The sequence below is a fragment of the Oncorhynchus masou genome, chromosome 15, assembly GCF_036934945.1.
Source record: "Oncorhynchus masou masou isolate Uvic2021 chromosome 15, UVic_Omas_1.1, whole genome shotgun sequence".
Lineage (NCBI taxonomy): Eukaryota > Metazoa > Chordata > Actinopteri > Salmoniformes > Salmonidae > Oncorhynchus > Oncorhynchus masou.
In genome coordinates, this window is record NC_088226.1 from 37,064,222 (window position 1) to 37,294,004 (window position 229,783).

A 229,783-nucleotide genomic window follows, 5' to 3' on the forward strand; every position below is an offset into this window, starting at 1 on the left:
TGCAGGCCGTGTCCAGGGACCAGGGGTTTGTGATGCTGGACCTGAGGGATGCGTCCTTCCATGTTCCTGTTCAACCAGCTCATTGTCAGTACCTCCGATTCACATTCGAAGGGACAGCTTACGAATTTATGGTTCTTCACCTCGGGCTCTCCTTGGCACCCTGCAATTTCACAAAGTGCATGGATGCTGTCATGGCACCGCTCACAAGAACAGTCATCTGACGCCCACCCAGAGGGTGGCCTTCATTGGCATGGAACTGGACTCAGTCCTCATGAGAGCACGCCTGCCCACCAGAATTGTTCAGGCTATCTTATCTTGCCTGTAGGGCTTACTGACGGTGGCCTCATTGCTGATTCCCCTAGGCCTGCTCCATCCCCGGCCTCGTCAATGGTGGTTCAACTCCCACCGGCTATACCTGAAGCACCACCGTCACCGCCAGCTGCTGGTGACCACACAGGGCCTCAGGGCATTGTTGAGGTGGTGCTGTCGCTTCTTTTTCTCAGGTGGGGTGGAGATGCTGAGGATGTGCCGCCGGGAGCTGGTCAGCACAGACACCTCCCAGATTGGCTGTGTGGATGTGGCCAAGGGCAGGTCGGCCAGTGGCTGTTGGCTACCCCCTTGGAGTGGCAGGTACATCAATACACTAGAGCTCTGAGCTGTACTGCTGGCCCTGCAGCCTTTCCTTCCACATCTGAAAGGAAGACATGTCCTGGTGAGAACAGACAACACCACAGTGGTGGCTTACATCAACCATCAGGGTGGACTGAGATCCCACCGCCTCAATCTTATAGCATGGGAGCTCCTTCTCTGGGCTCAGGGATGTCTAGCGTCTCTACGTGCAACGTATGTACCTGACATCCTGAATGTGGCAGCGGATATGCTCTTGAGGCAAGGCCCGCGACCTTGGGACTGGAGCCTACATCCCCAGGTGGTGTAGCACCTGTGGGACAAGTTTGGGAGGGTGCAGATGGACCTGTTTGACTCCCTGGGCAATGCACACTGCCCCCTGTGGTACTCCATGTCAGAGCCACCAGGGCCTCTAGGCTTGGATGCTCTGGCTCATGATTGGCCAGGGCAGGAGCTTACGCCCCCCCCCCCCTTTTCCCTGGACAGGACCAGATTTGCGGAGCATTGTCTGCTGCTGGTGGCCCCATACTGGCCCAGATGACCCTGGTTCAGCCTTCTCCTATCCCTGTTGTCTGGGACACCTTGGCAACTGCCCCTGAGACCCGGCCTGAGGGAACACTGTGGCATCCGAGACCGCACCGCCTCAGTCTGTGGGCTTGGCCGCTGAACGGCACCAATGGTCCATGTTAGGACTACAGGAGGGTGTAAGGAACACTATGCAGAGTCCAAGTTGACCAGCTACAACGCAGCATATCAGTTGCGCTGGTGGTTGTTCTGCTCTTGGTGCACTGGTATTGAGGTTGTGCCCGAGTCATGCAGGGTGCAGTATGTCCTCCAATACCTGCAGTCTTGCTTGGATGAGGGCTTGGCAGCCTCTAGTACACTGAGGGGGTATTTGGCCACTATGTCTGCCTGCAATGTGGGGTGGATGGACAGGCCAGTGGGGCGCCATCCCTTGGTCTCCAGGTTTATGAAGGGAGTTTGGGTCTAGCTAGGACCCACTCAATGGCGAGCTGGGATCTGGATGTGGTCTTGGCAGCTTTGGCAAAGCCGCCTTTAGAAATGTTGGAGTCTGCCTCCCCGAAACACATCTCTATGAAGGTGGATTTCTTGGTAGCGAATACTTCTGTTAGGGTTGCGTAAATTCAAATCTGGTATCAGGATAAATATAACAATGAGTCACCGATTTTATACTATGTATTTTTTGTTAGCTAAGTAATAAATGGCAAATGCAACTTTCGTATATACGGGCTCTCTGTAATACCACGCAGGGCAGAACAGAGAACTGACAAGACGTATGTAAAACAGTATTCTTTATACTGTGATAGACAGTTCCAACCCGTCTGTTGGCCTATTACAGTAGAGACTGGGCGTGGTTTAAACTTGCTCAGCCTATTGCAGGCGCTCAGGCGGGTCCCCGCCTCTTGGCGCTTCTGTTGATAGATGTAACTGTTGCTTGTGAAGAACATCCAGGCTCTCATGCTCCATACAGTTATCTCGCACCTGGCTCCTGTTATCTAACAAAAGACCGCTTGTTCTCGCAACACCCCGCTCTGAATGTGCCCCCCTCCCAACTAATTTGAACAGTTCCTGTCTTCATGCTTCTCTGTATTTTTCCATCATGATAAAGTCCCATGGCCCTGATACTTTTAACAATGTTTCAAGTCAGCTATGTTGCATAACACATACATACATCCACACAAGCCAACAGCAGATAATATTCAATCATATATATGGTAATGGCTATAATGTAAAACACAGGATCCAACACTTCCATGAAGAGGGTGGGTGAGCTCCATGCTTTTTCTGTAAGTTCTGAGTGCTACCGGATGGACCCAGTGGGAGGAGTATATCTGTCTGCCCCAACCCTTCATTCCTCCCGAAGGTTCAGTCAGACAGGCATGTGAACATCCCTTTAATCCTGTCTGCTTACGACCCCCCAGCAGTGGCGGAGGAGCCTGGGCCTCCCTCCGGCATGCTGTGCCGTGTGGGCACTGGCTGCCTATGTGGAGCGAATACAGTCAGTGCGAACAGACCAGCTTTTTGTCTGCTATGGTGAGAGAGTCCTGGGGGCTGGGCTATCAAGCAGGGGCTCTCTCACTGGATTGTGGACACGATTACGACAGCATACCACCTGGCTGGCAGGCTAGCGCTGGGATCTGTGGTGGCACACTCAACACAAGGTGGGGCTGCGTCCTGGGCTCTACTGAGAAGAGTGCCCCCCTGATATTGTGCTACGGCCAGCTGGACTTCCTCTTGCACCTTTTGCTAGGTACTATATGCTTCTCAGAGGCTTCAGATTCCCAGATTTTCTGAGTGTAGCACAAAACTGCAGGTAGAGCAAATTAGCCATGTGTCATTTAAATTGTTGCAAATAGTAATCTTATTTGCAATGACCGACCTGCTTGCTTGCTAGCTAAGTTAGCTAGTGTGTGGCACTTTTAATTGGTCGCAAGCTATTTACTCAATGAATGAGTTAACTCCCATGACTGCCCAGTGGCTAGATAAGTCCTCCTTCCATACCTTCCCCTACTACCGCCTAAGGATGACAATGACAACAGAGCCAGACAGACAGAAAAAAAGAATTTGTGACAGCGGAAGCAGGAAGTGTTTTACCGGAAATTGACACTGTGTGGTACATCAGCATTTAGGAACAGGGGAACAATTACCCACCATGGATCAGGTTCCTGATAGTCACAGCTAGTGACCTCTCAGTTTGCATTACTGTACTTTGACAAAGTAAGCTTTTTATACACACACACACACAGAACACAAGATATTGCTATGCAGCTTGACAGGTTTCCTCATTAAGAAGAACACATTTTTCTCTTTAAAATTTGAGGATATTTTCTCTGCCTGACCACGTGACATAATAGCTACAAATGGTTCAGACAAATGATTTTGCTTCGTATATTGAAATTTAAAGAGACACACAATTCCTAATTTATTAGCGCAATACTTTTCCAGGAGAGGGCAGCATCTACTTCATCAGTGAAAGGTTTGGTTCGGCCCATATAGATGTATACAGCAGTGAAGGCTGCTGAGGTGAGGACAGCTCATAATAATGGCTGAAACAACGGAGCAAATGGAATGTCCTCAAACACATGGAAACTATATGTTTGATGTATTTCATACTATTCCACTAATTCCACTCCAGCCATTACCACGAGCCCGTCCTCCCCCTTTTTGCATGGACACTACCATTGAAGGCTTCCACTATTTTAAAGTAGTCAACTGATGAGTCCTATGAGTTGGCAGCAATCAGCCAAAGATCAGAGCGTTGTCTTCTTCTTCAAATTGTTTGCCTAGTTTGTAAATGGATTTAAGCTATATCACCACCATCTGGTGGCCACAATTAATGAATGACACAAGATTTTGTTCAAGACTCCCGCACTGCAGATGGCAGTAAATCACCAATATAAGCTTTACACCTCTTTCAAACCTCAAAAGACCAAGATAACTGAAAACTTTAAAAAGGAGATAGCATGGGCAGCACCATTGAGGCTGTCACAGACACAAAGTTAAGACCTCTTTCCATCTCTATGGGTTTGGCTACAGCAAGCTTCTTCTGCTGCTCTCAGAGCCGGCCCTAGCCAATAAGCGACTATGGCTGCTAGGGGACACTCGACCAACAACATTTTGCTTATGGCCCCAAAAGGCCATAACGGGGGCCTGCTCCCCCCCACTGTCTGGCAGCAGTCAGCAGCAGCAGCAGCCGCAGCACAACATTGGCTGGCTTCCCTCAATTTGGAAAATTGTCAGACTGTTGGGTGAGAGAGTAATCAAGCTAGCTTGAATTTGACTTGGCATTAAATCCTCCAACAACTACTAAACCCTGCCCCCAACAACAGCATGCTAGCTCCATCCAAAATCCATGCTTTTGTTACTTCTAGGTTAGACTACTGCAATGCTCTACTTTCCGCCAACCCGGATAAAGCACTAAATTAACTTAAATTAGTGCTAAACACAGCTGCTAGAATCTTGACGAGAACCATTTTTTAAAATCATATTACTCCAGTGCTCGCCTTTTATACACTGGCTTCCTGTTAAAGCTAGGGCTGATTTCAACGTTTTACTGCTAACCTACAAAGCATTACATGGGCTTGCTCCTACCAATCTTTCCGATTTGGTCCTGCCGTACATACCTACACGTATGCTATGGTCACAAGACGCAGGCCTTCTTACTGTCCCTAGAATTTCTAAGCAAACTGGAACATGCTTAACACCCCGGCCATCCTACAATCTAAGCTTGATGCCCTCAATCTCACACAAATTATCAATGAACCTACCAGGTACAACCCCAAATCAGTAAACACAGGCACCCTCATAGATGTCATCCTAACTAACTCACCCTCCAAATACACCTCTGCTGTTTTCAATCAAGATCTCAGCGATCACTGCCTCATTGCCTGCATCCGTAATGGGTCTGCGACCAAACGACCACCCCTCATCACTGTCAAACGCTCTCTAAAATTATCTGCCGAAATTGTTGCAACCCCTATTACTAGCCTGTTCAAACTCTCTTTGGTATCGTCTGAGATTCCCAAAGATTGGAAAGCCTCCACGGTCATCCCCCTCTTCAAAGGGGGTGACACTCTAGCCCCAAACTGCTATAGACCTATATCTATCCTACCCTGTCTTTCTAAGGTCTTCGAAAGCCAAGTTAACAAACGGGTTACCAACCATTTAGAATCCCACCATACCTTCTCCGCTATGCAATCTGGTTTCAGTGCTGGTGATGGGTGCCCCTCAGCCACGTTCAAGGTCCTAAACAACATCATAACCGCCATCGATAAGAGACATTACTGTGCAGCCTTATTCATCGACCTGGCCAAGGCTTTCGACTCTGTCAATCACAACATTCTTATTGGCCAACTCAACAGCCTTGGTTTCTCAAATGATTGCCTCACGTGGTTTACCAACTACTTCTCTGATAGAGTTCAGTGTGTCAAATCGGAGGGCCTGCTGTCCGGACCTCTGACAATCTCTATGTGTGTGCCACAGGGTTCAATTCTCGGGCCAACTCTCTTTTCTGTATACATCAATGATGTTGCTCTTGCTGCTGGTGATTCCCTGATCCACCTTTACGCAGATGACATCATTCTGTACTCGTCTGGCCCCTCTTTGGACACTGTGTTAACAAACCTCCAGACGAGCTTCAATGCCATACAACACTTATTCCGTGGCCTCCAACTGCTCTTAAATGCTAGTAAAACTAAATGCATGCTTTTCAACCATTCGCTGCCCACACCTGCTCGCCCGACTAGCATCATTACTCTGGACGGTTCCGACTTAGAATATGTGGACAACTACAAATACCTTGGTGTTCTGGCTAGACTGTAAACTCTCCTTCCAGACTCATATTAAACATCTCCAATCCAAAATTAAATCTAGAATCACAACATTTCACAGCAAAGCCTCATTCACTCACGCCACCAAACATACCCTTGTAAAACTGACTATCCTACCAATCCTCGACTTCGGCGATGTCATCTACAAAATAGCCTCCAACACTCTACTCTGCAAACTGGATGCAGTCTATCACAGTGCCATCTGTTTTGTCACAAAAGCCCCATACACCACCCACCACTGCGATGTTCTCGTCGGCTGGCCCTTGCTACATATTCGTCGCCAGACCCTCTGGCTCCAGGTCATCTATAAGTCTTTGCTTGGTAAGGCTCCGCCTTATCTCAGCTCACTGGTCACGATAACAACACCCACCCGTAGCACATGCTCCAGCAGGTATATCTCACTGGTCATCCTCAAAGCCAACACCCCATTTGGCCGCCTTTCCCTCCAGTTCTCTGCTGCCAATGACTGGAACGAATTGCAATAATCGTTGAAGCTGGAGACTTATATTTCCATCACTAACTTTAAACAACAGCTATCTGGGCAGCAAACCGAACACTGCAACTGTACATAGCCCATCTGTAAATAGCCCATCCAATCTACCTACCTCATCCCCACATTGTTTTAATTTACTTTTCTGCTCTTTTGCACACCAGTATTTCTACTTGCACATCATCATCTCCACATCTATCCAGTGTTAATTTGATAAATTGTAATTACTCCGCTACTATGGCCTATTTATTATTGCCTTTCCTCGTCATGCCAATTGCACACACTGTTGTTGACTGTACGCTTGTTTATTCCATGTGCAACTCTGTGTTGTTGTTTGTGTCGCACTGCTTTGCTTTATCTTGGCCAGGTCGCGGTTGTAAATGAGAACTTGTTCTCAACTAGCCTACCTGGTTAAATAAAGGTGAAATAAAAATAAAATATCCGACCACATTTCGGATCAAGCATAAATTGGCTTTCAGCCTCACCACTGAGTGCCACATCACTGTCTATCTCAGTAGCTTACTCTGTAAAGCAAAGTTGGACTTGGTATAGCTCCGCATTGACATGATCGGTTGATGGTCGGTGGGGTCGGGAGGACCTGTATAAACACAAACATACTTCCTTGACAACTTCCTTCACACAGCTCTGCACTTCTCCACAAAACGCAAGAAGTAAGAATGCCCTGACTTCTGCAGAGGCTATATCACCTTGAATGCTGCACGGCCAGTGCAGACGTCGGATTGACCATGCAGCACTTTGAAGTAATACTAGCCAGAGCCCTTCAATCCCCAAGCTGACAAGGTACAAATCTGTCGTTCTGCCCCTGAACAAGGCAGTTAACCCACTGTTCCATGGCAGTCATTGAAAATTCAACGTTACTGCAATAGAAATCTCCGTCACTTCACTGATATCTATAATCAACTATTTACTTGTTTTGCACTCATTCTCCGAGAGTCGTTTTTGTTTATTTGGGGGATGTCTGTAGACATGGCCGGAGTCGTGGGAAGGTTTTCAAATGGCCTTTTGTCCGGATTTGGCAAACACACTGTCAGCAGTTTCTCCCGACTAGTTGCCTATTGAGCCGACTGCAAATGTTTCATGTGGCCCTAGACCTATGCTGCAAGAGGGCAGAGGTAGCAGTTTGAGAGAGTGGTGAATGTGCTGCTAAAAAGGCAAATCTGGGGGACGCAGGTTAACAAACCACTGTTCATGATTCCAACCGCAAAGAGGCAGCACGATTAGAATTATAAAAACATTTTGTGGCCTGGACATCAGTGTCCTCATAATGTAGTTTAGCCATGACTGGTTCTGTGACAACCAACTAAACTTCCATTAGACATTTGTCCACTATACCAACACATTCCATGCAGGTTGAATAGAGCAGGAGTTTTCTGACTTTTCTTGCCCAGGGACCCCTGCCCAGGCAAACCGGTGACAAAAATAAAATAAAAATCTTGTATTTTTTACAAGGAAGTGGAAACACTAACATAGTCTATTAGCTAGGTATCTTGGCAGCATAGGGAAAATGTTGCTGTTAAGCACATTTTCTGCACTTTACACATTGTTCCATTGAGGTGAGAGACAATGTTGCAGTTTTAAAGCTAAATTCATGCAATTCTATGCATTTTGCCATGACTAATGCTGTGTTCCTCTGCTCAAACTTTATAACAAAATCAATGGGCATGTGTCCTGAATGCCTGGTTTCTCAAAGATGGTATAATATAAAAAGTAGATTCTTACTGTAATTTCATTATTTCCAATATGTTTTCATTAATTGAATTCACTTAGTCTATTTTATGAGAATTTGTAAGATTGTTATTTGCATAAAATAGACGGAGACCAGTCTTATCAATAATGGATAATAGTATTTATTCTCGGAGCGCGCTGCCATTTAACCACGAACAACAGTTTATATACAAAATATCATTGGTGAATGAATCTCCTCCTCTCGACCAAGACAAAGCAAGTTTAAATGATCATTACGACCCACTAGCACACACACAGGACACACAACATAACTGAATTAACTCTTGACCCCTCACCATTATCGATCACCACTTAGCTGACAGTTCTAGTTAACAGAAAACCTAGGAATGCACTCACTGCCATATCTAAAACACCCCAGAGCTAAGTTTCATCGGTTCAACCATAGGTTAAAATAAAGACCTTTTCTGCTTACTTAAAAAAACACTCCTAATCTCCTCCAACCTGGCTGGAATGGTATTTATTTAAATGTAATTACCCCCTGTTTCAGGCTCAACAATCCCTCACTTATGAACTCATATTGTTAATCAGATATAATAAAACAAAGTATAAGTTTACTTAGTTACAGTTCTATTTCAAATGGGGATATTGTTTAGTCATTTATTCATAAAATTCCCATCATAGATATAGTTCTATATCTTTTCTGCATGCTTTTAATCTGGTTTTGCTTGTTTAAGTTGACACTGAAACAGTTTTTCCATTCCAAAAATGACCACTTATCCCGCTAAGAATTGTCTATATAGAAATAAAATATGTAATTAGCTCCAATGACTGTAATTTCCTCCATATAGTTCGAGATTGTCAATGAAGCAATTTATCTACTTCCCCAAAGTCAGATGATGTCACGCCCTGACCTTAGATATCTCTGTTTTCTTTATATTTTGGTTAGGTCAGGGCGTGACTAGGATGGGTACGCTAGTTTTTGTATTGTCAAGGGTTGCCGGATATGGTTCCCAATCAGAGGCAGCTGTTTATCGTTGTCTTTGATTGGGGATCATATTTAGGTAGCCATTTCCCTTTGGTGTTTGTGGGATCTTGTCTATGTGTAGTTGCCTGTCAGCACTCGTTTGTATAGCTTCATGTTTTGTCTTGTTATTTTGTTCAGTGTTTCATTCTTTAAATAAATAAGAATGTACACATACCACGCTGCGCCTTGGTCTGATCCTTATAACGAACGTGACAGATGTAAAAGAACAGCTAGCATGCTAACTGTTCCTGTAGACATCACTGCTCTAACGCTAGCCAGCATTGGCATATGAAACTACCTCTAACTTCCTTCATACAAGACGCAGATAAATAGAAATGGTGTCCACAATGCGGCTAGTGATATTCAGAAAAATATAATTTTTCACATATAAAAATCCCAAATATATTTTTACTAAGATACAAATTGTAATTTTAGGACCCCTTTAGGTATATAAAAAAAGATGTAAATATGATTTGGTAAAATATAGAAATTGGCCTTTACTACTGTAGCCCATAAAAACATATTGAATAACACATTCATAAATGGTGAAAAAGACAGTCAAAAAAGTGTATCATAAGGAATAAGGTTTTGAAGTGTCTGTCCTATATCCAGGAAATATATATATATTTTTTTTACACATATTTAACCCCTTATTTTTGTTGAAACAAAACTACCTCCATATTTCCATTGGTTTGTATGGGTTAAGTTCAGACGAGTTCCTTGACACTTGTGGGCGTTGTAGAGCAAAACAGAGAACACAATTGTATTTGTGAGAGTCTCCCCTTTCCATAATAGTTTGTAGGCCAAACCGTTTGGTCCCTACAGACCGTTTTTGCGAGAAGACCGATTTTCGGGATGTCTCATAGTCTGACAAACACTGCTGTAGCTCGGTCACCTTCCACCGCAGCGCAGATGTCGACATAGGCTGATGCGGTGTGTTGAGCTGTTGAGATGCTCATGCTTTGCTTAAACTGACGGATTTTGAAGGGGATTCTTTTGTTATGTTACTTAGATTGACGCATGGGTGCGTCAATAAACTTAAGGATGAATTTATTTTGATAATTTTTAGTACATTATATTGAAAGAAATTGCTTGTGTTGCCTTTTTGTCACTCGTGTTACCTATATTTTAGATGGCAATTCAGGCTTTCCGGTAGGTCATTTTACTATTTCATATATAATCATAGACGAAAAAGGTTCATGAAAATATTAAGAAAATGTTTTGATTTCCTTTAAACAAGTATGTGTAAAGATTGTTTATGTAACATTTTGTTTTAATAACACCAGTGACCAGTAACACCAGTGACAAATCTGCAGATATTCTAATAACACCAGCCTGAACAGTAACACCAGTGACACATCTGCAGATAAGATTGCATAGCTAATATGGCAGCCACAGTAGCTCAAACCATACTTCTTAAATTGTAAATAAATCACTTAATCTTGTGATTTGATCAATAAAAAAAAAGTCCTTTCCTCTTACTATAAACTGAGTAACACCAGTGACAGATGTTTCAGGCCTCGCATGGAATTACCAAATTGCTAACATATGAAGAGAGAGTGCAGGCCCACCATATGCTTTTCAAAACAGCCCTGCCTCCAATGAACCTTCTTCTTCGTGGGGTTTTAGGGTGCACTACACGCTGAAAAGTTGTATTGCCTTCAAGAGAGGAAGAGGTGAAGCGAAAAGGCTTACTCCACCCAAAATCTGTCCATGTTAAGCAGATCATGATTTTTAAAACAAATCCCCCTAGAGTCGATTGACACACCAGCGCATCACACAGTGAATTGTGAATAGCTCCCCTAGTGTTTATGCTAGACACTTACTGTTTCTTGTAGTGGCTGCAACTTAATTTTCTTTTCCTGCCGATATAACATTTGTGCCTATTCCATAACATGGGGCTTGTGAAGCCCTATTTTTCTAAACGAGAGGATCCGGACAAGAATCGTCATGAAATCATCTGTATAACACCAATATCGAAAGGGGGGATTCTTATGAACACAAAGGTTTTGGTTGTTCTACTCTATGATGCACACAAGCTTCGGGGTAGTTGTCTGGAGGTAACCCATTACAGGGCTGTAAAAATGGCAAAAAAGTGCATAGCAGGTCAAATGTACCATGGAAAATGTGACCAAACATTTATTCTGAGCTTTCTTATGTTCTCAGATATCAGACAGACACTTCAAAACCTTGTATCAAGGCACAAGGTCGAGACCCAAATGCAGACACAGGAGGCAGATGGTTGGAGTCTTACAATGTTTAAAAATACAAAACCAGATCACAGTCTAGGAGGTACAGAGTGGCAGACAGGCTCGTGATCAAGGCAGGCAGAATGGTCAGGCAGGCGGGTACAAAGTCCAGAAACAGACAAGGGTCAAAACCGGGAGGACAAAAAAAAAGAGAATGCAAAAAGCAGGAGAATGGGAAAACCGCTGGTTGACTTGGAAACATACAAGACGAACTGGCACATAGAGACAGGAAACACAGGGGAAAATAAGTGACACCTGGAGGGGGTGGAGACAATTACAGGTACAGGTGAAACAGATCAGGGCGTGACACCTTGTTCCTTATGATTTATGTTTTAACTGTTTGTTTTGCCATGTACAAATGTGTTATTCAATGCGTTTCTCTGGGCTATAGAAGTAAGGGCCAAATTCAATGTTTCATCAAATAATTTTATATAATAATAGTGAAGACTATGAAATAACACATATGGAATCACATAGTAATCAAAAAAGTGTTAAACAAATCAATATATATTTTATATTTGAGATTCTTCAAAGTAGTCACCCTTTGCCTTGATGACATCTTTGTACACTCTTGGCATTCTCTCAACCAGCTTCATGAGGTTGTCACCAGGAATGCATTTCAATTAAAAGGTGTGTCTAGTTAAAAGTTAATTTGTGGAATTTCTTTCCTTCCCAGGGCGGGATCAGCCAGCGGCGGCTTCTGGACGCGGAGGGGTGACCATCTCCTGCTCTGACTGCAGCTGGGAAGAACTTCTGCGCGAGGACTGGGCCACCCATGAGTTCTTTGGAATGGGGGTGGGGCCCACGGCAGCACCCGCTGCTCGTTGAGAAGAGTAAGAACGATATGTGCTTTCTCGCCAGAGTCTCCAAAAGACTCCAATATCACCAGAAAAAGTAGCTAGATTTGTCGTTAGTCAATTTAAAAAAAAACGTGTGGCTAGAGGGGTCTGAATACTCGCTAAATATAGCAACAAAGTCGCTAAGTTCGCAACACTGAACCAGCATGTTAAATTTAGCTAGCTAGTTACTTACAACATAAGCACTAACTATTATTGCTAGCTGGATGACACAACTAGCTTGGCCTGGATAGCTATATGCCTAAACTATAGAAATCATGATGATGATAACTACTACAGATTCCCACTAGGTCTCAGACTCTAGGATGGTAATTCTTGCAAAAAATAAACGGATAAAGACAGAGCCAGAGACAGAGTTTTCGATTTCCATTATTAGTGTTAAAAATGGATGAAAAAGACAATCCCATTTGTTCTGAATTAGCTAGCAGTCTAGGCTACACAGCATACTATAGGCTACATTTTTGAGTCACCACTAGAATAGTTATTTGTATGTTATTGAGTAGGTCTATATATCTTAGATTAATAATTTGATTAATGAGATTAAACAAACAAAAATCCATATTGTTGTTATTTCCACTTGATAATGAGTAAAGTCATTATAAAGCAATTGCTCATAGGTAACTATAAAGTTACACTTCACTTTAAATAGCTAAATCCTGTGTAATAACTAGCGACAACCTTGTACTTACGCAGATATCACAAATGAAATAAAACGTTATTTGTCACATGTGCCGAATACAACAGGTGTGACGTTACCGTTAAATTATTACTTACAAACCCTTAACCAACAATGAAGTTCAAGAAATAGAGTTAAGAAAATATTTACTAAATAAACTAAAGTAAAATATTAAATAAAAAGTAACACGATAAAATAACAATGACGAGGCTATACACAGGGGGTACCAGTACTGAGTCAATGTGTGGGGGTACAGGTAAATCGAGGTAATTTGTGCATGTAGGTAGTGACTATGCGTAGATAATAGATAGCGAGTAGCAGCAGTGTAAAAACCAAAGGGGGTGGGGGAAGTGTCAATGTAAATAGTCCGGGTGGCCATTTGATTAATTGTTCAGCAGTCTTATGGCTTGGCAGTAGACGCTTGTAAGGCCTTTTGGACCTAGACTTAGCGCTCCGGTACCACTTGCTGTGCGGTAGCAGAGAGAATAGTCTATGACTTGGGTGACTGGAGTCTTTGACAATTTTTTGGGCCTTCCTCTGACACCGTCTAGTATATATGTCCTGGATGGCAGGAAGCTTGGCCAGCATGAATGTACAGGTCCGTACGCACTACCCTCTGTAGCGCCTTACGGTCGGATACCGAGCAGTTGCCATACCAGGCGGTGGTGCAACTCGTTAGGATGCTCGATGGTGCAGCTGTAGAACTTTTTGAGGATCTGGGGACCCATGACAAATCTTTTCAGTCTCCTGAGGGGGAACAGGTGTTGTCGTGCACTCATCATGAGTGTCTTGGTGTGTTTGGACCATGATAGTTTGTTGGTGATGTGAACACCAAGGAGCTTGAAACTCAACCCGCTCCACTATATGTAGTCTGTGGTGTAATAGTGGGTTTATTTTCTCACTTGAATGGCGCTTTCAAAAGCTGACGATTAAATTGTAAGAATGGATTGTCAGAATTGTCATACTTTGTAGGTACACAATAATTACAATTAAGTACACTTCAAGATACACAGGATTTAGCTAATTACAATTAAGTGTAACACCTAGTAATTACATTGTACTTATGCAAATATTACATGGTGCTTACAGATAAATGAGGGTCAGGATGAGTAATGTACTATATAAGTACACATTCATTACAAGTAAGTACCCCTGAAGATATACTTAATTTTAACTAGCTAAATCCTGCTTAACACCTAGTAATTGCATTGTACTTATTTATTTATTTTTTTTTTAATTTTACCTTTATTTAACCAGGCAAGTCAGTTAAGAACACATTCTTATTTTCAATGACGGCCTGGGAACAGTGGGTTAACTGCCTGTTCAGGGGCAGAACGACAGATTTGTACATACATCAGCTCGGGGGTTTGAATTTGCAACCTTCCGGTTACTAGTCCAACGCTCTAACCACTAGGCTACCCTGCCGCCCCAAATATTATACAGATATTACATGTATTCTGTGGTGTTCTAGTGTGTTTATCCTCCCACTTGAAGGGCGCTTCCGGAAACCTTAAAGTAAGGGTCAGATTGTCAGGATTCGGTAATGTGCTATATAAGTACACATTAATTACAAGTATAAGTACCCCTTAAGTTACACTTCATTTTAAGTAGCTAACTCCTGTGTAACACCTAGTAATTACATTGTACTTATGCAGATATTACTCTGTGGTGTACTTGTGGGTTTATCCTCGCACTTGGATGGCAAGGAGGTTCAGGTTGTCATAATGGGTAAAGTACATATAAGTAATTTTTTAATTATTATAATCTGGGATGACACCCATATGGTAGACCCCAGTCAGTGAGGTCGACCTACAACTGATCTGTTATTGTAAACTCAACCAAGTTAACTCAGATTATACACTTTTTGGGGGCAAGTTTTAGCAAAAACATTGAGTGGTGATTTTGAAGAGTGCACATTCACAGGTAGATAATTAGAGCCTTTTGAGCCTCCAACCTTTGTAATCTCGGACACCTGGCACATCTTGTCCAGAAGAGATCGCAACCTTGTAACAGTTATTACTGAATCAGATGCAGCTGAGAATAAACTAAACACTAAATTGTAACAAGCATGGTAATAAGCATTTGTTATTACACCTCTGTAATTACAAACCGCAATAACCACCAGTGAGTTACATGTTGTTATTACATTGTAACTAGGAGTTATTACAAATAACTACAACGCTTGTTAGTGTAATTAAACATGTAATTACACTGTAATAAGGACCCCTTAAAGTGAAGCGCTACCAAAAACACTTAATATCTGAGTTGTCCCTGTTTAAATTCGAGATGGTCTATGCATATTCATGAGGCTAGCATAGCATATCACTCTTAACTGAATACAGGCGGTTGACGTCAACACCCCTCATCAAATATTCATCCACACTGCGGCCCCGTCATCCACATTGATGGGGTTGCAGTGGAGAGATCCAAGAGCTTCAAGTTCCTCTGTGTCCACATCACTGAGGACTTAACAGGGTCCTCTCAAACAAGCACAGTCGTGAAGAAGGCACAACAGTGCTTCTTCTCCCTGAGGAGGCTGAAACGATTTGGCTTGGCCCCTCAGATCCTTAGGGACTTTACAGTTGCACCATCGAGAGGATCCTTACTGGTTGTGTCACCTTTTGGTATGGCAACTGCACCGCTCTCGGAAGGCCCTACAGAGGGTGGTGCGGACGGTCCAGCGCATCACTGGGGGTGAGCGCCCAGGCATCCAGGACGTACATCCCAAGCCGTGTCTGAGATGGGCCCGAAAAATTGCCAAAGACTTCAGGCACTCGAGACGTGGACTGCTCTCCATGCTCCCGTCCGGCAGGCGGTACAGGTTTTATCCCCAGGGACCAGTTTTCAAATGTTATCTATCTGGATTTCGCCTATTGGATAGGATTAAATGCATAGAAATATAATGAATAGAACGGGAGTCCACATTCAAGTCAACAATTCGTTCATTCTATTCCTATGCATTTAATCCTATCCGACAGGCGAAAATCCAGATAAGTTTTGATGGCTAACAACTATTGCTCCCCCTCACACCTGCCGCTAAAATTATTATTGATTTGATTTTTTGCTACCACTACGCTGCAATTCATTGCTTATTGATTTCCATTACCATTAGTATCTATCTATTTATCTAGATACTGGTTACTATTACTCCTGTTTACAGTAACCTTCAGAAAGTATTCATACTCCATGACTTATTCCACATTTTGTTGTGTTACAGCCTGAATCCCATAATGGAAAAGTTCAAATGTTTTTAGATTTTTTTTGCAAATGTATTAAAAATTAAATACAGAAATATCTAATTTACATAAGTATTCACACCCATGATTGCATTTTTTGAAGAAGCGCCTTTGGTAGCGATGACAGCTGTGAGACTTCAGGTCTTGCCATACATTTTCATGTGGATTAAAGTCGAAACTAACTCGGCCACTCAGGAACATTCACCATCTTAGTAAGCAACTCCAGTGTAGATTTGGCTTTGTGTTTTAGGTTATTGTCCAGCTGAAAGGTGAACTAATCTCCCAGTATCTGGTGGAAAGCAGAATGAACCAGGTTTTTCTCTAGGATTTTGCCTGTGCTTAGTACCATTCTGTTTCTTTTTTATCCAGAAATCTTTTGCAGTATTACTTTAGCGCCTTGTTGCAAACAGGATGAATATTTGTATTCTGTACAGGCTTCCTTATTCCCCCCCCCCCCATCAATTAGGTTAGTATTGTGTAGTAACTACAATGTCGTTGATCCATTCTCAGTTTCCTCCTATCATAACCATTCAACTCTTTGACATTTACATTTTAGTAATTTAGCACACACTTTTATCCAGAGCGACTTACAAGAGCAATTAGGGTTAAGTGGCTCACTCAAGGGCACATGATAGATTTTTCACCTAGTCGGCTTGAGGATTCGATCCAGCGACCTTTCGGCTACTGGCCCAACGCTCTTAACCGCTAGGCTACCTGCCACCCTTTATGGGGGAGGGAGGAGATTCTTATGACTTGCCAGTAGTAAGATTTGAGTTCAATATCCAAGAAGACAAGGCTGTAGCTTTCAAATGATTTGTCACTTTATATTTTATGATGAATATTTTACTTTATTTTTTTAATTTGGGGGGTGTACCCCCATACTCACCAGGCCTTGTACATGACCCAAAACAACCGCTCAGAGTTTAACAGGTTTTAAAGTGGTAGAAAAATGTATTTTCTAACTCAAAATATGTCACTAAACCACGACTTATGACGCGAGGGACAAGACAATTTCATGGTACTGACCGTGTTCCACAATCTATTTAAAAAATGGTTTGCAATATAAATGTCTTACATATGTTTTATTAAAAATAAAACCATTAAATAAATACAATTTAAAAATAATATTGCATAAAAAGAGCAAGGCTTATAAGTGAAATTAGTTGTTTAAGGCAGAATAAGATCGTGTGATTGGAATAGTGGCCAATAATACTCATCAACACACAAACAAATATGTTAGTTATTTGGTCAGATAGGCTGAGAGCAAATTCGGCTGTTTTTTTTAGAGAAAATTAAAACAGAATCAAAATCTTTGGCTCCAAGGAACAGTGTAGTAGAACTCTGCATTGAAGATCAAATCATCGCCTTCTCGGCTATTGACATGTAGGGTCTTGCAGAGAAACATAATAAGGAATTCCGGTTACAAAGTTTATTCACAACACAGCAAGCATAAGAGCTGCATCGGCCTGTTTGAAAATGGTTGTTTCAAATTTCAAAATGCGCGAATCACAGGTTGTAAGGTGAGAAATACTTCAAATGAGTAACATTATCACAGCCATTTAATTGCCACTCGTTTCCTCGCGTTATTCATCTGGAACGGGTCAACCTTGTGAAATGCAAGTGTGGAGCTATGCTAGCTGCTGGCTAGCTCATTGGCAACAATGACAACTGCTGTGCTAACACATGACTTGTGTAATAATAACAAGATAACAACCTGACAAGTATTATATTATATTCCTATGGAATCCATCTTTATTTATCCATATACTTGCTAGCTATTAACTTTAGCCACTGCTATTACTTTCACACCACATTCATAATATTGCGTTTAGATGTAGGTCAACTTTAGTCTAATTATGTAATCAAAGAGCCAACCCCTTTCTACAACTTGCATCAAATATGTCTTCTGCTCTCTGCATTTGGACTGCTCTCACAGTGGATGTCAGTCACTGATACCATCATGTTGTGACTTAGCTTGTAAAAAAAAAAACGCAATAGTTCGCAGGAAGCCAGAAGTTAAATCGAATTACATTCCAACTTATTCTGTTGATTGTCTGTATGCTTGAACCCTTGTGCAGTAGGGAATTTGAGAAGAACAGAATGGAATGTATCATTAAACAGAATTTCCAAATGTGTGTCTGTTGGAGACTCATTCAGTTCCTCTCTGCTTACCTCATGTCAAAATAAAAGTCTTGCTTTTTTGTGCAGGTATGGTGCACGTGCAGGACTTTTATTTTAATATGAAGTAAGCAGAGAGGAAGTGAGTCTACAACATACCTGCAGAAAGAAGCAGATTTTTATTTTTTTTCCTGCACAAGGACCTACCCTACGGACAATCTGAATAGTAAATTGAATTAGATTTAACTCCTGGCCTTTGGAGGACTATTCTGTTTGTTTTTTTGCAAGCTAATATCTTGCAACGTTAGTGTGTAAGTACTAGTGTTGCTAAAAGTAGCTACTTGTGACTGTGGCAAGAGCCTTATGTAATGAGGACTCTGTCTCTTTAGCCTGGGTGATCTACCCCCATGCTATATCTCTTTTCTCCTGCTGAATAATCCTAATTGGCTTGTTATAGTTGCAGCCTATCTCACAGGCTCTGTATGTCATGCCCTCTGTCCATTATGTGTCTCTCTCTCTTGTTCTCCCCCTCACTCTCTCTTTCTCTCTCTCCTCTCTCAGCTCCCAGAGAATCCAGGCAGTTAACACCAATGCAGAGAGCAGCTTGGAGAGGTTCAAGGCCTATGCAGTCTTCCAGGAGATAAAAAAGAAGCTGGAGGAGGTATCTTCATTACTGTGTGTTATCTGTTTCAGTTATCATTTATTGCTTCATCCTCTAAAGTAGGCTAAAATGGCATAAAATGAAACAATGGCTATTGGAATATGTCCTGCTTATGCTGCAAACCTGTTTTGCTTATGCTGCAAACCTGCTTATGCTGCAAACCTGTTATGCTGCAAATCCTGTTTTCACATCAACATGTTTAGACCTCTTTTCTGTTCCTTTTCACTGAAAATGTGTATATTGTGACCTCTGATCCATTTCCTCCACACTACAGCCATATGAGTGTTATTCATCTTGATCATACCGTACTACATGAAGGAGACAACCTATTTCCATTTCTCTTTCCACTTCGACTGCAGCACACATGGATCCCTTCCCGGAAACAGGCTTTTCTCCATGTCATACAATGATAAAGTTATGTTGTTTGAACCAATCAGATAAATGGTCCTGCACTCTATAAAGTTGTGTGTTTATTGGCAGCTGCTTTGCTCCTTCTGACCTCATTAGTACTATAAACATCACAAGCTAGATGATGGCAGATCTCTCTCCCCCTCACTTGCTCTCTCTCGCCATCTCAGTTTCTCGCTATCTCTATCTCTCGCCTTAACACAACCTAGCCATCAGTGAACAGCAGTGCTGTTGGGTCCAAAATACACAACTAGACCTCTATTACACAGACAGAAAGAAACAGAACCAAAATAGTCTGCAACTCTTTTGACTCTGGATGTGTAACATTCATCTCTTGTAGGGATGCACGATATATCAGTGAACATATCGGAATCGGTCGATATTAGCTAAAAATGCCAACATCGGTATCAGCCCAACGTCTAGTTTAACGCCCCATTGTGCAAAACCGATGTCACGTCAGGTGCATACCTATATAACGTAGGTACATGATATAATGATGCCATGTAAAATCTAGCCCACAATGTCTGCTGTGTGGATCGAGCAGTCATTTCAAAGAGTAACAACATTTCAGCGAGACAACTCCAAGGCAAAATCCATTAAAGCCAAGATAATGGAATTCATTGCCATTGACAATCAACCATTCTCTGTCGTGGGTGATGTTGGCTTTTGCCAACTGGTCGAGCACCGGTACATGCTACCAAGTGTGCTATTTTTCAGATGGTTCCCTATCGGCGTTATACAGTAATAGCATCACTGCTGTTAGCTTCACGACATACATACTATGGAATGCCGTTTGGGTCTTTGCGTGTTAAAAAAGATGTACAAAAAGTCTGCAAACACCGGCCACGAACGATGTGTTTACAATACCGCGACCGCAACTTCTGGGGTAGCTAGTTTTAGCCACAGCAATACAACCAGCCTGAAAACCTGCAGTAGAACCTGCAGTCATTTTCATTATTCGTAGCAATGGTTTAGGAATCCTTGTAAGTAAGTATTAGCTAGGTAGCCACTTGTTTGCCTATTGAAATTGAACTTCAGTTCATGAAAATACATAGCTAGCCAGCTACCTAACCCTGTTGCCCAAAGCTAACGTTATAAGCAGCCAGGTAGCTTCATCTGGCTGGTGAGGCTTGACCGCACTGGGTTATGTGTTGTGAAGCTAGCCACAATAAGGATAAGCCCCAATATTGGAAATTGCAGTTTGGTTCAAAATAAAGGTATGTCAAAAAAAAAGTAATGCAAATGAATACAAATAGTAGAATTATGCATACAATTCCACTATTGTGGCTAATCCTTACTTTGGCTAGCTTCACATAGATGGGTCCGACCACCATTTAATCAAATAAGAACTGTCTTATAAATTAGGGTTATTTTTAGATGACACCTAGTTATATAGGTAGCTAGCTAACTATAGCTATTGAAACAGGATGTCGTTTTGCTATGTTTTTGGGGAAGAACATTGTTTGCATCCATGAGCTTGCTAGCTTTTTTTATGACCAGCACTGTAGGTGCGCGATACAACTTTTCCAGCATCAGAGCATGTGTATCGATGAATCCTTGTGACATATGAAATACGAGTGATAGTGTAATAACTACATCAAAAAATGTGTGAACCTGTTTAAATTATTATGTGACGTGCAGTCATATTCAGGTCCTGATTGGTCAACAAGCTTATTTGACACATCAAATAGTGTTATTTGAACTGTTAAATAGTATATTTTCTGACACGCAAATACCCAAACGGCATCCCATAGAAATCCTGGTTGAGGATGAAATGACTGAACAAATGAACAACGAAACGGCACAGCACGTAAGTGAAAGAAATAGGTTTTGAGGATGTTTTACTGGTAATGGGTAGATACGTAAATAACAACAACATATATTTTTGATAAGTGTGACAATGACGGCCAAACCAGGTGACGCTGGACCGATTGTGCGCCGCCCTATGGGACTCCCAATCACGACCGGATGTGATACAGCCTGGATTCGAACCAGGGACTGTAGTGATGCCTCTTGCACTGAAATGCAGGGCCTTAGACCACTGTGTCTGTGTGTGTGTGTGTTAACTATTTAATTGTACTAGAATGCTTAAAAGGCCGCTAAAATGTTTAATATTGGTATCTGGTTTTTTTTGCAAGGTAAATATCGGAAATCGGAATCGGAGAAAATGTCATATCGGTGCATCATTAATCTCTTGTCCTACTTTAGATTTTACAAGTCTGTCTGGCAGCATTGGAGCAGTGCTGGCTATCTGATTCCCATTAGGATCTCTGTTTTGGTGTAATGGTATTCTACTACTATGTATCTGATAATCCACAGATTAATACAATATTGAAACCTATCTGGACTGTGAGAATATGTAATTACAGGAAGACAAACATTCTATTCCTTGTTACACATGTTCAGAAAATTGTTTCCAGTAGCCTAATTGATCATGAATGCATTATTTAGTATGTGTGTTTTCAGTGTGTGTTTTCAGTTAATTCTTTGCAGTTCTTTTAATGATTTTACAAAGCCCATGGATCAAAGAATGGTTTAACTAAATATTAAATGTCTTGTTATGGATACAGTCCTTTTTTCCCCCCATATTTGGACATGCATTAGGAGATAGTACTGATTATCATTCTTATGACTTATACAACCTTGTAGGATGGGGAGTCATTTGTGAAGAAGATTGGGGGGGTGTTTGCCTTCAAGGTAAAGGATGGTCCAGATGGTGAAGAGGCGACCTGGATAGTGGACGTGAAGAATGGCAAGGGTTGCGTTCACAATGACACAGGTAAGAACAGCAAGGGCTGTGTCCACAACAACAGGTCAGAATGAGAGGTTTCGTCCACATTGACAGTAAGAATGTAAAAAGCTAGTTGTATTTTCACAGGCTGTATTGTGATTGTTGTGGTCTCTCTGTATTTCTCCCGTTCTTGCTCGCCTCTTCCTCTCCTCCTTCTCGCCTTCTAGCAAAGAAAGCGGACTGCACCATTGCCATGTTGGATGCAGACCTGCTGTCCTTGATGACAGGGAAAATGAACCCACAGACAGTAAGTATTACCTGGCCTTGGTGTGGCATGATTAGACTCAACAAACTCTTTTCCCCCATAGTTGTTAGTAGCGGACTTATGCTGTTATTACTTTAGGGAGTTGATATCCTGTATTTTAGTCAGTCTCTTTGTTTAAGTTTGCAAGCTTAAACAATCTTCTTAGACTTATGGGTGTGAGGGAGGCTGTCTATATTCTAATTGGTCCATTTCAATATTTAGGTTTTACACAATGGCGTGGGCTGTACTCCTGCTCTTCATGACCTCTCATTTGACTTAATTTCTTTAGTCAGCCAGCCAACAAGCCAGCCAGTCAGACATACTGGCTAACAGTACGCTAGCTAACAAACTTCAATACTGAGTTTTTACATTTAAATGATTATACAAAATTCTCGCCACCAACAGAATGTTATATACATACTGTACAGATCCTTTCGGAATAGTATTCAGGCCCTTTGACTTTTTCCACATTTTGTTATGTTTTAGCCTTATTCTAAAAATTATTTAAAAAAAAGTTTTTACCCAGCGATCTCCACACAATTACCCAATACCCCAAAGTGAAAACTTTAAAAAACTGATACCTTATTTACATAAGAATTCAGACCCTATGCTTTGAGACTTGAAATTGAGCTCAGGTGCATCCTGTTTCCATTAAGCATCCTTGAGATGTTTCTACAACTTGATTGAGTCCAATTCAATTGTTTAGACATGTTTTGGAAAGGGACACACATCAATATAAGGTCCCACAGTTGAAAGTACGTGTCAGAGCAAAAACCAAGCCAAGAGGTTGAAGAAATTGTCTGTAGAGCTCCGAGACAGGAATTTGTCGAGGCACAGATCTGGGGAAGTGTACCAAAACATTTCTGCAGCATTGAAGGTCCCAAAGAACACAGTGGCCTCCATCATTCTTAAATAGAAGAAGTTTGGAACCAACAAGGATCTTCCTAGAGCTGGCCGCCTGGCCAAACTGAACAATCGGGGGAAGGGCCTTGGTCAGGGAGGTGACAAAGAACCTGATGGTCACTCTGCCAGAGCTCTAAAGTACCTCTGTGGAGATGGGAGAACCTTCCAGAAGGACAAAGATCTCTGCAGCACTCCACCAATCAGGCCTTTATGGTAGAGTGGCCAGATGGAAGCCACACACCTGTAAAAGGCAAATGACAGTCCGCTTGGAGTTTGCTAAAAGGCACCTAAAGGACTCTCAGACCATGAGAAACAAGATTCTCTGTTCTGATGAAACCAAGATTGAACTATTTAGCCTGAATGCCAAGCGTCACACCTGGAGGAAACTTGGCACCATCCCTATGGTGAAGCAAGGTGGTGGCAGCATCATGCTGTGGCGATGTTTTTCAGTGGTAGGGACTGGGAGACTAGTCAAGATCGAGGCAAAGATTAACGGAGCAAAGTGCAGAGAGATCCTTGATGATAATTTGCTCCAGAGCGCTCAGGACCTCAGACTTGGGCGAAGGTTCACCTTCCAACAGGACAGCGACCCTAAGCACACAGCCAACACAATGCAGGAGTGGTTTCAGGGAAAAGTCTCTGAATGTCCTTGAGTGGCCCAGCCAGAGCCTGGACTTGAACCCGATCTAACATCTTTGGAGAGACTTGAAAATAGCTGTGCAGCGACACTCCCCATCCAACTTGACAGATCTTGAGAGGATCTGCAGAGAAGAATGGGAGAAACTCCCCAAATACAGGTGTGCCAAGCTTGTAGCGTCATACCCAAGAACACTCGAGGCTATAATCGCTGCCAAGGGTGCTTCAACAAAGCACTGCGTAAAGGGTCTGAATACTTACGTAAAAATGTATATTTAAAAAAAAAAAATACATTTGCAAAAATGTCTACAAACCTGTTTTTGCTGTGTCATTATGGGGTATTGTGTATAGATTGATGAGGGGGGAAAAACGATGTAATCAATTTTAGAATAAGGCTATAATGTAACAAAACATGGAAAAGTTAAGGGGTCTGAATACTATCCTAAGGCTAAGTATACAAAACATTAAGAACACCTGCTCTTTCCATGACAGACTGACCAGGTGAAAGCTATGATCCCTTATTGATGTCACTTTTATTCTATTGTGTTATTGACTGTACGCTTGTTTCTTCCATGTGTAACTCTGTACTGTTTGTGTCGCACTGCTTTGTTTTATCTTGGCCAGGTCGCAGTTGTAAATGAGAACTTGTTCTCAACTAGTTTACCTGGTTAAATAAAGGTGAAAAAAAAACTTGTTACATTTATTTCAATCAGTGTAGATGAAGGGGAGGAGATGGGTTAAATACGTTCTTTTCAAGCCTTGAGACAAGGATTGTGTATGTGTGCCATTCAGAGGGTGAATGAGCAAGACAAAAGATTTAAGTGCCTTTGAACGGGGTGTGGTAGTAGGTGTCAGGTGCACCGGTTTGTGTCAAGAACTTCATTCAACACTTGGGTTTTTCACACTCAACAGTTTCCCTGTGTATCGAGTGGTCCACCAAAGGACATTCAGCCGACTTGACATTTTTTTAAAGTATTTGGCATCATTTTCTTGATAAAACGCTTCACTTGTCGATTAACTTCATCAACACAGTCTAGACTTTTGCTATGGGGCACAGTCTTTACTAGCCAGATCCCAACACTGGCCTCTTGATAGGTGATCACTTTAGAAAAGAGCCCATTAACCTTATTGTTTCTTAAGTAGAACACGTTCTGGAAAATAAAAGAACGGGTTCAATATGAGTAACGCTGCGGTCAATGTCTGTGTCAATGTCTGTGTTATTTTACTTTTAATTTGCTCTGTTTGTAGGTATGTCTGATTTTAATGGACTTTTGTATACTAAATTGTAGTATAGGAACTCGGCTGTGAATTTGTAAGGTTTGTTCAGGACTCTCCAACCCTGTTCCTGGAGAGCTACCGTACTGTAGGTTTTCACTCCAACCCTAATCTAGCGTACCTGATTTTTAATAATTAGCTGGTTGATAAGCTGCACCAGGTTAGTTACAACTGGGGTTGGAGCAAAAAATCGACAGGAGGATGGCTCTCCAGGAAGAGGGTTGTGATCTTCATAGTGCAATGATGTGATGTCATACTTGTTTAATTTAGATCCAACTGTACTATTATCTATCGTTCAAAAGGTTGACCATGGTCCATTTCTTCTCTAGTTTTCCCCCATCGTATATAATGGTGCTTTTGTAATGGAGGATAGGTGTGTCTTTGGAACTACGGTCTCACCAAGGAAACCTCCAGGGCTTCTGTTACGATGTCTATCGTTGTTGCTTAAGCCGGGTGTACACTACACAAGTACATTGAGTACATCAGACAACGTGTTCACACTTGTAGCTCTGAGAAGGCCTGCATGCATAGTGCTCACTCTCTTATTGAGCTGTAGCCTATATTGGGCAATACAGCGGGGAGAGATTTGTCCATGAAGGCTGCCTGTTTAGTTAATCTGGTTTCACTTTTCCCAGTGGTTTTTCACACGCTGGGTGCAGTGCCAAAACCGTTAGGGTCACTGTGTTAGTGCTGCCTGCCACACAAGGCACACAAGGCACAGGATATGCAGATCCTGCTGCTGCCCCACTCTCCACACTGATGTTAATTTTTCCATTTTAACTCTTTAAACCAGACAGGAACACACACTACCGGAGTATAGTGCAGGTCAGGAATAATTTCAAAATGGTTTGTTTTCTGACCCACTCCAGAAGAGTATTTCCTCATTGTGTTGTCTGCAGTGTGATTTACTTTCCACTGCTCAAAATGGAAGCTGCACTTTGACGAACAACTGTTTGGAGAGATGAATTGTGTGTGCAACATATGTGTTTGTGTGTTTAATAAAAAATGGTCTTGTGCTATGCCATCCCAAAATGCATCTGTGAAATTAGTCTTGCTTGCTCTCTCTCTCTCTGTGTTTTGATTCTAATGACTGACTCTCTATTCTGATCCTTAGGCGTTCTTCCAGGGCAAGCTGAAGATCACAGGGAATATGGGAATGGCCATGAAGCTCCAGAGTTTGCAGTTGCAGCCAGGCAAAGCCAAGCTGTGAGGTAGAACCTGGGGCTACAGTCAGAGGTTACCTCCCTAGCACTATTCTAGTGTCAGATCTTCATATCCTAACCTGAACCACTAGGGGTTACAACAACAAAACTGGTCCCAGACCTGCACTAAGGGTTAACTTCTACCATTTCTTCAGCTCAACAGCAGCCACCCCCATCCAACTCTAGTAGTTTGAAGAGAGGAAGGATGAGGATGTGAGGAGAGAATGATGAGATGGAATAATGGATGAAGAGAAAGACTTTTCTCCCTTTCGCTCTCTCTGACCCCTCTGTCTTTTTCTAATATATTAATGACCAGAACACACTAGACTCAAAATATATACTATAAGGGTGCACACTAATCTCACTCTCCCAACTGTGTAGTTAGGGGGCTAAGCCTACAAATCTGGGTGAAACCCTATTGTATTTGATGCCGTTTATTATTATTCGGGTTCTTCCATAAATTGTGTGGGGAAAAAATCTAATTCACGTCAGTTGGCCCAGGAGGGTGGATCTTTGCAAGATGGTAAAAGGCCAAGGGCCATGCCAATTGGCCACATGGTGGCACTATAGCAAGCGATTGAAAATGCTAACTTTGAAAGGTCACAACCCTCACCCCGTGTGACCTAGAGTCCTAAAATTTGCTACATAGGAACCTCTCCTCACAAGGAACAGATTTGCCTCCAGGACCCTGAAAGTCCTCTATGATAGATTTTCTGCCATTTTAGAATTTTGTTTTCAAAAATAATAATAATAATATTACTCCTCTGGCACCAAATGACACATCTGTACAACACTTGATACATGGCATCTATGGACCAAGCTCTCACATGTTTTTCCAGGACAGCATGTCAAACAACATGGCTGCTACTGATAAATAAACATTCATGTGGGTGTGTTCTGGCACATGAATGCATATAAATCCGAAACCGATATTCGTATTGTAACAACTTGGTACACATGTTCCAAACACTGTCAAGACTCAACATCTATGCACATTCAGATCGACCAAACAATGGCGCTATAACGGGCACATGTTTATCTCTCTTGATCCTTTTTAACTCAGACCGATGAGTCTAGCGAGCTAAGCTATAAAGTGTGATTCAGTTTGGCCACATGGTGGCATTGTTGGACAGAATCATTCATGCAAGCTCATTGACTCAATAGAACCCATATTGTTTGAGAAAGTTTCTTGGAAAATATTACATTAAAAGCCTATTGCGTGATCTGTTTGATTTTGAGCTCTGATAATTGGCAAGCTTGGTAAAGGAGTACAGAAGTAGCTCGTCCTAGGGCAGTTTATCCAATTTGTCCTGATGGTGGAAAAGTGGGCCCACAGCTTGATCCCCGGCATTGCATCTTCCAGTTATATTTTTATATTAATTCAGTTTGATTTATTATGACTCAGAGAAGATCTGTTTGCATGAAAAATATGTAATGAATTTAATCATGCCCCTCTCATCTGGCAATGTCTGATCTTTTTTCCCCCATTAAGTTTCATGTGGTAATGGACATATTATCGCTCTTGACGTTTGGGACAGCATAATTCATGTATTGTACTGTCTCAGAGCTGTGCTATAGTCATTTCTCCTTATCCAGCCTTTATGAGATATAAAACACTAAAGTGCCTCTCAGGTGTGCAGTATCCCCTGTTACTTTATGAACAAGTGTAAAACTATTGATAAGGTCTCATCTGATTCATAAAATCTGAAATACACCTGAATGGATGAACCACTGAATTAATGTTACTGTGTTACTTTCAGCCATGTTGTTGAGACTGTGACCACCTGAATGACTCATGATGCTAAAGTGATTTATCCTAAATAAACTCTCTGTTACTTGCTAATAAATGCTGTTTAAAAATGGTATTCTCCCTCTTTAAAAATGGTTTACTCGTAGATAGGCATGAAGGATAGGAGGTAGACTCATAGATGGCGAGAAATGCAGAGGTGAAAGTTGCAGATCCCAATTACTGGAGGCCATACATAGTCTGGAGTCTGCAGCTCTACCACTAACCATTCTTTTTTTCCCTTGAAAATGTTTTAGGTTTGTTATATACTATCCTTTATCATTTTCCCCTAACCCTACCACCGCTCGCTCCCCTAATTGGAGTAAACTAATGGACAACAACACTTAGGCTTCTACTTCCAGATTATACATACTATATACATTTTACGGACAGTATATTTTACATTAGTTATAATTTGTTTGTTTTTAGTCCCATCCTTCAGCTACCCTCAACCCCTCCCATCTATCTCTGAAAACCATTGAGTTTTGATTTCTATTTGCCATATATATTTTCAACTGTGATGTTTCACAAAAGTTCGGAACCTTTCTATTATCATAGCTTCTACAGATTGAACATTTAAGATAAACATTTTCAGAATTAACTCCAGGTAAATGTTGCTTTTCTTCAGCCAGTCCTGAACCTGCGACCACAAACAATCTACATATGGTCAGTACCAAAACGAAGCATCTAATGATTCTGTCTCTTCACAGCAAAATCTGCAGAGCTGGGATGGTTGTATCCTCTAAATATATTTTTTATATTTTTTATTTCACCTTTATTTAACCAGATAGGCAAGTTGAGAACAAGTTCTCATTTACAACTGCGACCTGGCCAAGATAAGGCAAAGCAGTTCGACACATACAACAACACAGAGTTGCACATGGAGTAAAACAAACATAGTCAATAATACAGTAGAAAAATATGTCTATATACAATGTGAGCAAGTGAGGTGAGATAAGGGAGGTAAAGGCAAAAAAGGCCATGGTGGCGAAGTAAATAGAATATAGCAAGTAAAACACTGGAATGGTTGATTTGCAGTGGAAGAATGTGCAAAGTAGAGATAGAAATAATGTATTGCAAATGAGAAAAATATATAAATACAGTAGGGAAAGAGGTAGTTGTTTGGGCTAATTTATAGATGGGCTATGTACAGGTGCAGAAATCTGTGAGCTGCTCTGACAGCTGCTGCTTAAAGCTAGTGAGGGAGATAAGTGTTTCCAGTTTCAGAGATTTTTGTAGTTCGTTCCAGTCATTGGCAGCAGAGAACTGGAAGGAGAGGCGGCCAAAGGAAGAATTGGTTTTGGGGGCGACCAGACAGCTATACCTGCTGGAGCGCATGCTACAGTTGGGTGCTGCTATGGTGACAAGCGAGCTGAGATAAGGGGGACTTTACCTAGCAGGGTCTTGTAGATGACCTGGAGCCAGTGGGTTTGTCGACGAGTATGAAGCGAGGGCCAGCCAACGCGAGCGTACAGGTGGTATATGGGGCTTTGGTGACAAAACGGATGGCACTGTGATAGACTGCATCCAATTTATTGAGTAGGGTATTGGAGGCTATTTTGTAATTGACATTGCCGAAGTCGAGGATTGGTAGGATGGTCAGTTTTACAAGGGTATGTTTGGCAGCATGAGTGAAGGATGCTCTTTTGCGAAATAGGAAGAAGCCAATTCTAGATTAAACTTTGGATTGGAGATGTTTGATGTACACACTACTGTTCAAAAGTTTGGGGTCACATAGAAATGTCCTTGTTATTGAAATAAAAGCAACTTTTTTGTCCATTAAAATGACATCAAATTGATCAGAAATAGTGTAGACACTGTTAATGATGTAAATGACTATTGTAGCTATTTTTTTATGGAATATCTACATAGGCATACAGAGGCCCATTATCAGCAATCATCACTCCCGTGTTCCAATGTCACGTTGTGTTAGCTATTCCAAGTTTATCATTTTAAAAGGCTAATTGATCATTAGAAAACAATTTTGCAATTATGTTAGCAGATCTGAAAACTGTTGTGCTGATTAAAGCAATAAAACTGTCCTTTAGACTAGTTGAGTATCTTGAGCATCAGCATTTGCGGGTTCGATTACAGGCTCAAAATGGCTAGAAACAAAGACCTTTCTTCTGGAACTCATCAGTCTGTTCTTGTTCTGATAAATTAAGACTATTCCATGCGAGAAATTGTCAAGAAACTGAAGATTTCGTACAACTCTGTGATCAGATTAAGCAGATGCTAAACTACAGGACTGTTTTGCTAGCAGACTGGAATATGTTCCGGGATTCTTCCGATGGCATTGAGGAGTACACCACACCAGTCACTGGCTTCATCAATAAGTGAATCGATGATGTCGTCACCACAGTGACTACGTACATACCCCAACCAGAAGCCATGGATTACAGGCAACATCCGCACTGAGCTAAAGGGTAGAGCTGTCACTCTTAAGGAGCAGGACTCTAACCCGGAAGCTGATAAGAAATCCTTCTATGCCCTCCGACAAAGCATCAATACAGGACTAAGATCGAATCATACTACACCGGCTCCACATCAGTCACTGGCTTCATCAATAAGTGAATCGATGATGTCGTCACAACAGTGACTGTACGTACATACCCCAACCAGAAGCCATGGATTACAGGCAACATCTGCACTGAGCTAAAGGGTAGAGCTGTCACTCTTAAGGAGCAGGACTCTAACCCGGAAGCTGATAAGAAATCCCGCTATGCCCTCCGACAAAGCATCAATACAGGACTAAGATCGAATCATACTACACCGGCTCCGACGCTCGTTGGAAGTGGCAGGGCTTGCAAACTATTACAGACCACAAAGGGAAGCACAGCCACGAGCTGTCCAGTGACACGAGCCTACCAGACAAGCTAAATTACTTCTATGCTTGCTTCGAGGCAAGTAACATCGAAATATTCATGAGAGCATCAGTTGTTCTGGATGACTGTTTGATCGCGCTCTCCGCAGCCAATGCGAGAGAGACTGTTAAACAGGTCAACATTCACAAGGCCGTAGGGCCAGATGGATTACCAGGGCGTGTACTCTGAGCATGTGCTGACCAGCTGCAAGTATCTTCAATGACATTTTCAACCTCTCTCTGTCCGAGTCTGTAATACCAACATGTTTCAAGCAGACCACCATAGTCCCTGTGCTCAAGAACACTAAGGTAACCTGCCTAAATGACTACTGACCTGTAGTACTTACGTCTGTAGCCATGAAGTGTTTTGAAAGGCTGGTCATGGCTCACATCAACACCATTATCCCAGAAACCTTAGACCCACTCCGATTTGCATACCGACCCAACAGATCCACAGCAGATGCAATCTCTATTGCACTCCACACTGCCCTTTCACACCAGGACAAAAGGAACACCTATATGAGTATGACTCGAGCTCAGCGTTCAACACCATAGTGCCCTCAAAGCTCATCACTAAGCTAAGGACCTTGGGACTGAACACCTCCCTCTGCAAACTGTATCCTGGACTTCCTGATGGGCCACCCCCAGGTGGTAAGGGTAGGTAACAACACATCCGCCACATCAGCATCCACATCACCAACAAACTAACATGATCCCAATACACCAAGACAGTCGTGAAGAGGGCACAACAAAACTTATTCCCCCTCAGAAGACTGAAAATATTTGGCATGGGTCATCAGATCCTCAAAAGATTCTACAGCTGCACCATCAAGAGCATTCTGACGGGTTGCATCACTGCCTGGTATGGAAACTGCTCGGACTACGACCGTAAGGCCCTACAGAGGGTAGTGCGTATGGCCCAGTACATCACTGGGGCCAAGCTTCCTGCCATCCAGGACCTTTAAACCAGGCAGTGTCAGAGGAAGGCCCCCTAAAAATTGTCAAAGACTCCAGCCACCCTAGTCATAGACTGATCTCTCTGCTACCACACGGCAAGCGTTACCAGAGCCCAAGTCTAGGTCCAAGAGGCTTCTAAAACAGCTTCTAACTCCAAGCCATAAGACTCCTGAACATCTATTCAAATGGCCAACCAGACTATTCGCCCTGCTACTCTCTGTTAATTATCTATGCATTTGTCTTTTCTTCACGCAACTGATGGGGATTTGGGCCCATTCCCGAGAAACCAGTTTATCCTTCACGGATACAGTCCTTAGCCATAGTATATTGGTATTATACCACAAACCCTGAGGTATCTTATTGCTATTATAAACTGGTTACCAACGTAATTATTATATTGTTAAAATTCCATAGGTCACATTATTGTGTTAATTCACAAGTTGAATCAAGTATGCTAGCTCTGGGAAATCTGGGGTTTACAAACCACTGATTTAGGTATCAGTTCTCAATTGACATAAGACATATGTGAGTCTTTCACATGACACCATCATTGGCCATAGTCATAGTTCATATCTAATGGAATAACACAACAGATTACATAAACTGGAATGTTACTCTCACTCACGGTTAAAAAAAATTAGAACTACCCAAAATATTCATACGTGCTGCTGCCCCAACATTTTAATTATCACTAAAGGCCATGATACACTATTTTTTTTTTCTTGCAATGTTGCGAGCAATAGTTGCTGCAACTAGTTTACATTTGAAAAATAGCAACTTTTTATTATCTGGCGTATCTTGATCGGCAGTGCCACATAGTGGGCAATTTTTAGGAATCCTCCAAACAGAGGTCAGCTCTTCCAAAATATTTTGGAAAAAATGGCGATCGTTTTTGAACTCAAGCGAGAGAAAATGAACTCCAATGTTGGAGTAAAATGTTGGCCGTTCATGTCTCATATGTTGCTTATTTTATCATGATACATTAATACATACATACCATGTTCAGTTTCAAGTTGATATATGAAGTCTATTATTCATGTCCATGTTGCTCATTGCGCATCCAGTGTCTCATACCCCACTCCAATGCCAGCTAAATTGCTTGGCAATATTGCCCCCAAAAATGACCAATGTATCATGGCCCTAAAAGAGCAAATAACCCTTTTGTGAACTGCAAAGAACCATTGAAGGGCTCAAACGGGTTATTTGAGTCATTATGGTTCCACATAGAACCATCATCTTTCCCAAAGAACCCTTGAGGAACCCTCTTTTCTTAGTGTGCACTGTATCGTTTAAAAAATAAATCCAGATTTAATCCTCTAATATCATGAGAGCCTTGCCTCCAAATGGGACATAATTCAGCCAGAATATCCTCTGAGAAGTGTCAGAGGGAATATGGAAAGACAGGAAAGACAGGCCTGCTAATGGTGAAACTATCATAATTTGTGATACAAAGAAATGTCTACCGAAAGAAGATAGCATAGCATCTGATGGTAGGTACAGGCTGCGTCTCAAATGGCACCCTATTCTCTATATACAGTAGGTCCCAATGGGCCCTGGTAAAAAGTAGTGCACTATATGGAATAGGGTGCCATACGGGACGTACACGCAGACTAGAGAGGGACCTTATGCAGAACGTGTGTGCTATTATGACATATCCTGTCTGTCGCCGTTTTTTGGAAGACTCTTGTTTCCTGTCTATTTGGAATGTCACCTTCAAAACACATATCATTTTAAGACGAGATGGAATTATATGAGTTCTCTCTAAATACTTTAATGCTAATGCTGATAAGTTTATAAGCTCATATGATATTGGTTCCCCATTGGTGGTCAGTTGCAATTTAGGCCTTTGAGGGAACAAATTGCTAATAACACAATGGTACTGCCATCCCTGGCTCACTGGTTCATGATAGCTCTCTCTTTGTACTTGGCTCAAAGAAAAACAGGGAATGTATGATTCAGCATCAGCCAAGATACGACATCCAAGATACTTTCGGTCCAAGATACAGTCTCACTGTGATACTAATCCATGTTGATTCATGAGCAATATGAAAGTTATTCTTGTTGAATCATACCGGAAATAAATAAAAACGTCCCCCTTTCTTTCCTTCTTCAGAACAAACTAATTGCAACATGAAATGGCCTCATTATTATATGGGGATTGGAAAAGACCTGTCTCAGACCATGAAAAAAAGAAAAGTTTAAAAGCAAAGAATTTTGTGCTTTTGGCTGTCCTTCAGCTCAGTTTTTTCTCTTCTATCTTTTCTTCTCCCCTTCTTTCACTGAACTTTCCCTCTGTCACTCCCACTCTCCTATTACATCTGGTAGGGATCTGTGATCTGGAGTGACTGTGGCTCCTCTCTATCCTGCTATGTGATTGTCTCTGGTTCGACTGGACACCAGACTACCTTTGTCACTGCTAACCTCCCTCCGTCAGAGAAGGTAAAGAATGCATGTATTGTATAGATATGCTGTAATTATGTAGGCATCTATATTATATATGCTCATTATGTGCTATGTATTATGGACTGGCTGTGTGAATTGGTAACGTGTCACCAATCATATACCGTTACATTAGAAAAGGATTGTCTGTATATGGACTGAGTGGCAGTATGCAAATAAGTGAATAATAGTAAGCTGTACAGCTGTTCAGATGTGTAGGACCTTTTACAGACTCACCTACAACTTTTATAAAAATATATATTTTTGACAGCTTGTGAGTCATTGATTCAATGTTGTTGTGTTTTTTATTTTATTTTTTAGCTTTAACGAGTCCTTTAGGTAGGTGTGAGAACATGATGTCTGTTTATGAGTAGTTTTATGCATGTGGGGTTGAATATGCTCCATTTTGTTACAGTCGTGGTGTCTGGTACGTGTGTGGGGATATACTCAGGATCACATGTGTAGGTTTGCATGGTTTTTAATTGTATTTATATTATCTGACGTGAACATAGACACTCGGCTGGTGTTCAGACACACACACTGTGAGGCTCCAGGGTCCGGCACACACAGGCTCTTGGCTGGTGGTGTGGTAGCGACACACACACACACACACACACACACACACACACACACACACACACACACACACACACACACACACACACACACACACACACACACACACACACACACACACACAGTGCCTGTTTGGAACTTTTTACGTTTATAGGATCAAAACACTTCTCTACTGGGACACTTTCTGCCTGCTGGGAGAATAATATCACCATTACAATGCCTTTATTGTTAAAAAAAAACACACACAGTGGGGGCAAAAAAAGTATTTAGTCAGCCACCAATTGTGCAAGTTCTCCCACTTAAAAACATGAGAGAGGCCTGTAATTTTCATCATAGGTACACTTCAACTATGACAGACAAAATGAGAAAAATAAATCCAGAAAATCACATTGTAGGATTTTTAATGAATTTATTTGCAAATTATGGTGGAAAATAAGTATTTGGTCAATAACAAAAGTTTATATCAATACTTTGTTATATACCCTTTGTTGGCAATGACAGAGGTCAAACGTGTAAGTCTTCACAAGGTGTTCACACACTGTTGCTGGTATTTTGTCCCATTTCTCCATGCAGATCTCTTCTAGAGCAGTGATGTTTTGGGGCTGTTGCTGGGCAACACAGACTTTCAACGCCCTCCAAAGATTTTCTATGGGGTTGAGATCTGGAGACTGGCTAGGCCACTCCAGGACCTTGAAATGCTTCTTATGAAGCCACTCCTTCGTTGCCCGGGCGGTGTGTTTGGGATCATTGTCATGCTGAAAGACCCAGCCACGTTTCATCTTCAATGCCCTTGCTGATGGTAGGCTTTGTTACTTTGGTCCCAGCTCTCTGCAGGTCATTCACTAGGTACCCCCTTGTGGATCTGGGATTTTTGCTCACCGTTCTTGTGATCATTTTGACCCCACGGGGTGAGATCTTGCGTGGAGCCCCAGATCGAAGGAGATTATCAGTGGTCTTGTAAGTCTTCCATTTCCTAATTATTGCTCCCACAGTTGATTTCTTCAAACCAAGCTGCTTACCTATTGCAGATTCAGTCTTCCCAGCCTGGTGCAGGTCTACAATTTTGTTTCTGGTGTCCTTTGACAGCTCTTTGGTCTTGGCCATAGTGGAGTTTGGAGTGTGACTGTTTGACGTTGTGGACAGGTGTCTTTTATACTGATAACAAGTTCAAACAGGTGCCATTAAACCAGGTAACGAGTGGAGGACAGAGGAGCCTCTTAAAGAAGAAGTTACAGGTCTGTGAGAGCCAGAAATCTTGCTTGTTTGTAGGTGACCAAATACTTATTTTCCACCACAATTTGCAAATAAATTCATAAAAAAATCCTACAATGTGATTTTCTGGATTTTTTTTCCCCTCGTTTTGTCTGTCATAGTTGAAGTGTACCTATGATGAAAATTACAGGCCTCTCTCATCTTTTTAAGTGGGAGAACTTGCACAATTGGTGGCTGACTAAATACTTTTTTGCCCCACTGTACTTTGTACATTTTTCACTTGACTATATGGAAAATAGAAAGAAGTTACAGTATAGAGAACATGCTGGGTGCTGCAGGTCAACCCTTATGATCGTCACAATAAATGAGAGAATAGATTTTTTTAAATACGGCAAAATAGGAACATAATGTCTACCACTAAACTTTTTCAATACAAAAGCAGACGGTTTAATCTTGTCCCAGACAATACACGTTCTGTCCTCGTTAGACTGCTGTTCTGACAATGTAACCAACTTCTTTTTTTACACACTCTTTTTTTAAATCTCATGTCCTATGAGCTACCTATTCTATATACACACATACAATTTTATGTTTGGTAATCTATTTTTCTGTCTCATATTACTTGCCTCTTTAGAACCATTGCTTGAAATCCTCTGTAAAGCTGTAAAAGAAAATAGGAAATATTTGTCCTTGGTCACTGATTATAGTTCAAAAAAAAATATATATCCATTCATTGATTTATCACACTGTTATATAGACCCATCTGATCATTGGTGCTTCTGGGCAGCTGAGGTATCTGAGGTAGCTTGACCACCAGGCACGACCAGCAGACATGGCCAGCCCCAGGAGGTCTCTCTTTCAGGGCCTGAGTGTGCTGCTCCTGGCCTGGGCTCTGGTACACTGCCAACCCCCTCTGGAGCCCCAGAATGAAGAGGAGAAGGAGGAAGAACCCATGGAGGAGACAGAGCCAGAGATAGAGACCTTTACAGTCCCGGCTGTAGTGAAGGCCGAGCCGGTTGTATGTCCAGGGGAATGTACCTGTACAGAGGGAGCGGTGGACTGTGCTGGGGTTGACCTCATGGAATTTCCTAGTGAGCTGCCTGAGAGCACACACATTCTCTCGCTGCAGGTGGGTCACACACACACACTCAACACAACACCCACATTCTCTCCCTACAGTTGGGTCTCAGACATCCATTAGATACATCAGTCACAATTGACAGACACTCCCAATACCTGATAGATCTTGTTACAGGTGGGTCACACACACCTAAAACGCGATAGATCTTTCTTCATAGGACTGATTTAAGGTTTAAAGCACATAAGTGAGGGCTGGACATGTCCAGGGTAGGAGTACATTTATCTAAGTCAATCAATAATGAATGAATGAAGCGTTGCTGTTCTGCCAATAATACTTTTGCCTCTTCTTCGTCTCAGAACAACCAGATAGAGGTAGTAACCATTGAGGACCTGACACGTCTGCAGCAGCTGGAAACACTAAACCTGCAAAACAACTGTCTGACCACGCAAGGTAAAACCTAGACAGAGACTTAGAGAGAGCTAGGTAAACCAGACAGAAACTGAGAGAGACAGACATTTAATCTGAAAATAGCCAAGGGAGAAAGTGACAGACAGACAAACATTAGTCTGACCATGCAAGGTAAACCAGACAGGGGGACTTAGAGAGAGAATCAAACGAAAATAACAAAGGACTTAAGGGGACAGAGATCTGAAAGTAGCTAGGGGAGATACAGACAGACATTTAGTATGGTTGGAAGTTGTTCAATTTGTTGACGACAAACTGTGGGAGCTCTGTTAGGGTCTGTTAGTGTCCTGTTCTCTCTGGGATTCACTGTCTAGGTCCATGTCAAATTGGAGCCTCCCAGCTATTTTACTGGTTTGTTCATTTATTCTAAACCCTTTTGCAGAATCAGCAGCTACTCTTCCTGAGGTCCACAAAAAACACAAAACATTGATACACTGATAGATGAGGACAGTCACACAAATTTTAAATAAAACGATATATAAACAACACAACAAAAAATAATAAAAACAATACAACAAAATAATTGTGTGCATTAGAGTGTGCCTGTGTGTTTGTGTGTCTCCTCACAGTCCTCGCCTTTCCAATTGTTTTTTGTGGGCGACAGGTAGCCTAGTGGTTCGAGCGTTGGGTCAGTAACTTAAAGGTTGCTGGATCGAATCCCCTAGCTGACAAGGTCAGATCTGTCATTCTGCCCCTGAACAAGGCAGTTAACCCACTCTTCCCCAGTAGACCATAATTATAAATAGGAATTTGTTCTTAACTGACTTGCCTAATTAGATAAATGAGTTGTTGTTTAATGTGTTTTTTAAAGGTCATTTTGCTGTTTGCTTGAGTAATTTGAGAAGTAAGGGAATGGCTCTGTGTGTTGCCATGAATTTGTTTTGGACTTGTGGCATATGTATGGGTGTCTGAACTGAATTTTATTTTATTTTATTTAACTAGGCAAGTCAGTTAAGTACAAATTCTTATTTTCAATGATGGCCTAAGAACAGTGGGTTAACTGCCTTGTTCAGGGGCAGAACGACAGATTTTTACCTTGTCAGCTTGGGGATTCAATCTTGCATCCTTTCGGTTACTAGTCCAACACTCTAACCACTAGGCTTCCTGCCGATTATGCAAACATAGAATTTCTGTCACAGTAATATTTCTCATGAAAACTAGAAGAGAAGTGGTTAATCTCTCATCAACCAGGAAAGACTGGCATGCGTGTTGTTGTTGATAGTTCTGTATATGCAGTTAAAGGTGCTACACTTAGGATTTTTTTTATTTTTTGCATTGTAACAAAAAAAATATATACATAATATATCTGGTGCTAATAGTGGAATGATAGTGTTTAACAGTATTACTTATCCTCCATTGTTGTGATTGGCTGTGATATTCGCTTATTGATTTCCCCCGCCGGAGTGGCATCTGTTGTCAAACTGGGAAAGCTGATTTGTGGATGTGTTATCTAGTGGAAATCGCTGGTGACAAAAATTCTACACTTTTCGCTCAATTTCAGTTTATGTGAGAAAACAAGTATATTACCTTCAACAGTATTATCTTGTGATCAAGCCATCAATGTTTTGTAATTATTGGTGTAGTAAAAATGTTAGCTAACGGGTTAGCAATTAGCATGTTTGTATTTTCAGTGGGAATACTACTACTATCAGCTTTTTCATAAGCGGTTTAGCAAAAGAAATATGTCCCCTATTATCGGCATACGGTCTCCAGTTATTGGCCACCATACTATTTTGTTCAATTACAAGATATATCAGTTTAATTTTGTTCAAAAAAAGACACCAACCTCGTATCTGAAGTGTTTACTAGATAGTTGGCTAGTTCGCTAGCCTTCCAATGAAAAAAAAAATACTTGCCTGAATTCTGTTAGCTATATTTCAGAGGTAAAAAGTTGGATATTAAATGAAGTATGGTCTGTTGCGCAGTCAAATTTTGCAATATACAGCGTGTCCCACAAAATGTGTGTATATATATATATATAGTACATGTATATATATTACTTAAGTAACATAAATTGCAATGAAAATTGGTGGTCAGCTAGCTAGAAGGGTGTCTTCAGTCGCAAAACTTACCGTTATTTTCCAGTCCATTTAAATGTTGATCTCGAGGTGATTTAATCCTCTAACCGCTAGAGAGTGTCCGAAGTTAGGGGTGTCCAATGTTGGGTGGAAATTAGCTACCATAAAACTCATATCATGTACAATGTCAACGTTTATGATCACTATGTTTGATGTACAGTTACAATATGACATGGCGTCATACCCTTAGTTGTTCTGAACAGAATGAGTCTGTTTGTCTATTGTAAAGAGAATTTGCCGCTGCACACGCACCTGAATGCACTCATGACTCCTTTTTTTGCACACCAAAATTACCTGTTTCCCTGAATTGCATTGTGAAAGCCTAACAGTGTAATATCGTATTTTATAACTTATACTTTACAACTCATATTGCAATAGAACAGGCTTTCAAATTATACACACCTGACTCAGATTGCGATTTATAATGTACATTTTTGGATTGTGTAAACAACAACAGTAATTGTGTGAGGTCAGTGATTCAGGGTTGTATTTCAAACAAAACAACTACAAGTGAGTTTGCTCTAGTTCCTCAACGGCACAGCTAGGAGAGCTCAAAAAAACTCCTTGTAATTGAAGACTTTTCTTTGAGTCATAAAAGTGCATTGAAATTACTTGGGAACTGTCCACACGATAAGTGTGGCCACTTGGAGACACCAGTTAGTCCTCTAACTCAAACCCTTATGTGTTGCACCTACCACACATTTTCCAAGAATATTCTTATCATGTTACTGAATGTATCCAGAGTATTTTCAGATTTGGTTATCAACAAATGCAGCGAAAAGTACAGTTAATTTAAAATTCACAGAAAATCAACAGTGTAATGTTTGGATTCAGTCTTGTCAGGTGAATTGTTGTGTCTTCACATTTGGCCTAATACTTTTCCTATAATCTCGAAACTGTTCCATTTCAATTGTTACCATGGTTATGCATTTCATATTTCTTCTGTAAGAAACATTTACATTTAGCCCTATCCATAGGCTAATTCCCATGAGTGTAAAGGGTTAAGGAAATACAGGCTGGCACCACGTTACTACAAGACAAAACAGCTCGCTCAATCAAGCACGATGGTCTTGTAAGTATAAAAGCAAAGCTTGCTTTCATTTAAGTCTATATATGAGTACCTGTGACCAGCACACCACCACCTGCTGCCCAGCTGATTGGTTGGCATACTGTAAATTGAGAAATGTTGTGACTAAACTTAACAAAAAGAAGAAGAAATTATATTTTCAAACAAAGATAAATGACATAAAACACTATGGAAAAATACTTTGGAGTACTGTAGCTTAAATAATATCATGGGAAGAAAATTAATCTCCATCGCTCATTGAAGTTGATGGGTAATTTATAACAAAACTTTTCGATATTGCCAATCATTTCAATTATTATTTTACTAGTAAAGTGGAACGACTCAGAAGGGAAATTACAACATTGAACAATAATAATGAAATAATGAAAGAGAAGGATTGCTGTTTTGAATTAGGTAAAGTTAGTGTGGGCGAGAAGGAAAAACAATTGTTATCCGTCAATAATGATGAGCCTAAAATAGTAAAGCACCCTTTGCTGGTTCTAACAGCCGCCTAATCAGTTTGCTGCCTATTCTTAGTAAACTAATGGCGAGAATTGTGTTTGACCAAATACAATGCTATTTTTTCAGAAAACAAGTTAACTACTGACTTTCAACATGCATATGGAGAAGGGCACTCAACTTGTACTGCACTAACTCAGATTACTGATGATTGGTTAAAATACAAGGATAATAAGATGATAGTTGGAGCTGTATTGTTAGATTTCAGTGCAGCCTTTGATGTTATTGAAAATAAATTGTTATTGGAAAATACTCACTTGCTATGGCTTTACCTCACCTGCCTTCACATGGTTGGAGAGTTATTAAATCAATAGAACCCAGAGAGTGTTCTTCAATGGAAGCTTCTCTAACATCAGATATGTACAGTGCAGTGTCCCCCAAGGCAGTTGCCTTGGGCCGTTACTCTTCTCTATTTTTACAAATAATTTGCCACTGTTCTTACACGAAGCTAGAATGACTATGTATGTGGATGATTCCACACTATACATGTCCACACCCAAAGCCAGTGAGCTCAATGAAATTCTAAATAAGGAGTTACACTCAGTTCCAATGGTTGGTTAATAATAAACGGGTCTTAAATACATCTAAAGCCTAAAGCATTGGATTTGGTTTATGACATTCTCTAAGAAAGTACACCTCAACAGGAGTTATACAGAAAGGGTGTGACCATTGAGCAAGTTGAGGAAAGTAAACTCCTAGGTATAACATTGGATTGACAAGAGATTAACTGGTTCTCCTAGTTTTTATGAGAATTATTACTGTATCAAAAATAACATGAATTCCCTTCCATCTCCAATAAAATTACATTAAAAATGATTAAAAAACAAACACACGCACACACAGACACTCGCTGACACACACATCATTTTTTTGTTGTATTATTTGTATTATTATTTTTGTTGCATTATTTGTATATTGTTGTATTTAAAATTTGTGTGACATTCCTTGTCTATTATTGTATCAGTGTTTTATGTTTTTTTTGTGGACCCCAGGAAGAGTAGTTGCTGCAAAAGCTAATGGGGATCCAAATAAACAAATAAGTTAGTGAATTCAACTAATGTAGATAAACAACCACATGTAAAAAGTACATGGCCAATTGCAACCATCAAAGGCCACCAGATTATTGCCAGTTGATCTCGTTACACCAAAGAAAAAGCTTGAAAGGTTATTGGAATGGGATTAGTATGGTGTGTGAAGAATCCATTACTTAAACTTGTATGTGATTAAAGTATTAATAAATCACATTATTGTGGGAACACCTCCTCTAAGAGTATAAATTAGACTGTTTGAGTTTGAAGTTTGAATCCTAAGCAACCTGCCAACACATTGTTTGAAGTACAATAGACCAATGAAGCTACTGTAGTAGGTCAAAGCTTTGTGCTGGAAAGCATTGGTGGAGCATGGGTGGAGTAGGCATTGTGGTGCTCATGTGAATTTCCTTTATTTTTGCAAGTAAGGTACTTAATTATTAACCAGGAATAATTTGATATTGATATGAAAATGGATGCATTAGGCCTGCGTTGGGCCTACTTTACCAGCTCTGACACTCTTCGGATGTGGCAGGGCTTGTAAAATATTACGGACTACAAAGGGAAGCCCAGCCGCAAGCTGCCAAGTGACATGAGCCTACCAGACAAGCTAAATTACTTCTATGCGCGCTTTAAGGCAAGCAAAAACACTGAAGCATGCATGAGAGCACCAGCTGTTCAGGAAGACAGTGTGATCACGTTCTCCACAGCCCGATGTGAGTAAGACCTTTAAACAGCTCAACATTCACAAGGCCACAGGGCCACACTGATTACTAGGATGTGTACTCAGAGCATGCGCTGGCAAGTGTCTTCAATGACATTTTCCACCTGTCCCTGGCGGAGTTTGTAGTAAATACATATTTCAAGCAGACCACCATAGTACCTGTGTCCAAGAATGCCAAGGTAACCTGCCTAAATTATTGCTGACCCGTAGCACTCACGTCTGTAGCCATGAAGTGATTTGAAAGGCTGGTCATGGCTCACATCAACACCGTCCTCCCAGAAACCCTAGATCGACTCCAATCGCATACCGCCCCACTGTGTGGCCAAGCATGACTCTAACACCACCATTAAGTTTGCCGACGACACAATGGTTGTAGGCTTGATCAACGACAACGATGAGACAGCCTATAGGGAGAAGGTCAGAGACCTGGCAGGGAGAACAACCTCTCCCTCAACGTGATCAAGACAATGGAGCTGATCGTGGACTACAGGAAAAGGAGGGCCGAGTACGCCCCCATTCACATCGACGGGTCTGTAGTGGAGCAGGACGAGAGCTTCAAGTTCCTTGGTGTTCACATCACCAACAATCTATCATGGTCCAAAGACAGTCGTAAAGAGGGCACGACAACACCTATTCCCCCTCAGGAGACTGAAAAGATTTAGCATTGGTCCTCAGGTCATCAAAAAGTTCTACAGCTGCACCATCGTGAGCATCCTGACATATTGGTGTGGCTGGCTACCGGGTTAAGCGAGCTGTGTGTCAAGAAGCTATGCGACATAGCAGGGTTGTGTTTCGGAAGACGCATGGCTCTCGACATTCGCCTCTACCGAGTCCGTAAGAGAGTTGCAGCAAAGACTGCAACTACCGATTGGATATCACGAAATTGGGGAGAAAAATGGGGTTAAGGGCTTGTAAGTAAGCATTTCACGGTAAGGTACTGGTTGTATTCGGCGCATGTGACAAATGCAATTGGATTGGATTTATTAATCTGACTAAGAGACTGCCCACTGGGCACAGACCTCAATTCTAAATCTATTCCATGTAGGTTCAATGCAATTTCATTGAAATGACGTGGAAACAACATTGATTCTACCAGTGTGTGGGCTCTAGTTCTTCTAGATCCACTCCATTAATAATGTATACCTAATTAAAAGGATGATTAACCTTATGTGTTTTATTTTCTCTTATATGCTGTCCAGGTCTATTCACTAAAACAAATCAGTCTGATCTTTAATTTCTGTGTTGTATATGTTTTTAGTCTGAATAACATTTTCCATGTTCTATTTTTCTTCTGTGTTTGTGTGTGTATTCAGGCCTTGAAGATGAAGGATTTACAGTGCTGGAACAACTGAGTTACTTGTACTTGGCCAATAACAAGGTGATGAATTCTAAACACAGCCGTAAACATAGACTTTACACATTCAACAAAACAACACATCACGATTCCTCCATCATTGCGACATAACTTGAACAAGGGGAATATGGTTCCATGTAAACATTCTTCAGTACATGTTTTCACTTGTGGTAGTCATTAATATGTAATCAGGTCACCCAGGAGTGAGTAGCGTACAGTATAGCGTGCTGTGCTCATTAAAAGTACTGCTAGGTCATCATGGAGCTCTCTGAAGCCATCTTCACACCTTTATTTGTTCTACTCCTAATGGAATCCTAATTTTAAAAACATGATGGTCTTAAGATTGAGACAACCAAAGTCCTGCATCCACAAGAATTCAGCAATACAGATATGTAATGACTCAGGCTAAAGCCATAACGCAGTGTCTGTCTTCAAAGAGTAATTGTTTTCTGAACTAAACTGCAAAATAACCAAATGGCTGAAAGAAGTCAAAGAACCATCAGAAAATGTAACTTATACACTGTATGTGTGCTATTCAGAGGGTGAATGTTCAAGACAAAATATTTAAGTGCCTTTGAACGGGGTTTGGTAGTAGGTGCCAGCCGCACTGGTTTGAGTGTGTCAAGAAATGCAACATGACTGGGTTTTTCATGCTCAACAGTTTCCTGTGTGTATCGAATGGTCCACTAACAAAATCAATGGGAGCCCCGTTCTGTAATTCAACCATGATTACTACAGTTTTAGATAGCTGGCTGCTAGACAAACTTACCAGTCAACATGGACTAATTTAGTGACTGTCAGTGACTGACATAACAAAAGAAAAACTGCTGATGCACAACCAAATTTTCGATATTGCACCTTGTGTATTATACTATTGTAACACTCAACAGTACGTTTTTTAAATTGTATTTTTATTTCACCTTTATTTAACCAGGTAGGCTAGTTGAGAACAAGTTCTCCTTTGCAACTGTGACCTGGCCAAGATAAAGCATAGGAATTTGACACATACAACAACACAGAGTTACACATGGAATAAACCAAACATAGTCAATAATACAGTAGAAAAAAAAGAAAACAAAAAGTCTATGTACAGTGAGTGCAAATGAGGTAACATAAGGGAGGTAAGGCAATCAATAGGCCATGGTGGCAAAGTAATTACTATATAGCAATTAAACACTGGAATGGTAGATGTGCAGAAGATGAATGTGCAAGTAGAGATACTGGGGTGCAAAGGAGCAAGATAAATAAATAAATACAGTATGGGGATGAGGTAGGTAGATAGATGGGCTGTTTACAGGTGGGCTATCTACAGGTGCAGTGATCTGTGAGCTGCTCTGACAGCTGGTGCTTAAAGCTAGTGAGGGAGATATGAGTCTCCAGCTTCAGAGATTTTTGCAGTTCAATCCAGTCGTTGAGACCCCGACATGTAATTTTTTTCTTCTATAATTAACATTTTCCCTCCTTCCCTACTTGGATCTTAAACCTTGGATCTCTTATTCTTAGTGCGTCAGAGTACACTTCTGTGTGAAATTGATATGATTTTCTTTTCTATTTTGTTATGATGCTGTGTCCTTGCCAGCCGTGCTGCTGTTGCCAGCAGGAGAGGTGGCAGACAGTGAACCAAGCTTCAAGACCCATTTTACTTTAATCCATAAACCATGTTGAAAAGGGGACAGATAGAGTATAATGCTATGTACACTCTTAGGAAAAAAAGGTGCTATCTAGAACCTAAAAGGGTTCTTATGAGAACCCTTTGAAGGACACTTGTTGGTTCCAGGTAGAACCCTTTTGGTTCCAAGTAGAGCCATTTTGGGTTAAATGTAGAACCCTTTCCACGGGGGTTATATCTGGAACCAAAATGGTTCTACCTGGAACCAAAAAGAGTTGTTCTTAGAACCAAAAAGAGTTGTTCTTAGAACCAAAAAGGGTTCTCCTATACGGGCAGCCAAATAACCCTTTTGAAACCAAGTGTGTCAAGTTAAGCTCACTACCACTGTAGTAGTTTCTCCTATTTCTCCTGTCATAGCCATTTCAAGCAATGCAGAAACTCCCTCTTGGCATAATTTGGGAGGGAAACAGTTTTCGAAATGTACTAAAGTGTTAATTTGTTTTGACTCATCCGTCAATGTTCCAAGGTCAATTGAGAATGATTGTCTGTGTGGCGTAAATTACCCCTCACTGCCAGCACATACAGGTCGTTTTATGGTCAGTACAACAGGAGAAAACAAAAGAAGAGATTAACATAATATCTCTCTCTCTCTTTCCCTCTGTTTTTTCCCCTCCCAGCTCACCACAGCACCCAAACACTTGCCTCCCTCACTGGTCAGTGCTGATTTCGCCGCTAATTTGCTCACGAAGATCTACCCATACACATTTGGGCAGAAGCCAGGATTGAAGTAAGCGGTGTGTGTGTGTGTGTGTGTGTGTGTGTGTGTGTGTGTGTGTGTGTGTGTGTGTGTGTGTGTGTGTGTGTGTGTGTGTGTGTGTGTGTGAGAGGGGTGGGTGGGTGGGCAGGTAGGTAGTTGGTTGGGCATAGGAGGATTAGACTTTCACAGTAGAAAGGTCTTATGTTGCTGTAGGTGTTATATTGCATTTAATTACTTTGCTTCATTCATAAAATAAAACAAATCACCCATCGTTTATCTTTCCCCTTTGCTCCACTCCAGACCACTAATTTCATGCATTCCCCCATGTCCTAACCACCCCAGGTCAGTGTATCTCCATGACAACAAGCTGACAGATGCAGGGCTACCTGAGAACATGTTTAACGGTTCTGACAGCCTGGAGGTTCTCATCATGTCCAGTAACTTCCTCCGCTACGTCCCTAGGAGCCTGCCCTCTTCCATCTACCGCCTCCATCTGAAGGTGAGCTTGTGAAATCAAGTTGAGTAGCTACAGCCCTCACACAATAACAACCTATCCTGAGAGCTCACTCCCCATTCATACGGCCAAGTTGATCTCTGTTTATAAACTGTCTATATATTCCCATGTAAGTACTCTAACATCTAATAAATGCATAAATAAACTTGATTTATATACAGGGTTGGGTAGGATACTTTCTAAATGTAATCAGTTACAGTTACTAATTACCTGTCAAATTGTAATCCGTATTAACGTTTGGATTACTTTCAGTTACTTTTAGATTACTTTCCCCTTAGCCTTTAAAAGCCATTAGAAAAAGACGAAAAGGAATATGACCAATTGAACAACATCTATTGTAGGAAAAGTCATTGTTATAGTTTATGTAGCTGGCCATCAATGGATGTTGCATTTGACTTCATGCATTTATTCTGTGTGGGGGGGGGGGGGAGGAGGTCATACTAGCTAATGTATGGAATTGTTTTAAGATGGTCATACCATAGGTCATACCATAGGTTGTTAATAAATGGCAAAACAGACATTCAAAAACAAAATTGTGAGGAATAAGATTTTGAAGTGTCTGTCCTATCTAGGAGGTATAAGAAAGCTTAGGAAATATTTCGTTTTTTAGATTGACTTCATGCATAGGACTTAGAATTATGGAAGTATAGATTAGCCAAATTGTTTTACCTGAGCATTACCCAAAATCCAAGGATGTTTTAGCCTACTCGGTTGTTTATGATCATGTTGTCGTGGAGGACTAATTGGGCTCATTGCTTCGAGTTGAAAAATAAATGCTGCTCTCATGGAATGGCGTGCTTTGAGCACTACCAAAAAGTATTATTTGCAAGTAAAAAAATGTATGGCAAATGCTGGATTTTCTATAGGCCTATTGTTTACGTTTTGTTGGCGACAATTTGATATTGCGATAATTTGCAGCTGTTTAAAGGGTGAATCCACAGTTGAAAAAATAGCAACGCGGTCACCGCACCTCTGTTTGGTAAAAAGCTGAGAGATGGTCCTTGAGAAATGTAACCACTCTCAGATTAATAGACAGAGCTATGGATGCAAGGACTGACCATCCATGATATCAAAACCATTTTTAACCATGTCTTGAGTCTATACAGTGTTTGTTTACATTGTACATTGGAAAAAAACAAGCTTATATTTTGGGTTCTCATGGGGTGTGACAGTTGAACTAAGCTCATGAGGCATTTATAAGTTATATTCTTCAAGAATCAATGGGTACAGTATATATTATTCATTTATAAATCCAAAAATGGATGTAGCAACTACAGATTGCCCTTTTAAGTTGATCAAAAGTACAGAAGTTTGAGCATGTGTCCGTTAGGCCTATGGATTCTTTATTTTATTAGGACGAATTAGATTGAGCAATAAAAGCCCCACTCATGGTCTTCTTAAATTAAACTTGTTTTTGACAGTATGGAGCATAATACCACAGATTAGTTTAGAAGGTAACTCCCCTCAAACCTTTATTCCATAGGCTGGGATCCGAACTATGCAGTTGTTGCAAGAGCACATTTTTCACTGGTCGGAAAAATAATGATTGATAGGCATCTTAAACTTCTTCAATTCAACTATTATTCAGTTAAAATACACAAAGAGTGCTGGGAAAAAATAATTAGCCCTTTTTCAAATTTTCTCTACCTTTACATATCTTTGAAATTTTGAATGTTATCAGATCTTCAACCAAAACCTAATATAACATAAAGGGAACCTGAGTGAACAAATAACACAACAATTACATACTTATTTCATTTATTTCATAAACAAAGTTATGCAACACCCAATGCACATTGTGTGAAAAAGTAATTGCGCCCTTACACTCAATAACTGGTTGTGCCACCTTTTGCTGCAATGACTCCAACGAGACACTTCCTGTAGTTATTGATTGGAGGAATTTTGGCCCACTCTTCCATGCAAAACTGCTTTAACTCAGCGACTGCTCGTTTAAAGTCTTTCAAGTGGGATTAGGTCTGGACTTTAACCAGGTATTGAGTGTAAGGGGTCAATTGCTTTTGGTGTTTCATTTTTTTGTTATTTGTAAACTCAGGATCCCTTTATCTACTAATAGGTTGAAGATCTCATAACATTCAGTATCAAAAATAAGCAAAAATAGAGAAAAGGGGGCAAATACTTTTTCACGGCACTGTATACATTTGTGAACAGCCCTCCACAACAACCACAATCCGTAAGGTGCCAAGAGCTTAATTGAGAGCAGCTCTATGATTCACATCCATGCGCTATGTAGATATCGATAATAAGTGATATCCATATCGCCCATAGGTTGCACCACTTCTGTCGTCCATACCGGCAACTTTATTCAAGTTGGACAATCTTTAGATGCTGACAGCAGTCGCACCATTGCAAGACTTGGCTTAGGCTGTAGCCTACCCAAAAGCCCATTCCTGCTCTCTTTCCCGTGATTCATCAAACATATTTGGTGTGTCATTATAGTGGTCTCTGACTTGTGGTGACTCTCTCAGGCAGAACAAACTTAAACTTGCGCCTTTTTTCAATGCTGATTTGAAATGTCATTGAGAAAACAAAAGGGTGTAGACTCTGTTTTTCGCAAACATCCTTTCTGAATCCTCGAAGTAAGAATACATTTTCATCAAAAGTATCTGTAATTTGATATATTATATTATATATTTTTGCTGGTAACATAACAGGTTAGTTACTGTTTTTGTTTTGTTTTTTGTAATCCATTACATGTAACTGATTACATGCAATCCATTACTCCCTATCTGTGATAATGATATGTGATGCTTGATTGTGTGTCTGTGCTTCTTCTTGGTTAACAGAGTAACAAGCTGGAGAAGATCCCGTCAGGGGTTTTTGATAGCCTGACCCAGCTCAGAGAGCTCTACCTACAGAACAACTTGCTCAGCAACGAAGGCATGGACAACGAGACCTTCAGGTAATGTTGTAGTACTGTAGTAGTATTCTAGTATTACTGTAGTACTATTTTAATAGTACTGTAATAGCATTTCGCTACACTCGCAATGACATCTGCTAACCATGTGTATGTGACCAATACAATTTAATTTGATTTAGTACAGCATGGATGATAAGACATTCAGGTACTAGAGGACCTGTTACTATCAATTTGTAGTATAATAAGACACACTAACAAATAAAACACACTCAACAGAGAGCAATTCAGTCCAGCTGTCTTCTTCTATTCTTCCTCTTCTTCTAAGTTGTTTCGACATATCTGAGGCCACATGTTACGTTAAGACCAAGGGTATTGATTCAAAACAAAGACCTATACTGTAGACTTTACAACACAGGCAAATATAAGGCGTGGACAATGACACCTTCACGTACTGTAGTAGGAAGAGTGTGTCGGGTGTTCTTGAATACTTCACAAACAATTAATTGGATCTTATAACCAATGTTTCAGTCAATAGATAAGACTTTCAGCAGGGTTCTTTTTAAAAATATACTTTAGCTGCGAACTACAAACTACTCTCTTTTTATTGTAGGACACTCAGACACACAAACACGCTCGACAGAGTCATTCAGTCACTCCACCTGAGTGCAGTTGATTCGATATATCCAAGGTTGAACACTATCACTGTTGCCCATTATGTGTCAATGGTTATTGCAGAGTGCATCAATTCAAAACAAAGACCTATAGACTTGACAACACGGCAAACTCTGAGAAGGTACATAAGGGAATGGTGAGTTGAGTGTCCACTTGTTACCTTCGATGTATGAATATTGATCTCATGTTCAGTTCAGCGAGAGAATGTGAGAGAAGAGAGTGGTGTGAGTGAGTGAGTGAGAGAGAAGAGAGAAAGAGAGAGAAGAGAGAGAAGCCGGTGGTGAGAGATTAGGTTGAAAATGTCCAAATGGGAGAGAAAAGTGAGATTTGTCTATTCATGGAAAGATAAGATGACTGCTTAAAGATAAAGTGATGACCTCCTGTATCAAATATAATGTCACCCTCTCCTCTCCTCTCTCCACTCCTCTCTCAGCCAGTTGACCAGTCTGGAGTATCTGGACCTGTCCAACAACAACCTGAGTGTGGTTCCTCAGGGTCTGCCCCGGAGTCTGATATTGCTACACCTGGAGAGGAACAGTATCCACAGTATCCCTGGCGATGCTCTCACAGCCTGTCGTAAACTTGAGTACCTACTGCTGCACAACAACCAGCTCCACTCCCGCTCCATACACCATGCTGCATTCCAGGTAGGTGCTGCAGGATACTTGGGATACGTCATTCTTATATAGAGGGCTATAGGACATATTGCGGATCGTTGAATTACCACAGGTGTATATGGCTCGAAGGACCATGAAAAATATTCTAAATATAAAGCCTGATCTGACTGCTCGTTCGGTCAGGTTGAACCGCCACAGAGAGTTGGGCACAATTGTTTTGATGTTATGATTATGATTATCTATTTGTCTGTTAAATGAGCAATGAGAAACCTGAAATGTGCTATGAAATGCCATTAGAATTACATGAAAATGTTCACATAAAGAGTTTTCTCTTCCCCCCAGGGCCTGAAGAAACTACACACCCTCCACATGTACAACAACCAGCTGGAGCGTGTCCCCAGGGCTCTGCCCCGCCGAGCCAAGACTCTCATGCTGCTTCACAACACTATCAACGTGATTGAACGCAACGACTTGGTGTTTCTCTACTCCCTGACCGAGCTCAACCTCAGTTACAACCGCCTCACCAGCCCCAAGCTACACAGAGAAGGTAGACTGGACCACATATGGAGTATATGGAAATGTTTTGTTGTGTTTTGTTGTGTTGTACTTTGCTCTGTTGTCATCTACATGAATACTGTACATCTACAGTAGAACTATATGTGGTGTCATGCTGGTATGAATGATTCGGGAGACAGGCACAGGAATGCATAATAGTTTGTTGTTTTTTTTGTACCCAAATTACCCAAAAAATGTTGTACCCAAATTTCAGCGTGCCGTGTAAAGGCACAGGTACGAAGACCAAACAAACACTATACAAACACAGGGTAGAAACCCAAAACAAAATAGCGAGGAGTACCTCGAATAAATAACACAAGTGTCCAATGATTAACCCACGGGACGAGACCCATAATCATCTGCGCAAACCACAATGGCACGAAAGCCAAAACACACAGCACAGGTTGTCACACGCACTAACAGGCATTGTAACAATAATCGACCGCACCATGGTAAACAAAGGGCACATATATACAAATACAATTAGTGGGAATAGGCAATAAAAGTTCCAGAGGGATCCGTGTCATGTGGCTCTTCAAATCAAATTTGATTTGTCACATGCAGTGAAATGCTTAATTACAAGCCCTTAACCAACAATGCATTTTTAAGAATAATAAGTGTTAAAGTAGTTACCCAAATAAACTGAAGTAAAATAATAATAATAATAAATAAGAAAATAGAAAAATAACAAATAATTAAAGAGCGACAATAAAATAGGCGAGGCTATATACAGGGTACTAGTACAGAGTCAATGTGCGGGGGTTAGTTGAGGTAATTGCGGTAGTATGTACATGTAGGTAAAGTTACTATGCGTAGATAATAAATAGAGAGTAGCAGCAGGGGGGACAATGCAAATAGTCCAGGTAGCCATCTGATTAGCTGTGCAGGAGTCTTATGGCTTGGGGGTAGAAGCTGTTAAGAAGTCTTTTGGACCTAGACTTGGCGCTCGGTTACCACTTGCCGTGCGGTAGCAGAGAGAACAGTCTATGACAAGGGTGGCTGGAGTCTTTGGCAATGTTTATGGCCTTCCTCTTACACCCCGCCTGGTATAGAGGTCCTGGATGGCAGGAAGCTTGGCCCCAGTGATGTACTGGGCCATGCGCACTACCTTCTATAGTGCCTTCCGGTCAGAGGCTGAGCAGTTGCCATTGCAGGCGGTGATGCAACCAGTGCTCTCGATGGTGCAGCTGTAGAACTTTTTGAGGATCTGAGGACCCATGCCAAATCTTTTCAGTCTCACGAGGGGGAACACCAAGACAGTCGTGCCTTCTTCATGACTGGCTTGGTGTATTTGGACCATGATATTTTGTTGGTGATGTGGCTCTTGCACACATATCATGTTTGTGATGAAATGTACAGTACTTCTGTCTATATTTGCTTTATTTAACGAGGCAAGTCAGTTAAGAACAAATTCTTATTTACAATGACGGCCTACCCCAGCCAAACCCTAACCCGGACAACACCGGGCCAATTGTGCACCACCCTATGGGACTCCCAATCACGGCCACTTGTGATACAGCCTGAAATCGAACCAGGGTCTGTAGTGACGCCTCTAGCACTAAGATGCAGTGCCTTAGACCGCTGCGCCATTCAGGAGCCCTATATGAATATCTATATTTGGGCCTGCTGTATGACACAGAAAGAATTTCCTAACGGAATCAGTAAAGTTATAACTACATTTAACTACCATGTTTTTTGTATCTATTTTTTCATATTTAAATGAGACAATGTTGATAATCATCCAGCCTTCAGGAAGCTGCGTCTGCTGGTGACCTTGGACCTGTCAGGGAATGCCCTCCACTTCCTGCCCTTGGGCCTGCCCCGCTCCCTGCAGGTCCTCCGGGTGAAGGACAACCAGCTGAACTCCATACCAGAAGGGGCGCTGCAGGGCATGACCAAGCTCAGGGACATCAATCTCAGCCACAACCAGCTTAGACTCAACTCCATCTACCAGGGAGCATGGATGGAGCTCAGCTCTCTGACGGTGAGACTGGGTGGGGGGTTAACACAAGTAACACCTAAAGGTTTTCTGTGTGATAAGCTGGCTGTTGGCGCTGTCCTTCATTTGTTGGACCTGTTGGTTCGCACTCTGATAGTGTAAAGAGGGCTTTATAAATACAGTGATTGATTTGATTGATGTGTTCCTCCAGACTTTGGACCTGTCCAGTAACCAGCTGTTCCATGTTCCGTCTGACCTGCCTGAGTCTCTGGAGTACCTGTACCTGCAGTCCAACCACATCAGCACTGTCCCCGCCACCGCCTTTGAGGGCACTCCAAACATCAAGGGCATCTTCCTACGGTGAGAGACTGGGCACTAATGAACGAACGCACACTCAGAAACAGACACACACACACACACACTGGACTGAACCCATTTCTTGGTTCAAACCCACAGCTCGTGTGTGTACCAAATTCAATTGTGAGTACCAATCACTTACAGTACATATATGAATGAATACACTCTCTCAAACCAGTATATACACGCACTCTCACTTATGTTATTATAGAACCGTAATTAATCCGTCATTCAACTCCTGCCCCCCCCATGAACTCCTAGATCCAGCAGAACACTCTCCTGTCCACTGTTCCATTCATGTCTGTAGCATTGTTTCTGAATGAGACATTTCTGGCCTTCTACTGCGCTCCTACCATCACTCCATTCATCCTCTGTTGTGAGTGTGTGACAAAGTCCTATTGATTGATGCCAAATCTAAGACAGAGCCACATATCCCTTAGTCCACTGAGTCCCAAGCAGCATCCAATGGCACCCAATTTACTATATAGTGCACTACTTTTGACCAGAGCCCTACTGGAATTTAGTGCACTATACAGGGGATAGGGTGCCAATATCTGACAGATATTTGGTTGATAGTTCCCTCTTTATCCCTCCTTAAGTTTATTTTCCGTTTGGATCCGACCTACTCTGCTCTGCTGTGCTGTTTGTGTTTGTTTGTGTGTGTGTGGGTGCGCGCGTACGTGACTGCATGCGTGTGTGTGTCTGTGTGTGCTGCGCTGTGCTGAGGAGACCGTTATGCAACGGATGCAGAGGAGGGAGCTGAGGATGGAGTAAGTTGTCTTTCTGCTCTACTTCTGCTCTGACTGTACTCATTCAAATCCCTTACACAGATACACTATGTATATTTCCCATCATGTGTTCTTGGATTGTAAATTAACTCTCATAATTATCTGGTTAGGTTATGAAATGTAAATCATTTCAATGAATCGGGTATTTTACAAAGTTAAAGTCATGATTTCCTTTGTGTCGACATTCTTGGCTGTTTTCCTCTCTTGGAAGGAGGACTATGAACCCATGGTGGTAAGGTTTTAGGGATATTCCCCGCTGTGTCTAGATCTGTTTCTTGGCTTGTTGATGCTCCACTGCTTTTCCTATTAATTAAATTAAGTCAATGATTGGATTTCCAACTAAAACAGCTTGGCTCTGCCAAGTTGTTTTCTCTTAGTTTCCTTCCTCCTGTCCCCTTCTGACCTCTTCTTTGTCTGCAGGGCGGGCTGGGTCCCAACACTCTAAACCAACAAAATCCTTGTCACCTCATCGACTTGTATCCTTTCCTTTTGCTACCACTGATCTGAATATTTACTAGTATATGTAGCTAGGTTAGTATCAGTTTCCATCATGTTCATTTTTTAAAACTTAAATGTAGACTTTTCAGGTCAGTTTGGAATGTAAGACTGTTGGGATGCTGCCCTGAGTTTTTGTCGGTTTGGTTTTGAGGAGTCTAATTGGTGCTTTATCAGATAATGAACTATACAGATCCTGACCCCATCCAGCCCACTCTGTCTGTCTGGCCTGTTGGTCTCTTCATGATGTGGGCTCAGCCTCAGCAGCTGCTGCAGTATCACAGCAGTTAGAAATGCTTGTTTTTCCACCAAATCCCTCCACATCTGGGAGCTGCTGGCCCGAGCCAATTACAGCCAATCTGGAATGCTGCATGGCCTCAGTGGAGGAGGGGAGGTGGATTTGTGTGTGCACATCTGTTTGAGTCTGTGTGGCCTATGCATGCGTCTGTTTACATTGAGTGTGTGATATAAACGTGTGTGCGTATGTGAGTGTGCCCGCACATGCGTGAGTGTCTGGGTCAGATAGTGAGTGAATTACAAACTAAGATGGGTCGGATTCACTGACACTCAGGACGTCATAGATGAGCCCATTCTGAAGACAGTGGAAAATTGGCTTGATTCGGATAACATGGCCTTATTTCCCCTTGACGCAGTATAGGGAGTATCAGGGTGCTTACTAACTCAATAGAACTTTGAATGGAAGGCAAACTGATGAGTCATAGAAAGACTAGTATACAGGCACTCTAATTGGCTGCGTTACTGAATCTCAGCGTTTGTTTACAGCACATGTTGTGTTGTTCCTTACAGGACAATATCAATATTGGATTGGGTCTTATAGTATGCTGGTTCAGACTCTAAGCACAACATCCTATCAGGTAGCAGCTCTTGCTGTGCTGGTTTACACATCAAACTCAAGCATCTGCTCAGTCACCATCACATATTGCGAGTCTGTCTACTGACCTCAGCCCCCGGCCCTCTGCTCTGTCTCCCTCTTAGGTTCAACCATCTGTTAGCCCACTCTGTGAAGGAGAGCTCCTTCAAACACCTGACCAATCTGCAGGTGCTGGACATCGGCCACTCGAGCCACTCCAACTCCTCCGGAGCATCCTTCAGACAAGAGGAAGAGGAGGAGGCAGAGATGGAGATGATGGAAGAGGAAGTGGGAGAAGGATTCGCTTCATAGGTTTATCCCATGGACACACACAGCTTGAATGATCTAAAACCAAATGTTGCAGTTGTTTAGGCTGCAATCCCAAAGTCCTGTTCTTTTGAAAGTACAGAAAACAGTATTTTTGCAAGTGGTCAGGCTCAATTCTGAAATGTAAATTGAACTATGAATGGAAGCGCAAAGTGATATTTTTTCCCATATAGTGGTGAATTAACGATGCACATATCTCTGGTGCAGGATACCAGATAAAATTATATTTTTGTTTGTTCTATTATTTTTCTGGGCTTTGCTTGTCTATGCAATGACAGATATGGTTGCATTTCTGTGCTTGAGTCTGCATGCCAAATGTGCATGCCAAATGGCACCCTATTGAGTGCACTACTTTTGACCAGGGCCCATAGGATTCTAGTTGAATGTAATGCCCTACATAGGGAATAGTGTGCCATTTGGGACAGATCCTTTGTCTCAACACCACTTTAGTGGAAGCAGGAAAGAGAAGACAGTCAGATCTGTCATATGTTGATCATACTGTGTGGGTCCCATCTCTGAACTTTACTGTGTGCTAGCTGTGTCACCTTACAAAGAAGATTATGTCAAGGTTTGAAGTTTTTGTTTTCAGTTCTGAGCCTGTATTTATACTGTAAAGCATCTCAGACTAGGAGTGCTGATTGAGGATTAGGTCCCTCTCTTATTCATTATGGTCTAAAAGGCTAAACTGATCCTAGATCAGTATCCCTACTCTGAGATCTTTTGTGAATATTGGCCCTGGTTGTGATTGCGTGATGTAGTCTGGTAAGACAGTCTGGCTTTATGTAATTTTGTCATTCTTATATCATCGTTACTATGCCACAAGTTCTGTGACCGTGTTACAATCTCCTCGCGCTTAGACTACCATGAGCTTGATCCATGCTGTTAATGTAATGCCTTACTTTAATCCAGTCTTATTTTGTAAGAGGGCAAGTATTTGCATATGGTATCTGGAAAACTCATGCTATTAAATTAGTCACCTTGCTATGAACCAATGTATTCACCTTCAGATGTATACATATGGATTTCACACAGCAATAAATATCATGCATTAACAGGTTTCTGAGCACACAACAATATTAAGCGTGAAATGTATATAAAATGCACTTTATAAAGATGTAATTTCTTTTTTTGAGATGTCAGCATATTAACAAAAACATTGAGCAACGAGAAATCATGACAGAAATATAAAAAGAGAGACAGTCCAGAACAGATGTTGAGATTGTGGTTTTGAACAACGTTCAAATGTTTCACAATACTTTTCAAGGGTCACATGTTGGAGGAATTCAACGATTAATTTTGTCTGTGTCAAAAATGGCAATCTATTTTCTATGGGACCCTAGTTGATAGTGATGCACTGTAGGGAATAGTGTACCATTTCAGACACAATACTAGAAATGTCTCAAATGACACCGATCAATGAAGTCTGCCTCCAGTCTGCCTGTCTTCCCAGCAGGGAAATCTATAGACAATGTATGTTCTTTATCCTCCTGCTATTTACCTTTATTCAGGGCCAGCTTTAGCCTTTTGGGGGCCCTAAGCGAGATTTAGTTTGGGGGCCCCCCACCTCCCAGCAAAACATTTTAGTGGCCCCCCACTTCACGGCAGAGAGACACATTTTAGTTCTGAAGATACTTTCCTGCAATTCTACCAGAGGTGACACCACAGGTCCCAGAGTGGTGTAGTGAATTCTTTTGCTGGGCCCCGTTGTTTTTCCTGATCTGATAACCTAACCAGGTAAAACTCCAGATCTTCTATGGTATGATGTGATTAATCAGTTGTAAAAAGGTTTAATATGGGCTATGATGGGACAAGAGCTTTTCTAATTACAGTGCTTTCTGAAAGTATTTACACCCCTTGACTTTTTCCACATTTTGTTGTGTTACAGCCTGAATTTAAAATGGATTACATTGAGATTTTGTGGACCTTACCATGAAATGTTAACTTACAAGCCCTGAACCAACAATGCAGTTCAAGAAATAGAGTTAAACAAAATATTTGCGAAATGAACTAAAGTAATTTGAAAAAACACAATAAAATAACAAAGCTATATCAAATCAAATAAATGTTTATTGGTCACATACACATGGTTAGCAGATGTTATTGCGAGTGTAGCAAAAGGCTTGTGCTTCTAGTTCTGACAGTGCAGAAATATATAACAAGTAATCTAACAATTCCACAGCAACTACCTAATACACACAAATCTAAGTAAAGGGATGGAATAAGAATATGTACATATAAATAATGGATGGGCCATGACCCACCGGCATAGACGAGGTGCAATAAACGGTAGAAAATATAGTATACACAGTGGGGCAAAAAAGTATTTAGTTAGCCACCAATTGTGCAAGTTCTCCCATTTAAAAAGATGAGAGAGCCTGTAATTTATCATCATAGGTACACTTCAACTATGACAGGCAAAATGAGAAAACAAATCCAGAAAATCACATTGTAGGATTTTTAATGAATGGTGGAAAATAAGTATTTGGTCAATAACAAAAGTTTATCTCAATACTTTGTTAAATACCCGTTGTTGGCAATGACAGAGGTCAAATGTTTTCTATAAGTCTTCACAAGGTTTTCACACACTGTTGCTGGTATTTTGGCCCATTCCTCCATGCAGATCTCCTCCAGAGCAGTGATGTTTTTGGGCTGTTGCTGGGCAACACAGACTTTCAACTCCCTCCAAAGATTTTCTATGGGGTTGAGATCTGGAGACTGGCTAGGCCACTCCAGGGCCTTGAAATGCTTCTTACGAAGCCACTCCTTCGTTGCCTGGGCGGTGTGTTTGGAATCATTGTCAGGCTGAAAGACTGAGCCATGTTTCATCTTCAATGCCCTTGCTGATGGAAGGATGTTTTCACTCAAAATCTCACGATATATGGCCCCATTCATTCTTTTCTTTACACGGATCAGTTGCCCTGGTCCCTTTGCAGAGAAACAGCACCAAAGCATGATGTTTCCACTCCCATGCTTCACAGTAGGTATGGTGTTCTTTGGATGCAACTTAGCATTCTTTGACATTCTCCCAACAGAGGAGCCTCTTAAAGAAGAAGTTACAGGTCTGTGAGAGCCAGAAATCTTGCTTGTTTGTAGATGACCAAATACTTATTTTCCACCATAATTTGCAAATAAATTCATAAAAAATCCAACAATGTGATTTTCTGGATATGTTTTTCTAATTTTGTCTGTCAATTGGTGGCTGACTAAATACTTTTTTGCCCCACTGTACATCTGGAATGAGTAGTGCGAGATGTGTAAACATCATTATTAAGGTGCCATTAATAGTGTCTAGTGATCCATTTGTTAGGGTGGCCAATGATTTCAGGTCTGTATGTAGGCAGCAGCCTTTCTGTGTTAGTGATGGATGTTTAACATTCTCATGGCCTTGAGATAAAAATAGCTTCTGTCTTTCGGTCCCAGCTTTGATGCACCTGTACTGACCTCGCCTTCGAGATGGTAGCGGGGTGAACAGGCAGTGGCTCGGTTGGTTGTTGTCCTTGATGATCTTTTTGGCCTTCCTGTGACATCGGGTGCTGTAGGTGTCCTGGAGGGCAGGTATTTTGCCCCGATGATGCGTTGTGCAGACTGCACCACCCTCTCCACAATCATCTCCTTTGTTTTGTTGACGTTGAGTGAGAGGTTGTTTTCCTGACACCACACTGCCAGGTCTCTGACCTCCTCCCTATAGGTTGTCTCATCGTCTCATAAGCATTTTTCTACGGCTGGCCTTGCCTTCCACCTGGCTACCCCTACTCCGGTCAACAGCCCTGCACCCCCCACAGCAACTTGCCCAAGCCTCCCCCATATCTCTTTCACCCACATCCAGATAGCTGATGTTTTGAAAGAGCTGCAAAATCTGGACCCCTACAAATCAGCCGGGCTAGACAATCTGGACCCTCTCTTTCTAAAATTATCCTCCAAAATTGTTGCAACCCCTATTACTAGACTGTTCAACCTCTCTTTCGTATTGTCTGAGATCCCCTAAGATTGGAAAGCTGTCGCGGTCATCCCCCTTTTCAAAGGGGGAGACACTCTAGACCCAAACTGCTACAGACCTGTATCTGTCCTTTCTAAGGTCTTCGAAAGCCAAGTTAACAAACAGATCACCGACCATTTAGAATCCCACCGTACCTTCTCCGCTTTGTAATCTGGTTTCCGAGCTGGTCATGGGTGCACCTCAGCCACGCTCAAGGTCCTAAATTATATCATAATGTAAACAAGATCATAACCACCATTGAAAAGAGACAATAGTGTGCAGCTGTATTTGTCAACCTGGCCAAGGCTTTCGACTCTGTCAATCACCACATTCTTATCGGCAGACTCAACAGCCTTGGTTTCTCAAATGACAGCCTCGCCTGGCTCGCCAACTACTTCTCAGACAGAGTTCAGTGTGTCAAATCGGAGGGCCTGTTGTCCGGACCTCTGGCAGTCTCTATGGGGGTGCCACAGGATTCAATTCTCGGGCCGACTCTTTTCTCTGTATACATCAATGATGTAGCTCTTGCTGTTGGTGATTCTCTGGTACAGCTCTACGCAGACGACACCATTTTGTATACTTCTGGCCCTTATTTGGACACTATGTTAACTAACCTCCAGACTAGCTTCAAAGCCAAAACAACTCTCCTCCCGTGGTCTCAAACTGCTCTTAAATGCTAGTTAAACTAAATGCATGCTCTTCAACCAATCCCTGCCCACACTTGCCCGCCCTTCCAGCATCACTACTCTGGACGGTTCTGACTTTGAATATGTGGACAACTACAAATACCTAGGTGTCTGGTTAGAATGTAAACTCTCCTTCCAGACTCACATTAAGCATCTCCAATCCAAAATTAAATCTAGAATCGGCTTCCTATTTCACAACAAAGCATCCTTCACTCATGCTGCCAAACATACCCTCGTAAAACTGACTATCCTACCGATCCTTGACTTCGGCAATGTCATTTACAAAATAGCCTCCAACACTGGATGCAGTCTATCACAGTGCCATCCATTTTGTCAACAAAGCCCCATATACTACCTTACTATACTACCCTACTGCTCTCGTTTGCTGGCCCTCGCTTCATATTCGTCGCCAAACCCACTGGCTCCAGGTCATCTATAAGTCTTTGCTAGGTAAAGCCCCGCCTTATCTCAGCTCCCTGGTCACCATAGCAGCACCCACCTGTAGCACGCGCTCCAGCAGGTATATCTCACTGGTCACCCCCAAAGCCAATTCCTCGTTTGGCCGCCTTTCCTTCCAGTTCTCTGCTGCCAATGACTGGAAAGAACTGCAAAAATCACTGAATAGGCTCTATTCAGTGCACCAGTCCCTCCTGCAGCAAAGCTCCCCCACAACATGATGCTGCCACCCCCGTGCTTCACGGTTGGGATGGTGTTCTTCGGCTTGCAAGCCCCCACCTTTTTCCTCCAAACATAACGATGGTCATTATGGCCAAACAGTTCTATTTTTGTTTCATCAGACCAGAGGACACTTCTCCAAAAAGTATGATCTTTGTCCCCATGTGCAGTTGCAAACCATAGTCTGGCTTTTTTATGGCGGTTTTGGAGCAGTGGCATCTTCCTTGCTGAGCGGCCTTTCAGGTTATGTCGATATAAGACTAGTTTTTACTGTGGATATAGATACTTTTGTACCTGTTTCCTCCAGCATCTTCACAAGGTCCTTTGCTGTTGTTCTGGGATTGCTGTTGTTCTGGCTGATTTCCTTTGATTTTCCCATGATGTCAAGCAAAGAGGCGCTGATTTTGAAGGTAGAACTTGAAATACATCCACAGGTACACCTCCAATTGACTCAAATTATGTAAATTAGCCTATCAGAAGCTTCTAAAGCCATGACATAATTTTCTGGAATTTTCCAAGCACAGTTAACTTAGTAGACTTCTGACCCACTGGAATTGTGATACAGTGAATTATAAGTGAAATAATTGTTGGAAAAATGAATTGTCATGCACAAAGTAGATGTCCTAACCAAAACTATAGTTTGAAACAAGACTTTTGTGGAGTAGTTGAAAAACAAGTTTTAATGACTCCAACCTAAGTGTATGTAAACTTCCGACTTCAACTGTATACATTTGTAAGAGTATTCCACCTTGAAGAGTGCTTGTTTTAGCCAGCAGCATACCACTATGCATCCCAGTGCTGGCTTGTCTCTAAAGCTAAACAGGGTTGGTCCCTAAATGAGAGTCCAGATGCAGCTGGAAGTGGTCTTGGAGTGCCAGTAGGAGGCACTCTTTTCTCCTATCCCCCCAAAAAAGATCCCAATACCCCAGTGCAGTGATTGGGGACATTGCCCTGTGTAGGGTGCCATCTTTCAAATTGGATGTTAAATGGGTGTCCTGACACTCTGTCGTCAGAAAAGATCCCATGGCACGGCACTTATCATAAGTAGGGGTGTTAACTCCATTCTAGCCACCTCATCGTCCCCAGCTTCCAATTGGCTCATTCATCCCCCCTCCTCCCTGCTGCAACTATTTCCCGGTTCACTGCTGTAAAAAGAATGTGTTCTGATTCAACTTAACTGGTAAAATGAAGGGATATTTTTTTTCTCCAAAGGCACACATACAGTAAGTGTACACAAACTGAGCATCTCCTGCTATGCAGCTATGGCATGTACAGGTACTGGAAAGTGAACAGCAAATACAGTATGTCCTCTGTTAGGCCACAAAAAAATCCAGTCACCGTGCTTGTTGTCACTTCTCCCTGCTAGTGACGTGTCCGCTTCAGTGAAGGACTCCTGGAAAATAATTATTTCCCTGTACATCACTCTCAGGTTTCAGAGACGCCTATCCTTCCCCATTCACTGTGCTCCCGCCCTATATCCACCATGCATGAAAGCACAGGACGAAGTCTTGCCGCAAACCTCTCGTTTCTCACAAACAAAACAAGACATAAAAACAAATCACTCAATCACTCAACAATAACAAACAAGATGGGATCAATCCATGCTCCCTCTGTTCACCAGTTCATCCATGTCCACCTACATTCCAGTGGTGTTGGCCTTTCATTCCGATGTACTGAATGGTGGGGGGGGGGCTTTTTCTTTCCTCCAGCTGCATGATACAGGCCATGTCGGAGCGGATGGCTTCCGGGTTTGACCCCTGGGCCCAGGGGAGGCGGCTGGAAGCTACTGTTGTTGTTCTGTCAGTTCATCAGCTGCTGGATTTTTATCATGGGCTTGGTCTCACCGATCAGAGGCAATGAGGTCAGAGAGGGAGTGGCGATGGCGAGATGAGGGGTGAGGGTAATTAAGATATATAAGAAGAGAGGGAATGGGTGGAGGAAGCTGGATAAAGGAACAGGTGGGGAAAAGTAAACATATAGACAGGAAGTTGGAGACAAATTGTGCTGAAATGTAGAGGAAGGGAGATGACAGAGACAGATAGACATTACCAGTCAAACTTTTCCAGACATACAGTACCTCACACAAAACATAGTCTCTAGCTTGTTCATTAGAAAAAAATGAATGTGTGATAAATAACCCCACCGCATTTGGCAGACCAGGACAGATAGACTAGTAGCCAGGTTTATCAGTAGGTCTGTGCCCTCTGTGCCAGCATGTCTGTGACCTGAGCTGAGTATCAACAGGAGTTGTACTCTGTGGGGAACTAGCTAGGTTTGATGATGGCAGCATGTACAATAGTGTGAAAGGGGTGTAATACAGGCACCATAGTATGATAAGGGAGGCAGCTACTTACCCCATCTCCTTCTTTTATTAAGTATTTTCTACAGATGTGGGCCATGATACCTGTGGTCAACACATCCCCCGTCACATTCACCATGGTCAGGAATCTGTCTCTGGAAGCAGGAGAGGAGCAGGAGACAGGTTTTCAGAGTAAGACGTGTGTGTGTGTGTGTGTGTGTGTGTGTGTGTGTGTGTGTGTGTGTGTGTGTGTGTGTGTGTGTGTGTGTGTGTGTGTGTGTGTGTGTGTGTGTGTGTGTGTGTGTGTGTGTGTGTGTGTGTGTGTGTGTGTGTGTGAGTGTGCAAGTGTGTGAGTGTGTGAATATGCGTGTGTACATGCAACAGTTTTTACAAACAAAGATGAGGTTGATTGATTACCAGCCAGGTATTTAACCTTCTTCAGAATTCTGAAAGGTTCTTGAAATGAATTGCAGCCTGCATATGTGTCCCTTTCACAGCACACAACAAAACAGGCCAGTGTTGACTAGCATGTGTTAAAATGAACATGGTAAAAGATTTCAATTAACACTCAGTGGTGTAAAATAACCCCAATGCTGGTGTTAATAACCAGTGTTGAACCAAAACCATGCCTATCCCTATCATATTTTCCAGCATGTTTTTGAAATTGACATTGATTGATTAATTAATCTTATGCTACTCAAATATAAGTAACATACATTTTTCTAAACTATTCCAATCTGTTACTTTGACTTCTTGCACACATTACTGAAATGGTTGTTCCAGTTTCGATGTTTAAATTCATCTCATATCATTGTCTTCCCAACCCTGGCAGTCATTCATATTGCAGGTTGCGGGTGAATACAAACTCCAAATGTTGGAAATCCTAACTCTGGCTGGATTCCAATAGGCATTACAAATCCCTTTGCAAGCCACCATAATGTGACATGCAGGCTTGCTGTGGCCTGTAAACTATTCCTTTCAGGCCACTGTATTAGGGTAAAACTAGGCCTTCCGAAATATGTATTGGATTGTCTTAGGGGGGAATTTCCGACCCGAGTTAAGCATGCATATGTGGAACGTAATTCCCTTTTTATGCACTTTTCTCTCTACGCGTATTCTGACCTTGAATTTAGGCTTAAGAATAGCGTGCTATTCACCTGCTATTTCTTTGAGGTGGAGATAAGTCTACAGATACACATTATTCTGACCTTACTTAATTCTCTCGTAATTGCACCACATTTACACGCAATGAAACAAGGAATAAGGTTGAGCAACCAGACGGTTCCAAGTGGAACAACATCTTCTTTTCCCGATAGAAATAAAACCATTCTCCATGCACTGTAATTTACAAATTGAAAAGAGCTATTGATAAGAGCTAGGCAAAGGAGTAAAGGGGTTTGTAAATATAAACTAAATTTGTTTTAGGTCTATTTTACTTTATGATTGCGGGAGACAAATGTTAAACTAGTCATATTGCAGCAAACTGAAGCATATCGACATATCACATTGTCATGACGTTGCCCTGTTGGGGAGGTTTATGACCCCCATAAATACATTTCCCCCTTTCCCCTCTCTCTACTCTACAGAGTGACTCTTGGAATGCCCTTTGTTAACATAGAGAGAGAGTCTGGTAACATCAAAAGATTGGGGACCAGAACCATATTTTGGTAATCCAACCAGCTGAAAATATATGTTGGTACTTAAAGAATATGATGTCAGATCAGTTGTTGTCTCAGACATTATTACTTATGATAGGATGACATAAACTGTATCTTGGAAAGTCTACACATTCTAGTTATCAGATTCACATGGGAATTGTTGTGCAATTTAAATGTTTAAATATGAAACTATTTGTGAAAAGATTAAATGTAATTTTAGCTTCTAAAGGAGAGAATGGTTTTCCTAAAGTCAAAACTCTGCTCACTCAGTGGCCCCGCTCAAGTGAACAGACATTGGTTGTATACTATGAAACACGCCCTTCTCTCTCACCACTACATAAGCCCCTTTACGAAAATGTAACTTTGTGCTCCCGAGGACGTGAGGACTGCTGTCCAGACGTTAAAAGGGCTAATATCAACTACAGAACTAAGCCAAACTCAGCGTGACCTCAAAGTGTGGCAACTTGGTATGAACTTTAAACTCTTATTCACTAAAGAAGTGATACCTCCTAGACGTTGAGTTAGCAGCAGCAGCTGTAAACATGGGCTAGGAAAGGACGGACAAAGTATTTATTCTACCACACGATGACATGGGCGGTTATTTAGAATGCATAAGATTCTGTATTTACGATAGCATAGCTTTACAAGGTCCGATCAGAGACCCAAAACTGTTCCTCAGTTTTCCCGCGCTTTCATTCAAACCCAACCCCCCTTTCTTTGTGTAACCAGCATCATATAGGTTCTGTCTTTCTTTTATGACATAATCAGTAATCAATGTATGATCAATGTACAAATAGTGCTGTAACTTTTTAACGGTTCACATTAATTATGTGTGATTATTCAGGTTTTTAGTAAATAAATAATTAAACCAAATGTTGTATTGCTGATTCAACTTGTTAGCCAGGGTTCGTGAAGATAACCAAGAATTCTACGACGTTCAGATGAGACTGAATAAGGTGATTAATAATTGACTGCTATTGAGGTAAAAGATGACCAGGTCTCAAGAGTTTATTTGGAAGATAACAGCTCTATAAACATTATTTCGTGGTTGTTAGTTTACCTTTCTTTCCTCTGTCACGTTCGTATGGTTGTTCCTGAGGATCGGTAGCAATAGTGGATTAAACAGTGAGTTCCAAAAGTATTGGGACAGTGACACACTTTTTGTTGTTTTGACTCTGTACTCCAGCACTTGAAATTATACAATGACTATGCCATTAAACTGCAGACTGTCAGGTTTCATTTGAGGGTATTTTCATCCATATCATGTGAACCGTTAAGAAGTTACAGCACTATTTGTACATATTCCACCCCTTTTAGAGGAACAAAAGTATTGGGACAAATTCACTTATACAGAATGTGTATTAAAGTAGTCAGGGGTTTAGATTTTGGTCCCATATTACGAACAAGCAATGATTACATAAAGCATGTGACTCTACAAACTTGTTGGATGCATTTGCTGTTTGTTTTGGTTGTCTTTCATTATTTTGTGCCCTGTAGAAATGAATGGTAAATAATGCATTGTGTCATTTTGGAGTCACTTCTATTGTAAATAAGAATAGAATATGTTTCTTAACACTTGTACATTAATGTGGATTCTTTCATGATTACAGATTGTCCTGAATACTAAACTGTTAACTATTTAATAATACACATAAGTGAATTGGTCCCTTACTTTTGGACCCTTAAATAGGGGGGGACTATGTACAAGAAGTACAGAAATCTCAAAACGGTTAATCCGATGGATGAAAATACCTTCCAATTAAAGCTGACAATCTGCACTTTAACCTCATAGTGATATTATAATTTCATACAGAGCCTTAACTACAAAAAATGGGACTGTCCCAATACTTTTGGAGCTCACAAGTGGGCAGACATTTGGGACATGGAGCCTATTTGAAACATTATGAAACGCAAACCACACATAACTGTTTAAACCTGGAATCTGGGGCATGGTTCGTGAAGACTGGACTGTTGTCATCACAGTTCCATTATTAGTGAGGATTATTAGGGTAGATTTATAGGACTACTGTTCATCCGCTACTGTACACTTTTCTCACCTTCAAATATTTACTGCTTTGAACAATTGAATATGGCAACTGCTATAAAAAAAGACGCAGGAAGCGAGTTTAATAATAACGAACATGGAGCGTTACAAAACAACCGCCACATCTGGACATGAAAACAGAACCATTGCTGCCTGATGATTGAGGTTGGTGAGGGCTATATGAAGAGTGGTGATGAAGCTCTCTTAACCTGCTTTTTTATTATTCAGAAATACTTTACTCACCCAAAATAATATACAAGATCAGAGTATTTGTTTATCTAGCAATTCTTTTGAATGACAACATATTAACTTAGGATTTCACTTGGTGAAGGACACAGAACTGAAAATGTATTAATGCAACAACCATGTCTCTGTCACTAGCAAACACAGTCCTGGGTATTACTGGTAACTCTAAAATTCACTTAAAAGGCAACCTGGGAATTATGCAAATAAGGCCTAAAAACCTACAGCAGGGTTTTTAGGCCTAAAACGTTGTGCCAGAGGAAACACTGTACAACTGGGGACAGCAAGGAGTCATCAGGCCAGGTAGTCTGCACCCAGCCCACCACAGGAGTCACGAGAGCGCAATGGGACAAGGACATCCCAGCCAGTGTCGCAGCCGGCCGTAACAGGGAGTCCCATGAGTCGGCTCACAATTGGCCCAGCGTCATCCGGGTTAGGGAACCCTGGGCCAATTGTGCGCCTGGGTCATGGGTCTCCCTGTCACGGCCGGCTGCGACACTGCCCGGGATCAAACCCGGGTCTGTAGTGACACCTCAAGCACAGCGATGCAGTGTCTTAGACCGCTGCGCCACTCGGGAGGTCCCATCTCCAGGATCTTACCGTCCACCAGGAACATGATGCTGAACGGGAAGTACCTGGTCAAGACACGAGGGGGAGGGTCATTGGTCAGAGGTGAAAGAAAGAAAACTGAAAAACAAAGTACACCCAGCAAACAAAAATTGGTTCTGTGTAAGTTCCCAGAACATTCGGCAAAGGTTCTTATAACACGAAAACTGTCCAGTTGTGCTGATGATTATACAATGTTTATATAAAACATTTGCCTGACATTCCAAGAACATTCCCAGAACACATTTTGTCTGTGCTTTAAAGATTCCAGAATGTTTCATTAGGTTGTGGGAACAGTCTGGTGCGGACATTGTGGGGACATCATACAAAAGATGTGCCCAAAACACAAGAACTGTCCATTTCTTAATATCACATATCACATTTTGTTGCAGCAGTATGTTCAAAAACATTACTGGTACATTGTGTTATTACATTACCTGGAAACCTACTGAGATTTTTTTGTGGAATGTTCTGTGGTGGTTTTTACAGATGTTGTGCACAACATTTTAGTGTTGTGCACAACATTTTCTTTTTCTCTCTCTCTTTCTTTCTCTCTCTCTCAGAGGACCTAAGCCCTAGGACCATGCCTCAGGACTACCTGGCCTGATGACTCCTTGCTGTCCCCAGTCCACCTGGTCGTGCTGCTGCTCCAGTTTCAACTGTTGTGCCTACGGCTATGGAACCCTGACCTGTTCACTGGACGTGCTACCTGTCCCAGACCTGCTGTTTTCAACTCTCTACAGACAGCAGGAGCGGTAGAAATACTCTGATTGATCGGCTATGAAAAGCCAACTGACATTTACTCCTGTGCTGACCTGTTGCACCCTCTACAACCACTGTGATTTTTGTGGTCATCTATGAACATTTGAACATCTTGGCCATGTTCTGTTATAATCTCCACCCGGCACAGCCAGAAGAGGACTGGCCACCCCTCATAGCCTGGTTCCTCTCTAGGTTTCTTCCTAAGTTCTGGCCACAAGTTTTTCCTAGCCACTTCTACACCTGCATTGCTTACTGTTTGGGGTTTTAGTCTGGGTTTCTGTACAGCACTTTGTGACATCAGCTGATGTAAGAAGGGCTTTATAAATAAATTTGATTGATTGCATGATTCGACAAGGGTTGAATAGGAGCCATGTGTCTGGAGTTAGAGCCAATACATTGTATTTACTGTTCTATAACACTGTCTTATATCTTTACTGTGTTATATCATTATATACTTTCAATATGACAATACTGTTTTTATATATTATTAAGGCTTTGAAGCAGTGTTAGGTTTAAGCTCTTTGTGTATGAGAAGTGCAATAATCTAGTGGACAGCAGAAGACTAGAGGAACGTATACTCCCCATAACTCAAGGCCTCACCTGATAAGAAGATCTGTGAAAGGTACGGAGGAGTACGAAGGTTCCTGAGTCAAGCTGGGACATGAAAACACCAGCATGAGGAACAGACTCAGTTCCTGCCCAGCAACAGAGACCGATTGTTCATCCTAGAAATTAGAGCCTAACATTTGGCGTTGTTGGCTTGATTCACCACGATCAACAGTCGAACTAACGATTCCGAATCAGTGGAACAGGAGCCGGCAAACAAAACAAGATAGGCAAAGTTCCTAAACCTGTTACCACTCATCCTGACATCTTGGGGAGACGAGGGACATAGGCTGAATATAAAATGTACAGAAAACGGACCCAGAAAGCCTGAAGTTATTCAGTAGGCCCACTGTGTATACGACCGGTCGTAGACCTAGGGTTTTGGAGTCCCCTAGGAAGGTTTAGCCACCATAAATGTTAGACTAGGCAATGTGGGCACAGCATGCTTGGGAAGGTTTATCCCCCATATAGGTTAGATACTAGTCCCCCTAGGACTAGGAGTTGAAGTCCCCTAGGAAGTTTGAGGGGAGTGGCCATACATACGACATGTCTGTTTGACTGTCTGTATTGTCATTGTGGTATTGGAGAAGTTGGCACATCTGTATAATAGTACGCATGGTGAAGGTTGCATGTAAGTTCCGGAGAAAGGGACATTAAACAGAGCCATGGATACACTGAAAGTGGCCCACAAGCAATCTAACAATTCGGCTTGAGTATGGAAAAATGTTTAGCAAATTTGCTAAAATTGGTTAGCACTTCCCTGCTGATGGAAAATTCCACACTGATTATCTGAGATGAGTTGGCACAAGCTTTTTAATGTCAGCGTTCTATCAATGGAAAGGTAAAACCGATGAAACCAAAACGAAAGATCTGCAAGGTCAACTAAACTAGACGACTCCAGTAAGACGTGACCAATAAAAACTAGGAGTAACTGGGGTGGAATCTAAAGCTATGCAACTACTACCCATGCCATTGACAATAGGTCCAATAACAATACCGGGATCATTCTTTATGGTAGCTGGGGTAGAACCGATTTTAGGTTTGGATAATCTTTGTGAACTGTGGGCAAAAGATACCTGTAGATTGCGGTCTTATCAAAGGGTGTAAACCTACCGTGGTGGAGGGAATTCCACCTACACGGCAGTATCTGATTAAGCCGGGGGCCGGGGACTCAGTGGCGGTGGATATCCAGATATTACTGGAAAGGAGTACACATATACAAGAACCAACTCATTGTACCAGCCCCTATTTCTAGTGAGAAAGGAAAGGATGTGGTGTATCATAGTGGATTCCCATGTATTACGAACAAACAGTCAGTTAGTGTAACACCTATAGCCCACATCAATACTATTCATTCTCTGGGAGGACCAAACACTCGACGTACGCTCAGGAAAAAAACCTGCCGTTTTTACATTTCTTGAGACACTTTATTCCGTCTTATTCTGAAATAGGGGAACTTCTTACATGACGAAAGAGAGGAGGGGTCCTCATGAGAGAATAGAGTGGAGCTAAGATTGTGAGGATGCGTTTTATAGAAACAATTCAAGATTGTGAGGAGGCATTTGTAGAGTTAAAGAATCAGTTGTGTCAAGTGCCTGCATTGGGGTTGCCGAACCTGACATTCCATGCATGAATAAGATAGGTACTGTGGTTGTTGTTGTGCGGAAACATGGGGGAAAAGACAGACCAGTCATGTACTGGAGTAAATCTTTAGGGAAATGGAATGCCACTGTGACTAGGAGAAGTACAAGCAACCAAAATGGTTCTGCATAACACCGCCTCGATTACTATGGGTCAAAACATGTATTTGTATGTTCCAAATGCAGTTGCAACTACTGTTCACAGTACAAAATCCAAACACGCCCGGTGGACAAAATGGAAAAGGACGCAGAAATCTGTAAGGGTTAGTTCAATCGATACAGTACGTTTTAATTTGGTGAACATTTGGTATCTGGCTGATATATTTTATAATATGGGAGCGTTACATATTCATCTCAAAATAAGACATTAATGAGTGTGAAGCAAATAGTGAATATACCGCGGCGATTGGTAATAAATATATACAGTAAAAACTTCAGGGTAGATTCAAATACAAACGATACCTTCCAATAAGGAGATAGTAAAGGGGGGGGGGGGGGGGAAAGTGGCTTCCCTGTAAACAGAAGTTATCATGTGTGGTTTTGTCTGTAATTAAAACCTTTTTGCTCACCTGGTAAAGTATTTTTAGAGGGTAAGAGAGGTTGAGTATAGTAGAGATTGTAGAGGGAAGAGAAATGTGCTGGGTGATGGTGATTGAGAGGGCTTTCCTGTTGGGAAGAGTGGATGAGTCGGAGTTGAGGGAAACAGATATGAAGACGAGTGAAAGTAACAACGAAAGTGAGAAAGAAAGGAAATGGGAAATTAAATGGGAAGTAAGATATAAAGATTTAGAATTTTTAGGACTGTTTAAAAGCAAAATGTGTATTTTCTCTACCAGGAGAGGATGCGGTGTCCCTATCTCTCCCTTTGCAATGCTTCCTGAGACTGTTGCCTTGGGAGAGCAGTTTGTGAAATTCTTCAATTCCATAAAGTTGGTGCTCTGAATCCTGTGTCATTATTGCCCTTGTCCAATGAGGGAGAAGCTCATGAGTGTGATCCAGACTAAATCCCTCCAAAGCCTCACCCCGATCTGTAGGAAACAGAACTAGAATCGGGTAAAGTAGGCTATTATACACAGACGGCTCTAGTCACATGACGACAGGAGGAAAGCGAGTGATTGGATATGCTCTGTGTGATGATGTGGAAGCATTTAAAGCTGGCCCATTGCTGCATCAATTTCAGCCCAGAGAGTTGCGCTGTCGGTTGCCAGCAGGGGAGGATGCTACAATGTACACAGACTCTCTGTGGTCACAAAGGGGCATGCTAACTGCGACAGGAACACCCATTAAACATGGACACGAAGTAGAGGCATTACTAGAAGTGTGTCTATTACCCAGTAGACTAGCTGTGGTAAAATGTGAAGCTCACACCAGTCGTACTGATAAGATAGCAGTATGGAATTTCCGAGCAGATGAGGCGGCGAAAGCGGAGCCACAATCTAAAACAGAAGATGCGACCAAACTGCATGTAAATCGTGTAAATGCTAAAGCTGGGATTCTCAGCAAACTCCCACCAAACAGCTACCACCACCAGACGGATCCTTTACATCATTGCAGATGGACTTTATATGGCCACTTTCTCAAAGTAGGGGTAAGACTCATGCACTGGTAATTGTGGACTGGTTTTCAGACTCTCCTAAGGGAGGTAATTCCACAATGGGTGAATCAATGTTGTCATACTGTCAGAAAATGACCCATGCCTTGCAGTGTATTCACAGGTCAAATTAACACACCCCAGGAGATAACCACAAGCACAGCCTGAGTCTGGGGGGACTGAGTGTACATCAAGGTCCACCAAGCCGGGAGTGTTCGGACAACGCTGGTCCGGGGCCCCACACAGTACTACTCACCAAGCCTACAGCAGTGAAAACTACAACCTCTCCTCAGTGGGTCCATATTTCTCATGGGAAACGAGATCCGGCTGACTAAGGGGTAAGCTGGAGGAGGAACTACTAGCAGAAGAGCTGGAGAAAAGGAGACTTGAGTAGGAGTTATGTTCAGAAAAGTGTCATAACAGCATCCATCTGTGTACTGATAACTGTATTCCTTGCACTAGCAGTAGTGATTTATGGGAACAATGATAATTACCGCATTTCAATGCCAGTACCATGAATAGGAGAGTGGACAGGTGAGAGGGTGAACTGGGTGAGAAGTGCAGTTAATATCACAGGGGCAAAGCAGATCATTATCCTTTTCATACGTGAGTTCCAAAATATCTCTAACAGTCTCCTAGAGTGAGTTTTCTTATGTGCGTAATGTCCGAATTCGCTCACTGTTCCATGTGATTGCTAAGCAACAAGACAGTTAACCCTTGCTGCCCTCAAACTAAGGCACGCTGCCTGCTAATTTTCCATAGGCTATGTTTCAACGGGTCAATTTTACAGTTTGAAATTAGGTGTGATCCGCATCCTCATTAATTCACATAGAAGTAGCCCATTTCACTGTGGCGGACAACTTAGGTTTGAGGCACGCTATGCTAATCAGTGGAGGCTGCTGAGGGGAGGACAACTCATAATAATGTTTGGGACAGTGCATGGAATGGAAACCATGTGTTTTATGTATTTGATACCAGTCCGCTAATTCCGTTCTAGCCATTAACACCAACCCGTCCTCCCCAATCAAGGTGCCAGCAACCACCTGTGATGCATATGTAAGACAAGGATAAGCTAGATGAGCTGGACAAACTTTTCTCTTCAATGAGAGCCCAATGGCCCAAGTACTCCACCAGTGTTTCCTCAAATCAAATGGGCAGACATTTGTGCATTTCCAGTCAGAACAGAACCTGCCTGAACTCTTCCCGTAGTGCATTTTCCGGCTGGTACCCACATTGCATTCATTGTTGTTTTCCTTACTAATAAATACTGTGTATTCACATCAAAGTAAGTACCTTATTACCTTATCATAATACAGTTTCTGTATATCATGTGATGTCATTTCTACTGTAGCAGACTGTATTTATGTATGGGGCATAATGTATTCTGTATATATTCCTTTATAACAGTGGACAAGCAAAGTACTGATTTCATAACCTTTGTGTTATATTCAATTTTGATAATGTGGTTGCATTCATCTATTAGTTCTGTGAAACGATGTTAACACTAATGGCGTCAAAGAAGTATTAGCTGGTGTTGTATCCGGTAGCTGCCCTGGCCTTATCATGACCATTGCATTGGCCTGCACTTGGCCTGTATAGCTCTGCCCTGCCCCCTTGTGGAGCCCTTGTGGAGATCATCAGTTATTATGTTACAGGTAATATGTTTTTATTGCTATATCCTAATGTTGTATTCTAATTACTAATCATTCCTCTTTATTCTGTACTTTCAGAAACCACACACACAAACAGTATTTGCCAATATCAGAACTGGAACTGGACATATTTTGTGCTGAAGATTGAGGACAGCTTTTGTATGTTAGAAGTATACTGTTTGGAGAGGGAGTAGGGAGGATGAGGGAGTGGGGAGGATGAGGGAGTGGGAAGGATGAGGGAGTGGGGAGGATGAGGGAGTAGGGAGGATGAGGGAGTAGGGAGGATGAGGGAGTGGGGAGGATGAGGGAGTGGGGAGGTGGAGGGAGTGGGGAGGATGAGGGAGTAGGGAGGATGAGGGAGTGGGGAGGATGAGGGAGTGGGGAGGATGAGAGGGTAGGGAGGATGAGGGAGTGGGGAGGATGAGGGAGTAGGGAGGATGAGGGAGTGGGGAGGATGAGGGAGTAAGGAGGATGAGGGAGTGGGGAGGATGAGGGAGTAGGGAGGATGAGGGAGTAGGGAGGATGAGGGAGTGGGGAGGATGAGGGAGTAGGGAGGATGAGGGAGTGGGGAGGATGAGGGAGTGGGGAGGATGAGGGAGTGGGGAGGATGAGGGAGTAGGGAGGATGAGGGAGTGGGGAGGATGAGGGAGTAGGGAGGTGGGTAAAATATTGCCAATAAAATTGCATAATGGGTCTGTGTTTGATTTACATGCAAAGGTTATGTTCAATTACAAAAAATAGGGGTTTTGGTCTCCAGATGGAGACTCATCAAAGCAAACAGCAGAGCCAGGAGGGGTGAGGCCTTCCAGCTACCGCAGACCTACTGCACCTCACCCACTATAGGTCTGCCTACATCACCACCAGCATCTTCAGAGGGACCTGGGCCTTCGTCGGTGAGCAAGGGGTCCTCAGATCCAGGGTTCTCAATGGCCACAAGGTTGGGGGGCAGCTCATCACTGTCACTGTCAGAATCTGATTCCTCACTGTCATTCTCAGAATTTCTGCATTTGCGAGTTGTCTCCTTTTGAAAGACATGGCTAATGCTACAGCTTAGCCCACTAACTACATACATAAACAACAACAATGAATGGCTCCAAGTGAGTGTCAGGGATGACATGATTGGCTGCCGGTGTGGTGATACTGATGAAATGTCTCCACAGATGGTTTGTTTACATAACAGTTTAGGATAATTAACATGGCAGGTTAGGAGAACTAACGCAGCAGGTTAGGTGAATTAACAAAGGAGGTTAAGAGAATGAGGTTCAGGTAAGGAAAAAGGTTAGGCTTAGCTACAGTGCTACAGTTGTCGACAACTGTGTTCCCCCGAAGCGACCACTGGCTAGAGCTGATGTAGGCCTAGCTACTCCATCTAGCCACAACGGTAGAAATGGTGACAAATCATCAGTATCATAACACTGACACATGCCAATTGTTTCAATAAATCTCTATCAGAAAATGGTTTGTATGGTAATCATTTATTTATTTACTGTTTCAACCACATGTTTTCAAGTACTGGTGACACTCATGCATTCCAATTTTTGCATAGATTCTAATGGACACATGATGTGTGTAAAATACTTTTTTGATGGTTGTACTGATTATGATGAGCTTCTGCTAAGCTATTTGCTGCTTGTGTGGAACCATGTTTGTTGACATGAATCAATGTATTCTGGGTGTCAGGTGAACGTCTGTCAGTTTTTATAGCAAAACGAGGTGGATGTTTCACTCATCTTTCTTGTAAACCTCGGTAAATTAATGGTAGGAAGTGAATGATGGTAGATGACACACCCCCTTCGTCTTCAACATGCATACTGCAAACAAACCCAACTCATCTTGCATCCAAAAATATACTGTTCACATTGAGGACATAACGTTGTAAAGACTGTGTTGTGCAAAGTGTTTCTGTGAAAAAACAGTGTGGCCAGCTAAAACACTTACTGTTCCATCAGTCATAACTACACCTTCTAATGAAGTGTTCTAATCACACCGGTTTGAGAGTACGCTGCAGAGACCACTGTAGAACGAAGCAAAGGATTCATCACCATGGGCATGTTGTGAGCATTGTCCCGGGAGATAACCAGTACACTGTGGGTGGGTTGTGCCCCTGGCAGAGTATTGGGCTGCAGGAAGGGAGAGGGCAGAACGGCACTTCAAGTCTGAAGAATCTTACGAGACAGTCCCTCATGCCTGCGCCAACACTGCCCCTGTGTGGAGGAAGCAGCGGAAACTACACTCTCGAAACCATATACTTTCACATCCTCCCAGAGGGAGGGGAGCAGGAAACTCGCCCTAGACATGTCTCAGTTTAGCTTTCTGAGAGTAGCTCAGGGTTGAGTACAGTAAAATAATGTTTGTTTCCAAAATGCAAATTGTGTATCAAGTTAAAGATAGAAACACAAACTCTCTTTGGGGGAAAGCTTCACATACTTGATAAAATTATGTGCTGGGATAACACGACTCTTAAGACAGATGTTAACCAACAAATATGCTAACAAAACTTAAATTGAAGTGATATCAACTTGACCAATATGAGCGAGCAAAACAATTACCGGCGTTTTAATTACAGTATGGAACAGACGGTTATTTAATGCAAATGGAACAACCTAGAAGCAGATAAACAATCTTATGGTGTGTTAGAATCAGACACAGGTGGACAAATTATGTTGATAATTCAACTTGGGCAATGACACAATTGGGAGCTTAATGGTAGGGGCCTTGTTTTACCATACTATCAAAACCCTCATGTTGAAGCGCATTAATACATATGGACGTTACAGTCCAACTAATTACTTACAAGGCTCGCAGTCTACGTCCTGTTATGCCCTTTGAAAATGAGGATGATGGAGAGGGTATTAGTGAGCTGTCTCTGATAATCTGAAACCAATGGGGGAAGTCTGGTGGAATATGTCAGGTAGTGGAGGCCCCTTATCCTTTTTAGATAAAACAACACTAAATATATTCACCTCACCAAATAATGTATTTAAACACTTGTCAATAAACGCCTTTGACACTTATTTAATGCTTGTAATTATACTTCAGTATTCCATAGTAACATCTGACAAAAATATCTAAAGACACTGAGGCAGCATTGTTCAAATTAATATTTGTGTCATTCTCAAAACCTTTGGCCACGACTGTACAGCCTTGTCAAAGCCTTCAAGGGAAAATTACTCTTCCTGATCCGCCAAGTAGAATCCAACAATCTCACCCATCGTCCGACACTACAGATGACCAGTGGGAGAAGTATACATTACTGCTACGTGCTTTGAACTTTGAGTTTTCTCATCATTTTGAGGATTTCATAGTGTTGGAAAATGACATGCTGTTGGTTTCCTCTCCTTTCACCTTCAACGTGGATAATGCTCCCACTGACCTGCAACTTGAGCTTATTGATCTTCAGTCTGATTCAGTGATTAGAGAACTATTCAAAACAATGTCACTGACAAGGTTCTATGCATCTCTCGATGAACAAAACTTTCCAAAGATTAGGAGTTATGATCAGAAGATGTTTGTACTGTTTGGGTCAACCTATGTATGTGAACAGACATTTTCAGTGAAGTCAAGGCAAAGATCATCTCTTACTGACTCTCACCTCTCAGCAATCCTGCACATAGCAACGTCAAAAACTATAATTTTCCGGTTCCGGGTTGGAGCGAGCGGTCGCATCTACACTTCGGTCCGCAGGTAGTATAACTTTTCATTACATTTTCATTTTCATTACATTTCATTATAGTACAACGGTTTGATTTGTCTAATCTTAGCAATTTCTTCTTAGCTAGCTACATAGCCGTCTTTGTATCAAAGATAATTGCGTAATTATCGTATTTCGTCGTCCTAACGTAGTCTACACTGCTATCTGCCCAGCAGCTAGCTAACGTCTACTAGCACTGTAGAAACTATTACACTCAACTGAACGACTCGATTAGTGTAGTGTTAGCTAGCTACATAGCTGTCTTTGCTGTCTTCGTATCCAAGATAATTGTGTAGTTTAGAGTGTGTAGACTTAGAGTGATTATCTTAATTTACCGAGGTTAGCTAGCCAGCTATTTGTCGTCCTTAACGTAGGAGATACTGCTAGCTAGCTAGCCAACAGCTAGCCAACGTCTACCGAATTGAACTTCAACAACCCGGTCAACATTCCGCTTCGCTCCACAGGTATTATCACATTTTCATTTCACTTCATTACAGTACAACGGTTTGATTTGTTTGATCGTAGCTAGCTAGCTATATAGCCGTCTTTGTATCTAAGACAATTGTGTAGTCTAGAGCGATTTTCTAGGTTAGCTAGCCAGCTATTGTCGTTCTTTTAACGTAACGTAATCAACACTGCTAGCTAGCCAGCTAGCCAGCTAGCCCCCGAATAGCAGCACTGTAGAAACTATTACACTCGACGGAACGACTTGATTAGTGTAGTGTCAACAACGCAGCCACTGCCAGCTAGCCTACAAAGTCAACAACGCAGCCACTGCCAGCTAGCCTACTCCAGCAGTGCTGTATCATTTCAATCATTTTAGTCAATAAGATTCTTGCTACGTAAGCTTAACTTTCTGAACATTCGAGACGTGTAGTCCACTTGTCATTCCAATCGCCTTTGCATTAGCGTAGCCTCTTCTGTAGCCTGTAAACTATGTGTCTATCTATCCCTGTTCTCTCCTCTCTGCACAGACCATACAAACGCTCCACACCGCGTGGCCGCGGCCACCCTAATCTGGTGGTCCCAGCGCGCACGACCCACGTGGAGTTCCAGGTCTCCGGTAGCCTCTGGAACTGCCGATCTGCGGCCAACAAGGCAGACTTCATCTCAGCCTATGCCTCCCTCCATTCCCTTGACTTCTTGGCACTGACGGAAACATGGATCACCACAGATAACACTGCTACTCCTACTGCTCTCTCTTCGTCCGCCCACGTGTTCTCGCACACCCCGAGAGCTTCTGGTCAGCGGGGTGGTGGCACCGGGATCCTCATCTCTCCCAAGTGGTCATTCTCTCTTTCTCCCCTTACCCATCTGTCTATCGCCTCCTTTGAATTCCATGCTGTCACAGTTACCAGCCCTTTCAAGCTTAACATCCTTATCATTTATCGCCCTCCAGGTTCCCTCGGAGAGTTCATCAATGAGCTTGATGCCTTGATAAGCTCCTTTCCTGAGGACGGCTCACCTCTCACAGTCCTGGGCGACTTTAACCTCCCCACGTCTACCTTTGACTCATTCCTCTCTGCCTCCTTCTTTCCACTCCTCTCCTCTTTTGACCTCACCCTCTCACCTTCCCCCCCTACTCACAAGGCAGGCAATACGCTCGACCTCATCTTTACTAGATGCTGTTCTTCCACTAACCTCATTGTAACTCCCCTCCAAGTCTCCGACCACTACCTTGTATCCTTTTCCCTCTCGCTCTCATCCAACACTTCCCACACTGCCCCTACTCGGATGGTATCGCGCTGTCCCAACCTTCGCTCTCTCTCCCCCGCTACTCTCTCCTCTTCCATCCTATCATCTCTTCCCTCTGCTCATACCTTCTCCAACCTATCTCCTGATTCTGCCTCCTCAACCCTCCTCTCTTCCCTTTCTGCATCCTTTGACTCTCTATGTCCCCTATCCTCCAGGCCGGCTCGGTCCTCCCCTCCCGCTCCGTGGCTCGACGACTCATTGCGAGCTCACAGAACAGTGCTCCGGGCAGCCGAGCGGAAATGGAGGAAAACTCGCCTCCCTGCGGACCTGGCATCCTTTCACTCCCTCCTCTCTACATTTTCCTCCTCTGTCTCTGCTGCTAAAGCCACTTTCTACCACTCTAAATTCCAAGCATCTGCCTCTAACCCTAGGAAGCTCTTTGCCACCTTCTCCTCCCTCCTGAATCCTCCTCCCCCCCCCTCCCTCTCTGCAGATGACTTCGTCAACCATTTTGAAAAGAAGGTCGACGACATCCGATCCTCGTTTGCTAAGTCAAACGACACCGCTGGTTCTGCTCACACTGCCCTACCCTGTGCTCTGACCTCTTTCTCCCCTCTCTCTCCAGATGAAATCTCGCTTCTTGTGACGGCCGGCCGCCCAACAACCTGCCCGCTTGACCCTATCCCCTCCTCTCTTCTCGAGACCATTTCCGGAGACCTTCTCCCTTACCTCACCTCGCTCATCAACTCATCCCTGACCGCTGGCTACGTCCCTTCCGTCTTCAAGAGAGCGAGAGTTGCACCCCTTCTAAAAAAACCTACACTCGTTCCCTCCGATGTCAACAACTACAGACCAGTATCCCTTCTTTCTTTTCTCTCCAAAACTCTTGAACGTGCCGTCCTTGGCCAGCTCTCCCGCTATCTCTCTCAGAATGACCTTCTTGATCCAAATCAGTCAGGTTTCAAGACTAGTCATTCAACTGAGACTGCTCTTCTCTGTATCACGGAGGCGCTCCGCACTGCTAAAGCTAACTCTCTCTCCTCTGCTCTCATCCTTCTAGACCTATCGGCTGCCTTCGATACTGTGAACCATCAGATCCTCCTCTCCACCCTCTCCGAGTTGGGCATCTCCGGCGCGGCCCACGCTTGGATTGCGTCCTACCTGACAGGTCGCTCCTACCAGGTGGCGTGGCGAGAATCTGTCTCCTCGCCACGCGCTCTCACCACTGGGGTCCCCCAAGGATCTGTTCTAGGCCCTCTCCTATTCTCGCTATACACCAAGTCACTTGGCTCTGTCATAACCTCACATGGTCTCTCCTATCATTGCTATGCAGACGACACACAATTAATCTTCTCCTTTCCCCCTTCTGATGACCAGGTGGCGAATCGCATCTCTGCATGTCTGGCAGACATATCAGTGTGGATGACGGATCACCACCTCAAGCTGAACCTCGACAAGACGGAGCTGCTCCTCCTCCCGGGGAAGGACTGCCCGTTCCATGATCTCGCCATCACGGTTGACAACTCCATTGTGTCCTCCTCCCAGAGCGCTAAGAACCTTGGCGTGATCCTGGACAACACCCTGTCGTTCTCAACTAACATCAAGGCGGTGGCCCGTTCCTGTAGGTTCATGCTCTACAACATCCGCAGAGTACGACCCTGCCTCACACAGGAAGCGGCACAGGTCCTAATCCAGGCACTTGTCATCTCCCGTCTGGATTACTGCAACTCGCTGTTGGCTGGGCTCCCTGCCTGTGCCATTAAACCCCTACAACTCATCCAGAACGCCGCAGCCCGTCTGGTGTTCAACCTTCCCAAGTTCTCTCACGTCACCCCGCTCCTCCGCTCTCTCCACTGGCTTCCAGTTGAAGCTCGCATCCGCTACAAGACCACCAATGGTGGAACAAACTCCCTCACGACGCCAGGACAGCGGAGTCAATCACCACCTTCCGGAGACACCTGAAACCCCACCTCTTCAAGGAATACCTAGGATAGGATAAAGTAATCCTTCTCACCCCCCCTTAAATGATTTAGATGCACTATTGTAAAGTGGCTGTTCCACTGGATGTCAGAAGGTGAATTCACCAATTTGTAAGTCGCTCTGGATAAGAGCGTCTGCTAAATGACTTAAATGTAAATGTAATACCTGACTTCAATACTCTAGTCAATGGCCATTAGAAACTTCACTCCTCACACTGATTGAGTAGTTGAAATGTAATGTTGAGCGCTCTCTCTTTCTTGTGTTTTCTGTGCATACCCGTTAACAAGTGTTCTGTCCGTGGTGCTGAATGCACAGTGTACTTTTCCCTCCGTGTAGTTCATTGTATGTTTAATAATGAAAATACCTACCAAAAGGAGAACATGGATGTGGTTTATTTCTGTGCACGTATGTTAAAAAAGTCAAATAAGTAGCATATCTGGACATGATTTACAGTAGATATATCTGTCAACAGTCATACACATGATGTATAATCCTGTAAAACAATTCTGGCCCGCGATGGCAACAATATATTCTAATGTGGCCCTCCATGGAAAATAATTGCCCAGGCCTGTATTACACCCTAGATCAGCTAGAGGCAGGCAATAGTATGCAAGCCGGTATTGAATGTGTCACTCTCTGTCCCCTTGATTACTCAAAATTCTCTCTACCTACATTGTAACTTTCAAGTGAAACAAGTGCTAATTTCTGCAGACAGGGATTTAGGCACTGCTTGACATTTGAACTTAGCCCGTTAAAAAACAAATTCATGTAAGCAATTTCACAGGAGAAAAAGACAGGGTGTGTATGTAAGTGTGTATGTGTGCCTACACGTGTGCGAGTGCGGTAGCATTCTGAAATATATGTCTGGGGGAGGAGTCAGGTCTAGGGAGAAGTTCTGGATGTCTGTTCAGTTGCCGTCCTGGATACCGTAGATGAGATTATATGGATCAAATGATCAAACATGTAAAGCTCCCTAGGCGAACCCCCCCCCTGCAAAAAACACCATTCTGCACACTAACTGCAAGTTTTATTCAGACATTTGGAACAACACAAATAAATAATCATAACATTTAAAACTATATAAATATATATATATATAATATCAAAAAGAAGTAACAGAGACAAATAGAAACAAATTTGTGTTGATTTGGCACTCGAGCATCAATACATTAGAGGTGCGCTACTTGAAAGATTCCCCCCTCTCCCTCTCCCTCTACCCCTGACTTCCAGTGGGGAGACCTGAGGTCAACCTACCCCCGGACACCTGCCCATCTCATACTTCTGAGTGGGAGACCTTCACATGCAGTAACCTGCCTAGCTCACAAACTATAATCAGGGCACCCACTCTGACATGGTTAATTGACCCACTGTCCCACATGGTGACATGATATCACTGACGTGACGTGCAAATGATCGATAGAAAACCGATCGCGCAAATGTCACCATTCTGATTTTTTTGGTGCGGGCGCAATGTGCCGCCCCAGGCAAGATGCCGCCCTGGGCGGCTGCCCATGTCGCCTATACCTAAATCCGCCACTGGCTGGAAGTTTGACATTTTTGCTGCCCGTAGCATTTTCATTTTTGATTATCTGTTGAATGTCTGTTGCAAAACTACATGATGTTGCACAATTTCCATGAACTGTTTTCGTATTTGTTCATTTAGTCCATACATTTTACTCTTTAAAAGCTCATGCACTTTTTAAGGGACGGCAACTGATTTCAGGAAGTACATTTAAATGAATTTCTACAAAAAATAAAAACTAATAAAACCAATGAAACTACACATAAAGATGTAGAAGGAGGATACCATTAGCCAACAAAATAACACAAGGTGTTTCTGAATACAGAGTGTTATTTATATGTATGGGAAGAAACAAGACTATAGAGCCTATAGAGACCATAGCATTTATGATTATATAAACTACTGAGACTGTAGACACGCGAGACTATAGATACGGTAGACTATGGACTACATAGACTATTGAGACTATAGACAATGAGATACTATAGATACGCGAGACTATAGATACTATAAAGAGTATAGACTATAGAGGAACCACCGAAGATACATATGACGTGGAAGAAGGCTAGAGCTAGGGCAGGTAACGGTACCATGCCCCGCAGACAGCTGTCTGTAGGCATTTATAAGAGAAATATTTATGTGGTCTGCAGCCACTGGGAGAGAATAGTATAAAGTGCACTAGGTCCTATTCTATATGTATAGTGAAGATACATATGGTGTATAGGAAGTAACGACAGAGAATCGTTGAAGATGCCAAGTTTGTTTGGGAATAGTACTAAGTGAATGTGGCTGTGAAAGTTAGAATTTTGGATAAGAAATGGATTGAAATTATTACTATTAAGATTGAAATGTGGATAATAAGATTGATTGAAATTTGGAAATTAAGCTGATTGAAATTTGGATAAGAGATTGAAATGTAGCTATAACATACTGGGTGAATGAGCTTAGACCTACTGTATACAAGTCATTCATCCTCCTTTTAGCTTCAAAGGATGGAGAGAAACAGATCATTTCGCAATTAGGCTGTAATTGATTGCACCTCATTCCAGTTCTGTATGAGAGTTTTTCCATCTATAACGCTATATAGGCATTCCGTCCACCACCACCCATCGTAGTCTGGGACTACTAATAATAGCACGTGGTGTTTTTGAACACAGTGTTTTGTTTTATATGTATAGATGTAGTGGTCTATAGGCATTTCTGAATTGTCTATGTGGTCTGGGACCACTGTCTCTTCGAGGTTAGAAACGTTGAAGATACATATGGTGCATAGATGCACATAGGGTGACGGTGGTGTGAATACCTAGGTATAGTCATATAGGGAAAATAATAAATATCCTCAACAAGTTCTGTGTGAACTGAGTTTTTCGATCTATAATGTTATCTTGGGTTGTGTCCACCAACGCCCATCGATCTCCAGGTAGTGAGCACTGACAGGAGAAGCCGTGGAAATATTTGAGAGGGTAACAGCCCCCGGACACTGATTTCCTCGATATGAAAGAGATGTGTACCTCTAGGGCTGCTGCGCTGTGATCGTTGCTGCGGTGTGGAGGTACAAACCTAAAGATTTATAACGTTATAAAGGAAAGAAGAGAGTATTATTCCCGAATATGCTGTTAAATAGAACAATGGTGTGAATATTTAAACCCCTGTATGAATAGAACACTAGTGTAGATGAGGAATTTGTGATGCATAATGGGTTACTAGAAATAAAGTAACACAATATTGAGTATAATGGGTTATTATGATGATCTGATGAAGTAAGAATAGAAACATAATAAAATACAACTTGCACACCGAAACGTAGATGTACGTAAGTGGTGTAAAAAGTATTCTGAGGAATGTTCAGAGTGGTCCCTTTCTGGATAATTCGAGGTTAAAGCATTGGACGGGACTTGACTTAGCCCTAACCAATAAAACTATAATTATAACCAATGAAGGTTGAACATGATTTTCTGTTAACTAAACTTAACCCCACAATTTATTGTAGTCCTGATTGTAACGGTTTTCTTGAGGTGAAGGAGAGGCGGACCAAAACGCAGCGTGGTGGTTATTCATGGTACTTTAATAAAGACACTATACATGAATAAACTAACAAAAACAATAAACGTGAGAAAACCTAAACAGCCTATCTGGTGCAAACAAACACAGAGACACACAGTGAAACCCAGGCTACCGAAGTATGATTCTCAATCAGAGACAACTAATGACACCTGCCTCTGATTGAGAACCATACTAGGCCGAAACATAGAAATACCCAAATCATAAAAAAACAAACATAGACTGCCCACCCCAACTCACGCCCTAACCATACTAAATAATGACAAAACAAAGGAAATAAAGGTCAGAACGTGACACTGATGAGATATTAAACCAATGAGAAAGCAGCCAAACTGAACCACTCCCCGAGGAGGAGTGGGGGTCTCGGGTGCCAGAAATCTTATATATAGAACATTCCAATGACAGTGCTCTGATAGGCAGTGCTAGCCCAGTTATATTAACTGTTTACCTCTCCCTTTCTGAATTGACCGATGTATGTTATAAATTCGGCACATTACATATGAATCCTAAAATAATAGACATTTAATAAGTGTGAAGCAGAAAGTGAATATCCAACAGAAATTGAAATAAATATATAGAGTAACATTGTTAGGGTGGGCTAAAATGAAAACAATACCTTCCAATAGAGAAAGGTATCATGTTTGTTTTGTTTTGTTTTAAACCTTGCAATAGGGACAAAGTGAATGGTAATTGGCTTTCAGATAGCATTCTAATAATGCAATATCTTAGTAATTTGAAGAAGATTGAGCATTGGTACTGATGTTAAATTAGAGGCTTTAATATCCACTGCTTTCTTGTTTAAGTCATCTGTTGTTTGTGACAGAATATTGAGCTGATAAACCAGCACCAACATCTTGAAGGTCCTAGCAGATTTGTTAAACAACGGGTTTTATATTTTCACCAAGTTTATGTCCCTGGGACAGTTTGTACAGGATTGTATGTCAACGCAACAGGTCAAAATAACAATGATTACAAGAGAGGGGCACTGGGATTGTTTAATTTAGAAGGTGCATATTCAGCTTGACGAGACACTGTATCATCTCATTTGTATAATTCTGTATACGACTGATGGAATGTCTGCAACCAAGTTTTTTTTCTCCATGTTTATCAATGATTCTGTATCTCTCTCTTTTAAAGGCTTCCTAAGCCAAGTGCCTTGGAGGAGCAGTTAAAAGGTACCCAGATCCAGCTATTAAGGGAGCTCCAAAATTAAGTAAGGCCTGGCCATTTTGTTTGTTTTTACCCCAAGATTTTTACCACCCACACACAACCCACCAGTTAATGAAACTTTGTTAGTGGTTAATACTCTGTTTGATTTATTGGTGGGGTCTTTCTTTTTTTGTTTTAGTGGTTTTTCACAGGTTAGAAAGGATGCACAAATGACATTTTTGAAGTTTCTATTGTCAGAGTTTTGGTTGCAAAACTTGTAAATTCTCTTGAAAAGAAATGTACTGAAAAACCCAATGTAAGCCTGATACACAACATGTTTGAAATGTTTAAAATATCATTAAAAAATGTCTGAGGTACAGGGAAACAAACACTCACTTAATGGAGCTGACTGACCTCTGACCTCTGTTCTGACTTTCTTGTGAGGCCTGATCACCCTCACGATTAAGACTGTCTCTCCAGACATTGGGTGAGATTTAGATGGGCTATGTAAACACTAATAATTAGACAATGTTTATAATTTATCATTAGTCCAATGTGTGATTCGCCCCACGAGAAGGACATAGAGAGCGCTGCCCCTGAATGAGGGACACCCGTCGCTAGTCTATTTTACCATAACCTTATGGGATACAATTATTTCCTTATGGATTCATCAAGAGTTGTAATTCTAATTTGTTTATACTTGATTTAACAGGCAGTGTTGTTTTTTTGGACATATGAATCACAATGTGTGTCATGCATCCAAAGGGGGGAATTACCAGTCCCTTGTGGCTTTTTGGTAAATATGCAAATAGATTTTCTTCACATGCCTGCATGTAAAAGGAAAAAATATATATGTTGGTAATGGTTGACAGTTACTCCAACTGTATAGAATTTTTCCCCACATCAAGTGATATGTGTATTGCTGTTGTTGTTTTCTTTCTTTTCTTTGTTTTTGTCTTGATTCAATAACAAATCTCACCAAATTGGGTATGCCGGATTTGCCCTCTAAGGATTTGCCCTCTAACTCCTTGACCTGTCACTCTGCAGTGAGATCGCCAAGATGATAGGGGAGCATAAGCCATTTAAAAAAAAAATATCGTTTCAACTGTGTGTCGTTATTTTCTTTGACATTAGAAATCTGTATTAAGAATCAGGTAGTAGTATTAATTTGTTGTACAGTAAATAATTTGCCTGGATTTTCTGAATCAGAAATGTCCTAAACTAAACTGTTGTTCTGGTCTGTCCTCTCTCGTGGTTATGGCGAAGGTGACCACAGATAGTATCTAGATGCATGAAAGATAATTAAGCCGAGAAGAGTGTGAACCTCACCCCCTCTAACAGGGTGAAATAATGGTGAAAATGGCATTCAGGATGATTCTTCACCACTTTTACCGTGAGACCTGAGTCCCAGCCAACAACCTGTACACAGCATCCAGTCGAAGCGATCAACTGCTTTTTCTCCCAGGAGTGTGAAATCACTCAATGTGGGGTGAGCATGGAGAGAGATCCTGTCCAAAACTTCTCATGCTGCTGGTGTACTGGTAGGAAAATGGACAAGACATAATGGACTGTAAAGGACAGTGACATTATCAAGGGCCATCCACTTTGAACATGTCATTAAAAACATGAACTGAAACACTACCTGAAGAAGGGGGGGGGGGGTCAACCATGTCCGTAATTGATTTAGGCTTATCCAAACTTGTTTATTTGGGGTATCAAATTGGTTGTGGAGGTCTGCACACTGCAAAATTGATAGTAATTTAGATTAAGAATGCATTGAGATACAAATCTGTCATTACCACAAGTGATGAAAATAGTTAACGCTAGAAATATAAGATTAATATTGTGTATGTGAATGTAAATGTACATTCTGCCAGTATCGGTGTGTGCTAAGTTAAAGGTCTTAAATTAAAGTGATAGAACCAACATGAAGCACTAATGACTGTCATTCTAAATTTGGGTTGGATGATTTATCAATAGTTATAATTATGATTTGGAAAGGCGAAGCTTCTAGAGACAGAGCTATGCCCGTAAATTGTGAGGAGAGCCACCACATTGTAGTGTAGGCTAGCCTTGCCCAAATCTCATTCTTAGCTAGGTTGGTATGAAACTTATAACACATGTTCTCTCTTTTCCCTGTGCATGTCAATATGCATGTGCCCTAGACCAAATTTGGGAGATCTCTAGAGAAAATTGGGAATACTAAAATAATTGTGAAAAATTGGCTCTGCAAAACAGAGAGGCTCTTGACCATCTTTTAGCAGGTCAAGGGGACACTTGTGAAATCATTGGCAATGAACGTTGTACTTTTGTCCGAGATCACTCTTCTAATATGACTGATCTCGCCGAATACATTGCCACTGTTGATGATAACCCAGAATGAAGGGCTTGCAATGATGAAGTGTCTGGTTTTATGTGTTGATTTCACTCCCGTTCATAGAAGTTTAACCTTTATTATGATTTATTCTAATGATGTATTTTGATATCGAAGCTCAAAGCTAAATGCTTACATTAAAATGTATTGATGATTATCACAGATTAAGTGTTAAGAGGATGGAATGTGTTGGAAATGTGTAATGTTTGTGCTTTTCCCCAGCAGAGCTTCTGACAGATGTCCACTACCGTGCATTAAGTTTGTTGGAACCTTTCCAGTGCGCTGACAATAAACAATGATTAATTTAAGATTGACTTTGAGCACACCTGCGTCTCATCATCAGTCACACCTGGACTTAATTTTCTCCCTTGATTACTTACACTTTATTAAGCTCTCTTTTGTTATCAGTCATCAGGTAGTATTGTTTATGTTTCTATGTCAGACGCTTCTCTTGTTTTGTATCGCTCTGTGTTCGCTATTATTAAACTCACTAACTGCACCTGCTTCCTGACTCCCTGCATCTACGTTACAAGGATAAATAGCAATTTGAGGACAGAGAGAAGCATTTATACTGATTTATTGATGCACAGTGTTGGATACTGTAGAAGCTTTCATGTGCTGAACTTTCTTCTTCTATGCTATTATGGCGGTCCAAGCATTAGAGGTGCATGCCGCCACCTACTATTCGGCTGGTAAACTATAGAAAAAGTATCCATTGGAGGAAAAAAGAGGGAAAAACAAACATCATACAAAATACAAAAAACCATCCCACTCCTTCACTCACATTCCAATTGAAGTAACATCCCTTCACAGGTTCAGGGGCCAGTGAAGGCAGAACACCCTTGACAGGATTTCTTGTAATGCTTCAGCTGTAAACTAAGATTCCCAAAAAGCATTCTGCTGCACTCACAATTAAAATAAAACAGATGTATTGTTTGTTTGTGCTGTGTAGTTTATGACCATTGCAATAAATGCTATAAAGTCCACATTTTTCACATGTAATATATCAGGATACCTTGATTGCTGAGAAACATTCACTGGTGCATTGTCAATTACCAGTGCATCTTCAACTCCAGTCACTCCTTCCACTCTTCTCACCGTCTCCAGATATGAGACACGCCGGACAGCCCTTATTCTCGCCACCTCTGTCTCCTTCACCCTAACAGGGCAATCCGGGGACTCAGGTACATGTTCGCTACCACAGCTGCAGCATATAACCTCAGCTGGCATACAATATTCTTCCCGTCTCTACACTTGCCCAAATCTTTTGCATTTATAACACTGGAGGGCTTGTGCACAAAAGCTCTTAAAGGGTATCTCATAAAGCCTTACATGAGAAGGGAGAGACAATAATATGGGCGAAGTGGGTTTCCTTACTCCATCCACAATACAGGTCAGTCGACGTGCACCAGTCACTTCATCTATTTCTTCAGGTATATCATCTGCATCCACTTCATGTGCAACCCCAGAAGTAACCCCCTTGATAGGCGTCCTGCTTCAGAAATCTATACACAAAACAGAAAAAAATCCAGAAAAAAATCTCATTGAGGCACAAAGTATGCTTCTTCTGTTACGTGGACACACAAAAAAATCATAATAAGAACAGCTCTTGTGACTCTCACCGACGCCACCTCACCAAACGCCTCCTAGCTCTCTAAAACTCTATGTGGCATTCTGCATTTCCCTACAGTTCTCAGCAATTAGCTTTGCCCATGACTGGCCCATTGAATTACAATCCCGACGCTGTGTTGTAACGTTTAGAAACGTCAATAATCTGACATGGAACTGCCATGGTCTAGGGCATGCAATAAAACGGATAAAGATACTATGTGCTCTAAAAAAGGAAAAAGCAGATATCGCGCTATTACAAGAGACACCCCTCTGTGATGCTGAACATACCAAACTCCGCAGAGCTTGGGTGGGACAGGTGTATTTCTCATCTTTCAAATCAAACAGTAGAGGCACAGCCATACTTATCCATAAAAATGTTCCATTCATAATTGACAAAAACATATCTGATCCGAAGGGGAGATTTATTTTGATAACTGGGTCATTATATGGTCAACCAATTACTATATTAAACATATACGCCCCTAACACAGATACTCCTGCCTTCATGTCAAAAATGATAACCCTGTTCAATGAGCATTGTGTCTCCTTTGGCGTGGTGGCCGGAGATTTTAATTCTACCCTTAACCCAACCCTAGATAAATCATCTCAAGTCCCCACCACAAATCCTAGATCTGCAAAGATGTTGAACTATCTTACTAAAGAGATGGGACTGATAGATATCTGGAGAGAGACTAATAGCTCATCTATGGACTATACATACTACTCTAATGTCCATAACACCTACTCCCGCATAGATTACATTTTTATCCCAAAGAGTTTCATAAATTCAGCCACATGTACAATCAGACCCATAGCACTTTCAGATCACGCCTTTGTACATAAACAGTACATAAACAATCCCTAGACAGCACCTCCTGGGGTCATCTTAAAGCAGCCAAAGCCAAACTGAATTTGGACTATACTCGGGAGATAAAAAAAGTTTTTCTTTACTAAACAGAAATACCATGAGTATAGCAATAGGCCCAGTAGATTGCTTGCTTACCAATTAAAAAAGGAGCAGTCAGAGCGTACAATCATGGCTATCCGAACAGCAGAGGACGAGGTCACATACGACCCAAAAAAGATCAATTTAACTTTTCATGATTTTTACTGCAAAGTATACACCTCTGAGAGAAAACACACAGAGGCAGAGCTCCACTCTTTCCTAGAGGGAATCTCGCTACCTAAACTATCAGAGACCGACCAAGAAGATCTCAACTCCCCTTTCACTACTGAGGAGATCCTGGAGGCAATTACCTCCATGCCACCTAATAAGTCCCCAGGCCCAGATGGATTCCCCAGAGAGTTCTACAAAGCTTTTTGGCCCCAGCTCCGCCCTATTTTCATGCCAATGCTGGAGGATTTTTTGCAAAAACGGAGTTCTCCCAGACTCAATGCACACAGTCCGCATTACAGTGTTGCTAAAAAAGGACAAGAACCCCCTATCCTGCTCGTCCTTCCGGCCCATAAGCTTGTTGGATTTCGACTATTCTTCCCAAAATAATAAAAGCGGACCAAACTGGATTTATTAGAGACAGATACTCTTCTGATAACATTCGCCGTCTTTTTGATATTATTTATCAAGTAAACGCACAGAAGACCCCTGTCCTGCTGGCTTCACTGGATGCTGAGAAGGCGTTTGACAGGATGGAGTGGAGCTTTCTGTTTTCAGTCTTAGAAAAGTTCAATATGGGCCTAAAATGTATTAAATGGATCAGATCACTATACTCTCATCCAAATGCCATGGTGACTACTAATGGACTGAACTCTGACAGATTCCCTCTGGAACTGGGCACAAGACAAGGGTGCTCGCTGTCCCCCTGCTCTACTTGTTGGGGGCGGAGCCTCTGGCAGAGCTGATAAGGAGCAATCCAAGTATTATGGGTGTTTCTGCAGGCGGCCTGCAGCACAAGATTTCGCTTTACGCGGATGATGTCTTGCTCTACATATCCAACCCTGAGAAATCCCTCCCTCTCATTTTAGACACAATTGCACAGTATGGCAAGTTTTCAGGTTATAAGATCAATTTTAACAAATCCACTGTCTGCCCTCTCAATATTACACTCACCAGCTCTATGAAGACACTATGTCCTTTCCAATGGAAAAAACAGGGGTTTCAATACCTCGGGATCTTCATAACACGAGATCTGAATAGCCTTTTAAGGAAAATTATCTTCCACTCCTGGATCGAATCAAGAACGATCTCCAAACCTGGATCTCCCTCCCAATTAGCTTAGTAGGAAGAATTAATGTCATCCGTATGAACGTCCTCCCTAGACTGAACTACTTCTTTCAGATGCTCCCATGCTATCTCCCAGTTTCCTTCAAAACAACTAACCAAAGCATCACCAAATTTATATGGGGCAATAAAAAACCTAGGATCAAGTTTTCCACTCTATCAAAACTTGAATCTAAGGGTGGTCTTGCCCTTCCCTCCCTTCAATTGTACTACTGGTCTGCTCAAATCCGCAACATGCTAACATGGATCACAAATAGACAAGAGTCAACGTGGATTCAGATAGAAGCCCAATCCTGTGGTTCATTGCCCTTAAGCTAAATTATATTCATTAATAACTTTAGTGAAGTGGGCAACATAGCCAAAACCTTTGTGATTTACAGCACCCTACTAGCTTGGAGGGACTGTAAGAAATACCTGGGCATTTCCTCCCAAATATGTTCTCACTCGCCTATACTAGGCAACCCAGACTTGCCAAAAGCCCTGAGGGATGCCAACTTTAATCTTTGCCATACTCTAGGAATCAGGACCTTTTCAGACCTATTTCATCAGAAAACCACTACACTGAAATCCTTTCAAGAGCTCTGCAGTGAATTCGATGTGCCAAGATCCATTTTTTTTTATATCTTCAAATTAGACATGTAATTTCCTCATTTACCTCCAAGAGGTTTAGAACTCAGTTGAATGAAGTTGAAACCCTTCTTGTCACAGCACAATCCATTAAAGGCAAAATATCTTACATCTATAGACTCATTTCTGAGAAAGGAGGCTCCTCCTTTACTCCTTTGAAAATAATCTGGGAAAAGGACCTTGGTCTGACTATCAGCGATGAGTTTCCTAACTGTAAAAGATGTACGTCTGAAAGTGGAACCTATATGCATGTATTTTGGAGCTGTAGAGAGATTGCCAGATTCTGGCAATCTATACATACTGCTGCACAGAAAATACTAGAGGTACAGTTTGATATGACCCCGTGTATCTTCCTTCTTAATGCCCAGCAGGACTTTGTTCTTGATCCTGACAGAGAAAATTTGCTTATGACTATTACATACTTTGCTAAGAAATGTATTCTTCTATTGTGGGCCTCTAATACCCCTCCTACATTTAAAATGTGGATTGACCAGATTGTTGACTTTCTCCCTCTTGAAAAGCTCACTTATGACATCCACAAGAGACAGCCCTAGTTTGATAGACTCTGGTCTCCACTACTCAACTATATTTCAAACTGGACAGAGTGAACGGGGTGACTAGGGAAATGCGCAGATACATGTTGTGTAAGGTACTGTAAAACCTAAAAATGAATTATTGGCCCGTCGTCTCAGCGAATGCTAGAAATAGCTGATAAGAACCTTGATAATGCTGCTGCAAATGTTGTGTTTTTTTTGTGTTTTTATTTTAATTTTGTTTTTGAGTACGTGTGCGTATGTATGTATGTATGTATGTATGTATGTATGTATGTATGTATGTATGTATGTATGTATGTATGTATGTATGTATGTATGTATGTTTGTATGTATGTGTATATGTGTATGTGTATGTATATATATATATGTATATATATATATATATATATGTATATATATATATATATATATATATATATATATATATATATATGCACCAAGGAAAATAAATAGATGAAGAAAAATAAGTGTTTTTATTTGACTTTATCTTTCATTTTAATTGTATTTGTATTTTTTCAAATGTACTATTATATTTTTTGACTTTTTTTTTTAAGCCTGTCACATCTGTGAATGTGGAATGTGTTTTGTTGGTTGATTGAAAAACAAGAAAACTTAATAAAACTTTAAATTGATAAAAAAAGAAACGTCAATAATCATCGATTCCGATACGGCTTTCGAAAAACATGTGGCCCTTATCTTTCATCAGCAACATCAGCCTCCATCCGACAAAACTACACTTCCACTACACTTCCCGAGTTGTGCTTATATATAGCTAATAGCTAATTAGCACAGGTGGTCGCCTCATCTTCCTCTTTTTTCCGTAAACAAGCACTGTACCATGGAGATCTGGCCGTGTGGGAACACTATCGTGTGTAAAAATGTAACCTTTTGATTTTTGAAAATTATTTCTCGCTGATATGAAAGATTAGGTCCTTATGCTCCCAAAAACCGTACCGCAAGCGATGCATGTTAATGTTCAGACTGAGCGTTGGGGATCTTAACAAAACACACCCCCCCCCATACAGAAGAAGACACCTTCATCCAATGACTCTTATGTGTAGTGTAATGGAACTGAAAGTCATAATCAAGGGCTAAATGCATCCACGATACTACTCGTGACTTCAAACGGATCCCCCAGGTAACACTGATCCAAACCCTGAGTAGGGTTTGGATCAGTGTTAGTAGGTGTGTCCAAATGTTTGACTGGTACTGTATGTTTCAGTAAGATTGGATTTTTAGCATTTATAGCGATGGTTATCAACTGTACTGCAGGGATGGAACGTAAGTGGCAGAGAAATTGAGGTTGTGGTGGCAGCTGCAGAGAGGTATTTGGGTATATGAGATTTTACCTCAGAAGAGTTACATGGTGTGTTAAGAGCCACACAAACAGCCACCACTAACATTGAGTGGATGCTGACAACACACTGACTCAACTCCAGCCACTTTAATAATGGGAATTGATGGGAAATTATGTAAACTATATCACTAGCCACTTTAAACAATGCTACCTAATATGATGTTTACATACCCTACATTATTCATCTCATATGTATACGTATATACTGTACTCTATATCATCTACTGCATCTTTATGTAATACATGTATCACTAGTCACTTTAACTATGCCACTTTGTTTACATACTCATCTCATATGTATATACTGTACTCGATACCATCTACTGTATCTTGCCTATGCTGCTCTGTACCATCCCTCATTCATATATCTTTATGTACATATTCTTTATCCCCTTACACTTGTGTGTATAAGACAGTAGTTTTGGAATTGTTAGTTAGATTACTTGTTGGTTATTACTGCATTGTCGGAACTAGAAGCACAAGCATTTCGCTACACTCGCATTAACATCTGCTAACCATGTGTATGTGACAAATATATATATTTATTTTGAGGTGGTGTCCCATCCTTTCAGGTTGTTGGCCTGAAGTAAGACTAAATATATTTAGATAGTGGAGTAGGGTGGTGTTTTATTTTTTGTGTGAGTGTAGTGTTAAATGGTAGGGTATTGTTTTTTTAAGCAAAGAATACTCCAGTCTAGTAGGTGGCGGTAAAGCAACATTTATTGGATGACAACCGCCATTAAACCTCATGGAAGAAGACAAAGTGTAGAGGGATTAACATGGCGTCTATGGTTGCTGTGTTGATCGGGGCCGTGGATGAGAAAAACAATATACTGAACAGGAAGATAAATACGGTCTAGGTCCATTTTCAGCTAAAAACCTGCATATTACAGTAAGGCATTAGATATTATTTGTGGACGTTTGACGATTTTGTCGTGCATCAGTTTTATAGAGTACCTAGCTAGTAAAACAATTGTCAATAGAAACGCTAAGCCGCCAGCGGAGATATGCCTAGTTTGCGAACTAGCTAGCCAGCCATTTATTAGCTACTTTGACTTATGTAGCTGTCGTTAGCAAAAACATTTGCTAGCTAGCTAGGAAGTCCGTGCGTGAGTTTGCGGATAAGTATTTGTCTCGAGACGTTTTTAATACATTTTATTTTGCTGCTTCTGCAGGGTGTCTCGCTGTGCGAGCAGGCCCTTTCGCGATGTGGTTTGGTTTCGTTTCTTAATAAACAAGTGCTTCAGCCATGGTTTTGTTCAGCTAGATGCTTTTAGCAACGCGGGTGTATTTACATACACGAGCGTTGCTCCGAATTGTATTGGGTTGCACAGAAAACTGTCCGCGGGAAGCCCGTAGTTAAATAAAATAAATAATAATTTCAACTTACTGTGCTGGTTGGACATTATGAAAACAACATTGAATTTGAAACAAAATATAAGTTATAGGAGTGTATTATAAGTGTAATGAAACAGCAGGGAGCAGGTCTCGAGCCCGAGATCCGGCGCGCTATCGACTGTGCAGCAAAAGCATGCGCAAGCGGCAGAGTCGATAGCGCGCCGGACCTCGGGTTCGAGACCTGCTCCCTGCTGTTTCATTACAGTATTATTAAACGGACTTTCCAAACGTGGGACTATTGTAGAACCACTTCCTCTCTGGTTACCTCATGTCAATATAAAAGTCCCCCACAAGTTTTTCCTGTTTCGTACATGTAATAGTGCAGGACTTTTATTTTGATATGAGGTTAGTATGTCTACAACAGACCCACGTTTTGGAAACTGTTTAATAATACATGTCTTTAACTAGATATTTTGTTAACTTCTGGCTTTTTGGGCTACCCAATACTATTGGAAGCAATGCTAGTGTATGTAAACGCAAAGCTTTGCTAAAAGCAGCTACTAACCAACTAGCGTTAACTACGCCCTTTGTTATATTGTAATAATGTGTCTTTGCAATGAACATTGCTAGTTATAATGTTACCTTTTTTCTGAACTGGTCCAACTAACCATATATTTTCCTAGCTTAGATGCACTCTTGTTTAATCAGGCCTTTGGGACTACATTGCAGCAAAGGTTTTGCCACTGTCTGTTGGCTACTTTCTCAGTTCCTCTTATCAATACCCAATTACTTCAATATATGATTTGATAGTATTACTATTTAGTATATAATAATAGTTTAGGCTATTGCTCTTCTAAGGTAAATGTAGGTAATGCCAACAATGAATGCATTTCATCTCTCCAGGTTTTCGTTGGACTAGCTGCCTCACTAGACCCTGATCATCCTCAATACAGAGTAGCAGTTAGAGTGGGAGAGGACAGGATCGAGGCATGGAGGAATCAAAAAGCCCATTAAAATCAGTCAAGCCCTCTCGCAATGAGGCAAAGGGAGCCAAAGCTTCATCCTCTGCCAGCTCCAGGCCCCTGAAAGAGGCTCCAGCACAGAGAGAGTGCCCCAAGCCTGCCACTGCCTGTCGGAGCAAGGAGAACATCACCACAGCCAGGGAAGACCATAAGGACCAAGGCAGTAACTGTGGGACAGGCACAGGCATAGCCTCTACTGCCAGCCCTCAGGGCCCAGGGAGAGGGAAGCCTCGTAGGCCAACTGGTAGGACCAACTCTGGGGAGAGGGGGAAGGTGAGACTTGAAGGCCAGCGGCAGCAGAGGGGTGATGCTAGGCCCTCGTTGGTTACAGGACGCAGCCCTGCTGGTGTAGGTGGAGACAGAGACACAGGAGCCACAGGTATGGTGGCCACTTCATCTGAAGAAGGCCTTACTTTACAGACCAAGACAAGTCCATTGAAGGAGAAGTCACCGGGTGAGTTATTCTATACTTTACATAACTATAGGTTCATGTTTGAGCCATTAGCCACTATAATATGTCTCTGTTAGAGACCTCTTGTTGTTGTTTTGCCATGGGAACTATTCTTGGTCAAAATATTTGTTTCCTACAGCTGTTTCATATGCTGCCTGTCTGTGTTTGCAGGTGAGAAGGCTGGTGCTGTGATGGGCACAGGGCAGCCTGCATTGGAGGTCACTGTGGTGGGGTCAGGGGTCAACGAGCGTGGTCAGGGTAGAAACATGACCTCTGAGCAGAAGCTGGGTCTCAGACAGGCTGAGGAGCGCCTCTACAGAGACTACATACACAGACTGGTCAAGGTGAGGAGAGAAAATAAGTTGCCTCAGTTTGTATCAGTCAACTGTTGTCTGTATGTATTGTCTGTATTAGTTACTGGAATTTATGTACACAATTGCACATTTTAAGGCAGCTTCAGTCTCAAGTTAGATCGGTCTGATGGTGCTGAGCGATTAACCAACATTTTGGTTATTTTTCATTTTTTAAGCAGCTATCTGACCCGCATCGGTTAACCTCTTTCAGCTAGGGGGCAATATTTTTCTGTTTTTAAAAATAGGCCCATATGCTAGAATATGCATATAATTGACAGATTAGGATAGAAAACACTCTAAAGTTTCCAAAACTGTGGATAGCTGGGTGTTCCCATGAGTTTTGCTTGCGTAACACAGTGGGGCAGCCATTGACTCTCCCTCTCCTACTGAAAAAGCGACAGTGCCGGTTGATATATTATCGATTATTTATTTTAAAAATAACCTGAGGATGGATTATAAAACACATGTTTCTGTGGACATTACGGATACTATTTGGAATTTTCGTCTGCGCTGTCGTGACCGCTCGAACCTGTGGATTTCTGAACATAACGCGCCAAACAAACTGAGTTATTTTGGACATAAAAAATCTTTATGGAACAAAATGAACATTTATTGTGTAACTGGGGGTCTCGTGAGTGAAAACATCCGAAGATCATCAAAGGTAAGCAATTAATTTTATTGCTTTTCTGATCTTCGTGACCAAGCTACTTTGATGCTAGGTGTTCATAATGTTTTGCTGAAGGGATGGGTAGCGTCAAGAAGTTAAGAACAAGTTTAACTTTAATGCAACCGCTGTGTCAGATTTCAAAAATGCTTTATGGCAAAAGCACAATATTGAATATTCTGAGAACAGCGTTCAGCCACAAAAACAAGCCATACAGTTACCCCCCAAATTGTGGAGTCAACAAAAGTTTGTTCACGCGTTTAGTTCACTATTCCAAAGGCACAATGCGCGAGCGCAAAATACAGACGAAAGGTCGTGTTCCATTACAGTTTGTAGAAACATGTCAAACGATGTTTACAACCAATCCTTAGGGTCTTTTTATAATACATCTTCAATAATATTCCAACTTGACAATCACATATTCATTACAGAGGAAAAAGAAGGAACGGCGCGCCCGTGTGACCGGCAGTAAACAACTGATTGGCCTCAGCCTCGTCCACTTGTTGAAACAGCACTTATTCGACACCCTTCCACAATAAAGCCTCAAACAACTTTCTAAAGACTGTTGACATCTGCTGGAAGCCCAGGGAAGTGCAATCTGACCCCATAGACATAGCATATTGGATAGGCAATCACTTAAATGAAACTACAAACCTCAGATTTCCCACTTCTTGGTTGGATTTGTCTCAGGTTTTTGCCTGCCATATGAGTTCTGTTATACTCACAGACATCATTCAAACAGTTTAAGAAACTTCAGAGGGTGTTCTATCCAATGCCACTAATAATATGCATATATTAGCATCTGGGATAGAGTAGCAGGCAGTTTACTCTGGGCACCTTATTCATCCAAGCTACTCAATACAATACTTGCCCCCCTGTCACCAAGAAGGTAAATTATTTGAATTCCATTTAGTTTTTTTCCTGTTAGCTCGATGTTCAGTTTCTGTAGAGATAAATCAGATTAAGCCAAACTGTGCAATATGGTAGGGAGTTGTAGTTTCCAACAGCCCAATATTTGACATAGTTTAGCAGAGAAAATTGGGTTATTAACTACAATGAGCATAATCCATTGCACGCCTGCTTACTTGTCTATGTGGAACAGACACAGAGACCTAGTTGACACAGAGAGAAAAGAACACGTGAGAGGGGTAGAAAGTAGTTGCTTTGCAAGGTGTACTTGAAAATGCATGATCTAAATGATTTTATATAGTTGGTAGCCTGTTCAGCAGTCATAAAAGTAGGCCGTATTTAGTTTGAAGAACTAATCAAATTGTGATTTTTGTCTGACAGCATAGGCAACAGCTCTATAGAGATTTGGAATAAATAATAGTTATCCAATTAAATATTTTATTAAAGTAATGCGAATAAATTATGGCTAAGGGATAAGCAGTAATGGTCAGTCACTACCATCATGGGGTTTCTATTTATTATTTTATTCTGTGTTGCAGTATTCAAACCACAATGCATAGTGCATTTAATGTTGAAGTCTTATAAACTTGTAATTGGTTAATTAGAATTATCACCAGGTAAAACTGTTTCAATGCTAATAGTCAACAGCTCAAGACGTAGAGTTAAGATTTCCATGTCTACAGGGCAGAGGGGTGGGGCACTATCATGTCATCATCTCTTACATGTGATTGGTTTCACTGCTCTATCTCCGCCTCTACAGCCGTCTCCTGAATACCCTAACTTCCAGTATCTATGCAAGCTGTGTTCTGTACACATTGAGAACATACAGGGGGCACACAAACACATCAAGGAGAAAAGACACAAGAAGAACATCATGGTGAGAGGAAAAAGCTACTTGTATTTAATTTGTCATAATTATCATGTTCTCCAATGACAACTGATGTGTTTTGTAACTTAGAAGGGAAACCGAGGCTGTTATTTCCATTTTTATGACATTTTAGAAGTGGAAATGTTTACTTGAGGTGGAGCTTATTGATGTGTGTGTCTGTTTATTTTTCCTCTAATTTTCCTTCCTCTGTATTCCCCCCCCCCCCAGCATTCTCCCTAGTCAATGAGACCGGGCCATTAGAGATTTGGATTCACCATGCCTTTGTCCCTCTCCCCTGTGCTGTAACTGTTTTAGGATAAGCAGGAAGAGAATGAGCTGCGGGCGCTGCCTGCCCCCTTCCCAGCCCAGCTCAGAGCCGTTGACGCAGCCGTACTCCGGGCGGCCAACCAACACGGCATCTCAGACCAGGACTTCCTGGTGCGACAGGAAGTGGTCGACAGGATGGAGGAGATCATCAGGCAGCACCTCTCAGGTAACTAACTCTTCCTTTCCTTCTGTCTCCTCCCTGTCATCTAGGCCTGGGTGAAAGCTGTGCAACCGCAGCTGGTATTTCTCTTGAATGTGCGTGTCCAATAATGTCCACTTCACGTTCATGCTGTGACAGTGTTTTCCCCTTACTGACACAATGACATGCAGATCATTATGCATTGATATTAGGGCTGGGCGATATGGCCGAAAACTCATCATTTTTAATTTATTTTTTACATTTATGGGTGGTTCACGATATCTATCAACAAACAAAATATTCTCTCTAAAGAAGCTTTTTTCTGTACAATTTAAAGGTCAAATACACTGAATTTATACCTAGGCTGAATTATATGCTTTCCACAACCATAAGACCCACTAATAATTTAAATATTTTATCAAAATACTTGTACCTGCTTTTTTGTTGTTGTTGCAATAATCACTGATCTGACTTTCAGATCTGTCTATAAAAATGCCCTTTTTGTTACACATTTATACAGAACCATGCACAATGCACATTCACTAATAATGTAACAGGCATAAAATAAACACTCGACTCATGAACAATCTTTCAGGCACAATCCCAGGTGCTGGTGAGTAGCCAGCTAATATTTATATTTCAAGTTTAGTCAATTTAGATCATGGTATAATTTCACAAGCTCTGAAAGGAAAAGCAGTTCAATTGTTATGAGCACAACCGTCCATCTCCTACTGTTTGAACATCATGCTAGTCTTTCCACTTTATTCAGATGTTGAAATCAAGTTGGCTACCTTATTTCTCAGAATGAGAATGAGTTGCCAATTCCTTATATAAATAGTTTTATGTTTATTGCACAAGTTTATAAGCCTAAACAGCTAGTATTTTATTTATTTATTTCTTTACCAAAACAGATAGTATAACAATCATTATTTGACAAAAATGCTGCTAGCGATACGTGGTACGGTAATGTGCATGCGACAAATTGAGCATTAATTCTTCAGAATGATTGTTCATTGGTACATCCATTTTAGTAGTGTCTGTTGTCCTCAATTCGAGGAGTTGAAGCATACATAGGGTATGGTTAGAAAGGCTAACTTCTCCTCTATTACAGTAAAATAATGTCTCTCTTGGTTTCGGTGTCCATATGCCTGATTCTGTTGGACCAAACCAATGCAGTATTAAATGATACACGGAACAGTAAGGTTCAATCCAATGTGTTGTATTGAGTAGAAGTGTGAATATCGGTGACTGGATTTTGTGTAGCAAATCCGCAAAACATTTTGAAAAAGGGAACAGGCGTCTGTCTGGTGAACGGCGCGAACAGGACGCTAAGGCCACTGACATTTTTCCTAGTGGTATCGCGATACTTGTCCTGCTATCATATGATGAGTGAAATGTTGGTATCGTGACAACACTAGTAGGGAGATAATATGATCTGAATTATGTATAATGCTGTTTAATGTATGGCTTTTGGTGTTGTTTCTTATCCAGTTTGCTCCCTTCGGCTCTACGGCTCCTGTCTCACCCGATTTGCCTTCAAGACAAGTGACATTAACATTGACGTCACCTACCCCTCCACTGTAAGTCTTTGTTGTGTTCTCACCTAACCACTAATGCAAGTTATATAAATGTTAAGTGGGTGCACATCGAATTGTTGTTAGTGTTAAGACGTATCTTTGGAGTTAACAGTTACATCAGTGGTAATCAATACAGGCAAACAAGGGAAGGAGGCTATTCAAAACTATTGGGACACAGCCTTGGTTTGCATCATCACCTCAATGTCAGTCTGTATCAGATGATCAGCGATTGCTCTTCAACATGATTGTCTTGGATAGGATTTAACTTATTTGGGTAGTGCTTATTAGTTAAGAGGATCCAAGTACCTGTGAATAATAGGACACTGTAAAACAAAACACATTTAACAGTGCGGACCGAACCGAGTTCACCAAATTGACACCTCCTAATGAATGCATTTGATTGAATTTGATATGATCAACTTTGATGCCGACCCTGACTAACAAATGTCATGCTGTTGCTGTCTCTCCAGATGACCCAACCAGATGTGCTGATACTAGTACTGGAAATCCTGAAGAACAGCAGTGAGTGTTGAACAGCCCTGCATGAATAAACACTGTCAGTGTAGAGAGCGACTGTAGATTCAGCACAAGGAGGATTGTGTTGTGGCACCAGACAGAGTCAGTGAGCTCTTTGTTCCAGCCCACAGGCCAGAGCAGGGAAGAGTAGAGCTGTACTGAGTTCTGTGTTAGACTGGAGAGTCCATATTAACCTCCTTGAATGAAGAATGTTGTTATGAAATGAGAACATTTATAGAAAACCTGATAACTAATGCACGTGAGTTTTAATACAACACCTCTTTTTTTCAGAAGTTACAGTATGTCAATTGGGGAGCCAGCCTAGGAGATAATGTTGTTGTCTTTGAGTTTGGGAGCAGTCAAAGAATGTTCACCTTTCTCTTTACAGCTGAATATTCTGAGGTGGAGTCTGACTTTCACGCCAAAGTTCCGGTAGTGTTTTGCAGAGATGTCAACAGGTCAGTGGAATGTCAACTCTACTGCTTTCTATTAGCTCTACTTTTATCTATTTACAACATACTACTGTTTGAAATATCCTCTGAGTTGCTGGATGGTTTTCATTCCTGGGCACATTATAGCAATACATTTTGCAACAGAAAACAAAAATGAGTTTTTTTTCAGGTAGCCCCTCTCTGTTTCAGTCAGTTTTCTTCCGTTTGGTGCATGATGAATACAACCCTGATGAGTTTGTTGTCTCCACAGTAGGTTGTTGTGCACGGTGAGTGCAGGTAATGACGTAGCCTGCCTCACCACCAACCACCTGGCTGCCCTGGCTAGACTGGAACCCAGACTGGTGCCTCTGGTCCTGGCCTTCCGCCTCTGGGCTAAGGTAAGGCTGGCCTTGGGGACATTCTCTTTAATGGATAGTATGCCATCATATGATGTAAATGGTATCTATCTAGTGCTTTTGATGATTACACTTTTTCAATGTTCAGGCCTTTGCTGACTAAACCTAAACCTCTTCATGTCAACAGTTCTTAAAGTTTACTATATTTGTCTGTGGGTTTCATTGTAATGAGTCAATGATATGATGGCTCGACATACTTTTGCATACTGTAGCTTTAGTTGTTTTGATGACACCAACATCCCCTGACCAGAGACAATTATATATTTGGTTGTTTCTGTTCCTCTAGTTGTGCCACATTGACTGCCAGGCGGAAGGGGGTATCCCCTCCTACTCCTTCTCTCTCATGGTCATCTTCTTCCTCCAGCAACGCAGGGAGCCCATCCTCCCTGTCTACTTCGGCTACTGGGTAGGTGACACCACAGACATATAATAACTAGAGTGGACATTGTTCTCTTTGTCACGCATTTGATCATTTTAATAGAACTGGTCACCATTATGACAGGCACATTTGAAGGTAATAAATTACTTTCAAGTCATAACATGTCGCTGGCTTTTCTGTTGTTGATAGCTAAGCTATGTTGTGTTCTGTTTCAGATTGAAGGCTTTGACGTGAAGCATGTGGACGAGTATCATCTGACGGGGATAGAGATGGATATATTTGTAGGGTGGGAGCACAGATCCCCCAGTACGGAGGGACGGGGGGACGGCAGGGGGGAAGGACGGAAGGCCAAGTCTGAGCAAAAGAAACCTGATGTGAAGAACCGGCATGTAGCGGGAAAGGTGAGTAGTCCGGGAGGGGAGGGATATAGTTCCAAAAGGAGGGCTCTGCAAACAGCACACTCACACTATGGTCGTGTTCTGAATTTCTTCACTTTTCCCAAAAAGTGTACACTTGCTCACTCTCGCCTTTATGGATTTATTAGATTGTTTTGCATAAGCTAGCTCGAGAGAAATCTGACACCAGTCTATTGGTAACACTTAATGACAACTTTCATAAGTACACAGTCCATGAAGGGAAGTGAACTAGGAGAGAAAGTGACCGTTACTATGGCTTTCAAGAATCAGAATGTTTTTTTTTTTAATGGAGCTTCCTGAACTAAGCCTATGTCACTGACATAGTGTATTTCCCACTCTGTCCCTCCCAGACGCGTCTATCCCTGGACCTGGGTAAGGGTGTTTCCCTGGGCCAGCTGTGGCTGGAGCTGCTGAGGTTCTACACGCTGGAGTTTGCCCTGGAGGAACACATCATCAGTATCCGCCTCAAAGAACTTCTCTCGAGAGAGATGAAGAACTGGCCCCGACGCAGGCTGGCAATCGAGGGTAAGTGACAGAGAGGGGGAGGGGAGAGACCGCTGAATGGGGGTGTATTCGGAGAGGTGAAACGATAGAAACGTACTGAATAGAGCTGACATGTCATTGTATTCTACATGACAGACAATCAGGTTTGTTTTACACAATACATTTTTATGTGTGACTAGCTTTCCTCCTTTGTTACCTATTTTGCCATTACTATTTGTTTCCCTCAATGAGCCTGCTGAAGTACCAGGGGTTAATAGGTTGGGGTTGGAAAGGTCAGAAGGACCTCTTATTTTTTATTTTTAGATTTCTCAGTGAGTTTCTACACCCCACTACCACCTTTTTCAAGTTGTCATCCTCCATTTCCTCTTCTCTCAGATCCGTTTGCCCTGAAGAGGAACGTCGCACGCAGCCTCAACAGTCAAATGGTCTTTGAGTACATCCAGGAGCGCTTCCGCACCGCCTACAAATACTTTGCCTGCCCGCAGAGCAAGGACCGAAACACCGTGGAGCAGCAGAGAGGCAAGAATACAACCAAACATGGGGGCATGAAGCAGGAGGAAGGCGAAAGAAAGGGTGGAGAAGATGCGTCTGAGAAGAGTGGAGGTGGACAGGGCGATGGGAATGAAGGGAAAAGTCAGAGCTCTGAGACGGGTCAGAAGGAGGATGGTGAGAGTGATGAAGAGGAACGGGCTGAGCGGACTCCGGAGAAGGAGGAGAGGGCATTGAATGGCGGGATTATGGACTTGGTCCTTAGTGCGGGGGGGACTTCTACGGATGGGGCTGTAGCGGAGCCTGGCACCACTCTGGAGCCTTCCTCTGCCTCAACCCATAACGGCCTACTGGATCGGGATGAAGAGGAGGAAAACCATGTGTCAGAGAAGCAGGGACACATTGCACCAGAGGACCTGCACTATATCTTTGACAGAATGATCTTCACTGGCGGAAAGGTAACACCTTACTCATCAAACTTGTTTTCCAATGGGCAAAGTAAATTTTATAACTGATTTGACAGCACATTTTGTATATCTTTATGTATGTTCCAGAACTCCTTTGCCATAATTGTAATAGTTTGACTCATGGATTTGGCTGGAAGTTTATGAGAAAGCAGGTCTTTACCATAGTTTTCAGGTGTTATCTTAATGAGTTTCTGGTCATTTGGATGTTCACAGGTTCTGCTTTCCAACAGGTCAATCCTCTTTATTATTTGATTATCCCCCCTGCAGCCTCCTACAGTCGTGTGCAGCACATGTAAGAGAGATGGCCATCTGAAGGACGAGTGTCCTGAGGACTTCAAGAAGATCGAGCTCAAACCGCTGCCCCCCATGACCGACCGCTTCAGAGACATCCTGGATGGCCTTTGTAGACTCTGCTACCGTAAGTCATCTGCTGTTCATCATCCTTGTGCCATCTTGCAAGGAGTTTGAGTGATTTTTTTTTTTTTTTTTGTCCAGATTTTGTCCCAGCATATCTTCTATATTATGGAGCGAAGACAGGTGTCTTTAACCATACACTGTTAAAAACAATATATATATATACTTAAATAACACACACGGAAATACTCAAGCATGCTAAATATCATTTTTATTTTCCTGTTTGTTTTTTTGTTAAATGTCTGTTGTGTTTGTAGATGAGCTGTCCCCTTCCCCTGGAGAGCAGCAGAAGAGAGAGCAGATCCTGGGTAGTCTGGAGAGGTTCATACAAAAGGAGTACAATGGTACGTACAGATAACAACTGAGTTGCATATGTAACGGCTGAGAACAGCAGTGTAAAGGAATACGGAGCTTCCTACACAGTGTTACCACTTCAGTGTGGTACTATAAAACATCTATGATATCATTCTACAGACAATGCCCAGCTGTGTTTGTTTGGCTCCTCGAAGAACGGCTTTGGTTTCCGAGACAGCGACCTGGACATCTGTATGACCCTGGAGGGCCATGATACAGCAGAGGTACATTAACTCACTGGACCGGCACCCATTTTGACATTTTAAACTAAGCCTTCAGTTCTTGTCTGATCTCATCTCTCTAGTCATTTTGAGATGTAAATATGTCTACCTCTACCAACAGAAGTTGAACTGCAAAGAGATCATTGAAGGCCTAGCCAAGGTGCTAAAGAAACACACAGGTAAGAGGCCAGTTCGTCCACAGCACATTACATTGACTCCTTTCAGAATGCAAGGTTTGACTGCTTGCTATGAGTTCAGAGTAGACAGTCATATTTTGTGACTTGGTGATTGATTAACCTGTGTTTTCCCATATCAGGTCTGAGGAACATCCTGCCTATCACAACAGCCAAAGTGCCTATTGTGAAGTTTGAACACAGACAGAGCGGACTGGAGGCAGACATAAGCCTCTACAACACTCTGGTGAGTAAACAGACTGGTAAGCGTCAGTCACTGGTTAACAGGTCCTTTTGTAACTCAAGCGAAGTTGCTATTATCGACATAATTGCTTACTAGCTTAAAAGGTCTTATGGGCGGGTGGGACAGTAGTGTCCCGCCTGGCCAACATCCGGTGAAATTGCAGTGCGCGAAATTCCAAAATACCAAATTCAAATATTTAACATTCTTGAAAATATATGTGTTATACATCAAAATTAAGCTTAATTTATTGTTAATCCAGCCGCTGTGTCAAATTTCAAAAAGGCTTTACAGTGAAAGCAAACCATGTGGTTATCTGAGGACAGCGCCCCGCATACAAACACATGAAAGTAATATTTCAACCAGGCAGTTGCGCCACAAAAGTAAGAAATAGGGATATAATAAATGCCTTTCCTTTGAAGATCTTCTTCTGTTGCCACTCCAAAATGTCCCAGAAACATCACAAATGGTCCTTTTTTTCCGATAATGTCCTTCTTTATGTCCCAAAAATGTCAATTTATTTGTCGAGTTTGATTCAGAAATACACCGGTTTCAACTCGCCCACAAAGTATCTAATAAGTTACCTATGAACTTTGTCCAAACATTTCAAACAATGTTCCTAATCCAACCTCAGGTACCCTAAAATGTAAATAATCGATTAATAGCGGATAAAAACAACGTGAAGCGCACTCCAGTTCACGCGCATCAAAACAGTAGAGTCCACCTGGAGTGACACTTACAATGAATAGCACTACTTCTTCATTTCTCAAAAAAAAACATTGAACAATTTCTAAAGACTGTTGACATCTAGTGGAAGCCATAGGAACTGCAACCAGGTTCCTAATAAGGGTATCCCATAGAAAACTATTGGAAAATCCTATGACCTCAATTTTTTTTCCTGGATGGTTTGTCCTTGGGGTTTCCATATCAGTTCTGTTTTATTCACAGACATTATTTTAACAGTTTTAGAAACTTTAGAATGTTTTCTATCCAAATTTACCAATTATATGCATATCCTAGCTTCTGGGCCTGAGTAACAAGCAGTTTACTTTGGGCACCCTTTTCATCTAGAGGTGAAAATACTGCCCCCTACCCAAGAGGTTAAGCAATTAAATGCATGCATCTGTATGGATTCATTGGCATCAGTCCTCTTCCAGGCTCAACACAACACCAGAATGCTGGCTACCTACGCTGCCCTAGACCCTCGTGTGCAGTTCCTGGGATACACCATGAAGGTGTTTGCGAAGCGCTGTGACATAGGTGACGCGTCCAGAGGAAGTCTGTCATCCTATGCCTACATCCTCATGGTGCTCTACTTCCTGCAGCAGAGACAGCCCCCTGTCATCCCTGTTCTCCAAGAGGTACTGTTCACTTACCCTCTGTTAACCCTTTTTACAACCCCAAAGTGGTTACTGTTATAGCTTGTCTGTATGGACGTAGCCCACACCAACAGAACATGCTGAAAGACTTTTGTAAAGGCATTTATAAAAAACTTAAGGAAATAATGCAATGTTGATCTTTTTTCTTAGGTCTTTGATGGACAATCTGTACCGCAGAGGATGGTGGATGGTTGGAATGCCTTCTTCTTTGATGACATTGAGGAACTAGTGAGTTGTTTGGTCATCAACACTACTGAATGGAACATCCTACATGCCTGCTTTTCCTACATGATGTTTTTGTTGTTGCTTACTAGTCATTGTAGTCAAAAGCGTTCTCTAAAAGTTCTGAATATAATAAAGCTCACTATCTGTTGACGTCCCCCGTAGCGTCAGCGTCTGCCAGAGCTTCCGCAGAACCGTGAGACTGTGGGTGAGCTGTGGCTGGGCCTGCTCAGGTTCTACACGGAAGAGTTTGACTTTAAGGAGCTCGTCATCAGCATCCGCCAGAGGAAACGACTCACCACCTTCGAGAAGCAGTGGACCTCCAAGTGCATCGCCATCGAAGGTAGTGAAAACTATCCTTCTCAGTCACATGGCTGTGATGATGAAAGGACCATTTTGATCACTGGTGACTGACTTTTTTTGTTTTCCTTAGATCCCTTCGACTTGAATCACAATCTTGGTGCTGGAGTTTCTCGCAAAAGTAAGTGAACTATGTCTCCTAAAGTAGTCCTTAGGAGGCCAATTCTGTGTTGTCTCTAGTATTTCAGTGATCATTGTCCCTAACACACACCCCCTCTCTCTCTCTCCTCAGTGACTAACTTCATCATGAAGGCCTTTATCAACGGCAGGAAGCTGTTTGGTACTCCTTTCTACCCCCAGCCTGGCATAGAGGCGGTATGACACACATTAGATATAGGACTGTATTAACAGAGTGTTAGAGTATGAGTGCTGGTATAGGTTCATTTTTGCCTTTTTAAATGACAATGAGTAAGAATGGGACCTGATCCAAGATCGGCACTCTGAAACACATTGTAAGTATGGGCATTGTTGCCTTGACACCGAGTTGCATTTATGAACACATATCAAATGGTTCCATTTGTCTAAGTAAAGTCTGTTCTCATGTCTAACAATGTTTTCTTCTGTGGTACAGAACTACTTCTTTGACTCCAAGGTGCTCACGGACGGGGAACTTGCACCTAATGACAGGTGCTGTCGGATCTGTGGCAAGATCGGTCATTACATGAAGGACTGCCCCAAAAGACGCAGGTACACAGGGAGAGAACATCAGTGAGTTTTTTTTTGGAACGTGTGTGTGTATGTGTGTGTGTGCAGACCTGGGTTCAAATACTATTTAAAACATGTTCAATACTTTGAACATTTGCTTTAGCATGCTTGCAGTGCCAGGTGTCACCGGTTTGTACTTTTATCTGTTGGTTCTATTGCAACAGGCATAGTATATATTATTTGAACCTGTGCTGGGTGGTGTTTCCATGTTTGATTGAACTAATCCTCCGTTTCTGTGCATGTGTGTGTGTGTGTGTGTGTGTGTCATTTGTCCAAAAAGGGGGATGAAGAAGAAGGAGAACGAAAAAGAGGAGGATGTCAAGGATGTAGACGATCATGAGCCACGGGAGCGTCGCTGTTTCCAGTGTGGTGAAATTGGTCATGTACGGCGGGACTGCCCAGAGCACCGCCACCTTAGACAGAAAGCTGCAGGGGGACCAGGTACACACACACCTCAATGTCCTTTTATTTGCACTACTTTTTAATGGGTACAGGTGACGTAATGTATATTAACTGATACCAAAGAAAATACTGTACCAAGTTTGACTATGATTGTTTTTAGAAGCTCAACTTTATTTGAGTGGTCCACAATGTTTTATTTATTTATTTATTATCTGAGCTAGTGGATCACAGCAAGAGTATTTACCAGCTATGTATACAGTAACTAATTCATGATTGAAGACCTGTATTTTCTCATTACTAGTACTGCCCAGCACAGGGCAGCAGTGGGACAGAGTGATGTATGTGGTGGTTGGTTTCTCTGTTTCCTCCAGTTTCCCACATAGTGCGAGCCATGGTAAGCTCCCAGTCCATCCCCATCCCCCAACCTCCCCAGGACCTCCCTGGACGCACCAGACAACCTTCCGAATGTGTGAGTACAACAGGGAATTGTCTCTCTCTCCCTTAGTCACCCTAACCATGTTCAAATGTAATGCATTGAGTACTGTTGCAGCTAGCTTCTTTATCTATCAATACATGTATGTATGTATGTATGATACATTTATTTATTTATTTTTTCTGTCTTTCCCACGACCTCCTGCTGTCTCCAACTCTGCTCTCTCGATCTCTCTGTCCAGTCTGATTCCCGCCAGACTCCGCCCTATTCCCCTCAGCCCACCCTGTTCTCCCAGGGTTCGAGCCAATCCTCCAGCTCCCCCCAGCCCTCCTCTTCCAAGACCTCCACCTCCGCTGGAGGGGTACCCCACAAGCAGCCCCAACATCCCCAGGTTCCCCTCTCTCTCTTTAGCTTCCCTCCCACCCACACAAGCCAGTACCACCACCCTGGAGCTCTCACTGCTCTGGGGCTACTGCCGTCCCACCACAACCAGCACCAATCACACCTGTCCCAGGGACACCAGGCCCATCACCAACCTCACCACCCCTCCACCTCCTGGCCCATCCACGGCCCCGTCCTCCAGACCTCCAGTGGCCCCGAAGGGCCCTCCCCGCCCGGCCTAAAATTCCCCTTACGCCAGGCCCCCGGGCAAGGGAATGGGAACACAGGCCCAGGGGGGTCTCCGGTGGGTGGCAGCCCCATGAACCTCAATGACCCCAGCATCATCTTCGCCCAGCCGGCGGGGAGGCCCATGGGCTTGGGAGGAGGGCCGGGACTGGATGGGCACTGGCACAACCACCTGGCACAGCAAGGGGCACTGGTGGCTAATGGCACTGTGGGCAAGTCAGGTACACACTGGGTGGCACTGTCTGTCTGTGTTAGGTCTGACTGTCTGTGCCAGTCTGTCCACAGCTTTGTTTATTTGTCTGACTGTGGTCAGATTCTGTCCTTGTTCCGGGAGTCTTTAGCAGTAACTGTCTGTTTCCCTGTTAACGGTGCTGATTGTGTGGTCAGGTAAAAGACACCAGTGGTTTTGGCTACACTTAATTTACTGTTCACAAAAAACTGGTGCTAGGACAGAAGGATATTATCAAATTATTGTAGTTGGCTTAGTTTGATTGTTTTAAATTCCAAGGATGTTTTGCTGTACCGAATTTGAAGACTTCTCCATTCCTCCCTCCCTCCCCCCGCAGATCCGGGCTACCAGACCCAGTTTGGGGGGGTGAGTCAGCAGGGCTCTAGGAATTGGGAGCACAGCAACGCAGCCCACTACTCCCAGTCCCCGTCCTGGCCCTACCGCATGCCACAGAAATTCATCCAGCAGGGCAACGGGTGCTACCCACAACCCGGCAAGCCTGTCATGTCCCAAAGTAAGAGGCATAGAAAGCGAGAGGAGACAGGGAGAGCGAGAGACGGACACATGGTCAAGAGATGTACTGCTAGGATGCCACCTCTCATTTAGTATACTTTTTTACTAAATGTAATCTAAATAATTTACCCCTTCAATCTTAGAAAAATGCCCCTACAGCAGTTAACTTTACTTCCTTGTTTGTCTTGACTCCGCCCCAGGTTCTGTGGTGCACCCCAGTCAGCATTTCCCGCTCCTCCCCCACGGACGACGACATGTCAACCTCAATTATATCCAACAGAAGAAATGAACTTTGAATTCTAAACTCTGCTCCCATAGCATATCCATTCAATTAGGTTTTATGGTCCTTCACCCTGACAAAACAAAAACGATATAATTGAAAATTTGCATCATTTGGTCACACTACTTTTTAAATGAATTTGATCATTTTTGTAAATTTTTTACATTTTTCCTTTGGTCTACTTACATTGATTTGTGATACAAATGTCATATTTTAATACCCCCATTTTTGAAGGGGTCCAAAAATTGTTTATTTTATTGTGTAAAGGAAGTAGGTAAAATATTAGCTGTACTCATACTTTGCTTGCTTAAGGATAAAAGCTTAAAAAAAAATATATATATATATATATATATAATGCCCACCCCTATCAGATAGTTAGAGTGCCTTTAGAAAGTATTCATACACCCTGACTTATTCCACAATGACAGCCTGAATTGAAAATGGATTCAATTGTTACAATTCACTCTGTGAATTACACAATACCCCATAATGACAAAGTGAAAACATGTTTGTAGAAATATTTTGCACATTTTATAGGAAATGAAATGCATGCATTGAATTTACATAAGTATTCACACCCCTGACTCAGTACTTTGTAGAAGCACCTTTGGCAGTGATGACAGCTTAGTCTTTCTGGGTATGTTTGTAAGAGCTTTCCACACCTGGATTGTGTAACATTTGCCCATTGTTGTTAAAAAAATCCTCCAAGCTCTGTCAAATTGCTAGACAACCATTTTCAGGTCTTGCCATAGATTTATGTCAAAACTGTAACTCGGCCACTCAAACATTCACTGTCGTCTTGGTAAGCAACAGTGTAGATTTGGCCTTATGTTTTAGATTATTGTCCTGCTGAAAGGTGAATTCATCTCCCAGTGTCTGGTGGAAAGCAGACTGAACTAGGTTTTCCGCTAGGATTTTGCCTCTGCTTAGTCATCAACACTAAGAAACAGAACGGAACTATCTGAAAAACTCCCCAGTCCTTAACGATTACAAACATACCCATAACACGATGCTGCCACCACTATACTTGAACATTTGGAGAGTGGTACTCAGTAATGTGTTGTATTGGATTTGCCCCAAACATAACACTTTTTTTCAGGACTTTGTTGCAAACAGGATGCACGTTTCGGAATAATTTAATTTTGCACAGGCTTCCTTCTTTACATTCTGTCAATTTAGGTTAGTATTGTGGAGTAACTACAATGTTGTTGATTTATCCTCAGTTTTCTCCCACTACATCCATTAAATTCTGAAACTGTTTTAAAGTCACCATTGACCTCATGTTAAAATCCCTGAGCGGTTTCCTTCCTCTCCGGAGTTAGGAAAGACGCCTGTATTTTTGTAGTGACTGGGTGTATTAATACACCATCTAAAGTGTAATTAATAACGTTGCCTTGCTCAAAGGGATATCCAATGTTTTTTTATTACTTTTACCCATCTACCAAAAGGTGCCCTACTTTGCGAGGCGTTGGTAAACCTTCCTGGTCTTTGTTTGAAATTCACTGCTCGACTGAGACAATTATCTGTAAGGTATGTGTGGGGGTACAGAGATGAGGTAGTCATTCAAAAATCATGTTAAACACTATTGCACACCTAGTGAATCCATGCAATTTATTATGTGAATTATTAAGCAGATGTTTACTCCTAAATGTATTTAGGCTTGCCAAAACATAAGGGATTGAATACTTATTGACTCAAGATATTTCAGCTTTTCATTTTTTATTATTTAAAAATTTCTACAAACATAATTCCACTTTGGAATTATGGGGTATTGTGTGTGTGTGTAGGCCAGTGACCAAAAAAATCTCAATTTTAAATGTAGGTTGTAACAACAAAATGTGGAAAAAGTCTAGGGGTGTGAATTATTAAGGCACTGTATGTAGTGCCAAAAATACCTATAGTAAGTGGCAACATTTTAAAATGAATAACAAAGTCCCCCAAAAATAATTTAAACACAAACACTTTGTTTTTGGTGACTATTTGTTGACTGCAGACAATTTTGGCCAGTTTCCCAGACAGATTAAACTTAATCCAGGCTGTATCTCAACCGGCCGTGATTGTGTGCACAATTGTCCCAGCGTCGTCTGGGTTTGGCCGGTGTAGGCCGTCATTGTAAATAAGAATTCGTTCTTAACTGACTTGCCTAGTTAAATAAAGGTTAAGTCGTTTTTTTTAAAATCCTGGACTAAAATTATTTTTAATAGAGATTCTTAATCTGTCCTGGAAACCACTGCCTTGTTTTTTTGTTAAATAGCCGATTGGGACAGCAAATTGTTGTCGCTCTACGTACAATGCAGTACAGTATGTTTTTCACGATCAGATTCGATAATGATTTACATAACTGCAGCTGCTATACTAGAACATGGATTTAATCAGCAGGACACTGGTATTGGCATGTATTGCATACAATGTCACTGTAGTATTATTGATTCATACATTTGTTGATTCTAAAGTTACAGATTTCAGTTGTTACATAATGGTAGTGGTTGTCACCCAAGTTAACATTTTCCTAGAAATGCCTCTGAGGAATGTTTTTCTCTCAAATCAATGGAAGAAGCTGTCACAGCAGTCCACTTTGCATTGGGTTTGGGCTCTCCCACCTTTGCCTAGCCCATAAGCCTTTATGTTGGATGGACAATGTGAAATGCAGTAGCAGTAATGTATACAGTCTGGTAGAACTTTTCCTGTTAGTCTCAGGTAAACCAGAACAGTAGGGGACAGAGGTAGGAAAGGAAGGATGCAAGTAAGAATGTATGCTTATGAATAGGTGGACTGAATAAGTGCTCATGATAACTACTAAAAGTCTAGTTATTGCAATTTCAAAACAATAATACACACAGGCATGAAGGTTGTAAGGCTGGAGTGTGGGCCCAACCTTGCTGTTTGGTCTGGTCTTCTATGAGGTGTACAGGTAGGCAACCTCTCCACTGGCCGGTCCCTACACCCTGGCTTCTGGTGGGGAACATGCTACTGAACAAACCTGCACCAACATTTGCTGAAGCAGTGGTGTGAAGTAACTAAGTAAAAATGCTTTGAAGTACGACTTTAGTAGTTTTTTGGGGGTATCTGTACTTTACTATTTGTATTTTTAACAACTTATTCTACTACATCCGTAAAGAAAACAGACTTTTTACCCCCATTTTCCCCGACACACAAAAGCTAATGCTTTGGAAGGACAGCAATATTGTCCAATTCACACACCTTGTCAATATAATGAGATGTCATGCCTCTGATCTGGTGGACTCACTAAACACAAATACTGTTTGTACATGATGTTTGAATAATGGAGTATGCCCTGGCTGTCTGTAAATAAATACAATTTAAAAAATGGTGCTGCCTCGTTTGCTTAATATAAGGAATTTGATATGGCAATCTAGTATTTTTATCCATAACTGACTGTTACTCAAAAGTAACAGTATCTGGTGTGGCTAGCAGATGCATTAAGTACTGCAGTGCATCTCCTCCCCATGGACTGCACCAGATTTGCCAGTTCTTGCTGTGAGATATTACTCCACTCTTCCACCAAGGCACTTGCATGTTTCAGGACATTTCTGGGGGGAATGGCCCTAGTCCTCACCCTCCAATCCAACAGGTCCCAGACGTGCTCAATGGGATTGAGATCCGGGCTCTTCGCTGGCCATGACAGAACACTGACATTCCCGTCTTGCAGGAAATCATGCACAGAAAGAGCAGTATGGCTGGTGGTATTGTCATGCCAGGATGAGCTTACAGGAAGGGTACCACATGAGGGAGAAGGATGTCTTCGCTGTAACACACAGCGTTTATTGCCTGCAATGACAACAAGCTCAGTCCGATGATGCTGTTACACTGCCCCAGACCATCCTCCTCCAAATCGATCCCCCTCCAGAGTACAGGCCTCGGTGTAATGCTCATTCCTTCAACGATAAATGTGAATCCGACCATCACCCCGAGTGAGACAAAACTGCAATTTGTCAGTGAAGAGCACTTTTTGCTAGTCCTGTCTGGTCCAGTGACGGTGAGTTTGTGCCCATAGGTGAAATTGTTTCCGATGATATCTGGTGTGGACCTGCCTTACAACAGGCCTACAAGCCCTCGGTCTCGCCTCTCTCAGCCTATTGCGGATTGTCTGAGCACTGATGGAAGGATTGTGCGTTCCTGGTGTAACTCGGGCAGTTGTTGCCATCCTGTACCTGTCCAGCAGGTTTGATGTTCGGATGTACCGATCCTGTGCAGGTGTTGTTACACGTGGTCTTCCACTGCGAAGATGATCAACTGTCCGTCCTGTCACAGTACAGACATTTCAATTTATTGCCCTGGCCACATCTGCAGTCCTCATGCCTCCTTGCAGCATGCCTAAGGAACGTTCACGCAGATAAGGGACCCTGGGTATCCTTCTTTTGGTGTATGTCAGAGTCAGTAGAAAGGCCTCTTTAGTGTCCTAAGTTTTCAGACCTTAATTAATGACCTTAATTGCCTACCGTCTGTAAGCTGTTAGTGTCTTAATGACCGTTCCACAGGCGCATGTTCATTAATGGTTCATTGAACAATCATGGGAAACAGTGTTTAAAACCTTTTACAATGAAGATCTGAAGTTATTTGGATTTTACGAATTATCTTTGAAAGACAGGATCCTGAAAAAAATAGGTTTCTTTTTTTACTGAGTTTATTTGCGAGTCATTCTATTGCATTGTTGGTATATAGGTAAATTTTCATAATTGTGTGGAATTAAATTGGCATGTTTGTATTTTTGTTTGTTGCCATTTTATTTATCACACAGGCACCGCATAAAGAGCCTTGTTTGATGAGCGGAATAGCCTACCACCTGTCAGACAGAGCGAGAGTAGCTCCTTAAAAAGCCTGTGGGCTTTTTTTGTGAAACCTGCTTTTGTAAGCACAGTCATTGTGCAACAAATAATAATTCTAAATGCAATCCTGTGTTAACTTCTGTGGCTATGATTTAAAAAGGAGTTATTTCTCAGTCTCAATCTCAACTTTACTTCAAATAATGAGGCAAGTCTTACCTTGCTTCAAAGTAGCCTTGTAAAAATCCATCCATAGAAACAACACAATCTCACACTCAATTCCTGCAAAAATTTACATAACGGATTTCAGCAGATTGTGGCTTAATTCGTGTGACAGAAAGCACATTTCTGTGTGACTGAATTCGTAGGAAAATACACTTTTGTAAGACTTCATTCATAGAAAAATACATTTTGTGGGCGGGGGACAATCTTAGGAAAGTTTTTGCAATGGAGCAATGGATTTTGTGCATGAGTGTTCTACACTGCTTTTGGTTTTTGTGTCCCACATTTATGTCAAAAAACAAATGTGTTTACAACCCAATGTTGTTAATCAACCAGGTTGTCACCGAAATACTTAAAATAAAACCATAAGGCTACTATTATTTTATATTTGACTATTAATGCCAATGCTGTTTTCTATGCTGATTTTCGCTTAATACTTTGGGATACTGATGCTATGTTGGATTTTATGAGGGTTGCCAGATTGGAGTAAAAAGATTTTTTTTGTGTGTGTGTGGTATTGATGAAGGTATTTGATTGGGGAATGGGGATACATTTTAATTATGGGAAACTGCAACTGCATGGTATTTGCCACTGTAACGAGTATGTACTATAATCTATTAAGCCATATCAATGCAGTTAAACAGGTAAAAATAACATTGTTGGCTTGCAATAATGGCACTTCCAAGGCTGTTTCATGATGATTATTACGGTCGGGTCAATCATGTTATATACTTAGGTTATTGTAACACATGCCAGCATTGTTGACCTACTGTCTCTGCCCAGAGGCGTACTAGGCTATTAGAGCCCCGTATGAGCCCTGGTTAGAGTCCCTGTTGCAGCTTTCAATTTCTTTCGCTACACTGGAGGCAGCGTTGGGATCACATCCAGCTCACGTCTAGTTATGGGATCTAGTGGTGGGAAGCATTCTGTTTTTCTAAATTGTGTTGGGTGTAATTACATTTGATATATCTAGTGAACAATCAATAAGCAACAATGGGCGTGACAGAAGTAGTCACTACAGCTGTGATCAAGCCTAACATCAAAGTTGCCTGAAGCTGAATGGAAAGTGTTATTCCCTAACCAGTGTTTCAGAAGATGTGACTGTCTAATTTACATTACTTACCAGTGTGGACCCAAAACAAACACATTTCACACATTTACAAGCTACCGGTTTAAAGTGTTATTACAATCATGGTTTTATTTTGTTACTGAAGCTTATATATCTAATAACCTGATAATGATCAAAATCCTATGGGCTGTGAAACCCCTAGCCGAATGACATTTATCACCATTTATTTATGGAGAGCAATTTCTGTTTTTATAACAGGTAGTATACATTTATTTACACTAGTGTGTTGATGAATTATTGCTTTCTTCAATGGAAATAATGTTTTAAAAAAAATGTAAAAGCCAAATATACCAAAAGCTAAATCAAAAAGAGATTTACAACTATTTAAACATGTTAATAATTACTGAAACATGCAAACTACAAACCTTTTACCAGTTAAAGAAAATGCATACATTATAACTAGTCAAAAATATTTTATTACAAATAATACATACAAGTTAAGTAAAGAATTGACTATAACATGAGTACAAACAGTGTGTGTATTATAATTTTCCATCATAAAAATGTATCCCCATTCCCCAATCAAATACCGTCATCGATACAAGAAAAAAACAATCTGTATAGGAAATGCGTTATGAAGATCGTGTAGACCTATTGTTCCAGAGCGCTCAGGACGTCAGACTGGGGCGAAGGTTCACCTTCCAACAGGACAACGACCCTAAGCACACAGCCAAGACAACACAGGAATGACTTCAGGACAAGTCTCTGAATGTCCTTGAGTGGCCCATTCAGAGGCCGGATTTGAACCTGATTGAACATCTTTGGAAAGACCTGAAAATAGTTGTGCAGCAACACTCCCCATCCAACCTGACAGAGATTGAGAGGATCTTCAGAGATGAATGGGAGAAACTCCCCAAATACAGGTGTGCCAAGCTTGTAGCATCATACTCAAGACTCAAGGCTGTAATCGCTGCCAAAGGTTCTTCAACAAAGTACTGAGGAAAGGGTATGTAAATATAACATTTTAATTTTGCAAAATTTTCTAAAAACTTGTTTTTGCTTTGTCAGTATCTGTAGATTATTGATTTTAATCCATTTTAGAATAAGGCTGTAATGTAGCAATTTGGAGAAAGTCAAAGGTTCTGAATACTTTCCGAATGCACTGTATATGGAGGGCGTACTGTTTCTGTGTGTTCATGTGTATGTGTTTTTATTAAACTTTTGTTTTCCAAACCTTTCCCTTGAGACATAAAAAAAATATTGTAAGGAAGTTATGATGGGGAGAGAGTTGAGGTATTGACTAAAATGGTGGGGGTCGGGTGTGCAGTCGGCTCGGGCTGGCTTGGCAGTCTGGCTGAAATTTAATATAGAGGATGTCTTACGAAGACAATCAAAAGTATTTGTATTTATCTGTAAGATTTGTTAATTTGTTAGGCTATTGGTTAAAGTTGCAACTCAATATTGATTATTGAATTATTACTGATCGAGTTCTGTCTTCTCATATTTAATAATGGTCTCTTACCTAGCTTGATGACTGGGCATTTTTTGCTTACTTTTTGTTCTACTTTTTGCTGGCTTGGAGGGTCATGGGTCATATTAAATTGTGTAGAAGTGAGGGATGCAAATTTCAGTCAATTTTGCTGCTGACTAACTGACCCTAATAAACCGGTCAACAAACAGTTATATTTTTTCTAAAATGTAAATTGATGTGACCAACAGAATATACTATCAGAGATCTGTATATAATGACGAGATGCATATGTTTCCACCCTAACAATTGGAGTCGTCCCAAGGCGGGAAGACAGGAAACAAGTTTATGCCCAAAATAAGCCCATAGAAACGCATTGGACTTATATTGAACATATTTTGGCGAGTGAAACCTCTGATACTATGCATACATACAAGGACTGGACATTTTTCATTAAGAGCTAAATGGAAACATGCAACAATGGCAAGCTTATCGTCTTACAGTCAAAAGGATATAGTCTATTATTGAACATGCAATATTCCTGTAATGAAGCAGCTAATAAAACGTCATTTTCAAACATTTGCCCAAATGCAAATCGCGGAAAACATAGTTCTAAAGCACGCACCTAATGCAAGCAGTTTCATACGTAACAATATCTGTTAGAAATTTAGAAATAGGTGGCATATAATAGCAACTACTATGATGGGTTGGCTGACTAGGATTGTGCCTTTAGGCTTGTGTATAACGAAAGAAAGTTGATATGAAAACCAATAGAACAGGAGAGAAATGCTGGTTAATGGCATGAGAAAGTCTTACTTAAAATAATTGCCTCCACGTTTCTATTAAGACTTGTTCATGCCATGCCAATCTACGCACAATAACCCATAATGACAAAGCAAAAACAGGTTTTTGGAAAATGTTCCTAATTTAGAAAATAAAACTGAAATATCACATTTACATACAGTACCAGTCAAAAGTTTAGACAACCCCTCTGGAATGAGTTGGTGTTTCTTTATTATTACTGTGGTTCTGTTGTGACTATCGTAACTGGAATGACAATTTGAGACAAACTGGGCCAATCGTCTTGCCCAGAAGTGGCTTCAGAACACCAGTTCCTCATCAGAACACCATCTCTGTCAGTCACCCACACAAACTTCAAACTCCTGGACGTATCTCAGCAAAAAAATGGGCGAGGTGAACCTCTTGAAGTGGTCCTACACACTCGCTCACATTTGGGGGTTTCAAAGGAGAGGTCAACTGAGGAGGTATACTGAAATCAGGGTCACCCATAAACGTCTCAGACGGGTAGACCATGGTGGGCTCGCTGACATCCTCATCAACACTAGACTTGCTTAGACATAGCATGTGTAACTGTAAGACAAAGGCAAAACACCCTCCATAATGAAGGGCTGCCCCAGTGTCTCACATTATCTTCACAAAGGGTTTCAGACACCACTTCTGGGCAAACTGATTGGTCCAGTGTATCTAAAATGATCGTTCCATACACACCTGATCCAAAATCTTGTTTAGGAGATACACCAGTCCCAACTATAGATTTAATTGGTTGGAATGCTCCCACAAGCAGAAACTGCTTTTTCTCGCTCTCATTTTTCTGTTTCAACTTAGGACACAGAGACAATGTGTCCTTTCTCATGGCAGTAATGACAAACTGGCAGATATGCAAATGTATCTTTGGGCACCGTAGAAAATAACTGAAACCTTGCTGGATTGCTTTTTGCTTAGGGATAACTACTGGGTGCTTTGTTTGTTAAGGTATTTATTTGTCAACACAAACGTATTTGCAAGTACTGCAGCTTTCTCAAGAATGAGATCTTTGTGCTCACGAATGTAGGTAGCAACCCTTTTGTGAAGGCAATTCTTGAACTGCTCGAGAAGCATGAGTGTCTTTAAATCTTCAAGGTCCTTGACCTCTTGAGAACCACACCACCGATCACAAATATATGCTTGTTCCCTTGCAAACTCAACATGGCTGTGATTCTGTCTTTTTAAATTTACGGGAACTGTTGTGTCCGTATGCCTCTGGGACCATCTCGTAAGCCTGAAGGATGGCAGCTTTAACGGTGTCATGATCTGAACTCTGGCCAAGAGAAAGCTGCGTACACTTTCGGGGCTTTTTTCACCAGAACAATTTGGAGGAGCAATGACCAAATCTCTCTCAGCCATTTTAGGGATGTGGCAATCACCTCAAACAGAGTAAAATAGACATACACCTATTGTTCATTGAAAGGCGCTACAAGCCGGCTGTTCCGACCAAGATCAAACTCTGTTGAGTGTGCTGAATGGATTCAGAGTGCTTCCAGATCTACTGTATCTCTTCATCGAAATTCATGCTCACATTTTTGATCTTGTTGTTTGGCTGCATGTTCTTGGTTTTTGGCAGTATGTTCACCCCCATTGTTCTGGTTTGGCTACATACTCATCTCGTCTTTCCCTGTGCTCTAATTTCTGTTACTCCAGTCACTGCTCACGTTCTCTTTCCCTTTCCTTGTGCTCGAGCTCTAATTTATGTTGCTCCAACTTTGCCTTTAGTTTGAGCTCCCTCAGTTGCATGTCTACAGACTCACCCTACTACTTGTAGCACCCTTTTCAGCAGAATCTTCATCAGGATTTCCTCCACCACCAAAGTAGTACCAATCAGCACTTTGACTACTGCCTTTGGATCGTCAGATGCCGCTTTGATGTCATAATGTATTGCAATCATGAGCAGAGTTGCATTTCTACATTTATCTAGCATCTCCCATGTAGGGTTTTCCACAACTGCTTCCAACTTACAAGTCCATGGCTTTTCTATTGTTTTTATTAGCCTGTGTGTTTACGCAACTATCAAAATGATTCCACCAATTGTATAACCAGTGGTGGAAAAAGTAATATATTTTCATACTTGAGTAAAAGTAAAGATACCTTAATAGAAAATGACTCAACTAAAAGTGAAAGTCACCCAGTAAAATATTACTTGAGTAAAAGTCTAAAAGTATTTGGTTTCAAATATACTTAAGTATCAAAAGTAAATGTAATTGCTCAAATGTACTTATGTATCAAAAGTAAAAGTATAAATCATTTCACCTTCCTTATAATACTAAGCTAACCAGACTACACCATACATATATTTATTTTGTTACGGATAGCCAGGGGCACACTCCAACACTCAGACATAATTTACAAACAAAGCATTTGTGTTGAGTGAGTCTGCTAGATCAGAGGCAGTAGGGATGACCAGGGATGTTCTCTTGATAACTGTGTGAATTGGGTAATTTTCCTGTCAAAATGTAAGTACTTTGGGGTGTCAGGGAAATCTATGGAGTAAAAAGTACATGATTTTCTTTAGGAATGTTGTTTAGTAAAAGTTGCCATAGATATAAATAGCAAAGTAAAGTACAGATACCCCAAAAAACTACTTTAAAGTACTAAAGTATTTTTACTTAAGTACTTTATTCCACTGCATTTAACCCCTCAGGATGGATGTCAGTGACAGAAATTTTACCACAAAATTGTATTTTGAACACTCAAATATCTGGGCACTGCAGAACTTGAGTGGAGCAGATGAGCCACCATTTTGTTACGTTCCCCAGCAAAAAAAAAAATACAATTGCAGCTCAAACAGACGGGGGAACAAACAGTCACGGACAAAAATGAAAACAAAACAGATGAGGTTTTAGGCGGTGTTCTGAAAAAAACTCATGGGGGTGTCCACGGAAAGTTGACTAGCAACAACAACTGGGACCTAAAAGACACCCATCATGAGTGCCTACTGAATTTGCCCAAGAAGAGGCATACAAAAGAAAAACCCACACCAGAATTAAAGACTGGAAGCAAACTAAAAAGTGGAGAAAAATGAGAACAAGGAAGCTCAGACAGGGATTATTTTTCTAATAGGGAATGCCAGCTAAAGATGTTAACCCTCCACATCTCTCAAGGCAGTAGTCAAATACTGTTAAATATCACCTGGGCCAACACAGGTGAAACACATTCTGACTGACAAGATGGACAAGCCAGGACAACACATACTGACTAACGAGATGACACTAACATCTAACCTTAAAATATAAATGGAAAACCCAAAGCCTATAACAGGTTGCAGGGAGGTTCTGAACGTTTTACTCTGGTTCTGTTATATAAATATTCATACACATAGCTCATATATTATACAGCACTAAGCTAATCTGCCTGACTCAAGTCATTTCACGTACCCCTGCTAAAACAGGAACCAGGTCACTCTTCCTGCAATAAAACTACCCCCCTCAGCTCTGTTGTTTCACGACCCCCTCTGCTCTCCTGTCTCACTGTCCCCTGACACACAAATATCTTGTTGGATAAAACACACACATCCCCCTCTACTGGTCGAGTGCTCAGAGCAGAGGACTCTGCTCTGCACCAATGGGACTCCTGCTATGGCCAGAGCAGATCCGCCTACAACCCTTCGGGACCAGTCAGAAGACCGACACGACAAGACTCTACCCACTTTATTCTATGTATAAAAATGAATGTAAACCTTTGTATAGGCCTCTTTTTCACCTGACTCCCTACCGAGTTATATGAACTAGATCCGTGCAAGTTAAACTGCGGGACAAGATATCCTTTGACTCAATAAAACTGCCTTTTGTTACAACTGAAATCCACTCTGTCCAGCGCCCGTGATTTGGTCTCGACTCTCCAGTATTTAAACACTAACAGTTCCTTAAATGTTTTCCAGGGAGGTTTTATTAACGCTTTGAGAATGGAAATGCTAGTTTATTTTACCCCTTTTTCGTGGAATGCAATTGTTTTTAGTAGCTACTATCTTGTCTCATCACTACAACTCCCGTACGGGCTCGGGAAAGACGAAGGTTGAAAGTCATGCGTCCTCCGATACACAACCCAACCAAGCCGCACTGCTTCTTAACACAGCGTGCATCCAACCCGGAAGCCAGCCGCACCAATGTGTCGGCGGAAACACCGTGCAACCTTGGTTAGCGTGCACTGCGCCCGGCCTGCCACAGGAATCGCTGGTGCGCGATGAGACAAGGATATCCCTCCCTAACCCGGACGACGCTCGGCCAATTGTGCGTCGCCCCACGGACCTCCCGGTCACGGCCGGTTACGACAGAGCCTGGGCGCAAACCCAGAGTCTCTGGTGGCACAGCTGGCGCCCTTAACCACTGCGCCACCCGGGAGGCAAGTTCATATCCCCGAGCTGACAAGGTACAAATCTGTTGTTCTGCCCCTGAACAGGCAGTTAACCCACTGTTCCTAGGCCGTCATTGAAAATAAGAATTTGTTCTTAACTGACTTGCCGAGTTAAATAAAGGTCAAATAAAAATTAAAAAAAGGCAAAGGGTGGCTATTTGAAGAATCTGAAAAATTAAATAATATTTTTTTAACACTTGTTTGGTTACTACATGATTCCATATGTGTTATTTGATAGTTTTGTTGTCATCACTATTATTCTACAATGTAGAAAATAGTAAAAATAAAGAAAAACACTGGAAGAGTATATTGTAGTGTATATTGCCTTGATAGAAAATAAAAAGGTACAGAAGAAATCACAATCCACCAGACCATGGGTCAAATACATTCAGATATGCCATATACATGAAAGACATGTAGTATGTTTACATTGTAAATTATGTACATTTACATTGAAAATCTAAAACACTCCTACATTATCAATCAAATATTTCCTTCTTATTCATTTTAATCTAGGACTACAACATATGGTTTGAGATCTTGATATGTAGAGTATTATTGGTATGTGTAGTGTCATTACGTGAGTGTGTTTTCTCCATCTGCAGCCTTTTCAGTTGTTTGGTGTTATGAAAGACTTCATTTCCTTTTCATTTGTGTCAATTTAAAACCTAAGCAACCAGGCGAAGGAAGTTTTAATCAATTACCTTAGTTGATCAATCAAGTACAAGAGAGGTGTGAAAACCTTCAGACACTTGGCCCTCCAATAATACATTTTTAAACCCCAGCAACATAATGAATAGGGCAGCTGTGGAAGACTCATCGAGGTGTTGCACACAGCTGGTAAGGCTTGGGACTGTGTGTAACCCCCATCTGAAAGTCCAGGTTGGGTTCCACCCCTGGGGGAGAGAAGAAGGTGAACCTCTGCAGCAGGGAGGTGAAGAACAGGAAGAGTTCCATCTTGGCTAGCTGCTCCCCAGGACACACCCTCGTACCTGGGGAGGGAACCAATCACAGTAAACCTTCTCTAACTGACACTGTAAAGCAGGGGTGTCAAACTCATTCCATTTTTTCCTTTCAACTAGACAACCAGGTGAGGAGAGTTCTTTATTAATTATGACCTTAATTCAGCAATCAAGTACAAGAGAGAAGCAAAAACCTGCAGACACTCGGCCCTCCATTGGAATGAATTTGACACATGTCGTAAAGTACAGAATTGGATTGGGATACTAACACTAACGTACACTGTAAAATATTTCCTGTAAAATGTACAGTAACTTACTGGCCTCAATTTATTTAGCAGTACAGCTACTGTAATCCATTTGACGGCAATCCATTTTATAGTACCAAAAATGTTACTGAAATCCAATTACCCATGCAGTGACATATTACACAATGTTCTTAGCAAGTTTTTCATTTTGGTCCGTTCAAATCTATTGTACCCCCCCACTTGCATTGACACATTGAGCAAATTCAGATAATCAAACATAACCGCCAGATAGGCAACATGGGTGAGCCATTCCTAACAATCGAAATGTTCGAAGCTCATAAAAGCGGCCCAACAGTTTATTCCCGGAAAGCCAGCGGACCTCTGCATGATAAAGCACCTGCTGGTGCTCGCTCCCCATATCCCTGCAGAAGGCCTGGAAACACCTGCTGGTGCTCCCTCCCCATATCCCTGCAGAAGGCCTGGAAACACCTGCTGGTGCTTGCTCCCCATATCCCTTCAGAAGGCCTGGAAACACCTGCTGGTGCTCGCTCCCCATATCCCTGCAGAAGGCCTGGAAACACCTGCTGGTGCTTGCTCCCCATATCCCTTCAGAAGGCCTGGAAACACCTGCTGGTGCTCGCTCCCCATATCCCTGCAGAAGGCCTGGAGACACCTGCTGGTGCTCCCTCCCCATATCCCTGCAGAAGGCCTGGAAACACCTGCTGGGGCTCGCTCCCCATATCCCTGCAGAAGGCCCGGAAACACCTGCTGGTGCTCCCTCCCCATATCCCTGCAGAAGGCCTGGAGACACCTGCTGGTGCTCCCTCCCCATATCCCTGCAGAATGCCTGGAGAAACCTGCTGGTGCTCCCTCCCCATATCCCTGCAGAAGGCCTGGAAACACCTGCTGGTTCTCCCTCCCCATATCCCTGCAGAAGGCCTGGAAACACCTGCTGGTGCTCGCTCCCCATATCCCTGCAGAAGGCCTGGATACACCTGCTGGTGCTCCCTCCCCATATCCCTGCAGAATGCCTGGAAACACCTGCTGGTGCTCCCTCCCCATATCCCTGCAGAAGGCCTGGAAACACCTGCTTTTCGTGGAACTCTTTTTGAAATATTTGACAGTTTCTTCTGAAACTCGTTAGTCTGTTCTTGTTCTGAGAAATTAAGGCTATTCCATGCGAGAAATTGCCAAGAAACTGAAGATCTCGTACAGCGCTGTGTACTACTCCCTTCACAGAACAGTGCAAACTGGCTCTAACCAGAATAGAAAGAGGAGTGGGAGGCCCCGGGGGACAACTGAGCAAGAGGACAATTACATTAGAGTGAATAGTTTGAGAAACAGATGCCTCACCAGTCCTTAACTGGCAGCTTCATTAAATAGTACCTGCAAAACACCAGTCAAGGTAAACAGTAAAGCGGCGACTCCGGGATGCTCGTCTTCTAGGCAGAGTTGCAAAGAATAAGCCGTATCTCAGACTGGCCAATAAAAATAAAAGATTAAGATGGGCAAAAGAACAGACACTGGACAGAGGAACTGCCTAGAAGGCCAGCATCCCAGAGTCGCCTCTTCACTGTTGACGTTGAGACTGGTGTTCCAGCAACAATAGTCATTTACAACATTAACTATGTTTACACTGTATTCGGATCAATTTGATGTTATTTTCATGGTCAAAACATTAGCTTTTCATTCAAAAACAAGGACATTTGTTTGACCCCAAACTTTTGAACATTAATGTATGTAAATCATTGTTTGAATATGTTGGTAACCCATTGTATAAAGGTGATAATGCCCTCGAACTCGATGTTTAGAGGATACATTGGCACTTTTTGCCGGCCCTCGACTTTGTCTCGGGTCTAAAACCCGTGCCAAAATATCCTCTAAACACAGGCGTCTCGGGCATTATCACTTAAATAGGAGGACCTAGTCGGAAGGTATAAATATAAGTGCTATGTTTGCTATGTAGCTGCAACGCCCAGTGTGGTGATTAAATCTAATTTCAGTTTCTCTGGGTCCATCTGGATTATTGTACCAGAATTTAGAACATAACAATACAGTATCATACCGTTAATGTATACAGTAAGTAACTGATAAAATAAAAGTCTAAACGGTGTACTCTAACTATATTGGCAAGTCAATGATTCAACTTCAAGTCAATCAGTTAAACCGATTAAACCGAGTCAAGTATTACAATGTAAGGAAGAAGAGTTGTGCATGTACTATTTCCTATAGGGCAGCTTTATTTGGCACCAATTTGGTGGTCAACTGATATGGAAGAAACGTAGTACAGTATTACCTAAAGAGAAGGGAAGGAATGCGTCTCTCTTCCTGAACTTGCCCTCCTGATCCAGGAAGTGTCCAGGGTTGAAGGTGTGAGGGGTCTCCCACTCTGACTCATCAAACAGGATCGACTGGAGGGTGCCAAGCACAATGGTGTTCTGAGGGGGGGAAAAAATAACAGACATTATCTCATCAACAAGTACACAATTTTATGGCATCAATGTTTTATGTGTAGTTGAAATAATACGGAAAATTAGGAAAAAGGGAAAAGCTTATACTTTTAAGTGTAGGGATGTCCCTATACCATAACCAAACACATTTAATTCTTCTAAATATACAAACACCACATGGTGACAACATACTACACATTAATGTAGTTATAAGGAATACATCTTTATAAAGTGCTGAATCATGCAGTGGATGCGCCGTGAGATCACATGATTAAGTAGAGCAAATACATGATCTCTATGCTTGAGATGAGATGACTGACCTTAGGGATGGTGTATCCTCCAACCTCAGTGTCTTTAGTGGCCATGCGGGATACGTTGAGCGGTATGATATTCCCCATCCTCTGTGTCTCATGGATGACTGCGTCTGTGTAGGGCATGCGGTTCCTGTCTTCCATGGAGGGCTGCCGCAACGACCTAACAACTGCATCGATCTCTGCCTGCACCTTGGCTAGAACAGGGATACAAAAAATAAAGACACAACACGAAGGAAGTATTCATGCAAATTAATTGTGTGTGTGTGTGTGTGTGTGTGGTGTGTATGCGTGCCTCCATGTGAGAGAATGACCTTTTATTAATCAATCAAGATCAATTGCTTTGAAGAACTGATTAAATGCTATAGGGGTCGAAACTTAGTCATTGTGATGGCAGTGGGAGCACTTACCTTGTATCTCCGGGTAGTTGATCATAAAGAGAAGGCCCCAATGGAGGGTGGTAGAGGTGGTCTCTGTCCCAGCCACAAATAGATCCAGAGTGCAGAAGGACAAGTTCTCCAAGTTAAACCCAGCCCTTGTGTCATCTTCACACTGTGGAACAAAACACACCAAAACAACCTCAACATGCTAGATACTTAAAAATATTTGACAATCTAACGAATTGGGGATGCTGTAGCTAAATTACCAATGTGTCAAGAAAATGTAATATTTTTTTTTTACATGTGTTGCAATACAATATATTTTGTAGTGTAACTTTTCTCCAGTCCGACTTCATCATCATCATCAGTGTAGAGGAGGGTAAACATATACTGTACGTTAACACCACTTACTTACCTACTGCAGAAAAATACTATAGGGAGCATTACTATATTCACTGCGAATGGCAATCAGTTTTTACTCAACTACTTTTGTTTTTACAACTACATCACTGATATTCATTGTCATTATCATCGTCACCTTCTCTATCTCGTTGAGGAAGCAGTCGATGAAGTCTCTTGGTGACGAGGGGTCGTTGTCCTTCATGTGCTCCTGAATCCTGATGTTGATGAAGGAGATGACCTCCTTCCAGCCAGTGAAGATCCTTCTGTGAGGACCAGGAACCCGACGCATGACCCACGGCATCATGTTATACATCTGAGGACAGAGTTAGGGCAGGGACGGACTGAAACCAGAATTCGGCCAGGGAATTGCAAACACAGCAGCCCCTCAAGGGGGGGGGCTAATTTCTAGTAACATAATGATAATTCTGACAAAAACATAGTTCCTGGCAGCAATTGGCCAGTAAGTTACTGTAATTTAATTTACATATATCTACTGTAATCAATTTTATGGTACCAACACTTTTACTGTAATCTAAATTACAGTACCAAGTATGTACCTGTAATCTAATGTACAGCATATGACTGTAATTTCCCAGTGTTCTTTGCACATTTTCATTTTTACATTCACATTTAGGTAATTTAGTGGGCGTTCTTATCCTTAACATCTTACAGTTGGTGCATTCAACAAAGGTTGATAAACATACCACAGTCATAGCATGTAAAGAGTTTCTGTAACTGTTTCTGAAAATATTGTACTTAAGGATACTCTGATCTTCAGAATTATTGTAATTTCAACCCGATATCTTTTGAACTCAACGTTTTTCTACAGATAAGCTACAAAATAATTATGGATAGAGAGTGACTCCTCACTGCTGAAACAATAAATAGTGGAGAGAGCGTTTCAATCTGGTCCACTCTGAATTTTTCAGTGCGTTAAAAAAAATTATGTGGGCAGGTAAAAATGTATTTGAACTCGCTTTTCATGATCTGACATAATTGCAGCCCACCTTTTGGGCTTTAAATTGGGAACCAAATGAGCCGTCTTTCTTACAATGAGCCGGCTCAAAGAAGTGATCAAGAATGCCCATCACTAAATCTGATCTGTTCCCTATATACAGTGGGGAGAACAAGTATTTGATACACCGCCGATTTTCCAGGTTTTCCTACTTACAAATCATGTAGAGGTCTGTATTTGTTATCATAGGTACACGTCAACTGTGAGAGACGGAATCTAAAACAAACATCCAGAAAATCACATTGTATGATTTTTAAGTAATTCATTTGCATTTTATTGCATGACATAAGTATTTGATCACCTACCAACCAGTAATAATTCTGGCTCTCACAGACCTTTTTCTTTAAGAAGCTCTCCTGTTCTCCACGCATTACCTTTATTAACTGCACCTGTTTGAACTTGTTACCTGTATAAAATACACCTGTCCACACACTCAATCAAACAGACTCCAACCTCTCCACAATGGCCAAGACCAGAGAGCTGTGTAAGGACATCAGGGATAAAATTGTAGACCTGCACAAGGCTGGGATGGGCTACAGGACAATAGGCAAGCAGCTTGGTGAGAAGGCAACAACTGTTGGCGCAATTATTAGAAAATGGAAGAAGCTCAAGATGACGGTCAATCACCCTCGGTCTCGGGCTCCATGCAAGATCTCACCTCGTGGGGCATCAATGATCATGAGGAAGGTGAGGGATCAGCCCAGAACTACACGGCAGGACCTGGTCAATGACCTGAAGAGAGCTGGGACAACAGTCTCAAAGAAAACCATTAGTAACACACTATGCCGTCATGGATTAAAATCCTGCAGCGCATGCAAGGTCCCCCTGCAGGGGCAGGACAACAGATTTTTACCTTGTCAGCTCAAGGATTCAATATTGCAACCTTTCGGTTGCTAGTCCAACGCTTTAACCACTAGGCTACTATTTTCTTTGTAAATACAATTTTTAAAGGGTGTAGTTTATATTATGTGCCTTCAATTTGAATACATTGATTCTATCAAGCTCGTTATATATGAAATTATCTGAGCAGTTACATTTATGACCAATAGAACAAATACAGTGGCTCTAATTTATATTTATATTTAATCATAGCAGATTATTTTATTTTTTCATTAGATTGAAGTTGAGTTGGGCTATGGATATTCTTGATCAATATGATCTTAGATGATTTTACTATTATCCATTAGCCTTTACATGCACTACATGACCAAAAGTTAGGTTGATTTAGATAGGGTTTTTGGGGCAAAAAGAGCTATGGCCAGTATGTTTCTGACAAAGTTAGGTTCAGTCAGATTTCCTGAACATTCTTGAATTGATGGATGGCCATAATATTTACATTTAAAAAAAACCTATTAGTGCATTTAATATTGTTTTCTCATCTAGGGTAGACAATTGTAGTCAACAAGTCAAAGTAAGTAACCACATAAGGTTGAAGCAGTCTACAAATAGAACAAGAGAGAGAGAGACTTACCCCGGCCCAAAAGCCCCCTTCCAAGTAAATAATCTCGTTCATTGTTTTCAGGAGGGTTTGGAATTGGTCATCGCTGTATTCAAAGCGGTCACCAAACACAAGACAGCAGATCACATTGGAAACAGCATTGTTCATCAGTATCTGGGGGCTGAAGGGTTTTCCTGCATGGACCAAAAGAAACCTTATTCCCCACAAAAGCAATATGGCTTACATCAAAAGTAAAAAGTCACCATATAGGCTAGTGGCCAATCCTCAAAAAGGGCATTTGTTTGAGATACCCCTACCAGAAGTATAACAAAGCACAACCTTGTTTTTTCCCCTATGAGATCTCCAATATATGAAATTGATGGTTGTATACATAAGCTCATGTGGCCCAATATCGCAAACTTTGATATTGCAAAAATGTTGAATTACAAGTAGTCAATTGTCTCCTCTACATATACAAACAAACAGCATTAGGATATCTTAAAGGATTTTGGAAATAGACCTGTAAACAGATACGATAGGAGGAAATATTAACTATGAATACAAATGTAACTTTCTGATAGCTGTTCAATAGACAACTTCCAGGTCAAATTTGCTCTCATTCAGTGCTGTATGGTCCTGCCTGACAAAAGTGCATAAAATTATGTTTTTTTGATGTTGTGGCTATTGCAATTAGCTTTAAGGCAAGTGGGCCCAGACACTGAACGCTCAGTTATTTCAAAGGTTCCTCTGTGGACTATGGTGTCCAATATCCAATATGGCTGCAACATCACCATTAACTGGTGATTCAATTACCTCTGTACATGTTTTAAATGAGAGATATTTTTCAGATTTGTGTACTGTACTTATGACCTGTACTCAAGACTATTTCTTTGAACTTCATCTACATTACATGATCAAAAGTATGTGCTCATCAAACATCTCATTCCAAAATAATGGGCATTAGAATGGAGCTGGTCCCCCCCCCTTTGCTGCTTTAAGAGCCTTCACTCTTCTGGGAAGGCTTTCCACTAGTTGTTGGAACATTGCTGCTGGGACTTACTTCCATTCAGCCACAAGAGCATTAACGAGGTCGGGCACTGATTTTGGGCAATTAGGCCTGGCTTGCAGTCGGCATCTCAATTCAGCCTGATGGGGTTGAGGTCAGGGCTCTGTGCAGGCCAGTCAAGTTCTTCCACATCAATCTCAACAAACCATTTCTGTATGGACCTCACTTTGTGCATGGGGCATTGTCAAGCTGAGAGGAAAGGGCCTTCCCCAAACTGTTGCCACAAAGTTGGGAGTACAGAATCATCTAGAATGTCATTGTATGCTGTAGCGTTAAGATTTCCCTTTAGTGGAACCATGAAAAACAGTCCCAGACCACTTCTCTGTAAGCACCACAGCTCATATACAGTTTTGTTGTATTTTTTTTTGCTTGGTGCTTGGACTCCTGATCTGAACTGAATCTGTTTTCAACATGAAAATCGAAAGTTTTTAATCGCTATATGTCTGTTGCATCCAAAACAGAGGCAACTCATTTGTAAACTTAATGCCAGTGCGGTGTCTACCCAAATCTGTTTTGACAAGTATTTGAATTTCCTTGCAGGGACAATAAAGTTTGAATTGAACTGTAACCATATCAAGTTTCCATTGTACCTTGTTCACTCTGAATGGCTTCATTCAAACACTGCGCTTCAATCTGGATGGATGGCTCCAGACTCTTCTTGCCCAGTCCAAAGTTCCTCAGCGTAGAAAGAGCAAACCTCCTCTGTTGCTTCCATGGATACCCGTTTGACAGAATCACACCTAAGTGTAAGAATGGTTTTCAGTGAAGAAGCCTTAACTTGTACCATACACTCAAAGATGGAAGTAAGCCTTGAAAAGTAGCCTTTTCAGAGGCAGAACAGCCAATAAGGGCAGGCGCATCTTCTGTTTCTCAAGCGTGAGGCAGCTTGATGTAAAAGTACACACCCTGGACAGGATTCTAGCCTGTCAGGGCCTTACCCCCTATCCATCTCCTTAATACTGATGGCCAAGCAAAGAGGCATGAGGTCCCATTTTGGAGTCTCTGGTAGGACTTGAACGGGGATCAAACCCCCAACCTTTCCATTTTTAAGGATTGACACTAATACACTAAATATGTCATATTTCTACAATAAAAAATTGTTATGATCCATAATCAATTATCAGTTAATAACTGTAAGATGATGACAATGTCCTGCAAGCCCAGGGTCAGGTCAGGCAGAGGTCGGTAATCCAGAGTAGTGGCAAAGACACAGGACAGCAGGCAGGCTCAGACAGGCAAGGGTCAAAACCAGGAGAACAAGAAATAGAGTGACTGGGGAAAGGCAGGAGCTGAGACAAAACACTAGTTGACTTGAACAAACACGAAAAACTGGCACAGACAGACAGAAAACAAAGGTATAAATACCCAGTGGATAAGTGGGGAAGATGGGCGACACTTGGAGGGGGGTGGAGACAAGCACAAGGACAGGTGAAACAAATCAGGACGTAACACGTATAAAGTATGTGAGCGTTACCTTTACTTCCCATTGCTTGACTTCCAATATATATATCTTCAAATAAGGGAAAGGAGGGACGATCGACAAAACTGTCGCCATTGTGGACCAAGGCCTCTTTCACCATCTCATATCCACTCAGAATAACCCACTTTGACCCTTGGTTTGCTGAAGGAATTCGAAGGCTGAAAATCTTTCCATATTTTTTTTCACACTACAAGAAGAACAACAACAAAAAAAGTTTGTAATCAAAAGAGTGCTAAGCAGCATTAAGTTAGCCTGGTGCCATATCTGATTGTGCTCTTGCCAACTCCATTGCTCATTGTCAAGCCAAACATTTGTCTGGCATGACAATGATTGACAAGGAGTTGGAATGATAGCACAAACAGAATGATACTCAGGCTAGCGTTTAGTAAACCCACCTCTTCAAACTGCAGATGCATCTTAGCAGGATCAAATTGAAACATGTTGCCAATGAAAGGCCATGACCAAGGTCCAGGAGGAAAATTCTTTGGAGTTTTGTTTTTCAGGAGGTCGGCAAGTACCAAGAAAACACAGAGGAAAATCAAAAAAGTCTTTATGTCCAACCATTCCAAAACAGAAAAATGAAGTAATTTGCTCATCTCACTACAAGTGCAACTGACTAAAAAAAAAGCACACAGAAACTAAACATAGGAATGACGTTCCTTCTCTGTAACCTGCTCCCTATCTCTTTGCTTCCAAAGTAATGTCATAATGACCACTGTTGTGCGTGTTCATACTTGAGACTGGGTGTGTGCTACTACGATAACAACTCAGAGTTCATGCATTTCCCCTTTGTACAGAGTTTTTTTTCTCTCCTCAGAAAACCATGGTTGCACAATGACTACACAGAATTCCTCCTATAGATGTAGATTTCAGCTTTGTTGCTAAGTCCTTAGCAATATTATTTTACTGTAGTACAGTGCATTGTAGGCTGTATACTGTACAATGGACAAATTGTATGGCCCTGAACATTGTGCTTTCCATTTATTAACAGTACTGACTTCTCAATAGATTTTGACTGGTTGCAAGTTCATATCAACAAAGAACAAGAATTACAGTATCACAGAGACAAAGGACAAGTTGGTGAGATGCAGGGTACAGTACTGTAAAACTAGGGGTACAAGGAGGAGGAAGAACAAAAAACAAAATTGCAAAGAGCAAAGCATAGTAGTAATATCTGATCAATTTTGAGCTACTATGATAGAACATGTTTTAGTTCATCAAAAGACAATGACGGAAAAATATGAATATTTTATTAGATAAAAAATGTGCTTCTCCCTGAGGATTGTATGTTTTGAACAATGTGTTTTCTATTTTTCGGTGTATTGTTTACTGACTGCTTTAGAGTGTATATAATTTTGATCACTTTGTTTATGATAGGAGAGCAGTGTTTGATTTTGAACACAGGTACAACTGTTTTGAGGCAAATGTTTCATTTTGCAAGAGGAGTCAGAGGTTATGTAAATAGTGCTTGAAGATGAGGTTTTGTGTTGAATGTTTTCAGGAAATGGAGCAAGGTTTCAGAAATTGTGTTTTAGCAATTGAGAAAAACTGTAAGTCCTGGACTGCACCAGATTTTATGTTTATCTTTATTTAACTAGACAAGTCAGTTAAGAACAATAGTTTGACCTACAAACTATTTAAAATAGCTGAGACTCTCACAAGCACCCATGTGTAACATGTTTTGCTCTATGATGCTCACAAGCTACACAGGAGTCGTTAGAAGATCATAGGAAATCCCAGGGCATAATGTCTATAATACTGCAATAAGTTCACACAGGCAGAAAAAGGCCTATATCATTTTAAAACAGGTTCAAAAATGGGAGAGATGGACAAATACTGATTTCCAAACAAAATGGGCAACATTCTCAAAAGATGCCCTTGCATTAAAGTTGAACTTTTCATATATTGCTTGTATAATAGCCTATACAGTCAACTAAAGATATGGTAATCTGTTCTTTTGAAATAGCCCACATATTCCATATCATGATGAAGCTAAATGAAACGTTTGTGATGTTGTCCTATATTGAATTTACTTATTAGACTGTTAAAATGTAGGGAAAAAGGCAGACGTTGTATATACTGTTAACATTGGATTTCTCTGGTCTGAATTGCATAATCATTTTTGTTTTCAGATGTTTTCCGTTGGTAGACCTACTCATGTGTCTCTCCTCACTTTGAAATCCTGCTCACCAATGTCAAATCAAATCAAACTTTCTGCCACATGCAAATAAAGTGCAGACTTTACCGTGAAATACTTACTTACAAGCCCTTAACCAACAGTGCAGTTCAAGAAGAAGATATTTACCAAGTAGGCAAAAAAATAGTTATAATAAAAAGTAACACAAGAATAACATTAACAAGGCTATATACAGGGGGCACTGGTACTTAGTCAGTGTGCAGGGGTACAGGCTAGTTGAGGTCATCTGTACATGTCGGTGGGGCTGAAGTGATTATGCCTTAGTCACTCAACAAACAAACATTGAGTAGCAGCAGCGTACAAGAGGGTGGGTCAATGTAAATTGCAGGATGGCAATTTTTATGAATTGTTCAGCAGCTTGGGAGTAGAAGCTGTTGATGAGCCTTTTGATCCTAGACTTGACGCTCTGGTACCGCTTGAGAAAACAGTCTATAACTTGGGTGACAGGAGTCACTGACAATTTTATGGGCTTTCCTCTGACACCGCCTATTATATAGACCCTGGAATGCAGGAAGCTTGGCCCCAGTGATGTACTGGGCCATTCGCACTACCCTCTGTAGAGCCTTGTGGTCAGATGCCCAGTAGTTGCCATACCAGGCGGTGATGGAACCGGTCAGGATGCTGTGGATGGTGCAGCGGATCTGGGGACCCATGCCAAATCTTTTCAGTCTTCTGAGGGGGAAAAGGTTTTGTTGTGCCCTCTTCATGACGGTCTTGGTATGTCTTGACCGTGATAGTTTCTTGGTGATGTGGACACCAAGGAACATGAAAATCTCAACCTGCTCCACTACATCCCCGTCAATGTTAATGGGGGCCTGTTCGGCCCTCCTTTTCCTGTAGTCCACAATCATCTCCTTTGCCTTGCTCACATTGAGGGAGAGGTTGTTGTCCTGGCACCACCCTGCCAGTTCTCTGATCTCCTACATCCTGTCTCATCGTTGTCGGTGATCAGGCCTATCACTGTTGTGTCGTCAGCAAACTTATTGATGGTGTTGGAGTCATGTTTGGCCACACAGTCGTGGGTGAACAGGAAATACAGGAGGGGACTTAGTACACACCCTTGAGGGGCCCCAGTGTTAAGGATGAGTGTGGCAGGCGTGTGGTTTCCTACTCTTACCACCTGGGGGCGGCCCGTCAGGACGTCCAGGATCCAGTTGCAGAGGGAGGTGTTTAGTCCCAGAGTCCTTAGCTTAGTGATGAGCTTCGTGGGCACTATGGTGTTGAACGCTGAGCTGTAGTCAATGAACAGCATTCTCACATAGGTGTTCCTTTTGTCCATACCAAAGCTGATAATTGTGACTTGATTGAATTTTAATTATTTGAATAATAATAATGATGATGATGGTGAGAGCCCTAAACCCTTTAATCATAGGCTATTGTTTCTTTTTGTCTCGAAAGTCACATTGTTTTCTTGCTTTAATCATGTGACAAATAGTCTGTTTTAACTGAAACGTCGAAATTTCGGCCATTTATAGGATATTTTATTTTCCACATGAAATGTTTATCGTCATAACTGATCAAAATTCGGTATGCTATAGCCTACAGATAATTTTCTGCCAATATGTACAAATACATTCTAGGCCATATAACGAACAGCTATGCATGATTTAATGAAAAGCAGCAAACAGACACAACATTGTTTCACATTATTTAATAAAAGACTCATTAACAGAAACAGGCCATGTGATATATAGCTGTCTTCACAGTTTCCCGTCAAATAGGCTTACAAGGGAACTCTGTATCTCCACGAAGTTGATTGCGTGAGGGGGTCTGTGCTCATCAAAAAGACATGTAAGCTCAAACTGTGTGGACACCAAGGAACTTGAAGCTCTCGACCTGAAGTTCCTTGAAGCTCTCGACTTGAAGCTCTCGGTCCATCAAGGTAGATGCTGCGTGCTTGCCCCTCCGTTTCCTGTAGTCCATGATCAGGTCCTTTGTTTTGCTAAAGTTGAGTTGAGATCAACTTTAGCAAGGGTCCTGATCTTGGTGATGAGCTTGGAAGGGACTATGGTATTGATTGCTACACTGTAGTCAATGAGCATAGTTATTCCTTTTGTCCATGTGGGTGAGGGCAGTGTGGAATGCAATAGAGATTGCATCATCTGTGGATATGTTGGGGCGGTATGCAAATTGGAGTGGGTCCAGGGTGTCTGGAATGATAGTATTGATGTGAGGCCTGACCAGCCTTTCAAAGCATTTAATGGCTATAGATGTGAGTGCTATGGGACGATAGTCATTTAAGCAGGTTACATTGGCGTTCTTGGGCATGGGGACTATGGTGGTCTGTTTGAAGCAAGTTTGTATTACAGACCGGGTCAGGGATAGGTTAAAAATGTCAGTGAAGACACTTGCCAACTGGTCAACGCATGCTCTGAGTACGCGTCCTGGTATTCCGTCTGGCCCTGCGAATGTTAACCTGTTTAAAGGTCTTACTCACATCGGCTACAGAGAGCGAGATCACACAGCTGGTGCTCTCATGCATGATTCAGTGTTGCTTGCATAGATGGCATTTAGCTCCTCTGGTAGGTTTGCATTGCTGGGCAGCTCACGGCTGGGTTTCCCTTTGTAATCCGTGATAGTTTGCAAATCCTGCCACATCTTTCAAGCATCAGAGCCAGCGTAGTAGGATTCGATATTAGTCCTGTATTTAGACTTTGCCTGTTTGATGGCTTGTCGGAGGTATTTGAGGGATTTTTTTATAAGCGTCCAGATTAGTTTATGCGCTCCTTGAAAGCGGCAGCCTTTACCTCAGTGTGGATGCTGCCTGTAATCCATGGCTTCTGGTTGGGGTATGTATTTACGGTCACTGTGGGGACGATGTCGTCAATGCACTTACAGTGGGGCAAAAAAGTATTTAGTCAGCCACCAATTGTGCAAGTTCTCGCACTTGAAAAGATGAGAGAGGCCTGTCATTTTCATCATAGGTACACTTCAACTATGACAGACAAAATGAGAAGAAAAAAATCCAGAAAATCACATTGTAGGGTTTTTAATGAATTTATTTGCAAATTATGGTGGATTTTCTGGATGTTTTCTTCTCATTTTGTCTGTCATAGTTGAAGTGTACCTATGATGAAAATTACAGGCCTCTCTCATCTTTTTAAGTGGGAGAACTTGCACAATTGGTGGCCGACTAAATACTTTTTGACCCACTGTGTGTTAAACTCCTCAATGTTATCAGATGAATCCGAGAATATATTCTAGTCTGTGCTAGCGAAACAGTCATGTACCTTAGCATCTGCTTCATCGGACCCCTTCCATAATGAGTGTGTCACTAGTACTTCCTTTTTTAGTTTTTGATTTTAAACAGGAAGCAGGAGGATAGAGTTTTCGTGTGATTTTTCAAAGGTAGGGCCTTGTACAGTATGTATCTTTGTGTGTGAAGAAAAGGCGATCTATGAGTTTTTCAACTGTAGTTGCAAAGGTGGCATGCTGGTAAAAAAAAGAAGTTTTTTTCCCCTGCATTAAATTTCCCTGCATTAAAATCACTGGTCACGAGAAACGCCACCTCTGGATGTGCATTTTATTGTTTGCTTATGGCCGTATACAACTCGGTGAGTGCGGTCTTAGTGCCAGCGTTGGTTTGTTGTGGTAAATAGACAGCTACGAATAATGTAGATGAAAACATTCTTGGTAGATAGTATGGTCTGCAGCTTATCATGAGGTATTCTAACTCAAGTGAGCAAAAACTCGAGACATCCTTAACATTAGAGATCGCGCACCAGTTGTTGTTAACAAAGAGACACAAACCTCAGGTAACTTCACTGTTAAAAATGTCTTATGGTACACTACCAGCTACTGGTTGCCGTGAAAATACGATAAATATACAATAAATTACTGTGTTTTTTTTCTGCTAAATTAAGGAGTTTTTGCTGTGTGCTAATTCATTGGGATTTGAACTCAAAACCTGTTGGTTATTAACTACTTGAATTTCCTGCTGTGCCAACAGGTCAGTGAGAATCCAATATAAAAATAATATTAAAATACTCTTTGAAGAGGTAGTGTTTCAGATGTTTTCAAAAGATGGACAGGGACTCTCCTGTCCTAGCTTCAGGAGGAAGCTGCTAATCTCGCTGCTCCAAAGGCATGTACCATGGTCTTGTAGTGGATTCAGTGGATTGTGTGGAGGAGCAAGGTGACATTAGAGACCTTGGGAAGCTTGAGCCTCAGGAGGACGACAGCATACTGGATAAATTGCAGGGGTTTTATGGCACAAGCGAGGAGCCTAGTCTGCAGCAGGTTGCAGTAGTCCAGATGGGAGAGGACAAGTGCCTGGATTAGGACCTGCGCCACTCGTCAGTGATTTTTCCCAGTCAGAGCTTGTTTTTCCCCTAAATTCCCAGTTGTCTTGAATGTACTGACATCGGAAGTTCCGAGGTCCCAGTTGTATTGAACGCAGGATTATTTTGAGGAATACAGGTGACAGCAGTTAAACCAGTATTTAAGATATTTTCTACAGTTAACTTATGCAGCAGCATATAAGACATGTTTGGACTCACCTTGCTGTGCTCTCTTGAACAGGAAGGTGGCACGGCGGTCCTCCGTGGGCCAATTTTGTCATCAAAGTCTGGCATTCTCTGTGCTTTCAAGACAACTGGGAACTCGTGAAAAAACGAAGTTGAATCATGATGACGTCATTAATCTTCAGGTCATACTGTAGCTCTAGAAAGAGGCCTGAGTTCCTGACTTCGGTGAATTCGGAGTTGGATGACCGTTCAAAACGTATTTCCCAGTTGGTGCTAGTTTTTTCCCAGAATTCCCAGTTGTCTTGAACTTAGTGAAGTCAAGTATTCGCCATTCCGAGTTAACAGTTGTTTTGAGTATGGAACAAATCATGCTTCATTGACATCATGGCCAATGTTTAATGTTTATCATTTTAAACTTGGAAAAGAGACACTTAATCCCAGATTTGGGACCACACAGCCACTCCACAGGCTAGTGATTGCTTTACAATGCTTGCAGTTAGCTACTGCCACTGATTGTTTCCAAACCACTCATTGTTGAATTTGCGATTTCCAACTTGTGTAATGTTCATGTCCAATCGCAGATGAGCACCGATACATTTGGTCTATAATTTCTCTTCATATGACATGGATTAAAACGGATTTGCCAGTAGATTGTCGACTTGATTCATGATGATGACTGCTTGCTAAGATTTTGAAAGTATGATGTTGACACGATCAGTCCAATCAAAGCTACAGTAGATATAATGTGATCTGACATCATTTTATCCGTGGCCAATGACCTTGAGCCTTCTTGGATGGGCACTTCTAATTTAACTCTATGGCAGCACCCAAGGGGCTTGAATTTTCAAAGTCTACCGTTCGACTTGACAGTGATGTACTCTCCCCACGATTGACAGAACACTGAGCTAATCATGGTGCAACTGCAGCTTTATTAACTCAACAATTATTATAGCAATTTTTTTCACATTGTTTGCAAACTCATATGTGACATGTATTAATGCCAAAATAACATGCAAAACTGTTTTAGTTTGTTTCGTTTTTTTTAGCAAAGAAAGTGGGGCCAATTCAGGTGGGGCTCTGCCCTGAATGATGGGTCGCCACTGATCGTAATAATGTAGCTAACCAGATAGTATAACAGGCAAAAATGCTAACAATTCTTTGTGGCTATCTGGCTAGCTAACAGTAGTAGCTAGCCAGTTAGCTCTATTTACTTACTATGGGATTGCGACCTACGCACACTACAGTGGGTATAGTAGGCAGGTAACCATGTCAAAATGAACACAGCATGCATTTATTAACATATCAAGATACAATACTGTCGTCAGGCAATACATGAGATGTGAATAGTGTAAGACACAGAATTAAGCTGCTATTGCAGTATCTTGTAAATGTCATACTCGTTTGAACCAGACAGCATCAGATAGATGGCCGACACGTAGAGAGATAGAGGGGTGCTGTTTTAGTCGCTCGGATGCTTTCTCCTTCTGAGATACATTCAGCCTCTTGCTAATTGAAGGACAATTCTGAAACACATTTTTTAAGGGAAGCCTGGCTGCCTTTGACATCCATGAATACATGCCACTGCTTTCACTGCTGCAGTGTTTACGTGTCTTCTTGTTTTGATGTACATATTTAAGAGGTGTTGTATAATATTATTGCATTATTGACTTTAAGTCACATGAAATGTTTAGGACATACGTAAATGTTTGTGCATTCTTACCAATTTATGACCACTCTCTCGCCTAAGATGAACATGCCAATAGAAGTTGGTAAGACAGCACAAACAGATCTGGCACAAGGCTTGCCCTCTATTCCTCATCCCAAAGAAACAGCATCTCACCAGAAACATTCAGAAATATTATACAATTTAAACTCCTAAATAACAAAAAAGCTGTTTACACAGGAGCTCAAGTTCAAGTGATAAATCCATTGATCCTTTCAAGAGGTAACAATTTATCAGTCAATCAGATCAGTTCTATTTTCTTGTCACATTTTACAGTACCAATACTTCTGACTTTGTACTTGTTCAGAAAATGTACACTACATGACCAAAAGTATGTGGACACCTGCTTGTCGAACATCTCATTCCAAAATCATGGGCATTAATATGAAGTTGGTCCCCCTTTTGCTGCTATAACAGCCTCCACTCTTCTGGGAACGTTTTCCACTAGATGTTGAAACATTGCTGCAGGGACATTCAGCCACAAGTGCATTAGTGAGGTTGGGCACTGATGTTGGGCCATTAAGCCTGGTTCCAATTAATTCCAAAGGTGTTCGATGGGGTTGAGGTCAGGGCTCTGTACAGGCCAGTCAAGTTTTTCCACACCAATCTCGACAAACCATTTCTGTATGGACCTTGCTTTGTGCACAGGGGCATTGTCATGCTGAAACAGGAAAGGGCCTTCCCCAAACTGTTGCCACAAAGTTGGAAGCACAGAATTGTCTAGAATTCGTTGTATGCTGTAGAGTTAAGGTGCTTAGCCATCAAACTTCACAGTTGGCACTATGCATTCTGGCAGGACACGTTCTCCTGGCATCCCAGATTTGTCCTTTGGACTGCCGGATGGTGAAGTGTGATTAATCACTCCAGAGAATGCGTTTCCACTGCTCCAGAGTCTTATGGTGGTGTAAAGCTTTACACCACCCCAGCCAACGCTTGGCATTGCGCTTGATGATCTTAGGCTTGTGTGCGGCTGCTCAGCCATGAAAACCCTTTTCATGAAGCTCCCGACAAACAGTTGTTGTGCTGATGTTACTTCCAGAGGTAGTTTGGAACTCGGTAGTGAGTGTTGCAACCGAGGATAGACAATTTTCACATTACTCGTTTCAGCACTCACCGGTCCCGTTCTGTGAGCTCGTGTGGCCTACCACTTTGCGGCTGAGCTGTTGTTGCTTCTAGACATTTCCACTTCACAATAAAAGCACTTACAGTTGATTGGGGCAGCTCTAGCAGGGCAGAAATTTGACGAATTGACTTGTTGGAAAGGTGGCATCCTATGACGGTGCCATGTTGAAAGTCACTGAGTTTTTCAGTAAGGCCATTCTACTGCTAATGTTTGTTTATGGAGATTCCATGGCTGTGTGATAAATTTTATTCACCTGTCAGCTAAGGGTGTGGCAAAAATAGCCGAAAACATTAATTTGAAGGGGCGTCCACATACTTTGTATATATAATGTATTACATTGACAAAAATAAAATATGACTCTCCAGTGCTCCCTTGTGGAGAAATGCAATTATTGACAGCAAGAAATAAACAGACACGTTAATCCAAAAACTGCACATTTCCCAACTACACAATACAAATATCTGAAAACATACGCATACTGTACAGTTTGAACGTATAGTCAAATAAATATGTTAATACAATAACCATTCTCTAAAATGTAATGATAGCACACAAAGTATGTAACACATCTTCTTTGCAATTGTTGAAATATAAAATGTATATATTTCTATTTCAAGTATGTCATATTTGATTTGATTAACCTACTCATTTAATTATATAAACCTATTACCTACAGTACAGTTACATATATGATACAAAAATATTTGATTGATCACAATGAAATCATTAAGATGTGTTGTCTAGGTACAGTGCCTTGCGAAAGTATTCGGCCCCCTTGAACTTTGTGACCTTTTGCCACATTTCAGGCTTCAAACAAAAATATAAAACTGTATTTTTTTGTGAAGAATCAACAACAAGTGGGACACAATCATGAAGTGGAACGACATTTATTGGATATTTCAAACTTTTTTAACAAATCAAAAACTGAAAAATTGGGCGTGCAAAATTATTCAGCCCCCTTAAGTTAATACTTTGTAGCGCCACCTTTTGTTGCGATTACAGCTGTAAGTCGCTTGGGGTATGTCTCTATCAGTTTTGCACATCGAGAGACTGAAATTTTTTCCCATTCCTACTTGCAAAACAGCTCGAGCTCAGTGAGGTTGGATGGAGAGCATTTGTGAACAGCAGTTTTCAGTTCTTTCCACAGATTCTCGATTGGATTCAGGTCTGGACTTTGACTTGGCCATTCTAACACCTGGATATGTTTATTTTTGAACCATTCCATTGTAGATTTTGCTTTATGTTTTGGATCATTGTCTTGTTGGAAGACAAATCTCCGTCCCAGTCTCAGGTCTTTTGCAGACTCCATCAGGTTTTCTTCCAGAATGGTGCTGTATTTGGCTCCATCCATCTTCCCATCAATTTTAACCATCTTCCCTGTCCCTGCTGAAGAAAAGCAGGCCCAAACCATGATGCTGCCACCACCATGTTTGACAGTGGGTATGGCGTTTTCAAGGTGATGACCTGTGTTGCTTTTACGCCAAACATAATGTTGTGCATTGTTGCCAAAAAGTTCCATTTTGGTTTCATCTGACCAGAGCACCTTCTTCCACATGTTTGGTGTGTCTCCCAGGTGGCTTGTGGCAAACTTTAAACGACACTTTTTATGGATATCTTTAAGAAATGGCTTTCTTCTTGCCACTCTTCCATAATGGCCAGATTTGTGCAATATACGACTGATTGTTGTCCTATGGACAGAGTCTCCCACCTCAGCTGTAGATCTCTGCAGTTCATCCAGAGTGATCATGGGCCTCTTGGCTGCATCTCTGATCAGTCTTCTCCTTGTATGAGCTGAAAGTTTAGAGGGACGGCCAGGTCTTGGTAGATTTGCAGTGGTCTGGTACTCCTTCCATTTCAATATTATTGCTTGCACAGTGCTCCTTGGGATGTTTAAAGCTTGGGAAATCTTTTTGTATCCAAATCCGGCTTTAAACTTCTTCACAACAGTGTCTCGGACCTGCCTGGTGTGTTCCTTGTTCTTCATGATGCTCTCTGCGCTTTTAACGGACCTCTGAGACTATCACAGTGCAGTTGCATTTATACGGAGACTTGATTACACACAGGTGGATTGTATTTATCATCATTAGTCATTTAGGTCAACATTGGATCATTCAGAGATCCTCACTGAACTTCTGGAGAGAGTTTGCTGCACTGAAAGTAAAGGGGCTGAATAATTTTGCACGCCCAATTTTTCAGTTTTTGATTTGTTAAAAAAGTTTGAAATATCCAATAAATGTCGTTCCACTTCATGATTGTGTCCCACTTGTTGTTGATTCTTCACAAAATAATACAGTTTTATATCTTTATGTTTGAAGCCTGAAATGTGGCAAAAGGTCGCAAAGTCCAAGGGGGCCGAATACTTTCACAAGGCACTGTATATACAGCACCATGAAAAAGTATTTGCCCCATATTTGTGATACTGAATCAGAACTTCAACCAAACCTAATATTAGATAAAGGGAACATGAGTGAACAATAACACGACAATTACATATTTATTTCATGAACAAAGTTATGCAACACTCAAGAAGTAATTGTGAAAAAGTAATTGCCCCCTTACACTCAATAGCTGTTTGCGTCACCTTATCTGCACTTCCTGTAGTTGTTGATCAGTCTCTCAAGTTGCTGTGGAGGAATTTTGCCCCACTGTTCCATGCATAACTGCTGTAACTCACCGACATTTGTGAGTTTTCAAGCATGAACTGCTCGTTTCAAGTCCTGCCACAACATCTCAATTGGGATTAGGTCTGGATTTTTACTAGGCCATTCCAAAACATTAAATGTGTTGCTTTTTAGACATTTTCATGTTGACTCCGTATAGGAGTAGCAGCAACGAGACAAGACTGTAACTACCAATTGGATACCACAAAAAAGGGGTACAACTTTTAAAAAATTATAATAACAAGTATACCATTTTTTTTAAACTCAGGTTCCCTTTATTTAATATTTGTTTTTGGTTGAAGATCTGATAACATTCAGTATTTAAAAAATCAAACATTTAGAAAGGGGGCAAATACCTTTTCATGGCACTGTATTGTATTGATTGCTCAAATATGATATTTTATATAAATAAATTGAAATTTGTATTTATAAAATCTGGTTCTGTATCTCTAAATAAATGCAATGTAATCCAGGAAAACAGGAGTGCACAGTTTCAAAAACACAACCCATACTAGACTATATCATTCATTCATTCATGTCGATTTACACATCTATTGTTAATCACAAAAAAACAAGAGGGTCTAAATAAATAATTGTACAGTGTAGTGCTCCAGATGTGCTACTGCACTGTGCAACATGTTGCAATTACAATCCATAAGGTAGAAGTGGCAGTGGTGTAATGTACTTAAGGAAATATACTTGAAAATACTACTTAAGTAGTTTTTTGGGGCATCTGTACTTTACTGTACAATTTGTATTTTTCACATCTTTTACTTTTACTTCACTGCATTCCTGCAGAAAATGATGTACTTTTTACTCCATGCATTTTCCCAGACACCCAAAAGTACTCGTTACATTTTTTATGCTTTGCAGGACAGGAAAATTGTCTAATTCACACACTTATCAAGAGAACATCCCTGGTCATCCATACTGCCTCTGATCTGGCGGACTCACTAAACACATGCTTCGTTTTTAAATGATGTCTGAGTGTTGGAGCATGCCCCTGACTATCAGTAAATAAAAAATAAAAAATGATGCTGTCTTGTTTATAAGGAATTTGAAATAATTTATACTTTTACTTTTGATACTTAAATATATTTTAGCAATTACATTTACTTTTGATACTTAAGTATATTTAAAACCAAATACTTTTAGACTTTTTACTCAAGTATTATTTTACTGGGTGACTTTCAAATTTACTTTAGTAGTTTTCTATTAAGGTATCGTTTACTTTTACTCAAGTATGAGAATTGGGTACTTTTTCCACCACTGATAAGTGGTTGTTCTTCTCTGTACACTTCAGGTTGATGAGGGGAGAGAGGTCAGTTGAACATGGACGATATAGGGAATAATTTGCCATTTCAGATGCAGGCACTGTTTGATTTCTTACTACTCTGGATACAAGCACAGTCCACTAGAGTCTATTGTAGTGACTAGAGCACACAGCCAGCAAAGCCCATGTCTGGCAAAAATAACAGCAAACAACCCAAACACAGCACAGTTCGAAATGCCCTGACACACAAGGCTGTGTATATCATTGTACTATGAAATATACTGTATATTGTAGATACTATAAGGGTTGCTTCAGTTGGGAATCTGGTCAAACGGTGGAAATTGTGATATAGGGACTCAAGGATTTTCCTGTAGAGTTCTTCGTCAGTCTATGGAACCCCCCAGCCAAGCCAATCAGTCAACACAACAGATACCACAATCTATAGAACAACATTCAAAGAGACCTCTCTAGAGACAGTTCTATCTGATATTTAGGGATTGAAGGAGAAGGAAAAGAGAGACATTTAATTTTTGTTCACTCAGACAGTGTGTGTGAGTGTGTCAGAGCAGGTGGACTCAGAGTTGTGTGTTAGGGTGTGTGTGTCGTCACAGATTGAGACAGAGCTGTGTGTGAGTGTGTGTGTGTGTCGGTGTGTGTGAGTGTGTATGTGTCACTGATGCAGGGCAGTTCCTTGGGGGAGGACTTCTCCAGCACAGAGATCTGTGTGACGGTGGAGCTCTCTGTGAATAGGGTGCGTCTTCTCCTACTGTAGCTCATATAGCCCTGGGTCTGCCACTTCCACAGACGCTTCTTCAGCTCCGCCTGCACCTAGACACATGCACGCACGCGCGCGCACACACACACACAGTCAGAGAGAGTGATATAGTAGTTGGGGGAGAGAGAATTGATGGGGGGAGAGAGAGAGAGAGAGAGAGAGAGAGAGAGAGAGAGAGAGAGAGAGAGAGAGAGAGAGAAAAACTCTCATTTAAAAGCACATTGAGAGGTCTATACAGTACTTAAGATAATCTGGACATTAGAGACTTGAGAAAGCAGTCTATTATAAGAATTTGGGATTTTCATCTTCGTCTCCGCAGTAAGAACACTGAGTGTTATTCAATCAAAGTTCTAATTATGTTGATAACCCCCCTGCTTACTTCTCCATTCAGGAAACAGTAGAGCAGAGCCACAAAAAAGCCCTAAGAAGAAGGAATAGAAAGTGAGTTGTACTGTACATCAGGCCATTTTGACTAGCTACGTTATTACAAGATCATATACAGCTGAAGTCGGATATTTACATACACCTCAGCCAAATACATTTAAACTCAGTTTTTCACAATTCCTGACATTTAATCCAAGTAAAAATTCCCTGTTTTAGGTCGGTTAGAATCACCACTTTATTTTAAGAATGTGAAATGTCAGAATAATAGTAGAGAGACTGATTTATTTCAACTTTTATTTCTTTCATCACATTCCCAGTGGGTCAGAAGTTTACATACACACAATTAGTATTTGGGTAGCATTGACTTTCAATTGTTTAACTTGGGTCAAACGTTTCAGGTCGCCTTCCACAAGCTTCCCACAATAAGTTGGGTGAATTTTGGCCCATTCCTCCTGACAGAGCTGGTGCAACTGAGTCAGGTTTGTAGGCCTCCTTGCTTGCACACAGGTCAGGGCTTTGTGATGGCCATTCCAATACCTCCAATACCTTGACTTTGTTGTCCTTAAGCCATTTTGCCACAAGTTTGGAAATATGCTTGGGGTCATTGTCCATTTGGAAGATCAATTTGCGACCAAGCTTTAACTTCCTGACTGATGTTTTGAGATGTTGCTTCAATCTATCCACATAGTTTTCCGCCTCATGATGCCATCTATTTTGTGAAGTGCACCAGTCTCTCCTGCAGCAAAGCACCCCCACAACATGATGCAGCCACCCCCGTGTTTCACGGTGGGGATGATGTTCTTCGGCTTGCAAGCCTCCCTTTTGTTCCTCCAAACATAACAATGGTCATTATGGCCAAACAGTTCTATTTTTGTTTCATCAGACCAGAGGACATTTCTCCAAAAAGTACGATCTTTGTCCCCATGTGCCGTTGCAAACCGTGGTCTGGCTTTTTTATGGTGGTTTTGGAGCAGTGGCTTCTTCCTTGCTGAGTGGCCTTTCAGGTTATGTCGATAAAGGACTTGTTTTACTGTGGATATAGATACCTTTGTACCTGTTTACTCCAGTATCTTCACAAGGTCCTTTGCTGTTGTTCTGGGATTGATTTGCACTTTTTGCACCAAAGTACATTAATTTCTAGGAGACAGAACACGTCTCCTTCCTGAGCGGTATGACGGCTGCATGGCCCCATGGCCCCATGGTGTTTATACTTGGGTACTATTGTTTGTACAGTTGAATGTGATACCGTCGGGCATTTGGAAATTGCTCCCATTGATAAAAAATTAGCTTTAATGACTCCAACCTAAGTTTATGTAAACTTCCGTCTTCAACTGTATTACGTCAAAATACACTTATTCAGACAGCGTCATCCCCAACACACGTTGCACGTCACATTCTGTACGTTGCATAAACACGCACGCACGCACGCACGCACACACACACACACACACACACACACACACACACACACACACACACACACACACACACACACACACACACACACACACACACACACACACACACACACACACACACACACGTGAGCAGGCATGCGATACAGGCACTCACGCACACACACATCTACCTGGAAGGATCCCAGACCCAGCTCTATGAAGATGCGTGCCTCCTCTCCTGTGTTCTCTGGTAGGAAGGCAAACACCATGTAATGCATCCCAAACAGAGGGATCAGGAACAGGGTGGACTTAGCCAGCCTCCTGCGCACACACACACACGCGCACACAAACAGCAATTAACCCTCTAGGTCAATGCGTAGGCATTTGTTGAGGGAGCCATTACAACTGTTCTGGTCTGAGATTTACTCATCACGCAAGCGTGGTCACTGAACCATCATCGTTGTGTGCGTGTGTGTGTGTGTGTGTGTGTGTGTGTGTGTGTGTGTGTGTGTGTGTGTGTGTGTGTGTGTGCGTGTGTGTGTGTGTGAGTGAGGAGGGGGGGGGGGGGAACTCACATGAAGTGGCCTGTGTTGTGTCCCCTGGCACCGGGAGATTTTAGCTTCTGGACCAGAATACGGATCACATTAATGAAGATGATGAAGTTGACCTTAAGCAGTGGAGAAAGAGGATGAGTTAGGGCTGAATACTTTACAACAACGGGTGGGTTAGGGTTGGAGTTGAGGCTAAGGGTAGGTTTCGGGTGGAGACCACGGTCAGGGTTAGATTTGAGGTTAGTGTTAGGTAAGGGTAGGTGAGTGTTAGGCTATTCACCAGCAGTGATGCAGTTATAGGCCCTTTGATAATCCACCAAATGAAGGCCACATCGGTGTCGTCCCAGCAACTACATTGGGACAGAACAAGATGATATCAGACAGTACTGTATTATAACCAATCTCCAATGGTATTACATTAGGATTCATGTATGAATTTTTAGGCTATATGACCATATCAATTCAGAGTAAATTCAAAGCAAATGCTAGTTTCCATACTTACCCTCTGTTATCATAGAAGTTTCGTGTCAGAACCCACACCAACAATACTGTGGTTGGGAGACCTAACAGACACAGAGAATGGACAAACATCAGCAAGATGCTGTAACAAAGCCATGCCTCTGAGTTGTTGAGGAGAGAGGGAGAAGGGAAGAGAGAAAAAGAGAGAGAGAGTGAGTGTGAAAAGAGAGATAGGTGTGTGTGCGAAAGACAGAAAGAGGGAGAGAGATAGAAAGAAAAAGGACAGATTGAGAAAGGTCACCTACCCCAGCCGATGAGTGTGTACCACCAGAAGTACTTATTGTGTGAGACAAAGGTGAGGGCAAGGAGGGTCTGGAGGTACATGCCCTCGACCAGCAACCAGAAGTAGTTAGCCAGGATGCTGAATTGGAAGAACGCCACTGCTGATTTACACGCCGTCTGCAGGAGAACACAATATACACACACTAAAAAAAATGCTGTGTTGTTTGGCTGACCCAATTGCTGGGTTACAGGCATTGGGTCACTTAGTTGTTGAATTGTTTTCTTTAAAAAGGAAAATGTTGGGTTGTTGATGCTGGGATATTGAGATATGACCCAGTGAGTCAGATCAGAAGACTGGAGGTGTGGCTTAGTAGGGGCGTGGCTGCCACATAGTTATTTTTGGCCAACCGTGAGAGTAAATGTCATTCCGGTTCATCTGTTCCGGTTCACTGACACTTTTGTAGTTTTAATGAGGCTTACACAAGTGTATGAGTTCCACAAAAACCCATGCATAACCCAATTTCGGGATAGTTACCACTATGTTACAATATGTAAATAATAATGTTATTAACTTTATATTATAATACGCAATGTGCAACAATATTCAAGGAAATTTTAAATTAAATTACCTGCACACTGCCACCTCCACCCCTCCCCTTCACCCTTGGGTTCCCCATCCACCATGCCAATGACTCCCTGAGACACAATCACACTTTCACACCTTTCTATAGTTGACTCTCTATTGCCTCGATCTCCTCTCTGTGCTGTGGATTTACTTTCTAAGTATAGAATTCCCCTTTTCTCTCAACTGGACGACTCGCTCTGTTTAGAAGCATGTATCAGCATAAAATATATTGAGGAGAAAGTCTCGACTCGCTCTCTCACAGACTCGTTTCAATAACTTAAAATGTGTTCTAGTGAGATTGTGTTCACCATCTCTCACTGTTCCCATACTACAAGATGAGTCATACACTCTGAAGGCAATGACATTCAAAGGAGGAAAGTTCTAGGATGAAGACTTATAAAGTTTCAGGAACTTAGTATAGATCTGTGGGATACTCGATGAACTTACATGAAGTTAATGTAGATACGGTATAGAATATCTAAATACTGTATATGGTGGTGTAAGAGGTAGAAGTCACAGGGAGTTAGAGACAGTTTAGGGACATTAAATCCTGTGTAGGAAGTGTCCTTTGTTGATGACATCATGGCACTCACAGTGGACATGAAGCAGTGGTCGAAGTTCTCATCAGCAAAAAGAACCCCATCCTTGATGAAGACGGCACTGGCTCTCAGGATGAACGAGGAGAAGAGGTTGATGTGGATGTAGTTCCTGGTACAGTGGAACTTCCTGTACGGGTGAGTTAACTTCTTATCAAACTGACCTCATTTCCTGTCAGGCGAGTTTAGAGGGTCCATATTTTCAAATGTATTCCCATAGAATATATAATGTACCATTATAAACTATAATACCTATATGAATGCAGTCCATTCTTACAGTGTTATCTATTTATCATGTATCTGTGTATCTCTTAGGAACTAATATTGGACTGAGTATGTCCTAGTGTTACCTGAACACAGCGAAGACAAAAATGGCTGATATGAGGGAGATGAGGGAGGTGGCGTATCCAGCAGTGTACACCTGACTGATGGTCAAAAAGTATGTTGTCTGGAAATCAACAGGAGAAAGGTAAAAAGAAACATGAAGTACTGGTTTTAGTATTTGGGGGGAGGTTCATTTATTTGCACCAAAGAAAACTAGTGAAAGACAAAACAGTACAGATAGAAAAATGGTGTGCAAGTGAAGTTGGAAACCAAAAAGGGCTTACGGTGCATTTGGAAAGTATTCAGACCCCTTGACTTTATCCACATTTTGTTACGTTACAGCCCTATTCTAAAATGGATTAACTTCTTATGGGCAGGACAGTAGCGTCCCACCTGGCCAACATCCGGTGAAATTGCAGAGCGGGAAATTCAAACTACAGAATTATAAATATTTAACTTTCATAAAATCACAAGTGTAATACATCAAAATAAAGCTTCACTTGTTGTTAATCCAGCCATTGTGTCAGATTTCAAAAAGGCTTTACGGCGAAAGCACACCCTGCGATTATCTGAGGACAGCGCCACTCATACAAAAGCATGAAAAACATATTTCATCCAGGCAGGTGCGCCACGAAAATACTGCCCCCTCCCCAGGAGAGGTAAAAAAAAATCCCTCATTAATCTATACACAATAATGACAAATAAAGAACAGGTTTAAGAAATATCATATTTACATAAGTATTCAGAATCTTTACTCAATACATTATTGAAGCACCTTTTGCAGCGATTACAGTCTTGAGTCTTCATGGGTATGACGCTACAAACTTGGCACACCTGTATTTGGGGAGTTTCGCTGCACAGCCATTTTCAGGTCTCTCCAGAGATGGCCACTCAAGGACATTCAGAGACTTGTCTCGAAGCTACTCCTGTGTTGTCTTGGCTGTATGCTTAGGGTCGATGTCCTGTTGGAAGGTGAACCAGCTTCGCTCTGGAGCAGGTATCTCTCTGTCTCTCAGTCCATGCCGCTGAAAAACATCCCCACAGCTTCCACCACCATGCTTCACCGTAGGGATGGTGCTAGGTTTCCTCCAGATGTGACACTTTGCATTCAGGCGAACGTGGTTTCATCAGACCAGAGAATCTTTTTTTTTCATGGTCTGAAAGTCCTTTAGGTGCTTTTTGGTAAACTCCAAACGGGTTGTCATGTGCCTTTTACTGAGGAGTGGCTTCCGTCTGGCCACTTTACCATACAGCCCTGATTGGTAGAGTGCTGCAGAGAAGGTTGTCCTTCTGGAAGGTTCTCCCATCTTCACAGAGGAACTCTGGAGCTCTGTCAGAGTGGCCATCGGGATCTTGGTCCCCTCCCTGACCAAGGCTCTTCTCCCCCAATTGCTCAGTTTTGCCAGGTGGCCAGCTCTAGGAAGAGTCTTGGTTGTTCCAAGCTTCTTCCGTTTAAGAATGATGGCGTCTACTGTCTTCTTGGGGACCTTCAAGCCTGCATAAATATTTTGGTACCCATCCCCAGATCTGTGCCTCAACACAATCCTATCTCGGAACTCTAGGACAATTCCCTCGACCTCATGGCTTGGTTTTTGCTCTAACATGCACTGTCAACTGTGGAACCTTATCTAGACAGGTGTGTGCCTTTCCAAATCATGTCAAATCAATAGAATTTACCACAGGTGGACTCCAATCAAGTTGTATAAAGAGTTCAAGGATGATCAATGGAAACAGGATGCACCTGAGCTCCATTTTTGAGTCTCATAGCAAAAGGTCTGAATACTTATGTCAATAAGGTTTTTCTGTTTGAAGTTTTTTACATTTTCAAAAAATTTAAAAACTTCAAATACCACCAATACCTTGCCTGCATATACTCAATCATATATTTATATAATTATCATATACTGACAAGTAGATAAAACAACGTCAGCTTAGCAAACTAACTTATCCAGACAGGAAAGGTATTGTTGGGTTTTTGCCTGGGGAGTGAAACTTCTTAATTAGTGTTTTCACATGCATGGCACGATCACACACCTTTCTCATGGCCTCGGCAAGTGTGTGTGTGTCTGGGTCTTCTATTATGTAAGTGACAGAGGGTGTGTGGAGCAGTGGAGGCTCCTCAGAGGAGGAAGGGGAGAACCAACCTACTCAGCGAATTTCATAAAAGTTTAAATAGTGACACATGAAAAAAGTTCATCCTTTTTAGATAAAACAATACTAAATATATTCACATGTCACGAAATAGCTGATTAAAACACTTTTTTGCAATGGTCTACAGTAGCCTCAGGAGCACTCTCTAACATAACACAATGGAGTAGCCGGAAGACAGCTTTTCTTTTCCATCTGTGGGTACATTGACTTCAATACAAAACCAAGGAGGATCTTGGATCTCACCGCTACCAAATACTTACACCGTAATTATGGAAACTTCTACCAACTTATGAGAGTTCTTACGGCATGAACTGACATGTTGTCCATCGAGAGAGAGAGAGAGAGAGAGCTCAGCAACCTTACTCAAACAGAGTAATGCTATTTATTTTAGATAGCTGGCTAAGTTTATCCAACATATGACTTACTGTACTGTGTGGTTGTACACATGGATTGGATTGTGTAGCGGTTAGCAGTTATGGTATGAATGTTTGGCTTAGTTTTTTTGCCTGGTCACAGACAGCTGTTGTGTACAGAAGTCCACAATCGAAAGGAAAACATTCTAATTTTGTTGTGTTACAGCATGAATTTAAAATGGATTAAATTGAGATTTTGTGTCACCGATCAACACACAATACCCCATAACGTCAAAGTAGAAATATGTTTTAGAAAACAGTAAATTTTTTAAAATTAATTTAAAAAAATGAAAGCCTAAATGTCTTGAGACAATACATATTCAACTATTTTGTTATGGCAAGCCTAAACTAGTTCAGGAGTAAAAATGCCGTGCATTTGAAAAATATTCAGACCCCTTGAAATGCAAAGATTTCTAAAAACCTGTTTTCACGTTGTCATTATGGGGTATTGTGTGTAGGTTGATAAGGGGAAAAAAAAGAATAATTCTATTTTAGAATAAGGCAGTAACGTAACAAAATGTGGAAAAAGTAAAGGGGTCTGTATACTTTCCAAATGCACTGTAATAAGTTGCATGGACTCACTCTGAGTGCAATAATAGTGTTTAAATGACTACCCCATCTCTGTACTCCACACATACAACTATCTGTAAGGTCCCTGCGCCAAGCAGTGAATTTCAAGCAAAGATTCAACCACAAAGATGAGGGAACTTTCCTATGGATCGCAAAGAAGGGCACCTATTGGTAGATGGGTAAATAAAGCAGCCATTGTATATCCCTTTGAACATAACGCAGTTATTCATCTTACACTTTGGATGGTGTATTAATACATCCAGTCACTACAAAGATAGAGGAGCCCTTCCTAAATAAGTTGCCGGAGAGGAAGGAAACCACTCAGCGATTTCACCAAGAGGCCAGTGGGGATTTTAAAACAGTTACACAGTTTAATGTTTGTGATAGGAGATAACGGAGGATGGATCAACAGCATTGCAGTTACTCCACAATACTAACATAAATGAATGCTGCAAAGTAAACCTTTTGTCCTGAATACAAAGCGTGAACTGTACACAACATTGTTCCAACAACATTTTCAAGAATGATGGTGGTTGCATCATATTATGGGTATGCTTGTCATCGGTAAGGGATTTTTTTAGGATAAAAAGAAAAGGAATAGAGCTAATCACAGGGAAAAACTGATTCAGTCATATCAATATATATTTGTGTTTTATTTTCCATGAACTAAAACAGGAGTATTTTGTGTAGATAGATCATTGACAAATTAAATCCATTTTATCCCACTTTGTAACAAAAAATGTGGAAAAAGTCACGGGGTGTTAATACTTTCAAAAGGCACTGTAGCTATACACTGATCTCTGGACCTGGAAAAACTTTGCAGAGAATGAACGATGACCGAGGAAAACACACAAGACTGATTGCTATAGCTTGCTCAACAAGTATATTATTCTTCTGGCTTTATCGAGCACTTTTTGTAATATTTTACCTTGAATCACTGGCTTGTTAGCGTCCTAGGTGGGTTGTCCCACGAAAAGCCATCCGTTAAAGTTTTAAGTAGAACTTGTGCACCGATATTTCATTTAAAATCCTGTAATATTAAATGAATTGTGCTTTAATATAGACCACAGAGAATTCAATAAAACATTTTTTTATACGAATAAAGGATTGCTTAAAGTGCCAAAATTCATTATTTTGACATGTTCCTCCGTCATCCCTGTGTCACTTCGAGGAAGATTTTAACACACTTAATCCCAACATTTATCCACGTTTCACCATCATTGTAAAGGCTAAGTTATTTTGTTAGTTGACAGTCATTTCTTTGATTAGTGATTCATTTATGTCTGTCCCTCATTTTAAGGTCAAGACTTCTACATGAACTGAACTCTCCTTACGGTGAAACAATTCCCATTTTTCAAAGGAAAAGAAACATTGTACATCTAATAGTCAAATCATAGAGTAAAAGCAGGTGAGCTGGTTCTACCTTTTTTGGACATTTTCTGGTGTTTTGTGGTGGAAAACTGAGCAGGTCGAGCATAACACGTCAACCCTGTTACCCATAGACAGGCTAGAAATGTTTTAATTTCATTTATTTTGTGAATTAGCATTCAGTTTCCACACCCTGTTGCACACAAGCTTTGATTCCCCTTGTCACAAGAGGATGTATGGCTTATTTAAGAAGAAATCGTCAACCCTGGTATGGTCAACCCTGTTACTTTCTTTGGCACGTAATAGGCACTTAATAGTAATATTTTTTCCCTCTTGAGATGTTTAAATTTTAAAAAATATATATTTCTCACTTCTTTTACACTTCTCTAACCGAATCGGTGGAACGACCTAGGTAATCAATGACATCTGCAATTGTTGTTAGACGATATCCATTGGATTACATGTTTGCTTACTTGCACGAGCTGCATCTGAAGTCGGACTTGATCGCATTTACTTATATGTAAACAGACCGGTTTCTGATTCTGAACTGCAAGCGTAACTTTTCATGATGCGCCTGGGAAATGGGTCTGTTACAATGTACAATGAGAGTACAGTACAGCCCAGATAATTCAAACAAGCACATGACTGAATAGTTCATTAGAGGTTTCCTCGTTCAATTTGTTTCTAATGGCAGAATCAACATGACATTCCTTCTCCCACAGAACAAAACTGAAAGTTTTTGTAAACGCTCTGGATAAGAGCGTCTGCCAAATGACTTAAATGTAAAATGTAAATGAAAGTGGAACATTTCAATGAGTGACAGAATAACAGAGTGATTAAAAGAGAATGTACAGTATGTGAGTGATGTGATATCTCTAACCTCTGATCCTGTCTCTGACTCCTCTGCGAACTCACAGGCCTCCTCATATGTAGGGTACAGCTCTGTCCAGCCATCCTTCGTACAGTTCCTGAAGATGTAACCTGAGAAACAGATCAACCAATCATAGGCCAGCCCTGAGGGTGTGAAGGAGGAGCCACCAGAGCTGGTAGCCTGCAGGTATTTTCTCAACTAGATTTGCTCACCTCCTGCGTCCTCTCTCCTCCATCATCTCTCGCCTTTTGAAAAGGATCAAAGGTAATCGAGGAGAGGGAATGTGGACGGAAATGCACTTGTTTGAAATGAGACGATCCTTCTCCACATGCACTCTGTCAGGCAAATTACATTTACAGGGGTGGAATCCCAAAATAAATGTGTACAGTGATAAAAACAAATTAAGAACATTTTATAGATAAAACCATATGTAGCACATTGCTCTCTGACAATACAACAGCTGATTCAAAGAGGGTGTGGGAGATATCAAAACTCTTCCGCAGTATGATACACTAGTGCTTCCAAGCCAAAAGGAGGCTATCGAGGAGGGGAGGACCGTATTCTGTTTGCCTACTAACGATATGACAGTCCTCGACCACTCAACCACTTATCGGTTTCCGGGTCATGAAGGAGAGAGGAGATACTTTTACCCAAATTCCTTATCCCAGGCAGAACACAGGAGGGTCACCAGTTCATTCTCCCCTCACATACAGTAGAATAATCAGACAAAACTACAGCATTGCAAAATTGCATAATTCCTTCAGTTCTCCAGATCAGAGGCATCAGTCCCATATGGATGAATCGTCCTGTTTTTTTATTTTGAACAAAAAAATGTGTTTGTTTTTTCTCTGTAAGACCACTAGCCACTTAGCAATTTCATGAAGTTGGCTTAGCTGGCCCAGATTGGTTCACAATCTCCTAACCTCATAACTAGCTACCAAGGAGCCATTTCAGGCTATCAATCAAGTTAGAGTAGCTAGCTTGTCTAACTATTTTAGCTGACATTCCTGCTGGCCAGGTTGGTAGACTTTAGAAAAGCAAGTAATAACTAAATGTACTGAATAAGACTCACATTCCTTTCAATATGTTACCCAGATTTGAGCAGAGATGCAGAGAAGCATATTTAGTTTCTTTAAAAATAGCCACCAGTCAGGAGGATAGACAGCTCAAGAGGTATGCTAGATATGCAGAAAAAATGTACAGATATTTTTTACTAAGATTTAAGCATAATAATTATGGCTCTAGAACGCAGGGAAAATCTGTTTCAATTGTTTGAAATTTGCAAAATTCTCCAACGTACGGACGGGTAGCATGAGCACCCTCCAGAACACCCCCCAGCCATCCTCACGTACTTTGTGCCCGTTCAGATTTTTGGGTTGCATGATGCCCCTGATACAGTGCGTTGCAATAGTTAAAGAACAAAGACACAAAGCAATGAAAGTTTACAGTAAAACAGTGTTCAATACTTTATCATACTAGACAGTGAAATACTGTAGTTCAGAATGCAGCAGGCTAATTAATTGCCTAGGGACCTGTCTTCTCTCTGTTCTGTTTATTTCTTTATGATCATACTCATGTATATGATTGCATGTGTTGTGTTGTGTTGGTGCTGTTGGTGTGTGTGTGTGTGTGTGTGTGTGTGTGTGTGTGTGTGTGTGTGTGTGTGTGTGTGTGTGTGTGTGTGTGTGTGTGTGTGTGTGTGTGTGTGTGTGTGTGTGTGTGTGTGTGTGTGTGTGAGTGTGTGTGAGTGTGTGTGTGTGTGTGTGTGAGTGTGTGTGAGTGTGTGTGTGTGTGTGTGTGTGTGTGTGTGTGTGTGTGTGTGTGTGTGTGTGTGTGTGTGCATGCATACATGTTTGTGTGTTTTTTTGTCATGTTGTCATGGGCTAAGGGATCAGAGGGCTGTGTGTTATTATTTCTACAGACTGATTAGATAGAGGATTAGATGCACCACAGAGGGCAATGACAGAAGAGGAGAGAGAGAGAGATACGGGCCATAGTGGCAGGAAATAATGAACACAATGAAACACACACCAAACAATAGAGACTAGGGTTCAACTCCTGGCCAGGGCTACCCACAGAACTCCCAACAATATACTTGCATGGTTGGTTTTATTGACTCATCCCTTTAACGGCCCCAAATTGACCCATTTTTGACTACAACTTCTTGGAGATGATCAGCTTGAGGTGTAGAATCACTGATCTATCAAGGGACTCCCGAGTGTCACAGTGCTCTAAGGCACTGCATTTCAGTGTTAGAGGTGTCACTAGAGACCCTGGTTCGATTCCAGGCTGTTTTACAACCAGCTGTAATTGGGAGCCCCATAGTGCGGCACACAATTGGCCCAGCGCCGTTAGGTTTCGGCCAGGGAAGGAGGTCATTGTAAATAAGATTTTTTTCTTAACTGACTTGACTAGTTAAATAAAGGTTAAATAAAAAATCTACAAATACGACTCCTTGCCAAATAATGGGTTTTGTGTGATTAAGATTCGCAGAGCTACACCTCCCTTGGCACAGGCGATCCCCCTGGCAAACACACACGCACAACCAAACATTGATTGATTGGAGACAGCTTATGTCAATTACAGAACATTTAGCATTGATTTTCTACCTGTAGCTACAGTAGTGGATAATGTTGGAAATACTTGTAAAAGCCCAGTGCCTCCCAGGGCCTCCAGCACTGAGCTAGCCATGGCACGCCTTCACCATGAATTAGATGCTTGCTAGCTAACGCCCCACTAGTCTCACGTCTATAGAGTTATACTGTGCTCACCCCCTCAGCCCCTCGTGTCGTGTCACTAACAACACCAGCGCTTCAATCCCTGGAAAGGCAGAGGGCTTTACTGCTTCCATTTTTCAGAAATGTACAAAGCCTCAGCCCAAGTAAGTAGAGACCTCAACATGACCTCTTTATTGTTGGCTTATCAGGCTGAGTTACTGGAGGAGGTGGGGAAGCATCTGGACTCGGACACCCTAGATCCGGATGCTTGAGAGGAGACCTGTATGATTACAGACCTGAGCCTCCGTTCCTACCATAGTACCGTCCAAGGCTGTGGTCATATCATGAGCCTAGTGGAGGTGGGAGAAAGGGTACTTTGGCTAAGCGTATCCAGCCTCAAAGAGAAAGTGCACTATACAAATTATGGGTTCAACAAGGGTTCTTCTAAGATCCTCAAAGTTCTTCGAAGAATCTAAGGGTTCTTGGCACCGAAAATGGACCCCAAAAGGTTCAACCAAGAAGGGAAAGGGGGATACCTAGTCAACTGAATGGGATTCATCAAGGAATCTCCTTAGCTGGTGGGGGTTCTTGCAGGCACCTAACTGCCCAACTGAAACATTTTGATTTGAATTTGAAAGGACAGCAGGTTAAGGCACTTACCTTAAATTGAGTAGATCTTTACATTTTTCAGTTTGTCCCTCACATTTCTGGACATCCTCCACAACAGACTAATCCCTAATGACCAGGGGCCAGAGCATCCCAGATACCTTGTCATCTGGGACAATGTTAGTTTCCACCGGGCTGTTGTGGTCCGCAATTGGTTCACAGGTCACCCACTTTTCATTGCACTCAATCCCCCCCCCCCCATACTCTCCGTTCTTGAATCGTATTGAAGAATTCTTCCCTGCATGGCGTTGGAAGGTGGATGATCGCCAGCCCCACCAACGCATACCCTTTCTACAGGCAATGGAGGAGGCTTGTGGAGACATCGGTCAGGGGTCATGCCAGGCCTGGATAAGGCACTCCAGGCGATACTTTCCACGCTGCCTAGCTCAAGACAACATTGCATGTGATGTGGATTGTCTTTTTTTCTAGCACAAATGTTAGTTTTTTTCTACTGCTTTTTTTTTGTTTGAGAAGTGTTAGAACATTTTGAGAATAAAAAGACAACAACTTTTCCCTCTTATTTGTTGTAACTGTCTGAGTGTAGTGGGTGCGAAGTCAGGCGCAGGAAGCAGAGAGTTCAGGGTAGTGTTATTTAATGCACAAACGGCGAACATAAGCCACCCCACGAAAACACAGGGTGCACAACAAAACCAAATGCCCCAAACACGGGACTAAAACAGTCCAGCAAAAAACCCACAAACATGAAAACACGTTAACCTCTAACGTGCCACTAGTCACACAAACAATCCCGCACAAAGAGCAGGTGGGCCGGCTGGCTAATAAAGCCCAACTAATCACCAAACAAACAACAGGTGTAACCAATAAACAGACAAGGGGGAGGGGGAGGGGAGGGGGGGGGGGGGGCGACGACCGCAGAGCGCCAACCGTACAGGAAGGGGAGCCACCTTCGGTAGGAGTCGTGACATTTGTATTGATAGTGTGTTAAGTTCGGGAAAAGACATCCATACTTTACACATTTGGATACCTATGTGTGTTTGTATGACCATACTTTATTGCAAACTGCTATACCCTGCACACAGTTAAGTGTTTTTCATTTAACTATCAGTGAGTAGTTGGTGCTTCGTATTCTTATTCAAATGGTTTGTGTGTACTGTACTGATGCAAAAATCATTTTTAAAATAGATAAGAGTTTTGCAATAATTGTTTGCTTTTGCCAGAGATGTATACTGTTTTGCTGGTTTGGTGTAAAGGTTTTGTGGTTAGTGTGTAGAGTTTTGCAAAAAATAGCCTATAGTTTCAAAGATATATTTTTTTATTTTTTTTTATTTCACCTTTATTTAACCAGGTAGGCTAGTTGAGAACAAGTTCTCATTTGCCACTGCGACCTGGCAGTTAGTGCCTAAGCAATCAGCAATCAGAAAAAACTGTAATTCATTTTGTTATTCTCATGTTTTATGTATGAGTTATATTATGTGTTTATGCTGCAACTCTTATTTGGGTGTGAATACTCGTACATTCAGATGTTAGCTGATATTCTTTGCTTCGTTCTCTACACACAGTAAGCACATGGCATGGCTGCCAATATTGCATTATGGGAGTGCGTGCTGGTTAGGCTCCGTAAACATAATCTACAGAAGGTGGATGTTGTGTTATTCATGCCTGACTGTATGTTCTGTATCATCAGCACATAGTGTTATGGCATGGTTGCCATTATTGCAAGAGCACACAGTGAGGTTGTGGTTGCCTAGAGGTGAACACTAGCTACTCCTTCCACGGCATCTGCTGGAGCATTGCAGTACGATGGCACATGATTTTAGGATAGTAGTAAGCCATTTTATGTGCGTAGTGCGTATACAGGCATCTTATACCCTGATGCAGCTCATTGAGCGTGACTCATATCTACCAACTTGTGTTGTTCCAAATGTGTGGGTTCTACATGAACTGTTCAGCAGTCAAGTAGCAGGATCTCTTGTGCTACTTGAATGGTGTTTAGTCTGCCATCGGCTAAACATTACTGGGTCTTTTCAGTATATTCAAAGTGGTACAGCCTAATTTTAAATGGATACTTCTGCCTAATCCTCACCTCTCTTCCTCAGATTTTAAGTTATCACACTGGACATTAGTGGGGAAGCTGACGCGTATAGCTGTGCGATGACTAATCAAGCTTTGCTTTGTTTCAGCGTGTTGACACTACCATTATCTAGCATGTGCTGTGCTTGCTAAACACCCACATGGTGATCAGTGTTGACGATCAAGCACTCATTGCCTCTAACGGGAAGGTCTGTTAACGGTTATTCAGGAAATGCAAGCTGATCTAGTAATCTATGGGGTCTGTTTCTTTCATTGTTAGGTCATCATTTTATTCTACTCTCAAGGCTTACCAGCGTATACCATTAGACATGAGCTATCAGCTCAGGTAAACTATTTGTAGGTCTAGATTTTGATTATCAGGTCACTCTCCCTGTGCACACTGTGCATGCTGCAGATGCATCAGCGACTGTTGAGCAATTTCAGTAAGACAATAGGCTGTTTAGATGAGGTAGATACGTAGCTAATGTTAGTTGCAGTTTTGGGGGATTGTTAGTAATACTGTATGTTTTATGCTATGTGATGGTATGTCATGGCTGAGTTGTGCCGCTCTGCAGAAGTCTACTGTATGGTCTTCTCTCTGTAAAATGTCCTCTGTTATATAAGCACATACAGTGGGGAGAACAAGTATTTGATACACTGCCGATTTTGCAGGTTTTCCTACTTACAAAGCATGTAGAGGTCTGTAATTTTTATCATAGGTACACTTCAACTGTGAGAGACGGAATCTAAAACAAAAATTTGATTTTTAAGTAATTCATTTGCACTTTATTGCATGATATAAGTATTTGATACATCAGAAAAGCAGAACTCCCTGCTGCACACACTGCAGCAGGGATTTTGGCCCACTCCTCCATACAGACCTTCTCCAGATCCTTCAGGTTTCGCGGCTGTCGCTGGGCAATACGGACTTTCAGCTCCCTCCAAAGATGTTCTATTGGGTTCAGATCTGGAGACTGGCTAGGCCACTCCATGGACCTTGAGATGCTTCTTACGGAGCCACTCCTTAGTTGCCCTAGCAGTGTGTTTTGGGTCGTTGTCATGCTGGAAGACCCAGCCAGGACCCATCTTCAATGCTCTTTTTAAGGGAAGGAGGTTGTTGGCCAAGATCTCGCGATACATGGACCCATCCCTCCTCCCCTCAATACGGCGCAGTCATCCTGTCTCCTTTGCAGAAAAGCATCCCCAAAGAATGATGTTTCCACCTCCATGCTTCACGGTTGAGATGGTGTTCTAGGGGGTGTACTCATCCTTCTTCTTCCTCCAAACACGGCGAGTGGAGTTTAGACCAAAAAGCTATATTTTTGTCTCATCAGACCACATGACCTTCGCCCATTCCTCCTCTGGATCATCCAGACGGGCCTGGACATGCGCTGGCTTGAGCAGGGGGACCTTGCGTGCGCTGCAGGATTTTAATCCATGACGGCGTAGTGTGTTACTAATGGTTTTCTTTGAGACTGTGGTCCCAGCTCTCTTCAGGCATTGACCAGGTCCTGCCGTGTAGTTCTGTGCTGATCCCTCACCTTCCTCATGATCATTGATGCCCCACGAGGTGGGATCTTGCATGGAGCCCCAGACCGAGGGTGATTGACCGTCATCTTGACCTTCTTCCATTTTCTAATAATTGCGCCAACAGTTGTTGCCTTCTCACCAAGTTGCTTGCCTATTGTCCTGTAGCCCATCCCAGCCTTGTGCAGGTCTACAATTTAACCCTGATGTCCTTACACAGCTCTCTGGTCTTGGCCATTGTGGAGAGGTTGGAGTCTGTTTGAGTGTGTGGACAGGTATCTTTTATACAGGTAACGAGTTCAAACCAGTGCAGTTAATACAGGTAATGAGTGGAGAAGAGGAGGTCTGTGAGAGCTGGAAATCTTACTGGTTGGTAGGTGATCAAATACTTAATAAAATGCAAATTAATTACTTAAATCCAAAAAATCACATTGTATGATTTTTTTTGTTTTAGATTCCATCTCTCACAGTTGAAGTGTACCTATGACAAAAATTACAGACCTCTACATGCTTTGTAAGTAGGAAAACCTGCAAAATCGGCAGTGTATCATATATTTGTTCTCCCCACTGTATGCCTTTTCCATTCCAATTTCAGTCGGGAAATGTGCCTTATCATGCTCCAATAGCAGGGTTTCAGTTCATATTGGGCGCCAGGACCCTTCTGCATGCAGTCTGCTCAATAATCCATCTGTCTGCCTACTCTTCATGGCCTATGGGGAAGCAGCGAACATGCATATCAGAGTTACTCTCCTCTCAGTAGTTTGAGTTCACGTTAAGGCAACAGTGTTGGGTTGACATTACACTTTTCCAGAGGTGGTCCATATGATGACTTTAAGGGTTCTTCCGTCTGAATACACTAAATGTTCCTTCCCTTTACTTTTGTATGTTCGGTTCTGTTTGCATTACGGACTCTTACTTGTGGAAGATTGTCATCGTCACCAGAACTAACACCGCTTTGTCCTCTCTTTCATGTTATGCGGCCTGCATGCTGAACACGGGCAGCACCTGGCAAACCTCTGTTCAATATTTATCACTGATGCTGGCAAACGAGATATTGGTTTTCATCACGGCTCCGTCTCCTTTGCCAACGCTGGGGGCATACCCCTGAGATATACGCAGCCTATCTGTCTCTGCATCCACACTGAAGATCATAGGGCGTAGTCTTCTACTTCCTACGAACTCTATATTAGATTAAAAGCCAAGGAGATTTTGGATGCCAAAAGTGATGAGTTCATCTGCGAGTTCCCATGCATTAAATAGTTCACTATGTCGGCGTTCAGCCCCCAGTCAATAGCTTTGTTTCAGTTGTCTTTGTACTAAAGTTCAGTGCATATCAGTACAGGTGGTTGGCTGGGTGCTTATTACTTAGGTTTCTTATAGTATATACTTCGTGCAGACCACATGATTAGGCTTCCCATATAGTTCTGTGATAGCACCCGGTGGTGCTTCTTTAGAGTGGCTGGGTTCACACTGCTACTTAGCAGATAGTCAGTTGTGCCAACATTAAGCTCATTTTGCCTCAAGCGAGGGTACCCAGCTGTACATGGGATAAATAGGAGTTATACGTCGCTCAGTATGCACAAATGGTTAACATTATTTTATTTATTTATTTTTAAAATACTTGTTACCCCTTTATCTCCATAATTTCATGATATCCAATGGGTATTTACAGTCTTGTCCGATCGCTGCAACTCCCGTACAGACTCGGGAGAGGCGAAGGTTGAGAGAGCCATGCATCCTCCGAAACACAGCCCTGCCAAGCCGCACTTCTTGACACACTGCTCGCTTAACCCGGAAGCCAGACGCAACCATGTGTTGGAGGAAACACAGTACAACTGGCGACCGAAGTCAGCGTGAATGCACCCGGCCCGCCACAGGAGTTGCTAGAGCCGTTTGCTGCTACTACTACCTAACTACAGTACCACTCGAACTTTTGGACACATCTACTCATTCAAGGGTTTTTATTTATTTTTACTGTAATTGTTGTCCAAACTTTTGACTGGTACTGTAATATCGGGCTTTTTAGTACTTTTGTCTTTCAGTTATTTGTATTATAAGATGTATTATTTCAATAATTATCCCTTCTAATATTGTTTTTTTAATCTATTTATAAATACTATGAATAGAAAGTAGAATACTATTATTTTACAACATTCCTTATCTTGATTGGTAAGGTATATTTGCAGATTATTTCTTTATCAATTAATGTATTTTATTGTTTTCCTGTTGTGTTTAATTAACAACATATTCAAATAATGATTGACATATTTTCATTAAATTAATTAATTAATTTATTCATACTATTTAATCTTTCCACATTATATAGTCCTGACACAAATCTAGGGTTGCTCTAGCTGCATTTTCTTTCTATCGGTTCGGTTGCCAGAGACACGACCCAGTCGTTCAGTCTTTTTGTTCTGTATTTGTTCTGTACCCAGTTGTTTGCTGTAAATGTTCCATTGCCATACTGGCTGGCAACATTCTTATCCCTTGCTTGCTAGCTAGCCAACTATGGCTAACTTATAGTCACGTCAAACAGTGCAGCCAGAATAACAACAAAGTAGCTGAGTTTCAAGTTCCTTGGTGTCCACATCACCAACGATCTACCAAACACACCAAGACAGTCATCAAGAGGGCACGACAAAACCTTTTCCACCTCAGAAGACTGAAAAGATTTGGCATGGGTCCGCAGATCCTCAAAACGTTCTACAGCTGCACCATCGAGAGCATCCTGACGGGTTGCGTCACCGCCTGGTATGGCAACTGCTCGGCCCAGTACATTACTGGGGCCAAGCTTCCTGCAATCCAGGACCTATATAATAGGCGGTGTTAGAGGAAAGCCCATAAAACTGTCAGAGACTCCAGGCACCCAAGTCAAAGACTGTTTTCTCTGCTACCGCACAGCAAGCAATACTGGAGCGCCAAGTCTAGGACCAAAAGATTCCTTAACAGCTTCTACCCCCAAGCCATTAGACTGCTGAAGAATTAATCAAATGGCCACAGGACTATTAAATTTGTATTGTACACTACTGCTACTCGCTGTTTATTATCTATGCATAGTCACTTCACCCCTAAATACATGTACAAATGACCTCTAACCTGTACCCCTACACACTCAGTACTGGTACCCTCTGTATATAGCGTTGTTATTGTTATGTTATTGTGTTACTTTTTATTGTTCTTTTACTTTAGTTTTTTTGGCAAATATTTTCTTAACTCTTCTTGAACTGCACTGTTGGTTAAGGGCTTGTAAGTAAGCATTTCACGGTAAGGTCTACACTTGTATTCGGTGCATGTGACAAATACAGTTTGATTTGATTTGCATTTGTTTAAGCTGTTTTCTAGTGACATTTATTTGGATACATTCATAACAATGAGCTAATGAGGCACGATTTCACCTGGCATAGAAAATGTGCTCTCTCTTTCGGACACTGTTATTCAGTGGAGCCAATAACAAAGCTAACACAATCACTTCAAACTGAATCTGGAAAGACTGCAAACTAGCTGCACTTCATTTCGTTTGACCTTTTTTCAATTTACATTTCTTTGAATGTATCCATAAAAAGGATGCCAGCTGACTCATGATTTCGACTGGCTGAGAAATCCTGCCTGCCTGTCTCTCGTCCCGACTCCTGGCACATTCATTACTATGGGACAGCCGGAGATCGACTTTGAATATTGAAACAATGTTGCAAATATCAGAGAGACAGGCAGCAAGGTTTCTACACATCTCCGCTGTTAAAAACTAAATGTTAGTCTAAAAGAAATGTGAGAATGTCTCGATGCTTTTTATAGTGGAGATCAAGTTTATAAATTGTCTGGCAGGGCTGGTGAAAAAGTGGATTGCGCAATCAGATGGAACAGAGGAAATAGGCATTTTAACTTTTTAGATTTAGCCGGTGGTAACTTGTAGAATAGACACCGGCTGGAATGTGGTTTTAACCAATCAGCATTCAGGATTAGCACCACCGATTTTATAACAATGAACTACGAGAGCTACACGTTGATTGAATTTGGGTAGTTTTGTATTCATTCGTATCCCCAGAAATCTGACCAGAGTTGAATGCCTTGGTCCACACTCTCAGTTTGCGTTGATGTTGCTATTTACCCACGCATGAGATTTTATTATGGCTTTGAGAATAGGTGTTGTGTTTATTTTGTAGACTAAGCATCTTCCACTATGCTATCTCCTTGCCCCCTCTCTCCTGCCTCTGGCCTCCCACTGTAGAAGTAGTGAATTACTATCCACTAATGACACCTTCATAACAGCTCAGTAGCCCTGTATCAACACAGCAGCTTGCTGAGAAAAGGAGGTTAAAGAGGGTTTAACACAATGGGACTGTGAAGCTGTCTATTGGCTGCTATGGATAATAAATTATAACTGCACCCATCCAGTACCTTGCTCCACAGTGAGATGGTGAGCGATAGGAGAATGAATGTGGGGTATTGAACAGTATAGTGAAGAGTGGGCGGCTTGACTGATAAGATGCCAGTGAGATTTTAGATTCTGTATTAGCATTAGCATAACGTGGCTAGTGGCCATAGCATGGAGGCCTGTAGCCCTGCAGCCATGGTAAGACAGGGTTGGTGGGTGAGTGGATGGCTCAGCAGTACTATCTAGTCTAGCGGTAGCATAGCATAACTGAGGGCTAAGGCTAAAACTCCAGGGACAGTAGAGACTGAACAACTGTGGCTAACAAGCTTCAATAATGCTCATCCTCACACTCCTCCTCACTTTCACAGTTGAACCCTTTGATTTTTGATTATTTCTTTATTTTTCCCTCCGTGGCTCTAAGTGCCTCTGGTGTACTTATCGTTGACTGAGTCTGCGGGGGAGGGGATCCAGGGAGTGCTCTGTAGGCTAGCTCCCACTCTTAATTGAGTTATGAGGTCATCGTTCACATTGACAACCCCCGCCCTTTACTCCCACTCACTCTTAAAGTTTAAGTCCAAGCTCAAGTTTCACTGAGATAATGCTTCAAGGGGTTTTCCCTTTCTCTTGTTCTTTGCATTTTTATTTTTTATATTTATCTCCCTCTCTCACACGCACACACACACTCCGTCTTTTGCTAGTTCCTGCCATTGAGAAGTACAAGCCATATACACAAACCTCCACACCAAAAAACACTGAATATTTCCCTAAACGTACCCATTAATGTTGGTTAACACATATCAAACCAATACAGACTACATATTTCCCTGCCTTCACACATTAATTTTGGTCAATACACACATACTTCCAGAGTGGGTTTCTGACTCCATGGAGACGTTCTTAGTGTAGTCGTTTTAAGAACATAAAACACACGCACAGTGACGAATGTATCTGGTTTAAACACCTTATCCAATGTCAACCATTTTACGAGCCATGAGAGAGGCCATAACAGTGTTTGTTTTCTTTGGTGTACACTCCTAGAATTAGTGGTCACTCAAGGAACCCTGGAAATCCTCAAGGAACCCCTGCAGTCAATGGATTCATATTGGCATCTTTGGTTAGTTGTGGCATTCTTTGAGAAACTTTTAACATTTCGATGTAGCAAACGGTTCTTAGAGGAACTCTGGACTGGAGGCGTGGCTTAGTAAGGGTGTGGTGTTCAGCTAGATCTTTTTACCCGACCTGTGGGAGTAAATGTCATTCCTGTTTATATGTTCGGTTGCATTTTCATCCCACTGTATGATTGAATGCTATCAGTTTTGTTGTTTTGAGGCTTACAGTGGTGTATGAGTTCCTCAAGTCCCTTTATTACTATATATAATCAGCAATTGTAAAATGCTTTAATATTTAAGGTAAATTGACATTTTGCCGTGTACAAACTTGACATGATGAGATTTAATCTAACGGGTGGCCCAAAAAAACTATCTGAAAGCCTGGTCTCCAATAAGCCACACCTTCAATAATATGATAGGCTTCCACCTCTACAGTATAATATTGAAGGTCCTGAACAGTCATTCTGAAAATATTTTGTTCTCTCATTGCTAACTACCAGAACGTTTGAAAAGAAAGGGTGAGTGGGCGGGAACTTATATTCATGAGCTCACCTTGACTGACAGCCCTTTGAAACGCCTATGTCAAGCTGTGTGTGGTCCTCCCACTATGACTTGGGAAAGCATGCAGTTTATTCGGGAACAGATTCAATAAGATATGATAAACTTCACAGGGTGGTGAATTTGCAAGGTGATGAGCTTGATGCTCCTTTCCAAAATGATTATTCTTATTCTGGTGATATGATGATCGATGCTTGGCTGACGTTTGACAAAAACATGATATCCCTCTTATCCATAGCAATCTCATAATGTAGGTAGCCTACCCGCACTGTATGATGCTAGCTGTTTGCTAGAGTGCATGTGCCAAGACCAGAGTGGGCACATTTGCTTGACAATGCAACAGTGTTTTTTATGACAAAACCATCAGTATAGTTGAAAATGCGATGGAAACCCAATTAACCCAAAACAGTCTAAGCCCTGTCTAAGCCGGGGCGGTTCTACTTGTTTTACGAAGGTCTTACCAAGGATCATTTAGCAATTTGATTTAGATTATTAAGACCCCTTGAAGTATAAAAAATGTCTACAAAAATGATTTTATAAAATAATATGTTGGTCCTTATTGCTATTATCCCATACAAATTCATGGAATTAGATTCACTACATGGAACAACAGATAGTCTCTCCCCTCCCCACCAAAAAAAAAAATCCTCAAAGTTGTTTCTGAAGTGTCTGTCCTATATCTGAGAGACAAAAGATCAGGAAACATTTTTTTATTTAATGTATTTATTTTACATGTATTGAACCTCTTATATTTGGGACATATATACTTGCATACATTTATTCAGCTGGTACCGGGGGACTGTCAGAAGAGTCTTATGAGGCCTGTGAGCGTCCTAGAGCAAAACGACTTGTACGCATTTGTGAGAGTCTCACCTTTCCACAGAGGGGTCATATTAGTATGTAGCCCAAACTGTTCAGACGCTACAGAAGAAGTTTGTCAGATCGGCTGTCCCGACATCGGACGAGTCCCAAGACGCTTGTGCGCACATCCAGTGCAAACCCCCCCCCCAGATATCTACCGCTTTCACCCGACGGATTTTGATGGGGATTTTTTTTATTATGATAATTAGATTTCCGCGGGGTGCGGACATCAACTTTGGGTTAACGTGTATTTAAAGTATAAACTATCTGCACTCCAGGACACCTACAGCACCCAATGTCACAGGAAGGCCAAAAAGATCCTCACGGACAACAACAACCACCTGAGCCACTGCCTGTTCACCCCGCTACCATCCAGAAGGCAAGTTCAGTACAGGTGAATCAAAGCTGGGGCCGAGAGACTGAAAAAAAGCTTTTATCTCTAGGCCATCAGACTGTTAAACAGCCGTCATTAACACAGAGAGGCTGCTGCCTACATACAGACTTGAAATCATTGGCCACTTTAATAAATGGATCACTAGTCACTTTAATAATGCCACTTTAACAATGTTTACATATCTTGCATTACTCATCTCATATGTACACGTATATACTGTATTTTGTAAATATATATATATAATTTATTTTATTTTATTTTTTAAAATTTTACCCCGTTTTCCCTCTCGGTCGCGGCCGGTTACGACAGAGCCTGGGCGGAGTCTCTGTTGACACAGCTGGCGCTGCAGTACAGCACCCTTAACCACTGCGCCACCCGGGAGGCTATATACTGTATTTTATACCATCTATTGCATCTTGCCTATGTCGCTCTGTCATTGCTTATCCACATATTCGTATTCATATATTCTTATTCCAATCCTTCACTTAGATTTGTGTGTATTAGGTAGTTGTTGTGGAATTGTTAGATTACTTGTTAGATATTGCTGCACTGTCGGAACTAGAAGCACAAGCATTTCGCAACACCCACAATAACATCTGCTAACCATGTGAGTGTAACCAATCAAATTTGATTTGATCATTTTCCATTGAATTTAACGGCAAAAGTGATTTTTATGTGCAATGTGTTATCACGCACAGTCTTTCAACCGCAAAAAGTCAGCTTGATGGAAACAACCTCTGCTGGTAAAATGCGCATTTTGTTTTATACAGAGTTTTGAATATTGAAATGAAAATATGTCACAAATTGGATGTATACCTAGCTACAGGTATCAACAATTTTTTTAAACAGCTCCCATTTGGCATGTCTTTTGTGACGCAGTTCACAGCAGCACTGACAGATGTGTTGATTTGACAGCTGCATTGGTGTTTTTAATGACCCTTCCCCTCCTTTGGTTCCATACAGCCTGAAGACCTAGCCCCCCAGGACCCTAACTAGCTAATATAAGACACAGATGAAAGGGGAAATATATAAGTATCTTTGCCATAGATTAATAGGGTAAACTTTTAATTGTATTTGCTGACACCGACAGTCAAATTTTGGCACCAGTAGAGTAGCTATCCAGCTATTTAACCCACGCCCCTGTGCAAACATGCCTTCTCCAAGGCAGTACTTATTTAAATTAGGTAATAGAATATCATGTTACCATTGGTGTATTAAAATTAGAGTTAAGGTGATGTCACCTTGTCCCCTTCAAGGGGAATTTCACCCTGGGGAAATCTAGGCTTGTTTTCATAATGTCCTAGGCATTTCTAGGTCAGTGAGATGTGTTTCACACATAATTGACCAGGAGGAAGGCAGGTCTAGCGGAGGTGTGAGATCTGAAAAAAAATGTTGTCCTGCTTTGTGGCATTTCACACAGGCTCTATGTTATACTGATCGCACTATTTGTTTTGTGCGTGTAGATATGGTTGGACTTGTTCAATATATTGGACATCAGAGAGGTTCCTATAGGCGGATGCATTGCTTAATGTACAAGCTGAACCTTTTTTTTGCAGTCTCTGAAAGACGACAACTCGTGTGGGGCGGGTGCTTTGTGTTCTGGTCCCGTCCCTCCCACAAGGTGGGCTATTTTGAAAGGGAGGCCTTACACTAACAACACAATCCTTTGGGCAAAACTGAAAGAACTGACCAGACCGCAAAGGCTTCAAGTGATTTCTCTCATCAACACGAAAATGACAATGGAGCATTTTTGTATGTTCAGGCGGTAAACCTATACGAGTTTGGGTATGCGCCCGTCGAACTGAAGCATGCAGAAGCCTTTCTTCGCCAACTGATTCATGTCTTTAGTGTTTGCATGCGCTATTAATGACCCAACTAATAGCAACAGTAGAAGCTTTCACCTCTGATCTTTCGATATACATCAGTGGATTGATCAGGAAACACACACATACTGACATCCTTCCTTACACCTCTACAGAAGCTACATTGGTTCTGCTTATATCAACTTCTCCCCACTGTGATGTGTGGGTTAAGGCCATGTTTTAAAGGTCAATCAATCAATCTATGAAAAGTATTTACAAAGTTATTTTTTACATCAGCAGTTGTCACACAATGCATATGCCATTACCCAGCCTATAGACCCTAAAGGGTAAGCAGAAGCAGAGGCATATTGTCTGGGAAAAACTGCTCAGGGACAAATCGGTCAAAGGATAGCGCCAAAGTTAAAGGTGAAAGGTTGGACATCATTACCTTTGTTGGCGAAGAGCTGGGAGATGTCTGAGCAAGACACATTGACAATCTGGCCCACATCAGCCCGGTACCAGCACCTGACCTCATCCCACTCCGTACGACACCCTGAGAAACGCACACAGAGGCATGCATGCACACACACACGCACCCACACAGAAAGAATGGATGTTAGCACCTCACTTCATCCCACTCAATACGACACCCTGAGACACACACACACACACACACATGCATGCATGCACGCACGCATAACACACACACAGGAGGAAGGAGGAAAGGATATGAACACAGTTTGTCACTTCCTGTCGTCAAGCTGTAGACGGACAGCGGATTTGTGCCGGGTTTGATGGGTCCACTGTAAACTCTAACAATCAAATCAAATGTTTTGTCACATGCGCCGAATACAACAGGTGTAGACCTTACAGTGAAATGCTTACTTAGAAGCCCTTAACCAACAATGCTTTAAGAAGTTAAGAAGAAAATAAGCAAAAAACCATTTAAAATAACAAAAAGCAGTAAAATAACAATAGCAATAGGGAGGCTATATACAGGGGGTACCAGTACAGAGTCGATATACGGGGGCACCGGTTAGTCGAGGTAATTGAGGTAATATGCACATGCAGGCAGAGTTAAAGTGACCATGGATAGATAATAAACAGAGAGTAGCATCAGCGTAAAGAGGGGTCTGGGTAGCACTTTGATTAGCTGTTCAGGAGTCTTATGGCTTGGGGGTAGAAGCTGTTAATAAGAAGACTTTTGGACCTAGACTTGGTGCTCCAGGACCACTTGCCGTAGCAGAGAGTGGTTGGAATTGGACAATTTTTAGGGCCTTCCTCTGACACCGCCTGGTATAGAGGTCCTGGATGGCAGGAAGCTTGTCCCCAGCAATTTACTGGGCCATACGCACTACGCTCTATAGTGCCTTGCGGTCTGAGGCCGAGCAGTTTCCATACCAGGTGGTGATGCAACCAGTCAGGATGTAGATCACAGTGGGACTGGAGGAACAGGGAAAGTAAGGACAGTGTGTAATCATAACCAACTCCTGGCCATGAGACACAAAGTCCCTTTTAATAACAGAACACTAATATCATGTGTGCATATGGGTCTTTCTATACGTAAATGGGGCCAATGTGTGACATTGGGATAAACATTTCAAAATGGTTTGAAACAAAATAAAATATATATATTTTTTAATGCAGTTCTTCATGTGTACTTAAAGAAATAAAAGTGAATATATGCAAATTAGCCCATAGCGCCACCTGTACAACAACATAGACCTAGGATTATACATCCTTTAAGCAGGGTTCATACAGACATTAGCAAGTGAATTTCAAGGACTTTCAGGGACTTTTTTAAGCACTTAATTGTAATTTTCAAGGACCTCAATGTAATACAATTGTATAATTTATTTAATTGTACATATAGTGCCTAATATACTGTAGAACCCACCTCCCCAAAAAGCATGCATGAAGTGTACCACTTCACCACTTTAAGAATAATGCATTTTTTAAGCCTTGATGTTGAAATTATTTTTACATTCTAAAATATGTACAAATAATGTGGATATTGCCTGACTAAATACATAGATTGGATGCATGCATGGAGATATTTCTATAATCTACAGTATTTGGCCAACACAGGCACACATAATAAAGACATGAATAGCTGTATCATTAATCTCACCATCGTTGTTTTTATTATGAGAAAGTGACCAAAAACCAGGTTCCTTTTTTAATGGAAGGATTTGTTTGGAAAGCCAAGTTGAAGCCAACATTAGATGTTATCGTCCTCATCATAACCACACATGGTTTTACTGCAGCAGAGTAGCACAACACCTTTCAATTGAAGTGGTGGGAAACAAATGAAAGTGGCCACATCTCTTGCAAAAACGGATAAAAAAAATGTAATCACAAATAATTATAAGGGAGCTGGAGAACTTATGAATTGGTGAATTTGATTGAATATAGTTATGATTCCCCCTTATATTTTAATGTAATGACGTGAACAAGTTGGCAGATTATTATCAATGACTTATCAACAGCTGTTACAAGTTGTCCAGTGTAGGAAATCCTCACTGGTATCCTCGTTTATGGAAAGACCCATATGCATGAGACAGAAGAGACAGAGAGAGAGATGTGCATCAAATCAAATGTTATTAGTCAGATTCGCGGAATACAACATCTGTAGACTTTCTGAAAAACGTAGTTGAAAGGAAGACAAATATTCACTAAATAAAAAAGGAAATAGTAACACAATAAAAAACAATAATGAGGCTATTTACAAGGAGTACCAGTACTGAGTCAATGTGCAGGGGTACAAGGTACAGTACAGTAGTTGAGATAATTAAGGTAATACAGTACGCATATGTGCGTAAGGGTAAAAGTGATTAGGCAATCAGGATATATAATAAACAGAGTAGCAACAGCGTACATGAAGTGTGAAAGTGTGAGGCGTCAATATGCGATGCGAATGCGTGCCCATGGAACATTTGCCTCGGAACTTGATGAAGGCCCCAGGAACTGACAACTCAAATCTGAACCACCTACAGGGTCACAGTGACTCTATAGGTTAGAGTAATGAGTACAAAATCACTTTAAGTAACTGTACTATAAGTAACTGTACTATATATTAAGTGCAACAGGTTTTGTCAGCACGTTGGGGTTTACAGTGCACCTGATCTGGTTTGAGAGAGTGGTGGAATTAGATTGGTAAATAAGCTGAGTGTACATATATAGGATCTTCATTTGAGCCAGTTTGCTACAGCAAGAAAATAATATTCCATCACCAGGATATGTGAATAATTACGTGAATGATTAAATAATGGATACATTTTTCGTAAGAGAAAATCAAGTCTGAAATTTATAAGTGGAAATTGCAAACCTCAGAAGCCTTTTTAAACTTCAAATACACTACAAGTAAAAAATGACCTGCAACAGGGGGATCCAATTAAGATCTTACGAGCTGTTAATAAGAAACTGTTCTTCTTTATTTTCACTTTCCACAGGTTTCAATCTTTCCTTCTCTCACTCCTCTCTGGCATGCACTTTCCCCCTCAGGCTTTACTTTCAGATGTTAAGTTGTTACATTTAGTTTTCCATTTCTCCATTTGCAATACACAGATACCTCTCGTTTTGTTTGTAACGCTGTTGACAATATCATTCAGTCTGGATTTACTATACTGTATTTCTACACATGGCATTCCAGAAATGACATTATGTGATACAAGATGCTGATTTGTTGTGAACATCTGGCCAATAGGGAAGAAAGAAAGAAATTAAGAGGGGGCAAAATACTGTATATACCTAGAAGATGTTCAATAAAATATCTTGTTTGCAACTGGACTAGTGATTACACTCTAGATCAGCTAGATGCAGGCAAGAGTGTAATATTTAATGTGTCACTATCTGTCAATGTGTCACTGTCTGTCACCTCAAATCTTTCTCTCGACCTGTGTGCACCTGCATTGTAAACTTTCTTTTAATAATAGGCTAGGTTGTAGCAACCTCATGATGAGTTCAGGGAAAATTTGAGCATCATGTAGTAGCCTAAACCTGTCGATGTTACATTAAGCTGGGTGAATATAATATGAATGACAGTATGCTGTAATAGAAATAAGGTCATGTTCATAAAATAAAGTATCATCCTCCCTCACTTTAAACAGCACTGACCGCCATTGGTGCGTATGTAGTGTATGTGAATGTGTGTGGGTTTTGTGTGGGAGTGTCAATGTGGTGTGCATGAATGAGTGTTTATATGGTGTATATATACAGTGCATTCAGAAAGTATTCAGACCCCTTGACATTTTGTTAGATTACAGCCTTCTTCTAAAATTGCTAAAATTGTTTTTTTTCATCAATGTACACACAATGCCCCATAATTACAATTATTTTGCAAATTTATAAATAAAAAAACTTACTTAAATATCACAAGTATTTTGACCATTTACTCAGTACTTGGTACAGCCTCGAGTCTTCATGGGTATGATGCTACAAACTTGGCACACCTGTATTTAGGGAGTTTTTCCCATTCTTCTCTGCAGATACTCTCAAGCTCTGTCAGGTTGGATGAGGAGCGTCGCTACACAGCCATTTTCAGGTCTCTCCGGAGATGTTAAATTGGGTTCAAGTCCGGGCTCTGGCTGGGCCACTCAAGGACATTCAAAGACTTGTCCCGAAGCCACTCCTGCATTGTCTTAGGGTTGTTGTCCTGTTGGAAGGTGAACCTTCGTCCCAGTCTGAGGTCCTGAGCATACTGGAGCAGGTTTTCATCAAGTATCTCTCTGTACTTGGCTCCGTTCATCTTTCCCTCGATCCTAACGAGTCTCCCAGTCCATGTCGCTGAAAAACATCCCCACAGCATGGTGCTGCCACCACGCTTCACCGTAGGGATGGTGCCAGGTTTCCTCCAGATGTGACACGTTGCATTCAGGCGAAAGTGGTTTCATCAGACCAGAGAATCTTGTTTTTCATGGTCTGAGAGTCCTGTAGGTGCTTTTTGGCAAACTCCAAGCGGGTTGTCATGTGCCTTTTACTGAAGAGTGACTTCCATCTAGCCACTCTAACATACAAGCCTGATTGATGCTGCAGACACGTTTGTCCTTCTGGAAGGGTTTCCCATCTCCACAGAGGAACTCTGGAGCTCTGTCAGAGTGGCCATCGGGATCTTGGTCCCCTCCCTGACCAAGGCTCTTCTTCCCCGATTGATCAGTTTGGCCGGGTGGCCAGCTCGAGGACGAGTCTTGGTGGTTCCAAATGTATTCCATTTAAGAATGATGGAGGCCACTGTATTCTTGTGGAACTTCAATGCAGCAGAATTTGAGGTACCCTTCCCAGTTCTATGCCTCAACACAATCCTGTCTCGGAGCTCTATGGACAATTCCTAAAAACCTAAACAATCACACAGAATTACAGATACACAGGATGGGTCATACATTGATTACTAATTATGTCATGAAAGAAAACGTCCCTAGCGGACGGAACAGACATGACGCTGGTTACACAAAGAAAGGGGTTTGGGGCTTGAATGAAAGCGCGGGAAGACTGAGGAACAAAGAATTTGGTCTCTGTACAGACCTTGTAAAGCTATGCTATCGTAAATACAGAATCTTATGAATTCTAAATAACCACCCAATTGGAAAAGGAAAATGCAAGAATTATTTATTCTGAGCTGCGCTTCAATAGGTTGGACGTAGATGGAAGGCCATGCAGCCCAACAGATCTTCCTTGTCTTTTGAAGAATGTCTGGTGGAAGAGTGGATACGTTGTTGTACCATCGCCGCGTGGTGGAAGAGATACTTTGTCCGTCCTTTCCTAGCCCACGTTTACAGCTGCTGCTGCTGCTAACTCAATGGCTAGGAGTTATCACTTATTTAGTGAAAAAGAGTTCAAAGTTCATACCAAGTTGCCATACTTTGAGCTCACGCTGAGGTTGGATTAGTTATTTAGTTGATATTAGCCCTTTTAACGTCTGGACAGCCGTCCTCACGTCCTCGGAAACACAAATGTTACATTTTTGTAAAGGGCTTATATAGTGGTGGAGAGAAGGGCGTGTTTCATAGTTCACAACCAATGTCTGTTCACTTCGGTGGGGCTACTGAGTTTTTACTCTATGAAAACCATTTTCTCATTTAGAAGCTAAGAATAATTGAATCTTTTCACAAATAGTTTCATATTTCTACATTTAAATTGCACACCAATTCCATGTGAATCTGATAGCTAGAATGTGTAGACTTTCCAAGATACAGTTTGTCATCCTATCATCAGTAATGTCTCAGATGACAACTGATCTGACATCATATTCTTTAAGTACCAAAGCATATTTTCAACTGGTTGGATTACCGAAACATGGTTCTAGTCCCCAACCGAGTATGTTAACAAAGGGCATTCCAAGAGTCAGTCTGTAGAGTAGAGAGAGAGGAAAGGGGGAAAGGTATTTATGGGGGTCATAAACCTCACCAACAGGGCAACGTCATGACACTTGTCAACTGTGGGACCTTATATAGACAGATGTGTGCCTTTACAAATCATGTCCAATCAATTGAGTTCATCACAGGTGGACTCATTCAAGTTGTAGAAACATCTCAAGGATGATCATTGGAAGCAGGATGCACCTGGGTTCTATTTCCAGTCTCATAGCAAGGGGTCTCAATATACTTATGTAAATAAGGTATTTATGTTTTATAAATTTGCAAAAATCAAATCTGTTTTCAAAAAGACTTTTCACTTGTCATTATGGGGTGTTGTGTGTAGATTGATGAGGAAATATTTGTATTTAATCCAAGTTGACTTATTCATTTTTATTTAACTAGGCAAGTCAGTTAAGGACAAATTCTTATTTTCAATGACTGCCTAGGAACTGCCTGTTCAAGGGCAGAATGACAGATTTGTATCTTGTCAGCTCGGGGATTTGAACTTGCAACCCTTCGGTTACTAGTCCAACACTCTAACCACTAGGCTACCCTAAGAGCTGGTATGTAAAATACATGTTTTAAATGGTTGATTACAGTAGTTTACAGTTTATGTACAACTTAGCCAAATACATTTAAACTCAGTTTTTCACAATTCCTGACATTTTAATCCTAGTAAAAAATCCCTGTCTTAGGTCAGTTAGGATCACCACTTTATTTAAGAATGTAAAATGCCAGAATAATAGTAGAGTGATTTATTTCAGCTTTTATTTATTTCATCACATTCCCAAGGGGTCAGAAGTTTACATACACTCAATTAATACTTGGTAGCATTGCCTTTCAATTGTTTAACTTGGGTCAAATGTTTCAGGTAGCCTTCCACAAGCTTCCCACAATAAGTTGGGTGAATTTTGGCCCTTTCCTCCTGACAGAGCTGGTGAAACGGGGTCAGGTTTGTAGGCCTCCTTGCTCGCACACGCTTTTTCAGTTCTGCCCACAAATTTTCTATAGGATTGAGGTCAGGGCTTTGTGATGGCCACTCCAATACCTTGACTTTGTTGTCCTTAAGCCATTTTGCCACAAGTTTGGAAGTATGCTTGGGGTCATTGTCCATTTGGAAGACCCATTTGAGACCAAGCTTTAACTTCCTGACCGATGTCTTGAAATGTTGCTTCAATATATCCACACAATTTCCCCGCCTTATGATGCCATCTATTTTGTGAAGTGCACCAGTCCCTCCTGCAGCAAAGCACACTCACAACATGATGCTGCCACACCCATGCTTCACAGTTGGGAAGATGTTCTTCAGCTTGCAAGCATCCCCTTTTTCCTCAAAACATAACAACGGTCATTATGGCCAAGCAGTTCTATTTTTGTTTCCTCAGACCAAAAAGTACGATCTTTGTTCCCATCTGCAGTTGCAAACCATAGTCTGTTTTTTTATGGTGGTTTTGGAGCAGTGGCTTCTTCCTTGCTGAGTGGCCTTTCAGGTTATGTCGATACAGGACATGTGTTACTGTGGATATAGATATGTTTGTACCTGTTTCCTCCAGCAAGGTCCTTTGCTGTTGTTCTGGGATTGATTTGCACTATTCGACCAAAGTACGTTCATCTCTAGCAGACAGAACGTGTCTCCTTCCTGAGCAGATTGGCGGCTGTGTGGTCCCATGGTGTTTATACTTGCGTACTATTGTTTGTACAGATGAACGTGGTACCTTCAGGCGTTTGGAAAGTGCTCCCAAGGATGAACCAGACTTGTGGAGATCTAAAATTCTTTTTTTTCGGAGGTCTTGGCTGATTTCTTTTGATTTTCCCATGATGTCAAGCAAAGAGGCACTGAGTTTGAAGGTAGGCATTGAAATACAGCCACAGGTACAAAGGCTAATAGACATAATTTGAGTCAATTGGATATCAGAAGCTTCTAAAGCCATTACATAATTTTCTGGTGTCAGCCCCTGACCTGAGAGAGCCTTTTTATTTCTCTATTTGGTTAGGCCACCTTAGATTGTGGGATCTTGTTTTTGTGTAGCTGCCTGTGAGCAGCCCAGAACGTCACGTTTCGTTTGTGCTTGTTTGTTTTGTTTGGTGAGTTTCGATTTATTAAAATACGTGGAACTCTACACACGCTGCGCCTTGGTCCGCTCATTTCAACGGAAGTGACATCTGGTTTAAAGGCACAGTCAACTTAGTGTATGTAAACTTCTTACCCACTGGAAGTGTGATACAGTGAATTATAAGTGAAATAATCTGTCTGTAAACAATTGCTGGAAAAATTACTTGTCATGCACAAAGTAGACGTCCTAACCGACTTGCCAAAACTATAGTTTGTTAACAAGACATTTGTGGACTGGTTGAAAAACACGTTTTTTTAATGACTCCAACCTAAGTGTATGTAAACTTCCTACTTCAACTGTATGTGCAAAGTTATCATTGGTAAGGAAAACAATTAAGGCAATGGCGCCAGTGGGAAAATGTGCCAGGGGAAAAGTTTGGGAAGGGTCTATTCTGCAGAAGATGAGCAGGAGAAACTTCTCTCTTCAATGAGAGCCCAAGTTTCCCCAGGTCAGGTATGCAGACATTTGTTCATCTTGAGGGACAGATTAGAACAGTATTTCATTATTTTCAATTACTTTGATGTTTTGTTTGAGACTGTCTGGAGTGCCAGATAGGCAGGGTTTGTGGTATCACAGTCAAGTGTTGCTAAAGTATGTACATATTTCAAATACTATTGAACCCAGGTCTGGGAGAAGCTGGACTGTGCTGATGCTTATGTTAATCAGAGGATAAATATTCATGCTTGACATGTTTTCATCCAGGCCACTTCACAGACCTTTTATCTCCTTCCTCTTCCAACTCAGGCACCCGCACGCACCACACAGACGCACACACATGGACGCACACACACATACCAGTGGCGGTCGGTGCCGTTTAAGATGAGGGAGGACAATTCATTTTTTTTAATGAGCATGGCCTTATTTCTATTACAGCATATTGGATGATTGTCATTCATATTATATTCACCCAGATCAAATCAAATTTGATTTGTCACACACATGGTTAGCGGATGTTAATGCGAGTGTAGTGAAATTCTTGTGCTTCTAGTTCCGACCATGCAGTAATATCTAACGAGTAATCTAACCTAACAATTTCACAACAACTACCTTATACACACAAGTGTAAAGAAATGACTAAGAATATGTATGTAAAAAAATATATGAATGAGTGATGGTATAGAACGGCATAGGCAAGATGCAGTGGATGGTATAGAGTACATTATATACATATGAGATGAGTAATGTAGGGTATGTAAACATATAAAAGTGGCATTGTTTAAAGTGGCTGGTGATACATTACATCAAGATGGCAAGATGCAGTAGATGGTATAGAGTACAGTATATACATATGAGATGAGTAATGTAGGGTATGTAAACATATGAAGTGGCATTGTTTAAAGTGGCTAGTGATATATTTATTACATCCATTTTTCCATTATTAAAGTGGCTGGAGTTGAGTCAGTATGTTGGCAGCAGCCACTCTGTCACGTTCTGACCTGAGTTCCTTTGTTTTGTCTTTGTTTATATGGTCAGGGCGTAAGTTGGGTGTGGGCAGTCTGTTTGTTTTTCTATGTTTGGTTTCTGTGTTCGGCCTAGTATGGTTCTCATTCAGAGGCAGGTGTCGTTAGTTGCCTGGGTTTCACTTTTGGGTTGTGAGTGTTTGGGCCACACGGTACTGTTTCGGTTTTGTAAATTCACGTTGTCATTTATTGTTTAGTGTCCTCAGTTTTAATTAAACATCATCATGAAGACTTACCACGCTGCCCTTTGGTCCGATCCTTCTTCCACCTCTGAATGCCGTTACACACTCACTGTTAGTGATGGCTGTATAACAGTCTGATAACCTTGAGACAGAAGCTGTTTTTCAGTCTCTCGGTCCCTGCTCTGATGCACCTGTACTGACCTCGCCTTCTGGATGATAGTGGGGTGAACAGGCAGAGGCTCGGGTGGTTGTTGTCCTTCATGATCTTTATGGCCTTCGTGTGACATTGGGTGGTGCAGGTGTCCTGGAGGGCAGGTAGTTTGCCACCGGTGATGACTTGTGCAGACATCACTACACTCTGGAGAGCCTTACGGTTATGGGTGGAGCAGTTGCCGTACCAGTCGGTGATACAGTCCGACAGGATGCTCTCGATTGTGCATCTGTAAAAGTTTGAGTGTTTTTGGTGACAAGCTGAATTTCTTCAGCCTCCTGAGGTTGAAGAGGCGCTGCTGCGCCCTCTTCACCACGCTGTCTGTGTGGGTGGACTTTTTCAGTCTGTCCGTGATGTGTATGCTGAGGAACTTAAAACTTTCTACCCTCTCCACTACTGTCCCGTCGATGTGGATAGGGGCGTGCTCCCTCTGCTGTTTCCTGAAGTCCACTATAATCTCTCTTGTTTTGTTGACGTTGAGTGGGAGGTTATTTTCATGCCACCACACTCCGAGGGCCCTAACCTCCTCCCTGTAGGCCGTCTCGTCGTTGTTGGTAATCAAGCCTACCACTGTAGTGTCGTCTGCAAACTTGATGATTGAGTTGGAGGCGTGCATGGCCACACAGTCATGGGTGAACAGGGAGTACAGGAGAGGGCTGAGAATGCACCCTTGTGGGGCCCCAGTGTTGAGGATCAGCGGGGTGGAGATGTTGTTACCCGTCAGGAAGCCCAGGACAGGGCGGGGTCGAGACGGGCGGGGTCGAGGGCGGGGTCGAGACCCGAGCTTCGTGAGGGAACAAACTCCCTCACGACGCCAGGACAGCGGAGTCAATCACCACCTTCCGGAGACACCTGAAACCCCACCTCTTCAAGGAATACCTAGGATAGGATAAGTAATCCTTCTCACCCCCCCCCCTTAAATGATTTAGATGCACTATTGTAAAGTGGCTGTTCCACTGGATGTCAGAAGGTGAATTCACCAATTTGTAAGTCGCTCTGGATAAGAGCGTCTGCTAAATGACTTAAATGTAATGTAATGTTAATGACGAGTTTGGAGGGTACTATGGTGTTAAATGCTGAGCTGTAGTCGATGAACAGCATTCTCACATAGGTCTTGTCCAGACAATTTAGGGCAGTGTGCAGTGTGATTGGGTCGTCTGTGGACCTGTTGGGGGGGTAAGCAAATTGGAGTGGGTCTAGGGTGTCAGGTAGGGTGGAGGTGATATGGTCCTTGACTTGTCTCTCAAAGCACTTCATGATGACAGAAGTGAGTGCTATGGGGCGGTGGTCATTTAGCTCAGTTACCTTTGCCTTCTTGGGAACAGGAACAATCTTGAAGCATGTGGGGACAGCAGACTGGGATAAGGATTGATTGAATATGTCCATAAACACACCTGCGAGCTGGTCTGCACATGCTCTGAGGACGTGGCTGGGGATGCCTTCTGGGCCTGCACCCTTGCGAGGGTTGACACATTTAAATGTTTTGCTCACCTCAGCTGCAGTGAAGGAGACCTCACAGGTTTTGGTAGCGGGCCATATCAGTGGCACTGTAGTGTCTTCAAAGCGAGCAAAGAAGTTGTTTAGTCTGTCTGGGAGCAAGACATCCTGGTCCGCAATGGAGCTGGTTTTCCTTCTATAGTCCGTGATTGACTGTAGACCCTGGCACATACCTCTCGTGTCTGAGCCGTTGAATTGCGACTCTACTTTGTCTCTATACTGACGCTTAGCTTGTTTGATTGCCTTGCGGAGGGAATAACTACACTGTTTGTATTTGGTCATGTTTCCGGTCACCTTGCCCTGGTTAAAAGCAGTGGTTCACACTTTCAGTTTTGTGCGAATGCTGCCATCAATCCATGGTTTCTGGTTTGGGAATGTTTTAATAGTTGCTGTGGGTACGACATCGCCGATGCACTTGCTAATAAACCCGCTCACCGAATCAGCTTATTCGTCAATGTTGTTTTTTGACGCAATGCAGAACATATCCCAGTCTACGTGATTGAAGCAATCTTGAATCGTGGAATCAGATTGGTCGGACCAGCGTTGAACAGACCTGTGGGAGCTTCCTGTTTTAGTCTCTGTCTATATGCAGGGAGCAACAAAATGAGTCGTAGTCAGCTTTTCCGAATGGAGGGCGGGGGAGGGCCTTATATGCGTTGCGGAAGTTAGAATTACAATGATCTAGGGTTTTACTAGCCCTGGTTGCACAATCTATATGCTGATAGATTTTTTTTCTCTCCAGATTAGCCTTGTTAAAATCCCCAGCTACAATAAATGCAGCCTCAGGATATGTGGTTTCCAGTTTACATAGAGTCAAATGGGGGGGGGGGATATATGCGGCTGTTCAATGTAACATCGATAGGTTTAGGCTACTATGATATTTGAATTTTCCCTATACCCATCATGAGGTTGCTACGAACTAGCCTGTGAATGAAAGTTTACAATTATAGGTGCACATAGGTGGAGAGAAAGATTTGAGGTGAAAGATAAGTGACACATTCAATACCGCCTTGCACACTCTTGCCTGCATCTAGCTGATCTAGGGTGCAATAATTATTTCAACAGTTGCAAACGAGAGTTTCTATTGTATGAATTCAGGTTTGTTTATCCCCGTTTCGTTCAGTTTTTTCCGTTTAAGAAACGTTTTTCAACATAATCAGCAGAATTAATACACCCCTGATCACACACAAACAGTTCGCTTTCATAGCCACATACAAACAGCTCATTGTATTCCTTCTCGCATCTACAAGCTCTCCCCCACTCACCTTTTCCCTTCACTTGTAGACATCAATGCACAACACAGTTGTGACCAGATAAAAAAAACTTTCCAAGCAAAACATTCATATCATAACCACTAACCTCAACACACAGCCTACATCATTGTCAACATATTAGCTAAAGTAACGTCATAGTCAACATAGCTAATAGAACTAATGCGTTAGTAAACCCGCTACAATCATGCAGTACAGTGTACAAGTCAGTAAGCAATTTAGCAGTTAATTAGTAAATCCCAAAACATACATTGACTTGGAAGAGTTCCAGTGTTGGATAGTCATAACCAGCTAGCTAACATAGCATCCCTCGGTTTGCGCCGGCTGTTTGTGTAAACTAAGCTAGCTACCTGCATTCGCTAGCAAAGTAAGTGAAAGTGGAAAAAATGTGTTTCTCTCTCTCTCTTGCATCTCCTTCATGTTTGAAGAAATTCATTTGTCAAAACTGTTCAACTATAATCTTGCTCTCGCTTTGAGTCAACTACTCACCACATTTTATGCACTCTGATAGGTTGGAGAACATCCTCCGGAAGTTGTCATAATGACTGTGTACTGTAAGTCTAAGGAAGGGGGTGAGAACCACGAGCGTCCTAGGTTTTGTATTGAAGTCTAAAACATTCAGAGGAGGACAAAGTTAGCTGACCTCCGACAGAATGCTGTCAAGGCTACTGTCGACCTTCATTGCAAAACAGGGTGTATAAACTCAACATGTAAAGTGTTGGTCCCATGTTTCATGAGCTGAAATAAAAGATCCCAGAAATGTTCCATACGCACAAAAAGCTTATTTCTCTAAAACGTTATGGACAAATTTGTTTACATCCCTGTTAGTGAGCATGTCTCCTTTGCCAAGACAATCCATCCATCTGACAGGTGTGGCATATCAAGAAGCAGATTAAACAGCAAGATCATTATTCAGTAGCACCTTGTGCTGGGTACAATAAAAGGCCACTCTAAAATGTTCATATTTTGCCACACAACACAATACAACAGATGTTGAGAGAGCGTGCAATTGGCATTCTGACTGCAGGAATGTCCACCAGAGCTGTTGCCAGATAATTTAATGTGATTTTCTCTTTTACCATAAGCTGCCTCTAATGTCATTTTAGAGAACTTGGCAGTACGTTCAACCAGCCTCACAACCGCAGACCACATGTAACCACACCAGCCCAGGACCTCATCCAGCTTCCTCAATTGTGGGATGGTCGGAGACCAACCACCCGGACAGGTGATGAAACTCCTTCTGATTGGCTGGGCCTGGCTCCCCAGTGGATGGGTCTATGCTCTCCCAGGCCCACCCATGGCTGCGCCCCTGCCCAGTCATGTGAAATCCCTAGATTAGGGCTAATTTATTTTAATTGACTGATTTCCTTATTTGAACTGTAACTCAGTAAAATTGTTTCAATTGTTGCATGTTGTGTTTATATTATTGATGAGTATATTTGTATCTAAATAATGGTTGAGCACTCCTTCACACTCACTGTAGAAGGCTTACATCAAGGTTTCCCAAATTCAGTCCTCTGAACCCCAAGGGATGCACATTTTGGTTTTTGATCTAGCACTACAAAGCTGATATTTTGTGTGTGTGTGTGTGTGTGTGTGTTAGGGCAAAAAAACAACTCAGTCCTTGGGATTCCGTAGGCCGAGTTTGGCTTAGACTGAAATAAATATATTTCCCCATGCGCCTCCAAACAAGAAAAGAAACACAGTAAAAGTCACAAAATGAAAATTTTGGAGTTTGTCTGTTTTGTGTGTGAACTGCCCTCTTTTTGACTGAATCATTTTTTATTTTAACGCACCAATCTAACATGTTTTCTATGTTGGTTGAACTCAATGTTACCATCTTTCATCCCTACTCTAGAGGAGATATGGGTGCACTTAGGATGCCCATAGATACACATACATACCTGGATGAGGGGATATGGGCACATTTAGGAGGCCCAGGACCAGTAGGAGCTCAGGCTTCATCTCCCCTTGGGCGTCTGTAATGGTGTCAGCCAGGATGAAGACACACACACAGTAAACTGTCGTCGGCACTTCAGATTTTCTCACCTACCCCAGTTATAACTAACCCGATTCAGCTTATAAACTAACTAATTATTAGAATCAGGTGCGCTAGATTAGGGTTGGACTGAAAATCTACAGGATGGTAGGACTCCAAGAACAGGGTTGAAGAGCCCTGACAGACAAACAGACTCCTACCTCACAGATAAGCTACCTTTCATGTTCACCTTTCCCAAGGCGGCTGTCAAAGGAAACTGGAGGAATTTGATGACCCTTAGACGTTATCATTATGTCTCACAAAGCTCTATAAAAAAATTGATTATTTTGAAACACAAAAGGGTCACTATAGAGAAACAGACTTACAAAGAATCGAATTTAACTCTTAAATGTAATATAATGTAATTGAAAATGTAATCTACCACCGATCGTCTTATTAGTAATAATAACTAGTAATAGTCCAAGAAAGGTTAACATCTCACCTTTCTGGTAAAATTAGTTGTAAATTGCAGAGGTGTAGTCACATTTGACATTTGAGGACACAAGCTCAAGTACACAGTACAGATATGATAAAAATATTAAATATTTTATGACGTATTTCCTTTTTAACAAAACTGTATGAATAAGGCTTGAAGTGACATTTTTGTCTAAATATAGTATTTATAAAATTACTAAGTATAAGATTTCACCTTCCTTATAATTGTAAAATACATATGTTTATTTATTGTTAGAGAAAATGTGCATATTTTATAAACGTCTCTCTTGATGAAAACTTCTGCCCCGATCGTCTTTAACAAAGAGAGTGTTGTTTTGTTTAAAATCTGTGAAATATTTTAAATTACTGGCTATAAATCAATCTCTATATGTGCTACAGTAACAAAACCACTCTCTTCTGCTGCATTATGATGTATGGATTCCAGCCATATTTGCTTTTAGTGGCTGTGATATAAGGTTCAGCCATGAGTTGATGGACAGTCGGAAGAGCGAATTAAATGATAAGATTGACATCCCAGCTTCAAGTGGTGTCAGATTTCATATCCTGCTTCACAAAGGTAACAGACCAGGGTTGGGTAGGTTACTTTCTAAATGTAATCCGTTATAGTTACTAGCTCCCTGTCCATTTTTTAAAATTAGTAACGTAACTTTTGGATTACCCAAACTCAGTAACGTAATCTGATTACATTCAGTTACTTTTAGATTACTTTCCCCTTAAGAGACAGTAGAAGAACACAAACATGTATGCTACCAATTGAGCGACATCTATTGCAGGATAAATCAATATCAAAATTGACATATGGATGCTACATTTTACTTCAAGGGTTGGTTATGTAGGCTTCTTCTAACCCATTGCTTTCAACTACATATAATAATACAATGCATCTGTTTAAAGGGAAAATACACAGATGAGACAATAACAAAACAGCCACCCCGCCTCTTTTGGTAAAAAGCTGAGGGATGGGCCTGGAGAAATGTAACCACTCTCAGATTACAGTTTTTCACAATCGCTTACACACTAAAAGTGGTACTTGAGGCACACTCAGTGAAACCATTAACTCATGTACCTGATCTTCAAACCAAGTCTGCAAAACTGCAAGCACATTATCTGCTTTACACTCAGTTTGCAATTGTAAAACACACTTTTGCAAAACACTAAACACAGTTCTATACATTAGACACATCATTCAAAACTAACAGGTCTTGTGTTTCGTTTGGAAAACACTGCCATTCCAAATGCCACACTCATTTACAGATTACCTACACCCAGTGCTGACGTGTGACAACACTTATAGCTAATTTCTTCAATTAGAAATCAGAGCTTGAGCACTATAAATAGGCAACAATGGAAGCCAATTTTGGAGAGAGAGTAAGAGGGGGACGAGGACAAGGACAAACCTATTTATTTATCTTCTACTGTATTTGTTTTTTTTTTACTCTGGAAGCTCCGGACAGGAGGGAGACTCTGGCAGCTCCGGACAGGAGGGAGATGCACAGGGGACCTGGCTCTGGGAGCAGGCACAGGACTCACCGGGCTGGGGAGACATCCAGAAGGCCTCTTCCTTGGCCGAGGCACCGGATACACTGGGCCGTGGAGGCGCACTGGTGGTCTCGAGCGCAGAGCTGGTCCCACCCGTTCTGGCTGGATGCCAACTTCCACCCGGCAAATGCGGGACGCTGGCACCGAGCACACCGACCTGTGAACACCGTGAACATCACCCCATAGCACGGGGCCTGACCAGTCCCATGCTCTCCACGGTAAGCACGGGGAGTTGGCTCAGGTCTGCTTCCTGACTCTGCCACACTCCCCGTGTGCCCCCCCCCCCAAAATTATTTGGGGCTGCCTCTCGGGATTCCTTGCCAGCCGTGTTCCCACATACAGCTGATTCCTTTCTCCGACTGCCTCTGCTCTCCTAGCTGCCTCCACCTGTTCCCATGGAAGGCGATCTCTTCCCGCCAGGATCTCCTCCCATGTGTAGACTCCCTTGCCATCCAGAATGTCCTCCCATGTCCAGGAGTCCACCTTACCATGCTGATTGGTCCGTTGGTGGTGGGAAGTTCTGTCACGGCTGGCTGAAGGACTGGACCAAGGTGCAGCATGGTAAGCGTACGGTTTCTCTTTATTAAAAATGACACCGACAAAACAAGAACAAAACCAAACCGTGAAGGTTTAGGCTATGTGCCCTGAACAAAGTCAAATTTAACTTCCCACAAAACAGGTGGGGGAAAAGAGTACCTAAGTATGGTTCTCAATCAGAGACAACGATAGACAGCTGCCTCTGATTGAGAACCACCCCCGGCCAAACACATAGAAATAGAAAATCATAGAACATAGACTGCCCACCCAAATCACACACTGACCAAACCAAAATAGAGACATACCACTTGGTTAAACTATGAGAAATAGAGACATACCACGTGGTTAAACTTTACGCCCCCAACTCTGAGACTATCGAACAGACAGAATAAGAACAGATCTTTGATACTAATTACTAGTCTGCAGCTAGGAATTCAGTATCATTGAACACGAAGACCCTCAACCGCTGAAACATCTATTTTATAACAACATTGCTGAATGTTACTCTGAACTATCCATTCTAACCACGGCAGAGAGTGAGAGGGTGGACAAACTCTCCAACAGAAACAAACTTTCCAACGGAGACCACGACGACACACTGAGCGTAAATATATATATATTGATTGCAATTATTCCTGAATGAGTGAACGTTCATGTGCAAAGGATAAGCATTTCAATTGTTATAATTATCAACATTGTAGTGTCTTTTTTTTGTTCACCAAGCCGCGATACCGGTTTTTCCCACTAAGGAAACTCCGCTATCATTTCCTTGTAACTATATCTACTGTTCGTTTGTTTATGCATTTCTGTGATCATTTATTTACTAACTACCTAAATAATTTAAGACAATTGATGTATGGATGACTCATAGTGAAGACTGGGTTCATGCAGATAACCAACAATTTACCATATGAAAATATCTGAACGTTTTTTTTGGAAAATTATAACTTTGAAATCTGAATATATTCCTTTGTGCCCCGACTTCCTAGTTAATTACATTTACATGATTAAGTTAGTTTAACCACATAATAATAATTACAGAGAATTTATTTGATAAAAATACGTTTTCAATTTAATGATGCCAAAGACATGACAGCACTTTTTTTTAAATCCTGTAATTTGACGGTACACAACAGGCTACTGGTTGAAGTGGGAGTAAGGTAAACAACGAGTTACTGAATTAAGGTGTTATTGCTGTAAAAGGATAGTATGCTGCTGAATGCTGGTTAATTGTGACTATATTTCACTTGGGATTTGAAATCACAACTGCTTGGTTGCTAATTACTTGAAATTCATGCTACTCCACCAGGTCTGTGAGCATGACAGAGATTGGTCAAAGATTTAATGGAAAGAATAGATACTTTTGCTTCGAGGCAAATAACACTGAAACATACAAGAGAGCACCAGCTGTTCTGGAAGACTAATCACGCTCTCTGCAGCCGATGTGAGTAAGACCTTTAAACAGGTCAACATTCACAAGGCCGCAGGGCAAGATGGATTACTAGGACGTGTACTGCGAGCATGCACTGACCAACTGGCAAGTGTCTTCACTGACATTTTCAACCTCTGCCTGTCTGAGTCTGTAATATCAACATGTTTTAAGCAGACCACCATAGTCCCTGTGCCCAAGAACACTAAGGTAACCTGCCTATATGACTACCGACCTGTAGCACTCACATCTGTAGCTATGAAGTGCTTTGAAAGGCTGGTCATGGCTCACATCAACACCATCATCCCAGAAACCCTAGACCCACTCCAATTTGCATACCACCCCAACAGATCCACACCTTTGTGAGAATGCTATTCATTGACTACAGCTCAGCATTTAACACCATAGTGCCCTCAAAGCTCATCAATAAGCTAAGGACCCTGGGAATAAACACCTCCCTCTGCAACTGGACCCTGGACTTCCTGATGGGCTGCCCCATAGGTGGTAAGGGTAGGTAATAACACATCCGCCACGCTGATCCTCAACACAGGGGCCCCTCAGGAGTGCGTGCTCGGTCCCCTCCTGTACTCCCTGTTCACTCATGACTGCACGGCCAGGCACGACTCCAACACCATCAATAAATTTGCAGAGGACACAAGTGGTAGGCCTGATCACCGACAATGACGAGACAGCCTATAGGGAGGAGGTCAGAGACCTGGCCATGTGGTGCCAGGACAACCACCTCTACCTCGAAGTAATCAAGACAAAGGAGATGATTGTGGACGACAGGAAAAAGAGTACCGAGTATGCCCCCATTCTCATCAACGGGCTGCAGTGGAGCAGGTTGACAGCTTCAAGTTCCTTGGTGTCCACATCACCAACAAACTAACATGGTCCAAGCACACCAAGACAGTCGTGAAGAGGGCATGACAAAACCTATTCCCCCTCAGGAGACTGAAAATATTTTGCATGGGTCCTCAGATCCTCAAAAGATTCTACCCCCAAGCCATAAGACTCCTGAACATCTAGTCAAATGGCTACCCAGACAATTTGCAGTGCCCCCCACCACCTCCTCCCCCCTCTTTACACCACTGCTACTCTTGTATGCAGTCACTTTAATAACACTACCTGCATGTACATACTACCTCAACTTCCTCGTGCCTCCGCACATTGACTCTGTATCATTACCCCCCTGTATATAGTCTCGCTATTGTTATTTTACAGTTTCTCTTTAATTACTTGTTACTTTTATCTATTTATATTTATTTTTGTAACTGCATTGTTGGTTAGTAAGCATTTAACTGTTAAGTCTGCTCTTGTTGTTTTCGGCGCATGTGACTAATACAATTTGATTTGATTTGGACACAACACCGATCAAACAACTGCCACCTCAATCCAGGAACTGCCAGCCCATACACCGCACCTTCACCAACAGAAAGACACATAAACCGTATTTCCAATTTAACATTTTTATTCACTTGCAACTTGCTGTTGCAGAGTATGCTGGGAAATATGATAATGATGGGAGTGATTTGGTTGAAAGTGATGTGTATGAGTTTCAAGATCCTGTATTAGGGTAAAACTAGGCCCTCAAAATAAGGCCTTATGAAATATGTCTGGTATTGTGTTTAAGAAAATAATCGTACAACGTCTGCAAACCAGCAGTTGGGGCAGCCTAGCATTTTTTTAGAGTGTACATCAACGGTGTAAAAATATACGCCATGTGAAATATTTGTTATCACATAACATCCAGTTGTCTATAATGTCCATATTTTCTGTTTTTTTTCCCTCTTAAACAGGGATACATTCAATGCAGCTCCAAAAATACTAGCTATTGAGAGAATTTGAAAAAAGTATCTCTCATTTGGGTTGCCGATCCATGGTTTAGAAAAAAGAACTGAAGGACCATAGAGCTGAGGGAAAATAGGGCTGAGAAAATATAGGGCTGAGGAAATATAGGGCTGAGGAAATATAGGGCTGAGGAAATATAGGGCTGAGGAAATATAGGGCTGAGGAAATATAGGGCTGAGGAAATATAGGGCTGTGGGAACTGATACAACACGTTGCTGAGGGAACAGACATGGTCCCCGTAATTCTGTCAGTGGTTGGAGGAGAACTTGAATCTCCTTCTTCCACTGAAATGTGCAGTGTTGCTTTTTGTGGCAACTCTTCAATGATCATCAAGCAGGTAAGTTGTCCATCAATGTCAAGGTCTTCATACTGCAAGCGGAAGTCGTGGTTCAACTCAAAATGTTCCTTCAAAATGTTAACGTCAACAGCGGCTGCTGGACGGGAGATGAGGTTTTGTATGGTCAGCATTAACGATGCAAAGTAACATTGCTTGAGGGTCTGAGGCTGCCATTGCTCTGTGGAAGAATAAAACATTTTAAGAGGGTACACTTGCCATATCAAAATTGTGGTAACACAATGACATTGGAATCATGTTGTAACCAAAAAAAATGTTAAACAAATCAAAATATATTTTAGTTTCTTCAAAGTAGCCAACCTTTGCCTTGATAACGGCTTTGCACACGGCTTTTCCTTCACTCTGCGGTCCAACTCCTCCCAAACCATGTCAATTGCGTTGAGGTCGGGTGATTGTGGAGGCCAGGTTATCTGATGCAGCGCCATCACTCTCCTTGGTCAAATAGCCCTTATACAGCCTGGAGGTGTGATTTGGGTCATTGTCCTGTTGAAAAACAAATGATAGTAGGACTATGTGCAAACCAGATGGTATGGGGTATCGCTGCAGAATGCTGTGGTAGCCATGCTGGTTAAGTGTGCCTTGAATTCTAAATAAATCACTGTGTCACCAGTGAAGCACCCCCACACCATCTCCATGCTTCACAGTGGGAACTACACATGTGGAGATCATCCATTCAAAAACTCTGCGTCTCACAAAGATACGGCAGTTGGAATCAAAAATCTTAAACCAATGGAAAGATTTCCACCAGTCTAATGTCAATTGCTTGTATTTCTTGGCCCAAGCAAGTCTCTTATTGGTATCCTTTAGTACTGGTTTCTTTGCAGCAATTCGACCATGAAGGCCTGATTCAGACAGTCTCTGAAGCATTTATTTGGGGTGCAGTTAACTCTAATGAACGTATCCTCTGCAGAAGAGGTAACTCTGGGTCTACCTTTTCTGTGGAGGTCCTCATGAGAGCTAGTTTCATCATGGCGCTTGATGGTTTTTTCAACTGCACTTGAAGAAACTTTCAGTTCTTGAAATTTTCCAGATTAAGTAACCTTCATGTCTTAAAGTAATCATGGACTATTGTTTCTCTTTGCTAATTTGAGCTGTTGTTGCCATAATATGGACTTGGTCTTTTACCAAATAGGGTGATCTTCTGTCTACCAAACCTACCTTGTCACGTCACAACTGATTGGCTCAAACGCATTAAGGAAAGGAATTCCACAAATTAACTTAACAAAGACACACCTGTTAATTGAAATGCATTCCACGTGACTACCTCATTAAGCTGGTTGAGAGAATTCCAAGAGTGTGCAAAGCTGTCTTCAACGCAAAGGGTGGCTACTTTTAAGAATCTCAAATATAAAATCTATTTTGATTTGTTTAACACTTTTTTGGTTACTACATGATTCCTTATGTGTTATTTCATAGTTTTGATGTCTTCACTATTATTCTACAATGTAGAAAATATTCTAAAAAAAGAAAAACCCTTGAATGAGTAGGAGATAGATAGATAAGATAACCAAAATGTATACAGTACTATCCAAAAGTTTGTGGTCACATAGAAATGTCCTTGTTTTTGAAAGAAAGCATATTTTTTGTTCATTAAAATCATCAAATGTATCATAAATACAGTGTATACATTGATAATGTTGTAAATGACTATTGTAGCTTTAAACAACTGATTTTTGGGGAATATTTACAGGCGTACAGGGGCTCATTATCAGCAACCATCACTCCGGCGTTCCAATGGCATGTTGTGCTAGCTAATCCAGGTTTATCATTTTAAAAAGGCTAATTGATCATTGGCAACCCTTTTGCAATTACTGTATGTTAGTACAGCTGAAAACTGTTGTGCTGATTATAGAAGCAATAAAACTGGCCTTCTTTAGACAAGTTGAGTATCTGGAGCATCAGCATTTGTGGGTTCAACTACAGACTCAAAATGGCCAGAAACAAAGAACTTTCCTCTGAAACTCGTCAGTCTGTTCTTGTTCTGAGAAATGAAGGCTATTCCATGCGAGAAATTGCCAAGAAACTGAAGATCTCGTATAACGCTGTGTACTACTCCCTTCACTGAACAGCGCAAACTGGCTCTAACCAGAATAGAAAGAGGAGTGGGAGGCCCCCGGGCACATCTGAGCAAGAGGACAAGTACATTAGTGTCTAGTTTGAGAAACCGATGCCTCAAGTCCTCAAATGGCAGCTTCATTAAATAGTATCCGCAAAACACCAGTCTCAACATCAACAGTGAAAGGTGACTCCGGGATGCTGGCCTTCTAGGCAGAGTTGCAAAGAAGTAATATGTCAGACTTGCCAAAAAAAATAAAAGATTGAGATGGGCAAACAGAACACAGACATTGGACAGAGGAAGATTGGAAAAGTGTTATGGACATACGAATCTAAGTTTGAGGTGTTCATGTCGCAAAGAAGAACATTTGTGAGGCGCATAAAAAACAAATAGATGCTGGAGGAGTGCTTGACGCCATCTGTCAAGCATGGTGGAGGCAACGTGATGGTCTGGGGGTGCTTTGGTGGTGGTAAAGTGGGAGATTTGTACAGGGTAAAATGTATATTGAAGAAGGAAGGCTTTCACTCAATTTTGCAATGTCATGCCATGTGGATGGCGCTTAATTGGAGCCAATTTCCTCCTTCAACAGGACAATGACCCAAAGCACAACTCCAAACTATGCATGAACTATTCAGGGAAGAAGCAGTAACCTGGTATTCTGTCTATAATAGAATGGCCAGCACAGTCACCAGATCAACCCTATTGAGCTGTTGTGGGAGCAGCTTGACCGTATAGTAAGTAAGAAGTGCCCATCAAGCCAATCCAACTTGTGGGAGGTGCTTCAGAAAGCATGGGGTGAAAACTAGAATACCAAAGCTCTGCAAGGCTGTAATTGCTGCAAATGGAGGATTATTTGACAAAAGCAAAGTTTGAAGGACACAATTATTATTTCAATTATATATAATTATTTATAACCTTGTCAACGTCTTCACTATATTTCCTATTCATTTTGCAACTCATTTCATGTATGTTTTCATGGAAAACAAGGACAGGAAAGGAAAGTTATTCCAAACTTTTGTAAGGTAGTAATATATATATATACTGCTCAAAAAAATAAAGGGAACACTAAAATAACACATCCTAGATTTGAATGAATGAAATATTCTTATTAAATACTTTTTTCTTTACATAGTTGAATGTGCTGACAATAAAATCACACAAAAATTATCAATGGAAATCAAATTTATCAACCCATGGAGGTCTGGATTTGGAGTCACACTCAATTTAAGTGGAAAACCACACTACAGGCTGATCCAACTTTGATGTAATGTTCTTAAAACAAGTCAAAATGAGGCTCAGTAGTGTGTGTGGCCTCCACATGTGACCTCCCTATAACGCCTGGGCATGCTCTTGATGAGGTGGCGGATGGTCTCCTGGGGGATCTCCTCTCAGACCTGGACTAAAGCATCCGCCAACTCCTGGACAGTCTGTGGTGCAACGTGGCGTTGTTGGATGGAGCGAGACATGATGTCCCAGATGTGCTCAATTGGATTCAGGTCTGGGGAACGGGTGGGCCAGTCCATAGCATCAATACCTTCCTCTTGCAGGAACTGCTGACACACTCCAGCCACATGAGGTCTAGCATTGTCTTGCATTAGGAGGAACCCAGGGCCAACCGCACCAGCATATGGTCGCACAAGGGGTCCGAGGATGTCATCTCGGTACCTAATGGCAGTCAGGCTACCTCTGGCGAGCACATGGAGGGCTGTGCGGCCCCCCAAAGAAATGCCACCCCACACCATGACTGACCCACCGCCAAACCGGTCATGCTGGAGGATGTTGCAGGCAGCAGAAAGTTCTCCATGGCGTGTCCAGACTGTCACGTCTGTCACGTGCTCAGTGTGAACCTGCTTTCATCTGTGAAGAGCACAGGGCGCCAGTGGTGAATTTGCCAATCTTGGTGTTCTCTGGCAAATGCCAAACGTCCTGCACGGTGTTGGGCTGTAAGCACAACCCCCACCTGTGGACGTCGGGCCCTCATACCACCCTCATGGAGTCTGTTTCTGTTTGAGCAGACACATGCACATTTGTGGCCTGCTGGAGGTCATTTTGCAGGGTTCTGACAGTGCTCGTCCTGCTCCTCCTTGCACAAAGGCGGATGTAGCGGTCCTGCTGCTGGGTTGTTGCCCTCCTACGACCTCCTCCACATCTCCAGATGTACTGGCCTGTCTCCTGGTAGCGCTTCCATGCTCTGGACACTACGCTGACAGACACAGCAAACCTTCTTGCCACAGCTCGCATTGATGTTCCATCCTGGATGAGCTGCACTACCTGAGCCACATGTGTGGGTTGTAGACTCCGTCTCATGCTACCACTAGAGTGAAAGCACTGCCAGCATTCAAAAGTGATGAAAACATCGGCCAGGAAGCATAGGAGCTGAGAAGTGGTCTGTGGTTACCACCTGCAGAACCACTCCTTTATTGGGGGTGTCTTGCTATTTGCCTATAATTTCCACCTGTTGTCTATTCCATTTGCACAACAGCATGTGAAATTTATTGTCAATCAGTGTTGCTTCCTAAGTGGACAGTTTGATTTCACAGAAGTGTGATTGATTTGGAGTTACATTGTGTTGTTTAAGTGTTCCCTTTATTTTTTGAGCAGTATATATATATATATATATATATATATATATATATATATATATATATATATATATATTGTATTATACTACGAGAGGTTCTAATCCTGATTGGTTAAAACCGCATTCCAGCCAGAGTCTATTCCACAAGTTACCACCGGCTAAATTTATGATGTTAAAATGCCTATTTACTCTGTTCCATCTCTGCGAAATTCAATGTCTCATCAGCCCAGCCAGGCAATTTAAAAACTGGATCTCCACTATAAAAAAGCATCTACACATTATGTCACATTTCTTTTAGACTAACATTTACTTTTCAACAGGAGATATTTGTATAAACCTTGCTGTCTGTCTCTCTGACATTTGCAACATTGTTTCAATATTAAAATTCGATCTGAAGCTGTCCCATAGTAATGAACATGTCCAGAGTCCGGACAAGACAGACAGCGTTTCTCAGTCGAAATCATGAATCAGCTGGCATCATTTTTATAGATATATACAAAGATTAGTGTCGGGGCTATATTTGTTGGAAGGATGAAATAGTATGAATAAATTCATCAAAATAATGTTTTTATTTGAATATGTTGGTAACCCGTTGTATCGTGCCAATATATTCTGCAAACATTGGCTTCGAGGGCATTATCACTTAATTATTCCGGGTGCATAAAGAAAAGAGACCTTGGTATAAACATGTCTTCCCTGTCAAAATAAAGGTTAAATAAAATAAATACAACATTTCACATGACTGGGAATACAGATATGCACCTGTTGGTCACAGATACCTTTAACAATGGACCTCACAATGAGCCTCAGGAATCTCTGTGCATTCAAATTGCCATGGATAAAAATGCAATTGTGTTCGTAGCTTATGCCTGCCCACACCATAACCCCACCGCCACAATGGGGCACTCTATTCACAACATTGACATCAGCTAACCGCTCACCCACATGTGGTCTGTGGTTGTAAGGCCAGTTGGACGTACTGCTAAATTCTCTATAACGACGTTGGAGATGGCTTATGGTAGAGAAATGAACATTACAGTTTTTCTCAATTGCTAAAACACTAACACCCATTGGCTGAACAAAGTTCTCAGTTGCCTGGACTCATTTAGCTAATTATGCAGTCTGTTGTCAATACCTTAAACAATTTCACATGGTAAAACACAATTTGCAGATCTCACTTAGACTTTTCAGCAAAACTCTAAACACATTCTCATTCTCAAAACACATTCTGCACTCTAATGCACGTCATCCATACTGGTAAACACAAGTGGCAACAATCAAATACAAATAGAGAACATGTGTCATTGATTGAACACAACCTGTCAAAATTGATTTAACCTGTTTCAAATGATGCGACACAACCAATATAAGCCAGTTCAGAGAGCAAACAGGTTGTTGAAGGTGGGAAGGAGAAAGTCTGAGAATGGATACTGTAGTGCAGTGCATTGTAGGCTGTATACTGTACAATGGACAAATTGTATGGCCCTGAACATTGTGCTTTCCATTTATTAACAGTACTGATTGCTCAATAGATTTTGACTGGTTGCAGGTTCTTATCAACAAAGAACAAGAATTACAGTATCACAGAGACAAAGGACAAGTTTGTGAGATGCAGGGGTACAAGGAGGAGGAAGAACAAAAAACAAAATTGCGAAGAGCAAAGCAGAGTAGTAATTTCTGATCAATTTTGAGCTACTATGATAGAACATGTTTCGTTCGTCAAAAGACAATGACGGAAAAATATGCATTTATTTTTAGATTAAAAATGTGCTTCTCCCTGAGAATTATGTTTTGAACAATGTGTTTTCTATTTTTCGTGTGTTTTTTATTTTTGTTTACTGACTGCTTGAGAGTGTATATCATTTTGATCACTTTGTTTATGTACAACTGTTTTGAGGCGAATGATTCATTTTGCAAGAGGAGTCAGAGGTTATGTAAATAGTGCTAGAAGATGAGGTTTTGTCTTGAATATTTTCAGGAAATGGAGCAGGGTTTCAGAAATTGTGTTTTAGCAATTGAGAAAAACTGTAAATTATCTGGCAACAGCTCTGGTGGACATTCCTGCAGTCAGTATGCTAATTGCATGCTCCCTCAACTTGAGACATCTGTGGCATTATGTGACAAAACTGAACACTTTAGAGTGGCCTTTTATTGTTCCCAGCACAGGTGCACCCCTGTAATATTCATGCTGTTTAATCAGCTTCTTGATATGACACACCTGTCAGGTGAATGGATTATCTTGTCAAAGAAGAAATGGTCACTAACAGATTTAAACATTTTACCATTAAGAAAGTTTACACTAATGCCAACATAGACAAAAGCATGCTACGTAGATAATTCCAATTTGTGCCACCATTTTTGGAAATATTTTTTTCTGAACATAAACTTGCAGTCATTGTTTAGGAGGTCAGATGTAATCAAGGTCAAACTTGAAAGACGTATTTGTAAATCTATCACCACAAGGCCTGTTCACCTAAAACCTCTGGTAAATTTAATCTGAATCAAAAAATAGTCTCACAAAATCAAGACTGAATATGCATGAACCTAAAACATTTGTGACTACAAAGTTTTCACATCGATTATGTTTACAGAACTTAATCAAATAAATTAATAGTACTGTTTGGGTTTACAGTACCTGTCCTGGCAGAACGGTTGCGACCCTCCTGTCTGCGTGTGTGGATACAGCTCTGCTGGGCCTTCATGTGTTGGGACACCAAGGCACAGTCTGGATGGATGGCCTCCACCTGGAGGAGGAAGGAGGGAGGGAGTATGAGAGAGAGGGAGGGAAGGGAAGATTTTTTTTATCTATGAAAAAGCACAGAACTTGTGCAATGTGAAAACATATTCCTGCATCTTTACCGGGACGACAAGTGCCACCATACAACATTGTCCCTTTACGCACACTGTATCATTAACTTATTCAACACATACTGTAGAGAGTTACACACTCATTATCACCCTGTCTTCCAACCATCTCTCCCCTCCTGTCCCATCTGTAGGGCAGTGAAAAACAGTCCCACCAAAACGACGTGTTTACTTCATGACTGAGACCATCTGCTACTGATGCTGTTTGGGTTAGGGCTCTGTTTATATACCCACACCCACACACCCACGGGAGAGGGTGACAGTTCTCCAAAGACAGTGACAGTATCTATAACTACAGTAGAAACGGAAGTTTCGGTAGAAACTTTGTGTGCTTGCTCAACTGGATGAAAGTATTATTAATGACAGTGGAAGAAGTGTACATAGTGAGATAGGTCTATATCTTTGAGATATATTACAGTAAAGCCAACGTCTTTTAAAGGGAAATTCCACCACTTTTCTATCTCATATTCGTCAACTCCAGCAAAAAAGACAGTGAATAGTGAATGGAGGAAGCTCTTCCTGTGGATATGTTTTTAATTTGCCAGATAGGCTACACTGGTTGTTTAGATTAATGTGCTTAATTTTAAGAGTTGAGCAATACATGTCGCAGTCCAAGAAAGCTGGGATCCTTTTCTCAATAGTGGCCAGTCAAAACTCTGTTTTCACACATGATTGCACAATGACTTTATAAGAACACGTGAACAGGCTAGAGGTGGAGGCTGCACTGTAAAACCCAATGTGCTGTCATTACTCAACTTTTAAGGAAACCCGTTGCACGCAACATATGAGTACAGTTACGTAAAGTGATTTTGTTGTCATTACTCAAACCGATAGAGTCACTGCGACCCTGTAGGGGTACAAATTTGAGTGGTATCATCTTGAACATTGCCCCCACCAAGCCACGCCTCCAATATAATTTCCCAGGTCGCCTTGCCTTTTCAAGTGAATTGCAGAGTTATTACCCATGACTGTATTTGTTAGTGACAGAGACAATGTTGCTGAATTTTTTTCATTTTTAGTCCTGTCGCTTTCATCAAGTGAATTTCTAAGTAAATGTTATATATGTGGGAGACAGGGAACATCAGGATCTACCAGCAACAAACGGTGGAATGAACGACTGAGGAGGAGGGTGGCAAGATGGAAGATCAAAATATTCACTGCCCCCCAAGCTGCCCAGACCAAGACAAAGCTTAGACCTGGTTTTTATCCTTCAGCCTGGCTGCCGCGTCGCTTTGCTTTTAACGCGACGACCAAGGCTCCAGCACCAGCAAAGGCCGATGAACACATTTTCTACTACCACCCACCGTTTCTGTCTCTCTCGATTTCTACCTACACCTACCTCCCACTACCACACCCACGGAACCAACCCGGAACCCTCCACCACCAAAAGAGGATGGAGGGGGGACCAAACATCACACCTTGACCCGGAGCAAGCGGACCCCAGGGGAGGGCCATCCCTGACCCCTGGGTCTAGGGCTCCCTTGTGTGTCTGCTTGCTCTTCAAGTTGTCTTTCCTCCTGGTTCCCGGTTCCTGTTGCTTCCAGGCCCACAGTCCCAGCACCAGACGCAGCACCAACCCCTGGTTTTCCAGCCCTGGTAGCAGCAGATATATGGCTGCTGATGGTTGCCTCCACATGAGTGAATCCATCCATAGACAGCACTAGGTACGCACAGAGATCTGCCCCCATGGAGGCACTCACAATGAACACACATCACAATGAACACACACACTGTCGGTGAGTGCACCAAAGCCAGGCGGGTCTGAGTCCTGTTTGTTCTCTCTATCCTCCAGCACCAGCCCGATAGACATACCCTCCACTACTCCCACCCCCCTTCTCCCTCTCCATCGCTCTTCCCCCTCCCCCCACTACACCTATCACTCTCACAGAAACCATTCATCACCACATCAGAAGAGGTGTGACGGAAGGACCAAAGATTTAGACCTGCGCTCGGAACGAGTAGACCACATGGGAGTACCATCACTGACCTCCGGGTTATTTGTTTCTGGCTCAAAATGTTCAGAAACAAAGACATTTCTTCTGAAACTCATCAGTCTATTCTTGTTCTGAGAAATTAAGGCTATTCAATGCGAGAAATTGCCAAGAAACTGAAGATCTCGTACAACGCTTTATACTACTCCCTTCACAAGACAGCGCAAAATGTCTCTAACCATAATAGAAAGAGGCGTGGGAGGCCCTGGTGCACAACTGAGCAAGAGGACAAGTACATTAAAGTGTCTAGTTTGAGAAACAGACGCCTCACAAGTCCTCAACTGGCAGCTTCATTAAATAGTACCAGCCAAATACCAGTCTCAATGTCAACAGTGAAGAGGTAACCCCCGGGATGCTGGCCTTCTAATTGCAAAATGTTTTTCTAATGATCAATTAGCCTTTTAAAATGATACACTTAGATTAGCTAACACAACGCGCCACTGGAACACAGGAATGATGATTGCTGATAATGGGCCTCTGTGTCAAGGCTGTGGGCAACTGGTGAAAGGAGTCAGACGCAGGAGAGCAGAGATGCGTGGACAAGGTATGTAATACAAGATACACCAGTATAAACACAATACTACGGTGCGGGAAAATACCAGTACCACGAAATAAACGGGCGTAATAACAAAACCCGGGCAACAAAATACCAGCCGTCAGAAACAGCCTGAACAATAAAACAAACACGCACACAAACATGGTTTTCATCCAATTTGATGAAAAACATCATTTTGACTGCATATGACCATTTATAACAGTTTAATTAGAATACATGTATTTTCTAATACAAATATAGACTTGCAAGTAGCCCGCTTAACTACAGCATTTTCAGTAAGGGTAGCACAATATTTTTACTTGCTATGACGACTGTGGTATATTATTGATTACCTTAGTTTAATACACTGACTGTAATTCACTCTGGATAATAGTGCATGATAAATGAACAAAACGTAAATGCAAAAGCACACTGCCGGGTATCATTTAATGACCTCCAACGCCAAATGTGATGAAAATGCAAATCGTTTGAGTGCGGAGCTCATTAGAATAATACCCAACAGTGTGCTTTGCAAAAGAAAAAATCTAATCAAATAATTAATAATATATATTAACAGTTATGGCAAGGAAAATGTTTCTGTAACCGTTACTAGGAATGTTGTTGTAGTTTAGAATACATTGGTCTTCAAACTATAATGTAATTGTAATGGGATATATTTTGGATGTATCTTTGCACCATCTTTCTGTAAGTTACATTAAAATACAGCACAGTGTCATGCTACAATACTGTGAAATTATCCTAATATACTGTAATGAAGTCAATTCTACTGTAATCATGTTAGTATTTGACTAATTACTTGGGATTAGTTCAAGCAAGTTGGCTGCTAGGTATTTGTATACTGCAGCATATTTATGAGTATTTGGTGTTTCATATCACTTGCACTTCTAGAACCCTAAACAAAGAATTCCAAACTGGCTTTGATTACAAGGCAGAACATATCAAAAGGACACAGCTTAACCTCTATTCAACCACTACAGGTTTAAGACACTGTCACTCTGACCTGTCTCCTGAATATATTAAGTTAAAACACTACTACCACATATCACATCAATTGGTACAGCACTCACTAACGGGTGCCTCTTACATGGGGCATGTCTAAAAATATGTTCTCTCTAATTTACAGAATGCTGCGGTAAATATATGGCAAGATTGTGTTAAATTGTATTGTAAAATAGTTACAACAATTGCTAACAGTTCATCCAACTTTTAGGTGCATACACCGCCACCTACTGTACTGGAGTGTGAGGCCAGTCAAGGCCTACCTACATAACATTCCGGTAATACAAAATTGAGAAAAGGGAAAATTACCCTGCCAACTATTAGCCCTCAAAACAAAACAAAAAGCCACCCCATTCCACTATTTAACCCCATCTAATCCAACTCAACACCCCCTGCAACTCTTCTGCAGTAAAACCTCTCAATCCCAAGTACTTCTTTGCAACTGCCACCACAACCTTTATTTTCTGTGATTTACATCCATTTCTGCAGTACAGTTGACAACCATGGCTATGAATGCTAAGCAACCCACCATACTGAAGCACATATTATTCCCATCACTCTATTGGTCTCTGCCTACTCACAGGAATCCTCTCAGGATCCCTCACCCTTTACCATCTTCTACCACTCTTCACAGCTTCATCATTCAACACTTTCTGTACTACTCTGACCCTGGCAACCTCACCCTGCCTTTCTCATGCCAGATACCTTCGATCTCCAGCCCTGCGCGCGCGCACGCACGCACACACACATTCCTTCGTCTCATGCCCTCCTGGACACTTCTGTGTTAGGGAACTACTACCACATGCCACTCAAATTGGTACAGCAATCGCACTAACGGGTGCAACAAGTATAGGCAACCCTCAAAATGTATTAACCTTTTCATATGCGAGTTCCAAATATCTCTAACGGTCGCCCCAGTGAGAGTTGATTTATGCACGTGATGTCAGAATGCACTCACTTTTCCAAAATGTGATTATTACGCAGCAGGACATATAATATGCGCTGCAGCTAATTATCTATAGGCTAGCTATGTTTAAACTTGTCAATTTCAACTTCTTTTCTAACAAGTTGTATTTTCTAACAGTTTGAATTGAGGTGTGATCCGCCTCCTCATTAATTCACATAGAATTAGCCCATTTCAGCGTTGCGGACAATTTATGTTTGAGGCTTTACTGAGCCGGAGAAACGTATCTCTTCGTGGGTTCTCTCTTCGAGCAGAGCCTACACACTTCACCAATGTTTGTGCAGATCAAGTATGCAGACATTTGTGCAGTCTTGGAAAATGTTCTGGCTGGCGCTGGCATTGCAGTCCCTGTCGTTTTCCTTACAAATAATAACTTTAGACATGGGTGCGTTCCTATAAAAGTAAGTTCTTTATTTTATGTATATTGTGTTGTTGTTTCTACTGTAGGTGCATACAGTATACATGTATGGAGCATAATGTATTTACTGTTTTATTCACATGTTTTCAACTACTGGTGTCAAATAATGCATTCCGATTATTGCATAGATTGTAATGGACACCTATGTGTGTAAAATCATTTTTGGAAGGTTGTACTGATTATGATGAGCTAATGCTAAGCTATTTGCCAACTATGTGTGGCATCATGTTTGTTGACACTATACAATGCATTCTGGGTGTCACGTAAAACATCTGTCAGACCAAAGATGTTATAATGAGGTAAAGAAATGGGTCACTCATCTTTCGGGTAAACTTCAGGAAGGGAATGAAGGGAAGTGAATGACCATAGATGACACAACCCCTTCAACATGCATACTGCAAACAGACCAAACTCATCTTGTCTCCTCTTATTATGTTTGGTTGATGCAACAACAAAAAAACAGACGGCTCGCAAAAACTACCCATCATTGGATTCCTTTTGATTTCTAGAAACTGTTTTACTCAATTATTTCAATCAATGGTGAGTTCACCCATGATGTGATTAATTATATATAGTAATTGCTATTAGATAATTAATTTTGTAGTTTCTGTCAGCTGAGAGTTATAAAAATATGACCGCTTGTGTTACCTCAATCTTTCCTCAGTTAGCGCTTGGACAAATGTAGCCTACATTTTCCGGTTTGGATGATGGTGTTATGCTGTGCTACTTCTGTGAATGTCTGAACATTGCATCCCAAAATAAACTGGTCACATTCTGGACATAACTTTGTATGGACTGTGTTTATGCAAAATGTTTGTAAAAAAAAGTGTCCAGCTCAAATGCTGATTGTTGTGTCAATCGAAACTGGACGTTCTAAGTGTTCTAATCACACCGGTTTGAGCGTACACTGCAGGGACCACTGTTAATGAGCCACAACACCATGAGCCACAACACCATGCACTCACAAAAACTTTTTGGAACTCAAAAATTACAGTATAGTACAAATATACTGCAAATTTCTAGCCGCACAGCAGATTTAGTCCCAAAAAATGGTATGGTACTGTATTCTGTGGGATATAGCATTCTCACTAATGGGTGCAACAAATCTAGCCTCTTACAAGGCATGCTTCAAAATATGTTAATGAGCCAGAGATTATTTAGCAACCAAGAACATTTTCCCACAATGCACCATAATGCACAGTATGCTGCTGTAAATATATAGCAAAACAGGTAATACATTACTTTACTGTATAATTGTGTTGTAATTTTCGCAGCGTAGCGGAATGACATTGAGCCCCTATAATGCATTGCCCTTTGCAGTACTGTAATATAGAATTACAGTAGCTAACTAAGTGTTGCTGTAAATTTACAGAAATTTGTTAGTTATATTAACATTTTCCAAATCATCTAAAAGTAACTTCTTTGATGTACACAATCCATTTGGAGACACTTTAAGATGATTTGGACAGGAAGGGTGAAAATAAAGGGTCCATACATCAAAACTTCATCTTAGTGAGAATGTCCAATGTAATTTTGCTCTGATAATTGATTAAATTAATGAAAATAAGACACATAGACTTTCGCTTTTAAAAGTCAATTACTCAAATTCAAAATAAAAAGGTAAACAATTGTTTGAACACAATCCTAAAGGGGCAAGTTTTTATTTTTTATTGAAAAACAACAACCAATATTCTGCTAAATTATTTCCCTTCAAAATGTGTTCCGGGGATCGCCAATATGTACATATTTAAATTTGACCAAATATTTCCCTTAAGGGGGGCGTTTCCCCCCCAAGTTACCCTAGTTGTGGGTCTTTCCCCTATTGAAAGATAACATTAATATGTTTACACTTTCTTTTTGCTTGACTTTGAACACTACAGGGAGATGCCAAGGACATGTGTCCTAATAGAGACACGGGAGACACTCAAGTCTCTTTCACAGTCCGCACCGGAGAACGGGACTCTTGCTGCTCATTTACGCCTTCAGAAAAATTATACTGTACGAGGACCGCACGGAGTACTGTTAGACACAGTCGCTGTGTCCCGGTCTCCGTGGTTGGCACCGGAGCACACCAGAATCAGCACGATCCTTTCTCAAAGGAAATTAACTTAACAATAACCAGCCGGATCCTGGGACTATGATGACAATTGGAAGAACAATGATCTGTAAGACTGGATGAAAGATTCAGTGTTGCAGCCTAATAATCAGGGAAATTAAGTTTTTAGAATTCTCTCATTTAACCTATAGAAATAATGTGTAGTTTGGATAGTGTGTTATAGAGCATTGTATAAAATATGCTATATTGATGATTAAATTGATTCGCAATTAAGAGGTCGAAATAATGTTATAAAAGCATCTACTTACCGTTCCCCATACAATCGGATGCAGCCAAATAGCAAATAACGTGCGTATCCATTTCAACGACGAAGTTTTAGTGAGTAACATTGTCCTTTATAATTAATTACTCCTTTTCTTAGTATAACAGATGGTTCAAAGAATAGTACAATGCATTGACATAGCTCTAAATAAGTATCCTAATTATTTAATGAAACACTGGTTAGTTGTTTCTCTACCTCATGAACGAAAACTAGTATTGTTTGATTCTCTTTCAGTCTATTATCCACAGATTTGGCATTTGCCTGTATGTAACCCTTCTTGTCGCCGTTATTCGGAAGTTTTGCGGGGTTTCTCCAGCGCAGTTATGCTGGGCTTAGTTCCTAGCAAGACTTCGTCATACTCGTACAAGAGACAGGACTCGACTGAGTGAATGAGGTGCGCGCCTCCTACTCAAAAGCCAGCTACAGTACAGTACAGCGCAGCGCACACGCACACTCGGAGTAGTAGACGTGCTTGTCCTCCTTGGAGATAAAGAACGACCGTAGTTTGTCCACTGGCTTCTGATGTTATAAAAGTGTTTTATATCCACTGTTAATGTTAAATACTTAAACATTAGGGAAACCATGGTAAGCATAATTGCAGTAGACCTAAGCATACATGCATTTTATTGTCCCGCGAGGCTTGTGCATTCTGCTGGTACAGTGCTGGAGACCGGAGAGATACTTCTGTAGGTGTCAGAAAATGACCTTGAGGTCTATTTAACAGACAACCCCCCCCACCTCAAACAGGCTTACAGGTCAAATACATAAAAAAATAAAAATAATAATACTATGTGCGTATACACTACATACTTCATCAAGTATATAGGCTACAAACGATATGAGGCCCCCATAGCTCTAATTTGGCAACTCAACATGATCTGTATCTTTAACATATGATTGTTAGTTACTGATTTTCCATTCACGTTAATTCATTGTTTTTCCATAGAGTCCAAACACAGGCAGTCCTCAACCATAGACATTTAATGAACTGGATTACCTTTAGGCTTAGTCGCCATGCCAGGACATTAGCATGGGGAGTATATAGGGACCTACACTATAAAAATAACAACTCTTTGGATCAACTTAAAAATACAAATAATTCAAGTGATTACACATAAGAGTTAGGTTTTCTCAATGGAAAAATACTATACTTGTTGAAACCAAAATATATTTTTCAATGCCAACTGTATTATTTTATTATTTAAAAAATATATATATTTCAAGTTGGAGGTTAAAATCAAAATAAATAACATGAATGCAAACTAATATTTCATGTAAATACACCCCACTTTTTAAAATTCTAGTAGATTTTTAACTTTTACTCAAGAAATTACTCTGGTTCAATAACGTGAAATAGTGACTCCAAACTGATCTTTACATAAAATGTTCAAATTTATTGGCCACGATATTGTAACCAAATTGTGACTTCTTAAAAGGTCCCGAACAGTCATTCTGATTCTAATCAAAAGATTACCCATAATATTATTTCCAGATAAAACTGCTCAAAATGTTTCTCTCATGTCAAACTACCAGGAAGTCTGAAAAAACAGACTGAGTGGACAGGGAGCTAGTTGGCTGAGCGGGCCTGGACCAAAGGAATGCGTATGTGAGGATGCTGTGACAACCCTCCCACTCTATCTGCCAAATTCTTTCTTTTTGCTCTTGTTTGAGTTATTACGACGTCGGTGGGTAGAAAGTTGTCAGCAAAATGGTACGCCTGGGTTCGGGTGTGTCCTAGGGATAAATAACATTTTGGCGTATAGTATTATGATGGGTTGATGCTATGATGGGTTGATGCTATTTTGGGATGTGCTTTGGTTTGTATTCACTGCATAGTCATGTGTTCGGTATAGTGCCTTAGAGATGTATACATTTTTTTGTTTGTCCTGTGATGTCATCAAATTATGCGTTGCATGGAATTAAAAGGGCCAGTAGGCCTAACAGTAGTGTTGTTGAGCTAACTGGTATGAGTATTTTGTTTGGGAGAAAACGTGTAGTTAGTGTTTGAAAACTCTGTCGGTGCTTGTTTGCATATTTTGTGACATCTTTTGTGCTGTTTGGTAGGCCAGTGTTGGGTGCCTTTGTTGGTTTGTTTTTTAGTAGACTTGCCAATGCGGTCAAATTGGTTTTGTAGAATAGAACACGAACTTGATATTGGGGATGCTGACCCCGTCCGTCAGCGGTTCCATAGAGTTTCTTTAGGGAAACTGCGTTGTCTGAATGCTGAGCGGTACATGGAGAGTAATATTGCAGAGCCTTATTTATTACACCCTTCGGTCTGTACTCTTATATCCGGTTATGAGTTTCGGCCTGAATAATGCACCTGTCACTTTTCAGTGCCTTATGAATGGGGTTGTCTCCAGTCTGGTCGGGTGTGCTGTTTATCTGGACGATGTAGTGGTTTATGCAGATACTTGGGAGGAGCATAGTGTCCCGTATTCAAGCCTTGTTCGACCATTGCGTACCTAGAACATGAACCACCAGGTAGGTGGTTGGGCAGGGTGAAGTGCATCCTGCTTGGGATAAAGTGGTAGCTATTGATGCTTTTCCACCGCCAACTACTAAAAAGGAACCGATGCGGTTCTTGGGAATTATTGATTATTACCGTCGTTTCTGTAGGAACTTCTCTACCGTAGTCGTTCCCCTGACAGATTTGCTGAAAGATAAGGCGGTTTACGTCTGGTCTCCTCTTTGTCAACAGGCTTTTGAGGATGCAAAGAGGTTGCTTATCGCAACTCCAGTGCTGGTTGCTCCTCGTGTGGATATGTCATTCACCTTGCAGGTGGATGCGAGTCACTTGGGGGCATGTGCAGTACTGCTGCAAGCAGATGTGTCCGTTGTTGAGAAGCCTGTTAGCTTCTTTTCCAAGAAGTTTAACCCTTACCAGTTGAACTACTCCGTGGTGGATAAAGAAGCGCTAGCACTCATATGGGCGCTACAACATTTCGAGGTCTTTGTTGGGTCGGGTGTAAGTACCTATCGTGGTCTACACTGACTGTAACCCTGTTACCTTCTTGAGGTCTATGATGTGTCCTAACCAGAGGATAATGAAATGGTGTTTGTTTTTACAGGCATTCCATCTCGATGTGCGGCACATCAGGGGGACTGATAATGTCTTTGCTGACACACTCTCTCGTGTGCCATGTTCCGGAGTTGTCAGGTCCCATTGATTGGTGGACACGCGTTCTCTCATACACATTGTCTGAGTGTACGGTGTCGTTCACGTGACCGGCCACTGTTTATTGAATGTTTTGTATTGTCCTGTTGCTCCTGTCTGTTCCCTTTTGTTCTCGTTTTCTTCTTTCTTCTTAAAGGTTGCTTCCTGGCCAGTATTTTGTTTGAATTTATGGTTGGTGTGGTAATATAATAATAATATATCCCATTTAGCAGACGCTTTTGTCCAAAGCGACTTACAAGTCGGCTGGGGCCACTACTTTTACATATGGGTGGTCCCAGTGGGAAGCGAACCCACGACGCTTGGCGTTGCAAGCGCCATGCTCTACCGACTGAGCCACACAGGACCCGTGGTGTTCTGGGATCGTTGGTGGTCCCGGTTTTATGGAGGGGGGTGTGATGACCCTCCCACTCTGTCTGCCGAATTCTTTCTCTTTGCTCTTGTTTTCCTTATTAGGATGTTTGTGGGCGGTGCCAGGAGGGTTGTCAGCAAAATGGGATACACCTGGGCTGTGTGTCCTGGGGATGAATACATCTTTCCCCCATGAATTGAGGAGACTCTCCACACAGGCACACGGTTGGATTTTGGTTGTGGCATTTTGTGGCCGTTTTGTTTGTCTGCTTTGGCACCTTTGACACCCTTCATTATCACATCTATGCAAGAAAACCACTTACTTCACTGACTACACACACCATTGCTACTTGTTTATAAATATATTTTTGTTATTCCTTGATCTCCAAGTTGTCTCCCTTTTTGTTACGGGCTACGAGCCGGTTCGTGACAAGGCTGTTCGTCAATTACAGCTCAGCCTTTAATACCATAGTGTCCTATAAGCTCATTACAAAGCTCACGGCCCTAGGTCTGAACTCCTCCCAATGTAATTGGGTCCTGGACTTCCTGACGGGCCACACTCAGGTGATGAAGGTTCGGCAACATTACCTCCGACACAAATTCTCAGCACGGGGGCCCCACAAGGGTGCATCCTCAGTCCCCTCCTGTGTTCCCTGTATACCCATGACCGCGTGGCCTCACAGAGTTCCAACTCCATCATCAAGTTCGCTGATGACAGTAATAGCCCTGATTACCAACAACGAGACAGCCAACAGGGAGGCTGCAGGCATTCTGACGTCCTGTTGCCAAGTATACGTCCTCTCCCTCAACATTAGCAAAACAAAGGAGCTGATTGTGGACTCCTGGAGGAACCAGGCTGGACACGCCCCCATCATCATCAATGGGGCCACTGTGGAGATGGTCAATAACTTCAAATTCCTTGGTGTACAGATCTCAGAGAAGCTGAAATGGTCTAACCACACAGACACAGTGGTGAAGAAGACACAACAGCGTATCTTTAACCTTAGGATGCTGAAGAAATTTGGCCTGTCCCCGAGGGCCCTCGGTGTTCTACAGGCGCACCATCGAGAGCATACTGTTGGGCTGCATCACAGCCTTGTACGGCAACTCAACCGTTGCGGACTGCAAGGTACTTCTAAGGGTGATAAGTGCAACTGAACACACCATTGGGTGCACACTGCCTGCCTTACTGGACACCTACAACACCAGGTGTCGCAAGAAGGCCAAGAAGAATATCCGACCACAGCCATCCAAGCCATGCCCTGTTCTCCCATCTTCAATCACTCAGACGTGGGCAGCACAGGAGCGTCATGGCAAAAACTGGAAGACTGGCCAATAGTTTCTACTCTAAGACCATCTGGCTGCTGAATAGCCACTACTAGTCAACTAACGGCTTCCCCATGGACAAAGTAATGAAACACAGTACAATACTGTAAAAGTGACAAAGTATAGCAAAGTTTCTACAGTATTTTACTGTAATTACAAGTGATTTTAGTAAGCAGGTTGGCTGCTAAGCATTTATATATTATTGCATATTAATTAATGACTACTAGATGATTTAAATAATTTGCACTTCTAGATGTCTCAACAAAGGCTTCCAAAAGGGCTGTAATAACAGGGCGAAACAGATCAAATGGACATGTTAAATATTAAATCATCAAGTTTTTTTTTTACAAAATTCTTTACAGGTAAACCTTTTTGTGGGTGGAGTTGGCCAGGAAGGGGGTGCTGGTGGAGGCACCAGCACGAGTGGGGATAGTTCCTGGGGTATCTTGGGTGGTGGCATGTCTTCCGGATTCATGGATTTCCGGTGGACATGGTCTGTGATCGCGGTCCTCAGTTCTGTTCCCGGTACTGGAATGCGTTCTGCACCCACATTGGGTTGTCGGCCAGCCTGTCCTCCAGTTTTCACCCCCAGTCTAACAGCTCGTCGGAGAGAGTCAATCAGGACATGGAGATGGCTCTTTGTTGCCTCGTTGCCGCCAACCCCACCACCTGGAGCCAGCAACTCGTGTCAGTGGAATTTGCCCGCAACACCCTTCCCTGCTCGGCCACTGGTCTCATCCCTTCGAGTGTTCCATGGGATATCAGCCCCCGCTCTTCCCTGAGCAAGAAGAGATCAGCATACCCTCGACCCAGATGTTCGTCTGCCACTGTCGCCGTACCTGGAAGAGAGCCCGGTCCTCTCTTCTCAAGAATACCTCCAGGTATCGGCGATAGGCAGACCGCCATCGGACTCCTGCTCCCGCTACCGTCTCGGGCAGAGGGTATGGCTGTCCCATAAACCTTCCCCCCGTTTTAATCGTCCCATTCCACATTGCTAAGAATCTTAGCCCCTCTGCTGTTCGCCTTCTGTTGCCCCGCACCCTCCGTATGTCACACTTGTCCAGGATAAACCTCTGTCTCACAGCCCTTTGTCTCCTTACCAGCGTGTTTTCCAGTATCTCCAGTTTCTGTTTTCTAGTCTTCCCGGTTCTGACCATCCTGCCTGCACTGAGCCTGCCTTCCATTCGGTCCCTGCTTGACTCTGCCTCGGATTACTGACTTCTGCCTGCCCTTGACCTGCCTTTTTGCAATAAACATCTGAAATTCTAACTGTTTGCATTTGGGTCTTATCCTGAGTCATGTCAGTTGGATCAATATCGGCATTCTAATCATTGGCAAGTACAGAGAATTAAGCAAAGCCACAAGTCCAAAACCCTATCTCCTTCCGTGGCTAATTTAGGAAAGAAACGACTTCAGCTAGCTAGCCAGCCACACAACGAGAACCAACAATTCATTTTTTTTCTGTAAATGACGTTGTGCTTTTGGTGTGATCGGCTTGGTGTGAAGGAAAATCCAAACTGGCGTCCTTTGACACTTATTATTAAAAATAAAATAAAATGTTTTTTTTGGTGCACCAGGACCATTCACAGATAAGCTCACTCAGTTTAGCTCATCGCTGTTTGGCTATTATAAAAATACATCCAGGGAGGCCAAATGCTCACTGGCTTCCCTTGTATTCAATGCTATAGGTGGCAACAATATCATCATTTTTGACCAGACAGCATCAGATTGGTGTTACATACAGAGACAGAGGGGCTTCTCTCACTCGGATGCTTTCTCCAGTGAGATGCAGTCAGCCTCTTGCGAATTGAAGGAAAATGATTAAGCACAGAGACTAAGGATAAATCATTTGTACTTCGTCCATTTTTTGAGGAAGCATGGCTTCACTTGGTATCCATGAATACACACCACTGTTTTCTAGTCAGTTGCACAACTGAATTCATTCAACAAAAACATGTCTTATGCATTTAACTTATCCCCTCTGAATCAGAGATGCCGGCGGCTGCCTTAACTACCTTGCTCAAGGGCAGAACGGCAGATATTTCTACCTTGCCAGCTCTGAGAGTTGAACAAGCTGCATTTCAGTTACTTGCCCAATGCTCTTAACCGCTAGGCTACCTGTGTCATACAGTTCCTGGAGATTGAAAAAAAAACACTGATGTTGAAAGGGTTAGGGTTGAGCCGGGTGTGGACATGATGCTAGGGTAATGGTTGGACAGAAGTGGAGGTAGCGCAAAGCCTGTGGGTGCGACCACCTTAGGTCCCCCTGTTCCTGGAGTTTTTGAATATAATTATTTATTTTGACAATGTACCAAAAACATTCCCATAACATTATAAAACATGGCAAATGTACCGTGTATATATAATTGATATCCATATGATTTGATTAAATCCTGGAATTGGTCTGAGCTGGTGTTGCCTATTTTATTAAGCAATGTCTGTGTCTGTCGCCATACCCTGGTGCTGCACTCCTGGTTGGATGCTGGTGATTATGGCTATATGAAATTGCAATGTCATAGCCTTGCCCTTGCTTGTTAATTCAGCAGAAAATACATTATTATATTCTCCTAAAGTTGACTGTGACTTCTCCAGCTTGCTCTTAATAAACAATGATTCATTTAACATTGGTCTTCCAGATCTTGCATGATTATTATTTTGTTTACTGTCCGACTATTCTAAAGAACAAGGTGTAGCCATGGCTTAATTATTTCTCCATGGTTCTGACTTGTCTGCTCATTGCTTTGTCAATCTGCGTGCTCGATAATCCAGGTATAGCCTACGTAATGATTGTCGGCCATTAAACATGCATGGATTTTTTTATACTAGTTTGACTCTCATATTTTCCATTGACTGCAATGTATTGACATGAACATCATGTTGTGACCCTTAACTTTTTTAATCCAAAATTGTCACAGGATGACATTATGAGGCTGATAATGGGCTGTTTTCTACATACTTTATACCTGGTTTTAGTTGTTAAAAAATATATATATTTCACCTTTATTTAACCAGGTAAACTCGTTGAGAACAATTTCTCATTCACAACTGAGACCTGGCCAAGAATAAGCAAAGCAGTGCGACACAAACAACAACACAGAATTACACATGGAATAAACAAGCGTACAGTCAATAACTCAATAGAAAAAAAGAAGGTCTATATACAGTGTGTGCAAATGGCATGAGGAGGTAAAGCAATAAATAGGCCATAGTAGCGAAGTAAATACAGTTTAGCAAATTAGCACTGGAGTGAGAGATGAGCAGATGACGATGTGGAAGTAGAAATACTGGTGTGCAAAAGAGTAGAGAAGTAAATAAAAACAATATGGAGATGAAGTAGTAAGGGTGGAATATTTACATATGGGCTATGTAGAGGTGCAGGGATTGGTTAGCTGCTCAGATATCTATTGTTTAAAGTTAGTGAGGGAAATATAAGTCTCCAGCTTCACTGATTTTTGCAATTCGTTCCAGTCATTGGCAACAGAGAATTGGAAGCAAAGGCGGCCAAAGGAGGTGTTGGCTTTGGGGATGACCAGTGAGATATACCTGCTGGAGCGCATGCTATGGGTGGGTGTTGTTATCATGACCAGTGAGCTGAGATAAGGCGGAGCCTGGAGCCAGTGGGTCTGGGGAGGAATATGTAGCGAGGGCTGGCCGACGAGGGCATACAAGTCGCGGTGGTGGGTGGTATATGGGGCTTTGGTGACAAAATGGATGGCACTGTGATAGACCACATCCAGTTTGCTGAGTAGAGTATTGGAAGCTATTTTGTAAATGACATCGCTGAAGTCGAGGATCGATAGGATAGTCAGTTTTACGAGGGATGTTTGGCAGCACGAGTGATTTGATTTGATTTTGGATTTGTTTAAAATGCGTTTGGAAGGAGAGTTTACAGTCTAGCCAGACACCTAGCTATTTGTAGTTGTCCACATATTCTAAGTCAGAACCGTCCAGAGTAGTGATACTAGTCGGGCAGGCGGGTGCGGGCAGCGAACAGTTGAAAAGCATGCATTTGGTTTTACTAGTGTTTAAGAGCCGTTGGAGGCCACAGTAGGAGTTGTTGTATGGCATTGAAGCTCTTTGGAGGTTAGTTAACACAGTGTCCAAAGAAGGGCCCGATGTATACAGAATGGTGTCATCTGCGTAGAGGTGGATCAGGGAATCACCCGCAGCAAGAGCTACATCGCTGATATATACAGAGAAAAGAGTTGGCCCGAGAATTGAACCCTGTGGTACCCCCATAGAGACTGCCAGAGGTCCGGACAACAGGCCTTCCTATTTGACACATTGAACTCTATCTGGGAAGCAGTTGGTGAAACAGGCGAGGCAGTCATTTGAGAAACCAAGGCTGTTGAGTCTGCCGATAAGAATGTGGTGATTGAGTCGAAAGCCTTGGCCAGGTCGATGAAGACAGCTGCACAGTACTGTCTTTTATCGATGGCGGATATTATATTGTTTAGTACCTCGAGCGTGGCTGAGGTGCACCTGTGACCAGCTCGGAAACCGGATTGCACAGTGGTGAAGGTACGGTGAGATTCGAAATGGTCAGTGATCTGTTTATTAACTCGACTTTCAAAGACTTTAGAAAGGCAGGGCAGGATGGATATAGGTCTATAACAGTTTGGGTCTAGAGTGTCACCCCCTTTGAAGAGGGGGATGACTGCGGCAGCTTTCCAATCTTTAGGGATCTCATACGATATCAAAGAGATTTTGAACAGACTGGTAATAGGGGTTGCAACAATGGCGGCAGATAATTTTAGAAAGAGAGGGTTCAGATTGTCTAGCCCAGCTGATTTGTATGGGTCCAGGTTTTGCCGCTCTTTCAGAAGATCTGCTTGCTATCTGGATTTGGGTGAAGGGGAAGGTAGGGAGGCTTGGGCAAGTAGTTGCGGGCGGTGCGGAGCTATTGACTGGTGTTAGGGTAGCCAGGAGGAAGGCATGGCCAGCCGTAGAGAAATGCTTATTAAAATTCTCGATTATCGTGGATTTATCGGTGGTGATAGTGTTACCTAGCCTCAGTGCAGTGGGCAGCTGGGATGATGTGCTCTTATTCTCCACTGGGTCTTTAGTGTCCCAAAACCTTTTTGAGTTAGAGCTACACGACCCAAATTTCTGTTTGCTTTCCTGACTGACTGCATGCATTGGTTCTTGACTTCCCTGAAAAGTTGCATATCACATATTCGATGTTAGTGCAGTCCGCCGCAGGATGTTTTTGTGCTGGTCAAGGGCAGTCAGGTCTGGAGTGAACCAAGGGCTATATCTGTTCTTAGTTCTACCTTTTTTGAAAGGGGTATGCTTATTTAAGATGGTGAGGAAATTACTTTTAAAGAACGACCAGGCATCCTCGACTGACGGGATGAGGTCAATATCCTTCCAGGATACCCGGGCTAGGTTGATTAGAAACGCCTGCTCACAGAAGTGTTTTCGGGAGCGTTTGACAGTGATGAGGGGTGGTCGTTTGACTGAGGATCCATAGCGGATGCAGGCAATGAGGCAGTGATGGCTGAGATCCTGATTGAAAACGGCAGAGGTGTATTTGGAGGGCAAGTTGGTCAGGATAATATCTATGAGGGTGCCCCTGTTTAGGGATTTAGGGTTGTACCTGGTGGGTTCCTTGATAATTTGTGTGAGATTGAGGGCATCTAGCTTAGATTGTAGGACTGCCTGGGTGTTAAGCATATCCCAGTTTAGGTCACCTAACAGAACGAACTCTGAAGATAGATGGTGCAGTATCAGGGCAGGCAGACTGGTCAAAACCAGGACACTGGGAGCAAGGTGAAACCACTGGTAGATTTGACAAACAAAACAAACTGGCAACAGAACACAGGTATAAATACACAGGGGATAATGAGGGAAGATGGGAGACACCTGGTGGGGGGTGGAGACAAGTACAAAGACAGGTGAAACAGATAATTTATTTGCAATATCTACCAATAGAGATATACACAATTTTAGCACCGAAACAAACTGCAACCAAGTTTCTATGTTCATAAGGCTAATAAGAAAATATGTCAAATGACTTCAATATCAGAAAGGCGTACCAATCTAAAGGTTACTGTAAACATGGCGGAAAATCATCAGATAATTGTGTGTGTAGAAAAAAAAGATCTGCATTGTTTTCAGTTGCGATTATTGCCACAGTCCCTTCAAGCGTATCTTGCAGAGCTTGGGTATTGTAGAGGGAAATAGATGAAACGGATGTGTTCCTGAGTGTTTTAGCTTTCAGGAAATGTGTCGTAATAGCAAATATACCCAACCGTTTAAAAGGTAAATAAAAAGGTGGAGGAAGCAAACAGAAAATCAAGCACAGTTGGTTCAGACAGGAAACCTGAGTGTTGCATCACCTGATAGCATAAGCTGATGTTGCACCAATTAGATCACTCTATGGTGGTCTACTTCGTCCACCAGGTTCTGGAAACACTTCTCTGATGGCTGCTGGGTGCAAGCTACAGTATGTTTTGATGTTTTTGGTGACATGCTATTGCTGTTATGTCGTTACTCGCATGCATATGTGTTGCCTTCCTGCAGGGGGTTGGTGTAGCATACCTTCCTCTGCCTGTAATTATTATTATCTTAACATTATGCATGCTCTGGCAGTGAGCTCCCCCCCCCCCCTGAAGGAGCAGAGCCTAGCGTATTGCATGTATTTTAATATTAAACGAACACGTGGCGTTTCCTGTCTGTCCGCTCCATTTGCCGCAACCAGAGCTGGTCACAACCGCTAAACACGCGCATATCAGAGAAGGGCCTAGAGAGGAAGAGGAAGGCAAGATAACAGAGAAATGATGTATTATTAAAGGAAAGTATGCCAACTTCACGAGGCCCCTGATGATTTGAGGGCCCGGGCAATTTCCTGAGTTCCTTATTGCTATGTCAGCCACTGGTTGACAACCTCAACACAACAAGCATTGCAACAATTACACCAGCCAGCGTCAGAGTTTACATAGTAGATAAGTGTCCTAGGCTTACCTCTATTCATCATGCATCAAGTCGTATTTCTGAGAAAAAAGGGGCATTGTGGTCCGATGATTTGTTCTCTCCCCTTGTGTACACTGATAATGTCTCTCCCCAGTAACACAAGCATTTGGCACTTGGATCCAGCTGTGTTGTAGCGGTCGCTTTCACACTCGTTATGACAGACAGACATATAAACTCACAGACAGACATGTCTCTCTCTCTCTCCTCTAATCTCTCTCTCCTCTCTCTCTCCATCTCTTTAACTGCCTCTGTCTCTTGTCTCTACCTCCTCTTTATGCCCCTAATTCTCATCCCTCTCACTCCCCCTTCTTTCACCCCACCACCCTCTCCCTCCCTCCTTCTCTCTCGCGCTCTCTTTCTCATTCTGTCTGTCTCTCTCCCTCCCTCCACACTATCCCTTCTCTCCCCCTCCATTCTCTATCCCTTCTTTCCCTCCCTCCCTCCCACCTCTCAACTCTGTCTCCCTTCTCTCTCCCTCCTTTGTCTGTCTGTTGACTTGCTCTTGCTTCCCTCCTCTCTCAAATCAAATCAAATCAAATTTTATTTGTCACATACACATGGTTAGCAGATGTTAATGCGAGTGTAGCGAAATGCTTGTGCTTCTAGTTCCGACAATGCAGTAATAACCAACAAGTAATTTAACTAACAATTCCAAAACTAATTTCTTATACACAGTGTAAGGGGATAAAGAATATGTACATAAAGATATATGAATGAGTGATGGTACAGAGCAGCATAGGCAAGATACAGTAGATGGTATCGAGTACAGTATATACATATGAGATGATTATGTAAACAAAGTGGCATAGTTAAAGTGGCTAGTGATACATGTATTACATAAGGATGCAGTAGACGATATAGAGTACAGTATATACTTATACATATGAGATTAATAATGTAGGGTATGTAAACATTATATTAGGTAGCATAGTTTAAAGTGGCTAGTGATATATTTTACATCATTTCCCATCAATTCCCATTATTAAAGTGGCTGGAGTTGAGTCAGTGTGTTGGCAGCAGCACTCAATGTTAGTGGTTGCTGTTTAACAGTCTGATGGCCTTGAGATAGAAGCTGTTTTTCAGTCTCTCGGTCCCAGCTTTGATGCACCTGTACTGACCTCGCCTTCTGGATGATAGCGGGGTGAACAGGCAGTGGCTCGGGTGGGTGTTGTCCTAGTTGATGTTTATGGCCTTCCTGTAACATCTGGTGGTGTAGGTGTCCTGGAGGGCAGGTAGTTGGCCCCGGTGATGCGTTGTGCAGACCTCACTACCCTCTGGAGAGCCTTACGGTTGTGGGCGGAGCAGTTGCCGTACCAGGCGGTGATACAGCCCGCCAGGATGCTCTCGATTGTGCATCTGTAGAAGTTTGTGAGTGCTTTTGGTGACAAGCCAAATTTCTTCAGCCTCACGAGGTTCAAGAGGCGCTGCTGCGCCTTCTTCACGATGCTGTCTGTGTGAGTGGACCAATTCAGTTTGTCTGTGATGTGTATGCCGAGGAACTTAAAACTTACCACCCTCTCCACTACTGTTCCATCGATGTGGATAGGGGGGTGTTCCCTCTGCTGTTTCCTGAAGTCCACAATCATCTCCTTAGTTTTGTTGACGTTGAGTGTGAGGTTATTTTCCTGACACCACACTCCGAGGGCCCTCACCTCCTCCCTGTAGGCCGTCTCGTCATTGTTGGTAATCAAGCCTACCACTGTTGTGTCGTCCGCAAACTTGATGATTGAGTTGGAGGCGTGCGTGGCCGCGCAGTCGTGGGTGAACAGGGAGGACAGGAGAGGGCTCAGAACGCACCCTTGTGGGGCCCCAGTGTTGAGGATCAGCGGGGTGGAGATGTTGTTGCCTACCCTCACCACCTGGGGGCGGCCCGTCAGGAAGTCCAGTACCCAGTTGCACAGGGCGGGGTCGAGACCCAGGGTCTCGAGCTTGATGACGAGCTTGGAGGGTACTATGGTGTTAAATGCCGAGCTGTAATCGATGAACAGCACATAGGTATTCCTCTTGTCCAGATGGGTTAGGGCAGTGTGCAGTGTGGTTGAGATTGCATCGTCTGTGGACCTATTTGGGCAGTAAGCAAATTGGAGTGGGTCTAGGGTGTCAGGTAAGGTGGAGGTGATATGGTCCTTGACTAGTCTCTCAAAGCACAACATGATGACGGAAGTGAGTGCCAAGGGGCGGTAGTCGTTTAGCTCAGTTACCTTAGCTTTCTTGGGAACAGGAACAATGGTGGCCCTCTTGAAGCATGTGGGAACAGCAGACTGGTATAGGGATTTATTGAATATGTCCTTAAACACACCAGCCAGCTGGTCTGCGCATGCTCTGAGGGCGCGGCTGGGGATGCCGTCTGGGCCTGCAGCCTTGCGAGGGTTAACACGTTTAAATGGGCAAAAAAGTTATTTAGTCTGCCTGGGAGCAAGACATCCTAGTCCGTGACTGGGCTGGTTTTCTTCCTGTAGTCTGTGATTGACTGTAGACCCTGCAACATACCTCTTGTGTCTGAGCCGTTGAATTGAGATTCTACTTTGTCTCTATACTGACGCTTAGCTTGTTTGATAGCCTTGTGGAGGGAATAGCTGCACTGTTTGTATTCGGTCATGTTACCAGTCACCTTGCCCTGATTAAAAGCAGTGGTTCGCGCTTTCAGTTTCACACGAATGCTGCCATCAATCCACGGTTTCTGGTTAGGGAATGTTTTAATCGTTGCTATGGGAACGACATCTTCAACGCACGTTCTAATGAACTCGCACACCGAATCAGCGTATTCGTCAATGTTGTTGTCTGACGCAATACGAAACATGTCCCAGTCCACGTGATGGAAGCAGTCTTGGAGTGTGGAATCAGCTTGGTTGGACCAGCGTTGGACAGACCTCAGCGTGGGAGATTCTTGTTTTAGTTTCTGTCTGTAGGCAGGGATCAGCAAAATGGAGTCGTGGTCAGCTTTTCCGAGAGGAGGGCGGGGCAGGGCCTTATATGCATCGCGGAAGTTCGAATAACAATGATCCAAGGTTTTGCCAGCCCTGGTAGCGCAAACGATATGCTGATAAAATTTAGGGAGTCTTGTTTTCAGATTAGCCTTGTTAAAATCCCCAGCTACAATGAATGCAGCCTCAGGATGTATGGATTCCAGTTTGCAAAGAGTCAAATAAAGTTTGTTCAGAGCCATCGATGTGTCTGCTTGGGGGATATATATACGGCTGTGATTATAATCAAAGAGAATTCTCTTGGTAGATAATGCGGTCTACATTTGATTGTGAGGAATTCTAAATCAGGTGAACAAAAGGATTTGAGTTCCTGTATGTTTCTGTGATCACACCACGACTCGTTAGCCATAAGGCATACGCCCCCGCCCCTCTTCTTACCAGAAAGATGTTAGTTTCTGTCGGCGCGATGCGTGGAGAAACCCGCTGGCTGCACCGCCTCCGATAGCGTCTCTCCAGTGAGCCATGTTTCCGTGAAGCAAAGAACGTTACAGTCTCTGATGTCCCTCTGGAATGCTACACTTGCTCGGATTTCATCAACCTTGTTGTCAAGAGACTGGACATTGGCGAGAAGAATGCTATGGAGTGGTGCACGATGTGCCCGTCTCCGGAGTCTGACCAGAAGACCGCCTCGTTTCCCTCTTTTACAAAGTCGTTTTTTTGGGTCGCCGGCTAGGATCCATTCCGTTGTCCTGGTTGAAAGGCAGAACACAGATCCGCTTCGCGAAAGTCATATTCTTGGTCGTACTGATGGTGAGTTGACGCTGATCTTATAATCAGTAGTTCTTCTTGACTGTATGTAATGAAACCTAAGATGACCTGGGGTAAGAAATAACACGTAAAAACAACAAAAAACTGCATAGTTTCCTAGGAAAGCGAAGCGAGGTGGCCATCTCTGTCGGCGCCGGAAGTCCCCTCTCCCACCTTCACCCTCTCCCCCTTATCCCCCTCCCTCACTCTCCCCTACTCGCACTCCCTCCTCCCTCCATTCTCTCTCCTTCCTTCTCCACCTCCTCTCATCTCTCTCTCCCTCCCCCTCCTCTCTCTGCAAGACTGTTGTGTCCAATGGAGGTCAAAAATGCTTTTTGGACTAATGGTTACAAATGTCATATTCTGGGTCATGTCTGTTTCCCGGTCACAAATATGTATAATAATACAAATATTCCAAAACATGGATCCTGTTTACAATAAGGCACTAAAGTAAAATTACTAAAAAAGTGAATTTCTTGCCACATTATGTCCTGAACACAAAGTGTTATGGTGGAGGCAACTTCAACACAATACTGAGTACCACTCTTAGTATTTTCAAGCATGGTGGTGGCTGCATCATGTTATGGGTACACTTTTAGCACCTTTTCTTCTAAGTAGAACCATACAGGGGGAGCCCTTTTTGGTGCTGGGTAGAAACCATTGCAGAGGGTTCAATGTAAGGTACTTCACATAACTCCCTGTATATGGTTCTACCTAGAACGATCTATGAAGGGTTCTACCAGCATTAAAAATGTAATTATTTATGACTGTACATTGTATATATCACCAGGCCTTTATTTGAGGGCCTAATTATAGCCTAACACAGTGATGTTAGGAAGCTCCTAGTTTATAGGCCAGATGCAAAGAGATTTGTATTTCCTATTGGTATGCAGCCAGAGTTAGGATTTCCAACAACTGACATTGTTAATCACCTGCCTCTTTCCTACTGCCAGGAAAGGGAATATTGATTACTGAGACTACCTCAATAATTTAAACTGGAACAACCATCTCAGTAATGGTTGCAATAAATCCAGTTACTAACAGATTGGTTAGTTTAGACGATAGTATGTTATTTATCTTTGAGTAGCATAGAATATATCAACCAAGCAATGTACAGATATTACAGTAAAACAAACCATTCTTAAAATATCCCTGCAATAGAGCATGCTGGGAAATATTATAGTTCAATGTAAAACCCTTCTTGCCTTCCAAAGAACCCTTTCTTTAAAAAGCAGTTCTTAGGATGTTAAATGTTCTATGTAGAACCCTTTCCCTTAAAAATAACCCTTGTCTTCCAAAAA

General features: G+C 41.9%; 4 protein-coding genes and 1 pseudogene across 7 annotated transcripts; 3 read left to right on the top strand and 2 right to left on the bottom strand.

Annotated features, from left to right (window-relative positions):
* Window positions 1-17,613: 17,613 nt before the first annotated feature.
* LOC135556208 (sterol carrier protein 2-like) lies at window positions 17,614-28,318 on the top strand. The gene is made up of 6 exons (XM_064989211.1): window positions 17,614-17,737; window positions 18,897-18,996; window positions 22,054-22,183; window positions 22,363-22,442; window positions 26,368-26,464; window positions 26,611-28,318. The coding sequence occupies exons 1-5, from the start codon at window positions 17,694-17,696 to the stop codon at window positions 26,461-26,463; spliced, it is 450 nt and encodes a 149-aa protein (XP_064845283.1). The 5' UTR covers window positions 17,614-17,693; the 3' UTR covers window position 26,464; window positions 26,611-28,318.
* Window positions 28,319-34,357: 6,039 nt separating this feature from the next.
* LOC135556209 (podocan-like) lies at window positions 34,358-58,466 on the top strand. 2 transcript variants are annotated; one of them, XM_064989212.1, is made up of 13 exons: window positions 34,358-34,500; window positions 34,916-34,961; window positions 37,046-37,417; window positions 37,726-37,819; window positions 44,563-44,627; window positions 46,890-46,999; window positions 47,312-47,468; window positions 50,288-50,403; window positions 51,467-51,680; window positions 51,993-52,197; window positions 53,951-54,189; window positions 54,356-54,504; window positions 56,781-58,466. In XM_064989212.1, exons 3-13 carry the CDS (start codon window positions 37,121-37,123, stop codon window positions 56,965-56,967), a joined length of 1,833 nt encoding a protein of 610 aa, XP_064845284.1. In that variant the 5' UTR covers window positions 34,358-34,500; window positions 34,916-34,961; window positions 37,046-37,120; the 3' UTR covers window positions 56,968-58,466. The 2 variants fall into 2 exon arrangements, with proteins under 2 accessions (XP_064845284.1, XP_064845285.1); XM_064989213.1 differs by having other exon boundaries at window positions 37,076-37,417.
* Window positions 58,467-97,051: 38,585 nt separating this feature from the next.
* Window positions 97,052-117,429, top strand: LOC135556210 (terminal uridylyltransferase 4-like). Of its 2 annotated transcripts, none has more exons than XM_064989215.1 (29): window positions 97,052-97,172; window positions 98,522-99,094; window positions 99,263-99,435; window positions 101,778-101,894; window positions 102,201-102,378; window positions 103,843-103,931; window positions 104,399-104,450; window positions 104,833-104,902; window positions 105,147-105,273; window positions 105,578-105,697; window positions 105,886-106,071; window positions 106,437-106,611; window positions 106,966-107,537; window positions 107,814-107,964; window positions 108,218-108,304; window positions 108,435-108,538; window positions 108,657-108,714; window positions 108,852-108,955; window positions 110,107-110,310; window positions 110,479-110,556; window positions 110,716-110,893; window positions 110,984-111,031; window positions 111,143-111,225; window positions 111,482-111,618; window positions 111,896-112,056; window positions 112,389-112,486; window positions 112,692-113,298; window positions 113,644-113,820; window positions 114,020-117,429. In XM_064989215.1, the coding sequence occupies exons 2-29, from the start codon at window positions 98,608-98,610 to the stop codon at window positions 114,106-114,108; spliced, it is 4,710 nt and encodes a 1,569-aa protein (XP_064845287.1). In that variant the 5' UTR covers window positions 97,052-97,172; window positions 98,522-98,607; the 3' UTR covers window positions 114,109-117,429. The 2 variants fall into 2 exon arrangements, with proteins under 2 accessions (XP_064845287.1, XP_064845288.1); XM_064989216.1 differs by having other exon boundaries at window positions 111,482-111,597.
* A 9,699-nt stretch (window positions 117,430-127,128) lies between these two features.
* On the bottom strand, window positions 127,129-137,312 carry LOC135556211 (cytochrome P450 2J2-like). 2 transcript variants are annotated; one of them, XM_064989217.1, is made up of 9 exons: window positions 136,971-137,312; window positions 136,570-136,762; window positions 135,686-135,835; window positions 134,063-134,223; window positions 131,713-131,889; window positions 131,205-131,346; window positions 130,804-130,991; window positions 130,330-130,471; window positions 127,129-127,818 (listed from the first exon to the last, which is right to left on the bottom strand). In XM_064989217.1, the coding sequence occupies exons 1-9, from the start codon at window positions 137,169-137,171 to the stop codon at window positions 127,643-127,645; spliced, it is 1,530 nt and encodes a 509-aa protein (XP_064845289.1). In that variant the 5' UTR covers window positions 137,172-137,312; the 3' UTR covers window positions 127,129-127,642. The 2 variants fall into 2 exon arrangements, with proteins under 2 accessions (XP_064845289.1, XP_064845290.1); XM_064989218.1 differs by lacking the exons at window positions 134,063-134,223; window positions 135,686-135,835; window positions 136,570-136,762; window positions 136,971-137,312 and adding an exon at window positions 133,250-133,967.
* A 13,197-nt stretch (window positions 137,313-150,509) lies between these two features.
* On the bottom strand, window positions 150,510-212,991 carry LOC135555090 (pituitary adenylate cyclase-activating polypeptide type I receptor-like; annotated as a pseudogene).
* Window positions 212,992-229,783: the final 16,792 nt, after the last annotated feature.

Bases quoted from the DNA above. Each gene is read 5' to 3' on its own strand.
- LOC135556208 (XM_064989211.1), top strand. From the start codon at position 17,694: ATGGTTGTTTCAAATTTCAAAATGCGCGAATCACAGGTTGTAAG. The intron at 17,738-18,896 runs GTGAGAAATACT...CTCCTCTCTCAG, and splicing joins CGCGAATCACAGGTTGTAAG to CTCCCAGAGAATCCAGGCAG. The intron at 22,443-26,367 runs GTAAGTATTACC...TCTGATCCTTAG, and splicing joins GGAAAATGAACCCACAGACA to GCGTTCTTCCAGGGCAAGCT.
- LOC135556209 (XM_064989212.1), top strand. From the start codon at position 37,121: ATGGCCAGCCCCAGGAGGTCTCTCTTTCAGGGCCTGAGTGTGCTGCTC. The intron at 47,000-47,311 runs GTAAGCGGTGTG...TAACCACCCCAG, and splicing joins GGGCAGAAGCCAGGATTGAA to GTCAGTGTATCTCCATGACA. The intron at 50,404-51,466 runs GTAATGTTGTAG...CTCCTCTCTCAG, and splicing joins ATGGACAACGAGACCTTCAG to CCAGTTGACCAGTCTGGAGT.
- LOC135556210 (XM_064989215.1), top strand. From the start codon at position 98,608: ATGGAGGAATCAAAAAGCCCATTAAAATCAGTCAAGCCCTCTCGCAAT. The intron at 108,956-110,106 runs GTGAGTAAACAG...GTCCTCTTCCAG, and splicing joins TAAGCCTCTACAACACTCTG to GCTCAACACAACACCAGAAT. The intron at 110,894-110,983 runs GTAGTGAAAACT...TGTTTTCCTTAG, and splicing joins CAAGTGCATCGCCATCGAAG to ATCCCTTCGACTTGAATCAC.
- LOC135556211 (XM_064989217.1), bottom strand. From the start codon at position 137,171: ATGAGCAAATTACTTCATTTTTCTGTTTTGGAATGGTTGGACATAAAG. The intron at 136,763-136,970 runs GTGGGTTTACTA...TTCTTCTTGTAG, and splicing joins TGCATCTGCAGTTTGAAGAG to TGTGAAAAAAAATATGGAAA. The intron at 131,890-134,062 runs GTAAGTCTCTCT...CTCTGTCCTCAG, and splicing joins AAGGGGGCTTTTGGGCCGGG to ATGTATAACATGATGCCGTG.